We start from the raw sequence: 256,173 nt of genomic DNA on the forward strand, positions 1-256,173 counted from the left end.
TACATCCAGTAGCTAACAGTTGCAAGGATAGGCTAGCTTGAACTATCAGGAGCACATTCAGTTTAAGCAGCAAAGCACTCCAGTACCATTTTGCAGCCTCTGCAGAGTCATTTCAGCTCAGCAAGACATGCAGTAGGAGGTTGCTGGACCCCCAGACAGGCTTCATACCCCCACGGCACTGGGACACCACAGTGTTGGTGACAGAACAACTATGCTCCAGTAGCCATTACTGAGAAGCCACCATCAAACTCCAGGCTGTAATGTGGCTGCTTTAGACCTTGGGCCTTAATAGCTCCTTGACTCAAAAGAGGCCAGGTTGCAAAGATACATTTGCAAAATGATGTTAACCAGCAGATTTGGTGTGCATGTGAAAGATCAGTTCAGCCTACACCAGGTTTGCTACCATGTCCCTAAGGATGCTTTTATCTTGGTGTAGCTGATGTTATCCAGTATGAAGTCACTTTGAAAGAAATTCAAGAGCTGCTACATGAGTAGACTGAACCAAACTTTGAGCTGGAAAAGTAATCCAAGCACAGAAACACTGAAATCTGTCCCTTGCTTCAAGGAACACACCACATGCTTTTTGGAAGCTGCTTTTCCAACCACTGGCATTAACTGTTTGTTAGTGTCCTCTCTATCCAGCACAGAGCCCTCTCCAGGGAGGGGAATAAGGGTTCTTGAAAAACAAATAAACAAACAAACAAAAAAATCCTGTAGGAAAACAGCTCTGCTATGGTTGTGCCTCAATTGTCAAGTGGAGCAAACCCGAGAAGGCAAACCTGTTCTTTTCCTCACGCATAGTTTGAAAAGTAGAAAGCTGGAATCAGAAGTAATCTTCCTAAAACCTCTGCTATTTTTGTGAGCATTTGAAAAAACTGATTGCATTTGTAAACTGGAAAGGCATCACAGCCTGCGTGCCAGGGTAAGGACCACCCAGAGGCACGAGGCCCCCAGGGTCTCTGCCTTTGGTACTGAAGTTGGTGCCAGGCACTTCCACCACGAATCACAAAATACCAGGGAAGGAACTATAAAAGGATAGAAAAGGGAGATGCTAGAACCCAAATATCCTAACTGCAGGTATCTCTAAAGGGTATTCTGAAAGCAGGGGTTGGAGTATGGCAAAAGTCAGTATATCTAAAAAGGACAGGGAACTTAAGCACCAACAAAGTGTTTGGTAAATGAACATCAAATTTGCAAAGTTTTGCAAGAAAACCCCTAAAGGGAGGTAGAGAAAGCAGTGGGCTACAGAGAGCAGGAATCACTCTGTCTGCTTCACCCTGAGGACTTTAGATCCCCCAAAGTTAACAGCTCTTCACAGCGCCAGGTATCTCTTTCTTTTTCTCTTCCCATTACATTGTTAGGACTTGAAAAATATGTCTCCAAAAGTCTTGAATTTAGTTAGCCCTCACTTTACTGCAATAAAACGTTCAACACATCTCACCAGAAGAGGGAGATTGGATGGGGAATCTTGCCTCTCCCTCTCACAATGCTCCCAACCATCCAAGCCCCATGGCCTCCTGCCCTCAGATGGAAGCTGCTCGGGGCAGAACCCAGCAGTGGAGGACGCTGGTTGCAGATGGCTACAGGAGGAGGCAACACAATGGAAAGAAAGAGGAGCCAGCAGCTTCTCCTTGGGAGATTCTCTCCATAGGAAAAGGGGGTTCTCACCATGAGAAGAAAAGGAGAGGAGTTGAAAACTTCACTACTACTTCAGATTAAAATTTTCAAACTGGTGTTTGTAAAGCCTTGAGAACACACTTGAAAAGCCCCATAATGGCAGAAAATGTGGTTTTATAAGGGCAAGTTTTGTTCAAACAACAAACTGTTTACTTTTGAATATTGAAAAAAAATCCACTTTGTTGTATTAATGGAATTATATTTAAAAAAACCAAACAACCCAAACTTGAAAAATGACTAACCTTTGTATTGTTACTGCCTGCCAGATATTTTAACTGTATCACTCTTTTCCTTTAGCCTTGTGCAAAACCTGTTAACTTGCAAGTGTTGCTGCCAAGAGCTGGGTTGGATTTCCATGAGTCATTATGAACTGTGCCACTGAGCTGTAGTTTTAGGAAACAACACTGTGCACACAGCTTAATCCAGAGACAAGGATCTATACTTGCATTGGGATTTAGGACACGTTTAGGATGGGGAGAAATAACTAGAGGGTGGCAAGCATCCAGCGTGACCATCAGACTGGCTGCACTGGTGCAACCAGAGCCTGTCCCGCCCCAAGAGCGCCAGAAGAGCCACCAGTAAGATGATGCTGCAAAGCAGCAGCCTCAAGCCATCCGTTCTTCGCAGACACCTCGAACTTAACTGATTGATTGAAAGACTCAAGTCTAAGTCAAATGAATCCATTTTAAGGCTCAAAGTTTTCAAGTTCAAGATAGAGATGCTAAGAATTAAAGAGGAAAAATAAAATCTATTCATTTTTCTCAGAAATAAGCACCATGTCTTACCTTGGGAATTACAGAAAGGCTAAATAAAAGGAAAGCATACTAGTGTGTCACTGACCCCCCTGGGAATACACTGAAGACCATGCTGATGAAAAACATGCATGAGAAAATCTGATATCCATATCCATCCCTCTGAAACTGGCGTATGTGACAGGCATCATTCTTGCCCAGCTTCTGAGTTGCTTTACAAAGTCACAGTTGCTCCTGAAATCCTTTGCTGTGGCTGACCTCATTCCTGGCGTGGTTTAGGTTCGCTGTCAGCAGTAAAACCATATCCAAGAATTGTGCTTTTTTATTGTCTCACTGCTTGAGGAACACAAGGGAGCGCAGTGCAGACCAGCTCCTCTGTGCAGCAACCACCCATATGAAACAGCGGGGAGATTTAGCCACAGCTGGGTGCCAGTCACCCACCCAGCCCCTCCCTCGCTCGCCCTCCTCAGCAGGATGGGGGAGGAAATAAAATGGAAAAGCTCACAGGTCAGGATAAAGACAAGGGCGTCACTCACCAACTACTGGCACGGTCAAAACAGACTTCACTTGGGGAAGATATTTTTAACTAGCAATGAATTAAATTAAAGAGGAGAGTGAGAAACAAAGACCAAACTGAAAAGATCTTCCCCCGCACCCCTCCTTCTTCCCAGTCTCCTCCCTACCAAGCAGCGCAGAGGGACGTGGAGCTCAGGGTTTCAGTCAATCCCTAACACTTTTTCTGTGCCGCCCCTTCCTCACGCTTCCCCCTGACCCAGCGTGGGGTCCCTCCCATGGGGTACAGTCCCTCAGGAACTGTGGGTCCCCCACAGGTCCCTGCCAGTGAACCTGCTCCTGCACAGGCTCCTCCCTCAGTGCTGGGTCTGTTTTGGGGGCCCAAAGGCCACTCCTGGAGCCACCCCTCCCCACCACCACACAAACCCAGTGCACACAGTTAACTCCACCTGAGTCAGTCTCCCCCAGTCTCCCTACCCTGTGTGCATTAGAAAAATTCATCTCTCAAACAGTCTTAAATTATTGCCTGCTAATTCCCTGTGAGATTCAGCCATATATAAAGTGTACATTCCCACTCCAATGTACAGCAGCAAACAGCCGTGGTCACGGGCAGATGACGACCTACTCTTGACACAGACAAGAGTCTGTCCCTCCTTACAAAAGGGGACAGAGCCCAGCTTTGAAAGCCCCCGCTCTAGAAAAATACACAGCTGTAACAAGGGTCTGCTGCTTTTTGGAAGGCTGTACACAACTAGTTAGTGTGAAGAGCATCAATACAGCTAAATGCCTGTTAGGAACATTTTGAACAACGCAATGCAGTAGCCTATCAGCTCACTGGAATGAGCAGCATTTGCATCACACAGAATACATACAATATTTTATTTATCAGAGATGTACAAGTATTCAAAAGTAACAAAAAATTCAGGATAGTCTAATTACATGTAGTAACAGTTGGTGACATCCAGCAGGCTGGTGTGACAGCCACAGCACAACCGGCATCAGTTCAAGAGAACATAAACTGTTTATTGCCCCACTGGTTAGTTGTGGAAACCCACCCTGGGGGGCAGTTCCAGGGAACCACCCAGAGCCCAGATCTGCAGGCAGGCACCTTCCCCCACTCCCAGGGCCATCGCTGCCGGAGAGGCACGTTCATGGGCAGGGGACCACTCTATTTCCACTCATGGCAACCGGAATCAGGAGCTTCCTGTACTCCAGAGGCAGGTAACGCTCTATCAGCACATGCAGCGGCATCTTGTCTGTCACCAGCCCTTGCCTTTGTTTAAAAAGAAGAGAGCAGAGAAGAAACAGAGGAGTTAGTGAAAAGTGTTTCCACTCAGTATCAGAGCAGTTTTCTTGCGGTGACATTTTTGCATTTAACAGCGGCTTGTGACAGAAGAGCTCCAGACTCCTACTTGCGGTGCCCCAGGTCCCGCGGCCGGCGCGGACGCCAGCCTTGCCCACATGTGGAAGCAGACTGAGAGGGTCACTGCAGAGCAGCTTCCCACCCAGCTATGTGTTTATCACAGCGATATTGATTTTTACCAAAGCATAACTATGCTCATTACTTTTTAAATTCACGATCCACCTGCCATGGGATTAATTTTACCATTTAAAGACACACACAGAATGATGGAACAGAAGCAAATGGCTCATTACCCAGCAGATTTTTTATGTTCCCAATTAGAGGTGGTTGGCAGTTTGAAACTGTATAAAGCCATGGAGTTTTCTGGTACACCATTTAGCTGATTGGCCTGAAAAATCAGGATCTCCCAGTCTTGTAGAAAGGGAAAAAAAAAGCACAGCATTTCTTCATGCTTTCCTTGTGGAAGGAACAGAAATACTGTTCTTATTCATGAACTAGCAACAGCTCCTGATCTCTTTATGAAGCAGTGGAAAGGCATAAAGACATCTAGAAAAAGGTAAAATAACAAGAAGACAGAATCCTCAGACCTGGCCAGCTGAACAACCACACCTCTCAGCCTGTCCATACTAACTTCAGCACACACCTGTCAGGTGGAAAAATTAAGATCTCTGGACCAGGATGGCAACAGATTATTCTTTAGCAACACCAGCTCCACCTGACAGAGGTGCCTTCAATCAGATGTGCCCCATAAAATCCCCCAGATGACCTTACAGCGCATCTGAAAACTCTTCCAGTTGGAGACAAATGAGTAACAACCTGCAGTAATGAACTTAAATGAGCAGAGATTAATTTCTTTTGGGCCCCACAGAGTTTTATGGAGGGCTCCCAAGCCAAGAACAAACCCCTTGAGTTTTGGTCACAGGACAAAAATAAATTCAAGCCTGAGATGGGGTAGCTGAGGGAGCCCAGAGGGAAGAGCAGAGTGGAGAGGCTCTGAGAACAGCTCAGCCAGGCTGTTGGCCAGCCTGCTCCTCTCCAGGCTCGCCGAGTGGCAGCACAGAGCAGAACACAGTCGTTAGGAGCAGCCAGCCCTGGCCTGCCAGGCTGGAGGCTCGTTCTTCTGCTCTGGAGAAGAACTGTTACCTTGAACCCTAAGTATTAGCTTTTGCAGAAGCAGGAACTACCTGAAAGGAGGTTGTAGTGAGATGGGTGTTGGACTCTTCTCCCAAGTGACAGGATGAGAGGAAATGGCCTCAAATTGTGCCAGGGGAGATTTAGATTGGATATTAGGATAAAATCCTTTACCGAAAGTGTTGTCAAGCACGGGAACAGGCTGCCCAGGGAAGTAGTGGAGTTACCAGCCCAGGAGGTATTTAAGAGTTGTGTAGATGTGATGCTTAGGGAGATGGCTTAGCAGCGGACTTAGTGCTGGGTTAAGGGTTGGACTCAATGATCTTAAAGGTCTTTTCCTATGTAAATGGTTCTATGATTTTGTCTGGAAGGATAAGTCCTCAAAACAGCCAGCAGGGCAGGTGAAAGTGCTCACGCTATTCCAGTCACAAGCACTGAGCAAAGAGATTGCTCAGCGGTGCGAATGGTGCAGCCCAGCCTCACACTTACTGTTCCTCTGCCTCTTCTACCGACACTGTTCACTTCTCAGCCCTAACTGCTTTGCCCTTGCACACATGCCCCTCCTCTTGCTACACGTTCCTCAGATGGCTCCTGCACTCCCGGCCACTCACTCCTTCCTCTTGCCTCTTCACCACCACCACCGTGGAGTATAAAACCCCAAATCCACAAATTCCCTCTTGGGACAGAGGGCCGAAGGGCATCACATAGAGTCAATCAGAAGATACCACACAGACTCTGCAAATACTGCTAGTGCACACCCTGGCAATAACAGTCTTACTGGACTACCAAAGCACCACCAAACACTACTGCAGGTTAGTAACAACCCTCCCTTTACCTTCTCATAAGGACTTCCAGGTCAGCCTTCTCCACCGTCTTCCTCCTGGCATGGTTGGTGTAAGCTTCCAGATCGTTGCACACCTGCTTGAAGTATCTCTCACAGCTGAAGGAGGATTGAGGAGGGAAAAAAAATTGGGCTGTGGAGTGTGTGAACACCAACTACTCACCCACTTCCGTAGGGCAAGCTGCACTAGTGCTGCTCGCCTGCCAGGGAAAACTGCAGGAGGAGAAGCACTGCAGATCCACCCCACTCCCTAACAGCGCGTGCTAATGGTATTCGTGTGCTCTTAGCTAGAGAATAGTGGGAATGGTGAAATTTGTACTGGTTGGGACAAAACCCAGAAGCTTCTGCATGGCAGCATTGGTCACAGATACCCCCACAGCAGCCAAAAGCACCCAGCACTCTTCTGTCCTCATTCTAACCAGCCCTCCCGTGACTCTCCCCAGCTGAACAGGGAGGGCTGTCAGCTTGCCATCAGCACTCCTGACAGGTTTGTTATTTCGGGGGAGAAAAGAAAGAAAGAAAAAAAAAAAAAAAGACTAAGAAGAGTGGGAGGAGGAGCAGTTTGCTGTTTCTTACCATTTTTCAACAATTTTGAACGCATCTCTGGTCACCGGCATTTTCGCATAATGGCTAAATATCTTCTTTATCAAACTACTTGCTATTTCAGGCTCTCTTGTTTTCCTCTGTGGCACTCCCGACCTCTTTGGAACTGGCTTAGCCCCCAGCGGCTGGAGGGGAGACCTTTGGGGGAAACTGAAAATTCACACATCAAATGAACAAACACAGGGGAGAGGCAGAGAACACCAGGCTGAGTTTGAGCAAACATTATGCTGAATTTAGAGGGATAAGAACTACATCCAGCTCTTAATTCTTTCCCCCTCCCAATTCTACAAAACCCTCATGTCTACGAAGTACAGTTTGGAAACAGTTCATGTGGCATTATGATCTTGAGAGAAGGAATCCAGGCTCGCATTTCCTCAGATAAGCATGTTAACACAATAAACAGGCAGCAAGCCGTAGTTCCTTCCAACACAGAAATGCAGTTTTCACTGCATCCCTGAGTTTTAACTGTCCAGGAGTGCACAATGTTTGATGAATCCACAGTCCACCTCTGCACCTGCAGACAGGAGAGTCTGCTCTCCAGTGTACACCTTTAGACCATGACAAACATTCTCTTTAGTGGGATTTGTGGACTTTGGGGTTGGTTGGGTTTTCTTCTTAAAAGACTAAGTACCAAAGGAAATTACAGCTGGTTTCCATTCTAAAAAAGGAAAAATTGTAACATGAAAAAGAGAAGTGAAATCCCCGGATTCACTCAGTAGACAAGTGGAAAACAACAGAAAAGCCCTGGAATCTCAGACTAACACACACAAAACCCACAGAGGTGGCATGTGTATCACTGATTCTCTCTCCAGCCGACCTGCATGTTCTTCTCTCAGAGAACTTCAGGGGCAGGTGGAAGAGATCAGCCCCAGAGATAACATATGTGTAGTCATGAGAAAAAAACCCAGTCATGATTTAAGCCATCTTGTTTACTGCTTCTGTGCCTCATTTTATCCATTTACAAATGATCATACATGAATATTCGGTTCACAGGATCAGGGAAAAATTGAAGTTTAGTGATTGTATGACAATTTGGTGTTTCTAAATGAAACATTCTGTGGCCCTAATCTAATATAGTTGATCACAGCAGAATTGTACCAGTATAAAGAGATTATTTTACAGCAAAATGTCTTTAAGCATGGCTGTCACATGGTTACTGCTCCACTACATAACCTAGAGTATTCCTCAGGCTTTCAGTGTGAGCACTGCTCTCAGGAAGTGAGCAGGTAAACTCTGGGTCAGACTGATTACATAAAGTGCAAACAAACTGTGTGTTACAGCTTCCTGTAATGGAGGCTCTGAACCTGTCATTATGATCATCTTGCCTCAGCACAGCCTGAAAATCTGTCAGTCTATTAACACCCAGAAATACCTATAAAGAATGTGCATCTAAATACATCGACATCTCTTGCCAGTGAGGACTAGCACTATCTACAGAAGAATTAGTATTCAGACATGCCCTATATATATAAAAAGAGCATGTCCCAGTGCAAAATGCCAAAGCAAATCTGCATTCATTCAGTTCCACTTCAGTAGAGTATCAAATACTTTTTTTCTATTTTATAAATGTATTTCACTATTCATGACTAGAGCAATCATCCTGCACCATCTGTAGGCATCATTCACCTCTCTTCACAGCAGTAAAGGGCACAAGAATTTGGTTTTATTGTTTATTGCTTCAATTAACTAAAATTTAGAGTCACAGGCCAGAAAATTCCTCCTGTTCCTTAGGACCCACAGTTAGTGGGTCTGATGAAGCATATGGCTTCACCAAATTTCTAGTTAAGAGAGTGATAAATGTTAATTAATTTGGAGTAATGCAGAGGACAGGTTCACTTTCTGCCTCTAGGCAAGCTTCATTTTATACTCAATACGTGGCAATGCATACAGCTTCAGGCTTCTAAAGTCAATACAAATATGTCACTTCATGTGATCAGTAAGGTAATCTGCAATTCCCCCTCTTCTGCAAGGGTCTCTGCATCCCATACTGGAGTCTATGGCTCCAGGGTAGCTTAACAGTTGAAAAAACTCCTAAAAAAAGTTTAGGTCTTCAGCACAAGAAAAAATTACAAGAACGTTCATTGGAAAGACTTGAGACATCAAATCTGCTTGGGGAGAGTACAGGCATTCACTTGATAGACCTCTTTATTTAACTGCTACAGCAGTGAATGAACTAAAGGCTTGAGGACTGCTTGCTGTCTGCTGCAGCTGTTACCAGCTGCTTGTGCTTTATAGCACACAACTGACAAAGCTGGACTCAGCACTCTCTCCTCCTGATGCTTACACCCCCCAGACACAATTCTACCAGGACACTGCTGACGGTGACTTAGACTTACTTGGGAACAGCAGGTTTTGCAGGGCGTGGAGTTGACAGCAGTGGCTTGCAGGCTGCAGCACGGACAAACGTGGGTGTCTTCATGGAAACCTCTAAGGGAAAAATAGTACTTGAGGAACTGAACTCTATTTTTGGAGCCTCTGCAGCAAGCAGTGCCACTTTCCACACGTCTGGTCCACAGCCATACTGCCTGCGCTCTGGCCGTGGCTCCAGCGCACCTGGAACCAGCATGACTGGTGGCTGCTGCAATTCCTGCTGTGCAGGCTGGGGGCTGCCCCTCAGCCCCGAGCAGGAACACCACTCAGGGACAGGCTGCAGGGGTGGATGCCTGGGTCAACTTAAGCTGCTAAGAAGCTGCAGCCTCTTTTCCCAGAGAGAACTTCAAAGTCTGCAAGCTATGTCACTGCCGTCCTGCTAAACCAACAGTAAATTCTCCTGAACACAGGACAAGCAGAGCAACAAAATCACATTACAAGGGTCAGTCTATGAGCATCTCCCACCTTCACAGCTTTTCATAAAGTCCCTCCAGCTACAGCTCGGGTTATAGTCAATACCTCACCTCCTCTGCTGTGAACTACCCCTATCAGTTTCCTGCAAGCCTAAAGGGCATCCTCTAACTTCAAGAGTGAAGTTCTTCACTTCTTAGCAAGCAAGAGCAGGAAAGAAAACAACTTTAACAGAAGAAGAGGAGTGGTCATGGAGGGCTTCTTGCTTGCCAGTTTCCCTTGCAGGCTGAGTGCAGCTCAAGAATCCAGCATTTCTGGTAATGGTACCAACTCTGCAACCCTCCCTAAGAACTACGACGCCTGCCCTGTTATAGAAGACAAGCCCAACTACTAGAGGCCTCAGATACTACTGAGAGTTAAACTCCACAACTCAAAAGGTCAGGAGTCTCTCGGAGAAAGCAGGACTGTAGCTTCTTCTGAAGTCTGTGTGCTGGAAGGACAGGGAGCAGGACGCAAGGGGAGAGACTGAGGTTTCTGAGGTAAATTTTATTACAAGAGTGCATAATTTTTCCACTTTTCTTCCTCTCCTAGTTCAATGAGACTTCTAAGATGCTACTCTTACCATTCCACCCTATCAGCAGAGACCTCTTCATCAAGATCTTTCCATCTCTTCACACAGCTGTGTTAAAGATAAGCACATTGACATACGGTTGTAGATGCCCTAAGAACACCTACAGCTTATGACAAAAGGGTACCAGTTGAACTGCTGCCTTCGTGCCTTCCACAATGCACAAACACATACAGGCATTCAGGCATTCATATTCTCATTACAGCTGTACTTCCCACAGTGCCTCAAATCCTGGCACAATGGGATTCTTTTAGGATGTCCTTAGCTCAGTTTTTTATTTCAGGGTGTACTGTACTTCAGAAGACTTTAAGACCAGTCCCATAAAGTCACCACTAAAACACACTCTGGGCATTTTCAAACGTAGCCTTGATCAGAAAACTCAGTCTGATGTGTATGTTCTCCTAAAAGGCATTAAGCACTCTTGGGACAACAGAGCAGACTGATGCAGTGTCCAAAGAACTGTTTAGAAACAGACACTTCCTCTCAGCTTTCTGGAAAGCCAGCCTACTCTTTTGGTTAACCAGAAAGGAAATCTGTAACTACATGTATAAAATATGGGGTTCTAAATTAGGTTTCAAGTCTGGGGTCAGATAAGTGGTTGTGGAAACAGCAATTCAATGCTAAGACATTAAGAAGTCAGCATGAAACTAGGAGTCAGGAAGGAAGGAAGAATAAGATGGAAGAAAACTGTATGTCACTGTATAAAGCCACTCTGCACTCAGTTTTGTCTGTCTGTGCACTTCATTACCTTCACCTCAAAAAGTACAAGATGATTTAGGTCCCTGAGGCACCTGATGAGCCAGTAACAATCTGACCCTAGGAATAGCAGCCAACAGCTTCCCTGGACTATCCAATGGACTAAACAGTTAATCATGTTATTAACCTATGCTGTTCCTCAATCTATTGAGAGGTAATGGAAAAATTCTCCAACTGCCTTCGTTACTACTGCAATAGTTTTCTTACCTTCATTCCCAGAGTCCTCAGCTTCATCCTCAGTAGGCTCTTCTTCCAGACCATCCAATTCTATCATGATAGGCTCATCTTCTAGTTCATCTGCTTGTTCAGCAGCTTGCTTTAATGGCTTCATCCCAGATTTTTCAGAGAAGGAAGCAGCATGAGAATGCTTGCCCAGACTTCTAGCTCCAACACCTCTGGCAGCCTCAAGTTCTAGATTTCCAAAGCAGGAAAAATACTTCACTGAAACCAGTATCACAGTCAAAATTTCAAGTTTCATTCTCATGAGTGCTCTAACTCTCCATTCCTGATAATGTTGCCATCTATTATATTCCTATCTTCAAGGATTAAGGTGTCAATACACTAAGCTAGATAAGCTAAAGCGCTGATGAATCCTCAACTTTTGCCTCTGCTACATCTAGGTGTGCTGATGTCACACCAAAAAAAAATAGCACTTGGTAAAGTCCATGAGATTTGAGTGAATCTTTTATCTGAGCTCTTTTTAAATGAACTTCCTTTAATAGGAACTCTTATCTCAAAAGAATTCTTATCAAAGCCTTAGTGCAGCATGTTGAACACAGTCCCCAGCAATTCAGGAGAAGTAACTTGGGAGATTCTGATTTTCCAACACACTCAGAAGGTCTCCCAAGTTTTCTCAATCTTTGCCTGATTCTAGTACTTCCACTAGTAAATCTGAATTAAGCTTTCCACAATTATATATTTCTAAGCAGTATTACCGATATGAGTTTTGGGTTTTGTTTGAGCAGAATGCAGTCTTTTCAGCATAAAATGCCACAACTAGTTTGGAATTTTCCCAGCCCAAATTCCAGAATGCAAAAAGAGTTAACAAGTCTCTCTCCCAGCCAATAATGCAGCTTGAGAGGTCTCTGGCATTAGAGATAGTCTTCAGTATTAGAGGTTGTCCTTACCACCTCTGGGAGAGACTTGGTGTTCAATGCTGCCTTCTGCTATTCCCTTGTCTTCTGAATGGGTCACTTCTGTTTTGACTCTGGCACGCCGTGCTGTAGTTACCTGCAATTCTGCATTTTTGGTCAGTTTCTTTTCCAAACGTTTAGAATATTCAGAATTTGCATGATGATCTGCAGTTAAAACAGGAAATTCTTTCATCAGTCTTACCTGCAAAAAACCCCCAATCAATCACCAGCATACAGTTTAACAACCGATAAAATTTACTCATGATAAGTAAACTCAGCAGTAGCCATAAGTTATAAAAATGAGGGAAGCAGATGCAGTTCCTTTCCAAAAGTTTACAGCTGAAAAATACATTTCCTATGTTTGCTCTACAGCCACCTAATTAGGATGCATGTCAAATTCCAGTGAAGGAATTTTACTTAAGAATAAACAGAGCTCCTCCAGATCTGTCGTCTCTACATCTATTCTCACTTTTGGTGGTTGTGTCGACCAATTTCTTTTAAGTCTAACAATACATGAAGTTTGTGCTCAGATTCTCCTGCCCATTTCCTCAGTTTTTCTGACTAAACAATTGTGCAAGAGATATACAGCATTACAAAGAGAGGAGCACCTAGTAGTGGTTCTAACCAACCAGAAAAGTTTCTAGTAAGCAGCGTGAGGACTAATAAATGGACACATGATTTGCATGTCTTTAAAAATTTCAGCTACTGAAGTAGCTGCCGAAATACCAAAGAGTACGTAAGCACTCTTTTTCCCTACCTACCAAACCTATAGTCCACAATTCTGTTACCATGTAGCTCAATTCCAGCAGAAATCAACACAGGTAATTACTTGGAGAAATCTTACTGGGAACTCTGCTGAAGGGTTTGGAAATCTTGGCCAAGCTCCAAACCAGAACCTGTAAAAGTGGATTTTTACCATCTTCTCCAACGACTGGGATTTTTCACACTTGGGAGCCCCAAGCCTCAGTGAAGGGGACAAGGAAATCTGGCCAAAGGTGATGCAAAAATTAGTAATACAAATCTCACTAACCAGAATATCGGGTATTTAACCAGCTTTGTGGGGAGAGGACAAAACTCAACTTTACATTAAGACTGCCTAAGGCAGACAGGCACCAGTGAATCTCTGCTGGGACACAGTACTTTAACAGTGGAATACCAGATGCTATTGACACAATCAAGTCAGATTTTACTGATTTCTTCACCTGTTTCTAGCAGCAATACCTCCTGTAGTTCGGTATAACCTGCCAGCTGTCAGTGCCAGTTGCTCCTCTTTAGTTTCTGCACTGACAGATCAGGGAGCTGTTTGTCTCAATTTGTCTGCTGAATCATCTCCTCCATGCTGCTCAACGCTTTTGTTTTTAAACTTCTTATATTTCACTTCACTGTCTTTTTTCCAGGCTGAGCAGTCCTTATCTTTAGTCATTTAATGTACAGAAACTGCTTTATATAGTTGATTATCATTAATGGTAAAACTTTTTCTCTGCACCTTCTCTAGTTCTGTTAAAGCTATTTAGAGATGGAGAGGTTAGAACTGCGCACAGTACTCAAAAGGTGAGCACAACAATAATTTTTGAAGTGGCAATTTTGTCATCTCTTCCTTTCATAGTAATTTTTACATGTTATTTGATTTTCTGACCATCCCCCAAGCTCTGAGCTGGTGTTCACATAACTGTAGCAATTCTGAAGTGACTTTCATCAATCTCGAGAGTCACATCCCGTTTAGACTTCACATTCCACAGGCACACCCAAGTAAAAATATAACAGGACAGAAGAGTCAAGAAAGGTTACAGGATGCTATCTTTACACAACTGTAAATTCAGAAGCACAAAATATCTGCTACCTTAATGAACTATTCCAAAAGAACTGTTTAAAACAAAAGGCCGTATTATCATGATTAAAAGGCAACATAAATAATTTTGCCGATACACCTGGTATGTGCAAGCAATTACTTATGGGCACCGCAAGTATTCAGTTTAAAATTCTAATAACAAAACTGTTGATGCTATAGACTGCTCAGTGTCCATACTGCCACAAGGTAATTCATACGAAACTTCAGACAGAATTAAGCCTGCATGGCAATGGTCTTCTCTCATTTCCAGACACTGTAGAGGGAAAATGGGAAAGACGCAACAAGGATCCTAAACTGGAATCTAGAAAATGAAATTTTGACAAAACATGGAAATTTGTATCCAGACATACCCAAAGCTTTACGGAATGACTGCATAACACCTGCCATCCTCAGCATCTGTGCAGAGGTTTTATCATCTTATTTTAAGGCAAAAGGATTTCAGAGAAAACTAAGAATGTACTTGTGAAAGCAGGCAACTTGCATGGCTTGCTCTCTTCCAGGAACAAGAAGGTATTAAAGCCCAACCTACTAGTGGCAGCCTTTATTACTTATGGGAGGGCAACCTTCAAGCCCTTGTCTTAAAAGATGCTCATTAGTACTGGAGAAAGATAATGGCCAACACAGCTTAAATAAATCTAGTAAATCATTGAAATGTATACAAATAAACAGAGTGATTAGCCAGACGTATTCCTTGCCAAGAGGGAGCTATTCATCTTTCCTATGGGAAGATGAGCAGTACTATGGACCTACCAAAAAGTATGAACCTTTGTTCTATTTGCAGTCACTGTGAACAAAGCAAATACTGACAAGAAAGCACATGAGCAAGTCACAGCCTACTTTCAGAAAGCTTGTCTAGAAGTGTTTGTAGTGTCTCTGATATGACTTAAATTATCTCCAGCATCTACTGCACAATAAAGTCTTACAAGACACCCAAAAAACTTGGTTTTAATCAGATTAAAGTACTCCATTCCCTTGCAACACTGAAAGCATTTCTTACCCTCTCTGAAATTCTCTTCCTGTTCCACTCTGTTCACTGTATTAGCCATCTCTTCTGTATCGTTTTCATCTAGGTCTTTAATTATACGGGATGCAACTTCTCTCACAAACATCCTGAAAGATCTCTCAGGCTTTAGAGTGACTGGGGAGCTGAAACCTTTCCTTTGGCTTAGGGATGACAAGAAGGAGCTCCATCTATTAATAACTAGAAATTGAGAGCATTAATGTGTCCCCAGTATCTTTTAAAACTTTCTTTTAGCTTTTCTAGTAAGGAAAAACCGAACCAAGCAGAGAGAGGAATACACACAAGAAAATGCTTTCTTTACTTGAAACAGTTTAGGGACATCACAGTGTATTCTAGGAGCCGGTTGGAAAAGTCCTTGTACCTATTTTTCAGTTCACACTGAGGAACAACATTGACACCAGCTACCTTTGGTAAAACAGCAGAACTATTAACCTTTGATGTTAACACCTTACAAATTCCATCATCTTTAGATATGCTCTCACGCCCCTTGGGGGCCTGGGCTATGAAGTACAAGGAAAACATGCTCCCACTTACACAGCCAGGACAAGGTATTTACAGGGAAATGAATGTAGAAGAGATATACCCGGCACCAGGAAAAAACTGGTAGTGACAGGCCTTGGAAAGCATTGGTACAGTGACCAGGGAGGTGACTACCTCTGTCCAAGGGATTTTTAAGGCCCTGGAGACAGTGAAGCAGGTAACTGTGACACACAAATGACCTTACCAGGACAAAGGTCCAGACTGGTAACCTCCTGAGACTCCTTCTAACTCTGTCTACAACTCTACATGTTATCTCCTTATCTCACCATATTTGTGACCAATTTACAGCATCTACTTCTGGGCTCCCCGGTACAGGAGAGAGATGTACAGGAGAGAGATGGACATACTGGAGTCCAACAAAGGGTTACCAGGACAATTACGAGGCTGGAGCATCTCTTCTGGGAGGAAAGGCTGGGAGAGCTGGGACTGTTCAGCCTGAGGAGAGGGGGGGAAATCTCTTCAATATATGCAAGTATCTGAAGGGAAGATGTGAAGCAGACGGAGCCAGACTCTTTTTAGTGGTGCCCAGTGCCAGGAGAACAGGCAACAGGCAGAGACTGGAACACAGGAGGCTCCACCTGAACATAAAGAAACACTTTTTCACTGTGAGGGTGACTGAACACTGGAACAGGTTGCCCAGAGCTTCCAGTCTCCATCCCTGGAGACATGTAAAAGCTGCCTGGACACAGTCCTGGGCAACCTGCTCTGGGTTGGAGAAGATGACCTCCAGAGGTGCCTCTGACCTCAACCATTCTGTGATTTCAGAGAATACCCGCTAAGCCCCAAGTCCTAACCCATAGTACTCACTGCCAGCCACCACTTCTTCCGCAAGCTGTTCCATTGGGTTACTCTGCTGGGAATGAACCTGCGTATCCTCTTGCTGGTTTGCAGGTGGTTTTGGAGATACACGAGTCATTCTGCCAACATGCTCATGATCAAGGATTAAGTTCTCAGAACGTCTTCGGGTCCTTCCCTCATTTGTGCCCACTCTGGATACCAGGCCCACCAGCCTTGCTTCCTCTTGAGCTCCATCAGAAATCTTGCTTCTCTGTGGTGAAGTTTTTGAATCTGATAGCTGTGGTTCAAGAGCAGAAAGCTTATTTTGGCTCCGTTCACCAAACTGAGGCTGAACAAAGAGTTCCGTGTTATTCAGCATTTCTGCATCACTTGTCTTCATGGTTGCTTGGATCCCAGAGGTTGTTTGCGAGTCCACAAGATAGTTCTGTACTGTTTAGAAAGTTTTAAAACACATTTTATGTTAAAAACTGTTCAAGATCATAGACACACACATTTATTACCAGGACTTGCATTAAGTCAAATTTTAAGTCATTCAACCAAATTCTATTCATCCTCCACAGATCAAACACTGGCACTGTATCACTAAACTTCAGTGCCCCTAACTCTCCCTACCAAACCTTCTCCCCCCACAGTTAGGAACGTGATCCCAAACAATTCCTGTGGTATCAATCACCAAACTGGGTAGAGCACATATTTAAGTGCATAGAATCAAAGCTACTACAGATGGAAAGCCTCACTCTAATCTTGCTCCTCAAATTACAGTGGATTCTGCAAATGTCATAGTAGCCTTTAAATCATAAAACACAGACCACACTTCATTAATTGCTTCTAAAAGCCACCTTATATAAGGCTGGCCCTCCCGAAACAGAAATAACACCAGAAAAGAAACCTTTACTCTTCAGCAGGTTCTTTTTCACTTTGCCTTCAAAAGCTTCCATGTCAATAGCTTTGCGATTTTTTGGCCTCCGGAGTAAGCCTCTCTTTTCAACAGTGTCTGGTGGAATCAAGGAACCAAGAGACATGCGAAGAGATCTGTAAAAAGAGGAGGGAAGAAATAATTTTCAAAATTTACACACTCCCCTTTTACCCTCAGATTACAGACATGGTGCCACTAACAGCAAGACATTTCACAAATCCTTTTACTAGGAGGAAATTCCAAAAAAACCCCTCGAAGATTACATGCCAATCTACTTTAAACAAACATTTTAATTTTGATCATGAAATCACCTAACATCATGTATCACAGAGATCAGGAAACAGTTTTACAGTTTCCTACCTCCAGAGGGCTACAACAACATACTGCCAAAGGTTCAGGGAGTTTAAAAGTTTTAAATATCAAAAAAAAAAAAAAAAAAGAGAAAGAAAAAAAAATGTTTGAAGTAAAGATGTCCTCTAGATGGCAGCGGGGTGGTAGGAGGACTTCAGAACAAGTCTAAGACGATGCTCAGTATCAGTATTCACAGCAAAGTACAGCTACCTGTAACTTTTTTGAGATGGGCACTAAGATAGCAACATGCAAAGCACAGGAAGAGATGTACACTGTACATATTTTAAAATATGTACATCTCACTGTACATATTTTGCACCCTAAAGAGACTGGCCATGCTCAGCTACTTCCTATCCCTCTCTCCAGGAAGTCCAATCAAAAAGTGAGTTCAGAGGATTCAAAGATAGGAAGTACAGAATCACCCTGCAAGGGATCACAGGCAAGGGCTGCAGCAAGAAAGGTGAAATAAATTGCTAACCATGGCTAGGATCATTAGGAAAGCACACAGGCAACACAGGAAAATAAGTTCTTTGACTCGCTAAAAAGCTTTTAAAGTCCACGAAAGTTGGACAGATGCAACTTCATGTGATGAGTCAATTAATAGAGAGATATAATACTCTAAGGTATACTGCATACTGATTTATTATTGGAAACATGAGAATGAAGGGAAGAAAGAAATGATCCTAATAAGTAAAAAGAGGAGCAATCACAGCAATACAATCTAGACCAACATGGGCATACAGTGCAGAACCACAGTTTCTGAAAATCACAAAGTATGTAGTGTAACACCTGCAAATTCCATCACCAGGGAGGGAGGTGACTGTTACTACTAACATAGGTCTTTATCAGGAACCCAGGTATCTATACTGCTCTTCACAACTACAGAGGTGATAAATCAAGGCAGCTACACTTAGGACTGCCAGAAGCTAAGACATTTTAAACTCACCGAGCCAAAGCAGTACTGTCCAACGTTGACTGAGCTAGAAAAAGTTGGTGACACATTAGCTGAGAAATTACACACTACACAACAGGCTACAGGAACACCCCAATGGATCTTATTAGAACACGTTCAGACCAGGCATCAGGCTAAAGACAAGTGGATTTTTTGACCACAGGTGAGAAGGTAGGATCCAGCTCCAGAATAAAATATCCAAACACAGGTGTCTATGTTCCCATTATGGTCAAGCACAACGTGTCTACTTCAGGATAAGCTGAATCAGCTTCTATACTCCACTGACTAGACCTCCCCTAAACTTTAGGACTTCAAGTTACCTAGTGTACACACAGGCACAGACCATCTATAATCCAGAGCTGAGGTACCAGTGTCTGTAGTTTGGAGCTGAATCCCACCCTTGAATTCCACTCTAGTTGCTACTGCCAGTAGAGTATGTAAACCAAGGTGTTTTATCTGCTTCTCAAACTGCAACTAAAATTAAAGTTATATTTACTACATTTGCAAATTTATGTTTACAGGGAAGACTTATTCCAATATAAAACATTATTTCTTGTACAAAATTACAAGACCCTTTTTTCTCAAACAAGAACTTTATAACTAACTTGATGTAATTGCAACAAGTATGCAGCTTGTTTTTTCAAGTTTCTGGAATTGGAGACACTTCAAAACTCAAAGAGCACCAAGTTGGAAAAATCGTTAAGGAGGTATATATAGTCAGGGCAGAGCCTGTAACTTGGCCCAAAAAGGTTTATTTTAAATTTGATAGGAGGGGGCTTTTATTGTCTCCACTATCCCCTTTGCACAAGATGCTGCAATCTTGCTTCCAAACATACAACTGCCCAGCTCAGAAGTTACAAAGAACTAAACTGCAGCAGGTGAAAGTCAGTTGACAGCAAATGCAGTGCTCAACAAGGTAATTTTTGACTGCAGCCTTACCTTGGTTCTGGGGAAGTCGTTTGTTTGCTGCTCTCTCAAATTCTGAAACACTGAGTTTCTTTCTCTTTTTAGTCACATGGAATGTGGTGATAGATGTGTCCTCAGGAACGAAGTCTGGCAGTTGCATTTCCACCCTACCAATACAAACCAAGCCTTTAACAAAGGACAAACTTCATCACTTAGCTACCCTAGAAAGCTCCCTGTAACGATGCTGAGAAGCAAACTAAAATTATTTGTCCTTGCTGCAGCAGAAGGAACTAATTGGTGATTAGCTCAGCAAATGCAGGAAATGTGTCATTCCCTCCTACTAAATCAAAGTAAATTTCACAAAGAGAATCAAATCTCAAGTGTATATTCAAAACAATAGGGCTGAAAAAGGTCAGACAAGTAAAAGCTTGGACTTCCAACAAGCTGCATAGCTCTCTTCTCCTAACAGCACACAGGAGCAACTAGGTTTGTCAGTTGTGACAGCGTAAATAAAAAAGCCATCATCATGAAACAACATTAGGTATCACAATGCACACTGGTACACAGAGTAGACAAATAATATCCCAGTCGAGCACTGGATCAGGATCAGAAAGTAAGTTTATGAGTTGTTTTCCCCCTTTACCAAGCAGTTTCAAGAACCCCCTCTCATGAAGGTCACGTTAAGGCAGTGCTTTCTGCAGAACTCGAGCAAAGCATCCCTCCCGCAGCCAAGGGCCCACATTCAGCACATGGGGCGCTCTGTATCCTTTGCTGCCACAAACGTGGCTTCAGTACAGCAAAAATGGTAAGGTGATCATGTTTACGGGTCTTTTCCCCTTACAGAAAACATTCTCGATCATTCAGAAATGTAGATAAGTTTCATTTCTTGTTATGAGCATAACGTAAGCCTAAGCATTAGAATTAACTGGCTTGTAATGGGGAACAAATGTAAAGCAGTGGGGAAAAAAAGATTCCTCATTTTTTTGCATCTGTCCTGGAATATTCTATTACAACTAGGGAAAGCAGTGTCTTCCCAAATTCAAGAAAGTTCACGTCAACTAAAAGAAGGCTGTGAAGGAATTTAAAAATAAAAGACAAATTAAAAAATCTATACCTGTTTAACTTCAACAACTAGCTAACATGGAATACAAAGCCCTGCAAAGATCCAACCATCTTATCTTTTCGTTTAAGACAGGCTGATGAGAAGCACATTGAGATGTTAAAGAACTACAACAAGAAAAATCAAGGAGAAATTAAAATAATACTCCTCATCTTTTGTAATCTAAAAAAAAACCCCACAACAAAAGAAACCAAGCTTACAACCACTTACAGAAAACTTGGATTTTTCTTCCTCTATTAACAAAAAAAAGAAAAAGGAAGACAGAAGTTTAACCTAATACTTTAGATAACCTGTTTAAGGTTACTTACAGTCAATGCAAAAAGTTTAGCTATAGAGACAAAAGAAATCACATTATTTAGAACAGCCTATTCTACAGTAAGCAAAACAGCACACAAGTGTTGTGACAAAACTGACTAAAGCAATAAAGACCTACCACCACTACTGGCTTTCTTCTATTTTGTAACAAAGTGGAAGTAAATGAACCACACTTCAGCCTCTCAAATTCACTCAGGCCTATTAACTTAAAATATTAATGGAATGAATGAATAAAAGCAGCTGAGCCTCAGGCAAAACTCACATCCAAACCACCCTACAGAAATTTACCCCTAACTGCCCTAAACAAGGACAACCAAGAAGCAAGAACACTGTAAAAAGCTATAGCAGCCTGTGTTCTGAATACAAGACACAGCAGTCCCTCCTTACACCCCAGCATTGTCAGCAGAACACCTGCAGCCTTGGGAAGATCCAAGAACAGCTATTTTAGTATGTCACAGAAAACTAAGAAAAGCAGGCTTCCATCAGGAGACTTATTGTATCCACTTTCACTACAAAGATATTAAGTCTGCATTTAGAAAGGGGACAAAGCACACACCTGCAGTATTTACTATCCAGTCCCTTAGTCCCAGTGATTCCTACACAAGTTTTAAAGCTGGAGAGGTATTTCTGAAAATCCCATCTGAGCAATTCTGATCACTGAAACAGAAGCAGAGACGTACTGCTCCCCAATCCCAACACAGGAACTGCAGCTATACCTGGTAGTGTAAAAAATAAAAGTAAAAATTTAAAAATTACTTACATGCCAGATATCCTCTTAGATGGGAGTTCTGATCGAGCTTCTTTTTTTTCTTCATGTTTAGGTACTTGAGGTGTTAGAGGTGAAACTTGTGGTTCTGCAAACAAACCAAAACATTTCCTTCCCACAATTCAATCCAGCAAGAACGCTAAAACGCAGCATGTGTCAAATCTACACTACATTCTGTAAATTACATTTATTAACAGGTTAAAATAAAGATCTGGGGAAAATTAATTGGGTTCTACTCCTAGGAAGGCTGGCACATACAATGGACAAATGGCAGCATGGGGGTTCCATGTACTGCAGCGGAGCTGAGCTTAAGTTCACAATAGCTCACACATCTAGAATTTACACAGCTAAAGGCAGCACAAAGATTACATGCTTGTTCACCAGGACAAAAAGACTGAGCAAATAGGATTTTCAAGAATATGCCTTCATCAGCACAAGATCTGGTCTTTGAGACAGAGCTGAACCGCATAACCTCATTCAGCTGCCACTGCAGCGATTCCTCTTCCACATAAATCAGTCATACAACAGTCTGGATTTCCATTTCGCATGACACGGTAAGAGTAATAGGCTACAAAATAATACCTCCTGTCCTTAACTCTACCAAAACATTGCCCTTCTGACCTCTGCTTTCCTGAAAAAAGATACTTACGGGTCCTGATGATTCTCTTGAGCATAACCCGTGGCGTGTCATTGTCAAGATCAGGGAACACTGTTGGTTTCTGTTTCACCGTGCTGCGTCTGCCAGAATTAGTCTTCTTTCCTGAATCAGATACAGTCTAAAGAGAAAAATCACAGACATGCAATTCAAAAATCCCAATTTCATTGTTAAAGATGAATCTTAGCATCAAAAACATTAATCACCCACCTTCTAATAGAAATCTAAGCTAGCTAACATATTTTCCCAATTCTCAAAAAGAAATTGTGCACGTTTGCTTTTTACCAATGTTGGTGCTTCATTTTTTGGGCAGAAGATATTTCACAACACTGCAGCACTGAGGTGGGTTTCAATGCACAACTCCCATCATGGACAACAGCCTGAGGGACTCGAAAGCACAGCCCACAGCCCCTCGTCCCTCACAGCCCCGACCTAAACCCACCCAAAGCGAGGAAACAAAAACCATAACCCAGGTGGAAAGCTGTCACGGCCGTGGCTACTCGGTGAGCACAAAATTCCGGGGGTTCAGCCTATTTTTCACCTCTAAAGGGGAAGAGAGCAAACGAGCTTCCTTTAAGGCCCGGGCCCTGCTCCAAGAGCTTCGCTTCTCCCTCACAGCGAGCGGGAACGGGCGGGCAGCGCCGGGACACACCACCGGACCGCACCGCACCGCGGGACGGTCGGTCCCGCTGGCGGCTCGGCTCTCCCCTCCCGCACACCCCGCGGCGAGACCACCGGACCTCATCCACCACCTCCGCCGCGACCCGCGGTGCGTAGCGGCCGCTGCGCCTGGCCCCACGGCGGGCCCGGGGGCGGCTGTCGGCCATGGCGGGGTAACGGCCGCGCCTCCCGCCACGCCGCGGCTCGCGAGATCGCCGCGCGGCGCCCCACGGGAGGGGGCGGGGCCTCCCGTTGCGCCCCGGGGCGTCAGTCGGGGCGGGGCCTCTAGGGGGCGTGGCCTTCCGCTGCACTCCCCCGCGGGCGGGAGATGGGGCGTTGCCTCTGGGGGCGTGGCATCTGGGGGCGTGTCCTCTGGGGGCGTGTCCTGCCGCTGCGCCCCCTGGGGGCGGTAGGCGGCGGGGGCGGGGGCGCAGCGCAGTGTGGGGCGGGTAGTTCCGGCGCGGCGCCGCCGCCGCGGTGCATCGTGGTCCGCGTAGTTCCGGTGCGGCCGCGACGGGCGGCGTTGGCGGGCGGCGAGAGGCCGCGGTTGGCCTTGTGGGATCTGTAGTTCAGCGGGGGTCCCCCGCGCCCGCTCTCCCCACCGCCGGGGCCGCCCAGGGGTCCGTTCCCCCGCCCGGGAGGCCGCCCCGCCATGCCGGGCTTCACCTGCTGCGTGCCGGGCTGCTACAACAACTCGCACCGCGACAAGGCGCTGCACTTCTACACCTTCCCCAAGGACGAGGAGCTGCGGCGCCTCTGGCTGAAGAACGTCTCCCGGGCGGGCGTCAGCGGCTGCTTCAGCACCTTCCAGCCCACCACGGGCCACCGCGTCTGCAGCGAGCACTTCCAGGGCGGCCGCAAGTCCTACCTGGTGCGGGTCCCCACCATCTTCCCGCTGCGCGGCGTCAACGAGCGCAAGGCGCAGCGGGCCGCCCGCCGCCCCCGCCCCGCCGCCGCCGCCGCTGCCGCCGCCTCCGCCGCTGCTGCTGCCGCCGCCGCGCAGGGCCCCGGTGCCGCTACCGAGGCCCCGGCAGGGGGCGCGGCCGAGGACGTGAAGCCCATCGACCTGACGGTGCAGGTGGAGCTCGGGCCCGGGGCGGCCGCTGGGCCCGGCCCCGGGAGGCTACCGCCGGCGGCGGGGGAGGAGGGCCCGGTGGAGGGCGGCCCCCCGGACCACTCGTACTCGCTGTCGTCGGGCACCACGTCGGAGGAGCTGCTGAGGAAGCTGAACGAGCAACGCGACATCATCGCGCTGCTGGAGGTAAAGATGAAGGAGATGAAGGGCAGCATCCGCCGCCTGCGCCTGGCCGAGGCCCAGCTCCGTGAGGAGATCCGCGAGAAGGACCGGCTGCTCCACGCCGCCAGCGCCGGGACCCGCAAGCGCCACGGCCTCTGAGGGCTGCCGGGGCCCGGCCCAGGGGGATGCCGGGCACGGCAACGGGGCTCCCCATCCCGGAGCCTTTGCCGGCCTCGGCGAGGTGTCCGGACTGAGCAGAGACGGGATGGGCTCGGTCCCACAGCCCCCCCCAGCTCTCGCTGCCCTGTCCCTCCTGCCCTCGCCGAAGCAGCCCCAAGCCGGGCAAACCCGCGCCACAGGATTCCCCCGCCTCGATGGGGCGGCCGCTGTCAACTCAATGCCGAGCCCCGTTACCGATCCAACGTCACCCCTTGAGCTAGCACTGCAGGCGTCTGCACCCGTGTCCCGGTCACGCCAGGCCCATCAGCACCCTCTGCTCTGGCAGCGGCAAAAAGAGCTTCTTCTAGTCTAGATGGGACCCGTGTCACCACGAAGTGGACGTAGGGTGCCAGTTTTCAGCAAATAAACTCGCTCTGTGTTAAGTGAGGTAGCAGGAACACTACCCCCTGGAGAAGACGTGTCTGAAAGCATGGTTGGCACCATTACCCTTCACAGGAACGAACAACGATGTCGTGTTTGGCCTTGCTTAGCAGAGGCACGAGGAAAGCTTTAGAAACCCTCTCAGGGTGATGTGTTTCTTCAGTAAATTACTGATGCCATAAAAGACTGCTGTTTCTAGTGTGAAAGAATCCCCAGATTAAAGAGTGCTCTTGTACTACATAGTTTCTGCTTTCTCTGCAGTACATACGTATTTGTTACAGATGTCTCGATGCTCTCAACACTAGTAAGGATTACGATCTGGTACAAAGAACCCGCTGGCATTTGATGGCTGCAGTTTATCTCATTGGCTTAAGAACTCCCTCTAATGAAACGGAGGCTTTGTAACACATCGGAATTTAAATCCTTGGCTTTCGTTCAGAGAACCGGGATGAAACAGAAATGAAGCGAGTTTATCTGCAGTGGTTGCAAACCCTTGCTGTCTAATCCTAAACTAGTTGGCATGACTAATAATCTGTACATTAGGCAAGACCTTACTGAAACGTGCTTGCGTGTTCTAAACTGAGATTTAAGAGTATTGTAACAAATCTATGTGGAATGATTGTGTAGTTTCTGTTTCTAGCCAGCATTAGTCCCCTCGCTTTTGACAACAGGAAACCAAATCAACGTTGGCTAGAAAGAGGGTTGAGTAAGGGTAGCAATGCTACTAGTCTGGCCTGAAAATGTACTTCCAGGTTAGGCGGTGGAACAGATGCCTCAGCGCTGAGGAGGAGGTATCTGGTGCACTTGCATAGCTCTACGGAGATGTGTACTTGGGGGATATGGCTTCAATAGTGATGGATGTTGAAAACAAAAGGCAGTTCACCACAGTGTGCCCATAATTACATTCGAGAGAGGAATGCCCAGGTGTCTTCTGGGTCAGCAAGATCTTTCTCCTGTAATCAAGAGTGCGTTACGCTCGGTAGATCGGGATGTCAGTTTTACTAAATTTTATAGGAGTATTTTCTAAATGTACAAAGTATCTTTAGTTTGAAACTCTTGTAATCTTTGTAACATTGGCTAATGTAGCTTTACAACTGTTGGTTTCGATACTCTGTATTACTGAACAAAAGGGCACAGCGGGATTTGGTAGAGGGAGGTTTATCTATTGATTGTGTAGCCCATTCAGCTAAAGGCATTGGTAGCTACAGCCTGCTATGTGATGCATGGGTCATTTTTCTATTAACATGTGTACTGAGTTGGATGGTCGACTATAAGGATACTACAGGTCTATTCATGTACTAAGTATTGCCCTGATTTCATTTTAATTTATTTTCTCCAACCTGGTATGTAGCTCTTGACTTCAGCTCTGTGGTATACTGATTTTCCTGCAAGCCAAGTAAGCAGCAATTTTTTTGTTTGGTTGGTTTGGTTTGGGTTTTTTTTGGTAGGGAAAGCAGATACCTGCTACACCATCTGATTTAACGTATTAATTGGTCCAGCAGATCTATATGCTCCCATCAAGACAATAGGCAGCACAAACAAATGAGACCGGTTGTGTGTCCTAGCTTCTTAACAACGTGTGTGTCGTAACAGTCGTGGTACTTTTTCTACCATTGGAAAGCACTTCAGGACGTTCAGCCATTCGGCCTGCTGGACTGGTTAACTGCTGGACTCTTCGACTTCTCCAGGTTACACTGAGGTGCTAACATGCTTAATTTTAATAAAGTATATTTTGTTTTGTTATGTTTGCTGTCTCTGTGCTCTATATGTATTTCTGAAAGGTTGGTGCCTTGAGCTTGTCTTCTCTTTTGCAAACATATTTTATTCCTCACGAACTCCTCAGCTGCAACAGCCCAAATATCTTTACATTCATGTAGAGTGTGGGAGAGGGGCTCAAGGTCTGTTGAGTGTGTTACCCGCCTGCCTACACAGAGGTTAGAACTGCTCTGAAGGGCAAATGCCTGTTAGGACAGGAGTGCTCTCTAAACATCCCAGAGTGACTTGAGCAGCAAGGGACAGGCTTCCTGCTGGGGGGATGGCGTGAGCGTCCCACCTTAGGCATGGTGGAGGAAGGAGAAAGCATGGCTTCCTGTGAACCAGCCTACCACAGGGAAGAGCTAGCCTTGGTATCTTTGAATCTGTAATTCCACTTCCCAAAGTTCCTAATTTCAGATTGGTTTAGAGCTATTGGTCTCAAACAATTGTAAGTGGAGAAAAAAATTTCAGCTGTGCCTCAAACATCACATTTTTGGGTTGAACTGGGAATGTTCACAAAAGCGAACACCTTTCCTCATGAACGCTTTCCCCCATTTGCTGCTAAATTAAGGTAAGTGAACAACAGTACTGGCAGTGAATTAAGAGGCTAATTCTGTAGGGAGATACCTTAATATGATAACAAATAAATTGTATTATTGCTCAATCCAAATGCTTTTTCTTCCATTACAACTCCTCACCTTTCTGCACCCTCTATTCCAATCTAGCCTGCACCCCCGTGGTATTTTTCTTCTACAGCACTGACTGGTTTTGGTTCCTACTTTCCCATGTGTGTATATGTTCAAACATTAGCCCTAGGAAAAAAATTGAGGAATGTGTATTTTAAATGGCTTTTATGGTTCTAAGGGAAAACCTTAATTTCATCTTCATAACAATCACCCCTAGCCATTAAGAGTAACTCCCTTTCTGGGTTTTGAAAATATTTTTAAGTTTTTCTGTAGTAATAAGATAGCACTTAACCCAGTGGGTGAATAATTTTATTTTGTTTAAAATGATGTATTCTTGCTCAGCACCCTCAAGCTCTAGAGCTCAAGCACTAAACAAGTGGTGTGTGTGTTCCCTAAGTGGCCTATATCCAGTGCTGTGGTACAACTTCCCCTCCCAGTTCAGCTTTCCAGTCACACAAGAAATCTAGAAATGTAACTCCATCTATGGCATTTATTTAGCTATGTAATCCTAAAATCCTGGCAATGTGGATGAGGATAACACAGCCTGCCTATAACGGGGAGAGCTGCTAGTCAGGCTATCAGCTGGCTGATGGGGTTTTTCATACCTTTAGAGTTTCTGATTGTTCCTTCCCCAGTTTCCCAGACCAGCTGACAAAATCATATCATGACTCATTGAAGCTCAGGCTAGACTGAGTGAAAATAGCATTCTAATGTACATAGTCTTTACCTAATGGCTCTGTGCACCCATACAAGCCATGGGATTTCATCCACACCTCTGGATTAAATTAAAGAGATGTTCTTCTGAAGGTGGCACGCCTGCTAGCTCAGCTCTACCCAAAGTGTTTGCATTTCCAAGGACTAAGGTTTTTGAACTCTAATAAGGTAAAATCAGCCTTTGTGAGAAGGGAGTATAAAAAAGAGCTTCAGCCACAGAGCCCCCCTGAGAGCAAGGTGGTGACCTGTAGCCTGAGCTCTATGTTAAGTTATTCATGATCAGACATGGATGGGAAGGGACAGAGGGGCTCTTATGTGACAAGAAAAATTAACAAGCAGAACCAACCAGGAGGAGGACAGAGACTCCAGTGCAAAGCCCTCTTTCCTGTAGATGAAACCCTAACCAATTTCTCTGCACATGCACAAGGCTTGCTCAGTTCACCTTTATTTCAGAGATCTGTATCACTCCCACTAAATTATTGGGCAAATGACTGTTTTCATGACCTCTAACACAGCATCTTTCGCAAGGTGGGTTCCTGCACAAGGAATATTCTCCAGCGTTCTGACCAAACTCTTTATCTGCAGTTATCTTCCACTGTTGGAAGCCATCAAGTTGGAAGTCAGTGTGTTCCCATGCCGACTCCACCTCTGTTTCCCTCTCCCTTCGGAAACTGCCTCCTCTTACAGTCCTTCCCACTGCTCCTACCTCTGCCCCGTGCCCAGGACCTTGATGGGACAGGGCAGAAGTTACTGTGCCAGTGAACGTCAAGCCAGAGACCCCTCTGGGAACTGGTGGGCTAGAAAGCACAGACCAGTAGGCTGGATGGTGGATATCTCTCCCATACAGCCTCAGACTTCCCTGCTCTCTATACAGACAGCAGAAATGCTGATATTCTGGGCTAGATCAGGGGTAAATTGAGAGACAGTGCCAACAACCCCAACCTTCTGCTCCTTGCCCTTTTCCTTCTCTGCATCTCACCACATGCTTTCTTTTTACTCTCATGACGAGGGGTGTTGAGGCCCATTCTTGGGGCTTGCTCCCCTTGATCAGGACCCAGGTAGTCTGACCATTCCTTGTATCATTCCCAGGTCCAGAAAGCAGGAGCAGCCTCCCAGGACCAATGGTAAGCATCCAAAGCTTTCACCTTCCTCCTGAGCAGAACCCAGGAGCACTCCCAGAGTCCCAGCATCATAAACTCATCACCTAAGGGCTGGGTGAGAAGCAGCCAAGGAAAATTTGCTCACCTCTGGTCAGGATGCGTGCTACCAAGCCAAGTGTGCACTTTTGTCATGTACTTCATAGCGCAGTTCTGTCTTCATCACCTTGATTATTCTTTGGGTTTTAGATTGCACATTTTCTAAGGTAAAAATTGTCTCTCTTGTCCCCGTAGCACCCAGAAAAGCAGGGCTTCAGTGCTGCCTAGGCTCCTAGGTGATACCCTTTTTAACCTCTGCTAAAAAATAAAGAATCAGCATCATTCAGCTGCTGCCCGGTCAGTTCTCACTTCAAAGGGCTGATTGTTTACCTGCAGAAATATTACAGCTCAGATAGACATGCTGGGACAGCCCAGAGACCAGACGGGCAACTGCAAGCCACACCTGTGCTGGTCCCACAACTCATCTGGGAATCACTTACGCAGGCAAAGAACAAAAAAGATGGGCTCTTGTGGGTGGTGATGTTATCGACTGCTGATGGACCTTCACTGCTTCCATTTTCTCTAGGTATGTACTTTCTGATGGAATATGATTTAGGAACGGCTCTCACAGAAGCAGAGCATCCCCAAAATCCAGTTACCTCCCTCTAAGAATGCTCCTCACCATCTCATTTCTACTTTTTCCCCCAAATCACATAGCAATTCCCCCTCACAAAAATTAAAAACTACAATGCACAGAGCAGAAAGGGGCTACTATAGCTGGGCAGTTACATCCTAAAAGATACTTATCCTGCTATAATGGCTACTACAGGAATAGCAGAAGGAAAATCAACAGCGTTTTATCCTAAAGTCTGCAAGTGCCAGGCTTGAGTCCTATGTCTGGAACTGACTCCACAACAAATCAGCTAGAACAAGGGAAGCCAGGTGGTCCATATCACACAAATACTTCTTTTATGTCTTTCCATTTGAAGAACAAATGAGTAGTTCTTTCTGTATATTCAGAGCTTTGCATTGGTGTATAATCAACCCAGTTCTTAGATATTCCTACATAAATCTGATGTGTCAGATGCGCTGCACACAAGCTATTTATGTGTGTAAGAGTGTCACAGGCTTCACGATTTAAAAATTAGGTTTTGTTCATGACACAAATACTTAAGCTGAGTCCACAAAGAACTGTGATCAGGATGGTGCCAGTCTTTCCACTGACATCTTTCTTCCTGGGGGAAGAGACATCAGTAGTGACCCCAATGTGCAAAGCACATGAACAGGCTGGCAGCTGAAGATCTGGGAACACTGTGATAAAGGGAATGAAAAAGCTCATAATTTTCTCCTAGGCAAGAACCAGCATCTCAGTCAGAAAACAAGGAGGAGGGAGTTGGGGGGAAAAATTAGCTAGTTTATTGTTCAGCTACTCTTCACCTGGGCTCAGTGGAGCGTCAGCTGCCTGCAGTCTCCATTTCCAGGCCACGTAGCGTAAGAAGCCACGAGAATGTGATTGACACAGTGTTGGCACTCAGGTTTGCCTTTTTCAAATAGGAGAAACCTGTTGGAAGATGTTCATGCAACATAAGAGTCTAGGAAAGAGGCTCAGTGTCAGCCACCTTTATCCCCTTCCCTAGTACTGCCTTCAGCAGCAAGCCCAGACAAACGCTTGGTGGGCCCATCTCTGTTCAGGGTTGTGCAATGCCGACTCTCTCTAAGAAGCAGATGGGTAATGCTCAGGTTTGCTGGCAGAGACCTGGAACCTTCAGAGCTGGGCCAAAATGCAACACTTGGTACAGGACAATTGCTGAGCTGTCTTTCAGACTCAGCCCTATTCTCTAAACTACCTGGTAACAAAGACTTCTTGCATTTCTAGAAGCACTCTCTGCTGCTGCCTGAGTGAACGTGGTGTGGGTCTCCAGGGAGACTGACTCAATTTTTTTAGAACTTATCTGTTTGCATTTACCTGAAGACATTTTTCCACCACTCCACACCTTGAGTACTAACTTCTTCCACTGCAAGCAAGCTGAGCAAGTCCTTTATTTTTTTTAAAAAAGATTTTTCATTGTATAGTTCTTGTTAGGGGAGTTAGAAATTAATTTCAGGATCTGCAGTTCTGGCTGCGGCCCATTACCTACTTCCTCGCTCAGGGCCGAAAGCGCTCCGAGGGTGGAAAACTTCTCACCTCCCTCTTTGGGATGAAATCCTGTCACCGTTACAACCCAGAGACAGCTGCAGCGAGGGCCCAGGGCGGGCTGAAGGTCCCCACAGCCACCAGAGCCATTTCACAGGGCCGCGACCTCCTTCCCGCCGCCGGCTCGCGGGGATCACACGGCCCGGCAGAACGTCCCCATGAGACGCGGCTCCCCACCCGGGGACGGCTTAGGGGGCCCAGGGCCAGGCCTCGCACTGGCGGGAACGCTGGGTTTGTCAGGGAGGGGCCACGGGGCCCCGACGGGGAGCCGCGGGCCCGGGGCGGGAAAGCCCCACTGAGGCGGGGCAGGGCGCTCGCCTTCCCCTCCCCCGCCCCTCCACTATCCCACAGTGCTCCGGGGCACCGTCCGCGGGGCCAGCAATGCACGGTCCCCTTCCCTTCATTCAAATGAGCCACGGCGGGCGTCGGCGCGGGGCACGCCGGGAGTTGTAGTCCTCCACGCCCCTCCCGGTGCGCGCTCCGGCCGCCAGGCGGACTCGCTGTCCCGGCGTGCCGCGGGGCAGCGCCGCCGGGGCGGGGCGAGGCGGGGCGGGGCGGGGAGCGCGGGCGAGAGAGGCTGAGGGGGTTCGCGCCGCGCACGGTGCCGCTGCCGCCATAGTGGGAGCCGCGGGGTGAGTGCGGGGGGGGCGGGGCGGCGGCGGGTCCCCCGCGGGGCGGCAGGAGCGGGCTCGGGCCTGGCCGCCGGCGGGCCGGCATATGGAGCCGCCCCACGGAGCCGCCCCACCCCGCGCTCGCCGGCCGCGGCCCCGTGCTCCGGCCCCGCCGCGGGCCGGGCTGGGCTGGGCGGGAGCCGGGTGGCGGGAGCCGCCCTGACCTTCCCCGTCTTTGAGGCGCCGGCAGCGCGGTCCCTGAGGGGCGGCGGCTGGGGCCCGGTGCCCGCGCTTACAGGCTGAGGGAGCCGAACCGCCACCGCCGGCTTTGCCCGGGGCTGTGGGGGGGATCCGGGCGCGGCTCGGCTCGGCGCGGCCCCGCGGGTGGGGGGTGGTGTGTTGGGGCGGTGCGAAGGCCTCCGGCCCAGCTCCTCCGGGCGGCTGAGGAAAGCGAGGGGCCTCCGGTGGGTGTCCGACCGGTAAACGGGAGGGGAAGGTTGCTCCTCAACCTCGCGGGAGCACCGGCGTCCCCAGGCGGCTCTCGCAGGAGCGCTGTGCTGTCCCTGCCGACTGCTCCGACCTGCCCGAGGCTTTGCCGCCGCGACGCTTTGAGGCACCGGAACTTCCCCGAAGCACCTAGCCTGGTGCCGGTCGGTGCTGTGGCCTTGCTTTACGATGGCTTGGCGTGGCAGGGAGGAGAGGTGGAGAGCCTGAGCCCTCAGAGCTGCTAAGTATGCCTTCTGCTTCGAGGGTTTGGGATGGTCTTATTGTATGACTGCCTTGCCAGAAGGTTGTGCGAGCACTGAAGTTAATCTGACGTGGTTGAATCACTTTGTCATGTAGAAAACGAAAGGTTCTTGCATCCTTGGAAGAAAACTAGCAAAAGTGCATGTACTCAGTGAGCTGCTGTAGCCTTTTTTCCTTTGAGTTGACAGTTTCCGGTGTGATTCTACAAGAGATGATTATTTTTTTCTTCCACTCCTATAGCTGTTGGGACTTTTTAGATTTAAAACTAATCAAAACCTGCAAAAATTTACAGTACCGAAGAGTGTATGTTGTATTTTGTCAATATGAGAAAGCTTTCTGAAGACATTAAGCCCCCAAGATGCTGTTCTTGCAATTCACACTTCACTTCTTTTCAAAGTCAGGTTGTAATAATACTTCAACTGTTCATTGGCATTTGAAATCCATCACTTCTACTGTAAATGTCTTTTAGAGTTGGGTTTGTAGCATACAAATTGTATTGCAGTCGGACTGGAACAAAGCCCAGGGAAATGCTTGAATAGGAGTCAGTTGCAGAACTGTTGCTTGAAAGTTAAATCTGATGCTTTAATCAGCCACCTTCTCCAGTTGATACTCTTGATTTCTCTTTTTTCTGGAAAGAGTTGTGTTCAGGCAGTGCTTTCTGTGTTTGCGTGTGGTGACTTTTGAGTTTTCTTTTAGCAGCAGTTAACAAAAAGGGGTTTAACAGATATCTGCATAGAAGTAGAGAAATTACTGTATGTGGTGGTGTTATCAGTGAAACACATCATCTAATTTAAAGTGCAATGATGCTATGGCTTGCTTTTGGACTGTTTAACTATTTTCCTGCAACTCTTGTGTTTGTTCAGTTCTTTAGAAAAATGCCAATGGTAACAACTTTCTGTGGTTCTCTGCTGGGATTTCTTTTGTCTCTGTTGTTAGCAATAGGGTTGTCTAGTTCATGATGGTGTAGATTATGTTTTGTGTAGGATTGCAACATATACTAATAGCTGGTAACATTGTAAGCATGATTTCTTTCAGGTGTTTTAAAAATCCTAGGTATTGTGGCTTCACAGACAGTTGATACTCATATTTGTATATGACCAGTTGGTGTGCTTACATACTGTGTTTCTGGAAGCAGGACTATTGTGTGTTGCAGGGAGGAAAAGGAAGCAGAGCAGGAGGGAAAATGTGTGGTTTTGAAGTGTAAGATAGATGCTGTAGGAAAAGTTTTGGTGTTTTGTTTTTTTTTTTCTTCCAGGTGTATCTTGGAAATTTGGAGCTCAACCAAAGACCTGATACCAATCAAATCAGGGTGTGGTATAACATGCCTTGCTTACCCCAATGAAAAAGCTTGTGGATCATAAAGCATGTTGGAGAAAAATTTCCATATTTTTGAATGCTGCCAATCAATAATAGAGGAATGCTGTGGCTAAACCTAAAATTGTGGGGTAATATAATGCAAAATAGCAATGCTATTTTGGTCCTCTTGCATTTAGCACTGCACCAAAGCAGCTCGAGTTATGTTTTTAGGGGTGACTGCCTTTGTGCTATCTAGTTCAGGGCTGTTATTTACACAACTGGCTACTTTGACAAACATACAACAGTGATTGTTTTCAAATGTGCCAAAATTAAGTTGTGAACCACAAGAAAACTTCCAAGTTCTTTCAAAAGAAAATTGCAGTTGTTGGTAGAAGTTCTATTCAGGATAAAAATGGGTACTGAATATTGCCACTGAGTTAATGAATGAAACTGGTTAAGTTTTAAGGAATGATTTGATGAACAGTTTATAACTAAAAATAGTTATTAAAATAGTCTTTCTTCTGTAACATAAAAATCAGCTCATAATTTTCTCTTAACCTGAAACGGTTGTCATGATAGTCAAGAGGCAGATAGAAATATCTTCTGCTGTTTCTTGGAGGTTAAATGTTATGTTACTGTGCCTATAAGGTAAAGAAAAATGTGCTGCAGCTGTTGTCCCCTCCAGTTCCCCAGTGCTGCCTCTGTTGCTTTAAAACTGATCAGTCTTGGGTTCATCCTGGGGAAGAGAAATGTGACTTCAGCCTTGTAAACTTTGTGTTTGTGTTGCATAAAGAATACTGTGGGGAAAAAATGGCAGATATATAGCATTGTGGCTATTGCTTAACAACAAAACATGTCTTCCTCTCCAATTATATGTAATATATGTCTGTGTATTTGAAAATCATCTCGACTGACTCTGTCACTGTTGGGTTGTCAGTTTGCAGACAAGATGAGCATCAAGCTGTAGCACAGTGAAAGCTTTTCCAGTCTTCCCCATGTGTTTTGTTTACTAGTGACCTTTTACTTGCTGACATCTGTAACCAAAAAAAAATATACTTCAGGTTGGCATAATTCCTACATTAATTTGTTTTAATGAAGTTGGAGTAGAGGAATAAAAAAACGGGAAAGGGAAAATCAATTTATTTTCCTTATTTTTTAGAAGGAAACAATCTGCACCTTGTCGCTCTTCCCCTTTCTCCCTATCCATCTTTCAACTGTTCACATATCTAGACTTAATTATTTTTAGATCTGAAAGTGTATTTTTAATAATGTAATTTCTTGCACAGTGCAGCCCATAGCAATTACTAGGTGAAGGTTTCTGTTGAAATCAATAATTTCTGACTGGCCTGGAGCAGTAATTTTCAGATTGTTACCCTCCATGGATCAGTCAGCTACTGTGAAGATACCCAAGAGAAGCACTTCTTTCTTTCAGCCTCTGAATGCCTGAATTTGCTCCTCAACTGGAAATTTCACAGGTTTTCAAACAGAGAAAGATTTGACTGTTAATTGGAATTTATCAGGAAGAGGTACAGCATGTTTAAGGAAATGGCTGATGATGTGTGATGTCCCCAAGTAAGTTCTAGTGTTTCATCATTTCTTGTGTTAACGTGCATTCTGCCTGGCCTTGTTTAGCATAGAGAAGAGAAAGCTTGAGCAGGGCTTAATCGTAGCTTCCAATACCTATCAAGCCATTATCAGGAAAATGGAGCCAGGCTTTTCACAGGGGTGCTTAGTGGGAGGATGGGAGACAAGGGGCATAAATTGGAACAGAAGGGATTGTGGTTGAACGTGGGAGAGTTGCCCTCTGCATGAGAATGGTCAAGCCTTGCCTACAGAGGTTACATAGTCTCCATCATCAGAGTTTTTGGGGATCAAAGTGGGTAAAGGTATGGGCAACCTGATCTCTTAACTGACCCTCCTTTGAGCTGGAGGGAGGTCCCTTACAACCCGAATTATTCGGTGATTCTATGATAATTTGCTTAGTTTCCTTTGAAAGTGTGTGCCTTTGCTAAAGGAGGATGACCTGTTATCAAGTGATTGTTGGTATAGCTGAATAGGTGATCTGTTTGAGAGGAGATTAACTGGTCCTGTGATGTTGGTTCCATTGTGTTGCTAGAATGTGTGCACAGGAGATGCTCCTATCTTTGTATGTTTTTTAGTGGCAGTAGAAGAGATTGAAGGAAAAATAGTCTAAAAACTGTTTGATGCTTTACTTTTTTACTGCAGTCTAAGGACTGCTCGCTTTTTTGTGTGAGTGATCAAAAATACATGCATGAAAGAAATTTTATGAATAACAGGAACTGAAACAACGGAGAGCTCATTCGTTGTCCTTATTTACTCTTGTTAATCAGTAGTGAAGGGTGCAGCAACTGATGGTGTAAATCATGTTTGCCTTGGATTCACCTGTACCCCTGGACCAACAGCACCAGTTTAAAGGGAGCATTGGTGTTCTTTTGCTACAATAATTTTTGAAATCTTCCAGAAAACAAGTTCGAATTCAGTCTTAAGAGAGTTTAACTTTGGTGCAGTGGTGTGTAGGGCCAGCTTTAATATCCCGAGAGTGTGTTTTGTTCATGCTCTGATTACTTGTGGAGTAAGTGTAGTTGTAACTGGATAATAGATGGCATTTTTTTTCTCCACTAGGGTGTTAGAATGTATTAGTTTGTGGCTTTTCCTCTTTAAATTAAATGTTTTCTTTCTTAGTGTTCTGTGCATCAGAAAGTCTTTACTGAGCTTATTTGCCTGTGATGGTGGTTCTTTGATTCTTTGAATACAGCTTGCTGTTCAGATGTGGCAATCCCTGAAGACCACCTTTGTTTTCTTTAGCAATTTATTTTATAATTTACTATTGCTCATACTAGTTTTTGTTGCCTTTTTCAGAAAATGCAGGATTCTTTTAGAAGTACAGGTCTGCCATGCTTGAATTCAAAAATAATTTTTTTATTTTGATATCAGTAAACTTGCATATGTCCAGGTCTGATAATGCAGTAAACAGCTGGTTGAAACAATTACTTGGTCTGTCTCCATACTGCAGAGATGTGACAATAGCCCACCTGCTTCAAGTGGCACTGGTGCTTACATGTTTCAGGGAAAGTGATCTCTTTATTTGTCTGTTGGCAGGTGACTCTTTCTACTTTTGCCAGGTAAAAAGTTGGTGTTTTCTTGAATTGCACCTCCAAGTTGCTCTAGTGATGGCACCTGAGCAGAAGGATGGACTTTGGGCTGCAGCATGCTGACAGAGAATCATCTCCAGCTGTTTTGTGGCTTCTTGTTTGTTGAAGGAAGCAGTGGGGAAAGGTTTCATACAGACCTTTTGCAGAAATGGGTCTTTTAAGGACTATGTTCCCTTTAGGAGTTACAGGCAGTCTTGGTGTGTTCATGCTGATCTCTCATGCCCAGAGTTAGGGTAAAAGGAAGAGGGAAGAGTGTAGCTAGGAACAGCTAAGCTGTGATAGGCAATGGGACATATTCTGTGTTGCTGGATTTTGTGGACAGAAAACCTATATACTCTAGTATAACTAGAGTGTAACTCTAGTCTGATTCAAGATCGCTCATGGCCCATGTGAAGGCTCCATTCTTATCTGGTCATCCTGTGTCTCATACCATGATGTGTCTTCATCCTTGGTGCTACTGCTTACACACAGCTTCACATGATATTGGTGCTTTCTGCTATGTGCCAAAGCAGGTGATGGGAGAGTTTAATTTAGGCAGTTGTCTCCCTCCTGGACCAGCATGGCAGGTGGCACAGGATGCAACAAGCTGGAGGAACTTACGAGAAAGTGGGGAGAGAGGCTTTGGGGTGTAGTGTAGCCTTTGATGATTTGGCAAGGTCAAGGAGCAATGGAAGCACTGGGCAGTATAGGCTGTGCAAGCTGGGCTGCTGGGATTGTGGGGCCCTGTGGAAGTCTGCTGATGTTGGGGGTCTGTGACTGCATGTCAGAAAACCTGGTGTTCTGGGGAACTGCGAAGTTCTGCATGGTTTAGGGTATGAATTCCCTCTCTTGTGCTGTGGGATGCTGAACACAGGAGCTATGCTGTGTAGTCAGGGATGCCATGTACCCCACGGTGTCGTGCAGCGGTGCCAGACCAAGGGATGAATGTAGGATGAAGATACTAGGGATACCATGGTACCTTGTAGGGTGAGATTTGTACGAAGTGTGAGAGAAGATGTGTAGAGGGCTGGAGTTTACACTTGAGGATGTGTCAGTGTGTGGCTTGGCAAAAGTACTGGAAAATTTGGTTTAGACGTCACTGAGGAAAAGTCCCCTGTGGAGCAGCGATCTCAGTTCTGCAGTGTCAGCATGTACCTGTTGAAGAGAGAGCTGCTGGCAGCTGCAGCTTTTGTGCACTTTGTATTGGGTTTCAGCTTGAGCACTGACTGCTGGGTGGTATTTGAGGTGGGGATAAACTCTCTAATATAAGCACATTCCAGGAAATTGAGTGAGAACTGTGAGTTAAAGTATTACACTCCGTGTTGTTAAGTCAGCTTTGCTGCTGTGCTTCTGCAAAGAAGCTGTTAATCAAATGGGCTGTGATGTTCTTAAATGGATATGATGAGGTAGGCTTGGTTTGAAGTGACAAAGGAAAGAAAATTAATTAGTTTAATTCCCCATGGAAAAGGGGACTGTTTTCTTAAGGTGGAATATCTGATTATCCACTTACACAGTGGTAACTTTCAGCAGGTACCTTTAAAAGGACACGTGTGCCACATCTTATGTGCTTTCTAGATTATTGAAACTTCTTTTATCTGTCTTAATATTAACTGAATATTCTTGCCTCTATAACCGAACTTTGAGTGAACCATGGATAGATTTGGCTGGATGGCTCTGAGGCACATCTGTGTCAGGAGTGTTTGACAACATCAGAACATGTGCATTCTTTCTTCCTAGCTTTGGAATGGACCTTAAAAGACTTCTATATTACATTTATCTCTTTAAAACAGCCTGATAAATGTATCAATACAATCTTATAGAGATTGTATCTCATTGAAAGGGGCTGGGCTCAATGATACAGAAAATCATTCCTATCTTGCTCTTTAGATACGTCTCTAAGCTTTTTACATCTGTGATGACAGGCAGAAAACATAAGACAGCATGGAGGAAAAGGTGACAAATCAGAAACTGAACGTAAAAAACCTTTCCAAGGAGTGAATGTTCAGCAAAACCATATATGGATGGCACAGGAAAAAGAGCAAGGCTGTAACAAAAAAATATAATTAAGTCAAGGATCATTAATTTCAGCAGCAGGGATTTTTTGTTAGTTTGGTTCTCAACTCTGGCAAAATCAACATTATAACTTGTCAAGTTAATATTGGTATTTTAAAAATTTATTTAATGGTATTTTACTGGCAAAAATACAAATGCATTTTTTAGAAGGAGATAGCAAGCTAGCCTACTTAATTCTAGTTTTAGAAACCATACTACCACTTTCTGTATTTAAAATACAAATTCCTTAATTTCTTGCAGTCTGAAAGGCTTTCTCACAGTTTCAGGGTTGAACAGAAGGCACCCGGTACTTGAGTGAGGCTGTTGTGCTCCGAGGGGTTGAAAGCCTCAGGGTGTAAATGAGGTGCAGTGCTGGCATACAGCATGATCTTAGATTTGTATGATGGTACAGTGAGCTGTTAAGGATGAATACACATCGTTTATGGGGGGGGGGGGAAATTTAGCAGGAGGTAACTAGCTTCAGGAGAATGAGCTGGTGTGGTTTTGCTGTTTGCTACTTCATCTCTTTGTTGGATGTGTGTCTGTTTATTATTGATACTGTCAACGAAGTTTGCACTTGGATATTTAGGAAGGATATCTAATAGTGATGTAAGTTCATAAGTTGAAGATGAAGCTATGACGATCCATAAAAAGTGAATAGAACTGATTTTCACTTGGACTGATTGTTGGCTCCACCACAGCCATCCCAGACTACATACCTCTAGGTACCTGCAGGTCTGGAATGGAAACAGCGAACTTCAGAAATAAATACTAGTACTTCTGTTTTTCCAGACAAGACATGAGAGTCTTCCTTAACAGCAGGGTGGGCATCCCTCAGTGAAGTTTTCCAGGAGTTGGTGTGATGGTTTTCAGGGTGGTTTTCTTTCACCATAAAATCCTTTAATACAGGCTGAAGTTGTTTCATTTCTACATCTGCTCCAGGCTAGGCTGTTATGTGGCAATTGTGGATGTGCAATCAGTATAACTATTTCTCTTGTGGAGAATTAGGTTTAAGTTATTTGGGGTGTGTGTGTGTTTTGTTTTTTAAACCTGTTGTACTTGCATGGATTTTTAATTTGTGATGTGTTTTCCCAGAGGAGTGACCACACTGGGTAAAACTTTTTCAGACTGAGTCATGTATTACAAGTGTTAGTGGAGCACATGTGATGGTGACTGATGCCAAATTGTAGATCTTTTGGAGCAGTTCAAATACTATGGTGGCAACAATTCTTTGAATTTTTAGTCTATGTTAGTGTGTAGGGTTACTGGGTTTGATGTTGACAGTATTGCCTAGGTGGTTGATATTGAAATAAAGATGCTTAAAAATTGCATAGGTATGTTTCTATCTTCAGTTCATTTTTGACCTCATCCTTGAATAAAATAAATTTCTGAGATGTACTTGAGAAGTAGCATGTAGCCAGTGTCAGTTGGATGTCAAAAACCATGGAGTCTGTGGCATGCTCCTGTGGTGCATTGTCACAATGAAAGCTGCTTCTGCTGAACCTCCTCTTTTCACAGGCTACAAAACACCCCTCTCAGCAGAGAGAACTACCTTGCCAGCTGTCACAGTTTTGGCTCCAAAGATGCCAAACATTTTGTCCCTCAAGTATCTGAGTGTCTAAGCTCTAACAGTTGTTCTTGGTTTGTATTTTACTTGAGTAGTTGAATTTACCACCCTGAAAACTTGTGTGCTACCTCCTGTTAAGCCATTGTTCTAATAAAAGATACTTGCTCTTCTGTAAGTCTGGCTAAATTTATGTAACCTTAAAACTTATGGCCTAGGGTTTGAAGCCATTTCAGTTCCCATTTGTATGAGTAAAGTCCAAGCAGCCAAAGGCCTAAAATATGAAAAGAGCTTTCTTTTTCTTGTCTGACTGCACAGAAAGCTAGGCCTGGTAATGCTCACTGTGGAGATCTTAGGAACAAGTTTTTTTGTTCTCTCAGGAATTTGTCAAATCTTAAACAGGTGTGTGAGTAATTGACATCTAAAGAAAGCCTGTCATGGCCTGTGTCCTAAAACAGAATTTCATGCCTTTCCAGACTCTCAGTGCAATAGATCTATAGCTCAAGGGTTCTTGGTCAGGGGTTGCAAAGAGGGACTAGAGGCTGATAGATCTTGATGTTTAGCAAGTATAATTTAGTTCGCTTGAAGGAAACTCAGGTCTTAAAATGGGATGGTAGTGGGTTTTGAGCACAATGTTGTTGTATTTTGAATTTTAGTACAATTCTTCAGTCTTTCAGAGAGGTACCAGGGTTAAAAAAAATGAATTTTCTCTTGAAAAATTTAATGGTATGGTAAAGTGATCATCTGTACTGACTGTGCGTGATAGTTTCTAGACTGGGTCTGTCTGAACTGCTGCACATGCTGTATGTGTAATCCCTCTAAAATAGAGGGACTTGCTTTCAGAAGTGTGGGTTGCCTCTGAGCTTCCAGTACCTTCACTGGGAACTGCAGATTCTCACTACTGTGAAAACTCGTGGTTTGTGTCTTGAAATTACTACAGATTCAAAGATAAATGTTGAGTTTACTTTAGCCTCAGTGACAGGATAGAAGAGGAAAGTAAGGTTGTGTTTAGCAAAGAGCTAAGTTCTGTTGTGTACCACTGAAAGGATGCTCTTCCTTAGAATGGCCTTCTAAGGATGTGGATGTGCAAATATCTGTGGATGGCAAAATACCTGAGGAGCTGAGTAGATAAATCAGTTGGTGTAAGCCACTTGCAGACAATCCATATTAATGCATCAACTGTTTTACAGTAAATGAGATCAAGTTGTAATAGCAAGTGCTTGCCAACTTTTTCAGATGGTGTGATTTTTGAAATATGTGAATACAAGGTGGTAAGATTCATTTTTGTTCTTGTTCTCTACTTTTGTATGTAAGTTAAGACCTTGCACTGAAATAACTCAAGAAATCACCAAATGCTTTAATAAGAAATCAAACCATTATTTGCAAAAAAGTCTAGGATACAGAGGTGAGATTTGTCCTACTTCCAAAGAAAAATTCTTGCCAGCTGAGAGAATCCGTGTTTACTGATGATTGATACTCAAGCCAAGTGTTACACTTCTTTGTGTGATCTTTCTGATGATTATTTGTTTGTTTGTTTTACAGTCACTGGCTTTAGGTGAGGATTCAGAATGGGAGACAAACCTATCTGGGAGCAGATTGGGTCCAGCTTCGTACAACATTACTACCAGCTTTTTGATGCAGACAGGACTCAGTTAGGAGCAATATATGTAAGTATCTACAAAAAGGGGGCTGGGGCTTTGTCCCATTATCTGTCTAGGTTTCCGTATTTTGATGTGTGGGAATACGCAGGGTGGGATAGTGGGTTTTATCCTGACTGCAGAATGTCAGTGCAATCACACTTACTCAACTCTTATTTATTGCATTTCTTTTACAATTCACATCTGTTTTGAGCTTTGTATGCCTTATTTATAGACAGACTCATAAAACCCCCAGTTGACTGTAGACAGTGGCTTGTGGAGGGGACTGATCATGATCCTTGTGATTGTCTGTAGAAGCAAATATGCTAGCCTTAGTTTGCTATTCATTTACAGGCATGGATTTATTTGGATCCCTCTTGCAGGGGGATGTGATTTAAGTCCTACTCTGTGTTTAGCAGTTCTTCCAGGTGTTTCTTGGATCTTATGATGTATTAATTTTCAGAACATTAAAATAGGTTTAAAGTTTTGAATCCAGTTTAAATACTTAGAATTTGTTAAATCTAAATTCAGTTTAAATTTCTTCAAAAATAAGGGTTTTGCTCCTTATTTGGGGCGAAGTAGATTTGGTTTCTAAAATTAAAGACTAACAAACCCAGGAAACATCAGCTTTTAGTTTTGGGGGAAGAGTCCCTCAGAACACACAAAGTGCTCTGCGTGTGGAATTGATTACTGGCAGTGAGGAATGCTGCTGGGTGGCCGAGGCGTTTGTTTCAGCAAGACACTCGAGTCTTACATATGCTTCTAGCAGCATATCCTGTTTTTCTGACCTGTTTTTCATCTGCTGGATGAGTTGTATGAAGTTTCATGAAGCTCCCAAGGATTGTAACTGTTGCACAAGGACCATCTGACACTCCTTATGCCTCAGCAGCTTCCACCAGCATTTGCTCTTTGGATTGTTGTGAATTTGCTGTCTGGTAGATTGTTGCCTTATTATGGCTAAGAAAATGTGTACAGAGAGCCTATAATGCAAGAAAAACAAGGAGCCTGTGTTCAGTCCACAGCTCTAAATATGAAGGCACTTAGCATATTCTGTCACATTATAACCAAAACACATTAAATCCTCAGAAGACTGGCAATAAGTACAGGATAATTTAAATTCCTGGAAATGTGGCCTTCCACATAATGAACTCCTGGGATTTTTCTACCCTTAGGGTCTTTCTGCCTTTTATCATGCAATGGAGATACCTATGCAAATGTAGTTGGGAGAGCTGTTACGCAGGTCACCAGGAGTACAGGTCACTGATGTGTATCTGTTTTGTGGAGTTCCTGAACTGTGGAGGATGGGACCCTCTTTTGTGTGGCTAAAATGCACCAAGGTTAAAACTTGTCTAACTTGAAGGAGGTTTCTGCAGAAATGCGCTTTTACTGATGAGCTTTTTGCCTTCAGAGGGGCTGTGGGAGCAAATAAAATCTATAGCATGGGGGAATGCAGCAGGGAGCTCTTGGATTTGTTTTGCATTCCTGTATTGCTACTTCTACTGCAAGGTTCAGTTTTCTCCTTTAGTGGTGTGATCCAAGTCTGTTGAGCTTTTGTCACCTATTCCAGGCAGGGGTCTGGGCCAGTCACTGTGAATTACTTGATTTAAGTGAGTGAATTTGCTGTGAATTACTTGATTTAAGTGAGTTAGAATACTAATTCAAAGACTTCTTTTACAGTTAACCCCCTGCAGTTGTTTTGCAGGAAGATGCTGTAGCTGCTGCTTTTCTCTGCTTTGGGTGTGTGGCTACTTATAATTAAACATTTTCTTTATGCTGTTTTCTCATCTGTAGGGCTTTTGAGATAGAGGAGGGGTTGCTTTTCATTCTTGAAGCAGTTGCTCCCAGATTGCTGATACAGCAAGTGGTTATGGAGGTAACCTATAGCAGAGTCAGGTGGACACTAATCGTGTACAATGTGAAGTTGTAGTGTTTCAGGAAGAGCATATTTCCTTACCAACTTAATTTGTACTTTGCTGCTCTTTAAGACATCAGGAAGATCCTGCACCACTGTGCTCACCTGCTGATTGCTGAAGTGGATTCAGTAAGGCAGGTTCTGTGTCCCCCCTGCTGTTGTGACTTTCCATATTTGAAGGCTGTAATTGGAATGCTTGAGACGATAGTCTCATTCCCTGTACCATCACCTGGCTTCTCAAGTTGTCAATGTCATGGGTTGGTGTCATGTAAGATGCGAGTGATGTCAGCCAGAGAACTTGCTGTGTGACTTTAGATTACACAATCTAAGTCTATTTCCTCCTAAGAGGTACATGTCTGAACTCAAGACTGTATTCAGGGGCTCTTCATACTGCTTTTGGTTGAATCTGCAACCCTTAAATGCTTCGTGCTGTTGCCCCTGGTCCCTGTCTTTGTTCTTTTGGCTCTTGCTGCACTGTATAGTTAGTTCTGATGATACCTGGAGGACCAGAAGCTTTTTTAAAGTGGTTGTGGCAGTTCTGCAGGTTCAACACAGCATGCGTGGCTGAAAGAAGTGGCTTTTTGATGTGGTGTGGGTCAAAAACAGGGCCTGGAAAATCCACCAAAGAGAGTGCAAATAGAGTTTGGAATCTGCCATTTTCTGCTGAGACATTCAGAGCTTCAGTGAGAGTTGAAGAGTAGATGGGAAAGAGCTGGGAATCGTGTGCCTGGAGGTATTTAAACTCAAAAAGGTGGAAGTGAATAGCCATCTGTGATAAGATGTACAAGAAGAGCTATTGTGTATTAGGGTGATGGTGCTGAAGATGGAAGCAGGCAGACTTTGAGCTCAGTGGAAACCAATTTAAATGGTCTGTTTGCCAAGGCTTAAAACTGGATTTGGGAAGGCAGAGCTATGTCAACAGTAGGATATTGTGACTGATTTAAACAGAGTATCCTAAGCTGAATAGAAAGCTTTTTGCCTGTTGCTGTTGCACATGACACAACATGCTCAGAATGCCCTCCCTCAGGTACTGGAAGTGTTTGTAGGCTGAAGCACCTTGATCACTTCATGCCACACAGGGCAGTCTGTTAGAAAACCTTCAGAGGCACATTCTACTTTTCTGGGTGTAAGATCTGTAAATCAGTACCTGAGAGTTAAAAAGCCCCTGGTGATGCAACTCATTTTGTCATATTTCTTCATAGTTTTTGCCTCTCTACAGTCTTGACTTTGTGTCTGTAGGATTATTTTTTTGGTATCCTTTATTTTCTTCTGAAAGCTAACTTTGATCCAAAGGCAGAAATTTTCTTTTGCTGGTAGAATCATGATAAAGAAATTTAGTCTGCTTAATTTCTCACTGATTATTCCAAACTATTTCAGTTGCTCTTTGTGGTTTCTTTGCATCTCCCTTTGAGGCAGTTTCCAAAGAGCTGGATTCTAAGGATACATGCCAAGTAAACGAAGTGCCTTTCCAGGATTGCTTACAGGTTACCTAAGCAGGTTGGTGATTTTTTTTTTTTCTTTTGCCCTCAGATTGATGCGTCATGCCTTACGTGGGAAGGACAGCAGTTCCAGGGCAAAGCAGCTATTGTTGAAAAACTCTCTGTAAGTCTGTAATCCTTACTGGATGCTTTGGGAAACAGTTCTGAAGACTATAGATTAATAAAATTCTGATTTAAGTTAGACATCAGCAGTTTAAAACTCTTGAATATGGGATTTGTGCTTTTAACTTTTCGTCTTCAAAAAATGTTACTTGTGATTTAATTCTATGTAGTGGGGTGTTCCATCGGTGCCTCTCATGGTGGCATGTTAATTGACTCCCATTAGTTTGCAAAGTTATTTTGTGACTACAATTGCATTTGACATTATTGATTATATTTTTTAAAGTATAGTTCAGAAGCTGACCGTGTGATCTAGAGGAATGAAAGGTGGTTATTGTTCTTTTAAAGCATGCCAAGGAAGTAGCAATAACAAACCTATTATTTGGATCTGCTTGTGATAGAGGCTAAAGATGTGATTGCAAGAAACAATTTGTCTGATACATAAATTGCAAATAAGTTATGTAGTGGGGAACCTGACTTTGAACAGCTGACTTATGCAGCAGATATGAGCAGTTAGAAACCAGAGTTTCCTTGTCAGCAAGTGAGAGGAAGGCATTTCTTACTGTATAGAGACTGAATCACCATGTTCATTTAGTTAAACTTGGAGTTTTATCTTTTTGAGTAAATCCATGATTCTGTTATAAAACTGAGTGTGTTTATAACCTGTCATGAGACTAAAAAGTTTGTTTCTCTTGCAAGACACACGGAGGGCATGCTTTAGGTCCTCGATATTCTGCTCAGAGCAGATACACCATTTTTATTACCCATTGAGATCTTTAACTTGGATGCTTGTCTTGTTGCACAGCTACTGCTCTTGTGTTTTGGAATCACTGCTTTCACCCAGGACATCTTTAACGGTGAAGGCTGAGGTTTGCCCTTGGATCTGTGTTTTAGGTGTCTGCATTGTCTTTGAGAAGGCCACAGACCTCAGAAATAGCACAGCCTGCAACAGCTTGCTTCTAGACAAGGAGATACTCAAGCTACAGAGTTGCCTGTTTGTGTACTTGGTGTTCTTTAGACTTCTGGGCTAGCAGCCATTTAGATACCCAACCAGCTAAGCATTTGCTTGGCCACAGTGTCTCACATTGCCTTGGATTTGGCCCAGTGCAGATCGGCCCTGTTCCCACCCATCTTTACCTTGCCTGTCTGTGGTACTAGTTGGACTTTCTGGATTCATGTGCCTGCTGCAGAGTCTTGTTTGGTGAGTGAAGGCATGTTACTTTGCCTCAGGGAAACTTTTCTGACTTGTACCCATCTGCTTAAAGTAAGGAACAAAGGCAGTGAAATTACTCCATGCCCTTCCACGGCCATGGCTCGTTATGGGGCTGTATCAGCTTACTGTGACCCTAATATCTTTTAGCATACCTGTCAGCACAGAGCTACTGGGGCTCCGTTTGCTGTTTCTACTTTATGTGCTCACCTACTCTGCTTCTGGTGCTTCTGGAGCTTCTTAGTCAGCTGAGCAGATCATGAAAGTTTGACACAGAGATTCTTTTGCATTTCTGCAGTCTTGTGTTCTTCAGTGCCTGGCTGATTAATCAATGCAAACACCATGAGCAGGATTTTCTTTTACAGCAAATTCTCTGCTGTGTAACAAGGCTATGGCACCTTTTCAGTGTCCTCTGTCAGACCAGGCTAACACAGTAGGGCAGGGTTGTGAAGACGTTGCTTTGTCAGCACTTGTGCACCTGCATGTTGTTACAGAATGGGAGTTGACACTTGTTCGTTCTGCCTTAACTGGTGCTGGACTTAAGAGTTGTTTCAAATAGTGCCTGCCCTAATCAGGGGGCAACTGATTTACATGAGCATCTGAGATAATCCTGTTATTCTGCAAACTTCCTGGACCAAGGAGAAAGCTGGGACAGGTAGCTTTGTGCTGCCAGGAGTGAGTTTAAGCTACTTTACTTTATTCTTGCAGAATTTCTCTTACTTGACTTAAAGGAGGTTTCCATGGTTTAGGTAGTGAAAGCCCAGATGAGTTTTAGCATCAGAGTACACTAAAAGCCTTGGTGGTTGTGTGGCTTCTCACTTGTTAGTCACCTTTACTATACTCTTCATATCAAGAAATGGTTCTCTCAAGTACAGATGGATGACTACAAGCAACCATCCTTTTGAGGTGGCTTCTGTCTGTCCTTAAAAATCAATGATCTTTCCTATCAACTGATCCTTCTCTTTCCAGTGGGATTTCCCTCACTGCATCCCATGAGTAGCTCACTCAGCTGGCCAACCTTTGGGGCCTTTTTCTCTGAAGGTGACAGTTAGGTACTTGAAACAGGCACTGTCTTTTCCAGCTGTGTCTTTGTTTCCTTGTCACCATTTTGCAGAGCTCTTGACTCTGAAGCCTTTCCTTCCTGCCTGTTTTCTCTCCTCAGTCTCACCTCTCATGGGCATCTTGTCACACTGAAGGCTGGGTTCTGGATACAACCACACTCATTCCCCTTCATCCCTCTGCCTTTTCAAGAGACTCTTCTTGTAGGACTTGTTCAACAAGAAGCTGTTGTGCTGAGGTGAGACCAGACTTCATAGTATTCTTTTGTGCAATGTCCCAGCCTATGTTTGTGCAGGCACACTGCATGTTCAAGTTTGGGGTGGTGACCCTGGAAAACACTCTGCTGGTAGTTCAGGAAAGACTGCTCTGGATTATTGTTTTTGTTACTAAGTGTCTATTCCATATCACAAACCAGTTGGTGCACTTTGCACTTTATAGCAGATTGGGATTGTTCTCCCCGTCAAGAGGAAGCGCTGCAGGCTTTATTAGAGAGTGTTCTTGAATAGTGTCCCTCTGACTTGAGGGCTGCTCTGTATGCTTTCTTTGCTGCCCCAGGTTTCTGTGTTCTCTGTCATCTAAGGATTCCTGGTATTCTTTCTAGAGCTTTATGATTGTAGAGCCAAGACTGTACTTCCCATCCTTGACAGTAGGACTCATGTGTACTGCTCTTGTACCTAGGCCTTCTAGGAAGTCTTTCAGGCTCCTTCCACTAGAGTGAAATGCAGAACTTGTTAAAGTACCTGCCTGGGTCTGCCTCAACCTGTTAACAAATCAGGGAAATGAAGCAAAGTCATCAAAGTACAACCTGAGGTTTAAAAGACCACATGCTGCTGTCCTGTTGTTTTGCCAATTATCAGGCCTAGCATAAAGGACACAGCCAGCATAAAGATGAACCAATAACCAAATTGTATTTGATACAAAAGGGTCAGTACATGGGTGAGCGTTGTGGGTACAAACAAGTCAGATTATACATAATCGACATCAATCCCATGGACCCCAACAACAACACCGCACAACCAACAATGGGTGGAATAAATGGTGAAATGCAGTCTCTCAGAAGGGATGGGAGACAACAGAGTCAACAAGCCAAACACGTAAGACCAAGGAAGCCACATGAATCTCTACACAGCCCACGTTTACAAAAGCCAGACCTGACTGGAGCCCTGTCCCAGGGAGGCAGGAGGTCCTTCCCCAACAGGGAACTCTGCACAGGGCATCCCCCTCACAGACAGACACTGCCCCTCCTGCAAGGGGTCCCAGCTTTTATCCCTCAGTGGGACACCTGACCCTTGCTTACTTAATGCAGGACACCCGGGGCTCCTTTACCCAATGGCTCTCCCTGCCAGGCTGGCACCACCCTGGAGGGAAGCCTAAAGGGAAACTCACCCCCCCTTTGTGAAGGGCTGTGGGAATCACCCATATGTCAACCTTAATTGGGGGCTTGGGGTTGAAACCCCAGCATTTCACCTGTGCAGTGCATGGGCTCTGGGTATCAGCCATGTGGTCACTCAGAGCTCCATCTGTGCTGAGCTGCCACTTGTGAAGCATCTGGTATTAATACAGCTTTTGATAGGACAGTGCCAAAATTGTATTTGTGTGGCCAGACTCTGAGATCGCCTCTGATTCAAGGGTGATATTTGATGTTCACCACTCAGAGTTGTCCATGATTGCAATGTGAATGTGGTCAAAGTTGAAAGAGGGGAATTACTCCCCCATGTTTTCTGTTTCTCCAGGTGTGTTCCCCACACACTTAACTCGTACTCACATCTGCTACATGAGCGTGGAAAGCTTTTTCTTTTCAATATGTCTGCTTCTGATCTCCTCCTCCTTTTCCCCATCTCTGGCCTGGTACATGGCAAAGATGGTGTCTGTTGCTGTGTTTGTTCCCTTCAGGTGCTGTTATCAAGGAAAGAAAAAAGGGGAAAGGTGGATATGTGGATTTCAAGACCTAAACACTAGTTCTTGGTCAGCCATCATTCCTTTGTATTCATAGACGTTTAAAGAAACAAAACTGAAGTTGTCTGGTGAACAATCTTTTGACACTGTTCAGAGAAGAGAAGCTTTGTGCCTTCATCACAGGAACTTTCAGCTTGTAGATGAACTGAAGCGTAATTAGACTAGGAAGAGGTACTGCTCAATGTATACAGTGATGTTATTACAAATCTCTGTGTTTGAAAAACACAACTGTTATGCTCAACCTAGCCTGAGTTGCAACAACTCTCCATGCAGTATTACCAAAATAATCTTAACACTTCATAATGTTAGATTTGCTCAATCTTTTTTTTGTAATTTAATAATGCAATGACTGTACACTGCCTTATTTTACTTTCTTTTTGTTGTAGAGCCTCCCTTTCCAAAAAATACAACACAGCATCACAGCACAAGACCACCAGCCTACACCTGACAGCTGTATACTCAGTATGGTAGTGGGACAGCTTAAGGTAAACTCTTTCTATTACAGGTTAACAAAAGCTTAGGTCTTAGATTTTACAGGATTCTAAATCATCTGATATCAGACAATATTAAAATGCTCTCTTGGGTGCGGAAGGAGCACTGGTAAGCTTGCACTGGGATGTCATCCTTCTGCTGTTCAAGACTGTCAAGAAACTGCCCATCCCTTCAGATAATTTGTACTAGGTAAAATACCTGTAATTTGATAGTCATATGTTCCTGCCAAGCAGAGTACTATGGTTTTTACTATGCATAAAAATATCATAGGGGCTTCAGAAGCACTGATACTTCTCTTCCTCAGTTGCACTCGTAAGCAACATTACAGTGTTCTTGAGCAACGTAAGTGCATCTTAGCTGCTCTTTGATGTAACATAAGCATCGAGCTGTGATTTAGCAGGCTTTTTTTGTTAGCTGACAACCCTTCAGTAAGACCATGTTTTTTCTTTGCTGTCACAGGACACAAGAACACAGTCCTGGTGTTAATGTAGTCCAGTACCTCTGTAGTCAAAACTGTTTCAGCAATGGGCATATTGCCTCTGAACTCAAAAACTGTTGAAACAGCTCCTTCTTATGAAGAAATCAGATTATTTTTTAGGCTGTAGTATGATTACATTGCTGTTTAAGTTAGACTAGTGAACTGTGTAAACTTAGTCAGTCTCTTGTTCTTTTGAGGAAATGTTGCATCTCAATATGCCAGGGCCAGAGACTTGTAAATTAATGAGACTACTATTTAATGAAAGAAGTTGTCCTGGAATCTGCAAAAAATATCCTATATGTAAAGTCAGCTGGAGGCACAGCTTGCTCACAGTGGGCAGTCTTCATTTAACTGTGAAAGTAACAGAGCAATAGTTATAATTAGAGTTAGTTTCGTCAAGGTTTGGTCCAGCCAGGTCAAGTCATGACTCTAAAGCCATCCAGCCTTTAGAGTTACTTGAACCCAGTTTCTTTTAAAATAGCTGTTTAGGTTTCCTTTTTCTATTAACTCTGAATGTGGCACCACTGGTATCAAAACATTCAAACTTCCACTGACTGTCTTGTTAACTAAGCAAACATAGGATTGCAAATTTGAATCTGCTTGCTTAGCTATTCCCCTTAATTGTTCTGGGCTGGCCAGTTGAGAAAAGCAGTTCCCAGTATTTTGCATCCACTTCTAAGCCTAACATGGATAGCTCTGGCTCTCATTAAAGTTGCTCCTGCTTCCTAGCTGCAAGTTGGATTCCAGCTTTCTTGTTGCTCAGTCCCACCTGCACACACTGAGGAAAGGTAGCTGCATGTGGCCGTGGAAAGCACTGAATTGCAGGACAGCTATGAAGTCAGACATGCTGCTCTCATCTGTCTTACTCTTGGGTGTGCTCAAAACTCAGTGATGTGACCAAGACTTTTTGACTCAGTGTCTTGGGCCAGTCACATCTTCACCTGGTTTTGCACAGTTTTTGAGGTTACTGCATAATCATCAAACAGATCACAGCTTGCAACAGTGGTTGTGTTGAATCCTGTGGCAAGATACCAAATTCTTAAAGATTCTGTAAAGCTTTTGGGTTTTTTCATCCTTTAGTATGGTCATTAGGGTTGTAGATGCAGGCCAGGAGCTTCTTATGAATAGCATGGTGTCCTGGTTCAGCTAGGATAGGGTTAGGTTTCCCCAGCAGGGAGGGGGAAGGGATCGCCAGCTGGGTTATTCATACCATGCTGACGTTGGGTCCTGTGGCAGCGCAGGAAGCTTTCCTGTGTGGCTTGGGTCATGGGGAGCACGTGGAATGGGCTGTCTGTATCCATTGCGGTATTTCTTTGTATATCTTTTGTCTTGTTCACTGTTATTACTGTTTATCGTTGTTATCATTGCTACTGTTGTTGTTCAGATTGTTTATTACACTGTTGTATTAAATTTCTTCTTATTTTAACCCGGGGTTTGTGCCCTACTTGTGTCCAAGGGTGGGGGAGGGACAACAGCAATGTGGTCTCCAGTCCCGGCAGGGCTTAAAACCATCACACGTGGCTAGAAGTAGTATATTTTACGGTGCCATTTTTATCCTCTGAATAATTTCAGTGTGCTGAAATCCCTGGATAATTCAGGGATCATGTGATAGTGCGTCTACGTACTTGGAAAGAACATACTGGAGTAAAGTATGCCTGTATTAATGATCAAATCCAACTTGTTTGTGAACTTTTAGTAAGAGATGCAATGTTTTTTCATGCTACAGGTGTATATGTCTCCAACCTTAGCTTAAAAAAAAATATATATCCCATTTTAATGCCTGGGAATGCTGTTCCTCACTGAAGAAGTGTCTTCAAAGTCAAAGTCAGCTTAGAATTTGACTTCTTGCTTCTGCCTTGTGTGATACTTATACAGGTAGGCAGATGTTACAGTCTGTAGTGTGACACATACAGTAACCATTTTGGCCAGTACATGAACCTGGTTCACATATGTAGAAAATACTTTTTCTCATGTTAATACATATGTGTTGACAGCCATTTTAATGTGGTTCAGTGCTGTTCTCGGTACAATACAGTGAGAAAAACTGGGTTCAGTTAGTGCATTTTAACAAGTGGCTCATCTAGAGCTCTAGTTGAATGGGGTACACGTTAACACACAAATATGGAGTGGCATACTTCATTTTATATAAAGGTTACCACCTTCATGGTATGGCTGTTCTGCGTAGCTCACATCTGTTGGTCTTGAGGGAAACTGTAGAGAAATTTGTACAAGGAAGGGCACCTTCAAGGCCATCAGTAGCAGGGTTTGAAGGGAAAAGCCATGCTTCGTGCTTACTATTCAGTTATCCTTTTCATGCGTCTGTGAGCCAAATTCTTCAAAGCCCAGTACAATTAATGCATATGCTTTTGAGTCCTCTGTGGTTTTTCAAAACTTGTGTTGTTTTATGTAATGAAGGAGCATGAATAATGCTTTCAATAGAGTAATTCAACAAAATAATGCTAAAATACCTGTAACATGCCCTTTCTAACTCATTCTTGGCATTATAATTAAATAGATTTTCTGAGGCCTTAGTTGCTTGAATTGCTACTCCCAAAAGTTAGGTGGAAACTAACTAACTTAAGTGAGCTGGGCACATTTTGTGTTTCTTCCTTAAACCATTATATTTTGATCTTTTTTTATTTTAGGGAAAAAAAACAAAGCAGAAAAATCTTCTGTTCTCCCTGTGTATGCTATGGGGTGAGCTGTTACCAAATTGTCTCAAAGCTTCAGCTCTCAACTGTACAAGAATAGTTCTGAAGAAATAATGGGGCCAAGGACTATTACTGTCAAACTCTATTTCCTTTACCAGAGTATTATGCCTTAAGTAAACCCCCAGGTTTGGGTTGTTTTAAGCCTTTGGCCTCCCCTGCTGGAGGCGGATTTACCTGGGATCAGTAGAAATCATTACTGCCCTACAACAAGGGCAGGACCTGTCTGCCTCTGTGTTGTTCTAGTCTACAGCCCAGCATGCAAACACCAATATGAACTGTAAATAAAAGCAATAACATCGTTTGCAGTAGAATAATCACAACAGCTTCTTGGAGAAGATGTTGGAGAATAATAGAGTATATAGGTAGGGTGAACATCACTAGAGAGGCTCTAACTCACTGGCAGAAAGTAATTGCTTTCACTGAAAAGCATATTTACAAGTAAACATATGAAAGATACTCTTTAATGGATGCTGGGATAGGTAGTAATGTGTTTTGTTATCATTTGTGGAGGTATAATAAATAGACCTCCCCTTATTCTATTGCCATTTTTTTATTGCTATTTGTTGTCTGGGTGCATGCTTCCTTCCTTCAATTAGAAAGAATAAGGATCAGTTTAAGCCTTTAGGAGTGAGTTTCATTTGGTGTGATGCTACTTTGCCAATGTTCATCCAAAATGTCACCCAGTATTTTCAGTGTGCTTCACCTAGTAACGTATTTCTCCTGTCATGCTCAGGCAGATGATGACCAGATTCTAGGCTTCCACCAAACCTTTTTGTTGAAAAGTTTTCAAGGTGCCTGGGTGTGCACAAATGAAGTCTTCAGGCTAGCCCTCCACAACGTTTAACCCTCTGCCTTACCTCTCTTCCATGCAGTCTTCGCTGTCCTGGTTGAGTAAGGAGTGCTCTTTTCTCCCTCTTCTGGCGCTTGAGCTCTGCTGAGAAGCATGGCTGTGGCGTGTGCAGTTCTTGGAGCTATGTGGCAGATCTGTGGCTCTCCCTGAGACAGTGTGAATTTTGAAGTGATTGTTGTAGAATTGATTGCGAATAACTAATTGTTATGTGGTGCTTCATAGTCTTAAAAGGGAAAGGAAATTTGCAATTGAAATCGCTGGATATCTTTGTAATGCATGCTGAACACTGAAAGCATTGCTTAAAGCCTGTTAAATGAGGCTCGGCATCTGAAAGAACTTGTTACCTTAAGTAATTAGCTTTTCCTTTGAGATGAGGATAGCTGCGAGCCTGCAGTTCAGTCAACAGTTGCTGTGGGGTGCTGCTGGTGAAAGAGTAAAACTGTCTCTGACCAGACAAGAGGAGAAAAGTTGTGGTTTTCTACTAAGTTTTGCATCTAAACTTGTGTTGTATCTAATATTCTGACATGACCCATGGTTCTGTGAGCTGAGGTGTTTTTACAGTTTTGAGCCTCCAGGTCAGAAGGGAGGTAGAAAAACTGGGAGAGCTCAAAAACCTGCCAAGTTTGCCAGTGTTCAAGAGCTTGAGATGTAAGAGGAAGTGGATGAAGACAATCTGCCTGAAGTGTGGGTGGAAAATCATTGAGTACTTCAACAACCTGAAAGTAAACTCTTCTTGATGGTGCTAGACAGCGTGACAAGGGACAGTGGTTGTAAACCATAACTTGAGATGGTCAGATTGGACACAAGGTTGTGTTTTGGGGTTGTTTTGGTTTTCCTCCATTCTCCTGCCAGAAGGTTGAAACCTTGGGAAATGTTGCTCGGACACATTGTAAAACCTTCCTTCTTGGAGGCTTGGAAGACCACAAAACTGTGGCTAATGCAGTGCTGCCGGTAGTCCTGCTGTGATCGTGAGGCTGGACTGGAAACCAGAGGATCCTTCCAATCTGATTCTGTGACTTCTAAAAAAAAAAAAAATTAACTCAAGGATGTCATGAAACAATTTGAACTGCATAAAGGAAAGCTTTGTACGGAAAACAAAGGCCCTGTGTTTAAAGCCTGGGCTCACATCTGGAATGCAAATTTCGAGTTGGACATAGCTGAATTTGGAGTGGAAAGTAAAGAGTTTCAGTGATGTCATCTGGGCTGTGACGAAGATCCAAAATAAAATGGGATAGGATTAGTCTGTGCCTTAGAGCTTCCCAAGTCACTCAATTGTGGGTCTTTGCTGTGTGTTAATAGGACATACTCAGAATTTTGGGAATGGACTATAAATTACTTTGTCTTAAATATAGTCTAGGACTTGTTTTTAAAGTGTACCGCTCCTCTACCATGTGAAGACATAACATGAAAGGAATAAAAGCAAGCCATAATGTGTGGCTTCATTGTAGGAATTTGCCATCTGTACAACTGCAAGTGCTTGGGGAAGACTTAATTTTCTTTTAATCTTTTTTTCATGTGTCCATCCCAAATTGTGTAAGAAAGAAGGCTGCTGCAGTGCAGCTAGGCTTATCAGAAATAGAGGAAACCTACACTAAAACTAGGCTGGTGGTGATATCTCTTTTTTCCAGAAGCATATTTTTAAAGTGTACTCATGTCAGTAATGACATGCTCAAATTTGGCGTGAAAACTACTTACGCAACTTGTAATAGATGCCTCAGTGAGGAGACCATAGGGCAACTGAGAGTATACTAAATGCTTATTAATAGTTGTGATTAGAAGTGGATTCGAACTGAAATGATTCTGCCTGGCTGGTTTAATCATTAGAAAGGAACTGACACAAATACAAATTCATTCCAACTTAGTCAAAAGGGACAGCATCATAAGATGCTTTACAAAGTCATATGTCAAACTTTAATGTGCAGTGCTCTGATGCTACTCAGTTTTCTTTAGGATTCCTTCATGTCTGGGAACCTGCCAGCTACCAACCCATACTAGGATGTAAGTGTTGTGTTTGATACCTAGGGAGAGCTAGAAAAGGCATAAATCCCTGAGTTTTGGTGCACAGGCCACCACATCAGCATGGATATGCAAGCATCTTTTCTGGGCAGATGTAATAATGATAATACTTCCCTTGAAATAACTGGCAGGACTGCTGTCGTATGTGCTAATGAACTAGATGGATGGCTTGTCTAATCCAGCATAATTACTGGGTAGTTCACACAATACTGATTATTATGGTGCCTCTGCCTAATGCCAAAGAAGGTGTATACTGATGTTACAAAAAGCTGCCCAGTTTGTCAGCCTGTTGGACAGTGACTTTATTGGCACTTGCCTTGCTTGAAAATTTTTCTTTCATTCGTCTACTGAACACTTGGAATTGTTCATACTTCTGGCTTTACTTGTTGCCACCTTAATTTCTGGCTGTAGTAAGTTTCCTCATTCACTTTGTCCTTTATTGTTTTACAGTAATTTGATATCTTGTCCATTCTCCCCACCCTGATCACATGTTTTTTTGCAAGCTAGAGAGTCATACTCAATTTACTTTTTTCAGTAGGAAGCTGTCTTGTAGCTGGCTCCTTTTTCTTGCCCTTCTCTGTCCTTTCCCTATTCTGCGATTTAAATTTTTGATTAAAAAAAATAAGTGCATGCAGGGTTTAATATGAGTGTTCTCTGTGCATTTAATGCAGTTGCTTACTTGTGGGTTTTGGTTCTCTGTTCCTTTCCTAATAACTGCTAACACTGTGCTTGCCTTGAGCTCTGAGCTGGCTTAAAAAACAAAAAAGAATTGCCCATCATGATTTTGGTATTACTTTCCTGAGAGGCCATAGCTAACCTAGGGCCCTTTTGGGGTTTTTTCTTCTGTGAATTAGCATACACTTTCTGAAACTACACTTGATCTACACCATTTTATTTCCTAGGCAGTTGTCACTGTGAAATCCTTGTGGTGGTTTTGGAGTTGAATACTGCTTTACATGCATTTGATCCTACCAGTGCTCTGGCAGACTTGCTGTTTTGTGATATAACTCACATCCTTAGCAAGTTGCTCCTCAGTTTCACAGTCAATTTATCACTTACACGAATATTACTTTAAAGATTTTTTTGTTGTTGTTTATTTTGTAATCTGCTTTGCTCTTCAACCTTTTAATTTGCTCTTCTTGGTGGACAGCAGCAGAGCGTTGCAAATAAACATTCAGCACTTCAACAGCCTTTTTCATGTGCTACTCTGGCTGCTGCTTTTTAATGGTTTTTTTTAATGCATTTTCCCCCTTTTCTGAAGTTGAATTGTCATGTGCTGAAAGAATAGAGCCTAAAATCATCCAAAAATGCTGAATTAAATACACTGTGATCAGTATCAGAAGATTGGTTTGTAGCTTGGTCCTGTGTGCTGTTCAGATTAAATCCTGTTGTGTGATTTCCAGCTGACTTGGGAATCATTTATCTTATTTTGAGTCTTTAATTCCTGCATGATGCCTCTGAGGAGACTGGTAAATGTTAGGTGGGAGAACTAGTTTCCCTCGAATACTGTTTTCTACTTTTGTAGTAATGTAGTAACTATAATGCAGGCACTGTAGTAGTGCACCTAGATGAATTGTCGGAGACAGGAGTTGAGGCACTGCTGCAAAGAACATCTTGTCACAGCTACAACAAATACTTTGCTCCCTTTGAGTACATTGCTGGGCAGCTGGGAAGACACTTAAAAGTCCATATCACTATTCAAAAGTCCAGATCATTCAGGCAATATTGTTGATACTAACTTCTACAGAAACTCCCTTCTGTCATCAATCCAAAGTACAGCAGCTAAAAACTAATTTTGAAACATGTTGTTTTATGCTTGGTTCCTGGGCAAGGCCCAGAGAAAATTTGTTATTAAACACTGAGGTGGGCATGCTCTTGCTAGTGTTGTAAAGCCTCTGGAATGAGATGTCTGCAAGTCTTCCAGAAAACCCCAACTTTGGATGCCACTGCAGGATTTCTGTGTTATTGGGCCCTAGGTGTTTGTCTGCAAAGCACCTTGGAACAGAACCTCTGGGTGTATTAGTGTCTCTTGAGGTACTATGCATTTTACAGCATGTGATATCACTGTTACAATAAGACAACTTAAAAGCTAATGTTGAGTTTTGGAATACATTTCTCAAAAATTGCTTTTTGAACTTTTTTTTCATCTCTTTCTACAGGCTGATGAAGATCCTATCATGGGATTCCACCAGATATTTCTATTAAAGAACATCAATGATGCCTGGGTTTGCACCAATGACATGTTCAGGCTAGCATTGCACAACTTTGGCTGAGCTGGCAACCCCGAGGCACCCATGCTTTTTTTTTTTTCTTCTCTCCTCTTACTGGTATTATTCACACTCACGGAACATTCCAAATATCATACACAAACCTGCAGCACTGCAGAGTGTGAGCGAGCAAGACCTGTGACCTGCCCTTCTGCTGAGTTTACATTGTCACTAGATGAGTTTCTTGTGCATGATGTTTGGAAGTTAGACTTAGCTGCATTTGACAAGAGAAATTTGTGTTGTACCAGCATGCCTCGGAAAGAATTTATAATGCAAAAGGTTGTTGTTTATGTACTGACAAGATGCTCTATAACCCAAAGAAATGAAAGAACAGCAGCCTGTACAGCCCAGATAATGATTTGTTCAGATGTTTCAATGCTATGTTACACAATAAACCCATGAGATTTTCTTAACAGTTTAAATTGTTTTCATGAGTTGGATATGGAGTATATGATATCGCTTGCTTTGCATATCCTTGGTCTGCCTGGTGGGGAAACTTAAAAACCTAAAACTCAACCTGAACAACACTTGTGATAGTATTACCAATTAAGGCAGTTCAGGTCTGCCCTTGGCCATACAACTTTTTTCCCTCCCTCAAGCAGCTTTTATAACAGAGACTTCTAGTTCAGTTTTTAACATTGACAGGTTAGTTCTCAGATGTTGTATTTTACCAAGGCAAATGCATCAAATAATACACAAGGATAACAGTCATGGTAGCATGTAGTTAAGCTTAATAACATCTATTATGTTCACCCTCAAAGCTAAAAAGGACAGCTGTATTTTCTTCATAGGCAGACACACAGGTTGTCAGTCCAGTGCTGCCCTCCTGGAGCTCGCAAGTCCTGGCCAAACTCACGCTCTGTGCTATCTTTCTAGTATCCCTTCATTATAATTTGCGAGTATTGCGTTTGCTGTGCAGGTTTTTACAACATGGTTGGCTGTCATGTATCTTCCACCCTGGAGGTGGCGGTATTCCACATGCCAAGGGATTTATTAAATTGCTCTTTCCAGCATACGAGGGATTTATTAAATTGCTCTTTCCAGCATACGAGCAGGGTTGCTTTACCTTCAGACCTCACTAAGCTGTTAGGCCCTGGTTTTGAGGGGCTTAGCCCGCCTCCCTGAGCTTGGGCTTTCCAAGTACAGAGCACTTGGTATTTCCCTTTCTGAGACTTGTGAAGAAAGCCTGGATGGGGTGTGCTCAAGCTGGTTGTTTCTCAGATCTGGTTGCTTTGGCATTTGAATTGGAACGGAGTTTTCTTAGAAGCTGATGTCAGGGCCCTCCTGTTCCATGTTGCAGCGTTCTCATATATTCCCCATTTCAAACACAGGACTATTCTCTTGTCACTGCTTCTATGCTATGAAAGTCGCACTCAAAATTAATCACTTGGAGAGATTAGCTATTTCAGTAAAAGGAGGCATTTTGTATAGTCATTGCTAAGCAAGGATCCTTATGTTGTGTAGCTCCAGATCTAAATGAAGCCTGGCAGAGGAGGGAGGATCTAAGAATAGGTCTGGCTTATGAACTAACCCTGCAGAAGGATCTAGTCCGCCAAGTCTGGGTAGTTCTTTGAATAATGAGCTCAATAAGCCAAGAGCTTGCTTAAAACTCAGGCTCAAGGAACAATACTTGTGGCCAATGTTAGTTTAAAAACTATATAAAATGAGATTCTTTTAGGCCACTCGGAGTTCAGAGCAGTTGCCCTCTGTCAGTTGGTCATGCAGATCTTTCAGGGGCTCTCTTTCCTGCCTGACTCTGTACAGCTGTTCACTCCAAGGTTTCTAAATCAGTATTGTTTAACATTTTTGACACCTGCAGGTCACTTTTGAGGCCGGGTATGTGCAAACAGATTTGCTGTCTCTTGTTTTATGTCTCTATTTCACTGCAAGTGTTAAGACTGAGCCCCAGCAGTTACCTCCCGACTCAGGAGGCCTGTGTGGAGGGATGGGGAAAGTTGCCTGCAGGCAGAGGGCGAGCACTTGTGTGGGATTATTTACACACACACACCCACCCCCTCCCAAAAAAACCCAAAACAAAACAATCAAACACCTGTCTTAACCCTTTATGAGTGAGACTTTAGGTATCGCCTCACGGTACCGGCCTGTGGCTGTAACACCAGGGCCGGCGGCACGATGCCCCGAGGGGGCTGGGGCCGGTGTAGGCCCCCGAGGCCCGCCGCTGCGGGCTCCCCCTCAGCGCCCGGGCTGGCGGCAGCGGGCGGCCCGGCCACGCGGGGAGGGGAAGGGAGAAGGGGGGGGGCGGCGGCGGAGCTCCCGGGCGGCGGCGGAGCTCCCGGGCGGCGACCCCTCCGGCGGCCCCGGCGGAGCTCCCGCCGAGGCGGGGAGCCGTTCGCGCAGGCCCTGGCCCGGCCGCCCACCCCGCCCGGAGCCGAGCTGGCTCCGCCCCCGCCGTGCCCGGAACCCTCCGTCCCGGCGGCGGTTTCCGGGCGGCGCACCAGGGCCCGGACCGGAGGCGGAAGCGTGGGCGGCGGGCCGGGCCGGGGCCGCGCGGTGGCGGTTGTGCGGGCGGCGGCGGGAAGCGGGCTGGGCCCCATGGCCTCCTCCTCCAGCATCGACATCGAGGACGCGACCCAGCACCTGCGGGACATCCTCAAGCTGGACCGGCCGGGAGGTGAGGGGCCGGGACCCGCGGGGGGGCGCGGGAGGCCGCCGCCGGCGGGCCTGGCCGGGGCGGGGCTGGACAGGCGGCTGCGCTGCCCTGTCTCGGGCCGGGGCTCCCCCCTCTGCCAGGCGCGGCCAGGCTCGGCCCGTCTGCCCTCGGGGCACCGGTGCCATCGCTCTCCGCCGGCTCCGGCTCGCCCAGGGCGAGGGTCGTCCTGCTCGGCCCTGCCTGTCTCCCCGGGAGCCCGCGGGGAGGTGTGTACCGGCCCGCAGCCCGAGGAGCCGCCCGCCCGGCCCGAGGCCCTCGCTGCGGGGAGCGCGTTCTTGGTGCTGAGGGGGGCGGGAGCAGCTGGGACCCGGAGCTCGGGGCTCCGCTCCTCTGAGCGGTGTTGCCGCTGAGGGCTGAGCAGCACCGACCTCCTCGACCTAAGTCTTCCTCCTCTGTTAAAAATACTTCGAGATTTTCCCAGGTGTCGCGCTGGGCTCAGTGGAGAGGGCTCTCAAGCCTCTCAGAGATCAATGTCTTCTTCACCCTTTCCACAAAATTTTCACTCTCCTTCTTATTTGAATGTGAAACAGGATCACAAATATCTCTCCTAAAGTCATTGGGAGTCTTCTCCTTTTGCTTTGAGCCGTTATACTTCTCAGTTCAGAGTTTAGTGGGCTCCCTTCTGCATGCAAAAATATCAGTGATGATCAGCAGTAGGTGTAGGAGCCAGCTGTATAAAACGAGTGCCCACCCCCGGGTAGCCTAGCGTCTTTCCCAACCCCCTTCGTAGCTTTTTGAACCTACCATGGTGTTACAGCCAAACCTGGTGAAGTCATCATCTGAAGGAGGCTGAGACTGTGAATGTTTTGATAAAAACCCCACTTAGTTTCTGAGTAGAAGACAGCATTTATGCCCATGTTGTGCTCCTCTTGAGGAAAAGTCAGGAATAATGTAGCTTTTAAGTGTCCTGAGAGTCATGTACGAATGTGCTATCTCCAGAGCAACTGCCACCTGTGCTGCCTTTTGCTGGGCCAAAAGGATGAGAAGTTGGCTGCAGGATTGTTGTGAGAGGGGTGCTGGAGCAAACCTACAGGAACCCAGCTTCATTAGTTTTACTACCCATAAAGAAACTTCTCATTACTTTGAAGTAGTTTCTCATGTTTCTGGAGCATTTGGGTGCTCCCAGATTACAATTCTTGTAAGAAAATACGTTTTTCCTTCACAGTGGGGCGCTCTGTACTTGAAAGACTGAAAGGAGAACTCAGTGCAGGGGTGGGGAACACTTGTTTCCCAAGCAATTTCTGAACTGAAAGGATGTGTCATTGTTGGGAAATGGTTGGAGTTGTTTCTGTTCTCTCAAGGTCACTTGACTTTCCCCTGAAGCAGCTTCTCTTGCTAATTGAAGCAAAGGAGTTATTTACTGACTATGGCTTATTTCTTTTAATTTTCCTTCTTTCCTGTTCATTCTCTTCATACCTTCTCTGTCAGCTCTAGTGCACAAGAAGCCAGTTGAGAGGAAAAGGACAAAAGGCAAAAGGACAGTAATTCAAGAACTAAGGAATCTGTGGTGATTCTCCGTAGAAATCACTGCCTGGGTAATAGAAAATAGACTTGAAAGAACTGGACGCAATAAGGTGAAGGGCAAAGAGTACATGTTTAACTGAAAGCCTCTGAAAATCCTGTTAGGATGTCAGAGGAGAGAGAAACTGGGGAATCCTTCAAGGCTTTTCAAAGAGAATAGAAGCAGCCTCATGAATTGCAAGTGTAGGGCTCATCCTGTGTGGTGCAAGGTTGCTGTTGTCAAGGTCCTATGTAGTTCTAGTTTCTGTTATACCCTGGATTTCACTTACAGATTTTAATACCCAGCAGAGACTAGTGTGGCTGCTTTCCAACGTTGTTGCCTTGAAGAAAGTTTTGCAGGAGTAGGTGTACATAGTTATGAGCAGCATTATATTATTCTAGATACTGTCCAGGCAGGTAACAAGAGAAACACTTCCTGCTCTAAAGAGATTACAATTGTCACAACGCTTTTTGGGTTCTGCTGGGTTTGGTGGTTGTGAAAATGCGATCTACCACTGACGTCTCTCTTGACACAGCTTTGGCAAACATCATCCATCACTTCAGTAGCCCTCACACTTTTTTGATGCTGTGCCCTCAGCAAGGGATTGCTACCTGATCCAACCGTGGACCTCCCAGCTGGGACACGTAGACGGTTTGTCAGAGTCCCTGATAGGGCTGTGGGCAGGACTCTTCAATCCTCTGCTGATAATCAGGTGTTAGAGGGGCTCACCCTGCTCGTGTGGCGTTTTTCAGGGAAGTTGCCATTTAGTACAAAGTAGCATCCCTGATGCGGGGGAGTGAGAGGAGAAAGAGTGCAGTATCTCAGCTCAGATTGTTTCTGCTTTCCTGCTCTTGGAAAGGTTATGAATATGACCACAATTCTTTCCCTTTGAAGGTCTAGATCTACCAGTCTGGGTTAAAGTTTTGGTTTTGTTTGTGCACCTGAGCTTCTTCTCTTCAGGATTGTGTGCAGACAGCACCTGGGCTTGTCTGGCTCCCACTAAGATAGAGTGATGGGCTAAGCCAGTTCCTGAACTTCGGTGTACTGTTGTTGTGCCCATCAGCCTCTGGGGAGTGTTTCCTCCTTCCCTTTCCTGTGGAGCGAATGTCACTGTCCTGCTGTCCGTAAAAGAGCAGAGATACTTACGTGAGCCATTCCTGTTTCTGCAAATAGAGCAAAGAAAGTATCCTATTTCTCAGGCAGCCTGGATGCTTTTTCTGTAGTGAACGTTTCCCTGCTTTGGGTCGCAAAGGATAAATTGCAGTTGAAGAAAGTTGCTCCAACTGGACAAGCACCCACTGTATGCTATAGGAGGAAGAGGTGCATCTTATTCTTGAGACAGCAAGGACAGCACAAATGTGTTAGGTGGTTAGAGGATCGCGTTCCCTGGCCTGAAGTTTCCTTGTGCTGTTTGGGTGCCGCTGCTCTTTTCTTCATGCAGTGCAGGTACACTGAGGTGAGCACCCAAATGGTCTCTGCAGCAGGATACCCTCTCACTGCACAGGCTTTCTGTGGCATAGTTGTTGATTTAATGACTCTGTTCATAAACAGGCAAGTTTTAAATATTATTCTGGCAAAGGAATAATAGATGCAGTTATTTCTATAGGCAGCAGCACTCATCCTGATATGTTAAAGGCTGTTTGGTAACTGAAAGCTTGCCTTGCTTTCAAAGGATGTGCCCCTTGCCTGTGGTTATGTTTAGGTTTGTTATATTTGCCAGTAAGAGTGGTCCTGGGAGCAGCCATTTTGCAAAAGCTCAGCAGCACTTGTTACCTGGCAACAGTATACGAAATTTCAGTTTTCAAAACCAGTGAAAATTTCAAGCAAGGGTTTTGCTGAGACAGGAGGCTTTGACTTCAGTGTGCTGATGTGTAAGTGCAGTGGGAATGGGCCTGCTCTCCAGTGGGGATCGTCAACTATTTAACTTGATAGTGAAATAGGAGAGACTCCTTTACTCCCTGTTAACATTTGTCCCCTTCTAAAAGCCTTCAGGAGGCATGGAGGTCACCAGGTAACTTGTGCTATGCCACATACATGAAGTCAGGGCACATGCACTCTTCAAAGCAGTACTGACACTCTGAACAAACAGTTTGCTTTACGCAACACTTGAGTATTATAAGCTTCTGTATGACTAGTTGACCAAAGGAAAAATAGGGGAATCCTGTGGGTGCAGCTGCACAGTTTAATAGCTCAGTTACTCAAACACCTGGACTTTGAGGGCAGATCTTGCATTCAGAAGCCAGTTTTGGAAAGAAACAAATGTATTATTTCCAGCCAGCTCCAAATGTTGCGGCTAACTGCTGTATTGCTGGACTTCACAGATCTTTCTGCAGGCATGAGGGTTAAAAATCACTTTTCCAGAACCCTTTGGTCTGGCACTTGATTCAGTAAATCTGAATTACCAGCTTAGTCTTTCTGATCCAAGACTATTTGCTCCTTAAACTTGCTAAGTTCCTTGTACTTGTTCTTTGGTGTTATTCTGGTCTTCTGGGAATGCTTGTGTAAGAAAAGAGCTCTGACTTCACTGGTTTGTGTGGAATTAAGTTTCTTACATGGGAGGTCTCTTAACACATCCTTTTTGGAGAATACTTTCCCTGACCAATTCGGTGTATTCTACTGGATAGACCAGTAGAACCTGACAAAAACCATCTGCAGGTAGTGTATTTCATGCAGTGCTATTTCTTTTAAATGGATATTGTGCCCAGCTGGTCATGCTTTTCCCTAGGTTCAGTGAATGAGAACCAGAGGCCGTCAAATTCATATAACGGAGACCTGAATGGACTGCTGGTGCCTGATCCCATCGTGGCTGGGGATGGACCTTCTCTGGCTAAGCCTGTACATCGCAGCATTTCTTTGGGAGCTCTGCAGGAGAAGCAAGTCATGTAAGTTTTGTAGAAAAAATACTGGGAGTGAGTAGAGAACGATTAAAAATTGGTTCTAGTGAGCCTGTACAGGCATGCTGGGAATCTGAGGATGAGTTTTACGTTGAGTTCAGGTGACAGCTGTGAGTCTATGCTCTTGGTCAGAGCTGTTGTAGCTTTTGTGAGGCCGGTGCATGGAGTCTGCCATCCTTGCTGTTTAGGAACTGAAAAATATCAGCAGAGGTGTTTAGAGAGAAGGGGAACAGGACTGGTCTCATAGTGGACATTGTAAGTCCAGGATGGAGGTAAATTAGTAGGGCTCTGGGTGAAACTTAGCAATGCAGACCTCCAGCTGGGCTCCTTCAGGGACCCAGGTTACCTGAGGAGTAACTTATACCAGTTCACAGTACGTCAGACCTTGCACTTGTCGAAGTACTTCTTGCCACATAACTTAAAACAGGACAGATGGTCCCGAGCTAGATTTCTGCCTAACTCTTTGCTGAGTTGTGCATATGCTTTGGTGTGTTTTGGACAGTACATGTGCTTTTACTGCTTATATGCAAGAGGACATATGCATATAGAATACTTTGGATTTGTCATAGGAGTAGTAGTACAAATCCACATCAGTCTAATTAGTTTAATGCTTGGCTCTGTGTGCTGACTATTAACTTTAGAGCTTGTATAAATAGCTGTGGGTTCTGTGGTGGTGGTTTTGAGAGATGATGCCATGAGAACCATGAGCCGTGTGCATTGTTGTTGATGAAGTTCAACTGGTTGGCTTTGTCTCTTTGCACCTTTCAGTGTTCGGTGGTAGTCAAGGCTACTTGAGCCAAGTGTAGGTCTGTGTGCTCAAGTCAAATAGACTGGAGGTTTTTAAGCTCAACAGACACAGGTGTTTGGCGCTCTCAAACCTGTGACACATGGGGAAGGGAGACTCTTAACTGAAGGTGGTTTCTGTTTTCAGTTGTTCAGCTCAAACCCCCTAGATGCACAGATACTCCTGCTGCATTGCTGTTAAAATTATGAATAGCGAATATCTAACCTCTGTTCTCTTCCTGTGAGTCCTGTCTGATTTTGTTTCCCTTTGTTTTTCTTAAAAGCTGCCTTTCTGGTGATGACAGCTCCACTTGTGTAGTGATATCGGCAAAAGATGTGGAGATAGTGGCCAGCAGTGATTCCAGCATCACCAGTAAGGCCAGAGGAAGTAACAAGGTAAGGAGCAGGAGAAAGCACGGTTCTGTCTCATTTTGTCACATCAGCTCATGCTTGAATATTTTAAACAGAAATGACTATCTTCTTTCCTGAGCTACAGGAGCTTGTAATTAGGTAGAAGTTTGTCGAAGAACTTAACAAGGGGGAAAAAATTGGAGTGGCATCTCATAGCTGATTGTTACTTTTTTTCCAAAGTCTGGCTAAGGTATCCTCTAATTTTCAGGAATAAGTCCATGATCTAAGCTGTAGGTTTCTGGGAAAGTGCCCTTCCTTCACAAACAAGCTTTTTCCTACTGACTGTTTCTTCACTGCAAGGTCTTCACTATGGAGGGAGGATTGCTCTTGATAGTTTGCTAGCCTCAGTCCTGCTGAGGTCTCTACCCGACAGATTAGAGCTGCAGAAGAACAAATATGTTGAGATTAGAACTGGTGCTGTAGCAGACTACGAAGACATGCTCAGAACAAATGCTAGTAATTAGGAGAGAACACTCTGGTCTTGATCTTCTTGGCCCTTTTGCGTATCGTTTTGTTCTTTGATTAAGAGACCACAGCAATGGTAAATGAGTACTGTACTGTTATAATTGGTTTTCATAGATAATACTGAAGATAAAAATGAAAGAGGGGATCACTGCTGTAATTTCCAGAGTATTTCTTGATTCTTTGCTCACAGAGACAATGCTTATCAAGTAAGACCAGGACACTCAGTTTCTTGGAAATCAGTATTGAAACTAAAAGGCAAGTGCCCATGCAGCAAATGTTTCTATATTGCAAAAAAGTTTGAGAGCTGGGAATCCAGACACAGTGCTAATAAAGAGGTAAAGGCTACTCTGCTGTAGCTGCAGGGTAGAGTGTTGTTTTGTAGCATGACAAATTCAGTGAGTTGCATTCCTTCTTGCGATGGAAGGAAACATTCATCAGCCTCCAGAACTCTGAATGTTCAGGGCTCTGCATTCAATGTGCAATTCTTCTTACCAACTGCTGTTTCTAACCATTTCCTATAAAGCATTACAGATCTTCCCGACAGGAAATGGTATATTTGGCAGGTTTGTTCCAGGCAAAACTTAATTCCAGACATTTCTCATGTTTTGTTTTCTTTCTCCTGAGCAGGTGAAAATACAGCCTGTTGCTAGATATGACTGGGAGCAGAAATACTACTATGGCAATCTGATAGCTGTTTCAAACTCTTACCTGGCTTATGCCATTAGAGGTGAGATGCCTTCTTGTTTTGGATGTGATTTGTATTCTTTTCCCTGTGTATCTCTAAAAGAGTCAAAGTTTGCATTGGAAGGAGGTAACTGGCAATAATTGAAACACATCTTGCAATACCCAGATCAGGGTGCTGTTGCAGTGGGAATATAAGTGAAGCTGGAGCTACAGGGGAGAGAAGAGTTGGTCATGTGGGAGAGTTTCTGCTGAGAAAGAAGGCTTTTCTGAAGTTAAAAATAAAGACTCAGTGGTGATGGAGAGTTGAAGGTCTACATTGGTTTCACTGGGCAGTAAGCTGATGTTCGGATTACTCCTCTAATTAAATATTTCTGCAGCAAACAAGCTTCTCTGTAGCTAAGCACAGAAACAGCCCTGTGGTAATTTGAGCAGATAAATGTTTGTGATGGATTTGCTTGCATAAATTTGGAGTTGAGTTTAAGGCTAAATTTAGAGGAGCCAAAGAGCAATGCAGATGCAGTGTATTTTGCAGTAGGAAGGGAGAGAAAAGCAGAACAATGCAGGGATAGATTGTTTCACAACATATATGCAACAAAAACCACTTAGTCATCTGCAGTGTCTCTTCCTGCTCTCATATAAGCACACAGTGTTTGGGGCTCCATCACTGCTCTTCCCTTCTTAGTTCTAGCACCTATCAGTTTAGCCTTTTATGAAATCTACTGCTCTGCTTCTGTGTTCTTTCCTAGCTGAGGTTATTTTAGAGCAGCTTTAGGGTGTCTTGTCCTTTTTTTAAAGTATTAAAGCTGAGTACAGTAACGCTAGGGAAAGATGAGTTGTCTGCTGGGGCTGGCTTGGGCATCAAGAAGTGGAAACAATATGGTCTCCGTAAGACTGCCTGCATTACAGTGATTTTTGTCTGAAATGGGGAAGCTGAAAACTTTGTTTGGTATGCGTATGCTCTAAAGCATGTTTTTTTTCAGTCAGGCAAGCCAAAAAACAGTGCTTTTTGCCAGGTGAATGTTTATGGTCTTTACATTCCCCTTACAGAACACTTGAGCTACCTGCCTCTCGGTGACTCCTTTTTCTCCGGTTACGGAGAAAACGAAGCTGCAATTAAAATTAACTCACTGTCACTGGAGGTCAGTCTTGGAGGTTCAGTAGCTTTATCATGATCTCAGGATAAAGATTTAGGCCTTACATTTAATGAAGGCATCTTTCATGAGAATGGTCCTGGTATTTACAAGAAGTCAACTTCTGTTGCCTTTAAGTAGAACAACAGAATTTTTGGTGCTCAAGAAACAGAAGATATGGGGAATTAAGACTGCCTCAGGCAAAGTCCTTCCTGATGCTGCTGTTCCAGTCTTCTGCACCAACACTGAAAAGTGCAGTGAATATTTATGCATTTACCCTGCGCCTTGAAAGGGCTTGTTAACATGGTACCTATTGATAAGGGTTTTCAGTGTGCTGCTGGTGACAGCTGGTGGCAGGATGGGTGCTGGAAATGACAAGCTGATGGCTGGAAACAAAGGCAGTCCTGTGGGAAACTGCAGAGATAAATGGTGACTTCTCCCTCTTTTCTGCAGCTGCCAGCAATGGCTCTGCTATGGTGCGGGTGTTGAGCGTCAGCACTGCTGAGCGGACCTTGCTGAAAGGATTCACTGGCGGCGTGGCAGACCTGGCTTTTGCTCATCTCAACTCCAACCAGCTGGCGTGCCTGGATGAAGCTGGCAACCTTTTTGTCTGGCGCCTGGCCATGGATAAAGAAAAAATCCAGTATCTTGTCAAAATGCGCCTCATATCAGTCTTTGTGTAATGGTAGATGTGAATGCAACCTCAAAATTGCAACTTATTTTACAGTCTTTCCAGAGTAGCAACTTGCAGGGGGAAGGTCGGTAGTTCTGCCCCTTCCAGAGTATCGGATCAGTCAACTTGCACCTGTATTCAGCACAGTCATTACTTGAAATCACACGTAACTTGAAATTCTAGGAGTGACACTTCAGTGCTCCTTCTGCTCCGGGCAGAAGTAGTAAGTGAGAAGTGTCAGTCTGTACTAGCTGGCCTTACACATGGACAGTGTTACCTCAACCATGTGACAAAGCTTTTTACTCACGTTTGTCTTATTCTAGCTCTTCTCAGTTACTTCTCAAGGGAATAGGATGTAATATTTCCTTCCCACTCACTGTCTTCCTTCCAAACCTGTCATCCCTCTTCTTTTGGTGGTCCTGAAATTTATTTTCAGTGTTTGATTCATTGCCCTTGATCTTTTCCTTTTTATTGTCCTAAATATTTTCATTGCTAGGAGTGACTTTTAGGAAGCACCTCCATCTGTGGGATATGTTGTCTTGGATTGTGGCTTCTTAATTTTAATAGTATACCATTTTTTCTAAAGCAACTGGAACAAAAGTGGTTATAGTTGTTTAAGTTTTTATTTGTAGAGGCGGACCAGAGCACTCAGCCTGGGGCAATGTGGTGACTTTTCTGTGGTAGTGTTGCCATGCTAGCTGAAATCATTTAATCTGTCCCTCAGCAGTTGTGTGAATTGCACATTCAGACATGGCTGTGTGCTCCTGTTGTGCTTGTCCTGTCCCTGTCTGCAGGCTGCAAGAGAAAATTATGAGACTCTATTAACTTTTGTAAGCTTAACCTCTTCTGACAGTGAAGAAATGCTAGCTTGTCTGCTTTCTTAGCAGAATCCTTTTACCTGATTTCTTTTTGAATCTCAGTGATCCAAAAAAGCTTGAGGTTTTATGGTATTTACTGGAGGACCAAGCCTGAATGGGTTATTGCTGAGTGTCCATAGCACAGCCGGAATGTTAGGTTCCTTAACCGTGGTGATCAGAGAGGAGATCTTGGTTAACATCAAGCGGCCTGACAATACCCCATTGAACACCTCTCGAAGAATCATCTGGTGCCCTTTCATCCCAGATGATAATGAGGAGAGTGGTGAAGAGGGAAGTCAGACACTGGCATTATTGCATGAGGACAGGGTAAGGAAACCCTAATTTTGAAACATCCTTATTACCATTAGAGGGAAAGAATCTAGTGAAGGAAAGAGCTGATATGGTTAGAGTGGTAAAGGATCCTGTCTGGTCCATGTAAGGGATCCTCCTGTAACATGAGATGTGGGATTCCTCTCTTCCAAGGAGAGGTCATTCTGATATTTTTCTGGGCCTCAGGAGGGTGGAAAGTGATAACTTTACTCGCCATCAAATAGTCAAATCAGGTAGATATGGGAAGGTTTATGTCAGTTGCCATCGGTCTGGTATATCAGGATATAAGATAAGGACATAAGAAATTCTCCACTGGATCAGACCAGTAGTTGTAGAAATAAACCTGTGTGCCTGCGTGTTTGTTTTCCAGGCAGAGGTGTGGGATTTGGACATTATCCGAACAAACAACAGCTCCTGGCCAGTGGAAGTGCATAACATCAAAGAAGGCTTCATTGTAGTGAAAGGCCACAGCACGGTATAAATCTGTTTTGTTTTCTTTACTGCCATTGCCTAGGTGACTGCTACAGATCACTTAGGGGGTTTTGGGGTTATAGTGTCTCAGGAGCTGCAGTTCTTAGGACAGTTGGCTGTAAAAAACACAGTTTTTTACCCATCACACTCATCCACACACCCTATCGGTAAGTAGCCTTTGTTTAAAGAGCCAAGGTGAATGTGTAGTTTTTCACTTTGAAAATGGCTCTTGAAAAAACTCATCTGTATGTCAAACAGGCCACTGGAAAATCTGAGCTGTCAATATTTCAACTATTTTCTTGTATCTCCTGGTAAATGGAACACTTAACACTGCTGTGGGTTACTGCTGGATGAGAAGGGGAAAATTAAACCAAATGTCATCTTTATTCATAAGAATAGTTTTATCTGTGAATACAGTGGATCAGGACTGCAGCTGAGTATCCAATAGGTGATATTTTGAATATAAAAGAAACAATTGGAAAGAGTTCAATTTCACTGCTTGAACAGGGTAATGACAAAGTAATTTTATCATTTAGGAGAAACAATAATCATTGTGAAAACGCGAAAGATCAAAGAACAAAATTAGTTCTGTTCATAACAGGAGGAACAGTAGCAGCACAGTCCATTGTACTTAAATTTGGTGTCTGGAATAGGTGATTGTTAATTATTACTACAAAAAAAAGTTCTGTCAATTCTTCTGTGAAGAGTTAAGCTGCCTGGTGACAAATCTGACAGAAATCACTCTGACCTGTACTATCACGCAGTTACTCTCTCCAAACAGGAATTTGATTACTTTTTCTTCCTGTGAAATAAAAAAACTATAAAATTACTTTTCTGTGTCTCTTTCCCCCTCTGTAGTGCCTGAGTGAGGGAGCACTTTCTCCAGATGGAACTGTGTTGGCCACAGCAAGCCATGATGGTTTTGTTAAATTCTGGCAGATCTATATTGAGGGGCAAGACGAGCCAAGGTAACTGAAGAATGAAAATGAAGAGTGTTGGAACAGAGCATGACAATTTCTCTGTGAGAATTACCTTGTTGCAGAATCACCTGCGATGGTCATTCTCAGGACATTATAAAGATACAGGGTGAATGTTTGTGATTTGTTGCTGAAGAGTTGTATCACTGAATATCACACATGCTCAAGATTTGGTGAACTTAGGGAGGAAAAAAGCAGAGAGCTGTGTCTGGAAACAGGAGTTCTGTGCTTTGCCCAACCTGTAGTCAAACTCTTCTGCGCTGTCCCTGTAAATACAGAAAGTTTCTCTGAGCTGTTCCTCTCAGTATTGACTTCTTTTATGTATTAGGCCCTTGTTAAGACACCAAACCAAGTATCAACACGTGATTCTTTTTTTGGCCACAGTCTATGGCAGTATGGGCTGTTATCTCTCTATATAAGCCTGTAAACAGCTACAAACTAATAACACTTGGTGGCTGCTGACTTAATGCTGTTTTTGGACAAGGAGTAATGTATTCAGCACCCATCTTACATATTCCTTATTACTACTACACCCTGCACACTCTTTTCTTTCCTAGGTGTCTTCATGAGTGGAAACCTCATGATGGTAGGCCTCTTTCCTGCCTGCTCTTCTGTGACAACCATAAAAAACAAGACCCAGAGTAAGTCCTCAACACTGTACTTGGAATATGAAAGTTTAGTAGTGTCTTCTAACTCTACCTTTGGAGGTTCCTTGTAACTGCACTGTACTTGTAAAAACTTAGCTTTGTGGCAGAAGCAAGTCCTGTCCCCTTTGTAGTCGATTTTCTAGTGATGAAGAAATAAATAAGGCTCTGGAGCACAGCCTAAAGTAACCTTAATCCTAGTGTCAATTACATGAAAGCAGTGAAAATTCTGAGTCCTTTCAGGTTTGTGGTATGGTCAATTTTAACTGGCCTGTTATCTTCCAAACTTCTATTGCAGTTGATTAAAAAATAGCTTTTAAAAAAAAAAATTATTCTTGAGATAGTTGTGGCTGTATGGTTCCTGAGAGCTGTAGCAGTTTGCAGTCTGCCTCAAAAACACATTTTCTGGGAACTTTAAGACATGGTTGGGCAAAATCAGCTATGGGCAGCTTGTGAGAAACTTCTGTGAAATGTTCTTATGGGAAGGACCAGATCTTCTTTAAGAGAACTTAATTCTGCTGTGGCTGCAGGGTTCCCTTCTGGAGATTTCTCATCACAGGAGCAGATCAGAATAGAGAACTGAAGATGTGGTGCACTGTGTCTTGGACCTGTCTGCAGACTGTCCGGTAGGTGTTGGTTTGCTGACCCCTGAAGGGTTGGATTTACCTCAAACAGAGGATCATAACAAAATGCTCAATTTCCAGGTATATATACTTTGCAGAGGTGATCCTTGATTTCCAAAGGAGTCTACTCTAGGCCTAGTTGAGTCTCCTCCTTTGTCAATCTCTTGAACATTGTTAGGGCTGTGGCAGACTGCTTTGGCCATGGCAGTTAAGCTTTGGCCAGGCCAGGAAGGCTCATCCTCTTATACAGTCTCCTTGGTGTTACCAAGACCTGTTGCATTCGCTTCGTTCTGTAGAGCACAGACATACCTGTAGCATGAGCAGAGGCATTCTAAAATTGCGTGCCTTGAGTGCTTGCTTCTCTAAAAATATTAGATATTCGATAACCAATCTAGGGTCTTTCCTATTATTGCTTTTTCTGATTTAAATAATGATACGCTGCTATGTTGACAGAACTTAAGCAATTATACAAGGCTTATTTGCTGAGTTGTATAGGTACAAAAGTTCAAATTCTGCTTTAGTCTGTCCCTTCACTCAGCTTATGTTCCCTAATTTTTCTGATGGTGGATCATGTCCTTTCTGATCACATGCACACTTAAGGCCACTTCTGAATTGTCCTCTTAAAGTGAGAAGAATATGGTGTTCAGCTGAGTGCTGCTTTTTCCACCTCATACTACAGAAAGTCCCAAACCTGTAGATGGGTTATTTTGGTTTGGTGAATTTTTCGTTTTAAATCTGTAGCATTGGCTCTTGTTCTACGAATGTGGAACATGTTAAGTAATGACAAACTGTCATCTTTCATTTAAATGTTCAGAATCCATAACTAGATCCTATTGTGTGATCTCCCTGCTGGTCTCTTAGCTGAAGTTAGCACTGATTCCTGCAATGATTTTTTGTTCTAGTGGGTGGTTGCACTGTAATATAGCTGTAAACTCCTTAAGATGTTGTTTTTGTGTTTTAGCTAATGCAGTTTCATAGCAGTCATTCTGGTTGTGCTAATCTACCTTGCTTTCTGCACACCTCCCCACCCCCTGCCCCCCTCTTATTTGTGGATCTAGCTTTTCTCCTGACATCTTCAGCTCCATGAGTATTCTTCCCAGCCTGAAAGTCTGCCTGGACCTCTCCGCTGAGTATCTGATACTGAGTGATGTGCAGAGAAAAGTAGGTGGTTCATTTTATTGCTGGCTATGTGGGTAAGGGTGACAGAAGGAGAAATGGCCATTTGTGTGACTGATTCTGCTGCCTGGGTTTAGGATTTGTACATTAATAGCTAGAAAAACAGAGGCTGGCCTCAGCTATTTCACCATAAGATGACAAATGATAACAATTTAGCTGATTAGTCTTGAGGAGCCTTAAAGATTACTTTTCACCATAAAGTGAAGCTCTCACCCTGTGTCTGGCACAGTAGGATTGAGTTCCTGATCAGCATTGACTCAGATAGGAGTGTGCTGCTTGTGGTTCTTATGGGTGTTCTGTTTCAAATTTAAATAGCCCAGGCTTTATTCCAAGTCTTGTTCAGGTGCTAGGCTTTGTAGTCCACACACACCTATGCGTGGCCAGCAGCGAAACACCACCCAGCTGCTCACTCACCCTCCCCACCCCTGGGGATGGGGGAGGGAGTTGGAGGGCTAAAGGTGAGGAGACTTGTAGGTTGAGATAAAAACAATTTAATAATTGATATAAAGTAATTATGATTAGGATAATAATAATATAAAGTGCAAACGAGTAAGACACAATGTGATTGCTCACCATCCGCTGACCGATGCCCAGCCCGTTCCCAGCTAGTAATCCCAGAGAAGGAAGAATCCCTAAACTGCAATCCCAGAAGCAAGAGCAGGCTTCTTGGTCAACCTTTTCTATATACTGAGCATGATATTGTATGATACGGAATATTTCATTTCCCATTTTGGGTCTGTTGCTCTGGCTGTGCTCCCTCTCAGCTTCTTGTGTACCTGCACACTAGCAGGACATGGAATGTAGAAAAGTCCTTGATTTCTTAGCAACAACTGAAAACATCAGTGCATTATCAACATTATTCTCATATCAAATCCCATACGGAATCCAAAACATAGCCCTATTCTAGCTGCTAAGAAGAAAAAAAATGTTAGCTCTCTCCCAACCAAAACCAGGACAGTGTTGTCTGCTCTGAAAGCCCAGGGACTTACTGTTTCTGATTCTTCCAGGTCTTATATGTGATGGAGCTGATGCAGAACCAAGAGGAAGGTAAAGCTTACTTCAGCTCCATCTCAGAGTTCCTCCTTACCCACCCAGTCCTAAGCTTTGGCATCCAGGCGGTGAGCCGCTGTCGGTTAAGGCACACCGAAGTGCTCCCAGCAGAAGAAGAAAATGACAACTTAAGTGTAGGTAGGTGATGAAAACAATTTGCCCGCTGTGAGATCAGGATGTTTTTCTTGCCTGGTTTTCTCATGAAAGGCTGGCTCTCTTCTCTTAATCTGTACAAAATACATCCTGTGCACTAGAGCACTTCCAAGCAGCACAGTTGAGTTGGATACAAGGGACCACTGGAAGTCTCTGGTCCAACCTGCTGCTTGAAGCAGGACTATTGCTGGTGGTAGATTGGGTCACCTATGGCTTCATCTACATGCTTGTTGAAGCCCCCCAAACATGACATTTCTGGCTCTGCTCTGGTGCCCTGTCCCATGGCTGCACCCTTTCCTAAAGAAAATGTGTTCCTAATATCCAGCCTGGACCTCCCAACCCAGATTGTGGCCACTGTTCCTTACCATGCAAACCCTGCAGAGATGTTTCTGTTATTAAAAAAGCATTCCAGGGCTGTGTGGGCTGAAGTGAGTGCAAGTGACACTTTGGTTAAGGTACAAGATTAGCTGCTCTGCATCAGTTGTGATGCTTTTGCAATTGCATAATGTCATTGCCCCCAGCAAAACACGGGGGACAACTTCCTCTGGCAGCACAGGGCTGAGTCCCTCTCCAGCACAGTTTGATGCAGGCTCACGGGAGCACAAGAGTTCCTGGAAGAACTGGCAGAATGTATTTCTGTCACGGCTTGTCTGAGTAAACTCTGTAGTTAACCATCAGAGGTGTGAGCATGTGGTCTGAGAAATCAATTGTTTGCTTCTGAATCATTCCGCCTGAGCTGTGACCGGTGTGAAGACAGCATGCAGTCTGAGTTGAAGGAAAAGGTGGGGTTCTCCATCGTGTCCAGAAGGCATATTGCCAAGCCACAAAGCTTCTTTTAACAGAAATGAATAAGTAACTCTCTTTTAGAGGAGAGGCACATGAAACATTTTCTCTGGCTGTTACTACGATGAATGTAATAGTGAGTCCTGTGGAGAACTGTCCCATCCAAGTGTGCATTCATTGCTGTCTCTCTTCAACTGTTGGCTTGCTCCTGATCCCCTACTTTTATATTAGTAAAATTTGGAAAGATGCTTTGAATAACATGGACATGTTTGCAGTTAGAAAGATTCCCGGGCTATTGGTAAAGCAGTGTCATGTGCTTCCATAGGCCTAATATTCGTTGATTCCTGTTGTTGTCAGTATTTGTGGTGTATTGCTCTGAAATGCAGAAACACAAATGATAGATACATGTTGCAAGTCAGCAGCAGGCTGGGGCTGAAACTTCAGGTCCCTGATTGGTGCTCAGATAATTGGGACAATTTGCATAGGAATGCCTAATACATTTCTTTAATAGAGAGTGTTAGGTTTATCTTTCCTACTTAGCCTCCTTAGCTTTCTTAGCAGTGAGACTGATACATGTGTTGGGTGAATGTTGTCAGCACTGCCTGAGGGGAAGTTATTGCAAAGCTTTTCATAACTATAGCTATTTACAGTCGGGAAGGATGGTTGAGCCCTAGTCTGAATGTCTGTACAATATAAGCTAGCATGTGTCTTTTAAAATATACCCAACCAGTCGCTGCAACAGCCAGAACAGATCTCTGGCAGTTCCAGACCTCAGCTTTCTCCTCTTTTTTTTTTTTTTTTTTAATTGTTTTTTTCCCCCTCTTCTTTGAGGCTTGTTTGGCTGGCTTAGAGCAAATTTGATTGTTCTCACGCTGAAAAGTAAAGGGAAAGTAAGATATACTTTCCCTTAACAGGGCAAAGCCACCTCTGAAGCAGAGAGTTGATGAAGCTGTATTGTGCTGGTTCTCTGCTGCTGGTTCATTTACTATGATGTTTTCCTAGTACTTTGTTTGTAGTTTCCATCCAACTTCATGTTTTACTTTTGTCTTCCAGAAGGCGCTCAGGGAGCTGGGGCTGTTGAATCAGCAGCAGGCGTGCTGATAAAACTCTTCTGTGTGCACACCAAGTGAGTATGTGTAGCAGCTACCATGGGCAGGTGTCTGTGGTTACCCTAATCCTGCACTGACTTGTAGAAAGTTAATTTACCAATCCCTTTTGCCATAACAAAAACTACTGGGAGCTATAGAAACTTAGCTGTGGTGTGTTCACTGTGGCCTTACCAGGAAGCAGCACTTCATGGTGTGGTGGCAAGCTAGTATTTTTGTCACCATGAGTATGTTGTGACTTAAGAGTTGTGCTCATGTATAAAGTGCTGGGAAGCATGTCCCAAATGCCCTGGGCACCAGAACTGAGTGGCACAGCTGAATGAGGATCAGCTGCTGCTGCTTCTCTCACAGGCGGGAAACACTGAAGTGTATTCCAAGGGAATCAGTTCTGTGAAGAGAAATCTTCTAAGTGTTAGACTTCTCTTGGTGATTCATAAAATAATCAGAGATGCCTGGTGTTTCTTTCAGGGCCCTACAGGATGTGCAGATTAGATTCCAGCCTCTTCATAGTCCAGACACAAGTTCATCCATGCCTTCCCATGGCTCTCACGAAGAATTTGGTGAGCATTTGTATTCAGTTGATCTTCAATGTTGCTGAGCTTTTAAAGGTGGTTGGGGGGCCCGGGGGGACAGCAGGAGGGCAGCTTTGGGTGTGTCTTTGTAATAGAGTGGTGTCATTGTATAAAGGACCCTGAATACGGACTAGCTGTGAAGCAGGCCTCTTGGTTAGACCCTGGTGTGAGTATGGAGCGTGGGGACATGTTAGGATAGGAGTGCTGATGCTTTGTGCATGCTTGAGTTCACCTTGCTAGGTGATTTAGCACTTCTGCTAGAAACTAGACTTTTGTCTCTTGTCAGGCAGAAGAGATTACAGTGACACCAGAGCTTTGGGGGTAGAGGGGACTGGGCTGTGTGTAGTGTGCCCTTTCAGTTCATTCACCATTCTGGGATGTGGCTGTTAAAACTGGCCTTGCATGTGGGGAAGAAAGGAAGCTTGGATCCCTTATTATCAAAGCCACGACATCCACTGTTTAGCATACAAAGAGTAAGCCTAACACAGGATTTGCCTTGCCCTAAGGTTTGATTAGGGTGTTGCAGGGTTTTTGCTCATTCTTTTTGGAAACCAGTATGGCTGGCCTAACTCCATACTTTGTGGAATTAAAGGTTTAGCTTTTGGGGGTAGTTCCTGTAGACTGATTTGTATTTCTCCCTTGAAAGCCTTTCCAGACCACATGGCTGATCTAAGCACGGAAGGGCTGGGATCTGAAAAAGGATCAGTGCATGGCTCTCAACCAGACCTGCGGCGTATTGCTGATCTGCCTGTGCCAGCAGACTTCCTTTCCCTCTCAAATGATGCCAAACCTAAGCTGATGACTCCAGATGCATTCATGACACCAAGTACATCTCTTCAACAGGTAACCAGAGAGCAGCACTGTTATTGTCAGTACAAGGGATGTGTTTGGATTTTGATACTTTTGGGAACTTTTTCTAGGCAGTACTAACTGATAGGGTATGCTAACTGAATGCAAAGCACACAGGAAACGGTGCATGTAACCAAACTGAGTAAAGACATGTTGGCACATCTAAAATGCTAAGCTGGCCTAAGCTTGTGTTGCGAGTGCTGTGTTTAGCTGCAAAACTGCTGATGTAGCTGTGTTATGTAGAAATACGGGTTTGCTAAATAGCTGTATCTAAGCTGGGAGACTGCTCTTTCTGATTTATACATGTTGTTTGGGGTTGGGATATAACTATAATGGAAAAAAATATGCCATCTCTACACATTCTGTCTTACGGGATCCTGTGGGAAGGCATGTCTGAAATTATCAGGTGTGTAGATGGGCCTGTAACGTCTTCTGCATAAGATCTGCAAATAGATGATCCAGTGGGTTTTTTTGACTGTAACATACAGGCCTTATCTTGTACAGGAGACAAGACTTCTGTGTGTGTTCTAAGGTTTTCGGTATCAGGAAGTATGTGAAGCATTCCGTGGGATTTGGTGATATCTGCAATAAGCATGCATTTACTCCTCAGTGCGGCTCTGATGGAGCAGTCAGAAAACATAGAATTCATTCTCTTAGTGCTCTGTCACATGTCTGTGGCCAGCAGTGCTGTATCACATACCCCTGGGTCCTGCTGGGCATTTCTAGAGGCTGCCTGGCACTGACAGTGTGCATCTGTCTAACACAGCGCAGGTTTCTGCTGCCCCTTCTTGGTTATGCCAACAAGTAGAAATGCAGGAGCTCGCTGTTTTTTGGCTGCTCTGCCTGCGAGTGTCATATGTTAGTTTGTCTTAAACCCACTCAGATGTTCTTGCTTTATAGCCTGCTTTTGTGCCTCTACTGAATTTGTACTGAATCTCTGTACTGAATTTTTGGCTGTGTAGTTTTCTCCATGTGCTTTTAGAATGGGAGTAGACCCAAATTAAAAAGTATTTTTACAAGTGCATCCTGTAAGAAAAGTGATTTGCAACCTAATTACAAGGTGTGGATTTCACTGGTGAGAAGCTGTGCTGTTTGTTTTCTTTGCCTTTCTGTGAGAAATAGACTGTCAGCAGTTCTTTGCCGTGCTGATACAGTTCTTGTAGGCAAGGAGGAGAGTGCTTGTGAGTAGGGCTCCACATACAAATCCTGAGGCAGGGCTTCCCCCTCCAAGGGAGGAACATGTGGTTGTCACCACAGCTTGGACGTGTAACTGGAGGAGCCCAGATGAAGATTTCTGCACACAGAGATGTGCAGAAATTGAGTTTGTGCTGAGTTGACTAATGAGAGAGCACCACCCCAGCAACAACTTGAGAAGCAAAGAATAATTTAAACTCCTCCTAAAGGTTTTGATGTCGCTGGTGAAGTTGCTGAGTGCAGGAGTTAATTTTGTGTCTGCGGGTGGGTAGCCTCCCAATGCAAAGATGTCCCAGGGGAGCAGGGAGAAGTTGTTGATGAGGTGATGGTTCTACATACTGTTTGCTGTAAAGAGCAGCTCACTCTTCATTGTCCTGTTTGGTTTAAACTTGGCTTTTCACTGCAGCCTGTTTCATGACAGGCTTCTTCTTGCTGGCACCAGCACCCAGGGGCATTGTAGGGTGGAAAGTCTTGAGTTTGGCTAAATCTCTGCTCTCTGCCATAAGTACTGCCAAGTGTAAGCTTGGCCACACCAGCTTTCCCAGCTGAATACTTGTGTGCTTATGTTGGTGTTCTCTGTAGGTGTTTCTTGGTAGCCAGAAGCAGCAGTGGGGGCCAGCACTGTGTTCTCCACTGCTAGCCAGCTAGTTAGATGAGCAATACCTCTTCCCGTGCATCAGAGCGTTCTATTTCTATATGTCAGCATTGAAGGACCCTAAACCCTGTGCAGACTCCAGCCTCACTAGTGGCAACAGACCTTGACAAGAGCAGTTTAGCTCAAAGCACAGAATGGTGATCTGGTGCAGAACCCTGCAGAATGCCACTTTGTTTTGGGAGAGTAATTGCTCAATAAAACCAGTCATGGCTCGTGTGATGAGGATGTATTGGGGTTTACCTTCAACCAGCACCTGAGCACTCTAGCAGTACAACTCAACCTTTTTTTTTTTTAATTTTATTTCCTCTTCACCAAAGATTCTTTAGGAATTCTTCTGGAGCCAGCATTCTCAGGTTAAGCTCTGCTGTTGGCCTCTTCTGTCACATCCTGACCACTGTGTATTTTCTTATAGATTGCTGTATCTCCAGGCAGCAGTGTCAGTTCCCTGACTGCAGTCACAGCCATGAGTAGCACTTCTGTCACAGATGCCTCTATGCCCAGGTAAATAGCGCATGTATTAAATAATACGTCCGCAGCTGAACTGATATGGCCCTTCAGGGTGGTGCAGAGCTGGAGTTTATCTTGTAGGAGAGGAGATTGTAACTAGAGTTAGAAACTGGCCTGTGGCCCAATGTCCCTGTATGGGTAACTGCATCTCTAATGCAGTTTGGAGCATGCTTGTTGTCATCCGAGGGGCCAACAGTAGTGTTTCCTTTGTGCCTCCTAGGGATTCTCTTATTGCATCTCAGTTTTGTTGCTTTACATGCTTCTCCCAAAGGGCTGTCGTTGTTTACAGGTAAGAGAACGCTGCAGCCACCAAGGACAGGGAGATAATTGGGACTGATAGGAAAATCTTACTAGTGTTGTGGTGGGTTGGGCTGCATAAGAGGCGAAAACTTAATTTCTTTGGGCTGGAAAAAGGACAAAGACCTATCCCACAGTGTCCTGTTTTTCCTTAAACTCTACAGTGTACACTGAAGATATAACTGGTCCCTTTTCTCATTGACCCCTTGAATTCTAAGAGATTGTGATGTCCATCTGTTGTGTTGGGGTTTTTTGTTTGTTTCCACTTGGGCTGTATGGGGACTAGGAGATGTGCAGCTGCCTGTTGACAGGGAGTGGCTGACCATGGTGGAAAGAGTAAGGGCTTGGAGAACATGAGTGAAATTTGGATTGGTGACCTGTGGATTCTGTCTCCTCAGGTGTTTCATGCAGATCTGTATTATTAGGTTGGCCTGCTTGATTTGGTTGTGTGTCTGTTTTCCGCAGGCCATCAGAAGACTTGACTGTGAGCCCCAAGATGCAGCTGGACACCAGCCTCACGCTGAGTAGCAGTAGCAGCAGTCTCCAGACTAGTCCTAGGAGCCATTCCGTTCTTATCCCAGGCCTCCCTGACAAGCTAACACCAAAGGCACCTGTTCCGGTAAGACTCCAAATGCTGCTCCCTTTCTTCTTGTGGGCCAGGGGACCTCTTCCGATGGATCTATACGAGCTGAAATTAGACTTATTTGGATATTAACAGGGCCAGTGTCTCCCCTTGGGAAGGCACAGCTCTTGGCACAGATCTGCAGCTGGGTTTACCCATGTTAATGGACCTTGACCTTGTGTAAAACAGCATGTCTCTGAAAACTAGAGAAAGCTCTAGCTTGTGCTGTCACTATCACAGTGGTTGGAAATGGTCAGCCTTTGTGTTAGGAGACAGTGCTACCTGGAAAGGTTTCTTCCTCCTTGCTGGTGTTAAAGGTTTGAAACAATAATTTTCTATTCCTAAATTTTTCTTTCCAGGTGTGATGTAAAACAGATTATTAACAAAGCTTAAATTGAAATAAGCTTTCAGTCCAAGAGATAATCAATGTTAAAACTAATTTTTTCCTTCAAAGAGAAGGGATCCTGGAGCAGAGAGGTATAAGTGGTGTGACATTTTCTTTTAAAAGTGTGTTCAAACTAGTGCTGTCTGAAGTGTGTTATTAGCCCAGCTGAGAGCCCATTACGAGTCTTGGGGCCCTTCTCTGTCTGCTGAACAGAGTGGGAGCACAGGGGTCACATGAGGGAAAGATACAGCTGGCTGTTTCCAGAGGTGGTTGGTACCAGCTGATTCTTGGGTGTCTCCACATTACCCTGAAGGGTCTTATTTGATTTTTTTTTTTTTTTTTTTTTATTTTGAATTAAGGTCACGCCAGGAAACCCCTCTCTAGCATTGGAACTACAGGAGGTGGAGCCCTTGGTGGTGCCCCAGGCTTCTCCCACCCGTGAGCGTTCGCCAGACGTCATTTCCTCTGCTTCCACAGCCATGTCCCAAGATATCCCAGAGATTGCTTCCGAGACCTTGCAACGTAGCTTTGCAGCAGCTCCGTCTGGGCTCCCTACGGAGGTGCTGGAGCCCAGTCATCACGCAGACAGTATGGCATCTGCTGCCTCAGCCTTGCATTTGCTGTCTCCAAGGAACCGGCACAATTCAGAGCACAGCCACCACTCTTTGGACATGCCTCCAGTGGAGGTGGACAGACTGAATGCTCCATCATTACTAGAGACTGCTTTAACTCAGGAAAATGCATCTTCTGACAGTGTTGTGAGTCAGCCTTGGCCAGCAGCTCCTGACATAACCAGAGAAACCAGGAACAGCATGGCAGACAGGTAATCACTTGGAAAGAAATTGCTTAGGACAATTTCTTTGCACTTGCCAAATTGCTGGCTTAGTCAAAAGCTCTTATGCTGTGATTAAACCAGACCAGTTATCCATCCCTCTTTTCTTTAAAGGAGCTGATGATTCAGCCTTCTTGTGTGCTTGGTCTGTGTGTACTGTGTCCTGAACTTCCTAGGCCGGCTCTAAAAATTTGTGCTTTCTAATACCCCTTGCAGCATAAAGGATCTGTTAAGAAGGTGAAAAGTGTACTTTGTTGGCCTTCACATTCACCTGGGAATGGAGACTGAGATGGGATATTTTTAAAATTTTTTTTTATTGTGGAAATAAAATCAGTAGAAGCTAAATTCTGCCCTGGGTGATGCATTCATGCATGCTTTTATTGAAAGGAATCAATTAGCACATAATTTACACAGGTTTGGTTATAAGTTAATGGTGTACCTCTTTTCTAGGATAGACTCTGTGCAGCTAGCATTATAAATAAAGTGCTTCAAAAGTCAGGAAGTGAATGACAGTGTCTCTGTGGAGCAGGTTTGCAGAATGGGGCAGCATCATATATACCTGCTTACTAGGAGCAAAACGTTATGCTCTGAGCAGTGCTAGGATTCATCACAGAATTAGTGTCCCTGTCTTCTAGTGAGATGGAAAGAGCAAGGTACATCTGACATCTCCAGAGTCTATCTAGGCTGGGGCTGCATGCAGCATCAGAGTCTGCAGACACCTTCCTTTTCAACAGGAGTAACATGCTGAGAGTGTCAGTGTTGTCCCTCAAAACTATCCAGGGCTGTTCCCTTCCATCAGAACTGCAAGTGAAAGGCCTCACCTTGTGCCTCCACACCTGAGGATACTGCTTCAGGAAATGGTCTCAGCTCTGATGGCTTTGGGGAGGTCACTCTGGCTGTGTCTCTATGCAGTGTTTTTGGTTTTGCTCATAATTAGAAGTTGAGAAAATACTTTTATAGTATATCACTCTGCATTGAATTCTTCAGGACTTCTGGTATCAGATCAGATATCTCTGCTTCTGAGATACTTCACTTGTGCATCAATACAATTTTTTTTGACATTCCAGCTCAATCAAGGCATCAGCCTACATGAAATTAACAAGTGCTCATTTCTGTTCCAAGTTTTTCCTGTGGACTGTATTCAGAGAGACCTAGTTTATGGCTTAGGAGCACGTGTAACTTCCAATTTCCTTTCAGAACCTTTATGAAACTCAGACTGGATTTGCTCTTGCAATTCTGTTCTGTCTCGTAGAGCTAACCCATCAGATTGGCACACTTCCCTCTGTGTGCTCCTCAGACACTTGAAAGAACTGAGAAGCACTGACTTTTGCCCTGGTCATCAGTATTACTTCAGGAAAAACAAATCCAAGGTGGTGCTGTTCACTGAAGTACACAGTACTGCCCATTTTGAGTAGTGGCTTACCTGTCTTGCATGAGCGTGTTGGGAGATTGTTCTTGGTTAGTGCCTGAAGCATAGATGAGCTGCTTCTCCCTTTTTAAGGCTTCCAGAAAAATGCTTGGAGAAGTTTTGAGTGTTTAGTGCCTCTAAACAACACTTGCTGCTCTCTGGATCTGTGCAGATAGATGTGGGGTTTTGCTTGTTTTAGACTTTCTGTCAGGATCTCAGGAGAAGTAGAGTGAGCAAATATCCAAGCTGGAAGAGACTTTCACGATGCTATTTTCTTCCTTTTTTTCTTTTTCTTCCCTCCTCTAGCCCAAGGGATGAGGTTGAAGAAAAGCACAAGAGCTCTTCCTATCATCATCGACACAGCTACCACCTGCTGCAGCATGACAGCCAGGATGCCAGTGCAGAACAAAGGTACCTGAGTGCTCAGCCCCCTCTCTCGCCCTGCATGGACTCAGTTCAGTCTAAATTCACGCTTCTGTCCCCAGCAAGCCTTCACGTGTGGGGTGAATGTCTTTGCTTTGTCTCCTGACTTAATGTGTGTATGCAGTCCAGCTTCTCTAATGTTCTGATTACTTCAGCTGATGATGAGGTTGGCCTCTGGGTATTGTCCACTTTACTCTCTGTAGGGAAAAGTTTGACTTGCAGCTCCTAAGGGCATGGACCAAGCTTGGTTTAATTATCAGTGAAAACCTATTAAGGGATCAGTTTCCAAACAGAGTGCCTTAGATAAGGTAGCAAGGATATCTCAGGAGTTAGGGTTTTGCTTTTGACCCCTTTGCTCCCTCATGAGCCACCCTAAAGCTCTGTGGGCACGTTTTGTGTGCCTGGCAAGCTCAGCCTGGTTTGACAGCTGAGGGTTCATTCATAATCCAGATTCAGACTGAAACGTGGAGCCTATATTGGATGGCTGGTCAGCAGGTGAAAGACTGCAAGATCCTGAGGATCACATACTTCCTAGGCTCAACCTGACTCTCCTCTGTTCCCACAGTACTTGCTGTAATGTGCTTTCTGTCTGCAAAGCTGCACGGATGTGCTGTGCTTGGGTTTCCCTGCTAGGTCAGCATCACATCCTGGGGGTTACGTGCTTGTGTGTGTGCAGCAAGAACAGGCGTCATTCCACCACACTGCCTGAACCACAGTCATCCCCTAAGAGACCCTTCAGGGCTTGCTGTGCAGCACTTGAGCTCAGCCTGAGGCAGACCTGGATCAAAACAGAACAGCACACTCTGAGCTCTGTAGAAGCCTCTGTGTTAAAGCTCAAGGTGGCAGGCATCCTTAGCTGTGTGACTCTGGCCATGTGTGGAGGAAGAGCAGAGTGTGAATCCCTTCCCCTTGGTAAAGGCTAACACTCTCCAGTATTGCAAGTGATGTCCTCTCCCCTGCTGTTCCCTCACAGTGACCATGATGATGAAGTTGCAAGCTTGGCTTCTACGTCAGGTGGATTTGGTGCCAAAACGTCTACGCAGAGGCTGCCTGTGAAGGACTGGAAAGCCAAGGCATCCCCTCGGGCTTCCCCAAAGCTGAAGCGGAAGGGCAAGAAAGATGATGGGTATGCTGGGCTTGCCAGAATGCAGGTGGCTGTGGGGCAGCTGTTCAGGACCACAACCTGATGTGCTGTTAGCAGTAAGACTAGGGTCTGAGGCAGGGCAGCAGCCACGTGCTCCCAACCCTCACCCTGTTTTGTATTGGCAGTAACCCCACAGAAAGTGTTGCTGGTTACTCAGACACTGACTGCCACACAGGGGTGTGGGAATAGGTTCTGCGCTACCTTTCCAGCCGAGACTCAAAATCCAAAATACAGCTTGAGTTTCAGAAGAATGGGTGGGAGGTAAATTGCATGTTGTGGGGGCACACTGGATCTATTTGCTGGTTTCAGTAAAGGCTTCATTGGAACTGAGACACTGTGAGTGTAGCTTAACGTGGCCTCCATTTCTGGTTGGCTTCTGAATGCTGGCACAGTGCCCTTGTTCAACAGTATCTATCATTTGTTACCTGCTTGATGCTTTTGTGTGTTTCTGAACGTGCCCATATGAATGTCTTGTGAGTGGAAGTTGCTGGCTATAATGATCTGCCCACGGGAAATTAGACCAACCTGTCTGCATTAATTTGAGGAGAGCATCACAGCTTCTGCACAGGGCGCTCTTCTCTTCTTGTGTTCCCATAGCTCTGTGGGTTGGATCTCTGGCTGTGCAGATTACAACAAAGATGGGCTATGGCATTAAGCTTCTGGCTGTCATCCTGTACTATAACACTGAAGCCCTTAGCCTCAGAAATGCCTTTCATTTTTCCTGCCTCTGTCCTTCTAAAGTTGCTGAATGGATGCTGTTTGGGAACAACAAATGTTTACTTTCCTTCTGGTAGGGTTTGAATATTCATAGATTTGTGACTTGGAGGGAGTCATGCAATATTAGTGGCTCAGTTCAGTGTTTTTCTTTATTCTGCTATATATGCTGTAGGTCATTGCTAGTTTCTTCACCTTGAGAGCTGGAAACATTCCAGATGATTTGAAGCTCATTAATTTTATATTTAAAAAATCGGGTTTTCTTTGTAAAATATCAGGAGACCTTCAAAATCTGTTTGGCAAAGCCTTCCTTGGCTTTGAATTTGGACAAAACTGAAAAATGAGTGTGCATTGTTCTTTATAACAGTCCTTGTTAAGACTTGGTTCAAATCTCCTCCCTGTGAAGGGACCAGTCTGTAAGGAACTTCAGGGCCTGTGGATAGTGCAAACAGTGGAGTCACAGTGCTGGAAGGACTGCGATTTCATTGCCTTCCTGTCACTCTTCGTGTTCCACTAGGCAAAACGGAAGTATGAGCTGGAGTGTAAAATCTAAAGCAACTGTGAAATGTGTGATCTGTTTTGGCAGAAGACTTGGATAGTAAGAGTAGTTAATTGACATAATTGGATTACTACGTTTTTATTTCCAGGGATGTGAACCAGTCGCCAAGATCATCTAACAACCAGGTGAGTCAGAGCTGCTCTGCAGTCCATCCTGAGGGCATGATGCTTCAGCTCTATTTATTTACTCACTAAAGACCTGAGAGAAAGTTCATCCCAGTGCCTTGAAGTGCAGTGGGCCACTCTGTACCTGAGCAGGCTGCGATGGGGCTGTGCTTGAGCTTGGCATTGCTCTCTTCTCTGACTGTGCAGCAGAGAGGGAGCTGCTCAGTGCTATCCAGACTGATGATTTCCTTCCCACCTTTGCATATTGATGTCCGTATCATGTCCGTATCACAAGTCCTGTATCATCCAAGACACTACCACTCATTTCCTCTTCCCCGCTGAGATGACTCACATGTGTTGGCAGCAGGATAAGCTGTTCCCAGCAGAGTCACAGTTGGACTGGCCTATTATAATTTCCTATCCCTGTTGATAGTGCCTTCATATCTAGCAGAAAGTGCCCTCAGCTGAGTTGTGTACGCTTCTTAAACTGCCCTTGATGTGTGTGCCACCTCTAGATATTTTGAGCAGGTGAAGAGACAATAGATGTATACTTCTCCAGTTGTTTGGTTATTCATAAATAAGTGCTGAAAAAGTGCTCTAGGAAACCTCCTTCTTCCTCTACTGATCATATGTCTCTTTTCATGTTTGAGGTCATTATTTACATTTAGAGGCCTAAACACTCTGTCAGTACCTGGCCAAAAGTGTTTTCTTCTGTTGTTTTAGATTTGAAGAGAGTCTTGAATGTAAGCAGTTGAGGTATTCTAAGCAACCATTTATGAATTCCATATAGGAACTTTATGTACCTTTATCAGTTTATTTCTTGGGACTAAAGTCTTAAACTGGCCCTGTTTTTCTGTGTTGTGTGTTACACTTCAGTTGACTTAGTCAAGCTTTCTGATAGGCGCTGACCTCCAGTCCTGCTGAAAATGACTGCTTGTGCTCTCCACGCATAGGTAACACCGGAGTTCCAGGATGAGCTGATGTGCATGTTGAGGAGCCAACAGCGGGAGCTCTCGGAGCTGCGTCAGAACCAGATGGAGCTGCTGCAGAGACTCACGGATCACCTTGATGCCGTTCAGAGCTCCCTTATGGGCCATATGGAGAGGGTGATGGACTCCCAGCAGGAGCAGGAGCGTATCTTTTGCAAGTGTGGCATGGCACTTAAGGAGTGGAAGGATGCAAAGCAGACTAAAGACATGAGGAAGGCTAAGAAAGTTCAAGGATCCTGGTAGCTTGGGCCATAGGTGCAGTAAAGTTGCTGGCTGCAATATAACTATTTCAGTTCTTCTCATTCCCTGTCTAAGGACAAGCCACTCAAAAGTAGAGTGGAAGAAAACTCATACTTTCTCCATGCCACTAAATCTTCTAGTTACCTGTTAAGACAAGTAAGTGCTGCAACACTGCAGCAGTCTAGAGGTACACCTAATACATCATCCTACATCAGGCAGTGGCCAACTGCACAGAAGTTATTATGGGTTGCTCCATTCCTTCCTTTCCTCCTTAAGGTGTCAGTACTTGCACCAGAAATAGTATCTGACTGCCATACTGCATAGCTGAATATAGAACTATCTTGTCTATACCCATATATACTTCTGGTGGTGCACAGGTCCCTTACGTGTTTTCTGAAAAGTACTTTCTTTTGGTGTTTTCAAACCTGGTATCCAATTATTTTTATTGTATTGTCAGTAGTCAGTTCCTGTACATCTTTTGCTGCACTGAATTTGGTCATGTTCCCTAAACTGAGCAGCTCTAGCCTGTTACATGTTTGAAACCACTCTTAACTTCTACGACATGACAGTGATTTCTGTTTAATAATTACCCTTGGATTTTTCCTTTTTGATCATCAGGCTGATGTTTTCATAGATAATTCAGATAGCTTTCTACTGAAGTTTGAGTCTAGAGCTATATTGTTGTATTAGAGTAATTTTTCCCTATCTGCACTGAATTTTGTCAGTAACTGAATTGTCTTTTCACTTTTTGTGGGGTTAGCTGGGTTTTTGTTTTGTTTTTTTTAAGATACATATGCATCTCAGAGTTTGTGTGTTGGCTCCTTCAGAGAGCTTGGTTGCTTCATGAGGTATGACTAGTTTTACTTAAGCCTGAGGTTGCTTTTGTACACTGTATTGCTTATGTCCACCAATTCCATCCTGTGGAAACTATTTACCAATTTGCTTTTTACGGATATTGGGCTACTTTGTTTCTGTAGTGGTCTTGGCTGAGATGGAGTTAATTTTTTTCATGGCAGCTGGTGTGGTGGTTTTGGATTTGTGACCAAAACAAGTTGATAATGCACTAATGTTTTTGCTATTGCTAAACCTTGTCAAGGCCTTGTCTGTTTCTCACACTACTCCACCAGTGAGCAGCCTAGGGGTGGGCAAGCAGTAGGGAGGGGACACAGCTGGGCCAGGTGACCCCAACTGACCAAAGGGATGTCCTGTACTGTATGACATGCTCAGCAGTAAAAGCTGGGAGAAAGGAGGAGGAAGAGGGGACATTCAGAGCGAAGGCGTTTGCCTTCCCAAGTCACTGTTACCTGTGATGGAACCTGGCTGTCCTGGGGATGGTTGAACACCTGCCCGCCGATGGGAAGTAGTAAATGAATTCCTTATTTTGTTTGGCTTGCATGTGCAGCTTTTGCTTTACATATTAAACTGTCTTTATCTCAACTTGCGAACTTTCTCACTTTTGCCCTCCCTGTTCTCTCCCTCATCCTGCTGCAGAGGACTGAGTAAGCAGCTGTGTGGTGCTGAGCTGCCTATGGGAACAGCTAAGTTAACCCACAGTACACAGGGAACAGCTCACTTGAGCTGCTTCTAGCTCTTTGGCTTTTCCACTACACCTTCCAGAGCTCTTCTCTCACCCTGATCATTTGTTTACGAGCACCCTGTTGTTACAGGAACACATCAGCAGTGTTATTAAATCCCTCTTTCACCAGAGCCGTAAATTCGCTCTCACTGAGCTTCTGGAGGTGAGGCTAGTGTCCATCTTTGTGAACCAGAGTGTTGAGGGTGGAGAGGAAATCTGTTGTTTGTGTTCCTTAACATGGATTCTCATTAGAGAGAAGGCTAGACCGAGCCCTGACGGAAGGACAGCAGCGCAATGGGCAGCTCCAGGAGCATTTGTCTCAGCAGCTCTCTCAGACCCTGTCCACTGCTGTGTGTAACCGTCTGGAGAGGACCATTCGGGAGGAGATGAAGAAGACTGTACCCCAGTGTGAGTGCTGAGCCTGGGTTTGGAAGGTGGATCCCTATAGCTCCGGCGGGACTGAAAACATGCTGTGTAAAAGTGTTGGCACTGCGTGAAGTAGGAGTTAGGTTACGTGAAGACTATAGTCATTGCACTTTAAACTGTTGCAGGCCCCAGTGTAATCTGAGAAGAGGAGTTGTGGTTTGGAAGGAGTGTGAGGCTCCCAGAGGGAATGCCTTTCCAGAGAATGTGGTCTGACCTTCCGTTATAATCCGTAAAGCTTCTGGAGTCCGTTTGGTGGAGGAAGGCAAAAGAGGCTAATGAGTATGGAAATGTTGAGACTTGACAGGAGCGAACTTAAACTTGTCTTTGTCTTTCCTTGATGCTCTGGCACCATCCATGTAAGGAAATGTTCAAAGAAATGCTTGTGGGAAAGCTGTCTGCAGCCATTAGTGTCCACCATCCTGCTTGAAGCAGGGCTGCCCACTATTCTGCATAAGATCAACTGTGACTTTGTCAGGGCAAGTCTTGAAAACCTTCAAGGTTGGAGATTCAACAGCCTCTCTGGTGACTTCCAGAGCTGTACCACCTTCCTAGCAAAAAGTTTCTCCTAATGTCCAACCTTAGTTTCCCAAGGTAAAACTTGTCCCATTGCCCCTTGCTGTGTCATATCCAGGAAGAGTTTGACTACTCTCTTTTTCATGTGACTCAAGCTTAAACCTGCAACTGTGACATGTTTGTGTTGTGCCTAGGCATTTCCAAGAGCATGGACCCTATCACTGGCCAGCTAAGTAACACTATTGCTGCCAAGCTCACTGCTGTTGAGGGGACGCTGAAAGAGAGTATCACCAAGCTAGTGAAATCAAAGGTAAGAACCACCAGACTGTAGCTTTTCCTGAGGATACTGAGTTGTCACCTGCCTGGGTAGTGACTCCTCATACCTCTTCCCCTCACCTGTATCTCCAGGTAAGGTCAGTTTAGCTGCCAGTGGTCAAAGCTCTTTCATGGTCTTACCAGGAGAGCGAGTTCATTGTATACTCCCCTGCCTGCCTTGCCTCATTTTTGCTTTTCTTTCGTTTACCAAGTTCTTAATTTTCTACTAGAGATTCTCACTACAGCAGTGGTTTTTAGGGCCAACTCAATCAGCCAAGTGGTGAAGGTTTGACTGGTTCTTCTGCTTTCCACTCTGCTCTTCATTTGTACATCCTTAGGGAGCAGAAGCTTGTTACTTACCTTGGCAAGGAGTGGTGGATTGTGGGAGGGAAGCAATGGAAGGGGAAAGGAGCCATGTCTGACTGTGCCACCTTCCCTTGCTCTACAGCTCAGCTACAGGGAAATCGTGATGTTCTTGGCCAGCCCCTCAGCGAGCAGATGCTCTGCCTGCTGTAGTCACGGTGCAGCCTGGTCAGTGGAAGAAGCTGAGGGAGTACATGCTTCTGACACTGGGTTGTCCTTTCCTGGTGTGGGTGTGTTGCAGGGACCTACACTGTTTGTTCACATCTTTAGTCTGCAGCAGACTTGTTAATTTTCTGGAATCTCTTCTGTGTGTTTTTGTAAGAATCTTACAGATAGTATTGTGAGGGCAACGGCTGATACCCTGCAGGGGCCGATCCAGTCAGCTTACAGGGAAGCATTTCAGAGCATCGTGTTGCCAGCCTTTGAGAAGAGCTGCCAGTCCATGTTCCAGCAAATCAATGATACCTTCAAGCAGGGCACACAGGAATGTGAGTAGGTTTTCTTCTCGGAGTTTTCTCTGCACAGCGTATTTGCGTTAGTGGCTGACAACAGGTTGGCCTTGTGTCTTTGCCTTTCAGAGTTTCACTGGTAACTGTTTAACCTCTTAGCCCATCTGTGTGCTCCATTTCACACTTGGGAAACAGAAGCATTAGTGAGAAGATTTCTGTGGGTGGTGCTATAAGAACAGAGATTCACCTCTGGTCTTTGTAGCCCATGCAGCAAAACATTTGGCCTCATTCTGTGAATCTGTCTTCATTTATTGAGTAGTAAAGCCCAGCTGTATGATTACCCCATCCTGACATCAGGAAGGTGACGGATGGAGAGGGTAACAGTCCTGCAGCTAGGCCCTCATCTCAGAGGGGTAATGGACTGGGGAAGGTTTAGAGAAGGGTATGGGGATGATCAGAGGTTAAATAGTGGCTGAACAATGTGGGCATGGTCAGGCTGAAAAAAAAAAAAGTATACCCTTAGTAAGGAAAATTGTACACTGATGCACTGGAGGAAGTCTTTACTGTTCTTGGCCTTGGGATCCAGTTTCCTGGCCACCTGGGAAGCCAGGTAGGTTTTACTCCACAGAACTGGCTTCTGAGGGGCCCTGAAGTTGGCTGCTGCTAGCACAGCGACTTGTGTTGTCCATAGATCTGCTGTTTGTTTTGCACCCTTTCTCTTCATCACAAGTCTCCCGCAAGTAGATAGAGCTTATACTCTTTCCCTTTTGGTACATTCTTCTTTCTCCCTTTTGATCAGACCAGTCCATAAAATATTTTAAAATACAGCTTTTTGATTTCTGCAGACATGATTTTCTTTTTTTTTTTGGTCAAAAACGTTCCTCCTCTTTCTTCACTGGCATCAAACTCCATCACTAATGCAGATCACAGCTCATGCTGTGTATGAAATAAAATACCCTTACTCCCACCTTTAGCTTGCCCTGAACAAACAGTGCCTGTAAAGGTCTGTCACAAGATAACTCACAGCTTTGTTGCTTTATCATGTAATCCTGCATGATGGGAAGGCTGGAAGCAGGGTTTCTAGGTTAGTGTAATGCAGCCCAGAACAAGGCTTGTGCATTCTCCCCCCTCTCCCACGATTGTACACTGGCTCAGTAATTGTTTCTGCTGGAGAACATGTAGAACCTGGCAGCTGGATTTCTGCCCTGACCATCTCCTCATGTACTGATGGCACAAACATCTTCCTCTCTGGTTGTTGCAGATATCCAACAGCTTGAGACTCACTTGAAAAACAAGAAAGTACGAGAACAGGAGGCCAGGGACCCGCTGCTGAATCAGCTTCGACAGCTCATCAGCACCTTCCAGAGCACCACCGAGCAGCTGGCGTCCACTGTCACAGCCAGTGTCCATGCTGAGGTCCAGCATCAGCTGCACATTATCGTGGGCAAGTAAGTTGGCAGCTGGAGAAGAGGTGTCAGCGAGAGGTATACATGTGTGTAACAAAAGCCTCTCCCTGCTAGGTGTGGAACAAGCTGTTTGCCACTGCAGGGCTGCTTGTTGACTCTGTGCACAGTGTGACAAAGCATGTGGGCTGGTGTAACTGCTGCCCTGTAGGACACAAAACAAAGACCACAGAAGGTTTCTAACAGTGAACTGTATCGTTGGTGCATCTGGGAGCTCAGGGCCTGCTTTTCACAGGGCATGTTGGAGGACAGAAGGACCTAAGGCAGCTCAAAAATACACTCAATTCTGACAAATGTTCCCATCCTGAAATGTTCTTGTGGTCTCTTGAAGGCTTTTCTTCCTAGCTCTGTGTCCTCAGGCATATCAACAGTTTCTGCAGGCTGGTCTGTCCTCCCAGCTGCTCTGCAGCAATTTGTTCTTGGCCACCCTGGTTTCAAGAGGTGATCCCAGCAGTGCCTTCAGCATGTTCATGCCTAAAGCTGGCGGTGGGTTGCTAGGTGTTACAACCGGTGGTCACCTGTGAGGCAGAACACCCCTGTCTTTTTTTTTTTTTTTTTTAAGCCACTAGAACATATGTCAGAGCACATTGGGGTCTTTGATGCAGACCAGACTTCCCAGGAAGGCTGCCAGACTAGATTCTGGTCTTGTTACATGGGCTGTGCTTGCTCCCAGAGCAATCCTGCTGTTGTGTCTGTGGTAGAGCAGGTTTGATGCCTTTGCACTCTTGGTATGAGGGGGGAGGATCGATCCCCTGGGGGGGAAGAGTGTAACACACAGCTGTGGAGCCTGCACTGTGAACTGGTCTGCTCTGGAGAAGTCAAGAGGCTCAGTGAAAGGGTGTTCTCATTCTAAAGGTGTCCTTGGCACCTGGGAAACTGCATCGGATGGATCTGATGCGGAAAGCTGCGCCCGTTTGGTGATGAGCTTAGAGCAGAGCTCGGTAGCCTTGCTTGTAAGCCAGAGACATTAAAGATTTAAAACACTGTATGATGAGAGACTTAGTTCCCCGAAACACCACTTTCCTGCACAGAATCTCAGCATCTTCTACACATGCCCTGGGACTTTGTGGTGTTGGCCACAGAGCTGCCTTGCTCAGTGAGTTCCCAGTGCCTCAGAGCCATTTGTGTTAACCCTTTGGGAGCCACACGACAATAAGCAAGCAAGCCTGTGCTTTCTTGCTGGTACAGGCTTTGTGCAATGTTGTCCCCATTTTCAGAGATGCCTTTGGGTTTTGTTTTGTAGCATGCAGGAGTCTATTTTGGCCCAGGTGCAGAGAGTCATTAAAGGTGAAGTGAGCCTGGCTATGAAGGAGCAGCAAGCAGCTGTCACCTCAAGCATCGTCCAGGCAATGCGCTCGGCGGCCGGGACTCCAATCCCCTCTGCTCACTTGGATTTCCAGTCTCAGCAAACTCACATCCTTCAGCTGCTGCAGCAGGGACACCTCAACCAAGCTTTCCAGCAGGTACCTGGGTTTCCTGGCAGTGGGCATGGCTGCTTGTTGGGGGATGGAGTGGGACGAAAGGGCTTCTTGAGGTGGGGACATAATCCCACAACAAGTTCTACAGGAGTTGACTGAAAAGACCTGAGGTAGCAAACTGCTTGAGGGCTGCAGTGACACTCTCATGCAGGTCAAGCCAGAGCTGTGCAAGTTCCATGATATGATGGTAGTTAAGTTCCTTCTTCCCTGTCCATGCCCTGCCAGGACAGCGTCAGCGCTCCCATAAACCAGAGTGTTTTGCCCTCGGTGGTGGCACATGGTGTACCCCCAAAGAGCAACAGCTTCATAAGCCTTTCCAGACAGATCTACCAGCTGGGGCCTGACCTTGCCTTTTGCCTTTGGATATGTAGGCAGATCTGTTTGAGCCACTGTAGACAAACTCCTCTGAGAAAAATAGCAATGCCGTGCCAGTGGGTTAGCAGGGGATGCAATTATGGCCCTGCTCCATGCTGCTGGCTCTAACCTGGTCCCCTCTGTCTGGTTGTGATCTGTTCTGCTTTGAACACAGAGGTGTCATCTGAGCATATAGACTGAGAGCCTAAACATGGCCCTGTTTGTGTGTACAGCAGGGTCTGCAGAGAATTCTCTTCCCAGAGGAGGCTGGCGAGCCATTGAGCTGCCCCAAGGAAGAGGGCTGTTGCCACTCTGTCCTGTCCCCCTCACCTGCCTGTCGTTTCCTCTGCATTTCTAGCTCTATCTTTCTTGCAGGCTCTGACAGCAGCTGATCTCAACCTGGTTCTGTATGTCTGTGAGACTGTGGATACTCAGCAAGTATTTGGGCAGCATCCATGCCCGCTGTCCCAGCCCGTGCTGCTCTCTCTCATTCAGCAGCTCTCCTCAGATTTGGGTACTCGTACAGAACTGAAGTTGAAGTAAGTATGATCGGAACACCGAGTCTGAACCTATGCAGGCCTGTTCCTGGCTCTGACTTTTAAATTCACTGCCTGGAAGTGGAAGGTGGTGCTTCAAGCAAGGTCGGAGCTTGTGTAGCCTGTTACTGGCATGTGAACAACCAGTAATGACTTGGAAAGAGCTGTAGGCATTGCTGTGGAAAGCTTTGCTGTCCAGAGGTAGTAGGAGAAGGGGCATCCAGCTGTAGGTGCTGTTACCTCTTGGATTGTAGTCTGTAAATATTACACATGGTCTGTACAGCCATCTTCTAGCCAAGGAAAAACTCCTCTGTGGAGGTAAAAGGAGGGATAGTGCCATATTTCCTAAAGAGCTTAATATCCAGAGCAACTTTGCTCTGTCCTCAGTTCTTAACCCATCGCTGGACTTTGTGTTGGCAGTTTCTTGTCGTGACTGCCAGACAGGTTCAGTGGGAGGTAGCAGCAGGAGCTACTGGAATTAATGTCTGTTAGATGTTCTAAGCAAAGCTCGTGTGACAAGATAGTGACTGTGCTGATACTTGCCATGAACATTTTTAGTGAGTGAGTCAAAACCCTTGTTATCTGCTCTAAAAAACTAACTTGTTAAGGTACCTGCAGGTTTTAACTGTGTCTTGAATGGAAAATGACTTAAATCAAGTTTTTAACTCAACAATAGAGGTAAAGCAAGCTAGAAAAACTGAAGATCTCGAAGTTACAGGCGAGCTGATAAAGTTAAAGTTGCTGCTAAAGTTAAGTTCAGGCTGGTCTGCTAGTGAAAACCGTTTTCAGGGACCACGTTGCCTTACTCTGAGGCTGCGGATTGAACCTTTATGGTTTGTCTGAACTTCAAAAGGCTTGTTGATAGAACTCTTGCTCTTCCCCGTTTCCTGGATGGACATATTGGAAGACCTTAAATCTATCCCTCCACGAAATAAGCCTCACTGATGAGGATTTTTACTGTCCAAGTGACTAATTCTGCTTATGCTAAAAAGGCACAAAAGAAAATATCTACAGAGCTGTGACCAGGCATGGCCTGTGGCCAAGTGCCACCTCCAGCTCTAGGGAGTTCTGGCTTGCTCTTGTGCCTGCTTGGTTCAGGCAGCCAGATTGTGTTGCACGAACTGCAGGCTGGAGGCTATAGGCTGCCCTTACATGTCGAAGAAGGGATAGGTGGCCTCTGCTGTGAGTCAGACATTTCTTTTTCTGATAGTTGAACATCCTGCACTGGGTTTGGGTGGGTGGGTGAGCAGAATTGTGCATCTCTTCAGTGCTAAAATGAACTGATTCGAACTGGGATCACACGTTGGGTTTGGTTCTAACCCTGGTGTCTCTCCTTCAGTTACCTGGAGGAAGCAGTGATGCACCTGGACCACAGTGACCCCATCACCCGCGACCACATGGGGTCAGTCATGAACCAGGTGCGGCAGAAGCTCTTCCAGTTCCTCCAGGTGGAACCCCACAACACGCTGAGCAAGCCTGCCCGTCGCCTGATGATCATGCTCCAGGGCCTGGTCACCCCTGGCATGACCTAGGAGGACCTGGCTACCTTGTGGGCTGCTCTGTGGAAGCCCACCCAGCAGATCCAGTAGTAGGCTTGTGTTAAGAGCTCTTGCCAGGAAATCTATCGACATGTGTGTCTTGTCTCTAAGGCAAATGCCATCTGTGTATAGTTCCAAATAGTCACTGAACGCTCACTTGGCTTATTTTTCCTAAATAGCCTCTTTCTGAGAGAGTTAAGTCTCTTTTTCACCTGCCCATCCGTCCCTGAGGCCTGGCTGGCAGTCCAAGTCACATTCACCAGAAGCCGGTGGATTTCCTACCCCTTTAGTTTAGAGGCTGCTGCCGTGAGCAGAGAAGGGAGGCGCACGCTGAGCCCCGAACAAGGGGGCTGCCGGGGCCACGTGCTCCTCCTTGACCAGAAACTAGTACTCGTGTCTTAGTCGAGGACTCAAACTCCTCCTCCCTGGTGGGGTGTAGCTGGGAGGATGTCAGCCAAGCGGCAAGGGGGGTTCATTTATCTCCAGCTCTGCACTGCCCCCACCGTGGGGTGCCCAGCCCCTCCCGGGCCGTGCTGGCAGGTTTGGGCGGGGGGCTGTGCCTGCAGGCAGCTGGGGGACCCCAGGAGGAGCTCTGGGTCAGATGCTCAGGCAGCAGCGAGCTGCGCCAGCCCCTGGGGCCATCAGTTCTGTTGTGTGTTGGAGCATGTCCATGGTTCAGATGTTAGTTTCGATTTTACACCAGGTTTTTTCTTTTTATCTAAATTTTAAAGGGTTGGTTTTTTTTTTTTTTTTTTGGAAATAACATTAAGAACAATTCAATAAACAACTTTTTGAGAAAAACAAGTGGCGTTCTGTGCCTGTGGTGCTGTGGGTGGAAGGTTGTGTGGCCTTTACGCTCGTGGGGAATGTCTTGGAGCGGCAAGCTCCAGGCTGGAGCGCGGGAGCTTGGGACCGCTGCAGCGCGGAGACACTAATTCCCCTTTTCACAGCAAAACCGCCTCCTCCTTCTCTTCATCCTCCTCCTCCTCCTCCTCCCCCCTGGGCCTTGCGTGCTCGGGGGTCCAGCCCCGGGGGGCTCCCCCGCGCGGGGCGGGGCCGGGGCGGGGCGGCGGGGCCGGGGCTGCCGGCGGCGGAGCGCGGAGCACACGGCGGCGGCGGCGGCGGCGGGGCCGCACCATGGGCTGTGGCTGCTGGCGGCTGCTGGGCGTCGTGTGCCCGCTGCTCCTGCACCTCGGTGAGTGCTCCCGGGGCTGGGGGGAGGGAGCGGAACCCCCGGCCGCCGCCGGTACCCTCTGTCGCTGCGGGGAGCGGGGTGCCCGGTTGCCCCGGGGCTCAGCGCTCCACCGTCGCCGCCCTCTCCTGCCCTGGGACGGTCCCCAAGCTCCGGCTACCCCAGCCCGGGGCACCGGCCCCCCGCTCCCGGGGGCTCTCCCTGCCCGTCCTCCTTCACCCGGGGCCCCGAGGATGTCCTGGCCCCGGGCACCCATCGCCCGGCAGCTCCCGCACCTCGCTGGCACCTTCTCCGCTCTCCCGCTCCTCCCAGCGCCGCGGAGAGGTCCGGCGGTCCCCCCGCCCCCGAGGGGGCTGCCGGGATGGGGGGGGTTCAGGATCAGAGGCTGGATGTTTCGGGCTCTTCCCCAGAAGCAGGATCGGCGTTAGGTCGGGAGCCAGCGGTGCTCTGCAACACTCCGAGAAACTCCCTCCGTGCGTTTCCCTTCGGGCTCGATCCCCGCCGGAGCCGGGGGCAGGTTTTTCCCGCGCGGTTTTGCGATGGGGGAGCAGAGGTTGTGCCCTCCTGGTTTATCTTTCCTTGCCGAGGGAGCTGGGTGAACGAGAGGGCTTGTGCCTGGCATTAGAGGAGCCCAGGAGGCAAAAGCCCAGCCCGCGGCAGGGACCAGCCACCCGAGGGAAGGCACCTGCTGAGCCCAGCCAGCGTGTCCCTGGGACGGTGGGGACAGGCTTTTTGCCAGGCTGGGTCAAAAGAGGAACAACAGATCCCGCTTTCTTTGTTCTACCTGTGACATTGGTGATATCTCAATCCGAGACTTTTCTTGGTGATGTGCTTGGGGGTTTCTCATCGTGAACACCCGCTGTGCTCTGTGACAGGCTGAGGTTTCAGGCTCGTCCCGGTGTTAGTCTCGGGCACAGCCGCTTTGCTCAGGGCCTTGTTCCAGGGGCACAGGCATCGGATGCCAGCAGCAGGGTACACGGTTCCCTGGAGACGTCCTGGCTGCCTCAGCAGCCAACGAGCAACTTTCAGCTGCTTCTGGAGTCACCTTCCCACAGAGGGCACCTCCGGGACTGTCCTCACACCTTTTTAGCATCCTTAGCTTAGAGACCCCCTGGGCACCCACCCACGGCACTTCCAAAATTCCCTGTGCCTCCCGTGACGTGACCCAGGGAACCCACCTCCGTCTGACCCCACTGGACCCCCAGGGCAGAGCCAAAGACCGTGCAGTTTCCCTGTGACCCAGCCACACACCAGCTCCTTTGGGGCTTCCCCTGTCACACCCTGGCACCCATCATCCTGTGGCCGGCACCGGGGTTCGGCTGGTTCCGTGGGTCATCCCTTGATGAGGGATGCAGAGCAGGGAATTGGGGCTTCCCAGGGTGAAGTAACCAGAGTTGCACTTGTACCTCTTCCTTTTGTGCTTTTCCTTCCCCTTTGCCCTTTTGCTTTTTCCCTTTCCCCTTTTTCCCTTTCCCATTCCCTTTCCCCTTTCCCTTTTCCCTTTCCCCTTCTTTCCCGCTGCAGTAGGAGCAGGGGCTCCTCCAGCTTGCCATTTGTTTGCTTTTGGTTTTTTCCGTTGTAGTCACAAATTAATCTTTGCTGTTAGGGGATAAATGCAGAGACAGATGGCTCCAGGGACAGACTGGGAGGCCCAAGGCAAAGCGGCCAGCACCCTGCTTTCCCTGCCGCTAATGATCTACCCGAAGGGGCCAGCACCCAGCTTTCCCTGTGGCGAATGGGCTAATGATTTACCCAAAGGACTGGCATGCCACTCTTCCCCGCGGCTAATGGCAGCATCACTTGTGGGGTCATCACATCGTGCCACGTCAGGCTCCTGGGCTGGGGGCGAAGGTTGTCTCTGAGCGCCTGGGGAGAGGATGCTGTGGGGTCCAGCAGGATGTGGGAGGGGGTGCCAGCCCCTCGCCACGTTTTGGAGCCCGGTGCCACCCACACCCAGTGTCACCCAAACCTGCTGTGCCCCCGAGCTGGGTGGGCAGTGGCTGTTGGGGAGGTCTGCAGGGGGTCAGCTCTGTCTCTCCCCTGCAGCCGCGAGCCAGGAGCCTGTCAGCATGGCGGGGAAGTGTGACACCATCTACAAGGGCTTCGCCGGCTGCCTGCTCAGCCTGGGGGACAGCATGGCCCAGAGCGTCCGGCAGCAGCAGGAGGAGGGCAGCAAGGAGGCGCAGGAGCTGGACACCATTTGCAAGTGAGTGTCCCCATCCCTGTGGGAGCTGCCGGGTGACCTGCCACCAGTGAGTCCCCCCCTGCTCCTGCCCCTCTCCCCAGGTCTTGGGATGACTTCCACGCCTGTGCCAGCGAGGTGCTGTCAAGCTGCCCCGAGGAAGCAGCTGCCATCTGGGAGTCGCTGCGCCAGGAGTCCCGCAAGATCCAGTTCCAGGGGAACCTGCAGGAGCTGTGCAGTGCCCGGGGACGCCTGGCCAGTGCCCACGGCTCACCAGCTGCCGAGACCAACCAGGCCACACTGCGGGGCTCAGCCACCCGCCTGCGCCCTGGCCTCCTGGCCCTGCTGGCCCTGCTGCTGCTGGTGCCCCGGCTCTAGCCCTGCCCTCCCGCGGGGTGCCCAGCTGATGCCCCTGGTCAGTCCCTTGGTGCTGGCTGGGCACAGGCACCCACGGTCCCTGCGGAGCTCACCACCCCCCAGGGCGTTCCTGCGGGGCACAGGCCTCTCCTGCAGCCCTTCAGATGGATTTATATTTATATTAAAAGACGCTTTTACATTTCTTCTGTCTCTCTGCCATGGGATGGCCCTCGCGCCCTTTCCCAGCTCCGGGTTTGCTCTGGGGATTGGAGTGAAGATGCTCTATGGACCAGCCCTGGGGAGGGTCACTGGGGGGCTCTGTCCTCCCCAGCACATTGCCCTTGGCCACACCACACAACCCACAGGACCATGATGGCCCCAGGGAGGGCTGCATTGGGGATTCCCACCACCCTGCAAATTCCCTGACAGCTGTTTTTCAGGGCTAGGCATAAAGGATATTCCCTTTAGAGAGGGGTCAAATGATTTCTTTATTTTAAAGGACATTTTAGGAAAACACAGTGTGTGTATTTCTCTTTTTTTCTTTTCAGCAGCCAATAGCTTGTCCTCTGATGGGCAATTCCAGCAGCATCAGATAATTTTCTGAAAGAAAGCCTATTTTCCATCCCTTTTATTTTGGTTCTGCTCTATTCAGTCCTATTAATGGTCATGAAGGAAACCGGGATTTGCAGGGAAGAGAGGCTTTTTTTTTCAATCAGGATGGTATAGGTGAAAAAAACAGGGAATTGAAGCTCTCATCTGGGTCCAAGTGGAATTTGTTGCAGTTAAACCAAGATGATGTGCTGGAGTTTAACTTGGTTAAACTTGTGTCTATCAGTGGAAGATGCTGTTGTTCCAACCCCTGTTGCTGTTAGGCTGCAAACTCCAGGTATTTTTTCTTCCCTAACATGCTAAAACCCATCGTGGCAAACCAGCTTCCCTAGCCATGGGTTGGCAAGGCGACCTCCCCCCTTCCCCAGCCACCTAAAGGGACATTAGAATTGCAAATGGGTCACCCCATCTATTGCACAGATCAGTGCTCCTCCTCGCTGGCATGGTGGGTAGATCTGGCTGGTGCGTGGGAAACCATCCCTCTCGGTAAAGGCAACAGCACCCTGACACCAAAATCCTCCAGCCGGCATGAGTGCCACCATGCCACGGACTGCACGAGGCTCAGCTGCAAGCAGGAGCGATGAGAAAAGCAGCTACGTGCCGTGAGTAGCGAGTTGCTGCAGTTTCTTTGATTCCCAGAGAGACTTCAAAGTTGTCCCGAAAACATTCCCGTGGCCGGTCACAGGGCACAGTTGTGGTTTTGGTCCAGGGGAGCCTTTGCACACTGGCCCCTGTCTGAAAGCCTTCGGTGTGTAACCAAGAAGCTCAGTTATTGCTGTCCTCATCGAGCCAGGGAAAATTATTTCTTGTTTCATTGCAAAACTTCTTCCTGTGAGGTCCCACCACTTAAACGTGTGATCCCCGACCTCGGGGGTGTCACTGCAGCTGCCATGGTCCCCTGCCAGCATCCAGGGCTGGGAAATGCTGCCTTGATTGTCCTGCTGTGGTGCATCCTGGGGGGCTGAACGGTCCCTGCCGATCCCTCAGCTTCACGGGGGGACCCTGTATTTGTTTCGTGTTATTTATTTCATTAACCAGCCTGGAGCTGGCTTGGGCAGGGGACACAAAACATCATGTGGGGAGGAGTGGGGACAGGCTGCCAGCAGCCTTCCCAGGGGATGGCACCCAGCCTGGGGCCAGGTGACCTGTGGGACGTGGGGCAAAACACCGTCCTGGCTCTCCTCAGCTGGCAGCTGCTGCTCCCCGTGTTTAATGCTGGTGCCGGGAGGGATAATCCACCAATTCTTTCCTTTCCAGTATCGGACAATCCTGTGTTTAAGGGTGAATTAGTGCTGGATCCCCGCAGGATGGCTAAGAGGATAAACACCGGGCAGGCGCTGGCCGTGCAGTGCCAGTCACCCCGCCAGCACCTCTGCAGGGCCGGCAGTGCTGTCCTTGCCACCGCGGGCTGCTCCCCACCGTCCTGCCCCGGGGAAGGGGGAGGTGTCCAGGGGAGCCGGTGGGATGTCACTGCCATGGTGACACCAGCATGCACCAAATTGCACCACTTCACAGAATCCCAGAATCACCTCAGTTGGAAAAGCCCTTGAAGCTCCTCCAGTCCAACCATGAACCTCACCCTGACCGTTCCCAACCCCACCAGATCCCTCAGCGCTGGGTCAGCCCGACTCTTCAACCCTCCCAGGGATGGGGACTCCCCCCTGCCCTGGGCAGCCCATCCCAACGCCCAACAGCCCCTTCTGCACAGAAATCCTTCCTCAGAGCCAGCCTGACCCTGCCCTGGGCAGCTTGAGGCCATTGCCCCTTGTCCTGTCGCTGGTTACTTGGTTCAAGAGACTTTGACCCAGCCAGGACCTTGTACCAAACACTCAGGGTCTTTGATCCTGCAGAAAGATGCACTGCACCTGTCCCATGCCCTAGGAGATGCCACCACGTGTCCCCCACCCTTGGCTATGTCACCACATGTCCTGCACACCAGTGCATGTCACCATACATGGTCTCTACCCTTGGCTACCCTTCCAGGCGTGTCCTGTAGCTGGAAGGTGTCCCCATATGTGACCCCAGAGTATGTCACCACACAACCTGCAGGCACTGATGGCTCTGGGGATGCTTGGGCTGGGATTTGGGGATTCCAGGATAGGACAGGCCTGTGGGTCACCATTGCTGGGTGACACCCCATGGTGCAAGGGCCCACAGCAGAGCACTGCCCTAAACCCACTGTCACCGTGTCACCTCAAATCTTCCTTCCAGGAGGTGCCCTCAAGGCTGGGAGTGGCATTGTGACAGCAAGGGCAGGCACACCAACCCCTGGAAGATCTCTCCAGCTGCTCAAAAACTGGGACAAGCAGCCAGTGTCCATCCTCTCATTGTGTTCAAGGGCTTGGGACAGTCCCGTGGCTGTGTCCTGCCATGGGAAGGGACAGCGTCCTCGTTTCTGCCTCCAGAACTGAACAGCTGATTCCCCGCACACTGGCCAGGATCTTAAAGCAACTGCCCAGGCTGAGACCCGTGGTCGCTAGACTGGGGGGACAGGGACTGGTGGCCCCCAGCACTGGGCACCTCTGAGCCCCGGCACGCTGTGAAAACCCATCGCTCCGGTTATGAAACTCCGGTGACCTACTTTACACTCCCTGCTTTTGTTCTTAATTCCCAGATATGGCCGCTCTCCAGATTTTGCCCATCAAGGCAAATTAATTGGAGTAGATCCTAATTTGCTCTCTGCTATTCTTTGGGCAGAAGATTAAATGCTCTGCAGACATTATCTCCCACTCTCTTTTCTAAGAGACAAACCTGAATTATTAAAAAAAAATAAAAGGGATAAAGGAAGGCCGAGTTAGGCTGAGTTGATGTTTGAATTCACTTTTTGTAATCGCAGAAGGGGCTGGGGAGGCCCCCGTGTCCCCAGACAGCTGGAACCAGATGGTGACACTATTCTGGGAAACTGTGTGAGTGGGATGGCACACGTGGCACAGCAACACGAGGGCCAACCTCCCGGCCATGCTGCCCACCGCCTCCACCACACGATGGTTGAGTCCTCTGTTCCTTTGCCCAAGGAAATTCCTCCTGGAGAAGGTGCTGGCTGGGGAACTCATTTCTGTCTGCGGGAACACACTTGGGTTTCTCCAACAGGATGGGCTGAAGCTGTGCCAGGGCCACCAACAGAGGTTGGATGGCTCCTTGCCCTCCCACAGTCTCCAGTGGCACCGTCCCAGTCTGGTGTCCCCATGGAGGAGCACACACAGGCACCGGCACTGCCGGGCAGAGCTGCCCCCAGCATCGCCGGCACCCAGCATGCCTGAGGGAGTGGGACCGTCGGGAGCCCTGCGTAGCCTGGAGGACACTGTGTCTCAGGGCTGGCCGCTGGCCGAGCTTGCACAGGGATTTCTGCTGAGCCAAATCTCCAACTTTCCATAAGGAAATGCCAAAAGGCATCCTTAATTCCCATGGATCAGACACAGTGGGGATGGCTGAGCCGGAGTCACCTCTGCCGCTGGGGCTGTGCTCGGCCTCCAACCTGGCACCCCATCTGTGCTCAGCTTCGGGGCTTTTTTTTTCTCCAGAGTGGCATATGGAAAGTTGGATTTCTTTTTTAAGCAGCTTTAATTGAACATCCTCCCCCTTCGACCTCTACGCAGCCTTGCTGGGACAACCTTGAGCTCTGGCCCAGCATGGCCGCTGACACTCAGGCTCACCACTGCATGGGGCTGGGATGTGCCTTGGAGGAAATACAGATTCCCACTGCACCATGTTTCCATTTGATGGCAGATGAGGGACCTGGTTCCCTTTGGATGCAAAGGGATCTCTGGAGGTCTTACTGTCCAGGCTCCTGTTCCAAGCAGGGTTTACCCTGGCGCTGGAGCAGGCTGCTCCAGGCTGTCTCCAGGGGAGCTGTGCATCTCCAAGGAGGGAGGATTCTCCACCTTTCTGGGTATCCAGCATCATCACAGGATCACAGAATCATCTTGGTTGGAAAAGCCCTTGAAGCTCCTCCAGCCCAACCATGAACCTCACCCTGACCATTCCCAACTCCCCCAGATCCCTCAGCGCTGGCTCAGCCCGACTCTTCAACCCCCCCAGGGATGGGGACTCCCCCCCCTGCCCTGGGCAGCCCATTCCAACGCCCAACAGCCCCTTCTGCACAGAAATCCTTCCTCAGAGCCAGCCTGACCCTGCCCTGGTGCAGCTTGAGGCCATTCCCTCCTGTCCATCATGCTGGTGGTCCCGGCCTGCCTTTATCAACTTCCACAGAGAAGCTGAGAGGAAGCCACGGACAGGAGATGCAAAACCCTAAGAAGAACCCATCCTTGCAGAGGGATAGTGGGTCCCAGGAGGGATCCCCTCTGCTGCTGCTTCTTGGCAGAGAGCCCTGCCTCGGTGGGCTGCACCCTTCCCAGGGTGCTAGAGGCAGGCTGCAGGTCTTGGGGGGTAAGTTGGCAGGGGATTTCTGAGGAGGCAAGCAAGGAGGAGCAGGGTGAGGCTCTTCTCTCGGGGGAGCAACACCTTGAAAGGGAGGAGGCAGAACCAGGCGAAAATCAATCAAGAAACAAAGAGATGACAGCCTGTTTGGCAGCAAAATGAGCTGTTAGGCCATGCCCAAACACATCGTCGCTCTATGAGCATGCCAAAACCCTGGTATCAGTCCCCTCTTGTAAGAGAGAAGCAAAACCAGCAGGGCTTGGCCAGAGCAGTGGTGGTGGGAGCCCAGGCATCCAGAGCCTGGCAGGGCAAGAGGCTGCAGAGCCTCCCTGGCACTCGGGGCTTCACAGCCGGTGCCCTCAGCAGCAAGATGCTAACCCTGCTCATAAAACTCCTTGCAGTAGCTGGAGAAATAACTCTAGATTGAGTAGCAGGTTGCAAGGTTTAACTGACGCTGACTCCAAACCCAAAAGAGGTGCCCAAAACTGCAGGCAGTGCATCATGCAGATGAGAAGACAGAGCCCCAGGATCCCTGCCCGCTCTCAAGCTCCAGCACAGGTTTTACGCTTCCCCCAGACCTTCTGCAGTGAGCTACGGGCCCTTCCCAGCCTTGTCCCTGGCTAGGCTGCAGGGCGGGTGTGTTGGTTTCACACAGATGTCTGGTGTGATGTTCTCTTGGCTCCAGTGGGTCTCAGAGCACTACCACAGCATAAATAATACAAGAAAGAGCTGCTCTGATTGAAGTTCTCAGAAGTCCATGGTTCTGGCCCAAGAGTTCGGTACCTGTTGGCTCTTTGACAGTTTTGTCCTGACAATTAGCAGTGGTGATGGACCTGTAACTGCCTCGTTTGATGTTGTCATGAGCTGGCCAGGAAACAAAGCTGTGAGGAAGCGACTAATGGAAGATGCAAAATCCTGAGGGAAACCCATCCTTGAAGTCATCCCTGTCTGAGCAGCTGTGGCCAGGGTGAGACAGCCCAGTGCTATAGGCTCATCCATGGCAGCTGAGCTGATGAGAGGTGCATGCTTTTTAATTTGCTGGTGGCACCAAGCTGGGATGATCTTGGGAAACAGCCTAAAATAACGGGATCTTCTTTAACAGGGACACATGCAAGGTTTTACATGTCAGGCACAGGCTAAGCCACCTCCCAGGGACGGCGTGGGGGACATGTGGCTGTGGAAACATCTTCAGAAAGAAAATGGGGGGGGGTTATAGGGCTGAAAATGTACCAGCAGCAACATTACTGTGTGGGAAAACAAGAACAGGCTAATTTCCCTTGAAGGAAACTATACAACTCACCGAATTTGCAGAGTACAGCTCAAGCAACCCCTTCTCAGACCTGTCTCTCATTACGTTTCCGTACTTTATCTGGAATTACATGGAAAAGATGATGACAATAGCATGCATCAGCATGAATAACTTCTATTACGGTATGACTTACTAAGCATTTTAAACAGCTGAAGAGCCCTGGAGTGTTAAAATATAACAGGCTATTTTTAAAAGCAGGGTAGGAGTGTGAAAATAGCCCCTCTCCACCTGAACCACATCGGGAATGACGCAACAGCTGGGCTGGAAAACAAGCCCGACAGTGTCACATTTGTCTCTTCCCCGGAGAAAGAAGTGCCATCAGCATCTCTGCAAGAAGGTATCATCCCTTGTCCCACTGCTTTCAGGTTATCTAGGGCTGAAACGTGGAGTGTTTGGTTTAAGGATAGGGAAAGGGTATGAGGTAAAAAGTCCACCAGCAGTTACCAAGGAAGCTTTGCGGGTTTTGTGGTACTTTGTAGCTGGGGAAAAGAAAGGAGAAAGGCATGTGCCTCGTTATTCTGCTGTGCACAAGAGCTCGCCCACAGGGACCGGGTTTTCCCTGCCAAGGAAACGGGCCGATGCTTCCGGGCGATTTTCTTGCAAAGGGGATGTTTTTCCAGAGCCCCGCAGCCCAGCGGGGAGCCCTCGGCTGCTTGGTGAAAGCAGTTCTCCCAGGCGCTGATGGGGATCCGTTTGGGCTGGGTTTGGCTCTAATAAGGAGGCGAGGAGTCGTCCCTCCTCGGGCAGCGGGTCACCATGACCGCCCCCTGAGGCAGCGCTGGGGGCGGCAGGAACACTGTGCGGGTCGGGGGCCACCTGCTCAGCCCTGCGGGGCTGGGGGGGTCCTGGGGCGCTGCTGCGGGGTCCCAGGCCCTGTGGGGCCGAGGGGGGACCGCGGGGCCTGTGGGTGTTCCTGGGCCCGTAATGCCGGCGGGGGCCGGGGCCCGCGGGGCCGAGGCGGGGCCGGAGGCAGGGCGGGCCCCGGGGCGGGTGTTCCCGGGGGGGGGCCGGCAGGGGGCGCTAGAGCGCGGGACGGCGGCACAGCGCCCCTGCCCACCCCGACGCGGCCCCGCCCACCGCCGCCACCGCCGCCAATCGCCGCGCGCGGTGTCCCCGCCCCTCGGGCAGCCCCGCGGCGCTCGGAGATGACGTCAGGAGGCGGCGCCGCGCCGCGGGCCGGAGGGGGCCGAGGTGAGTGCGGGATCGGCCGCCGCCCGGGGCCGCCCGCTCCGCCTGGCCTGGCCTGGCCGGGCAGCCCTGGCTCTGGCCACCCCTCCCTTCTCCTCCCTCCTCCTCCCTCCCGGGGCGTCGGCGGCTCGGCCCCGCGGCGCGGCAGCGGTGCGGCCCGGGAGGCGCGGGTACGGCGGGCTCCGGCGCCTCAGCTTTGCCACTGCCCGGCGCGCTGGGCCGCGGGAACGGGCGGGCCGCGGAGGGAACCCTGACCCAGAGCGTCCCCTCACCGGGACGGGCGCGGTGCTTCCCAGGCCTGGAGCCGAGCCTGCCGCGGGACGCCTGCCGGCACCGGCCCTGGGTCCCCTCCCTGGAAAGGGTGGGGGAAGAGCTGTCTAGTTCGGGCTGAGTTATGGAAAACGATCGGAGTTTTGAAAATCCCGGTCGGTTCGACCAATTCTGGTCTGCCACCGGCTCCAGCACACTGCCTGCAGTGCTGCAGGAGCCCCAGCCCCGGGTTTCCCCTCAGAAACCCACCAAAAGCTTCCACTGCCAGCCAGGTGACTGGTAATACCAGATTTATGTCAGGCAGTAAGAGGCACATTTGAGATCTATTAGTAAAACTAAAGGTAAGGTGCTTTCAGCTCTGCTCTCTGGCATAGGTGTGATTTTAAGGTTGTTGTGTGTGAGTACTTCAGAGCTGGTATCTTCAAATTTCCTTACTGGTATCTCAGAAAAGCAAAATTAAATAGCTTCCGGTTCAGAGAGATTTACTTGGTGGTGGAAGGCCTGCTAGGCCTTGGGTGGGTTAGTCAGGTAGCTGACACTCCTTGTCCAGAGGGATACCCTCAGGTATTAAACTGTTAAGACCCTGATATGTACTGTGAGGTGGAGGATGCCCTGCTGAGCCACAGGATGCAAGGTGCTGGTTGTCCAAGGAGGGAAGTGGATAGACATAACACAAACCCCATGTTCCCTCTCACCGCTCACACCTGCAGCTCAGGTGTGCTGTCCTCTCAAATAGTTTGGCATCTGCCGAGTATGTGATTTCCTGCTCGGAGGGGACTTGTAATGCCCCATTTCTCTAATACCTTAGTTCCTGGTCCCAAACCATTGGTGGTTATTACAAAGGAGTATTTCTACCTGCACTGACATGGGGTTAAGCATTTTGTTGCTGGCTGTGGCATGCAGCTCGGGTTCTGTAGGCTTCACCAAGACCTTACACATATGAGGAGGAGTCACTGACATACTGGTAGTTGATGCCTGATCTCGGTTAATGTTATTAGTGGATTTATATACGACATTTTCAAGCTCAGCGTTTGGCCCTCATTAGTTTTGTATACAGGTGGGATATTTTACACAGCTGCTTCTCTATATGTGGAATTACGCTGTTTGTGGATGCTCTCATTCCATTTCTCTGTTAACTTAATATGTTTTAAGGTACAATAATGCTGGGAAAAACTCTCAGAGGCATTACTCAAGACTAGCTGTAGTATTTTATTTAATTTTTTGTCATGGTACTTTAATCTGAAAGAACACGCAGTTATGAGATAGCACTTGGTGAAAGTCAGTTAAGCTTTCTATGAAGTTGCTTTTTACTTCTACTGCTTGCACCTTACTATAGGCATGTTTGTGCGTGGTTGGTGTGCTTGACTTTGCACTACTGCCAGGAGGTTTTCCATGAGAAGTTACTCTGATGATGTCTGATTTTGAAATTGAATCTTAACTAAAGCCTTGTTTTCTTTCCAGATTGGATGTGGTATAAACTTCTTCTGGATGTCCCTCTAAAACGTTTATATCTCCACGTAATTCTCCTGATGGAAGACCAGCCGGGGTTCCCGTTCTGCTCTTTGTGCTGAATATTTGCTTGGAGAGGTGGTGAATGAGTGAAGACAGGCTTGGTGATGGTAATGCGTGCGATTACATTTCAAGGCTAACAGCTTTCCTTTAGCCTTCTGTGAAGGCTCAGGCACCATATTGATGGGCTCTGAGCCAAAGAGTAGAAATTAAAACTGCTTGGCTAACTGCCAGAGCACATACAGGCAGTTTCTCCATCTCCTAGCCAGTCATACTGTTTTAATCAGCACCTAAAGACTTGTTGAAGTGCAGCTGATTTGGTTCTGTTGGAATACAGTGTGATGAGCAAGACCTCCCTTTGCTCTAGGCTGGAACAGCTGGTAGAAATTCCCCTTCCTACGTGCAGCTCCATATGGAAAACCAGAAGTGCCATTTGGTACCTGAAGATGCAGAAAAAAGCAAAGCTGAGTCAGGATGTTAAAATATGTCAAAGCCCACCTTGATTTCTTAGGGTTTGTAGGGTGATGGAATTGTTAGCTAAAAGCTGTTCTGGTTCAATAAGGGCTGCCTTTTTGCACAGGATGCAGTGAGTTAATCAGTAAAATGCATCTTAAAAAAGAGTATGCCTCTATCTCCGTATTCCCTGCCTCCTGTGCAGTTTCCTTGATCCCCAGGAGCACAGTAGGGAGAGGTTTAAGACATTGGTACAGCTTCAAAATAAAGAAAATCTTAGGAAGATTTGTTAAATGAACAAGTTGCTGAGATACTTTATGGAGTTTCTAGTGAAAAATTTCAAAGCTATAAGATTCGGAGTGGCTGCTGTCTTAGGAAGTTGAGCAGATTAAACAAAATCAAAGAAAATGCCTGACTCTCTCCTTAATTGGATTTTTATTAAGCAGTTGGTCGGTGTGAGATGACCTCCAGAGGTTTCTTCCAGCCTCAGCCACTCTGTGACACTGATTCAGTGCTCCACTGGAAGTGTAAAACAAACTGTGCTTAATAAAAAGAGATACTGTTTGATTTTCAGATATCTGTTCTGTCTGTGAGTGTGTTTGTGTAGGCACTGTTCACTAGCGTGTGATGAAAGCAGCAAAACACTGCACATGCTCTGTAGTGCAGTACAGTGAAAATCCCAAACTCTTAGTTTGTGGTAGCAGGGCTCCATTGAGATGTGAACCACTTGCATTTCTTTCCTGTTTGAAACTTTACTGCCTTGATTTCTGTTTATCTGTTTCTTCTTATTCTTTTCCTAAGGTTCAAATCTGGGAATTGCCCTGGATGTTGTTGCTGCTGATGCTGCCCTGGGAAAATGCCTTGATAGGGAATTAACATCATTCAGTGATGGGCTGTGGGACAAGCAAAGTGCTTCCCGAGCCCCCTAAAGATGTGCAGCTAGACCTGGTTAAAAAAGTCGAACCTTACACAGGCCATAATGACATATACAAGCATTTCATCAAAGATGACTGTGGGACTGTCATCAAAACTGGCTCTCCCTCGCCTCCCCGTCACGCTAACCCCTATCCCGGGAACCACCTGCCTGCCCACGTGGACCAGCCTGAGCCTCGCAAGAACAAAGTGGCTAAATACCGTGCCAAATTTGACCCCAGAGTGACAGCCAAGTATGACATTAAAGCCCTGATTGGGAGAGGGAGCTTTAGCCGTGTTGTACGGGTGGAACACAAGGCTACCAAGCAGCCCTACGCGATCAAGATGATAGAGACCAAATACCGGGAGGGGAGGGAGGTGTGTGAGTCAGAGCTCAGTGTGCTACGGCGGGTTCGGCACACCAATATCATCCAGCTTATTGAGGTGTTTGAGACCCAGGACCGTGTGTACATGGTGATGGAACTGGCAACTGGAGGAGAACTGTTTGATCGAATCATTGCTAAAGGTTCCTTTACCGAGAGGGATGCTACACGGGTGCTGCAGATGGTGTTAGATGGTGTGAAGTACTTGCATACGCTGGGGATCACGCACCGGGACTTAAAACCAGAGAATCTGCTGTACTACCATCCAGGAACAGATTCCAAAATCATGATTACGGACTTTGGACTGGCAAGCGCTCGGAAGAAGGGGGACGACTGCCTGATGAAAACCACGTGCGGGACCCCAGAGTACATTGCTCCTGAGATCCTGGTCAGGAAGCCCTATACAAACTCCGTGGACATGTGGGCGCTGGGTGTGATCTCGTACATTCTCCTGAGTGGCACTATGCCCTTTGAAGATGACAACCGTACCCGCTTGTATCGGCAGATCCTGAAAGGGAAATACAGTTACTCAGGCGAGGTGAGTGTGCTGAGCCTTGTGACAAGGCAGAGTCAAGCAAGAAGCTCCCCATAGGTGGATCTTTGTGATGACCAGAAGCTGGCTGTTGTGTGCAGCGTGGTAACATTACCAGGGTTAAAAAAAAAATAATCTGTGATTCTGGCTTTAAAACCCTTTCCTGTTTTCTCTCTGCTTTCCAAAACTGCCTCCAGTGCAGCATAGTGAGGTCCTTTAAAAAACTGTGTATCTGAAGAAGGGATCTCTTCCTGTAGAACAAGAAGGGAGGGATTGACAAAACTGGGATGCTTGTGGGTTTCTAGCTGGGAAGACCTCTGCCGTGGTAAGCTGCTGTTTAATGCTTCAGCGCTGAAACTTGTGCTAGGGTGAGTATTTGAAATGTAGTGTGTACATACCTAGTTTGCTTTTTCATACAAATCCAAATGTAGTCTGAAAAATATCTTTGCTGAAAGGGTATGGCAGACAAAGGGGCACTTGCGTCTTAAATCTGGAGACATAAGCATTTCTGAAATTGGTCTGTATTGTCTCCTGAGCTTAGTGTGTGACAAAATTGAGGATTGAAGGGTAGTTTTCTTAGATAACTATGGAAAGAGGAACCTTTGGGAATAGATTTTAAGCAGAAGATGGGTACCCCTACCCTCCTGGTCCCATCACTCCGCAGAATGCCAGGTGCCAGGCTGACACAGCTCCTGCTAAATTGCTTCTGGTCATGGTGAGAGATCTTGGTTACCAGCCAGCTCCTTTACCAGCACAATTGCCAAGTGTAGGCATAAGCTCACTAAGAATCACACGTAATAGGAAGTGGGGGTATCTAAATTTTCCAGTCATGCTTCTGCCTGTATCCCTCACTGGAAATAGTTAAAAAATGAAGCTTTTGTAACTTCTCCTCTCTTAATAAGAGAGGAAAGTGTTTAGATTCCTCAACACCATGACTTTGTGAGGTGAAGCCCACTGAGAAAGCGTTAATGAGTGGTTAAGTTTATGATTCTGAAAAGACAGTAAAATAGCTGTCAAAAACCTCAGACTAAATCAATGATTGTTCTCATCTTTTTAGGTGTGACAGGTATGTTGGCATTTTAATGATGGATGAAACAGTCTAACATGTTAAGTTTTAAAACATATTAAGCTGCTTTATAATTCTGTTAAAAATAAATCACACTGCAGGATTTTCAGAGGTGTCAATAAGTCTTTTATACTTTAAAGCCATCAGGCCAGCTTGTGTTACTAGTTGGAATATCCAAGTTAAATGAAGCTAAGGAATATTGGTGTTTGCACAGGAGGTCACCGAGGAGAGCCCAGATTTGATATCTTTGTGAATCTTGTTAATTCTTCCCCTGAGTGCTCCTCAGAATGTCCCTGGTGTGAAGAGACACAAAAGTCATAAACCCCCAAATCTGGCACTTTTTTAACCAAGTGTGTTATTTCCTTCAGAAACTGAAGCGTTTTATCAGCTGCTTCTTTGAACTCCCAGCTTCAGATGACTTTGGCAGCCTTTGCTTCTTTTGTTAACTCGCTGTGTTAATATGATTTGTTAAGCAGTTGCAGAGTTTTAAGAATGCAGTTGGGTTTTCCTAATGCAGAAATAGATTAATTACCAGCAGCATGTAACGTCTGCAGGGTCACACTGAAGGCCAAAGTCCTAGTTACCTAGTTTACCTTATAACAGTGGTAGCAGCTATGTTAACTGATTTTTCTTGTGTGAAAAGGCCAGTTCACTCTGATGCTTGTTGTGTAGTGGAAGTCATTTCAAGTGCATGCACCTCCTCGTAGTTTGTCAGTCAGGCTGAGGTAGGCCCTGCCTTGGCTCAGCCTGAATGTTGGCCTCTAGATAGCAGAGTTCAGAGCTTTCTAGATTCCTTGTCCAAACTCGGTTTGATCCTTTTTAGCTCACCCCATTGTGTTTGTCTTGGCCGTTCCTTTTTCTCCTCTCCTTACAGTTGTTTATTTTGAAAAAGCAGTGTGGTGGTTTGGGGTTTTTTTGGTGAAAGTTCTCCCTTTTATTTTGCTTCTCTAGTTCTGTGTCGGCATTGTGCCTCTTGGTGCCAGAAGGTCAGTGAGGCTGTTGACTTTTTTTTTTGCTTTTTCCCTTTGGGACCTGCTTTTATTCTTAACCTTTCTAACATTCTGTGATAATGAGTTCCATTGTTTATTTACAAAACACATGGAAAAGGCCTTCCCTTCTCTTAGCTTTTATTTGCCTCTGCTCATTTAACTGGTATATTTCTATGTACATCTCCTTAATCCCCAATTACTTGAGAAACTAGCGAATAACTTTTCCATGTCCACCTGTCAGTTAGCTTTATACTGCTTTAGATTCCTTCTTTTTTTGAGGCTGAAGATCCATCTGTGCTTAGTGTCTCTTATGGAATATATTCCATAAATCTGATTTTTGCTGTTACCCTTCTCTAGGCTACTTGCAATCTTTAGGATGGGGTGATACATGAGCACCGTGGCTTTGTGTCATGGCATGAAAAGGCCTCTCTGGATGTTCACTACTTCATCCTGTGGATTTCTGATACTGTGAGGTTTCCTGAGTGGTAATAGATGATTTAGGGATGTCACGGTGCCTACATAATTTGGTGGATTCCTCTCAGCTTGTGTTTAGTAACATTGACTTTTGTGACTCATTCAACTTTGTCATGTGCTATTTTTACCTTTTTGCAGATTTTTAAAATTAAGTTTAGCATGCTATCCAGGACAGGTTCTGCCTGTTATTGTGAAATGTGGTAATTCTGGAGTTTTAGGAGCAAGTGGTGGGATACAAGTCTGACAGCTGATAAATGATGCTGATGATACTGAGCTGTAAAAACAAAGCTGAGGAAGTAGTGAGAGACCTCATGATAAATTGGCTGATGTCTGGTGTGGACAAACTTGATCTGGTCCCATGGGAAGATTTTCTGTAAATGATGGTGGGCTCTGAAGGTGCTTCTTGCTCTTCAGAGGAAACGATTTGAGGTTAAACACTTCTAAACATCATCTTGATACTTGTGATCAAAAGCCAACTGATATTAAGAATTAGTGTTGCTATTGCAGATGTCCTTGCTGTCCCATGCCAATCATCCACCTGTGTTTGAATGTTGAGTGCAGTCCTGTTTCTTCCTGAAAAAAAACCCAGAATTAAAAAGCATATGAAGAAGGGCAGTGTAAATAGTCAAAGGTATGGGCTGGCTTCCATTTGAAGATGGAGTGATCAGAGCAGGGCCCTTCCTCCAAAAAAATAAATATTTGAGTGGGGCCTCTGACCAAACTCAATACAGCCATAGGCAGAATAGGGAGAGTGAATAGAGAGCAACTGTTTCAGCATTCCCTGGGGTAATTTAATCTGATGTTGTCTGGTCCTTGTGCCAGAACTGAATTATTTTGAGAAATTTTGTGACTTCATTGCAACTGGGGCCACTAGAAGCTTGTAGGTTGTATACACAAAAGCAGCACGTGTCACAGAGAAAGGATTAGACTATGTATTTTGAAAGTGCCTGTGCACAATCCTGAAGCATTTTACTTGTTATCCCACCACAAATTAGATACTTAAGGAGGCTATTATGGATACTATGTGTTACATGAGTGGTTGTTTTGGAAAGCTGTAGATGTTTTACTGCTTGGAAAGCAAATATGTGTCAGCCTGTATTTTTTGCCCAGATGCTTTCTATTCTTCTAGAGTGAGGGAAAATGGATGCTTTAATTTACTGGTATAATTAAGTCTATGCCCCTAAATTGCAGGCGTGTTTGACTGTAGCCAGGTATTGGCAGGAGATGCAGTAACAGGCTGCCCACTTTGTGAATAAATTCTAGGTGAAAGTAAAGTGAGCCAGAGATTTACAGATGTCTGGCATGTTTTCCACAACCTTGCCAGCTTTCTTAAAGCCCTCTTCTGGACTTTTAAATGCTTCCAAATTTCAGATGTTCACAGAAAATTGCTACTCTTTTTGTGTTATGCTGGAAGAAGTGGGAAGATGTCAGAAATGAGGCTGTTGATAAATTTGTCAGACTAATGGAAATGGCAGGAGCTGTAAATTCTGGATTATTTGGAACAAGAATGGGCAGAATACTTGACTGTGTTGCAGAGGGTGTCTGTCTCTGACAGATGCAGAAGCAGAGATTTCATGGGAATGACTGCTTTTCTTCTCTGTAATGTGAACTTTGAAGATGTGAAATGGAAAAGAAAATGTTAAAAGAAGTCCGTGAAGCAAAGCGCGCAGAGCTGACAGCTTGAGCTGTGTGGCTCAGACAAGTTTCCGTGGGGAAGGAGGGAGCTGTCCTCCGAGCTACGTTGCCACACCATGTCATGCGGTGGCAGTGCTGTGAATTTGCTGCGAATCGGTGCCGAGTCCCACTTTTTGAAAGGTCTGTCCTCAAAACCTGGTCAGAGAGGACAAAGCTGTATTGTGAGATGAATAAAAGCCAAGGTGCACGCCGACCTGAGAAGCAGCTCTATCTTCTTGAAAAACAAGTGAGCTCATGTCCAGCTAATGTAATTGCTTTCTGACTGGGACCCTCTTTCCACCACTCTCCTGTTCCTGGAGTGTGAGGTCTGTTTGAAGAGGCTATTAGCAGATCAATAGGAGAGGTCTCCCATAATAGGTTATTCAGGTACTGCTGACATCACTGCTCTGATTATCTCTTGTATCTCCTTCTGTACTTTCTGAACTGCTTGGAGTAATGGATAGGGTGAGGAATGAAATAAAGCTGTCTTTGTAACTTTGCATTCTAAGCATCTCTGAGTAAGGGTTACGTGGACTATTGAGACTGCATTTGATGTAGCCTGCTACAAAGTCATTCTTTTTCACTTGTTTTGTTAGAACTCACTAGAAAGAAGATTTGACAATATTTTAATTGAAATCTTGGGGATAAAACTGATTTTTGGGGATCTCTTTGTACCTTAAAAAGTTGTCTGAATAAAGCTGGAATTCCATTCACAGTTTCCTTTGTATTTGAAAGTGCAGAAATTAACATTGGACCATTGCTATCCTGCCAGAACAGGCTTGCTCTGGTTCTATTTCAAAGCTTGTCCTGTTGAATGATGATACTTTCATGTTGCTTTACACACCTGCAAAACTTGCTGGAAGAAGTGGGAGATAATACATGTTATGGTTAAATTGAGAAACTGAGCTAGGGTGTATGGATTGTTCTGGTTTTGATTACTGATCTGGGCCTTGTGGTGTGTATTCTTATTCATAAAACAGAATCAGCTTTTTGTGGTATGCTCACTGTGGGTGAGGTTAGTGTGTGCTCGTGTGGGAACATCTCTTAATCAGTTTAAAACCAAAAAACTTGTTCTAAATAATGGTGCTGGTGGATAAATTGATAAATGTGATGTAAGGAGAGACATGTTTGATGGCTGAAGGAAGCTGGGCATTGCTAGTCTGTAGGAGCTCTGCAAGGGACTTAGCAGCCATGCGGAGAGATGATCTGGTTTTGTGTGGCTTGCTTAAATTTTCCAGTGTGTTTAAGGAAGTTCCTCACCAAAGGCTGTTGAAGGAACTTTGCAGCTGTTAATGCAATAGTGGCCTTTGTATGGATCAGCAGTTTGCTGAAGATAAGCATGACGTTGAAATATGTGGTCAGTTCCACTGGGAAGGAAAAAACAGTGATGTTTGAAGGATCTGTTCCCTTCTGCCCAAAAGCCATCGGGACAGAGTTTGCTAATGAAGCTGCATAGTTGCTGATGATAGTTCTTCAGATGGTGAAAATGAGGGCTGTGGACCTTAGAAGTTTGCCTGAGTTCAAATAGTGACTGGACGAATTAATGGAAGACAGATCAATGAAGAGAATGAAACTAAAAAGCCCCAAGTATGGATAAAGACGTCCCCAAGCCACACATTTTTGAGGCTTGAGACTATAGGGGGGTGGTGTTAATCGCAACATAGGGACTGTTCTCTTGGGCTCTCCCTCTGTATCTGATGTTGGAGATGCCATACTGGACTGGCTAGACCTTTGATCCAGTAACCTCCAGTCCTGTTAGAGGTGCTTAGGCTTGCCTTCTCTCATTTCATCCCTTAACCGGGGGATTCATCCACTTCCAAGAGTTACTGAGCTGGGTAACAGGCAGCCTGCAGAGCAGGTAGTGCTCTGAGGTTGTGTGTCCCGCATTTGGTACACCTGTCTGTGTCCAAAATTTTCAACGCTCCCATCGGACGTGGATGGAGCAGGTACCACATGTCTTGTGCAATTCTGACTTGTGGTTTGGAGGCAGCATTGTTTCAAATGAGTTCGAGAATCAGAAATCAATCCTAAGGCTTATCAACTCCCATGGGCTAATTTTACTTGCTGCATAATACTCCTTTGGAAGAGCTAGACATGTAAAAAGTGAGGAGGGTAAGCATTTCCAATTAAATGGAAATGTTCTTGAACTCTTTAATTATGACCTGATGCTGGAGTTCCCCTGTAGGTAGGTGAAAAAGCAGGCAATGTATACAGACTGAATGGTAATAAAAAGTACATTTTGCAGATGATAAAATTAGTTTAACTTCCCCTTCAGAAATGCTTTTTTTTTTTCTTCCTTGGAAGAAATGAGTCTATCTTGACATTATACATCTATGAAGGAAAACGTGGTGTGAATTGCGTTCTGCTTCTGACTCTGCCCTTCTCTGCTCAGTGACTCATTCAGATTTGAAACATGAACGCAGAATCTCTCTAGCTGTCCTGCCTGGCTGGCTTGCTCCCTGGTGATATGATGGCTTCATTCTCTGACAGCTCCCCTTGCTAGTTAGTGTTGCTGTTCAGAGTTCTGCTTACTTAATCTTTGCACCCCCAGCAACATCCCAAGATGCTGTCTTCCCTGTTGCTTCTACTGTCAGAGGTGCAGGGTTGACAGCAATTTTGGTGATGGCTGCTAAAACCCCCTGTCTAAGCATTTAAGGGGTTCTTTCTGATCCCATGAGCATGCAGTGCCTTTCCCCACTGGCTTCACATGGAATATAAACCCTTCTGTAGTTTCAGAAACTAGTGTCTTTCACATGAAGGCATGTTTAAAAACATGTCTCCTTCAAACCGAGGGATCTTTTGACTCTTCACTAAAGTCTTAATTTTCAAGGCTTGATCATTCTTTATTTAAAAACTGGCATTTTCTCTTTAAACAGCAAACCCTTCAGTCAGACTCTCATTTTAAGTCTTTGCAGCATCCCTTTTTCCTGACAAGTACGTTCATGCTCTGTTCTGACATATGCGGGTCTCTGCTCTGCGTTTTTTCCTATAGCTCGTTTCCTTGCCACTTCCTCCCAGATCTCTTCTTCTCCATGTCTTTATTTGGGTAACTTACACTTTCTACCTAGGCTCCTTTGCAACCTAGGTTCACCCTGTGTCTGCTTGTTAGCAAAGATTGTAATGCTGAAAGGGAGTGCTGTGGTCTATTAGACTGTCCCTGACATGCACGGCAGCTCCCTAGGATAACCAACAAGACTGGAGACTTGCTCATAAACATGGGTTTTAAGTGGTTGCAATACTGAAGAATGAGTAAGGTGCACATTAAAATAATGTAACAACTTTATACTATTTTTTGTAGTGAAGGCACCTTTTGAAGTTACATCAAGTCAGATAAAGAGCACCTATTTCTAAATCTATATGCCGTTATCTGTGATAACTTTATGAAGAAATGGATGGCATTCATGAATTGGTTCAGCTCTTTATTTTACAACAGACTGAAAAACTGTAGTCCATACAGTATCAACAAACAGTTGGTCTGGCTTGCTGCAGTACAGTGTTGCAATGCCTACCACTGAACTTAAAATTGTAGGAAGATTTAGACACAGTGACCTCAGCAAGTCTCTGATCCAAACGCCTGTTCAGAGCAGGGCTAAATTTAAAGCTAGATGAGGTTGCTTAACACCTTGTTCACTCAAGCCTTGAAAGCTTACAAGGGTGGAGATGTCACCACCTCTCTGAGGCCTGTCCCGGGGCTGCCCCAACCTCATGGGAAATGTACTTTTCATTACATCCAGTCAGAATTTATCTGGCTGCAGCTTGACAGTCACTAATTGCTTTTCCACGAAGCGTCTCTGAGACATTTGGTGTGGTGTCAGCCTCTGAGTGCCCTGGCAGTACTGGCAGATGCAGTTAAATCCCAGCTAGTTGAGGTTCTTCTGGATGATGGGCCTCCTCTCCCGTATATCAACAATTCCTCCAAATCTTGGTCAAAAGTAACCAAGAAACAAGTACTAAAAATTTTAATGCAAAAGAGAAATTTGCAGCACAAAGAACCTCAGAGCAAACCAAAGGAGAGACTTCATGTGCAGAATTTGTATGTGCATAGCATTTCCTATTTCTCGAACATTCAGCATCTTAGCAATCATCTGTCCTGGCTTGGAGTTGGAACTAAATGCAGGTATTGAGTTAACTCTGCAGATACCACTATAGATAGATTCAGGCTGGTAGAATGCACTTAATTACTTAAAAACCAAGTTACTCTACTAGATGAATGGAGTAGTGTGAATAGTGTTCCCATAATAACTAGCTCGGTCCATGTAAGTAAAGGAATGAAACAGAAAAAAGAAATAAAGAATTCTCTCCCTGGAGAGAATGGGGTAGAACTTAAGTCCAGGCTTCTTCTGACTCAATTGGGACCTGAATACTGAATTGCCTATTCTTCTCCGAAGGGACCTATCAGTGATTGTATTATGAGGACTATGGTTGGGTTCTCTATCAAATGACAAACCTGTTCTAAAAAAGGCACAAGCAATAAAAAGAAACAGCAGTTATTCTTGGTAACCTCCTTTGCCTAAAAGTTACAGAAGAAAATGTGTAGTGGCAGAGATCCACTGGAAAAAACAAGCAGCCCAACTTTTTTTTGCCTACCTGTGTTTTAGTGTAGAAACTAATTTCCTGTAGGAGAGGAAAAATATTATACTTGCATATCAAAGAAAACATCTCCATAATCCCTATTGCTTTGCAGGAGTGTTCAGTCAGTATAGGACAAACATTCTCAAAATTTTAATGTGGCTTTTTAAAGAACAGTAATTTTTGCATTGAAGCAGGTGTGATCCTCAGTTGTCTGGTTGCCAGTCCTGGAACAGCTCCTGCATGTTTGCACTTCTGGTCACTTAGAATTAATTACATATGCCTGTGTAATTTAAAAACAGATAATAAATCAGTCTTTTGTTGTTTTCATGACAAAAAGTATAATCACTTTAGGGAAAAAAAAACAATTTAGAAAAATTAAAGTGTGTCGTAATGTATCAGCTTTATAAAAAATATATAAACCAGAAATTTTATGCTTTTTTTGCCCTAGAAATTTGTCCAGGTTTTTTCCTGCAGTTCATAACTGTAGATTAATATATCATAATGCTTTGTGTAATATGTTATGTGCTAGTTAAATTGGTTATAGGGTAGCAACTGCCCTGAAAGGGGGAAAGCTCTTGCTCTGGTGATTTCCTCCTAGTACATCTCCTGTTTTAAGATGGGCAGTAAGGCAGCCTGGCTTCCCCGAGTTTGGACTGTCCTCTGACAAATATTCAAAGCAGATTTAAAAACTGCCCTGAGCAGAGAAACACCACTGCCCTCTAATGTTCCCATTGGTCCTATATTTTTTTTGAAAACAGGAGATAGACATGTATCTACAAGAGGCTGGGAAAGCTAGGATATGTCTCCCATTTATTGACGATTTCCCTTTGCATGGTGTCCTGTGCTGCCCTTTGCTCTAAGAGGAGCTCCTTGCAAAGCCACCTGATACTTCTGGAAGTTCTCCATTGGCTCAGTGCCCGGGAGAGTCTGGATGCAGCAGGACCTCTTGCTCTTGGGGACCCCGGTCCCTCACACTGACCAATGGTGTTGCCCTCCCTGGCTCTGCCAGTTGGTCTTTAGACCCATTAGAGGCTTTTGCAAGGCACAGTCATCACCTTGGCCTCAGATCTTCATGTCAAAAGAGGAGAGATTTCAAACCAGCAGGGTGGGCAGTTTTTGAGTCTTCTCCTTGGAGTTTGAGTGTCCCAAACTGTTGAAATACAGCATAACAAAGAAAACAGGGACAGGGCAGCTGAAGGCAGTGTTTTAAACCACGTTTACGTAATCGAACAAGTCTCCGGGACCATGTTTTAGCCTTTCTGGGGGAAGAGGTTTTTACTTACAGCAGGTCCTTTGTTATTTTCCTGTAAGCCACATTAGATGGTAGAAGTATTTTACAATAGTCCTATTGTTAGAGAAACGCATGCATTTTTTTCTAAAATTAAAAGATTTTTTTTTTCCATGTAAGGAAGAATTGTTTTTTATATAAATTGCTGAGTCCTTTGCCTGGAAAAAGAAAAAAAAATATCAATTTACAGAGGAATGTGCTTTTGCATTTGATGCGGCGGTGAGAACACGGTGATTTTTAAGTAGAGCAACAAGAGTGTTGGCGAGATGCAGTCAGATGGCTCCCTGTTGAAAAGGGCGCTATGCTCTGCTTTGAAGAGCTGAAACACTTGAACGGGGGGATGAAAGTGTGCCTCTCTTGGCCTCAGTGTTTTGTGCCAGGCTAGCTGTAGAAATGCACTGCTCTTAGCTTCTGCTCTTTCTTTTCTGTTAATGCACCAGCTTAGTGGGTGTGAGTATAGGTGGATTTGTGTTGCTCCATACGTATCTGAGAGCTGAAGTGTTTGTCCAGATCTTTCCTGCTGCAGGAGCAGACATCTTAGACTCTCTGAAACACGTTAAGCTCAATTAAAACCTGGAAAATCCTCTAACCTCCTGCATCTACCAGTGACCTTGCTCCTGCAAAACTTTAGCGTGCTGTGTTAGAAAACACTTATTTACAGGTAAAGAAACACCTGTTCCAGAAAAAGGGCTTTGAAACCAAAGTATACATTTAAAAAAATCAATTCCTCTTTGCTTTGGCTGTTTCTCGAGGTTTTTTTGAAGATTGTTTCCTCTGATGGAATTGGTGTGTCTCAAGGACCTTTCTCAAAATCATTCCTTTTGCCTTTTTACTATGTACTTCATCTTATGTTACATTCGAACTGTGAAGATAACTCCAAAACCGGGGGTAGGGTGAGCAAGAAGAGGGGTGACTTTTCTCAACATATAGCTTTAACTTCCATACAGCTACAGTCTGCAACACCCCATTAAGAGTTTCTATTTCACAGAATTGTGCATGTAATCAGGTCAGTGAATTTTCTGAGCCAGTGGGTTGTGGCAGGTGAGTTGGCTGGGTTTTCCCTTAGCTTGGGTTTGCAGCTTCTGTGACTGGAAACATCTTTTGAAACAATGAGGTAGAGACACTGCATGCTTCACTGTAGTGGCTTGTTTGCACTCTAATGCTCCAGTTTATTTTGGTGTGTTGAGCAGAGGAGACCAGGGAGGAAACTCTAATACTCAAAGCCCTGGGAAACAACTAAAGGAGTGAGTGTATCTCCGTGGAGAAGAGGAATGTGTTTTTTCCCAGTAATTTCATTCATAGCCCTTTGTCTCTGGGGCTGCACTCCATACCAGTAGCACTTGTGGGTTCAAGGCAGGACAGCAAGGATGAAGGGCAGCAGCTGAGCATTTTAGTTAAGATTTTTGGGTGAATGACTGAGTTTGGGTAAGTGGCACACAGCATATGGCACATGATTACTGTAAGGATGGAGGAAGACTGGAGCCACATCTGAGGGAAAAGGACTTGCTGTAATGCTGTGATGTGACGTATTGTATTTTCATTCCTGCATCTCTGGGCCCTATAAAATCCTGTTAATGGCAGAATAGTATTTCTGCAGAATTAGGGATGTAAGGATAAAGGGACATTGGTAGGGTAGAAAAAGCACATTAAGCTGCTTCTGTGCAGAATATACATAATTAACAGAAAGGATTCGAACTGTCAACTACCATTGGTGTCTTTAACTCCTTTACAATTCCGTAAAAATAGACTAGGCAGTTTCCTCTTTTACCTTTGGCTGATTTAATGCTTTGCTTTATACCTGTGTTTCAGACGTGTTGTTTTTCCAATACCTTAGAGGAGGTGTCTTTTGAATGGCAAGACATGCTGCTACATGGTCATTTGCTTAGGACCAAGGTTCAGCAAGTGAGAATATATGTTAATTTTGCAGTGGAAAGAGCTATGATCTGCAAGAAACCACTCTTAGCTGCTGGGAGGATTGTTTATGCTTGACCATGCTAGCTCATCTGCATACAGTGTTTCACTTTGGGCTACATTGTGGGCTATGTAGATGGGCTACACTGCATTGAGGATGACAACAAGTCGTGGGGTGAGTGGATGGGGGTATCATCTTAAACTGCTTCAGCTGGATTTGCTAGACCTGGTCTGCTGAAGATCTGAGGGTGATGTGGCTCCAGGCCATCATATGGAAATAGAAAACTAGAACAGCACTGCACCTCTAGAGACACAGGGAGCCCTGAGTGGCACCTGTAAAACATTCTAAAAGTGAGGTTTGAGGTGGGTGCTATGAATGTGTTACACTCTGGAGAAAATGACACCATCTTCCTAAGGAAGGAGTTAACCAGCATATGTGGCATAGGTAGGAAGTCAAGATTTTGATTTTCAGATAGTAAAAATCTCTTTTCAGCTGCAAAAAGCTTCTGTTGGTACTGAGTTGGATGGTTAAAAAGGTGCTTCCTAAGCCCGAAGTTTTTCTTGGTGGTCTCTTTACCTAATCCCTGAAATCCCTAAGTCTGACAAGATTGCAATTGAAGCTTTCAGGCTGGTAGACACAAGGGAACTGGGTGAGTTGTTTCGAGCTGGAAGGAGTGGCTCAAACCAGCAGCGCTGCACCTGAGTTCCCAGTTTCAGAGCATGAGCTTAAGGGCTGGCTCTTCTGATCTTGTCATTCTCACCACCCTGATGCTTTGCCCTCCTGCTGCCCTGACTGAGTGCTAAGACAGAAATCTCAGGCATGTTTTCCAATACATTTGTTGTTTTAAGTGGATGGTTTTATGGATTTTCCTGAAAACTGAGCTTTTACTAATATGCCAGATTAGTGTTGATTGGTGAAATGGGAGCCATGTGGAGAAGTCGAGGAGAGGCAGAACATTCTGGTAGTGGCTATTAAGAGATACCTGCTGTTAATGCAGTGTGCACCTAACTGCTGGTGTGGTTGTATGCCTGGCTGTGTGTCTATAGCTCTGAACTTCCATCAGCAGGATACACCCTACTCATCAAATGCACCCAGCATTTCAGGTGCTTGGAGTGATTAATTGAAGAGTTTGATTTTGTACCTAACGAGGCAGAATTGAGTTGTCTGAGAAGGAAAGCATTTGCATGTTTCCTACCTTTGTCCATGTCTGAAGAATAATTTTTAAGGGATTCTTTCACAGTCTGATTATTTTGAGAATAGTTGCGTAGCTCAGACATAAGAAAGGTTTCTCATTATAGCTGGGATGACTCGAAAGACTTTATATACTATTATATCAGATCCTGAAAGGAATACATGAGTTACTGTTTCTTATCTCTTTCCACCCATTCCTCTTTTTTTTTTTTTTTTTTCATTTGCTTTTAGCTTTACAAGCTTCAGAAATTCTTGGTGGCATTCTTAAGCTACTGTTTTGCTCAAGAGGCTGATGCTGCAAAATTAAGGAAAACTGGCTTGGCTCTTGGATGAGGATGTAAAATAATTTCACAGCATACTCGTCTTCCAAAATTTGTAGGAGTTCCTGTACCTCCAGTGTTTGGCGCAGAGGCTTGGCAAGGATTGATATTGGAGGTATCTTTATGTCTTTCATGAAAGTGTTCTATGGTCTCTGAAAAATCCCTGTTTGGAAATGTGTTGTAGCACTTGATAGCCTTGCTTTGGAAACCTTCCCTGTGCACTGAATGTGTGCCAGGCATGTGGGGCTCCTGAATTGTCAATATGGATAAATGCAATGAGTAAGTGCAATAACCATTCTTAACAGAAATGGTGAATTACCCACGTCTGCAGGCAAAGGAGAGGCATGATTTGAAGGATTCCTTGACTTCTGGAAGCAGGGAGCCTTCTCCTTGCTTTGGGCAAGGAGCGTTGCCTCACATGTCCTCTGTGTCAGCTGGTATCTTCCATGTCAATGGGTGAGAAGTGCTGTGGGAGAGAGGGTTTGGCACTAGGAAAAACTGTGCTTCTTCACTTACTGCTACAAATCGTTTTGTCCTCGTCTGCCCTTCATGCTGAGCAAAACTCTTTTGCCTAGAAGCTAGGAAAATAATGTTCTTCAGTCTTTCTGGGGACAGAAGCCAGCAGGCAGATTCTGCTGTATGGTGCTTTCAAAATCTGCCACAGGTGATGCAGGGAGAGTGTGGGGACCAAATCTTGTATTTCCCCAAACCTATTGTGCTAAAATTAGCATTTACTTACCGGTGGCTCATCAACAAAGTAGAATATGTAGTGACTACAGTTCTGTAGAAATTGCTGAAGGTCCAGGGGTATTTGTGGCTTTACTGACTAACCCAGCTGAGGGAAGGGAGAGAGTATGTTCATTATATTTGCAGATAACATTGAATTGGAAGGGCTGCTAAGTGCATTGAATTCCAGATGGCCCTAAAAAATTTGAGCAATTCAATGGCAGGTGCAAATTTTTTTAAAAATAAGACTAAGTGCACAAGTATATGTGAAGAACGAAAGATTTGGAGGTGTTGGCTTCTCAGAAAAGGATCTGTCTGTGAATCACAAACTATTATGCGAGACAGCAGTATAACACTTGTGGAAAAAGACGAAGGTACTGGGGTGTATGAAAAGAAAGACAGGCTGTGTGTGGTGTAATCCTGCTGCATTTAGTGGCTGATGCAGCATGCCAAGCTGAAGCTCTGACACTTCCGGGCAGCGGACTTCAAAAGCACCGCGGGCCAAGCAGAGAGACTTGACAGAAGATCAACAAAAACAATTGTGAGTCAAAAAACCACAGTCTCCGGAAGATGGAAACATTTTTGGCTGTTTGGCCTAAAGAAGGTGTTGTCATAGCAGTTTGCAAATATGCAAAAGGCTGCTTCAAAGAGAAAAAGGAATAATCTCTTTTCCAGATTATGTCAAAGCCTTAAATTGCTCTGAAAGATTCATATTAGACCTTTTACAACACTAGTGTTTCCTGCTCCTAAAAAAACTTTACCCAGAGGATTGCTGAAGCTGTCTTGAAGAACAAGTCTGTCAGGAATGATGCATCTGCGGTGGATCCTTTGGGGACTGTGGGAGGGATTGGATGATCCCTGGATGTCCATTGCAGCCCTGTTTGTACCCTGATTTTCCAAGGAAGCAAAGTCTATGGAACTGTGCTGTGTCTTTCAATCTCTCACAATTAACTATTTAACTTCTAAGGTCAGTTTCTACCCAATTTGAGCAATGCGGACAATTAAAAGGCCTGAAGTTTCTATGAATTTTATGAAAGTCAGTGGCTCAGTAGGAGAGAGAACTAAATTCACATCCTTGCTTCAGGAAAGGTAATTAAATACCAGTCCAAATTTATCCAGAGAGCTGATCAGCACGTTTATTTCTGAACCATTTGTGTCACACTTGACTCCATTAAGCTTGTGGGAGGGAGTCTGGGCACTGGTGCATGTAGGGAGGAGGGATGTGCTGCTTCCATGGAGGGGAGATGACAGTACTGGCCAGGGACAGGGAAGATAAGCAACTAGGATCATAGAAACCTTGGTTACAAGAGACTTTTGGAGGTCTCTAATCCCATTCAGTTTGAGATGGGACTGCTGCCAGTGCTAGATTGTATCTTCCCGAGTCTTGGAGGGCTTCAGGGATGGAGATCCCCCACCTCCCAGGTGATCTTTTCCAGGGCTGCACCGCCTTTCCCCTGGTATTTCCTGGTACAAACCTTCCAAAGTGCAACTTCTCCCTGTTGTCCCTTGTATCGTTTGGACCTGCTGTGTGACTCTGTAATCCTTATAATTACTTTCAAATAAATGTAATCTGTTATTAGATTGCCTTTAGGCTTCTCTTTGCCAGACTCAACAAGCCCAGCTCCTTCCATCCTTTCTTGAAGGCCACGTATCACAGACCCCTGACCATCTTGGCAGATCTCACCTGGATCTTCTCCACATCCTTCTTAAACTGGGGGATGGCCAGGCTCAGTTGGTATGATTCCACGTAGCAAACTGAAAACTTCTGATCTTCTTTTTGGAAAAAAACCAACAATGTAGGAAAGAACAGGGTACAGTATAGCAGGGGAAAAAAATCACATCGGTATAAGATTATAGCTGCAGAATTCGCAGTGTGTAAGGTAGGGGTGTTTGAGTTGTCCTTGCTACTTTAATTTTTTCTTCTTGTGTATATGCAGTCTGCTGCAGTTTCAATGACATTGTTGTCCAGTATAATCTCTGAATAGTTTGGATGCTGAAAGAGTCTGAGAAGGTAATAAGGAGAAATGCAGCTCAGTGGGATCCAGAACAGTCTTCCTGCTCTGGATTCTGTAACAAAAACATCCTCAATAGTGCCAGGAAAAAATGACTGTAATCCAGTCACCCAGGACTGAACTGTGACAAACCCAGCAAACCTACTTTTAGTGTCTCCTGATGTTTTGTCCACTTTAAAAGTGGCTGTAGTTTATATCCGTGTTGCCTACCCAAAACAGGGCTTTCTGTGAGAGAAACAGGAATATCGTTAGATTGGGCTATACTAGCCTAACTTGGGAAGCAGTTAGATACCTAAACCTGGGCTTTCAGGAAATGCTTGGATGGAAGAAGGGGCATTTCAGCTCCTCTGACCCATGCCTGGGTTGGATTCTGATTAAAATTGGAAGAGTGACTATAAGGAAGAAAGAAAAGTTAAGCCAGGCAGCAGGGCAGGTGCTGCTCTTCTGCTGGAGCCTGAGCACTGCTGATGTTTGCAGCACAGCTCCTCATCTGCATGCTGCTTGTGGTGCTTGGTCTTGAGGAGGTTAAAGGAGCCTCCATGCTATCCCGAGCAGCAGAGGAGAGCTGGTGCCAGCTGGGGAGCAGGGCGAAGTTGGACTAGCAGCTAAGATTGTCTTAGGATTTACTCCCCCTTGTTTATTCTCTTGTAATCACTCAGGGCTTGTGCATCAACAGCTTGAAGCCTGCAGGAGGGTATGTGTGTGTATATGGAAGGTTATAAGCTTATCTGTTCATCCCCACCACTGCACTAATCGGTGTGATAAAAGATATTCTCCCTACCGGGGACTGCTGTTTCTTTGTTAAACTGTTACTCTGAATTTGTATGTAAAAACACCAATTGGCATCAGTTCCATTCTTGGCCAGTCCATCTCTTAAGATGATAATTCAGAATGAGAGAACATAATTCAGATCAAATACCTTTGAGTTTTCCTTTGAAGATAAAAGCACTGAAGATGTCAGATGCCCAGAAGTTATGAACAGATTGGAAAAGGTATTTCCTAGTTTAGTTACTGCAATACTGTTGTGAACTGATGCTATAGCAATACCTTTGGAAATTTCCGACTCTCCTCTGCTTGCCTTTTTGATGGCAGTCTGTAGCAGTCTGTGCTTGGTGATCTAGTCTTTTCACCTGTATTCTTCCAAGTCCAGGTCTTTTGACTGTGAACTTTCTTAACATACAATTTCTCAGTCAAGGTAGTGGTTAAAGTCCCCTACATCTAACCATAAGTTGCTGACATGTTTTTGAGAGATGGATGTGAAGTGATCCAAGCTAAAATATGGTATTACCCCATCTTAACATGCCAGTCATTTCCCTAGGCATTACAGTTAGAAGAACTGTCCCTGGCTATAGAGAAAAGCTTTGTGTTTATTGTTTTTGTAGCTGCAGTAATTTTACTGCATGATTCTAACTGAATACTCAGTGCTTGTACAGGGAAAATCAGCTGGCTATTTCCATTCGAAAAGCTGGGTTATAGAAGTTCACAGCACCAGATGGCTGTGCATACTTATAATGCTGTGGATTATTAAAGGGCTGTTGTATTTTCCTCTTTCATCCTTTATTCTTCCTCCCCACATCAACAAATTAATGCCGAATGCTTGGGAATCTGTCCTGTGCAGACTTTAGCACGTTACATCTTTTCATTGGAAACTCTTTGTTCCAGCCCTTTTGAGCTGGTTGGTTTTGATCACCTCCTTGCAACTGTTTGTGGGCTGAACGATGCCCTGGACTGTGTGAGCCTCCTTACTGGAGCCTCAGCGCAGTCCTAGGCTGGTTCAGCGTGTTACATCTCATAGTTGCTCTCTCCAACCTGCTCCTTCAGAGCTGATGTTCTGTTTTCTAAAGTCGAGGGAGAACCTCCTAAATTAGGCAAAACAGCTGTGTTGATGTGAAGACTCCAAAAACTATCTGCCTCTGGCCAGCAGCCTGTGGTGCCATCCGAATCACGTCCTTGCCCAATACCACATTAATGCTTGTTTTGCCAAGACTTCTACAGCGATGCAGATTTTACTGTTCAGGTGCCCCACAAAATGCACACTGCTCCTGTATGAAAGATGTAGTGCCAAAGAGGACCTTTGATTCATTTATTTTTAATAGCTAACAGCATGTCATCTGTCTACCACAACAGAGATCTGGATTTTAAAATGCCGTTACTCCAAAAAACGACAAGATGGAGAGATGTGCCCTGCCTCCAGCACCATACATACGTGTAAGATTGTGTCGTTTTTGTGGGGGTAAAAAGAAAAGCCTTTGCTCTTCATGTTTGTGATACCTGGGTGCCATTTGTGTCCAGACTGACTTTCTTGTTAATGGTTTTTAATGGTCCAGATGTCTTCAGTGAGACTGCAAACAGCAGCAGTCGGTGAACATAGAGTGGAGATGTATATAGGGACACATACATAGTTCCGAAGAGTGGAATGGCCAGGTGTGTCTGTAGGATAGAAAACAGCTCTTGCAAGCCTTGCATCCCACATAGGTTCTGCAGAGCAGGAAAGGCTTGTCCCGATGCATGTAATTAACATCCAGAACAAACTGCTTTATATTAAAAGTTCTGCCTGCCCAGGTCAGGGGTGATCTTTGCAGCTTCTTGAAGGATGGTATCTGTATGGCCTGCCCTCATAGGGGTATGAGTGTGTATGTGGCAAAAGATGCACTGCTGAAATCTAGAGACTTCTGAAATCTCATTTAAAAAAATATTTAGGGGAAAAAGAAACCCTTAGAAACATGAATATAGTGGAAATATTTTAAAGAACTAGTGTCCAACAGGAAAATGGATTGGAAACCTCTGCTAAATTAAAACCAAGTAAAAAGCCAACATAAAACAGTTGTCTTGTTAGCTTGTTTGCAGAGCAGGTTTCAGTGACTGCTTGACAGCAATGTGCACTCCTATTCAAGGCAGAGTAAAATTCAAGGATATCTGAAATCAGCCCTGAAAGCTGCTCTGCCTACGGAGTGCTGGCTCCCACCCCCACCTAGCTTTAGTTAGACGAGAAGGCTCGTGTTGGTAACGCAGGTCAGCGTTTTATTTCAGACATGCACGTTGGGAGCTCTCTGTGGTGTACGCCAGGTTCATGCTTGCTTCAGCTGTAAGTGAAAGAGGTGGGTTGGTTGTTCAAGCTGGAGAATAGCGTGTTGTTTGTTCCCCGCATGCCGGCGTGGACGGCGCCTCAATAGCTTTTATGCTGATGTGAATAACAAGCAGGGGTGGTGATGGGATTTAATCACAGAAGGCCTAGCGCTGCATGCAACCACCTAGCCTAAGTGACACTCAGAGGAGGATTTCTTGCTTTTCTCCTCCTCCAGACTCAGAGCCTGAGTCTGAATAAAACATAGCACACTTGAGAGCTCTTTAAGGCATTGTAAACAATGCTTTCCCCCGAATTTTTTGTCTAGCGGGGCTGAGGATGCAGTTCGGTGATGCGCCCCATGTTTTATGCAGCTTAGAAGTTGAGGAGATGCTTTTGTAGGAAATGCTGGCACACCTCAGAAGCAGCAGCTATCATTCCTGAGGGCCAGAGCTACAAGTCTCCATCGCAGGAGTTTCTCCCATTGTCATTAAGGCTGTAAGACAGACTGTGGTGGTGATTTCATACTTGGTAGAAATGCTGCTAATTCTGGACTCTGTGCCAGTTGCTCACTTGGGCTGATGTAGCTGCTTCTGCAGCCATCTGGTGAATCATGCCAAGGAATGGTGGCTGAAAACCCCAACAGAAAAACTAACAGAAACTCCCTGATTTGGCTCGTATTGATTGCACAGACCAAACCGTTTGCACTGGCACAATAGAGGGTGCAGCATCAAAATGGGAATGAACAACAGAAACGGGTGCTTGTCTTCTGTGGCATGGGGCCTTGCTGTTAACAGTGGTAAAGGCATGATATGAAGGCAGTCCTGCTGATCAGGTGGATGTGTTCAACCCAGCCTATCTCTTGGGGCAGGCTTATTCCCAGTAAAACTTTTTTGTCTTGTAAAACTTTAAAAGTAGCTGTCTGATGGTTTTCTGTAGGTGACCCTGGCAGACACCTCTCCCCCTCCCTGGCGCTTTGAGGCTTCTCTAGTGCTTGATCAGACTCATCCTAGAAATCAGTGGAAGTGGGATACAGTATTTTTGACCTAAGAGTGATCTTTTGCAGCTGTGATAACATGCTTTGTGCTTCAGCTTCATGTTTTTATAAAGGCTGACTGGCAAGGGAGATTCAGGCCTTTGCAGTTCTGGGTGTCCCCCACCTTCCCCATAACATTGTCTTTAGAGCTCACGTCAGTTCTCCTGAAAACAACATGTAACTTGGGTAGGAATCAGGAAATCAAAATGTGTTTTTCCTTCAGTGGGTACTGTCAAGACTAAAAGCAAAGTTTGGAAGTCAGATGACTGGTGGTTCTTTTATTTGCACAGGGCTAACCAGAAGATTCCTCTGTGGCTTTGACTTTCTAGGGAAAACATCAGGTAGCTTCAGTGTGTGTGTGTAGGCTTGTGCACTGAGTGCTGCACCCGTGGGGTCAAGAAGACCTCTTGGATGGTCAGGGAGGAGTTAGCTTGGAAATTGCTGTAGTCAGGCTCAAGCAAGTCACCTGTCAGAAAAGGGGTCTGTCTGAAGGTTGCCTGGTTGCCATCTCAGACTTCATTCACAGTTTCACCAGCAATGACAGCATGATGAGACTTTGGAGTTTGAGCATTGAACAGTGACCCTGTGCCACCTGAGTGACCCTGTGGTCCTCCTCTAGGTTACTGATGAAGGTGCAGGTGCTGAAAAGTGTCACCTGGGCCAGGAGGGATGTAAGGGGACAGGCACTCTGACGAGGAGGGAATTTTGCCAATATCTGCAGTTCTTAGATACCCATATACATCTTTACAGCCCATCTTTTGTCTCTTTCCAAGAGGCCTCTTAATCTTTTGAATTCAGTTGTTGAATAGGGTAACTGCACAAGAGATAGAAATAAGGAATGGATGACTGCACAGCTCATCTCAAAGATCATGTGTTACTAATGACTGGTTTTCTGTTTCAAATATCCTCACAGTCACTAGAGAAACTTCAGCAGTCTTTCCTGCCTCCTAGGGATCTCTGCATGCCTGTAGGTTTGTGCTAGTAGGTAGGATGTGGGTTTGGTGGGAGTAATTTTGTTTTCTTTTAATTTAAGGTCCTTCACAGTTTACAGTAGTACTAGGCTTTACTGCATTTTATCTCTTCTGATCTCAGAAGCCTGGCAGTCCTCCTCCTGCTTGGTGAACAGAGGGGGAGTGCCTTAGAGCTGTTGTCCTGTAAGCATGAGCTGGTGAGTCTTTGACAGACATTACTTTCCAGAGGATGTTCAGTCCTCCAACCTGAGGGCAAATAGTCTCCAGTGTTAAACTATTATGTATCCAGTGTTTGTCTCATGAGAAATGAGGGTTGTGAAATGGATGCTGCACCAGCTGTCCCAGAGGACTTGGTTGTAGTTGTTTGATGAGCGGGTCAGGTGTAGGAGGTCTCTGCTGGTGTTCAGCAAGTACTGCTGAGGTTCTGCTCAGAATATGGCTATTCTACCTTTTTTTAAGATATGTAGGAAGACACCAGAACTACTGTAGTACCTTTCCCTTCTGGAGGAATGCAGTCTAACAGAGGGAATGACACGGAAGTTGTACTCACACTGCACTGCTTTTGAAATCAGTTCATAGAGGAACAGGGCTGCAAGGTGAACAAGCATTGGTGACTTCATTTCTGTGGTGGTTTTGTGCAACAAAGGAGAGGAATTTGTCACTGCAGCAGTGAGATTAAAGGCAAGGCTATCTGATGGGGTTTAGCTGATGCAGTGTTTCATGGCCACTGGATGGGCACATTTTCCTTCAAAGCCATTCTCTGTTTCTCCTCAGAGAAGCTATCTCCTCAGAGAAGCAGAGGGGTAGAATCTCCTCTAGATAGCATCAGTCCTGTGTGTGAATGCACCTAGTGTCCTGCACACACACCCTTCTCGGTGTTCCCCAAACACACCAGTGTTGACCTTCCTCAGCTGTTACACAAGCTCCTGCTGCTGCCTTGCAATATTAATCAGGAGGGTTCCTGGGGTTTTACTAAGTTAAAACTGCTGTTTTGCCAACTGATGCAAGGTTTCCAGAGACTGGATATGTTTCTCCAGGGACTAGGGTTGAAAATTGCTAAATTCATTCCACTCAGTGCTTCGGTAGAATGTAGCCTTACCTATTTTTAAAGAAAAGACTTCAGTGATATAAAACCGAAGATGTGTATGGTGCAGCAAATGAAACCTCTGTCTGCATAAACAGATCAATAAACTGATTTGTGTTTGCTGACCAGAAGAAAAATCTAATTGCAGGTACTCCATATTCAGCGTTTGTGGTGAAACTAGAGTAATTGGAATAATGAGAAATCCAGTTGGCTTTTGTTTGGAATTCATTCTTCTTTAGGTTTCATTAAACTGGACTAGTGCAGTGCACAGGCCTCACAAGGCTTAGGCTGATGACATACTCACAATTTCTAGGTCTTCAGACTGATATGTTCTTCATATTCTAAATTACCACATTTGCCATCTTTTAATATGACTTGAAATGACCGAAGTAATATTGTTCCTGGGGTTTAGAGGTTCATTTCACCTGTCGGATTCTCTCCTGCTTTGTGTCGGGCAGGCATCAGTGGACTGAAGTTTGAATGCATCTGAATGGCAAAATAGCTCTCAGGTTGCCTCAAGTTCCAGATCTGTGCAGTTACTAAAATTTGCAAGAGGAAATAATGCTCTCCTGCATGTCTTAAAGATGTATTTCCAAGAAAATATTGTTGTGTCAGTCCTCAGGTATTTTTTATTTGAGTGTATCTCTTGCATCTTTTTGGATTTAGTTTAAAAAGAGAGGACGGATATCCTGGTGAGAGAAATATTCAGAAAGGTAAAAGATTTTAGAGGGATGGAAAGAAATCTCCCAGGAAAACCCCTGAGGTTAGAGTTGTGTGTATGTGTTTTCTCTCCATGAGTGGGACAAAAGCTGTTTCAAGGTATCTCAGTCTTCTCAATGGCTGGTAACAGTGATGAAATGGTGGTAAAGAGTTCTTAAAAAGTTATCATTGCAAAGAGAGTAGAACTGTCACCGGTATTTAATATCACTTTGAGTTAAGTCAGTAAATTGGATAGGCATACTGTTAGCTTAGACGTCTCATTAACATTATTTGGAGAGTGGAAAATGAGTCCTCTATGAATGAAACAGCAGGGTGAACTTTCTTTCTGCTAGGAGGAGGACACAGAAGGAACTGATTGGAAGTTATTGGGGTGTAGATAGGTAATGATGAATTTATGATTTTAACTGTATGAAGAGCTGATAAATGAGTCTAAAAAAAAAAAGCTACAGAAAATAGATTTTTTTTTTTTTTTTTTTTTTTTAAGTTTCTGAAGGCATGCCTGGTAAAACTGGAGGTAAATCCTCTTGGTGCTGGGTTTCATTTGGGTCTGTCCATCTGTGGAAGAGAGAACCCAAAGGTCATCTGTAACTGGAGATCTGGAGTTTTAAAGGAAGGTGATGTGCTGACCTGCCAGCTGACATATGGTACAACCCTGGTATTATCTGAGATTATGCCAATAAAGACTAAACCCTGCAAGTTGATTCCCTTCACTGTTATTTAACCAAGGAAGCACCTTATCCAGAAGTCTGGTAGGAAATCTATAGGCTTGAAATGCAATTTATATCTCCCTGCGGCAGAGACAGATTTGGCTTTTTGGTTTTATTGTTATAAATAGCTTAAAGGCTGAGTATTTCGAAGGGTCCATAGTTCTGCAAAACAGACCAGTGTGTTCAATTGCAATTGTAGCCTTTATTGTGATTTTTGCTACTTGAAAAGGTTTTTTTTATTTATTCTCTTTATAAACAAACACTTTAATGAGTCTCTGATCAAAGATTGTCCCTGTTCTATTCTAACAAGCACCTGTTTTTTTCTTACCATTCATTGCCAAGACACGTTTCATCAGCTAAGTAAAAGTGATTTAAGGCAGGTCATGACAAACTAATTATATTTGAAAGCAGTAGACAGGGCAGCTTGAATTTTAAGAATTTTTTTTAACTGGTTTTGTTCTTGAAACATTGAGGGAAGTAGATTTTGGATGTGGTTTCAAAGCACAGAGGTGGTGTCTGATCCACAGAAGAAGACTGTGCTTCCTTTTGAGCACTCTGGCTCTTAAGTATTTCCATTTCTATCGTGAATATGTTCAGGAACATTTATAGTTTTTTATTCATGTACCACTATTTTCTTTATATCAAGTAGTTCATACCATTTTCACTCCCCTTTCTTGCACAGTTATTGGCAGTGATCATATATCCCACTTTAGCTAAGCTGAGTAAGCCAAACTGTTTTAGTCATTGCTTGTAAAATAAAACTTTCTGTACCCTGATCATTCTAGTAGCCAGTTTTTTAGCTAGAGCTTGAGTTCATCTTTCCTGGCCACGCCACTGTCTGTCCAGGGCCGGGAGCAGTGCTGTAGCGCTCTCATGCCTTTCATTATAAAATCCTCCTGTGGATTAGTTCTCTTGCCAGTGCCTTTGAGTCTTTTGACAGAGAAAATTGCTTTTGGTAGCAATAAATTGCAGACCTCAAAAAAATCAGGACATACCTTTTTTAGACCATTTGGACAAGAAAAGGTCATTATATCTGATTGTACAGTTGGTGGACCCCAGATTTTAAAATAGCTGAATTCTTTTCTTTCTCACCAAACAAAGCAAGGAATGAGACACAGAATAGCAGTCTTTTTTCTTTTTTAACCACACATGCTGTTTCCACTCAGTTACACATGTGTGTTTGTACATCACCTTAATTGTTGTATTGAAATCTTCACTTCATTGCATTGATCTGCTCAGGCTTTTTTTAATGCTGCTTGGGATATTGTCTCCATGTACTTGAAAAATTCAGTATTGGTGGTTTCAGGAGGGGTGAGACCCACACAACACCCAGTGACTGCAGAAACCTGCTCTTGCTCAGAGCCATTCAACACTTGGTTTTTTATGCAAGCCATACTGCCTCCTTCACTTTTACAGTGAATTTTGCCATGGTTTTCTTCCTAGCTTTGTCCACAGCCCAACCTTCACCTCATGCTAAATGAAGTGTTCTCACGTTAGTGCAAATATGGTATTTTGTCAGAAATGAAACAATTCCAGCATGCTTGTCTTGTAGGTGTTTGCCTCATAAGTTGTTATGGCTATATTTTGGTGTACTGGGGGGGATATAGGTGGAATTTATTATAGGAGTAATTAATTATTTTGGGCTTGTCTCTTTAAAACTAGTATTTTTTTAAAAAATTCCTTCCTCTTTCCTTGGTAAGCATTCTTGAAAATTCCTTATATCTAGTATTCGATTATACTTAGAACATTTTGCGGGGTTGTTTCCAGCTGGTTTGAGTTGGCTGTTCCAGGGTTGACCAGTAGCAACATCTGGATCTCACTCAGAGTGAGACTGAGTACCACAGCAGAAAAATGTCTCTAGTGTTGGTTTCAGGATTGATGCAGAGGTCAGTGCTTGCTCACTAGATGCGTGCCTTAAGATGAAGGGTCAGAAGAGACCCGGGGGTCTGGTGTCAGGATCTGTCCTCTGTGAGCAATACGACCTGCTTCCAAGCACTAATGGCTTCATCGGATACAGAGCACTTGGGTTGAGGATGGTCTTCGGTGGGATACCGTTACTGTTCTTCCTGTAATAGCTCTATGGTTTTGGAAGATGTGAGAAGATGAGGGAGGAGGCCTCAAGGCTAGCACCAGGATGTAGGTCTGGGAGCCTGTGTGTGTCCGTTTGGTGCAGGAACTGGAGCAAGGTTGGGTGTGTGAACGGGTGTGTCTGAGGGTGTGACTGCTGGTGAAGGTCGAGCCAGATGAAGGGATGAAGGGACCTGGGAGCTGGGGGTGTCCGCATGTGTGTGTGTCTCTAACCATAGGAGGATCTGGCAACGAGAGACACGGGGAAGTCCCAGCCAGCTGCTGGGGGGACAGCTGAGTCTGGGGGTTGACAGGCCACTTCTGGGTGTGCACACGTGTGTAGGTGTCTGTGGGGAGGAGCGAAGATCCAGGATCAGCTGCCGGACAGCGTGAGTGTGCAAGGGGTCTGTAGGGTATGAGCGAGGGGGTCTGTGCCACAACTAGAGTGGGGTCTGCAGCCCCAAGGGCTTGCTGTGCCCGGGTGCCAGCAGCTGGGAAGACTGGGATCCAGGGTCAGCTACTGGGCAGGCTGATTGCCAGAGCCCAGCTGCTGGTGGGATCCACTCTGCACCTCTGTATATGTAGACGTTTCCCACTAATTTGGCCTCTCCCCCTAAGAGTCTCTTGAAGTAATTGTGTCTCATACTCCTTGGGCAGATACTGTTGGTTACAACATGGAAGATTTGAGGATGAAAGAGAGAAGCAGCAGAATGCCCCGAAGCACCTTTTGGGCATAGGAGGAGTTAATGAAACAGCAAAGCTGTGGCAGGATGTTTAATTCTAATCATCTCTCTTGTGTTTCAGCCCTGGCCCAGTGTGTCGAACCTGGCCAAGGATTTCATTGACCGTCTGCTGACAGTGGACCCCAGTGACAGGATGACAGCCCTTCAGGCCTTGAAGCACCCGTGGGTGGTCAGCATGGCAGCCTCTTCCTCCATGAAGAACCTACACCGTTCCATCTCCCAAAACCTTCTCAAGAGGGCTTCTTCCCGCTGTCAGAGCACCAAGTCCGCGCAGTCCACCCGCTCCAGTCGCTCCACCAAATCCAACAAGTCGCGGCGGGTTCGGGAGCGGGAGCTGCGCGAGCTCAACCTGCGCTACCAGCAGCAGTACACTGGCTGAGCAGGGCTGGGACTTGCCAGGCGTCTTTCCAGATGTCTGCTCTGTCTCGTAGGTGTGCAGCGCCCTTTGCCACACGCTCGCTCAGTGAGGAACATCCAGGTTCCTCCCTCCCTCCCTCCAGGTGTGTCCCCCCCCCAGCCCCGTGCAGAGCAGAGGTGATCTCATGGTGGCCATCACACCCTGCCAGCTGTGCCATGGGGTCTCACGCAGGAAACGGGGGAGCCCTTGTGGGCTCAGAGCACAGCTCAGAGCCTCAAGTAATACACAAATTAAGGAGCCACATGCGGAGAAGAGCTCTCTCTGTAGCCTGGGAGCTTGGTTGGTCATAGTTATTTATTAATTCCAGAGCGTTAAGTTTCTCTCGCTTATATATGAAAAAAAAAAAAATCACTTTATGTGTATGTACGAGCACGTATGTGTGCACATACACGTGTGAGTGTGTATATGTCTTTAAAAATTATATATTCACAAACTTTGAACTGGCTTAGTCAGACTCTGTGGTGCCTTTGCAGTGAAGCTGGTGAGTCACATGCAGTTAGGAGTAGGATAGCTCTGACTCACCGGTGTGCTGCCCACCAGCTCCTTGTCCCAGTACAGTGCCGAGGAGATGCCAGACAGCAGTTTTCCGTGATGACTGGGAAGCTGCGAGGTTTCCCCCAAGGGCTGCCATCCACCTGATGACGTCAAGGCTTTGCTCAAGCTGTGTGAGAGCTGCCGTGCAAATTGGCAATGGGGCTGAAGTGCTGCGAGCTTGGAGCTGTAGTCCGGTTCCTTTGATCTGGACTGGGTGGGTGCTCCTGGTGGAGGGGTGGGAAGAGGATCATTGTGCTGCAGGAACTTCATAGTACACAGAGAGATGTCTTTGGCAAGGCAGGGTTTTGGGGGGTTCCTTGCTGTCCCCCTTGAATTATTCTTCTCCTATTTATGGCAAGACCAGTGCCTACCATGCAGGATTCATTCTTGCTGTGACATGGCCCTGTCATGTCTGTGACCTGTTACACATCTTGTGCCCTTCAGACTACTGTTACCAACCATGTCACTTCATCAAAACTTCGGTGGTTCCAGGTATTGCTCCCTGTCTGCAAATTTTATGGGACTCCCTTGCTTTGCATGCCTGTTCTGCCTCAGTCTTGCTGTCCCTGCTCTGGGACAGTGGGGTGGTGCTGGGAGCTGTTGGGATGGCACAGATGGCTTCATAGCATCAGGGTAGGGGCTTGAGTAGTGGAGATCTAATCCTGGAGCATCAGCAGAGATAATACCCTGGAGACACTGCAGGAAAACCTTGGAGCTGTTAGGTGTGATTTAAATCCAACAGGAAGGAGCTGCCTTTCAGGTTTCCTTGTGGTGATGCAGGGGTGTCTTGTGAAGGACCTCTCAGGGAAGGTGGGTGCTGTTGAGCTGAGCTTTTTGCAAGCCTGCTGAGATATCTTCCCAACTACTCAGAGCAGCAGAGTGGGGCTGTTGGCACAGTCTCGGGGTGGATTTGCCTTCTTGTAATAGAGACAACATCTGCAGTGAAGGGGAATGCTGGTTTTCGAAGCTTTTCATACAAAGCCATACAGTTTGCTTCATGCTGTGTACTTGAAGTGCTTGCTTGGTTCTGGACTGGAGATGCAGGCTATGCAAGCTCAAGGGGCTTGTGAGCATGTCCCTTCCACCCAGGACTGATGTCTGCGACACTGTGTTTTAGTGTCAGCAAGGTTTTAAGTGGTCAGTCACATCCCCAGGGAGCTCTAACTGTACTGGCCTCAGCGCTTCTTTGTCAGCAAACAAAGCTGCTCAGCTTCAGTGGGTGAAGACTAAGTTTTCTGTTCTAAGGAAAAAAAAAGGGCATTTTTAGGGATACGCTTCCCACTCCAAAGCTGGGTTAGGTCATAACCACTGTGAGCACAGCCTTGTGCGTCCAAGCATGCAATGGGGAATACAGCAGAGGAAACCTGAAGACAGCCAGTATGTGTAGCAGGGGTGAATTCTAAATCCTTTGCATTGTTTTGCGTATTATTTTGAAAACTCTGCATCCTTGCGGGCTGCCCTTTCTCCGAGTGGCCATCCTACCATATCACATGCAGTCTTTCTTCCATCAGCATTAATGGAAAAAATGGAAAACACACAATTACCAAAAATTTTTTTTCAACTCTGTAGACTGCAAAAACAAAAGTTTCTTCAGCTTCTTTTACCTTCTTATGTAGTTTTCCTGGTTCGTTACTGTGAACTATAAACTAGACGTGATTTCTGACAAAACAGGTAGCTTGCCACATTTCGCTTCATAAACAATTCAGTGCCTGTCATATTACTGCCAACAGCTCTCCAAAAGCAGCAACCACTCTAAGACAAGTATCAACTGGAAAATTGTTCTTGCCCTGTATGTTAAGAGATGGCTGGATGCTCTCTCAGAGGGCTTCTGTTTTTTTAACTGTTACTGGTTAGTCTTCTACGTGTTTGGAGCATCATACCCAGCCACTGTGATCTCTTTTCCTTCCTGGGTGCTTTCATGGCCCTCCCCAGATTATCTTGTATGTTTATCCTTAAAATAGGTATTTGGCCTATGCAAGGAGGTCAAACTGATGAACTGAGCCAAGACCTCTAGAGCTTGAGAGCCTTTCCTTTAACCACTAGACCATCAAAATGCACAGGCGTTGTGCAGGTGCCTACCTGTGCTGTTCCTTCATGCCTTCTCTTGTGGGGTGGGGCATAGACGAAGGTGGAGAGGAGGTCAGGATGTTTAGCTCTGGTCTGACCAGGCGTGTTTCTCCACCTTCACAAAGCAGAACAAAAGTCTTCTCATCTGTGACAATTTTTGCTTCATATTTTCAGCAATTGGCTTTTCACCAGGGAAAGTTCAGAGCAATGTCATTTGTGGTGAGTTTGGGCTGGAATATGTTCTGGGAAGCGAGATGTTGCTATATAGATTCCTGACAGCGTCAATTTTCTGTGATGATACTCTGACTGGGAGGTGAATTGGCAGGAAGGATAGCTGCAGCCTGCCTCTTTGGGCTATGGAGATGTTTGTGGTCCTCAGGCATCCTGCTCCTAGGGAATTGCATCAAAGAGGACCTTTGGCTTTTCTGGAAAAATAACTCTTAATTCTCCTTACAAATGCAATGTTTTCTTGTTTGCATGAAAAGTCAATGTAAACATGGGGAAAATCTTTATAGGCTTTCCTTTCATCATTTGATTATAACACTCTTGGCTCAATCCCTCTTCTTTTTATAAATTCAGCATTTGCAGGAACCCTTATACCCAGACAATAACATGTGTGGGCAGAGGGAAGACTAGCAGAGCTCTGTCCAAGTGTCCCTTGGAATCCTCTGTGATCTTTCTGTTTTCACTCTGTCTGGAAAACTGTGATAGTCCAAACGCTATGTTGCAAGGTCCAGCTTAAGAGCAATTCCTTGGGTGCTTTTATCCTTATGATTGTGGCACACTTTCAGCTGGGTCTGGTGGGGAGGACAGGCAAAGTGCTGTAATTTTGAGCCATAGTTCAGGTGCCTTCAATCTGTCCTCTAAGAAATTCTTCACTGTGAATTATCTCAATCATCTGTCTTCATATATATTCTATAGGAGCACCTCAGTGCTCAGTTTATCTTAAGTCTCAGGAGTTTAAACTTTTCAGGAGTGCCTTGTTTGGGGATTTTAGAAGCTGAAATCTCTGAAATGTTTTTCTGCCCTTTATTTTTTTTATATCTCCTTCTTTGGCTCTTAATGATGGTTCTTTATTTGGCTCGCAGGGTTTTTTGAAAGATTTCCTCTGGTACTGAACTAGCCAGGAGAACACAGATAACAAATGCATGTTCCAGACCATTGCTGAGTTGCAGTCTTTATATTAGCTGGAGTGCAAATCTCAGCGTGCTTTTGTCTTCTGTGCCTTTGTTCGTGCAATGAAAATGAAGTTGGAATGACACCTAGTGGCAAGCCGTAATGTGTCCTTGTCCAAGTACAGAGCTCTTCTAGTTATGTTCCCAGTGCTTCTAGGTGAGATGCTCTTACAAAGAGGAATCTGGGTTTAGTGTGCTGAGTCTTGAACCACACCTGCAGTCCTGGAGGTTCAGCCTTCTCGGCGTGGCACCATTTTCTCCTGTGCTGATCCCGAAGAACAGCATTTTAGTCCATACAGGATTGAACATGAGTCTGCGTGCACTCGCTGGAAGGGATGCTGAATGCTGGGGAAAAGATGTGCAGTCAACCCCCAGTGTCTCTAGGAGAGCACCCTGCCTTGGGGAGACATCTTAGGGGACACTAGGAGAAAGTGAAGCCTAAAGTTGCTGAGGTGAGAGTCAGCAGGTTTTGGACTTTCTCCCATCACGGTGGAGCAGCTCAGGGTGTTGCTTTGCAGTGTTTCAGAGAAATGCAGTTTGAAGGAGTAAAGGGAATTATGGTTGATTGTCTTGTGGAACTTAGCAGTACTGTGTAAAACAATCCCATTGTTTTGTCCTGGGAGTTTGGCTGCTCTCTTGGGGGAAAGAATTATGCCTACAAAGAACATGGCCTGTTGATTCCTTGATTATTATTTTTTTGAGGGTTATTGGAAATGAATGTGAAAAGGTCTTCCAGAAATAACATTAGGTGGTCTACAGACTTGCATCCAGATTTTTGAGTACATAATGTATTTTTCTATGCATTTTGCTAAAACAGCAATTACTTGTCCATGTTTGATCTTCTTTTAACCCTTCTCGAGCTTCCTAAAAACTACCATGTCAACCCAGTGGCGGTAGAAATCCCCCTTCCTTCAATCCAGAAGTCTGTGCTGTTGAACACTGAGATTGTGATAGCATCCAGATGCTCCTGCCAGTTCCTGGGCTGTGTTGTTCTTGGAAACACACAACCGTGCGTGAGGGACAGCTTTGTAGCCTCCTGAGGAGTGTAAGCCCAGACAAAAAGGCTCTGACCTGCTGGTTTCAGTAGTGTGGAAGCCAGCTGCAGTGCAAGGCCTGCATTGCATATTTGTTTTGGAAATGATAAACCCTCAAACTCTTAACTCCTTTGGGATTTGGATATTTTCTTTTTATAGGTCAGATCTTTTCTGCTCTGGTAAGGTACATTCTTTCTTATACCCTGCTCCATTTCTCAATCCCGTTTTCTACCCAGGTGTTTGGTGAAGTACTAATATAATCAACTTTTATATAATGCACAAACTGGAATAGGAATTGTGATTAATTCAGCTACTGGGCAGCAACTCTGGATTTGGCTCTGAGGAGCTGTAGTGAGTCTTGGAGCAAAGCAAAAGCATCTGTACAGTGCCTGGCTTGTGGAAGAAGGCTCCCTTTGAGGACCCTGCAGTGCAGGCTCAGCTCAAGGTGATCTGGTGCAACATAGGACAACTACTGTGTGGCTGTTACAGGCCTCTTATTAGACTGCATGGGGCCATATTCCTATTTTAAGTGATGATACTAAAGATCTGGAAGGTTTGAGGTGGGGTAGATTAAAATCTCAATTGTCTGATTTAATTAGGTTTTTTAAATGATGCAGAGCAACACAGAGATTAGCCGGGGGGGGGGAGGGATATCACACCCTCTGGAGGAGTTGCAAACTGTTCCCTAACAGCACTGTATTCCAGATGAGCCCTTGGATTTGCAGGGGCGGGGTGGTTGTGTCCCAGCCTCTCACCACCTCAGCTTTGTCCCGGAAGATACCACAAAGTGCCTGTACCGCTCGGTGCGGGGTACCCAGCCCCAAGTTGCCTACACCACTCTTGGGAAGGTTTCGGTGCTTTTTTTGACCACTCAGGCTCCTCTTTCTACCTGGATTAAGAACGCAGCCCTTGGGTGCTTGAGAGGCAGGTGCCTGCACATCAGCTGTGCCTTATTGTTCAGTAAATTTGCCAAAAAAAATGTGAAGCAGTGGGGATTGTGCGGTGGCAACAGCATCATGGAGTTTGGTACCTTCCACCCTCAGTGTCCCTGCAGTGGAGGATCATGAGAGGCTGCTGCCTGCCCGATGACAGTTTTTTCCTTCTGCTGTGCCCCCCCCCCCCCCCCCCATCCCTGCACCATAATACTGTAGATCCCTCGTGTGAGATGGGCAAGCTACTCACTGCTGTTGCAAATCACGATGCACTCTGTGTGTGTGCCGAGCGTGGAGGAGATGTACAGCCCCAACGAGGTGCGTTAAAAATGAGCAGTTCCTGCGAGGGCACCCAGATGCTGTGAGTTTTCCTGTTGCCTGTCACTACGGAAAGACACCTCCCAGGAAGCTCTCAGGACCGAAGGTCTTCCGGCACTTGCTGTTATTTTTGGACGCCAAATTTCCGGTGCTGGGTTGGAACAGTTTGAAAGTAACTCCAGTTGCATCCCATTAGTCTCCTAACAGGGCTGTTTTGAGAAGCATCCAGTTCTGTGACTCACCTTTGGAGTCCTGTCTTTACACTAAGGACTGTCTTGAAGGATGAAGTCTGAACCATTGTAATTAGTCTGTAACGTTACGGTTAGAGTGTACAGAATTATTTATTTTGTGTACTCGGTCTGCTAAACATGTAAATGTATTCTGTGTACACATCGCTCTGCTGTCTTTACTTCTGGCTCCTGGATCTGCACATGGGCTGACTGCTGAAGGGCTCTGCTTTCTGGCCTGTGAGCAATTGTCAGTGAATGCATTGATAGCCAGGAGCTGCTCACCCCTCTAATGTGCTCTTGGAGCACAGCAAGAAGGTACCAAAGTGCCTGTAAGAGTTTGCTGGTTTCTTGGACGCAGCTGCCAGGCCAGGAGCTGCCTGAGGGAGACCTTGTGCAGGGCTGGGGTGTCCACAGGGATGCTCTGGGTGAGCCAGGCCCTCAGCCTCTTGCTGGAAGGCAGGGTTTAGAGGCTGAACAGGCACTTTGGGACATTTTATTCACTTTTTTTTGGCTGCAAAGTGGCAGACAGGGCCAGAGAAATACCCTCGTTTGCCCACAGCAACTCATTACCTCTTTGGATTCACTCTGAGAAGCTTTTATGGGTGAATGGGAGAACCTCTCATAGCAAATGAAAAATGCACACCCCTTGTGAACCACATCCTCCTGGAAGGGAGGTGATTTTTCAGGGGCAAGAAACTGCATCCCAGCAGTGATGGGGATCAGTGACCTCAACACAGAGCAAGTGACCCATAGTCACAGTGGCACATAGTGCTGTAGTTGATCAGTTTGAAGCTCTGTGTGGCCACCAGTTCCTTCCACCCACCTGGCCCACCCCATATCTCCCATGTTCAACTCTCTTTAAGGTCATTTAGGAGCTAACTAAAGCCAAAACTGGGAGTCTGCTGTTTTCATGTGACGGGTCTTATTTCGGGTCCACACTCTAAATGTCATGGCAGACCGGTGTGTTACTGAGCACAGCTGCTGCTGTCGGCCTTGGGGGAGATTTGCAAGGAGCCCGGCCCCCGTGCCCTTCTTCCCTGTGTCCCAGGCGAGGCTTTCCAAGGCAGAGTCTGAGCCAGCAGCTTCACAGCTTCCAGTTCCCTACTGGAAGTTGCTCTAGTTGCCTTTGCTGTCTGCAGAGCAGACCACTGAAACCAAATTTTATTCAACCAATAACACTTATCAGCCCTGGGCTGTATTTGAGCAGCTTTTCTATTTTTTAAACTCAAGCTTATGGGTCTGACTCTTTGTCTTTACCCTCCATTCATGATCTGTAACCCTCCCCAGGGGTATGTCTCTGTGTAGGGTCATGTTTTCTCTGCAACTGCTTGCTAGAGAGCGATTACAACTTTTTGGGGGGCTGTGGTTCACACAGCAAAGGTTTTCTACCACATTCATGTTACTGGTAAAGAAAAAAAAACCCCCATGCCTCAGTTGGGACAGTCAGATCCTGCTCCTCTTCCACACTGTCCTTGTGACCAGCTTTATTTGGAGCTGCCAGAAACCAGGTTTTAATTCACTGAGCATGTGTGAACACAAGACATGTTTTTTGCACCTGCCACTGTCTCAGGAACCTGTTTGAGTGAAAACACCGCTTTCTTCTGAAAACCTGTCACCTGGCCTTGAATTTTGTTTTCAGCTTCAGATGTTCCTTTGGGTTGGCCCTGAGTTACCCGCTCTGTTACCTGGCAGATCTGCACATGTGAAGCAGCATGCTGTTCTCCAGCTGCCCCTTTCCACCCTCACAAACTGCTGGAGCTGCCGTTGGCATTTCTCCCTTTTAGCTCTGTGTTCCTAGGCTGTTACACAAGTTACAGTTGTACGCAGGGATCTTTTCAGATCCCATGCAGCCATCAGCACCCACCCTCCATCTCAAGCCAAGAAGCACTTGCCTGTGCTGAGCCCAGGGAGCTCCACAGTGCCTTTCCTGGAGGAGCTGATGCTGGTGGGACCAGCTGGTGCTGGAGACCTTCACATCTGGGTTGGTGACGAGGCCATTCCAGGTAACATCACAGAATCATCTCGGTTGGAAAAGCCCTCGAAGCTCCTCCAGCCCAACCATGAACCTCACCCTGACCCTTCCCAACTCCCCCAGATCCCTCAGCGCTGGCTCAGCCCGACTCTTCAACCCCTCTAGGGATGGGGACTCCCCCCTGCCCTGGGCAGCCCATTCCAACGTCCAACAGCCCCTTCTGCACAGAAATCCTTCCTCAGAGCCAGCCTGACCCTGCCCTGGTGCAGCTTGAGGCCATTCCCTCCTGTCCTGTCGCTGGGTCCTTGGCTCAAGAGACTCATCCCCCCTCTCTGCACCCTCCTGTCAGGGAGCTGTAGAGGGCCAGGAGGTCTCCCCTCAGCCTCCTCTTCTCCAGACTAAACATCACCCACCCTCAAGGCTATGGTGGTCTCTGGGTTGGTGCCAGGCTGTAATCCGTGTGCTTGATCCCCCAAGCAGCCCTTGAGTCGCAACCAGCCCTGCTCCCCCGCTGCCTGTGCATCGTGTCCTGCCCAGCACCTTCCCAGCTGGGCACCGAGCTCCGGCTCTGGGAAGTGCTGGGGCTCAGGAGAGGAGCACCCAATCACGGGCTTGGGCCCCACACACCTTCCACCCCGGCCTGCAGCACGAGAGGAGGGGAGCCAGAGGCAGTGCTTGGCATGAACAAACGTTGATGCTTTATTAGGAGGTGAGGTGCCTTGCTTCCAGCTCGGCCCCTTGCCTGCTCTGCCGAGCTCCCCATGCCAGGAGCAATGCCCAGCAAAGGGATCCCTCTGTCACTGGCTCTAACCCTGAGCAACAATGTAGTCGATCCAGTTTCTGAACAGGCTGACACGGGTGTAGATGGCCGGCGTGCGGACGTTACAGTTGCTGTTTCCGAAGGAGACAATCCCGATCAAGGTCCAGACGTTCCCGTTCTGGTACACCAGAGGGCCACCAGAGTCACCCTGGGGAGAAGACAACCTCCTGCTTCATGATTCTGACACATGCTCCAGAGTGGTCCCTGCCACCTGGTCCCCTGCTCACACCCGGGTGCTGCTATAGGTTAAATTTTTGGCTCCACAGAGGCAAGACCCTGTGTCCTCCTCCTCCTCCCTCCCCGCGGTGCAGTGGGAGCTCAGCTCCTTACCTGGCAGGAGGAGGCGCCGACCCCGCCGGCGCAGAGCATGGAGTTGGTGATGCGGTTGCCCCAGTACTGCATGCACTGGCTCGAGGAGATCAAGGGCAGCGTTACCTGCTGCAGGCGCGTTGCCAAGGCTTGAGCTAGGGGAAAGAAGCACCATTAAATCACCCTGGTGCTGGCGGGTCTCCTGGGGCCTTCGGGAGCACACAGGCACCCTGGGCAAGCTCCCAAACACACGGGTGCTGCCCTGCAAAGCACCTGGCCCCTCCATGCCAGTGTGCCCCGTCTTCCCATGTGGGATCATCTCGTCCAAGCTTGTGCCTGCGCACGCTCGTCCCTGGGGCTGCATGCATCCACCTCCTGAGCGCACACCCATGCCTGTGCTTGCACCAGCACACACCTGTGCACACTTGTACGTGCCCAGACAGGGCTACTCAACCACCTGACTCCCCCCTGCCCTGTCCCATGCACCCAAGGTGTCACCCCCAGGGGCACGCCCAGCCCCTGTGGAGCCCCCAGGAGGGATGGCAGCCTCAAGCAGCCCTGCATGAGGCTGCGGCGTACGTACAGTTGGGGTTGGTGCGTCCCCAGCCTGTGGTGACACACTGGAGGTTGTTGGGCAGCAAAAGGTTGGCGGGGGGCAGGCAGACGGGGGACACGCGGGGGCCCAGCTGCGCGGGTGAGGAGAGCCTCAGCAGGGTGATGTCACTGTTGAAGGTGTTGGGGTTCCAGTTGGGGTTCGTGATGGCCTGCCGAGAGACACCATAGCGCTTCATTGCTGCCCTGAGGGAGCAGCCGCAGTGCAGAGCTGCAGCTCCGTCCCCGGACTGCAGCCGCGTCAGCCCAGCTCACCCTGGACACGGTCTTCACTTGAGTGGTCTCTGAGTTGGAGTTGAGGTAATATTCCCCGAGGACGACGACGTGGGAGTATGGGCTGCGAGAGGGAAAGGGAGTCAGGGGGATGCATGGCAACCAGCACCCGGGGCTGGGAGCAGCACCAGGGGCTGCCTGGGCACGATGGGCTCTGTGCCCAAGGGAAGCCACCGTGGGGATAGCCGGGCAGGGAGCCCCGGGCTGCCCGCTTCCTCAGGTGCTGTTTTTTGGGGCTGTCTCAAATGCTGCTCGGTGGTGCCCAGCGTGCCCTGAGCGCCTGCCCTGGCTGGGTGGCACTGGCGTGGGCTGGCCAGGCATCACTCCTCACTTGAAATTGCAGTGGGCAGCCGTGACGACCCAGTTCTCATTGATCAAGGAGCCACCGCAGAAGTGGGATCCTGAGCGGGTCTGGGGAGGAAAAAGGGAGGAAGAGCTGGGGCTGGGCAGGCTGAGACCACCCCCCCAAAGGACAGGCAGAGGGTGTTGTGGCTCCCCTTAGTGCCTGCCCACCTCCCAGCCACAGCACCCTCTTGCCGTGCCGTGCCGCTGCGGTGCTGAGGGCACCGGTGCTGCCGGGAAGCGGGACGGTGCCGGGGAGCAGGATGGTGCTGGGGAGCGGGACAGTGCCGGGGAGCGGGACGGTGCCGTACCTGCAGGGACACCTGCCAGGGCCATGAGCCGGGCACTGCGTTCTGCCCGTTGACGATCCTCTCGCTGTAGTACACCGAGGGGCTGATGGCGGGCACCCCGCAGCCTGCGGGAGAGGCAAAGGGGCACAAGGGTGACCCCAAAAGCTCCAGGCTCACACTAGGGGGCGGCCTGAGCCAGTGCAGGTGGCTCAGTGTCATCCCCAGGGTGCCTCCGTCCTGCTGCACCCCGAGGACGTCCCCGTGCCTGCGGGCAGCGCTTACCTGAGACAGCGGTGGCAAGGGCCAGACAGGCAACTGCCCACAGAAACGCCATCCTGGCAGGACAGGACCATGTCCCCAGGGCCACGAGCTTTATAGCAGCTGGGAGCCATGTGGCTGGTAGCCAGGCAGGGCAAGGTCCCCCTGCTGCTTTCTGCCAGCTGCAGGCAGCAGCGCCAGGCCAAACCTGGCACCTACCTAGTCCCACACAAGTGGGGTCGTGGTAACATGCTGCCGAAAGGCACCCTGGGGTGCCTGGGCTATCGCTGTAATGAGTTGTGTCAGTTCTTACTACAGCCTGTGGATCTGGAGAGGGGAGCACTGCAGGGATGTGATGGTGGGCTGCTTGTGGGCACACAGCTGGGGTAGCAGTGGGGCTGGATGTGCTGGGACGGGTGCCAGTGCCTGGGGTGTGGGCAGTCACCCTGTACCCAGGCCTGTTTCAGATCTGTTGGCACCAGAGCTGTTTTCCCATGTGGCCGTGACGCCCCAGCCTGGGACAGCACAGGGCCCAGCTGGCCATTCCCAGGGCCCAGGGCCACCCCTTGAACCCCAGCCCTGGCACAGGTGAGCCTGTCCCAGAGCAGCAAGGCAGGTGGGGAGGGCAGACGCCTTCCCAGGCAGGCCGAGAGCTGTGGCCAGCATGGCAAGCTGGGCAAGCACAGTGTGAGCCCCAGGCAGGACAGTGGGCACCTCCCTGAGCTGAGGTTGAGTCCCACACTGCTGCAGCTGCAGGAATAGTACAGTCGTCTCCATCCTGGGGTGTACGTAGTGTCTCCATCATCCCCCATGTCCCCAGGTGATGATCATGGCATGGCAGTGCATGTAGGGAGCCATCCCTGGGGTGATGCTGTGCATGAGGATCAATCCCCCCCTCTCTGTGTCACCCACGTGCCCCAATCCCTTCCCTGAGCCACTGGGGAGCAGAGCCTGGACTCTGGTGAGTGATGGCAGAGCCTTTATTTCTGGCAGTGGGCAGGGACAGCAGGATCTAGCCCGCCACGAGGCAGGAAGCATGGCAGAGCGTGGAGCGTGGCAGGGGCTGGCCGTAAGGATGCAGGCAGAAACAGACTTTGCTCCTGGTCTTCACGTGGCACCTGGGGAGGAGATGACCAAGGGCTGGACAGCAGCAAAGGAGGAGGAAGAGCCTCCAGAGCAGTGCTGACCGTCATGGAGGAACCTTGGGACAGGAGGATGTCACACATCAGACACAACCATGTGCTCTGAGAGGTTTGGCCTCCAGTCCTGTCTTGGATGCTGACAAAAGAGTTTGGCCAGGAGTTGAGCAGGTCAGCAGGAACTTGGAGCTGCCCCTTCCCCCCAGCCAGGACAGGGCTGACGAGGCCCCCTGGTGCCATTCTCCCCTGCAGCTGTGAGACACAGTGAGCTGCCTGAGCCGCTCTCCGTGCTCTGTGCAGGGCTGCGGCTGGTGGAGAAGCAGTATCAGACCTCTGGGCTGAGCCAAAACAGAGGAAGACTTCCCACAGCTAAAATCCTCCTGCAAGCTTGGTTCTAGCAAGGCTCCGATCTGCCTTGGAGCTGGAGTGGTAACAGACTCCATGGCTGGGACATGCTGGCTCAGCGGGCTGTCTGGAGACTCGGGGAAACCCAAATATCTCTGCAGCCCCACGGAGACATGGGACTCACCCCAGCTGCAGACTCCTGTCCTCTGACCTGCAGCTCCTCTTTCTTCTCCAGGCTATTAATAGGCCAGAGGGGAGTAGCCCTCAATTACTGCCTCAGCAGGGCAGCTAAATAGCTACGGGTTGATTTTCTCCTGACCTGGGTCTCCCGGGACTGATGCTCGCAAGGGACAGTTGGCTCAGTGAGGCAAGCCCAGAGGAGGATGGCACGTATCCAGAGTGTCCCCAACACAGGGCAAGGTGCTGCGTGCAGGGGATGCCACATGCCATCTCCATTCTCCCCACGCACAGCCTCGGAGATGTCCCACGTGGTCTGTACACCCGTGGGGCGCTGCGTCAGGCACACTTGCCCTTGCGAAGGCAGAGGGGCAGCTCTGACGGGGGGACCAAGATGGTGCTGAAGATGGGCCGGTAGCTCTCGGGCAGGACCTGGGGGTGCTGTGTCATCATGTCCAGCACCATGTGCCGCACCTCCTTGGAGACGTCGCCCCGGAGATCCAACAGGGTGGAGATGTGCTCATCACTGGGCAGAGAGCGAGAGGTGAGTCTGGGCACTGCTGGCCCACGGCACTGTCCACAGTGCTCATGTCCTGCCTGCAAACCCCCCGTGATATGGAGAAGCTGAGCTCAGGCCAGGGGAGAGCTACTACTTTGCCTCAAACAAATCTTAAAATTTGTTTGAAAAAAATCCTGACAGACTTTGTGAATTTGGTTTTGATATTTCACGGGTTTCAGCTGATTCTGACATTTCCTATTTGGTGGTTTGTGATTTCTCACACTTTGTTTGGTCACCAAACACAGATGGGTGAATGCCACAGCAGAACTGCTTTCTCCTTTACATCTTTGCCCTTGGGACTTCGTGAGAACCCCTCGAATCTGGAGCAGGGGAAAGGAAACCTCAGGGAGGAGGGGGAAAAAGCCCAGGTTTCTGCCTGCTCTGCAGCATGACCTTACGGGGTCCAGCTCCAGCCTGGCTCCCCTGGGCAGACTCACACCTACATCATGTCATGGGAGAGCCAAGCTGGGCTTCTTACCTAACATCAGGGTACTTGGTGACGAAGCCCAGCACCTCCAGGCTGAGTAGTGTCGGGTCTTTGAGGCAGATCAGCTCCCGCAGGGCAAAAACGGCCTCCAGGCTCTGCTGGCTCTGGTCCAGGCCCTGGGAAGGAGAGTGGCCAAGTTTGAGACCGGGAGGAGGCCACCACGGTGGCTGGTGAGCTGCAGCCCAGTCCTCAGTGCCCACGTGGAGACCTTGTGGTGGTGTCTCCCCACTCTCGGTGTCCCCGAGGCTGTGCAGCGTTGCTGACCTGCACTGCGCAGGGTGAGCGGTCCCACGAGTCCCTAATCCAGCCAGTTCCTGCTGTCTTGGCCTCACAACTGCCCAAGTGTAACAGCCCTGTCTTGTTTGTGGGCTGATAAACCCACCACGTCTGCTGTGGGCCAGAGGGGAGCGGGAGGGTGACGGAGGTGAGCGATGAGCTCCTCGAACCCTCCTCGCTGTGTGATACTCCCCTCCCGTGGCCCAGCCCTGGCTCCCCACTGCACCTGGGCACCTCTCACCAGGCCACAGAAGAGCTCCCGGAGCTGCGTGGCGTCCTGCAGCAGGCGGTCGCAGAGCTGGCCCCGCTCCTCCTTGCTCTTGCACACCATCTTCTTCTGCATGAGTGCCCGCAGATACTGGCTCGCCACCAGGAACTCGCTCTCCGTCAGCAGGAGCTGAGCAGGGGAGAGCTGTTAGCACTGGGCATTGCCTGGGTGTTGGATCCCATTGCCCAGGGAAAAGCAGAAGGGAAAGGGGCTGGATACAACACCAAGCTGTGGGGACAACCTGCTGGGAAGCCCCCTGGTCAGAGAGACAGAGAAAATAGCTGAATTTGAGGGAAACCCTGCGTAATGGCTTCCTCTGGAGGATACAGGCTCTCCAGCAAACCCAGCAGCAACTGCACCCTGCACCCCAGTACAGCACCCAGCTGCCCAACCTCCCTGCCCTGCAGACAAAGCAGACATTTGAAGGACACCCCACAGCAACTGTACCGTGAAGACAGGTTTCCTGACGCGGGAGAAGTCCTTTGCATACTTGTCAATCACTTCACACATGCTGCTGACAAGCTGGGACCCCGAGAGCCACTTGCGGGAAGGCAGCTGCAGGCAGAGGGGCTGAAAGGAGCAGAGGAGCAGTGTAGGGTGCCCAGCCCAGCTGCAGGGTGGCACAACATCCCGCAGCCCCTGCCTGCCAGCACAGCCACTCTGCCTTGCAACACCCCCAAGCACCCGCTGCCAGCCAAAAGTCAACATAAATATAGAAGAGTGGTCTAAATTAGGAACTTATGGAAATACACTGGGGTTGCCCCTCCCTGACACCCAGAGAGCCACGTTTCAGGACTTTATCTGGGTTGCAATGCCCCGTTGTGGGCAGCACCTGAGGTCTGGACAGCAAGCTGCTCCTTGCACACTCGCTTTTGGCCTGTCCTGCTGTGATTTTATTTTTAATTTTCACTCCACTTCCCTTGCGTAGACATAACATGGTTTTGGCCGAGGGCTTTGGCCTCCTCCTCCTCCGCTGTCCTTGCCTGTCTTCCTGCCTGCAGGCACACATTCCTTCTGTGTCTCTGCTGGGGCCATGGCAGTCTCCAAGCTGCCTGTGAGCATTTCACCCTTTCGCTGCTTCTTTGTTTTTATGGCATTCAAGCCCTAAATAGCAATGCTGTTAATTATTCCAGAATTTTGGACCAGACTCCAGGAAAGCTAAATTTGACTACACTGGCAGGAAATGACTCGGGCAGTCACACATGGGCTTGCATCCTCCACACAGACATTGACTCTCTCCTGTTGGTTTTCTGCCATGAAACAGCCATAAAAAGGAGCGTGAGGCAGCTGGGGCGAGGGGGGGATGTGGCTCCCGGGCTTAGTTGGTAAATGGTTTGGGGCCACAAGCCATCTGCCCCAGCAATACAGGGCGGTGCTGGCTGGCGACAGACATCGAGTGAGCCACAGACGGTTTATCAAGGTCTGGGAGCCAGGCTGGCAGAGGTGGCTGCAGGATGATAGCAGGCCATGGGGTGCATGGCACGGGTCCTGGGCGGGACTAAACCAGTGCCTGGGGGTGTAGCAGTAGGGCTGTTCTTGCCGGGGCTGGGTTTGTTGCAGCTCTGCCAGTCTCAGGGTCTGTGGACAAATGTACCTGCAGGTCCAGGAGCAGCTCCTCCAGCAGCAGCTGGCAGGCTTTCTTCTGCGTCCTGTCTAGAGCAGTCTGGAGGGACGCGGGGACTTCTCTGTGGGCCATGTTGGGGTGCAGGGAGGAGATGGAGGAGCTAGGAGAGACAGAAGAAGGGAGGGGACAGGTAGCCTAGGAATCATGGTGGAGACACCGGTCCTGCAGGGGCATCGAGAGGACATGGCTTCCTTGTGGGTGGTGGGGTTGCTACAAGAGCTACAAGGTGCTGGTACACATTACCTGAGAGCCAGGTTGTTGTTGAGCATGGCCAGCAGGTAAGAGATATAGTACTTGGGTATGGTACGGTCCTTCTGGTGCTCCTTCCCGCACCGCATGAGGGCTTCCCGCAGACTGCAACACAGTGAGTCAGTCACCATGGGTGAGCAGAGCTCCAGACACCTCACCACAAGGACTTGGAGCTGCTCCAGGGGACACATGGACCTCCTGCAACTCTCCCAGCTCACAGAATCACAGAATCATCTCGGTTGGAAAAGCCCTTGAAGTTCCTCCAGTCCAACCATGACCCTCACCCTGACAGTTCCCAACTCCACCAGATCCCTCAGCGCTGGGTCAGCCCGACTCTTCAACCCCTCCAGGGATGGGGACTCCCCCCCTGCCCTGGGCAGCCCATTCCAACGCCCAACAGCCCCTTCTGCACAGAAATCCTTCCTCAGAGCCAGCCTGACCCTGCCCTGGCGCAGCTTGAGGCCATTCCCTCTGGGCACTCCCCATCAGACCTGTGCTCCAGACCCTGCACCAGATCCGTTGCCCTTCTCTGGACACGCTTGAGTAATTCTGTGAGCTCACTTGGCCCTTTCCAGGTCCTGCCATTGGGTTGGAGAGTGACAGGTTGTTGGGCAGGGTGGGACAGTGGGACCCACTGTGGACCCCTCGGGAAAGCAGGGCTCAGTGCTATGGGAGAGGCACCTAGGGCAATAAGCCCTGGGAGCTGGTGGCCCCAAGGCTGAAACAGTAGCCCTATGGGTGGACAGGCTGCTGAGCCTTCCGGGAGGTGGGTGAGTGCAGGATTTGCCACAGCAGGTCTCCACCATCAGCCTGTGGTGGTTGGCCATGGGACCCGGGGTCTGTGAGGATGGGCAGGGGTGTGAGGGGCTCCACTGACCGGCCCAGAAATGCCTCGAGCTCTTCCAAGGCCATGTTGTAGATTTTCTGCTGCAGAGAGTCTGTGATCAAGGAGGCTACCTGGATATTCTCATTCAGCATCTGCAGAGGGAGAGAGGAGTGGAGGTGAGTCAGTGAGAGGCTGCAGGCCACAGCCCCGTTTCTGGGGGCTCTCAGCATGGCCGTGCCCCAGCTACCACCCACCTGCATGACAATGACGGGCAGGGCTGACTGGAAGAAGCCCTGATGGTCCGTTTCAGGTTCCTCTTCCCTGAACCACTCCTTGAACTCCACCTCCAAGGTCCTCTGCATCCACTCGAGTACACTAGCCTGTGGGATGGACACCCACCACGGTCGGCCCAAGAAGTCGGATACCAACTCCCTTGAGACCCAGCACATGGCACAGCAGTGAGTCCTGGGCCTCGTCCCACAGGCTCATGGTCTCCTCTTGCTGTCAGAGCAGATGCTGGCTCAGTGGTGGTCACTGGGTCCCTGTATCCCTTTGACTGTCCTGCTCGCTCACCTTGACTTTCACCACGTATTTCCTCTCTGTCTGATCCACGAGCTCAGGGGACATCAAGGGACCCAGAGCAGAAACATCCACTTCTGGGTGAAGGTCAGGGTGACCCATCATCTCTGAGCTGGAGGGCAGAGGTGGGACAGGGCTGGGAAGATCTGTGTTTTCCAGCAGTTCCTACCTCTCCCTCTGCCCTCCCTGTGGTCATCCCCAGACAGCTGGAGCTGCTCTCCCAACCCACCCGTATGCTAGTGGACAATCCTGTTCTCCACAACCTCCCCTGCCTGGTTGGTGGTAGGTGGGTGCTGACCTGTGGTACACACGAAGCGTCCACTCGAGGAGGAGGAAAAGTGCCTGTTTGTCCAGATCCTCTCGGAGGATGTCCTGGAGGTGGCTGGTGAGGGCCTGGTGGTAGGTGGCAGTGCAGATGCTGAGGATGTTGTAGTGAGCTGGGACACACTGGACCATCAGGTCCTTCACCACACGCAGCTCAGACACGATGTCCTTCTGCAGTGCTGCCAGGTGCCTGGCCAACCCTGGCCCCTCAGCGTCCATGCAGGCAGCATGAAAGTGGGCTCCTGTGATGGTGTCCTGGAGAACGTGGTAAAACTTCTGCCTCCAGCCCTTTGGGCGGCCAGGGGGCAGGAAGGTGGCCTCCAGGAGCAGTGTATTGTCTATTTTCTCCTCCCGCTCAATGATCCTTACAGCGGTGACGAAGAGAACTGGGTCCTCACGCACCAGCCGCAGGCTGCTGCCCACGATGTCCCACAGCTGCTTGGCCAGGCTCTCATTGAGCTCCTGCAGGCCACCGAAGTAGGACAGCACAGTTGCTTGGGCACTGGAGAGCCCGCGGAGGTGCAGCTGGGAGAGGATGTCGTCGCGGAGGTGCTCCATCATCATGAGCTCTGCGTGGGCCTCCAGGAGGTGCTGCTCACGGAGCAGCTGCAGGGTATGGGAAAAAACCTCGTGGACTGTGGGAGAGGGAGGAGAGATGCCGGGATTGAGTGTTGGGGGGGCGGAGGGGCTTGGCAGCAGGAGCACGGGTGCAGGTTAGCAGGGAGATGGTGCGGGGAAGGGTCTGAGATGTGGGGCTCTGGGTCAGGCACTGGGGAGGCAGTGGCACCTCCATCCACAGAGACTTTCCAAACCCAACCAGAGCAACCTGCTCTAGCTTTGCTGCCAGTCCTGTGCAGAGCCTGGGGTTGGAGTGATGTTCTCCCCAGTGCCCTCCAGCCCAAATCCATGAGGACCGGGACAGTGCCTTACCTGAGAAGAGCTGGGGCAGCACCTGGACCACGGAGGCCAGCTGCACATGCTCCGCCATCAGCGCCCGCATCTGCTGGAGGCCCTGGAAGCGGTCTGCACTGTCGAGCAGGGCCCACCGCGCAGCCCCCAGGTCCTGGCACACACTCTGCACCTCCTGGGCCGCCAACCGCAGCTGCTCCAGCCCTGCATTTACCCCCTCCAGGTAGGACTGGACAGTTGACTGGGGAGCAGAAGACGATAGAGGGGCAGTGGAGCAGCTCCCAAAGGCTGGAGGCCTCGCAGGCTGTTTGCCCCAGCCCAGCAAGGTCTCTCTTGCATGCACTCTCCCAGCCCCACAAGGTCACACCTGCCTCTGCCATCACAGCATCCCACAATTACATCTCCCAGATCTTTTGTGATGACCCCATCCCATCAGCCCCAAGCAGCTTCAAGAAACCCACTCCAGCAGCAGGAATAGCTCATATGGGGTTGGGGGAGATGGAGGGGAGGGCAGTGGCTGCTGTGCTTGAGGTGGGAGAAGGGCATCACTTTGGGGTGGCTAATGCAGCAGGGTGAGCAGTAACCAGACTTCTCCTTTCATTTTTAAAAGATTACTTTGCTTTTGCAAAAGATTAGCAGGGCACAGGGCCCCCGTGTACCCCCCCAAGTCATATTAATGGCATGAAGCGCCTCAGTGGCCATATGAACCTTCCTCCCAAATGGATTTCCATCTTTTCCAGCCCTGCAGTGGCACTGGCACATCTCCATGCCCTGTACGCCCATTTAACTCCCAGCTCCTGGTGCCAAGAAGCTCTTTTACCCAGTGTCACCAGAAGCAAGTTCTTTTCTCTGAGGCCACATCACTTGAAACAAATTGCCTCCTGGACAATTCACCCGCATTCAGGTAGGAGAAACCACCTCCAAAATAATCAGAAGGTTGGGGTGCTCAGATTGATCATGTCCCGAGGTTAATCGTTCCTCAGGTTATGCAAAAATGGTTGCCCTGATCAGGGAGGTGTGCATGGGGACAGGGGACAGCCCTTCCTAATGTGTGTAGAGATGGAATTTCTCCTGCAGGGAACTGCGGGCAGGGGCAGGTTGGAGCTCCCAGCCATGAGGCAGGGGAACTTTCAGTGCTGGGGTGGGATGGTGCTGGGGAACGCTGACTCCTACTCTTGGGGTTTTGTTTTGAAGGATGGTCACAGGAGACTCATTTTAACACTTCAGACACTGCCCAGGGGTAGGGCAGGGAGTGGTGGTTGCATTTGCCAGATCTTTTCCCCCAAATAATTGCATTTCTCCCACCAAGTGCCAACCAAAGGACAAGATTTTGCCAGAAGCGGACACAAAGATGATCCAACGCAGAAGAGGGGACCCTGGCTGGGATCCCTGCTTGGCGAGGCAGTGAAGCTGTGGGTATCCATGGGGTAGGCTGCGGCAAACACCCACCTTCAGCCGGGACTGGATGGAGCGGTTCCTCTGCGTCTCTCGGTTCCGGTACTGCCCGAGCCCCTCCAGTTTCTCGGGGCGGTAAAACACCCCTGAAGCCCATTTCAGAGCAGCTCCTCTGGCCAACTTCTCAGCCTTCTCTGCTTCCGGCCACTCCTCGCCTGGGGATGAAGCCAGGCGTTAATGAGCACAGCGAAGCCTCTCCCGGTGGGGCAGGAAGGGCCCCTGAGGCCAGAGGCAGGAAGCTGGCTGCCAGCACACTTCCAAGCACACCCAGATGTGGGAAACCAGACAGCGTGGCAGCAAGCATGTCTTTCCGTGAGGGCCCCCCCTGAGGTACCACCGCCGTGGACCAGGGTTGTCACAGTGGCTGCGGCAGCGAGAAGGCTGCCCCGAGGAGCTGCCACCCAGCCTGCCAGCTTGGGCTGTCCCCCAGGCTGAGCGCACATCTCCATCACTCCCCCCAAACACAAGGCTGCGTTGTCTGAGGGGGGGTCTGATGGCACCTGGGGAGCCCTCAGCAGGGCTGAGGCTTCGGCAGTGAGTCAGCAGGAGGGAAGGAGAGATGGCAGCTCTCACATGAAGGAGAGGCAGGCTGAGGTAAGGACGGGAGGCTCAGTCTCCTGAACGCCCCCATGCAGCTGCGGGGGTACCATAGCATCCCCCTTGGCACAGGGTCCGAGGCCATGCCAAAGGCTGCCTGGCCAGAGTGGAGAGCTGAGAACCAGCACAGTTATCACATGCCAGCCCCCATCCCCATCGCCTGGTTTCATCATTTCCCCCTACCCCATCCCCAGCAATTCTCTGCAGCCCTGTGAGGACGTCACCCAGAGCCAAGCCAGGCTCCCACTCTGCTGGGAAGCCTGCCTGCACAGGCACCCTTAGGGACTGAGGGGCTTCGGAGGAGGTCAGCAGCTTTGAGGACAAGTTGTGCAGTGAGCAGCACTGCCCCCGGCGCCGTTATCACCGTCAGGAAGCAGAGCCGGGCTCCCACCCCCCAAGAGCACAAGGCACTAACCCCGGCACAGGGAAAAGGTCTATGGGATGGTGAGGCAGAGGAGCCCCCAAAATGTGTTGCAAGCAGTAGCATCCCTCCCCTGCCCGGTGCAGCCAGCTCCCCGGGGAGTGACCACAGCGTCCCCGTTACCTCTGGGGCTCGCGGCGTGCTTGTCCTCCGCAGACATGCCCATGGTCTCCAGGCTGTGAGCTGCGGGGGCCAGGGCAGGGCTGCGCGGAGGAAGCCGGCAGCCGTTTCCTCAGCCAAGAGCAGCCGCGCTCCTCAGGGCCTCATTGTGTTCCCGCAGCCGCGCTCAGGACGTCAGGAACGGGGGGCGGAGGGGAGGAGGGGGGGGGCACACAGGGGAAGGCGTCGCGGCTGCCGCAGGCCTCGGGAGCAGACATCACACCCTCCGTGCCCTTGCCAGCACCCCCCCGGTTCCCGCCGGGCACGCAGCATCACACCCTCTGTGCCCCCCACCCGCCGCCAGCCTGGCTCGGGGAGGACAGACAGGTGCCCGGGGTGCCCCTGACGGACACCGGCCCAGCGCTTTCGCTGCGCTGTCCACACCCATAGCGGGACAGAGCAGCCGGGAGCGGGTCCGCGGCAGCCCAACCCGAAGGCGAGCGTGGGGATGCGGGGACGGCCCCTTCCCGGCTGGGGACGGCCCTGGAGGCATCTCCCCGCCACAAACCGCCTGCCCCGGGCGCAGGTCGGAAGGATTCGCCCTCACGCTGGATGTTTTAGAGCGCACCAGGGCGGCGGGGAAACCGCTCGTTTCACTCGGGCGGGGGCTCAGGGGTGGGGGGCACGGCCCGGGGGATGAGCCCGGCTTTGGTACCACAGGACGGCGAGGGCGTGGGTGGGTGGACGCACACCCCGGTTTCACCCTGGGGAGCCCCCCGGGCCCTGCCCGAGGCAGACGGGGCCTGAGGGGCGGGGGGGGGCGGTGTCCCGCCGGGAGGCGGCCGGGCCCCGCTACCGGGCGGCGCCGGGTGCCCTCAGGGAGCCGCTGACGGGCGCCGCCGCTCCGCGCCCGCCCCGGAAGCTCCCGTCGTGCCCCGCGGCCCGGAAGCGGAAGCGCGGCGGGGCCGGAGCCGGCGGCGGGCAGATGGCGGAGTGCGGGCCGCAGCCCCCCGGGGGTGGGAGCGGGGCTGCGGGGGCGCCGAGCCGGCACGAGAAGAGCCTGGGGCTGCTGACCACTAAGTTCGTGTCGCTGCTGCAGGAGGCCAAGGACGGCGTGCTCGACCTCAAGCTGGTGCGGAGGCTGCCGGCGGGGCGGGGGGGGAGAGGGCCCCGCCGCCCCGGGGCTGGGCTCTGCCGGAGCGCCCGCCGCGGCCCGGGCTCCTCCCGCTGGGGAGCGGAGCTCCGGCGAGCCCGGTCCGCCGGGGGTTGGAGCAGGTTTTGAGGAGGGAAGTCGGGGCACGGCAGAGCCCGGTGCAAGCGGGTGCGGGGAAAGCGGGATCCGCGGGGTGCGGCGGGCGGAGGGGACTCTGCACCTGCCGCCCGAATGTTCTCTCTCGCTGCTTCCTTCCGAGCAGTCGTCCCCAGCCCCTCGGCCTGTCCCGGCCGCTCTGCTTTCACCAGGACGGAGGAAGCGTTTGTGTGCTTCACTCGGAGCCCCCTTTGGCTGTCCTGTTCCCTTCTGCGTTCATGCCCCACACCAAGGTGCTCCTTCATCACCGGCACTGTAATGATCCAGCCCTGCAAAGCCTCTGAGACCAGTAGAAACAGACAACCTATAGAAACTGTTCTCCCTACTGCGCTTTTCCCCCCGGCATACAGGAAAGGGAGTGTGGTCAGATTCACCTCTGCCAGAGGTTGTCCCTGATTCCTTTAGGCTCTGGAGAAGCACCCTGTGAGCGTGTCTTGCTTCTGCATTTTAAAGATCTTCACCTAGAGTAAATAACTCTGGCCTTGTGGCATGTACAGTGTTTAAACCTTTTCTCTAGGTGAAGTTCCTTCGATGTGGTTTATACAAATACCTCTTAGGTGGGTATGTGTGGTGCTCTGACCCTCCACAGGCAGCAGGCAAATGCCAGAAAGCCCTGAAGGTGCAAGGGCTGTGGGCTTCTGTCCTCTGCTGTGCCAAATTGTTGTCTCTTTGGATTTGGACAACATTTTCCTGCTTAAAATGTCCATTAAGTGCATACGTATTTGTTAGAGTGATTTGATCAGTTGTGCAGTGTCAGGTCTCCAAAGTCCTAGTCTGTTACTGGTCGGTGAGGGGGAACTGATGCTGTTGGTCCTAGCTATGCCAGCGTGCCAGTGCAGCACACGGTAACTCTTGCTGGTGCTAGGCTGCCATGCTGCCATGTGGCAGTGGAGACAAGCATCTGGTGTGTCCCGAAACCCGAGGGGAGAGGAGTCATGTGAGCAAGGCATGTAAGTCCCAGCACTGCTCAGGAGCCCCTCCCTTACAGCCATGCTTGCTCTTCTGCCATCATGTCTTTCAAGCAGAGGAATCTGCCTCTTGAAGAGGTGTTGATTCTCTATTAGGCGGCATCAGATCAGATTTAGAAAAGACCTTTTGAATGTCAGCTCCACTAAACTGTTGTCAGTCATGAAGGGAGTTCTCTGCATTCCTCTTCCCGTCCCCACCTCTTTTACCCTGAAGGAGCACTAGACTGCGAGACTAGTGTCTTCCAGCACTGCTTTGCTGCTGAGGAATGGTGATTTTGGGGCCCACTGTGAGTGAGATGGCTGGAATTTAGTTTGTGCTTAGTGGGGAGGTGGTTGGGTAAGAAAAGGAATGAAGGGTCAGTGGCTTCTTCTCATGGTTGTAATGACGCTGAGAACACGGCTTTGTAATTTGAGGCTCTGGGACATGAGAGGTATGAGATGGTGAGCAGGGTGCTTGACCAGGAATTAATCTGACAGGCAGGAAGGAGCAAAACATGACTGAGAGTTTGGAGTTAAGTGTCTGACCTTTTTGCAGGCTGCAGATACCTTGGCTGTGAGACAGAAGCGACGGATCTATGATATCACGAATGTCCTGGAAGGCATTGGGTTGATTGAGAAGAAATCCAAGAACAGTATCCAGTGGAAGTGAGTGACAAAGAAGGTCTAAATCACTCACAGATCCCTTCTAGTCCAGGTCTAAGCGACACACTGGGGTTGTAATGCCCTACTCAGAGCACAGTTCCTCAGTGGTTCGTGTGTGCTTGTAGTTCCCCCAGTTGAGGGGGAGTGGTAAGGAGGAAAGCTGAAGTATATGTGACATGTCTGTTCTACAGTGGAGCTGTTATTTTGGTACAAATGAAGTATTTGCAGCACCTTGGGCTAGAAAAGATGCCTGTCGTGGCACGGGAGATGGGGGAGAGCCCTGCCAGTCTGTGGGATGTAGGAAGATGTACCCAGCGTTGCTGTGCTGGAAGGTGGGGATCTAGATAAGGCTTTCTGGGTGATCTGGCCTTGATGTATGACAGGGGTGGCACTAAGGGAGGTGGCAGCCTCTCCGAGAGGTTGGGACTGGTCTGGGTGCCTCCAGAAGCTGATGCATGTCACTCTTTTTTACTTTGCCCAGAGGGGTGGGTCCTGGCTGCAACACACGTGAAATAGCACACAAACTTATTGAGCTGAAGGCAGACATAGAGGACCTGGAGCAGCGGGAACAGGAGCTGGAGCAGCAGAAGATGTGGGTTCAGCAGAGCATCAAAAACGTTACAGAAGATGTGCAGAACAGTCGATATCCTTTGTGTGAATCCGTTACTCTGTCTCTGTGTTCGCTTGCTGGGTTGGATAGCAGAGACCTGAGGGCTGAGTTGGTGCTGCCCTGCTCAGGGCAGAGGGGTGGTGGTGACCTGTTGCTGCTGGAGAATCTGCACTGAAAGGGTCAGGAGGCAGTGTCTGACTTTGAAATTAGGTAACTGTCTGGCATGGGAACCAGCTTTCTCTGTGGTGCACAGCTTCTTGTCTGTCTTTTTGAAGTAAAAAACACTGTAGTGTTTACCATGATGAGAAAAGGGCTTCTTTCTGAGTCACAGGTGCCACTTGCTTGAGTACAGGGCTGCTCTTGTGGCTTGCCTATCTTAGGATGTCAGCTCTGACTACTAATGTAGTTTGCAGACCACTTCAGAGTGTGGTACAGAGAGCCTTCTGGGAATGGCATTTCTTGTGCTCAGGAAGGAAACACCAGGTGCCCTTTGAGTTCTCTGTCTGCATGGGAAACTGCAGCCTTTCTCCTTAACCTTGGAAACATTAGCGTATGTGACACATGAAGATATCTGCAAGTGCTTCACAGGTGAGGAAAGTGTGCTTCATCAGAAAGATGTAACGCTGCAGTCCTGTCAGGCTGTCCCAGCTGCTCTCCTTCAGGAGAGAGAAGGCAGCGGACAGAATCACAGAAACAACTAGGTTGGAAAGGACCTTGAAGATCATCTAGTCCAACCGTTAAACCACGATCAGGACCACGGGCTGCCCAACAGCATCAAGTTAAATGTAGTGCAAGCTCTGATGCCATCCTGGGTTTGTGTACCACTGAGTCAGAGCCTTCTTGTCACCGTCAGAGGAGGCAGGCAGTTTCTTGTACTTGTGCTTAAAGGAACATAGCTGCTATTGCTAAGGAAGTCTTTTTGCTGAGTGTCCCTGTGTGGGTATGTGTGTGTTATGTTAGAAGCCCTTGATTTTAAGGGTTTGGGTGGGCAATATTATAACAATCGGAAGCAAATTTTATTTATAGGAAAATAGTATAAAAAGTGGTCCCTCAGCTGTGTCATGCCCTCTGCCAGCAAAAGTGTGAGAGGGAGGTAGTGAACAGCAGGACAGAAGGGAATACACCGCTTGCTGTGACCTTGCTCCCTTGTGTTCTACCTTCCTAAAGCTGTGAGGTAAAAAAGTTGTAGTGGAGCAGAAGTGAAGAAAAGCCACAGGAGTCTCTGGTCCTTCTCTGTTGTCAATTTTAATGATAGCTGTAGGACCAAAAAAATTAAAAAATCCCCAGTGGCCAGCGTGCAGTACAGCAGCCCGCAGTCCCTAAACTGTTCTCAGCTGTGGCAGTGTGGAGTCGCAGCTCCTTTCCGCCTCGGTGGGCACCTGACCCCTCCCGACCCTGTGCAACCTGCATCTGCTTGCTTGCAGCAGAGATGGAAGCTACTTACGCTGACCTCCCCCAGCCACACATAATCTCACCCTTGTCTGACTTTCTTCTCATCTCTTCCAAGCACTCTTCTCACTGTACACTTCATCAGTTCTATTTTTCATCTTTACCTTTGTGTGCTTTCCTTGTTCACCAGACACTGCTCAGGTTCCTGCTGGTAACTTCTGCATCGCTGCTCCCTTTTGCTTTACTGTTTCTTCTGATTTAAGCTAGTGCTTTTTGGGGGGCAGGGATTGTTTTCAGTTTGACAGTGCTTGGGGCCAGATAACTCATAACAGTCTGGAAGAGTTTACTGGAGACCAGCAGACAGCATATTGCTTGGTTGATTGAGTGTTTTGCATTTTATTGCACCTGTTTTTTGTAAACTGGTTTGCATCTGAAGTCAGACCTCACCAAAATGCAGAGATTAGATCTTACCGAGGAGGGCAGATCTGAATTCCTTCTAGAACAGAGGCTTGATCCATGTTTTTCCATTGTCTGTTCACTTTTCCTGTATGAATATGCCTTATGTGACTTTTCCTCTCCTGACCATCTGGGCCTTGCGGAGATTCTTTGTTGAATCTCTTGTGTTCTTGAGCTATGGTGCAGGCTGAATTCAGCTCCTGTTTCTTCTGACTGACTGCTATTGAGTTTGCTTTCTCAAAGTGAGTTAGGGCTTGAAGATTTCCATGCTTGGAATCTTGTCAAATATGGATTTGTTATTTGTATTAATGAAAAAAAAAAAAAAGGGGGAGGGGGTAAGAATATGTTAGTTTTGAGTGACTGGGCGACATAATTTTCCCATCTGTTGCTGTGATGCATTTTTCACTTGCAGAATCAAAAAGAAGTGGAAACACACTGTACCCTGTTTTGTAAAAGTATTTGGGACTTAGCTATCAAGGGCCCACTCTTCAAGGGAGCTAGAAACAGAGCACCTATATTTGAAACTAACAGGACTTACGGCTTGAGCTTGTGTCTCTGAGCTTTATTATGCATTTTAGTGTCTCTTAACGATATTTGTCCTAAGTGCAGATTTGTTAAAAGAATCCCATTTTATTGACAAATGCTCTGGTATTTTTAATCCCTATACCTTTTGCTGATCTGATCTTTGATTGCCTACCTGAAATTAAAGGATGCGCTCTTCTGCTGTCCACTCTCTCTCATCGCTCTGGGGATCTTCTGTGGTAATTATCAAGTAAAGCTTAGTGCAGAATACTGGAGAAGTGTGAATACTAACCACACTAAAGCTTAAACATTCAAAGTGAAAGCTGCTAACTGCTTGTTCTGAATATGTCTAATGTTCACAGCTCTGGTATTTCTGTGTTCACGTTTCTCTGAACCCAGATATGGACTGGAAGCTGCTCGCCCATGACTGTTGTGTTCTTAGGGGTGCAGGTCTTAAGGAGCTGCAGAGCTTGAAAAGGAAAGATGCCACCAGCCTGGCTCTCGGCCCTGCACTTGCTGGGCTCTCTGCAGGGTCCAATACAACTAACACCAGGCAGCTCTTGCTGGTAGAGGCTGGGGAATGTCGGTTTCAGGTATTGGTACTTCAACATGAGGTTGCCATGCTGTTGGCAGCCTGGCTCTTCAGCCTAGTTTGACACCATCTCTGCTGGCCGTGCAGCTCTTTGTGTGCTCTTTTGTTTATAATTCACATCTAAAAGCTTGTGACAACATGATGGATCCTTCCTTTAGGAATCAGATGTTTTTAAGAGTGAATTTAAGCCAGCCCTTCTGAGGGAAAGAAAGCTTAGTCCTGTTAAGGATGCTGCTAAAAACTTTAGGGTTGCTTTGGGAGCAACTTCGCAGGTTCTTTGTGCCCTGGGCATTTGGCATGTTGGCAGCTGTATGATAAACTCAGATGGGTGTAAATGGCAGTCCTCCAGGGAAGGGAGAACGGGGGTGGGGGGGGGGTGGGGTGTTTGAGGAGGGTCTCTTTCTCAGTGTGTAATTATCATTATTGTCAGAACAGTTTGGCCCACTGAGTGCTGACCAGTCTGTTTTCACAGGAGACACCCTCCTTGCAATCCGAGCCCCATCAGGCACACGTTTGGAGGTTCCCATCCCTGAGGTGGGTGGTAAATGTGTGAGTAGAGTGCAGGAGTGTGTGTGTGTGTGTGTGTTGGGGTGGGGGTTGTTCCTGGATTGACTTGTCTGGGAGTTGGCAGTCAGGGGGTTGATGGAGTCAGAGGAACTGGCAACCCAAGATATTACATAATTGCTAGGAAACTGTTTGGAAGTACATCAGTAATTGCTGGAGCACCAGGGGAGAGGATAGTCCTGGGAGTCAGTGGAATTGCATGTGGAACCATGCTGAACTGTCTGGACAGCATGTCTTGCCTCCAGGAAATTCCTGTTCTGTTTGAAAAGCACATTTAATGTATGGTTGTGTTTTGCTTTTGACTTTTCTCAGGGCCTAAATGGGCAGAAGAAATACCAGATCCATCTGAAGAGCACAAGTGGTCCTATTGATGTTCTCTTAGTAAACAAAGATGCTTGGAGCTCTCCTCCTGTCGTACTACCTGTCCCTCCCCCTGAAGACCTTATTCAGTGCCAGGCAGTTGCACCCTCAAAACCTCAGATACCACCGCTCACCCACTTCCAGGAGGCATCTGTTCCCAGCAGCACCCAGCCCTCTACACCGACACCCACCAGCACTCAGGACCACAGCCCTCCCGCACAGAAAGCTGCAGGCACGGGTGAGAGGGAGGCAGAAACGGGATGGTGGCTGACAAAGGAGGGTACATTCCTCGGCCTGGCTGGGGCTGGGCACTGCTGGTCGTGCAGCATTGTCAGCTCCTGGCAAAGGGGACACCTCTGCCTTTGCTGCTGCGAGCCTTTTCTTTTTGTCGTGGTTAGTGGGACTGGCTCCGTTAACAAAAATAAGACACTTGGCCTGAGGGTGTAGTGCCAGCCTCTAGAAGCAGTGGTGGGGGAAAGACTGATCATGCAGATTCATTGATTAGCAGAAGTTTGTAAAAGGGTCTTTTTGAGCCTTAAGTTCAACTTTCCGTTTGAAAAAAACCTGTCAAAAATACTAGATTAGGTTGGTTTTGGCTTTGTTCAGCTAAAGCATGAGAGCCTCCGTCAGTGGAGATGCCCAGATTCCTTGGTGAGCTCTTCCAAGGCTGCAGCACCTTCTCAGTGAATTCTTTTTCCTGGTGCCTGGATCCTTTGAGCTGCATCTCATGCCTGTTGTGCATGTTACATTGTTTGGCACCACTGACAATTCTTAATTTTTATAACCGCCTTTTGGGTAGCTGCAAGCTGCTGTTAGATTGCTTTAGACTTCTCTTTGCCTGACTGAACAAGCCCAGCTCCTTGTAGGCCATGTGCCCTAGACCCCTGGTCAACCTGGTAGCCCTCAGCTGGATCTTCTCCACATCTTTGTAGAACTGGCAGATGGCCAGAGCTGGACGCAGTCTTCCAAGTGCAGCCTCATCCCCAAGCAGGCAAATAGTAACTTCCCTCAGTGTGCTGGCCACGCTTCTCCTGCTGTAGCTTACTACCTGGCTTGTGTTAATTGCCATGAGAGCATGTTCTTGGCTTATGTGCAGCCTGGCACCACTAAGGCTGCTCTCCAACAGGACCTGGGAGTTTTTGCTATGTGAAAGCAAGAAGTCGCCTTCCTGTGCGGCTGTCTTGTGTTTGGCCAGCATTGCCAGTGAGGCTTGAGCCCGTGCTGTGGCTGCTTGCTTTGGGGCTGGTGGGAGATGACATTCCTTGTGTGTGTCTGTGGCTCTTTCCAGAATGCGGTGTCTCGGCGGCAGAATCCAAGAGCAGCGGCGCCTTCGAGCCCCTGGGCAGCGCCGGGTTGGATACGCAGCCGCTGCAGTCCTCTGCCTCGCTGGACAGCGGCTCCGTCCTACCCAGCCCCTCTACCTCCTTTGAGCCCATCAAACCTGACCCCACAGGAAGTGAGTATGCACCCTCCTTGCATGTGTCACTCCAAAAGCCTGCTGCTTGGAGCGAGGGAAAGGCTGCTGGGCCTGGAGGAGGGACCTCAACTCCGTTCTGCCTTTGCTGTCAGCCAGACTCTGCAAGGGATGAGTAGGCATTTCCCTGTGAAGGCGCTGGGGGACCTGGTGAGAAGGTGTCTGTGTTGTGGCTAGTGTCCTGCCATTTTCTGGGACATCAGTACTAGAAAATCTGCAAGGGACACTCGCATGACACATGTTATGTGAGTTACTGCTGTTCCATGTAGGATTATTCCATTTTAGTCCGTTTTTGAGACCACATGAAGCCATAGAATTTCCAGCTGTCACTGAGAGCACCTTTGTAACTCATGGGTAGTTTTCCTTTACTAGGAGAGTTCTTGTTTCTGTTTTCCTCCTCTGCTCAGGAACATTTCATCTATCTTTAGTGATCTTCTGGTCTTAATGATCTCACAGTGTATATTTGGGGAGCTCCTTGCTGTGCTTGTTGAGGTGAAATGGGCTTTAAAAAGGGAATTGTGAATGAAAGTGGTGTTCTGCAAACAAAGTGGTGTTGAGATTTATGCCAGGAAATGGCAGGCTGGGCTAAGGAGGGAAAAGTTTTCTCTAGGTAAGACACACTACAGAAACATTCTAGGTTAGAGGGTTATGGTTAGAAGAGGAAATTTTACTCAAATGTAGCTCATGCAATGCTTTTTTCACAGTTCTGCTGCTAGCATGTCTGAGAGAAGCACGAACTGTCTGTCTTCATCTGGGAGTAGTCTTGATTGTGGAGTTAGGCCTTTGCTGTGTGCCTGGCTTTCCATGTCCCAGTGGGCCTGTGCTGACTTGAGGCATGCCCTCACCCAGCACAAGATGAATCGAGGAAGCTGACACCGTGTGTGGCTTACATACAGGCAGTTACTTGAGAGCTGCTGACTGTGATAACTCCTAGGGCTCCTACAGATTTATTTTAAAGCAGTCAAGCTAAAGTATTTTATTGGTTATTCCTTCGGGAGCAATATGTGACATGGGGTGTGGGAGCAGAATTTTGTGTTGTATGGATGATTTGGGTGTGTAAGGAGTGCAGTAGGACAGTCAGTGATTATGCTGTAAAGCATTTCAGACTTCATGTAACATTGCAAACCATTTGGTTTGTTGTATTTGCAGTACTGGAACTTCCCAAAGAGCTGTCAGAGATGTTTGATCCAACGAGAGGTATGTTCACTCCCTGATCATGGCTTTGTTCTGTGCCCATTTCCATGCAGAAGTGGGACAGTTTGGTTTATTACTCTCTTCTGGATTGTTTTGGGGTTGTGGTTTTGTAAGGTGCTTGTGGTCGTTGGTGGCTGCTGGCTCTCTACTTGTAGTTAGGCAGTCTTAAAATTACTGGTTTCAGTATGTATTTTTCTGTCTTCATGTTGCCAGCAACCTCTGTTAGAGTTTGCCCTACAGTGTGCAGACGAGAGCTTTCCTGTCGCCGTGTCAATGCTAATCTGTGCTCTGGCTTTCCATGCTCCTTCTCCAACTTGACTGCACTATGTAAAAGAAAAATCCCTGTTAGTCTTGATTCAGCTGTAGCCTGCCTGAGGCTAATCAAAGCGAATAATCTAAGGAAATAGTCTCTCTTTGAAATGTCCCTCAGTGGTTTTGGTGGTGCTGGTAATTCTGGAGCAGCAGAGGAGAGGATGCTGTTACTTGCGTTAGGGGTTCTGCCTTTGCCCAAGGAATGTCGGTGTGTGGCTGCCTAACAATGGGACAGGCTAAGGGCAGAAGACGTGAAGAAGTCACGGTCTAATGTGAGCCTAAACTGGGAAATGTTTTATTTGCACGTATATTCTCCTTCAGTGCTGGCAAAATACTTTCTAGCCCCGCAGCTAGGCAGAGCCCAGTACACAGAAGCGCTTTTGCGGTGGTGATAGGATATGTACAACAACAGTCCCTAGTCCTGTGCTCGAGCAGGTGCCTTGTGAAATCGCTGCCTTAGTGTAAGAACCCCACAGTCCCAAATGCATGTGCGTGAGCCCCCAGTCTGCGTGCTGGGAGCCCAGGGCTCCGCAGTCAGCCTGGAGAACACTCCTTGCTCAGCACCCGCTGCTCTAGGTAGTGGGTGAGGTCTTGGTAATGACTGAGTATATCTGCAGCGTAAATTTGATTTCACAGTGTGAGACAAACTGCTGCAAGGCCGCAGCCTGTGTAGAAGATCTAGCTTAACCCAAACTAACTGTATTATGTGACTTTGTGGACACTATTAAAAAGGAGATGTTTGCTGCCTACGGTAACATACATTGTTTTATCTTGCGCTTTTAGAGGATGAAGGTAGAGATCCAGGAGTGAAGGACAACATGACGTGGCCAAGTCAGATTTTAACTGTGAGCCACTATTGAATTGTGAATGAAAGTGGTGTTCTGCAAAACAGAGTCAACAGCTACTGAGGCAAAGCTCAGAAAAGCTCAGGACTGTAAAAAAAGCAACACAGCAGAGCTCAGAAATGGGCCTTACAACATTCTCTATGCAGCCTCTTTCATCCCCGTGTGATCCCAGTAATGTTGCCCTGGCACTGGCAGCTGCTTTAAGGCCATGTAGTTTAAGCTGCAAGAGCCTGGATTTCTTCCTTGGTGTTTTGTTTGGGAATCATGTTCTCTGTGTGGTTTTCTCTTTTAGATGGGTGCTTAATAACTGCTTGTTTTAAACTCAATTTCAACATACACATATACACACTCTGCAGTATTACCAGCCCTAATCTAAGAGTGCAAGTTCTGCATTTAATTGCTATTTATTGAAACTGGTGTTAGTTCTGTCTAGTCACTCGGTGTTAAAATTCATCTCATGGCACTGAATTAAACAGGTAGGTTCCTGTCCTCCAGGAAATAGCCTGCTGCAGATAAGTGTCTTGAAAATGGGCTCATCTGAGTTTCTTTCACGAAAACTTACTTCAAGTGGAGGTAGGGTCTCATCAACCGGTTAGACTGAGTTAGGTATTCACTATATTAACTTGGTAAAGTGAGAGAGGTATTCAGAAAACTGTTTTCAAATGCTTAGTTTCTTAAATAAAAGGGCTTGACTTGCACATACTTTGTCTGGCTGCTTGTCTGTCTACCTTTCAAGTGCCTCGTGAACCTGCTAGCCAAGAGGAACAACCCTGGAGGAAGAGGGTTTTCAGAGATTTTTCAGAGATAATTTTTCTACAGTTTTGTGCAGGCAGTAGAGGGGAGAGCAGAGTTACTGGCCCATTAAGGAAGGATATGCAGAGCTCAGATGTTCATTCTGTTTGGCAGTGGACAGCTGGTCAATCTGCCAGGGCTTGTGGCTGTATTAGCCACAGCAGAGCTGTGGGACAAGGGGAGCAAATCAGGGGGACAAAGGACAAATCTGGAGGAAACTGAAGACTTGTTAGTTCTACTGGTTCTGGAACAGCTCATTTGTTTTTTAATTTTTTCCCCACTCTTAGCAAAGTTGGTGGGTATTTGAGGGCTCTGAATATGTCAGGCTTTACCAGCTGAATTTCAGGTGCATGTTCAAGAGTTTCCCTTGGAGGAGTTTGGAGCACCAGCTAGTGTGGCAGTGCAGGGCTAAGGCACAGCCTGTCACAGGAAGGAGACTGGTGTGTGGTTGAGCTAAAGAAAACAGAACCTCCTGCATAATTTTTGGATGTGGCTTGAACTGTCTGACACAGATAGCCCTTTGCCCATGGCAAGAGGCCCAGGCCTCCTTCCACCACTGCCTGCTGCACATGCCAGAGAAGGGACAACAGGGGTGAGGAGCACCCCGGGAAGGGTGGGGAACTACGCAGGAACAGAGCAGGAAAGCAGAGTGCATTGCTAAACCATGCTTGTCTCTTCCCCAGAATGTATGAACTCTGAGCTGCTGGAAGAGCTGATGTCATCTGAAGGTGAGTCTTTGAGTCTCCCAGTCATGGTGTGGCCTTCCCAGGGGAGAAAGACCATGCTGTGTGACTTTACTGAGCTGACAGCCTTGTGACTGCAGACTCGCCCTCATCTTTCCTGGGCTCTGGACACAGAGTGTGTTCTCACTGTCCTGCCAGTCCCTGAGAGAGGTGTGAGAACCAGAAGAGCCTGTGTCTTCCATATCGCAAGGCTGATTTGAAGCAACCTCAGAGACTCTGAGGTGGCCTCCTCCTGGCTCTGCAGCTCAGCGCCCGTTGGCAGCTCTTGGCTCGGTGTGGAAATGCTGAATTCTGTAACCAACAGTGGGCTTCTCTTTCCCCAGTGTTTGCTCCCTTGCTCCGCCTCTCCCCTCCACCTGGAGATCATGACTACATCTACAACCTGGATGAGAGTGAAGGCGTCTGTGACCTCTTTGACGTGCCTGTCCTCAACCTCTGACTTCTCAGCGCGGCTGTGAGCCTCGCAAACACAGACAGTTTTGTAACTCTTTGCAAAGTGTCTATTTTTGGATTCCTTTTGTGCGAGAGCTCGATGAGTGAGCGATTCAGAGATGCCCTCATATGGACTCAGAACCAAGAGATGTGGACTTGCAGGCTGGGAGCCTCCCCGCAGCTTCTTCCTCTTCCTCTGTTGCACGTGCAAGGTGCGTGTGCAGCTCACACCACCGCATCTCTCTCACCACTAGATCCTGGGCCTCACTTCAAAGGGTCTGTGTTTTGAGTGTTCCCAGTGCACCCTTAGAGTTTGCCCATGTGCCTCTCCGAGCTTCCTCAAATCTGCATGCCTTGGTTTTTCCTGCACTCCCAGAGGCACTTTGCACCTCCTAGGTACCAGCTGCTACAAGGAGCCCTGATATCGTGGTCAGTTCACAAGCCCGGAGGTAGTTAGTTAGATTTCTCAATGTGAGCAGTTCAGACTGGGGTGGTTTTATTTCTGAATGACAACGAGGAAAAAAAAAATGGCACCAAAGTGTCCATTTCTTCCAGTGACTTCAGACCAAGCTAGTATGTTTTACAAGAAAAAGCACTTTTTTTAGCCAGCTGTGCCTCCTAGTGGGACTCAGGAGTTCCTAGTAGGACCCAGGGGCTGAGCCTTTCTCTGCTCGTGCAGCAGCAGGAGCGCTGGTTCTGCGTTTGCTAGCCTGCTGATGCATGAGCCCAGGGGCTCAGCTCCCTGTACTTGCAGCTGGGCTGTTTCTACAGGGCTAAAGAAGAGGTGCCAGTATGGCTTTTTAATTTTTATTTGTTTTTGCCTGAGTGAAGAGATGTTCAAAAGGATAAGACTGCTCCAGCTGGTGCCTGTAAGGTACTCCAGGCGCATCAGAGCCTGCTCATGTTTGCAAGTAGCTGTCTTCTCCAATCATTGCACTTGAGCCTTCAGCTGTCTAAAAGGCGACCAAGCAGTAACAATTCAGTAGTGCTTTGCTGTGATAAGTTACATAGGTGTTGTCAAAATAGTGCTTCCCCCCTGCCCTTCCCCTTTTTCTCTCAGCATCTGCTCAGGATCAGGCTTTCTGTATATTTGAATTTGCTCCCCTAGTGTCCATACCTACACTCCCTGATCCTGTGGCAGGTCGCCACTTAGCGTGATGCTTTCTCTGCATCATTTTTCCGCAAGATTTTCTCCATACCTTCTTCCACTGTAATGGAAGGTCTGCTGTTGGGTTATGATGATCAGGTGGTACCAGTCTTGGACACTGTGCAGTTTAGTTGGAGTAAAACACCCTGATGGATTTGTGTTGTATTTTACAAGCCCCAACTTTGGGTTTTGGTCAGATGGTGTATTTTGAGCGTCCTCAGTTTTGCACATCTTCCTGCTGACGCGGTGGTAGCAGCTGTCTTGCCTCTCCTGCTCAGCAAACTGCTGAGGAGAGGGCCAGGCCAGGAGCGTGGCTGGCCATTGCAGAGAGGTAGCTCACAGCCATCCACATAACCAGCTGATGTTTAAGTTCTCTGCTTAGCTGCTCATCACCTGTGAACCACACAACCAGCTGGAGCACCAGGAATAAGGGATGTAAAGTCTTCAATTCTTCGAGCCCACAGAGGGGAGAAGAGTATATGCCTGGGACTTGTGTCCCCAAGGTGGCTCCTCAGGCCATCCTGTTCTGCGTGGGCCTCCCCCAGAAGAGCTGTCCCTCTCTGCAGCCCCCAAGAACTGGCGTCCTCTGGGAAAAGCCTGAAGAATTCGGGAGGAACAACGGGACGCTCTCTAGTTTGGCAGCAGGCAGACAGCCGTGGCCTGGGACCCCGCCGGGGGGTGGACCTCCAGCCCGCATGCAGCCAGACCCCAAACCTTCCCCCCTTCGCATGGAAGCTGAAATCCCTGGGCCCCGCACGTGTGTTAGCTAGGCTCTGTGGCTTTGGTGTAGTTTGAGCTCTCCGTGTACTGCCTGGCCCTTGCCCTCCGACGTGTTCATGTTCGCCACCAGTTAGACGACCTTGGGAAAAGGAATAATTTACAGTTGCAAATGAACTTTTGATTCATATATAAAGATTATTTTTATACTTTTTTGCAAGAAAAGAAAATTGCCTGTAATATTTGTACAGTGTTCTCTGACGTGAATAAACAAAAAACTTTGTCCAGAGTTTCCCACTTCGCCTTGGCCTGCGCCTGCCCTTGGCCGAGCCCCCTCAGGGGAGGGGGTGCCCCCGAAAAGCAGGGCGCCGGCCGGGCCCTTTCCCGGCGGGAGGCCCCGGAGGTGGGTCCCTCCGAACCCGCGTCAGCTCAGGTGAGGGGGCCGGGCCTGCTCGGGGCTGGGTCCGGCACCGCCATCGAGACCGGTGGCGGCGGGGCCTCAGGGCCGGCAGCGGGGGCCCCTCCGGGAGGCGGCGGCGGCGGCGGCGACCCGGAACTGCGGCGCGGCGGGGCGGGGAGCCGCGCCGAGGGGTGACGGGGCGGCCGCGGGAGCCATGCCGCCGCCCAAGGACGTGGTGAAGATCGCCATCCAGATGGTGGGAGCCATCCCGCAGCTCATCGACCTCCAGCAGGTACCGCCCGGGCCCCCCCGGGCCCCCCCGCCCCGCACTCCTGACCCGCAGCTCATGGCCGACCTCTCTCTTGCAGACCAAGCCCCTCGCCTCGGTGCTCAAGGACGTCTGCGATGCGTGAGTACCGGCACCCGCGGCTCCCCTCTTCCGCACAGGAAAGGCCAAAACTTCCCGCCGGGTTGTGACAGCCGCAGCTGGGCTGCTGCTGGCCCTGTGGCGACCGGCAGTAGCCACACGGTGCTGTGACCAGCCACCCGTCCCCACAGGTGGAGCCTGCCCAACGCCGAGCACTACGCCCTGCAGTACGTGGATGGACGGCAGACCTACATCACCGAGTCGGTGAGACACCCCCTGGGCTCTCCCCGGCCCCACCCGTGTGGCGCTCACCGGCTCACCGCTTCCTTTCTCCTTACAGAATCGCGGGGAGATTAAGAACGGGAGCATCTTACGGCTGACCACCTCCCCGGTACATCCCTCTGTCCCTCCGTCTCCTTCTCTGCCGCGTGCTCTGGTGGGATGTTGCCCTGCAGTGGGGCAGTGCGGTGCTCCAAGCCCTCTGCCGCCGCCTCGCTTGGTGACTTCTGGCTCATGATGGCTCCTCTCGGTGCCTCAGACCCAGCAGAAGTAACACAGGGAGGAGACCTGTCTCAAGCTTCATTCTCCCTCGACAGAGCTTGGGGGAGTTTGAAGAGAAACTGAATCATCTTGAGATGCTTTGGACGTGTGGGCCAACTCATCAACCAGCTTGACCTCCTTCCTCACCTCTTCCTGGTCTCTGCTCTGGTGGCTCTGTCTTGGTCCAGCTCCTCCCTGGGGCCGCTCTAGCCCGAGCCTCCTTCCAAAACTTGTGCTTAAGCTCTTCCAACCTTCTCCAAGCTTGTCCCTGTCTTTCGATGAGCCCCTTTGGCTTGATTCTTTCCTTCCTGGTAGGACCAAGAAGCAGAGCGATTGTACAGCGGGATCCAGAGCAACAACTTGGATGTGAAGACTGACTCCATGAAGAAGCTAGCAAACCTCTCCCAAGATGTTACCTTTGCTCAGGAGTTCATCAACAGGAATGGCTTGAAACAAATCTTCTATATTGTGGAAGAAGGGAACGAGTGAGTACCAGGAGGGGACTTTCCTTGCAGTTCTTGATGTTTCTTCTCCCTTGCTAATGCTGCGTGAGCTCTAAGGTGGGCGTTGGAGTCGACTCTCTTCGTGGTCCTGCCTTGTTGATCCCTGTGTGTGCAGGGCAGTGCTGGCAGCAGGGCGCTTGGCTCTGCAGGCTCCTTACCTCCAGGTACATGTGTCCCTGCATGCTGGCAGCCCGGGGAAGGTGCCCGTGGGTCTGTGGTCCTGACTCCTCATGAATGTGCCCAGACTTGAACCTCCTGGATCACCTGCAGTCTCATGGGTTTTGCTACCAGAAAACCCCCTGTGATGATCCCAGCCTCCACTGCTGCTCATTTTGCCACCCTGAATAGCCCCTCTGCCCCGAGGGTTTAGCTGTGAGAGATTTACAGGCAGCTCGAGAAAACCCTGGTTGCCAGATACTAGTGCTTACTTGACCCTTCCAGGATGTGATGGCACATCTCCTTGAGCTCCTTACCCCACAGAGGGTGTGGAGCCTAACACCAGGCAGCACAGTGTGTGTTTCTTGGAAGCAGGGGGAGGGATCTGGGATGGCTTGTCTTTCTCAAGGCCTTGACTGCAGTGATCTTTGTACCGTGGTAACGCAGCTTTCCAGAAACTGGAACTTCCCCTGCCTTGACTTCCTTGGATGACTAAGCGAGAGTCTGATTTCTTAGCAGTCTTTTTCCTTTCTTCTCCTGTTCGCTGCTATCTGCTTCTCGAACTGTTTCTAACGTACCCACCAACATGCAGCTGTGCTCCCCTCTTATTGTGGTGACTCATGGTGGGGTATCTGGAGCCATCCTCACTGTGTTTGCTTGTCTGTCCCTCCAGTACAGGGGAGATGCTTGCTCACACTCTGAAGGCCTTCATGGAGCTGATGGAGCATGATTTTGTTTCCTGGGAGACTCTTAGTGCAGCCTTCATCAAGAAGGTAAGCGCCTTCTGCAGGCTCCACAGCCTGTACCCTTGGGATGCCTTGTTGGCCTTGTCACCAAGGCTCAGCCTGCCACTGACAGGTGGTTTTGTGTCTCGTAGATAGTGAGTTACGTCAATATGAACACGGTGGATGCGTCTGTCCAGCAGCTCTCCTTGTCCATCTTGGAGAACATGGTTCCTACCAGTCGCCTGCTCTTTGAACTAGTTAAAAAAGAAGTGACACTGGATCGTCTTCTCACCCACCTGCAGGTGTAAGTGGAGAGGCCAGAGCACTGTTTGCCCCATCCCAAAGCCGGTGGGGATGAGACAGTGGAGGAGATTTCTCTGGGTCTTGATGATTATCCCTGGCACAGTGTTGTATTGTCTCTTCCTAAACAACTTGTGAGTGGGCAATGTGTCCTGTCCCGCTGCTGGGGGAGGGATGGACCGTTCTGAAAACCATCCTGTTTCCAGGTCAGATTCCTTCATGGCCTCATTCATGGCCTGCTTTGCTCAGATATCCTGGTTCTTTAGCCAGCTGACATTTTTTCTGGCACTGGATCTTCCTTCCCTTTCCCCAGTGTATTTAGGAGCAGTAGTAGGTTCCCTGTAACTTGGGAGGGGTGGTGCTATACTGAACAAACAAAGTTTGTTATATCCGTCAGCTAAGGCGAGTTCTCTGTTCCCTCATCTGCATCTCTTCAGTTTGAAGGTTTTTCTTTCTAGAAAATAGAGAGGCTCGTGGCCAGGGCTCCTGCCAGAGGGGAGTCTTCTGCTCACCTTGGGTTTTCATGCCGCTCCAAAATGCTGCACCCATGGGTGTATGCAGAGCAGTATTTGACCCATCCATGGGTGCTCTGCAGTCACAGCTCCCTGTGAGGAGACCACCTCACTCCTAGCCATGCTGTCAGCAGCTGCTTACTCATGGCTCTGGCCTCTGTGGGTCCCCAGCTCTGGGCAGTGGGGTCCAGCAGTGAAGTGGGGAGAGGACTCTGCCTTGGGGAGGGCAAGACTACCCTCAGAGCTGGTGACTCTCCCCATCCTCCTCATCCTCCTCCTGCAGGACAAATGCCCAACTGCAGCTGAAGGCCATGGCCCTGCTGATTGCCCTGCTGCTGGCTGCGACCGACGCTGAGCGGCGGGTAAGGGGCTGCTCTCTGCCCGTGGGCAGGAGGCAGGGCCAGGTGATGGCAGGGCAGTGGGCACTGCACATCCAGGCACCACTGTGCCCCTGTCCTGGGGGTGCTCTGCTGAGAGGCTTCAGGTGACTCAAACCCCTTGGAGTAATTTGGCGGGGATGCAAGATCTCAAATGACAGAAGTATCATGGCTGGTGGTGCCAGAGTGACCGTGATGGCCCAGATCCAGTGCCTGGCACATCTGAGCCATCACAGCTGGGCCCTGCTGTGAGGTGGAGTCTTGGGCAGCTGGGTCCTCCGCTGTAGTGTTTGTGTTCTCTGGGATGGTGGGGCTGAGAGGTGCCCGGAGAGGTTTCAATTCAGTGTCCTCTCTCTGCCTCTTCTCCTTGACTGACACAGCCTGTCCTGGCAGCCTGGTGGGGCAGGGTCTGTTTGGGCCAACCTGGGGTGGGCTAGGGCAGTGGAAGCTGGGGGCAGATCTCCTGCTCACTGGTGTCACTCCTGAGACTGTTGGATCCTTTCTGTTCCCACCCTGCCTGTGGCACCACACCAAGCTTAGTGGGGATGTGAGGGCTGCAAAGGGAACACGGGTTTTTTTGGGAGAGAGTGGTGTGTGGAGCTGGAGAATGTCTCATAGCCTCTTCCCTTCCTAGGACATGATGGACTACCTGAGGGAGAAGAACATCAGGCAGTTTATCCACAAGGTGAGGATCTGGGGTTGTGCTTCATCTTCTGCCCTTTCCTCCCCAGCCCCTGTCCCCTCAGCCCCGGCTTTTGGTGGCTGTGCCTGGCTGGGTTGCTTGCGTGCCCCACACCCCTTCCTCGATGCCTCCTGTGGGTGCTGCCACCCACATGCCCAGGGTTGCACCTTTGGCTGCCCTGTGGTTCAGCACGCCCAGCTTTTGCTCAACCCTGACGGGAGCTGCCCACTTCCTAACACCCCGTTGAGCAACAGGACCTGCTGGGCTTTGGCTGTTGGGCCCTGGGCTTGGAGGAACTGGGAGCAGCAGCCGGGGGGAACCTTCTCACACGTGGTCTCCTGCAGAACATCATCCATAGCTCGGAGCCGCTGGGGGACGAGATGGCCCATTACCTGTATGTGCTGCAGTCTGTCAGCCTCAACCTGTGCGAGCGCCGCATGAGGACCTCCATGGATCCCTATTCACAGGTCTACGAGCAGTCTGGCCTGGGCTCTTCCACTGGTGGAAGTAGAGGCGGGTGAAAGTTCACTTTTGGCTGAACCCAGCACATTTGATTTAATTGCTGGTTTGTCCTGGGAGAACCTGCTTGCATGGCACTGACCAGCACCCCCTCCTCTCCGCTCTCCCTCCAGGAGCAGCGGGAGCTCCTCCAGTCACTGCGTCAAACAGCCTTTGAGTCAGAGAGTGAGGCACCCGCCAGCAACTTCAGCACCGAGCGCCGGCGGTCCTTGTGCGCCAAGGAGTTCCGCAAGCTGGGCTTCATGGTGCGTCCCCCACTGGCCCCTCCCCAGCCTCACACTGGCTCTGCCACACGGCCTCGGCAGCACCTGCCGATGGCCCCCCTGAGCCTGGTGTCCCTGTTGATGCCACTGTGCAGTGCCTCCCTTCTGCTCCCTTGGTGCTCCTGAGTGCTGCGGAGCTGCTGCGACTCGAAAGGCAAAACCCCATGACTGCATCTCTGCTGCTCGGAGAATAAAGCAGCAGTTGCTAAATTGCATCTTTTTGTGTCCTCCTAGAACAACAGTAACCCAGCGGAGGACCTCCGCCGTGCCCCGCCAGGACTCCTTGCCCTCGACAACATGGTGTATTTCTCCAGGCACACCCCCAACGCCTACAGCAGGGTGCGTGCTCTCTCCTGGAGATCAACCTGGTGGAGAGGTGCTGGTGGATCTCCACCTTCCCCTTTCCCCTTCTTTTTTCCCTTTCCCCTTCTTTTTCCCCTTTCCCCTTCTTTTTCCCCTTTCCCCTTCTTTTTCCCCTTTCCCCTTCTTTTTCCCCTTTCCCCTTCTTTTTCCCCTTTCCCCTTCTTTTTCCCCTTTCCCCTTCTTTTTCCCCTTTCCCCTTCTTTTTCCCCTTTCCCCTTCTTTTTCCCCTTTCCCCTTCTTTTTCCCCTTTCCCCTTCTTTTTCCCCTTTCCCCTTTGTTACCTGTCCTTGGCCAAACCCAGGCAGGGATGTCCCTGTTGGGCAGGTGTCCTACTGTTGCCCTGTTTCAGATGAAGCCAAGTCCTCCTTGTGGGTAGGAGCAGCTGTTTGAGGGCTGGTGGCACTGAAGAGTCCCCATAATTTTTAGTGTTCTACCCACAGCTGGGTTTCCAGGCCTTGTTCATGTCTGAGCAGACCAGGGCAATTTGGGCAAAACCAGCAGAGCATGAGCCACATTTCAGCCTGCTGTGTCTGTGATCATCTCCTGCACTGTGGCGGGGAAAGGAGGGGACTGGGGCTGGACTTTGGGGAGAGAACTACTTGTTAGAGGTGGCTTCACCTGGGGGGACAGTTCAACCAGGAGTTTCAGGAGGAGCATGGGATGCCTGAGCCCCACCACTGGGGCAGCCTCCCGAGTCCATGGCCAACGTAACATGAAGCAATGGCCCTCTCCTCCAGTTTGTCCTCGAGAACAGCAGCCGGGAAGACAAACACGAATGCCCCTTCGCTCGAAGCAGCATCCAGCTCACCCTGATCCTCTGTGAGATCCTGCACGTTGGAGAGCCGTGTATGTGTGTGCCCCAGCTTGCCCACCTCCCTGCCCTGCTGCCGGCCAGCTGGCAGGAGCAGGACAAGCTGCCAGGGCAGGGCACTGTGCGTCTGGTGTGGCCGACAGCAGGGGAAGGGGAAGGAGGGCTGGGAAATGTCCTGGTTCTCCTGGGCACTGAAATCCCCTGGAAAAACTGGGGAGTCTGGCATCATCTGTCCTTTTCACCACAGGCTCGGAGACGGCTCAGGCCTTTTACCCTATGTTCTTCGGGCAGGACCATTTCTTTGAAGAGCTCTTCTGCATCTGCATCCAGCTGGTGAACAAGACCTGGAAGGAGATGCGTGCTACCCAGGAGGACTTTGACAAGGTGCGGGGGGATGCTGAGCTGTGGGCTGTGCATAAATTCAGGGGCTTTGGGGAGCGTTACCAGACTGAGGGTGGTGTGCTGGGCCCCTGCAGGTGCTGCAGGTGGTGCGGGAGCAGATCACCAGGACCCTGTCCCTCAAACCCACCTCCCTGGAGCTATTCAAGACCAGAGTGAACGCGCTGAACTACAGCGAGATCCTGAAGCTGCGGCAGACGGAGCGGCTGCACCAGGAGGAGACACTGGCTGTGCCTGTGCTGTGAGTGGGCTGCGGGCAGGGAGCCGGAGCTGCGGTGGGGGACTGGGCTGTGGGGGAGACGCCGTGGGGTGGGGGAGGTCAGCGAGCGCCCGTTGAAGTGACTGTGCTCTTCTGCTGGCTTCTGTCCCAGGGAGTTGCGTGAGAGGCTGAAGCCGGAGCTCCTGGAGCTGATCCGGCAGCAGCGCCTGCTGCACCTCTGCAAGGGCACCCTCTTCCGCAAGATCAGCAGCCGCCGCAGGCAGGGTGAGTGCCAGCCCTCTGCTCCTGCGGGTCCCGGGAGGGGGGTAAAGGCTTGTCCCCACCTCCCCTGACACTGGGAAAGTCACAATTAATCTGTAGGGAGTAGCATGTCTGGCTCCCTGGACCGACAGCGTGGGCTCACCCATGGGGTGGGATGTGCTGATGAGGGGGCAGCTCTATCCACGCGAGGATGGGGGGGACCTCAGCAGCAGGGGGCTGAGCATTTCCGAACGGCCCTTCTGCTGCAGACAAGCTCTGGTACTGTCGCCTGTCACCCAACCACAAAGTGCTGCACTATGGGGACGTGGAGGAGGGGGTGCACTCTCCCCCCATCGAGAGCCTGCCAGAGAAAAGTAGGTGATGGAGAGAAAGAGGGGGTGAGAAGGAGGGAGGGGAGCCCTCTGCCCACCCCAGCTCTGACCTGCTGGGCGTGCCTTAAGGTGGGAGTTGCCCCTCTGCCTGGCTGCCTGGCCCAGTGGCCACTGGTACCATGGGTTTGGGAGCTGTGGGAGTTCAGGCCGGGGCAGGCTGGCTCTCCAAAGGATGCTGCAGAGTGGCGTGAGCCCCCCCACCCTGAGTTGCGGGTAGCTGTGAGCCCCCACACTTGGGCTCTGCTGGGCTCTGCACACCTGAGACCTTGGGGAGAGGAGAGGAGAGTGGGTGCTTACAGCTCCTTCGCTTGCCCCAGTTCCTGTGGTGGACATGAAGATGCTGCTCATGGGGAAGGAGTGTCCACACATGAAGGAGAAGAGCTCTGGGAAGCAGAACAAGGTCAGCACCTCCCACCCTGCCTTGTGCAGGGGGCCCAGCACCCTCCCCTTTCCAGCTGCTGATGATTTTTTGTGGTGGGTGGATGGTGCCAGGTTGGGTGGTTTCACAGACGGTGGCAGGTTTTTCATGTGGTTTGAGACTGGAGACCTCTTGGGTCTTCTGGGGCACAGAGGAGGCAGCTGGGAGGCAGCTCCTGCTCTGAACCCCACCGGGGCTGGAGAGAATCCAGCTGAGAAGCTGGCTACCCCCTGTGCTGAACCCGCAGGATGTCCTGGAGCTGGCCTTCTCCATTGTGTATGACGTGGAGGAATACTGCCTCAACTTCATTGCTCCCACTCGGTACGAGGTGAGGTCCAAGGGCCCCCTGGGGAGGCACGCTGTGGCCAGACATCCTTGCCAGGGGATAGCAGGTGGGGAGGGGTGTGTGTGGCCCCCAGCCCACCCTCCCGGGATTCCCTGGGGTGGGACCCACGGACAAGGAAGAGGTGGGCTCTCCAGCTGCCCAGGGCTGGTGCCAGAGATGCCCGTGCTCTGCTTCCCTAGTTCTGCCTCTGGACGGATGGACTGAACGTGCTCCTGGGCAAGGAGATGATGAGCGAGCGAACGCAGACAGACCTTGATGTCCTGCTGTCCATGGAGCTCAAGCTGCGGCTCCTGGACCTGGAGAACATCAGCATCCCTGACACCCCTCCTCCCGTCCCAAAGCCCCCCAGCAACTTAAACTTCTGCTATGACTTCAGCCACACAGAGCAGTGAGCTCTTCCCTGTGCCCCATTGCCCTTTCTATGCCCCCCAAAATCAACCCCCGGCTCTGTCCTCCCATCTCCTGCCCAAAGGGGCGAGCTCAGGTGCTGGCTGGGGGCTGGGGTGTGTGCTGCCTGCACCTTGCCCATCCCAGGGCAAACCTCCCACCCTTCCTGCCTGTGTCCTGCCCTCCTGTGAGAGCACAGGGCTGAGCTACTGAGCCTCAGGCTCCTGTTCGAGGGGGGATGACCCAGCTGCTTTGCTCCCCTGCCACTGGCAGGTGAGACAAAATACTTTCCAGACAGCCAAGCCCCTCTGTGGTGGCACTGATCCCTCCACAGTCAGGCTTTGGGCACAGAGGGCAACCATGTGGGCAGGAATAAAGGTAAAGGCAGCCCTGGGGCAGCTGGAGTGGGGGCAGTGCTACAACGGTACGAATCTGCACAGCCTGGCTCTTCTTGTCAGTGTAGGGGATCCTTTCTGACCAAGAAGGGGGTTAGAAAAGGATAAAACCCTTTCTGCTCAGTTTGGTGAGCAGATAGCATCTCCAGAGTATGGTGTGCCTACCCAGCCAGGCCTGTGCTGCACTGAAACGTTTTTCTATGCTCCCACTCCTGAAAGGGAGGTGTTTAGGGTACAAGCCCCTTCTCCCAGTGCCATTCCAGCTGGGTGGGGGCTTGCTGCTGCTGTGCCTGGTGTGAGGAGGAGACCCTGGTCCGCCGTTGCTGCCCAGCGCTGCAGCACTCACGCCAATCCTGGTGCCTTCCCCCGCCCCAGGCGGGTACTTGCACACTTCAGCCATGCTGCTGCACTACTGCACCACGACAAGCTACCTCCTTCCTGGCCCCTACGGCTCCCACCCTGGCACCCTGCACCTTCTCGTGCCTACAGCTTCTCCCAGGGGTGTTGCGGTAACAACTGAAGCCGCAGGTCGCTGGGGCTCCGACCGTGCCTCTGCCTCCTGTCTGTTGGGACAATAAACACTTGTGGAAAACTCGGGGCTGTGTCCTTTCCAAAGGTTTGGGGAAGGGGTCAGGCTGACTGCGGGGCAAAAAGGGACCAAAGCAGGCAAGACTGGGACTGTGCTGCAGCACTGGAGGAGCATGAAGAAGCTTGGAGGGTGGCTGGCAGGAAGGTTTTGTTACTCTGAGCAGGCATGGAGTCATGTCACATCTGAGGATGGTGGCCTGGGGCTACAGCCAAGGCTGTTTCCAGCCCAGGAAGGTTTAGGAGCACTACAGGTGCTCTCGGTAGCAAGTTGGACAGGTTCAGCTCCTGCAGGTGGGCCAGTGCTTCTTGGGCTTGGAAAGCAGCAGGTCAGCCCTAAAAAAGTCTGTTATAAGGAAAGGCACGGCTGCCAAAGGTGGTCTGTGGGGCTGCTGCCCTGCAGGGCTGGGCTCTGCCGCTCCAGCTGCACACGCTGAACCCCTCCCCGCAGCCAGTGGAGGTAACTGAGGGAGGCGAGGGCAACGCGGATCACAGGGCTTCAGGTCAGGCTCTCGCGGGCTGGAGTGCGCTCGGACACCTTCTCCTGAGAGCCAAGGGAAGGCACCAGGCACGAGCGGCCGTACGGGACGGGCTGAGGCGGGAAGGGCCGGCGCCGGCACCCCGAGCCGCACAGTGGGGCCAGGGGAAAGGCCTCAGGGGACTGGGACCCGCACAGACTCCCGGGGACGGCTTGCGGGCGCTCCAGCGGACCCCGGGGCCTGGGCAGGAGGCGCCCGGGGCAGGACCGCGGGAAGGCCGCGGCTCAGGGCCGGCTCGCCCGCCCCGGGCCCGCCTCTCCGGGCCCGCCCCTTCCGGGATCACTTCCGGTGGGGACCGGAAGTGGAGTGCGGAGCCGGCGCGGCCATGGCGGTGAGTGGCGGGGCGGGGCGGGGCCGGGGGTGCGGGGGCCCGGGGCCGGCCGAGCTACTGACCGGCTCTCTTGGCTCCGCAGCCCAAGGGGAAGGCGGGCACCAAGGGGAAGAAGCAGATCTTCGAGGAGAACCGGGAGACGCTGCGCTTCTACCTCCGCATCATCCTGGGGGCCTCCGTGAGTGCGGGCGGGGAGGGCCCCGGTGGGGCGCGGGGCAGGGCCGGGCCGTGCCGGGCAGACAAGCCGTGCCGTGCTCTCTCCGCAGGCCATCTACGCCGTGGTGAACCTGGTGATCTTCTACCCCGCTGCCTCCGCCTGGACGTGGGTGAGCGCCCGGCCCGCTGCCAGCAGGGCACCGTCTCCTGCCCCGGCCAGGGGCGCCTGGGCCTGTCCGGGCGGAAAGTCGAGTCCTTCCCCGGTTACTGTGACAGTGCAAGGCTGGCAGGCCCCTGCCGCTCTGCCCCGGGGGTCGTGGCTTTTGCCCCTGACAGCTCTTTCCTTGTTGCAGCTAGCGTTTGTCTTCAGCTCAGTGGTCTATGGCACCAGCTACCGGTCCATGAACTCCATGGCAAAGCCGTCTTTCACAGACGATGGCAGCCTTGCTGACGGGGGAATTGACCTGAATATGGAGCAGGGGATGGCAGAGTGAGTGTCCACACCTGCACGAGTCCAGGTGAGCAGGACCTGCTGCCTGAGCGTGCACGCAGAGCTAGGAGAACCCTTGAAGAAGGCGACCAGGCCTCCGCTCCCACCTCAGCTTGGCCAGTGGTGCAGGCATCAGGGGAGCTGGAAGCCTGTAGCCATTTTTTCTGAGAATGTACCTAAACTGTCCTTGTTATCTGAGTCCTTGGCCTGGCGTGCACTACTCAGCCTGGAACGGTCGCTGTCCTTAGGGCTGAGGTGCACAAGATCCCAGATGGTTCAGCTGGAGCAGCTTACAGCTCTTTCAGTGAAGAAACAGCATTGATACTGTGCACGCTTATACAACACTCAGAGATATGTGTTTTCTTTTTAAACCAGAGCTGCACATAGTGCTTGACAGAGCAGAAGGGCACACACTGCCAGTTACCCTGTCCCAGCTGCAAGCTGGTTGTGTCTTGAACTGTTCTACACACTGAAAAACCTGTCTTAACCAGCTCCTCTCACCTCCATAGCTTGTTCTGCCTCCTGTGCTTGTGCATTCCTCGTGTCTGTCCGCAGACAGCACCAAGTGTTGGTCTGTCCAGTGTTCTTGGTGATGCTGTAACTTTTCCTCAGTCAAGGAACACACAACACTAATTCCTGCAAAGCGCTGATATGTAAAATATGGAGATGACAATACTGAAGCAGCAGAAATACCTTCTAGATGTGTTTTCTAACAGCGAGCCTCAAACTAGTTACAGAAGACGTCTGGGCAGTTGTTGACATGTTGGGCTTTGCTCTCTGTCCTCCTTACCCTCAGCCTCCATCTGCCGGTCCAGCTTTTGCTGGGGCTCTTGAGTATGTGCTCAGTGAGGTACGTGGGTACTTGGCCCCTTCCCCCTGCTGCCCTTGGCCAACAGTTTAATCTTTCACTGGCCACCAGGCTTTTAAAACACAGCAGGGTCTTGTTTCTGGCAGAGCCCTCTGCATCATGTTAGCTGTTCATGTGCTAGAAGGGCTGTGTATTGATTTATATGTTTTTATTCTTCTTAAGTTTTATTTCTGCAGCCAGCAGGTGCTGGGGGATGTTACCAGCAGGCAGACGAACTTGTATGGCACAGAACGCACAGGATGAGCTCTCATCTTGTGTGTTTGTTAGTGGAGTAGTAAATTTTCTACCTGTAGCCAGAGCGAGTCAGGTGTGTGGTGCAAAAGACTCAGCTGAGGGGCGAGGTGTCTGGGAAGAGAGAAAATTATTTCTAGCATGATTTGGGAGCCTGGTGCTTTACACCTTGTTCATCCTGTAGTGACTTCTCTTTCCTGCTGGTCAGCTGAGTTTTTTTCTCTTGTTTTACACTGCTTTGGGTCTCCTGGATAGAAGTGTAGAGTATTTTGAATACCTTTTTTGTGAAACACAACATGGGGCAGTTGAGTAAGGAAAATACAGAAGTTTGATGTTGTCTGGGGTATCCTCCTGGTTGTGAGAGATGCTCCTGGGAGATGTGTGAGGCACTGAAGCAGCGTGAGTGCCCCAATAACTGCCCTGTGCATGCGTGTGATGGCACAGTCAGGGGAAATGACTGACAGGTGTTAGCTCGGGGATCCTGTTACCTGCTGTGGAAAGGTGTCAGGCACAGTTGTAGCACTGCTGCAGTCCTAGTTGCAGACATCTTTCCCTTGGTACCAGGGCTCTCAGGCTTTTCTGCCTGAGCAGCATCCTGTTGGGGTGAGTTTTATGACACAATTAAATTAATTGATGCTTGTCTGAAGTACCAGCTGTGCAAAACACGGAGGAGGCAGAGCTTTAAAAACAAAACCTGCACAGCTGAAGTTCCCATCCTTACTTTGTACGTTTATACCTGAGGCTGTGCAGAGCCCTCAGCCATGAGAGTGAAAGTCTCATTAGTTTAACCCCGGTGGTATGTGGAGATGAAGTGTTAACGAACACTGGGTGCTCCTCCCTCTGACTGTGTCTGTTTGTCAAGTGATGTGCTCTAAATTACCCCTCCGGGGATCGGGGCTCATTTACTTTCAGAATGCAGGGGATATTTTCCTGCCTCTTGGCTAAGCGTCCTGCAGTTGATTAATCCGTTTGCTCTTTTGGAGCCGCTTCTGGAACTGTGGATTTGCCAGCGTTGCCCTCGTGCTGTCTGTAAAACTGAAAGAGATGCTGTGTGTTGCTTTGGGATTGAGGAAGGCTGATGATCCTGCTGGTCTCTAGGAGAGCTGGGTTCGGTGGGAGCTCCGCCGTGTCCCCTCTGTGGCTGCTGGTGATGCACAAGATTTCTGAACCTCAGTGTCTTGTCACAGAGCTGGTGGTGGTGGATTCTGTAGTGTCTTGTGCTGAAGATGGTCTCCCAGCCTACACCAGTTGTTTCTGGTTGCTTTGCTTTGCACTGTGCTGCCCAGAATGAGAAGAGCTATTTCTTGACCTTTGCCTTTGTTTTCTTGACTCCATTTCTGTATGTGATTCGAGTAGTTTTCACTCCAGCAGATGATGAATTCATGGAGTGAAGGAGTTGGCTTTTTTTCTAACCCATCATGGCACTCCCTGTGGCTTGTGTTGAAAAACCAATACCTGTTTACCTCTCCTGGGTGGGTGGTGGCTGAGGCTGTGGGCTGCTTGTTCCCCTCCACAGCTGCTCTCAGCTCTGCCTCGGGCTGGAGCAGAAGACCCTGGAGGCAGATAAGCAGGAGGGGAGGGGAGGGGAAGCCATCTGCTGCTGTAGCTCAGCTTGTGGGCTTGTCCTTGGGGCACCCCAGCCCTTTGGTGACCCTGAGTGTGTCTGTTAGCCTGTGAAATGGCACAAGGGAGATTTCCTTTAGCACAGCCAGCCGTGAGCAGCTACTTTATGCCATGATATGTGTCAAATCCAGTGGGTGCTGGCTGCTGTTGTAGGCTGCAGGGGTGGTGGTTTTGCTGCTGATTTCCACCCCCTCTGCATTCCTCAGCTTTCTCAATGTCCCTTTTCAGAGGGAGCCTAGCTCTAACTCATCAGACTTTTGTTTACTGCTCTGATTCTTCTAGATGACAGTGTGTGGCCAAGCATAGCTGCAGGGACAGTCCTTCCGTTGGGGCAGGCAGGGTCGCTCCCCAGAGGTGGTACAGATGGCCTGTGATGGCAGAGGAGCTGGTGTGTTTGGCTGGGGCTGGAATGGAAGGTTAATGTTTTGCTTTTCTTCCCTCAGGCACCTCAAGGATGTGATCCTGCTGACAGCTATAGTCCAAGTGCTGAGCTGCTTCTCGCTCTACGTCTGGTACTTCTGGCTCTTGGTACGTAACTTCTGTCTTCTTGTTGCTCTGCGTTGTCTCCAGGGCCAAGGACGTTATTTATCTATTTCATTTCATGGTGTCCTGTTTCAGGCCAAAGCTATTTGCTGATAAATTTTTTAATCTCCCTGTCAAAACTTGTTAAAAATGAGGCTGTACAAGGGAAAGAAGTTCTGAACCCTGAGTCAACCATGCAAAAACTAGGCTGGCCTTGGCCTTTCTCTCTGGTCCTGTGAAAGGGCAACAAGAAGCATGAGGCAGATCAAAGCCATCTTTGTGCATAGAGGCTTTCTGTGACCGTGACAGCCTGTGCTGCTGCTTGTTTGGTTTTCTCAGTCATTCTCCAGCACAGACTGAGGCTGGGCACTTCTGGACACTGTGCCCCTTGGTAGATGAAATGCTGTAGGCTTTGATTTCCCCTGAACACATCAGACTCTTTCTACTCCCAAAACATTTGTCATGTGCCTCCAGCTAAGACTTCTTCTGCAGAAGGACAAAAAATCTCCAGTTAGTTAAAAAAAAATCCCACAGTTGCTTTGAGTATATCCCAAAAAGGTATATAAGGCAATCTTGGGAGCATAGAAAGTCATCTCATGTCAGTCCTTGCTCACATGTTCTAGCTGGCCTGGCAGAGGGAAGTCTAGACTCTGACTATTCCCTGGAGACCATCTGGATCACTTTTTTTTTTTTTAAACCAAAGAAATACGGGTGTGTTTTTTGAAGGAGGGAGAGGCAGAATGTCTGGGCAGTTGGATATTTCTGGCTAATTCGGAACCGATGCTGAGATTTCCATATATGAAGCATAAGTGCTGCATACGTATGCAAATTCCTCAACCATATGAAATCAGGCCATTTATTTTGGACGCCCGCCACTGCCTTTGATTTCCGTGCATCCTGTGATGCCCCTGACCCAGCCTGTAGAGATATTGCAGCTCCTTTGACTTCCACAGTAGGACCAGCCCTGCCTGGAGCTGACCCCTGAGTGCTGGAGTTGTGTTTTGCAGGCTCCGGGGCGTGCTCTCTACCTCCTCTGGGTGAACATCCTGGGGCCCTGGTTTACAGCTGACTCTTCACCTGCTGGTCAGGAACCAAATGAGAAGAAGCAACGCCGACAAGAACGCCGCCAGATGAAGCGCTTCTAGCCCTGGCTGGGGAGATAGATGAATGCTGTCTCTCATCTCCATGCTGTTATTTCATCAGGGAAGCAATCAAAACCATCGCAGTAGCTATGTTACCCTCTCATTGCTGCCATTCTGCTAGAAAGGCTGCAAGAGACTTCCCTTGGCTGGCTCTTAGTGCCAGTCGAGGCCTTGCTCCTTGGGATGACAAGGAGGGGATGATGCTGGGACGTGTGTAAATACCTTTTTAAAGCAGGGGCTGTATCGCATTTTAGGTCGGGGACTGCAATGTTGGAGGAAACAGTACATTAAAGAGCAGAGTCGAATTCACTGTGTTGGCAGTGTGTTCATACAGGGGTGTTTGTAGAGGGGTGCTCTTAAAAACACCCAGAGGAAAACAAAAATCCTCCCAAGACAAGTGGTCTCATCCTTTTCCAAGCTGTGCTGCCCTGCCTGCTGCAGCTGCCCTGTGAGAGCGGGAGCGTGGGCAGCTGGGGGTGAACTGGGCTTGGGGCCAAGCTCAGAGCTTTTGGGATTGAGCCTGGGCTCTCTGGAGCAAGTAATTGGCCTGTGCTACCTTTGGGGGAGCTCAGTGGCGTGAAAGGCAACAAGCAGCTAAAACCAAATCTGTGGGGTTTTTTTGTTTGTTTAAAAAAAAAAAAAAAAAGGCTCTCCCAGGGGTGGCACAGCTGGAATGCTACAACTGCTGCAGAGACCATGTGTTAGAGACCAGGAACAGCCCAGAGCAGCTTCTGCTTTTGCCTACTTTGATTTATTAACGTTGGCCCTGCCCAGTGTGTTGTTTTACACTCCAGCAGCCCCTGACGCACCAGCTCGGAGCTTTGCCTGTGCAAGCGAGATGCAGGGTCAGCGTTCGTAGGGGTGCCAGCCTGGCTTTTGCTGCTATCCACAACCTTTTGCCCACATGTGGTTTCCATTACATCATTTTTATTACACGCTTTTTCCTTACATCAAGCCCGATCCCCACCTCAAATCCTCCTGTGCCTCAGAGCCAGGCAGAGTGGCTGTAGTTGGGGTGCAGAGCAACAGGTAATTGCAGGCAAATATCTACCAGAGGGGGGAGAGCAGAGATTGGTATTTGGTCCTTCCTGCTGCTGGTGGGGGGCATGAGGGAAGGAGGTGGGAGCAGGAAATGCATGCACAGGGCGACTGGTGGGTATAAGCCAGCCCTTACTCCCTGCCAGGGCTGCCAGGCACAGCCCAGAGCCCCCAGCCCTGTCTGCAGGCCCTGAGTAGGTGCCCCTGCTCTGCCGGGAGCACCCCCTGGTAACCCCAAGGGCATCCCCCCCCCCTCCTTGCAACTACCCCAGCACAGCCTCCTGCACCTCTGGGGGACCAGCACATCTCCCCAGCTCTGCCCTCGCTGCCTCTGAACCCTCTTCTCCAGCTCCCCAAAGCCACGCGGAGCCGCGCAGCCATCCCCAGAATGCACAGGGGACGGTGTGGGGGGGCAAACACATCAACACTAACCACACCAGCCCTCTGGGCCGCGCTACCCTACACAGCAGTACATGCACAGTGGCCACCCGGGCATGGGGGGAGGCCCAGGCTCTGCCCCCTCCTCCAGGCTCCAGCCTCAATAAATACCCAATAAATGGCACCAGTTACACCCTTGGGACGCTGGGTTGGGGGTGGAGGTGGATGCCCCTCAGTCAGGCAGCAGCTGCTCCAGCTCCTCCTCGTTCAGGCCATTGGTGGTGACGATGTGGTCCAGCTGCTTCATGTATCGCTCCAGGTCCTGCATGAAATGGGGGATTCGGGCCTTCTCCAGGACCCCAAATTTCTTCAGGCGATTCACGTCTTCATAGGAGACCTGATGGGAAGCAGGGAGACGGGGTCAGCCCCCTCCCCCCATCCCAAACCATGGCAGAGGGTGTCTGCACCCCTGCAGCACACCTTGGTCCCCTCTCCACTGCCCAAACACTCCTCCTGCCTGTGGGGAGGCACCAGCAGAGCTGCCTGGGGGTGATTTTGGTCATTTTTTTTTGCCACTGCAGGAGCACTGTGGCCAAAGCAGAGGGCCAGCAGCATGGCCAGCAGCCCAGGGTTAAGCCTCTCTGCAAAGGTCTCCTATGGAGGAGCAAGGATTCTCCCGTCCTCCCCAGCACGGCCTCTCCTTGCCCCACCGAGACCCGTAAGTGCAGGGAAATGCCAAGAGCTGCTGGGCTGCCACAACAGGCATTGGAATGGGCTGCCCAGGGCAGGGGGGGAGTCCCCATCCCTGGAGGGGTTGAAGAGTCGGGCTGACCCAGCGCTGAGGGATCTGGTGGGGTTGGGAACGGTCAGGGTGACGTTCATGGTTGGACTGGAGGAGCTTCAAGGGCTTTTCCAACCGAGACAATTCTGTGATTCTGTGACCAGGGGAGCTTTTGGAGGGGATGAGGCTCAGGGATCAGCCACCCCCCACACCCAGCCATTACCTTTCCAAGCGCAGCCAGCAGTGGGAAGTCGATGGTCTGCCGATGGCGCAGGATGCGGAGAATCCCATCCAGGTACACCTGGTCCTTACTGAAACACCCTGGAAGAGCAGGAGAGGCTGGTGAGCGGGAGCCTGGCTCCCCACTACCCTCCACTCACCCAAATGTCTGCCAACTGCGATAACCAGAGCGATGGTGCTGGACTGGGGTGACACAAGCATGCCAGGGCTCAGGCGCTGCTGGAGCCACAGCCAGGAGCACTGGGCCCAAAAGAAAGAGCGACCCGAGTGCTGGGGAGCAGTGCTGGGAACAGCAGCTGGCAGCCGGGTGCAGCAAGAGTCCCAGGCACAGGGGTGACAAACATCTCACCAGGATTCTTTTACCCTTCTTCCCAGTGAATTTTTTTTTTAATGGTAAACCACTGCAAGAATCTAAAGACATCCCCAGAAATGCTCGGTTTTTTCCCTCTCCTTTGGCTGCTGCCAATGTGCGAGTCATTCCCATTGGACTGCAATCATGTTATGGAGCTCCTGGCGAGGTGCCCAACCATCCCCACCTGACCTGGAGCAGCCCAAGCGCTGATGTGCCAGGACTGCGTGTAAAAAAAAAAACACCCAAAAACCAACCAACCACCAAAAAACCCCACAAAACATAAACCCATAGGAGAGTGATGCCAGGCATGGGGAGGGATGCAGTGTGGCACAGAGCCACCATCTCAAAGGCTGCCACGGCCACAGGGCCAGTAGCGCTCAATCCACCCAGCAGCAAAACACATCTGCCTACCTCTGTGTTTGTTTTTAAAAAAGAATAAAATCCTTTCCAAAACCCCAAGGCTTTTCGGTACCTGGCTGCGAGGTGTCGGTCTGGCCCCGCTTGGCCCGCACGCAGTATTCCCACCGGACGCCGGCGTCCTGGACGTACTGCTCCAGGTCCTGGAAGAGGGCGGAGAAGGAGAGGCGGCTGGCTCGCTCGATGGTGTAGTAGAGCAGGGCTGCCCGCCACAGGAAGGGCTGCTTGCGGAAGAGGACGCTGTGCAGGCTGGCCAAGCCTTCCTCCGTGGGGTTGGCGGGCTTCAGGCTGTACTGCTTGCGGCCCTCGGAGCTGTGCCAGGGCTGGCGGGTGTTGTTCACCCCCCGGATGTAGTGGGTGCCTGGAGAGGGGGGATGGGAGCGAACATCATCGGCCACAGCCTCCAAAAAGCTCAACCCCTGGCCCCCCCCAGGTCGCTGGGGTTGGGGCTGAGACCCAGCACCCACGGGTGCCAACTCCAGTCTTGGCTGGAGATGCTGCTGTGGGACATCTGCTTGCTCTGGTGCCCAGGGCAAGGGGCAGACATGTTACTGATTTGTTATTGAGTTGATGATTTTTGGAGATTTTGATAAGGAATGATTACGACTAATCAATTAAATGGAATCTCACAAAAATATTGATTTATGTTGTGTTTAAAGTAACCACACAACCAGTTACTCTGCTAGACAAGGTACCATTGTTACACTGTTTAGTAAGGATGAGTTATAGGCCTGGAGACCAGGTATTTTAAAAGTTGTATTGTGAAAGGGCCTTGAAACGTGTTAAAATTGCAATGTGAGCCAAAGTCCTTGAGTCAAGGGCATTGGAGGGTCTTGCTTTTAGGTCACTAGTCCATGGTGGTTGCAAAAGCAGCCCTCGACTCATTTCAGGGCTCAAGCGCGCGTGACCAGGAAGAGGCGGGAATATGAAAAGGAGTTACAGGTATTAGCATGTTTATGTATGAGAATTTGATTAATTTGTATGACTGTGTCCAATATAATCAGTCTGTTACACCAGTCAGGTGTGCACTGCTGGTGAGACGACTCCCCTGTGCCCCTGGCCGTTAATAAAGGAGTGTCTGTTATCTACATCCCGTTGGTGTCGGTAAGTTCTTTTATCGTGTTTTGGGTGGGTGCCCAACACCCCCTGCCCCACATGCGGAGAGGGCCTCAGCCCCTCCTGAGACCCGCCCAGGGGCACCCTCCCAGGATGCCTCCATCAGGACCTGCTGAGTATCCCCTGGCCCAGTGGTCCCCACAGCTCCCAGGCCGTTACCCCAGTGACAGCCCACAGCACTCCCCCACCTCTGTCCGTCACCCACAGTCCCCCTGCACTGACCTATCTCGTGGCGCAGCATCCCCTCCAGCCAGTGCTGCCGGGCTCCGGCCAGGTTGATGGCCAGCGTCGGCCGGCTGTCCTCCACCATCATCACCGCCTGGGACAGCAGGTCGTCGGTGAGCTGCACCACCACCTGCAGAGGAAGAAGGAGGCAGCTGCCATCAGCACTGCTGCGGGAGGAGATGCTCAGAGGGCTCTTGGCTCTAAGCAGAGGCTGAGATGGTGCCAGAGGGCCACAAAAAGCCACCGACACCACGAGCGGCAGAGTCCAGCCCTTCTGCATCACCAGCTTGTGCTGCAGCTCCCCAAAGAAACCACAGACAGCAGGAGCAGGCAGAGAGGGTGCTGCCAGCACTGACGGGGTGCCAAGGGGAAAGAGATGATCCCACTGGGGGATAAAATAACTCCTTTAATGTCTTTACAGCCAGTAAAACCTGAGTGGGCACATCCTGGGCAGCCTCCTCCAGCATCTCTCTGGCTCCAGCACTGCCCCCCCCCGCTACCCCCAGCTCATTCCCATGGGCTCCCCACAATTTTATGGCCACACACGATGGGCATCCTCCAGAGACCTGTCTGGTCCCACGCTCCTGCATCCCCACTAGCAATGGGATGGCGCAGTAAATTTGGTCACCAAAACAACCCTGCTCTGAACAACCACACTCTATGACTCCCCAGTAAACATCCCACGAGGGAATCAAGGCTCTGGCTCCATTTTCATGGACACTCCTGCGGATTCTCCCTTTCAAGGCTCAAAGACACGAGCAGTGAGGATGGATCCATGCCAGCCCATCCTTGCAGAAGGAACTGCACATGCCAGCCCACAGTTCACAGCAGGGACAGGCAAAGCATGCACAGGACTAGTGAATACCTTTAAAAAACTCAGCTATTTTGGGAAATCTGGCTATTGCAAGCACTAGTGCCAAGACAGCTGCTCTACATTAACATGAGTTAACGTGCCATCCAAGCATCATTTTCTGACCATCCAGTCCTGCAGCAACTTGAAGCCGCAGCATCACCAGAGGAGAGAGCCCCAGGAATTCTTGCATCTGAGTTTCAGCCGTGGCAAAGCTCAGGACCTTCAGGCATGTACCAATTTAATCTCAAAATCATTCTGCCACATCCATACTAACTCTAAAAAAAAAAAATCTATTATTTCATAGCTGACACTTTTCAGGATGAAAATGTGCACACATGTTACTACACGACAACTCTCTTATTTTAAAAAAAGGAGAGGAGTCTGAATGGGTTTGCTTTAACTCAGATTTATTATTGTGCAAAGTTATTCATGAAAGCCAGAAGTGCAACGTAACAGAGCAGCCTACCAGTGGACAAACAGACAGCATAAAATACTTACGGTGCAATTGCTTACCTGGATTAAAATATACCAGTCTGTGCATCCTTGAGCCTTATTTCTGCTCCAGAAAGCAAGTCAAAATAAGTAAGGGTTGCAGTTTCGCTGCCCTCTCCCACGTCCAGCCACAAAACCTTTATCAGCTGGGACAAACTGAGGCAGGGAACTGATCCGGACTAAAATTGGTTTTATGCTCTAGGTTTGTTTCCAGGAAGATCATCATCCTCGGCCACATGAGCTCCCACAGGGAGCTCTTGGCAGGGAGAAGATTTTTGACAGCAGCACCAGCTTCTGCCAACAGCCCTGACCGGAGTGACTACAGGCAGGGAAGGTTACAGCTTCACCACAAGCAGGAATAAGGAGGCATGAATGAGCCACATTTTGGTATGATTTTAAGCAGTTCCCATCTCTTAGGTCAGCTCTGTGTGATGGGAATAGAGCCTGGACATCCAACATAGCAATCCCAAATGCAACTAGCAGAGGCTGCAATCCTGGGATGCGGGAGGGGAAGAGGAGAGCCAGGGGACAGAGTTTAAACCAAAAGAAAGATGTGGAATACATTTCATAGTTGCAGCACTTTTCCTGCTCCCTCGGAGATGCTGCAGCACAGAACTGGTGCCCTGGAACCTGTGACAGTCCCTGGTCCCCCAGTCTTTGCTGCCCAACCTGCAGCTCTTGCAGGGAGAGCTGGAGATGATGCAGTGTGCCAGCCAGAGCTCAAACACCAGGATACAGGATGCCTGGCTGCCTGGGAGTGGTCCACAAGGCCAGGTCCACAACTTGCTGTCTTGTCATGCTTCACTGCCCCTATACAGGGAAAAAAAATAAACCCCAAGGAGGTTGGAATTTAAGATACTAGATGCAGAAAAACTAAGCTCTTCCCTAGGATATATGCTCATTTTTACACCTGCTTTCCCCCAACCTATTAAAAATAAATACCACCCCCCCAGAGCTCCTCCTCTCTGCTTTTTTCCATTTTCCAGTTGCTCATTATTGGCCACATTTTGCTGGATTCCTCCAGGCACCATCCCCTGGCGACAGGGATTCAGCAGCTCCAGGTGCCCAGTACCAGCAGGACCTGCTGTGGTGGGGTCAGCCCCGCTGGTGGGTTTTGGGAGGCTGGTGTTCACTTGGCAGCCCCCCAACAGTTCAAGTTTCCCTCATGCAATTTCAAAAGCCAGAAAACAACACTCAGAGCACCCACGCAAGTGAAATATTGCATAAACCCAGGAGTTAAAATATACTGAGTGTTACAAGGATAAATGCTCCACACAATTCATCTCTGCTCTTCTGGTGACCTCCAGCTCTCCCTTCCCATCTGCACTGGCACCTTAATTCCCACTTCTTTTATTATAACCCTAATATCTGTCCATCACTTGTCCATGGCTTTTACCTCTGCTGTACTGGGAATGCCATGTTCTTGCATCCTACACTGCATCTTCCCTGTGTTACCCAGGCCAGCACCCAAGCACCCTGCCAGGACTGTGCTTGTCTAAAGTAGAGATACTCCCCTCATTAATAAGTATTAAGCAACATTTGCAACAGAGTTCTCTGGCTTTAAAAGAGCTGATTTTTATATTATTGGGGGGGGGGGTGGGGGACACGACACGGGGGGAGACGGGACATGACTACTTTATGCTGTCAACGGTCACCAGGATGGGCATTCCTATCCTGTGATGGCACAGGGTTCCAGTGCTAAAGCCACAGCATCAATGATCTGCTCACACAACGTCAGCACCAGATGAGCCTAGCTGAATTCTGCAAAGGCAAGTGCTGTCCCTCAACCTTCATATTGTGCCTGAACAGGAGGTAGGCTGAATAGTCCAAAATCAATTTTCTTCCTTTTTCTTTCACTATCTGATATCACCATGCACAAAGTGAGCCAAAAGAAACACAGCAAACGGCTGGAAATAAGAGGCATCCATGGATGCTGAGGATGCGATGCTCAGTACTGAAACCAGGTTTTGCATGAGCCCTTTTTAGGCAAGGCAGCAAGAGCTGAGATGAAGACTGAAGCATTTCCTGGGATATTGCATCTGGAGAAAGAGCCAACAGCACAGAATTCAGCTTGCAACAAGCTGCGACACTGCCGGAGGCTGAGCACAGAGGGAAGGGTGTAGCTGAAGCAACTGGTCTGTGTTTTCAGGAATCAAGGAAAACTCCACACAAAAACATTGAAAGCTTTTAGAGGAAGAATTGAAGTCAGAGGAAGAATTGCTGATTTTCTTTTTCCTCTCTAATGGTGAGGAAAAGGTAAAGGCAACACAGAAACAGCAACACACAACTCAATTATATGGAATGCAAACTATCTTTCCCTGTACAAGAGCTCAGTAGCATCAAGCAAAGTGATTAGGAAGCAGATTCAGGATGAGGAAGAATCAACAAACAGTGCAACCCACTGCATGAGGTTTGCGACAGTTCATGATCAAATAAGCAAATTAATGGCAGGGATTTTGCAGGCAGAAACATCCCCTGACTCAGGAAGACACAGGGCTGCCGTGGCCCGGAAAGAAATTCCCTATCCCTGTTCTAAGGATCCTGGGACAGAGCTGGGCAAGGGAATGAGGGATGGAAAGGGACTGATCCAGGCATTGGGAAACAGGATTAGACACTGCTTGGAGAGGCTGAGAGCTCCTGCAGCCACAGGTACAGCCACAGGTTGCAGTCCCCCCAGGAGAGCCAAAGATATGGATGCACCCAGGGGCCACCATGGTGAGAAGATGATGGGCACAACCCCATGATGTCATTCTTCAGATGTCACTCTGATGACTTCTTAGAGGAATTGGCCTGGGTTATTTGATTTTTTTTCCCCCCTTATTTGATAATGTGGTGATATAGTGTTGTTTTGTCATATTAAACAGAGGTGCCAAGAAGGGCCTTGTGCCAAGCCAGCCATCTGGGAGTGATGGGAAGGGACCTGCAGCATCACCAGAGACTGCAGCATCACACACTCCCGCTAAGCTGCCCGCAGCCCTTCTCCAGCTGCAGCAGCCCATCCACCTGCTGAGCAGCACCACTTGCCTTATTTTGGGACTCTCCAGCTTTGCAGATGCTGTTACAACAGGGGCTGCGACCTCAGCCCGTCTTATTCCTGGAGCAACGCCAGCTCTCCAGGTCTGTGACCTCTCTTGTTCCGAGCAGGATCCCCAGCGCATCCTTGTGGTCTGTGAAGCTTCTGCTCAGCTTTTGTGGATGTAATGGAGAAAGCTCGACCCCAGGAACCAAGGGAAAGCTGCTGATGGCCCCCATGGCACCAGGGCATGGGCTCCTGCCTCTCCCCAGCATCCCAGCACTGCTCAGGACCTCACGTGCCAAGAAAGCACCAGCACTAAGCAGCTCAGAGGTGGAGGGGCATGACTGGTGGGATCCCAGGAGATGCTAGCTAGTGCTATTTAGGCTAACAGCATTTCACAACCCCAGGGGATGCAGCACTTACCAACGGGGCCGGGCGTTTCTCTGCTGCAAGCTGGGAGCTCACCGAAATCCATGTGGAGACATCCGAGCTCCAGCAGTGTCACCTCGGCCCTGAGCCAGAAGAAAAGCAGAATTGCTTCAAGATCTGCAGCTCAGACGCCAACAAAGAAGCTTTTGAAGACAGAAAGTTAATTATAGTGCAAATACTTACCCACAAGCACGCTGCCTGCGGTGCCGGAAAGAGGGATCCTGCCTTCGCTGATCGGCGCCGGGGACAAAGGGCAGCTTTCTGCAGCCACTGCCACCAGCCTGGCCAGACTGTGCCAGGACTGCCTGCAGGCAGTGCAGGCAGCTGACACATCAGCTGGTTGGTCTCTGGGCTAATGCAACCCCCTGCAGTAGAGTCTTTTGGTTTTGTTTTGGGTTTTGTTGTTGTTTTTTTTTTGAAGAAGAAAGCCATCACAATTAGTACGTATCACAGAAGCAAATGGCGTGGCAGCACAGACGGGGCACAGCAGGTGGAAGTCAGGAATTACAGAATGACAGAGGGAGAGACACGTCTGAAACAGCCGGGTTCCCCAACAGGGTGTTAAGTTACCAGCGACACAGAAGTTTCAGCCAAGTTTTTGCCCTGTACAGGGAGCAAGCTCTGCCAGCATCACTGTATCGAGAGCAGATGTAACCCTTCCCTCCTCCCTGCCCCAGAGAAATTCAGCAAAATTGTAATGGGTGGGAATTAACAAACTAATGCTTTAATGGTTTTAAAAGCATTTATCAACAGTTTTGGATAAAAGGGCCGCATATCTCGCACGCCGATGTGCAAACATAATTACTGAACCCTGTGTTCCCTTGAGCAAAGGGAAAATTACACAGGGCTGGAAGGAAGCCAGTTGTACACCAATATGTAAGAAAAAAGATGGCTTTCTGCCCAGCCAGAGCTCGTTTCAGGCTAGATTAATGGAGAAGAGCAAAATAGCTGAATTCAATCAGTTAATAAAAATCAAGAGATAGACCACAACTAGCAAGCCATAAGCATAGGTCTGTAAGTAAGACTGGCCAGCTGCTAGCCTGGGTATTGGGCATGGTTCTGGGTACTAAAAGGCAGCTGAACAGCAATAAAAGAAGAGATTTGCAGAGACCTTTTCCATCCCAAGAAAAGGCTTAGGAGGACCAAGGTGCCAAATCCACACTCCAGGGACACATCCAGGAGGGATCAGGGCAAACCAAGGGGACCGGAGGAGGAACATCCCCTGGCCAGGTGACACCACAGGGAACTGCTCAGTCCTGCTTTTGCAGGCAGGAAATGTGCTGGATACCACCGAGCAAGTTGATGCTTCACGGAAATGCTCGTGAATAACCCTGTTTGGAGACAGAGATCAAAAATTAGAGCTAGGAGAGACAGTCTGGCCAAGAGGCAGCTGTGAGGAAGCCCCTCACACCAGCCAGCACTGCATGGCCTTCTGCCCTGCAGCCAACAAAGGCAGTCCTTTGAGCCAAAAAAAATTAAGCCAGACCCAGAAATCCTTCTCAGCGCTTGAACCCAGGATGGTGGAAGTGTTTTGCCCACACCTTGCTGGCAGAAGAGGAAAGAAAGCCCCTTAACCGAAGCTGCAGGGCATCCTACACTGGATGCTGCTGGGGGCACAGACAAACCAGATTAAGAGATGATGAACTTGCCCCTGCCTCCATCCTGCATGGCTACTGTTCAGTCTTAACCACATATTTCCAAGCCTTAAAACCTGAGCTTGTGGTTTCAAAGCGCTGTAACCTGGCACATCCCACAGGACAGCAGGAAATCTCTCCTCCCAGTTTTGCTTTTGGACATGTGAACGAAGGCAGCTGTCAGAGATGTCTGCCATACCACTGCTAACAGCAAGGGATGACTTCCCAACGGTAATTGATGCCTCATGCATGCAGCAAAAGGCACAGCCACGCAGAAATGCAGCAGCTCCTCTCTCTCTCAAGCATAAAAGGGAAAGAAAAGATCATGAAAACTGGTGGGGAACCAGCACCCACATCCTAACGCTGGGTACAGCGAACACAGCCAAGCTAGAGATGAAAGGATCCCACAGATCAGAGTAGAAAAGTTTCTTCTTTGTACCCAAAACACTCCTTAATCTGAGTCTTTTTTATCAGAAAATACATATTTTGCAGCTATATCACTTCTAACAAGTGATAATGCAGGGACACAGATTACCTCTCCCAGGCAGCCTTCCTTCTGCATGTACTTTCGGATCACGGACCAGATCTGGCACTTGCTCAGCAGCCTCCCACCCGTGGCAACTTCGAAGCTCTCGTAGGTCCCGTACTTCTCCAGGACGGCACGAATGATCCTGATCGCCTGTCGCACACAGAAATGAAATATCAGGGCAAACACCCTCCCCACTTATAAACACATCTTAAAATCTCACATGCAGTAAAATCCAGCAGAGATAATCCTTGATAAATGCCTATAAAGCGAGACATGGTTTTGCAATACCTAAAAAAATGAGGAGACTGAGCCAGCTGGAGGTGGTCACCAAGACAGATGGACACATAATACAATCAGCATGACCCACAGTATATTCTTTCTGCTTTTTATCACCCTTGCAAGCATCTGTTGTGGGAACTGGGCAAAGCAGAAGTGAAACAGCATCATCACCGCATGCTGCCTCTGGAATTTAAAGCTGTGATTATTTTAATCTTTTCTGCTTTCGGTTCTCCTTTCAAACTCTAGTGCTTGCACAGAGAGGTCTAGCTTATCATCTTGCTTCTTTACTCTGAGAGTTTCTTACTGCAGTGCTGGATTGCCAGCCTGGCTGTAAGGCTGGGCATCTCCCTTTGCAGCAACGCCACTTCCTCTTCAGCCAGGGCCTCAGCACAACCAGCCTGCTGCACACCAACAGCCTGCTAATAAAAGCAGCACGTGCTATTTTATTAGCATTAACATTTATGGAGCATCTATAAAATACGAGCAATTATTAGCACATTTCCTTCCCCAAAAGTGAGTTTTCACTGTAGACATTTTCAAGCAATGACTTTCTCCAGCCTATTAATATATATTCTAAAGCAGATGACGATGACTTTGAACCAGTTCTGGAGTTTTTCCAGCAGTTTTATTGCGTCTGTAAACCTGGCTGAGCTGCTGCCGAGCTTCCCAGCCCAGGACCAAGTACTACTGCTCCTGAAGGGTGAGTGTTTCACCTCCTCCTGCTGAGCAAACCCCCTTTGCTCCTGTCCAGGCTCCGGGCAGCAGCTGGAGCCCTGCGGAGGAGGCCCCATCCCCTCCCTCAGCCTAAGGCCACCCAGGAGCAGGAGATGGGTGCTCACGACCAGTACCAGTGCTCAAACCACCCGACACCCCACAGAGGGGCTGGTGGTCTGTGTCTGGTAAGCACGCTCCCTTACCCCAGCAGAAGGTCCCGATTTTTCCATCCCCAAAGTTTTCTCTGTACAGCTGTTTTTTATTCTTGAGTCACTCATTGTCTCTTTCCAGGAGAAGCTGTGCAGGGTTTTTTGTGTTGTTGAGTTTTGGGTTTGGGGTTTTTTTGGGGGTGGGTGTGTGTTGTTTGCTGAAGGATCAGGATTGTTTTTGCAGTGCCGCAAGATACCTCCTGCTGACAGCAGCAGCAGAAGGACCATTTCTTTCTACCACCTCTGCTCAGCCACTTGCTTTCTGCTCCCAGGGGACCTAAAGCACCCAGCCGAGAGAAACCCAGCACAGCTGGTGCCCAGGAGTAAGACAACCAACAGGCACAACTCCCTGCTGACCTCCAGCACATGTCCCTGCCAGAAAAATTCCTAAAATACCAAGTTTAGTGTTCTGAGAGGCTGTTGAACATCCCCAGGCAGCCTGAAATCATGCACCCACCACATGCAGTGGGATAACAAATCCTCCAGCCCCAGCTCCATGCTGGTGCTGCTCACACTCCCATGACAAACGAGGGATGTAATCTCCAGAGTGATGAGCCTCCACGGGGCTAGAAGAAGCCTTCCGGTTTATTTAAATTTTCTATTAAAAAAATAAAATAAACCCATCCAGCATGTGCAGAGCAGCTGGTGGAGCAGCAAGCTGGGAGCAGGGAGTTGGTGTTGGTTTGTTTACTCTTGTCCAAGGATGCTGGCTTAGCAAAATGTCTTGTTTATTTAACTTCATGATAAATGCAAATTTTTAAAATAAAATCAGTTTATAACTAATAGTTAGCTGGTAATGAAAAAGGTCTCCCAAAATGAAAGAGACTGGAAGGAGGTTCCTGCAGGGTATGAGCAAAGGAACAGTGACACAAATACCATCTGATCACACCATCACCAGAAAACTTGGAGAAACATTGGTAGAAATGTTCAACACTTAGTATCTCTTGCAAAGGGTTTTAAGATTCAGGATGAGACCATTCACGCTGGTTATGAACACTTAATTTCATTCATTCAAAGTAATGCACAGGGCAAAATAATCTCCATTACTAATCTTTTACTGCATTGTAAGTCAACTGTACCAAAAGAGAAAACAAGGGGGGAAATTGCTCCGAGCGGCTCCTTTTACTGCATTACTCAGAGAATAGAATGCACTTAAATGCAGGAAGAAAACACCGAAAAGCCAGTGAGGTCTTTTCAGAAGTCAGACAGCATCCCCTACAACAGTATGGCTGGCACCATTTATCGGGGGCAGAGGTAGGGCAGGCACTGGAAATGACTAACTGCTTAAGAAGCTGTTTACAGAACGAGCCTGGATCATCTGGATAATAATTCAGGCAGAGATCTAGGAAGCAATACAAGAATAAGAAAACATTCAAAAAACAATAGATGACTTGGTGACTAAGTTGTTATTTGAAACACCAGCCAACTAGGAGGTGTAAAGAGACACCTCTGGCACACAACCCTGAATTCGGGGTAAGAGGGGTTTTATCTGCTCACTCGCATGAGGCAGAAAGGAGGATCTAGCCAAGGCTCGGCTGCCCAGTCTGAGGAACAAACTGATTCTGGGGCACGGCCGGGCTGCTGGCTCCAAGCACAGAGCAAAGGGACGGAGCATCTCTGTCCCTCCCTCGCTCTGCCTGCATCCAGGAAAGGCTCATTTGCAGGCAGAGCATCAGGAAAGCACACTTCTGCCTGTTTCCTCCTGTGAAATGACCGGGTGCTGTCTGCTCACTGCCATCCACACACGTTATTAACCTGTGGCAGAGCGCAAGCCGGGAATATTTCAGTAGCGTACGAGCAATGGAAGCTGTTAAGGCAAACGATACCGACTGCCGTAAGCGGAGTCTACACCAACTATTGCTATTACTAACCACGTTTGCTGATGTCTTAAGGATGCTGCCACGCAAGATGGCCTTCCAGAAAACAAGCCAGACTTAACCCACCAAAGTTCTCCAGGCTAAGGACCGCTTCCCACGCGGTGCCCCACACAGCTCCCTGTGTGATATTTCTACAGCAACAAGTGTAAGAAAACAACCAAAACCAGCAAGCTGTCCCTGATGGAGCATCAGCTCCTGGCCACCAAGGTGCATCCATAAGCAACAGCCAGTTTGATGCTGGCAGCATCACCCAGCACAACTATGACCATCACCCACACCAGCCGTGGCCTGTACGATTCCTGCTGGTGGGTGGGTGAGTAAAGAAGAGTTTAAGGAATAACAGGGCGAGCGTGCTTGAGGGCAGGCTACAAAAGACAGTGAGCAGAGCAAGATGGGGCGGCAGGAGGCGGGGAGGAAGGCAGGCCACGAGGGTCTGTGCGACCACGGACCAGACCCGGGGTGGTCCGACCATGGAGAGGTCCCGCCACGACGCATCCCGCTGACACCAAGCAGGTGACGCTGCCCTACGCGAGGACACCCACACCTTCACACCCGCCCGGGAGGGGCGGGAGGAAGCGGGAGCCGGCGATCCGGCATCCCCCGGTTCCTCCTCCGCCTCCACCCCCCAGGCCGAGCATCCCGCCCCGGGTAGCAGCTCAGCAGGCAGCAGTACCGGCAGGGCAACGGAGGCACCGGGGGCTCCGGCAGCTGCCCGCAGCGATGCTCGCCCCGCCAGGCGGGAGGACGCACCCAGGCGCGGGCAGCGCGTGACCCGCCGGCCCCGCCTCACCTGAGCGACGAAGCGATCGGAGGCGGCTCCGTACTTATCCAGCACGGCGGCGGGCACCGGCTCGGCGTACTCGAACTGCGGGTCGTAGGCGAAGCTGGCGCGGAAGAACCGCTCCCGTTCCGCCTCCACGTTGCGGGGCCGCAGCGCCACGAGCAGGCAGGGGCTCCGCCGCCCGCCGCCCTCCTCCCCCCCCCGCCCCCGGGCGATGTGGGGCAGGGAGGCGGCAGCGCGCATCCCCCCGCGCCCCCCCGCGCTTTCGCCCCGCCGCATCCCGGCGCCGGTTTCCGACAGACGCCGGGTTCCCCGCGGGCAGCGGGGCGCGGGTGACGGTGCCGGCGGCGGCGGGAGCGGGGGGGACGACGGGCAGGAGCAGAGCGGCGGGTCATGGCGGTGGGGCAGGCGCGGGGCGGCGCCGGCTCCCAGCCCCGCGGCCGCCGCCGCCCCCGGGTCCAGCACCATGGCCTCCAGCGCGGCGGCGGCGGCACGTGGGCTGCGCCGGGCCGGCCCCGCGCCGCCGCCCCGAGCACGCGCCGCGCCCCGCCAATCGGCGCCGCGCCCGGCGCGCCTCAGCCAATGGGAGAGGAGCGCGTTCGGGAAAGGCCCGCCTTTCCCCGCCGCGCTGCGCCCCGGCCCCGCCCGGCCCGAGCGGAGCCGGTCCGGAGCGCGGAGGGGGCGGGGGGGAGCCGTGGGGAGCCGTGGGGAGCCGTGGGGAGCCGGGCAGCGCAGCGCCGGAGCACTGCGTTCCGTAACGGGGAGCTCGGGGGGGCGCCGTCGCGTCGCCAGTCCCGGTTGCATCGCCAGCCCCGGCTGCACCGCAGCCCCGCTTGCATCGCCAACCTCAGTGGCATTGCCATCCCCAGCAGCATCACCGGTCCTGGTTATACCGCCCGTCCCTGTCACTTCGCCATCCCAGTTGCTTTACCAACCCCATTTGCATCACCAGCCTCGGCCGCATCGCCAGTCCCAGCTGCGCTGCTGCCCTGGTTGCATCACCAGCCCCAGCTGCATCACCCCCCGCAGCGATGTCACTAGCCCTGGTCGTGCCGGCAGTCCCAGTTGCACTGCCAAGCCCGTTGCGCTGCCATCCCAGTTGCTTTGCCAGCCCTGACTGCATCACCAACCCTGGTTGTGTCGCCAGCCCAAGTCACACTGTCAACCTGGTTGTGTCGCCAAGCCCAACACCCCTGTGACCCCGATTGGTTGCCAGCCGTGGTTGTGTTGCCAAGCCCACTCGCATCGCCAGCCCCAGTTGCATCACCAACCCCAGTCGCGTTGGCCAGCATGTGGCTTTTCCCAAAGCCCTGGCACCTGGGGTGCTGCCGGGCAGTGAGTGCCTTCATTTTTGGTTACAACTGGTTTCACTAACCCACCGTGCAAGGACAAGGCAGGCTCAGCGCTCAGAAGCAAAGTGTGTTTATTATTTTGTAAATCTGCTGATTTTGAGTCGGTCTTGCCCGAGGAGCCTAGCTTGCTGCCTGCACGCTGGCAGCTGGCAGAAGTGCCCTTGTAAGCCGTATCTACCATGCCACCCCTGTGACCGCCCCAGTAAGTCAGAGCCTGCGCTCGTTCCGTGAGTTGCTCTGTCTCAAGTGAGCAGAGGCTACAGCACCGTGGGCTCCATAGCCTCTAAAGTGCCTAAACGTGGCTTGCTAGCGACGAGGGCTTGTGCGTATGCTGTAATTCACAAGTGTGATGTTAATGAGCTAGCAGCGCAGTTAATTACCCACCCGCTAGTGGGAAGTTACAAGCCTCTGAAGTATAATTAATCGCTGTTCCCGAAAGAAAAAACAGTCAGTGTGGAAGTGGGTGCCAGCCCATCCACCTGAGCTGTTCATCTTGCTCTTTTTCCTTCCAAAGTCAGCTCCGAGTCCTTTGCTCCCCTGCATGGCAGCTTCTGGTGGCTACCAACATGGAGGGAAGCTGGCCCTCATTCCTTTCAGTTCTTTTTGGGCTCCTTAAGGAACTTCCACCCAGGTAGGATCTTCCCCACCTTCCCTGCCCCTGGGCTGGATCTCACCTGCCCCAGCTCCCCCTGCTCCTGTGGGCTCCCCAGCAGGATTTCGTTGATGGAACTAAGCGTCAGGTTGCTGAAGACCATGTTAAGGTGGTCAACGCCTCGCAGCTCCTGGACATGCACCTTCTGCTTTTGCTGGTCGCGCCATCGCTTGCACAACTCCAAACTGCGTGTGTTGACAGTGTCATCCCCATCGCCATAAATCATGTCCACAGGGTCCTCATAAGGGAAACGCTCATCATATATATAAGTCTCCACGGTGGGGTAGCCTGTGCCATAGAGGCAATATGTGTCCACCCCAGGAGGGGGTAAGTCCTTCAGCAAGTCCTTCATGTCCTCCCACATGTACCAGCCATCCTCCAAGTTGACGTCAGTGAAGAAGCGTTGGTAGTCCCGGTAGGTGTAATTGTAGGAGGGCGTGGAGATGAAAACATGGTTCTCGGGCCAGGCCAGGCTCGTTGGGAACATCCAGGGACTGGTAGTGGTCATGCGCTGCTCTTCACGCAGCTTGATGTTGGACATGAGTGGGATGCCCTGATTGTCACCTGCAGGACACACAGGGGCTCATCACAACCAGCACCCTCACAAACGGTGCCCCTTGGGCAGTTGTGCTGGGACCAGCCCATCCAGCAGAGACTCACAGCTGTCTCCTTGCTGGGGTATGGTTCCATCTCAGATCTTGCCCTGCCTACCCCTGCCCTGCCCACAATGGTACGTCCTCTCCTCACCCCTCTGGCTGCAGACATCCAGAGCAACCTTCCAAACGCTTCTCTGGCATCACATCTCTAGCTGCTAGGAGGGGCTGAGCGTAGACAAATCTGGATGTGTGCTCACCCTGACCAACCCAGCCCTGGACTTTCCCTGCAACCCTGGCACTTCCACACCCACCTGCAGGGACAGGAGTGGGCTGAGCCCGACGAAGGTGCTGATAGCAGGTGGCTAACCTGCATGTCTCCTGCAAGCCTTGGCATTTTTAGTGTGCAGTGATTGCAGATTACCTTAAAAATGCCTTTGGCCCTTGTGGCAACAGAGAAAAATATGAGGAGGTGACTTAAGGGTGATGCAAGGGGCCAGATGCTAAAATCATCAAGCACATGATTTTTAATTCTATGCATTTTTGGAGGGTCAGCTTGTGACTCGTAGAAATTCTGGGCTGTCAGCATTAGGCAAGTAATTGTGGCTTTCTGGGCTGCAAAGAGACTAAAGAGGAACTGGGAGAAGGGAGATTAAAGCCTGAAGACAGCAAAGCTTATGGGGGATGGGCTTTGAGACTGGGGAGATCCAAGCAAGTGGAGCACGAGAGTGTGAGTGTCCCTTGGGTGGCCTCTGGCCTCTGCTGCAGAAGAGCTGTATGGTTTGCAGCAAAGGTCCAGCAACCTCCCTGTCCTGCATGGAGGGAGAGGTGCAGATGTCTGGGGAGGTGGTGACAAGGGGTTGAGCATGGCCCGGAGTGCTGCTCTGGCTGCGAGATTTTTGGGTGGGTGTTTCAGCTTTCCAGGAACCCCGCTAGCTCAGGAGGTGGCCCTGCCCATGGTGCAGGCTGTGCAGAGGCAAGAGCTGGTGCGGCGGGAGGGGGACGGCCAGGCTGCAGGTGAACCCTTCTGACAGCAGTTTTCCGTACACACAAACCCACCAGTCCTGATCATGGAAACTCAAGCAAGCTCCAGAGCATGCCCTGGGCCAACTCTCCTGCTGCCAGAGCTGTGGCAGGACTCTCCATGGTGCTTTTCAGCACTGCAGGATGCAGCGACATCAGCACCAGAGCACGAGTGCTGCCTCCACAGACCACTCGGCCATCTGTCCCCCACCTCCTTCACCACTGTGCCCTTTCCCTGCCCTCCTCCACTCTTCTATTTTTGCAGGAGGGAAAGAAAGTAAAGAGGTGGCTGCACGCAAGGAGTCACCCACCGGACGCCAGGACACGCAGAGGCTTGACAGCCCCTCCCCAGGGGGCACCCAGGGAGATGAAGCCCCCAATGTACTGATCTTTCCAGGCTTGCGTCTGCTGTAGGAGGAAGTAGAGGATGTTCAGGTTGCCCATGCTGTGTGCGATGAGGAAGACGCGCCGCTGGTACTCATCGTGCATCTCCTCGATCAGTGCCTTCAGGTTCTGGAAGTATTCAGGCTGCTCCTCTGTGGACAAGAGGGGCATCAGCTCTTGGCCACCTCACTCATGGTCACAGGGCTCCAGGGCTGACCCTAGGAGCCCCAGCCAGAGAGAGGTGTGGGTGCAGAGGCCACCAGTGCCACTGTTCATTCACACAAGAGCACTGTGAGTGGCTGGGCACCCACTACCGTGGGCAGCCACCCCTGTGCAGGGGTCCTTCCACACCAGCTGGCTCACCCAGCCCATGAAAACCATCCTGCTTCCCTCCCTGCACGGGTGGCCTGGCCACAAACCCCAGACTTACGGGGCCCGACCCTCCAGTCGTAGGGGGCTGCCCGAACCGTCTGGTCCCTCACGTAGCCATTGTTCACCAGGTTCTGCACCAGGGTGTGCAGGTAACCTATGGGCAGAGAAAACAGGTGGGAATTAGGTCTTCAGTCTTCTCCTGCCAACCTTTTTCCAGGCTGAAAAGCCGTGTGGTGACTCCAGCCAGAGGCAGTGGCTCCATGTGTCCCATGTGCACTGGGGTCAAGGATGGGGTGGTCCCTGATGGTACTCGAAGGGCATGTGTCTCCGAGGCCAGTGTCTCTCACTCCCAGGTGACCTGGGCTCTCTGTGGAACTGGTCCACACTGGAGACACAGGGACACCTCTCCACTTGCAGGGAGCACACGGGATTCCCGAACACCCCGCGCCTCTCCTCCTCTCACCTGCCAGCTTGCTCTGATCCAGGTATTCCACAGAATAGGTCTTGCCGAAGCCAGGCACACGGATGTGCACCCCCGGGGCATTGGACATTTTCCGAGAAGTCCGGTTGTACACCACCCTGTGGGGCAAGGACAGAAAGTAGCAGAAGAACCATGTCCCTGTGGGGGATGTGGGGCTGGGATGGAGATCACTGAGTGGCAGCTTGGACCTGTGTGGCTGTTTCCCAGTCCTGTGTGGATAGGGAGGTGGACTGGAGCAAAGCCAGCATCTATGCCAATCTCCCCCCATCTTGGGGCAGGAGGCTCTGATGGAGCGGGCTGCAGCAGCCCCCTCACCCGCAACCCTCCAGCGGGTGCAGAGGATGATCTGGCTGGACATGAGCACGTGGCAGGGACATGGGAAAGGGACGGGCGCTTGGAGCCAGCCAGCTGTGCTCTCAAACAGTCCCGTGGTGCTCCCATGGTTTTCCATGTGTGCTAGGTCATGGCTGGAGGGGGGAGGAGAGAGGAGGGAGATCCCTGGTAGGTCATTTCCCCGGGGAGCTCCCGGGGTGGAGGTGAGCGGTACCTGGTGTTATCGATCCAGCAGTCAACTCCCACTGGCAGGAAGGTGTTGAGGTTGAGCCAGATGGTGAAATAGTCCTCTGTTTTGCGGTAGCACATCCAGTTCACCACATCTGGCTTGTCTAGCTTTGCTTCCAGCTGGTTCCCCAGACACCCAGGCACTGGAGGCATCGCAGAGAGGGAGAGCAGAGCCAGCTACAGACCCCATCCCCCTGGCCCACTGCTTGTCCCAGCCCCCCAGGCAGGGCTCCCCTGGGGCTGCCTGGCTGGGGACACCTGGGGACCTGCTGGAGCAGCATCCCTGGAGAACAGCCTGCTCTGTGCAGGAGCAAGGGTGCTCAGAGCCAAGATGCAGAGTGAGCATGGAAGTGGTACAAAACCCACGTCGTTAGGGACCCCCCAACCTGCCTTTCCCACGGGATGACCCCCAGAGCTGCCACCCTTGGCCCAAACCAACAAAAATGCACCAGCATGAAGCATCCTGGATTATTCCCCCCTTCCTGGCTGAGTTTCCATCTTCCTCTGCTCGCTACAGCCTGGGGGAAGGAGTCAGTGCTGCTCGGGGCTGCCCTGCCCTACTGCACACCCAGCACCTTGTTCTGGGTTGTGGGACAGCTCGGGGAGGCATAGAGTCCCCAGGGAGGTGAAAGTCATCCTGGTGCTGGCTCCTGAGGCCCATGAACTGTTTTCCTGAACTTTAAACCCTCTGCACAGGCTGAACAAGGTCTCTGAAATGGCTCAGTGCCGAGCGGAACTGTACCCTGTGGGAATTCAGTGCAAACAGTGCGTACCGTAAACATAGCATGGTTTTAAACAAGTTCACAGTCTGACACGTGTGACCTGGGCTCCCTTGATGGAGGGTTACTATCACTGGGGAATTTGGTTTGCCTCTGGGAGCTTCAGTGTGGTTCCTGGCAGGGATGGGACACCCCTCCTGGTGCCACATCGCTATAGGTGCCTGTGCTGGGGGCAGACACCATGGAGAGTGTTCCCAGCCGGTGTGCAGGAGCCAAGATCCGGCTCCTGGTGCCAGCGTTGACCCCGAGGGTAAAGACAAGACGTGAAAGGACTGCAGGGGACAGTGGCTGCGAGCCTGGTGAGATGGGAGCTCTGGGTGACAAACCCCATGGCCCCAGCGGGTCTAAGGACAGGCCCAAGACACACAATTGGGAATGGTGTGGGCTTTCAGTGCCACTGCAGGCACTGTCTGCTATGTGCCTCGCTACAGCCCATGTAAGGCTCTTTCCCCAAGGACACCATGAGCTGCTCCGTGGTCTAAAGTCCCTGTAGATGCCTGCCCTGTGTTGCTCTGGGACCCAGACCCTGGCTCTGCTGTGGCTATGGGACCACACAAACATGGCAGGGTGGGAGACACACTGCCTGGCGCAGGGGCTGAAGGATGCAGGCTGGGAGCATCTTTGATCTGAAAACAATGTTCCCCATTTCCCCTGGTCCCCACCAGCCTCAGGTGTCCCTGCACCCCAGGGCCTGTGGGTGCAGGTGTTTTGGGGAACTGCAGTGCTGTTCCTGTCATGGAGTGCGAGGGCATCCTGGCCTGGAGATGCTCTGCCCCCATCCCACCCACCATGGCCCTGGTGCCTGCAGCATGGCAGGGGCATGGCCAAGGGGTGCGGGGACATGGCTGCAGACTCTGAAAGCCTTGTCCCATGCGAGAGGGGAAGGAGAAGTAGCAGTTGCCTCCCTCAACTTGCTTCACAGCTCCCTCACCTCTGTGGCATCTCCCCAAGGATACAGGGAAGGTCTAATCCTGCCTTCAAGACACCTGGTTGGGGATCAGGCATAGGAGAGCCCAGGCAGCGAGTGGGCAGGGACGACCTTCCTGGCCAGCAGGAAAAGAGGGACCACAAGTTGCTTTGATGACTCCTGAGGGTGCACAGCCAGCACCCCCACCCCCGGTGTGCAGCCCTGAGCTCTGCCTCCCCTTCCAGAGGACATTAGGTAATTATTAAGGAAGATCCTGTGGGGGCAGAGGGGTTATCGGCGGTCCCAAGGGCACTGGGGGTTTCTAGGACACCCAGCCTAGGGGGATGGGCTATACGTGGATGCCGAGCAGCACATGGGACAGCCGGACCCGGCTGGGCATGGGACAGGGGCTGAGGCTGGTACCAGGGGCATGGGGAGATGCTCCAGCCATCACAGATCATCCTGAGAAGAGGCACCCGGTGATGGCCACCTGGGTCTCCTGGCCATTGGCATGGCCAAGCAGGACCAGCCCCAGGGCACTGGGGCTTCAGATACTGGCCCCTGCTCTCTGATGGCTCTTGGAAGGGAGTTTGCGGGGTCAGCCCTTGGTCTTGCAGCAGGAATGTTCTGCTTTTTCTCTTCTCTTTTTGAAGGGGAAATTCGGCTTACTTCAAGAAAAAGGAAAAAAAACCCCAATTCTGCTTAGCGGAGGTTTCACAGCAAAATCTGAGACTGAGTCCCCAGTGATTGCAGAGGGGCAAAGGAAGGCAGAAATGTTCAGAATGGAGGTGGTGGCTGCTCCCACCTCCACCTCCCCGAGGTGATGCCTCAACCTCTCCTTTCACCTCCCTGAGCACCTCTGCCAAAGGCTCGCTCTCCTCCACACCATCCCCCAGGCAGGGGGGATGTTGGGTGAGACTCGAGATGGATGCCCTTCTGCAGCAGCAGAGGATGACTTAACCATTGCCAGGAAGTGGCAGAAGACATGGGATGGGGTGGGTTTTGTGGGATTGTGGTGGTGGATGCTGGCCCGCCACACTGACGGCAGCAGCCGTGGGAAGCAGCAGGCGAGTGTGTGCTGCAGCCCCATGCCTCTGCCAGCAGAGCCCCTTCAGAACCAAGCAAGCCCTAAAACACCCTCTGGGCCAGCCCGGAGGAATGAGAGCCCCATGTGCTTTCTGGGGTGCCCAGCCTGTCCCCCCAGCTCCAGACAGCTGCAGCTGGGCATGGCCAGCCCTGCATCCCCAGCCCAGCGGATGGGAGGGGACCTGGGAGCTGTGTGTCACCCCCCTTGGTGGCTCCAGCTCCAGACTGCAAAGGGCCATTGCAGCCAAGATCCACCGAGCTGCTGGCAGCATGGCACTCCAACCTCACTGCTGGCTCTGGGGGTGCTGCACAGCACCTGGGGTGCCCACCCGTACCCCGCATGGTGCCCACGCTGGTGTGACCTTACCGAGTACCACAGGCGGCGTGCTGTTGGTTGGGGGAGCTTCTGGGGTGGTGGTGGGTGGAAAGAGGACGTTGAAGAGCCAGAACTGGGACGTGGGCTGCAGGAGCAGCGACAGCGTCAGCAACGCAACCCCGGCGCGGCTGGTCCCCATGGCAAGCTCGGCCGGGATCCTCCGGGCGTCTCCAAGCAAAACAGCCTTTTATATTTTTTACGCAGGTCCAGCCAAGAGGCACCCGGGCTGCAGGGGAGGGGAGAGCTGCAAGGGGCTGGCCATGATGGGGAGGAGGGACGGGGAGGGCCGAAGGACTGGCCTTGTGGACATGCCATGCCCTGCCAAGGCAGTCCAGTGGTGCCCAGGGGCGCTTTGTGCCTCGAGAGCCCTGCTCAGGGCTGCCAGCAGAGTGGGCATATAAATTTAGCAGCTTCCCTGCGCCTTGGCATCCCTCCACTGTGCGCTGGGTTGTGGCTGCCATGCACTTCCCCCTGCACAATGCTCCTGGAGTAACCTCACGGGGCTGCCCAGGGCTGCCTGCTCCTTGCCTGCTCCCTGCCCGGGATAATGCAGCACCTCTCTGCTCCTCCTGCCCTTGGCAAGTGGGGCTGGCACTGCTGATGTGGCCAGGCAGAGCCTAAACCTCTGGGACCCCTCGTGCCACAGAGCAGCAGCATGTCCCCGGTGCCACCCACTGTCCCTGCCCTGTGCCCCCATGCCCAGGCTGCCCCGGGACCCTGCTGCAGGCTCCAGATCCCCATGAGTGCCCCCCTGGTACCAGCCCCAGCTCGGGGGGGGAGCCCCTGCCTGCACCACTGGGGACCCTCTGGGACTGGGAGGCACCCAGGGAAGGCAGGGTGACCCAGGCTGGCAGCGCCTGGAGGGGCATGAGATGGAGGGGGGTAGAGTGCAGAGGGGTGAAGAAGAGGTGAACCATGATAGTAGAGCAGAACCCAACTGCTCGTGGGCTTGCTCTGGCCTCCCCAGTGTGCTCCAGCCTTCCCAGTTTGCGCCGGCGGGGCAATGGGCAGGTGCACAGCAGTGCTGAGCAGAGGGATGCCGTGGGGGTTGTTCAGGCTCACCTGGAGCTTGGCCTTTTGATCTTCTGGGTGCAAATCATTCCCACCCAGCATCTTCTCTGGAGTGAGCTCTGGGGCAGAAAGCTGCTCCCTCCCACCTCCTCTTGCGCTGTGGGGAAGGGAGAAAGGCACACAGCCTTTCCAGGGAGGCTTTGCTACCAGCTTGGCCAGGACAGGAATAAAGAGCTCCAGCAGAGTGGGTTGGCTTCAGAAAAGCCGAACTCTCCTACTGAGGGGAAGATGTCTTCTTCCTCCCAGGAAAGGGCGAGTGGACTGGCGGGTGGGTTGGGCGGACAGTGTGGCTTCCCCACGGACCAGAGGGGCCCCTTCCCGCAGAACCGGGCGGAAGGGCAGGAGAAAATGCGGGTGGCCTTTAGGAGCCCGCCCGGGCCCGTGGCCCCCCCGAGGCGCCTTCGCAACCCGCCGCCCTCCCGCCCCCGGCCCGGCCTTCCCGAGCCCCGGCTGCCGCCGCCGGCAGAAGCGTCGCCGTGACTCGCGGCCGAGCCGAGGCGGCCGCGGCCGCAGCGCAGAGCTCCGGCCGCTCCCGGTCACGGCCGCCGGGCGGGGACCCCGCGCCCCGAGTCCGGCCGCAGCCCCGCGGCACCGGCACTTTCCCGGGCCGCGTCCCGGCGCCGGGCTCCGCGCCCCGGGGGGAGGGGGCCGGCCCGGGCCGTGCCCAGGAGCGGCGGAGCGGGCTGCGGAGCGGGCGCCGGGCCCCGCGACGGCGAGTTCAGAGCCCCCGCTGCCGGGGGGTCGTTTTCGAGGCGGCCCTCGGCGGGCTGCGCCGCCGCTTCGCCGCTCCGGGTTTTGGCGGTGCCGGGAGGATAAACCCGCCGGCTGGGCCTCCCCTTCCCCGAGCGACCCTTCCCGGCCCGGGGCAGAGGTCCCGGCCCTGGGTCCCCTCCTGGGGGCCGCCCTCCGCCGCCGTGTCCTGGCGGGGGCGGCGGGGAGTCCCCTCCTGTCCCTGCGGTGACGGAGCGCAGTGGGGTCCCCGTGCCTGTGCGGGCACCCCGACCCCGCGGGCGGGCCTGGATAGCTCAGCTGGGAGAGCATCAGACTTTTAATCTGAGGGTCCAGGGTTCAAGCCCCTGTTCAGGCGAAGGCTTTATTCTTTAGGAGCCCAGGGGCAGGATTGGCACCTTCTCCTGCCGAGACAAGTCCCTCCTGTGACAGCTGAGAGGGGGACAAACAAAGCAGGGGACTGCACCTCTCCTGTTCCTTTCCTCACGGGAAGGTGTTCAGGTGCCTCAACTGACCATCTTCAAGTAGCTTCCTTAAAGGTTGGGTTCATGCTGGCAACTGCTTTTTCTGCATGATGACCTTCATGAAGATGATGAAGGGACAGGAGCATTCTCTCCCAGGAAAGCCAGGCCTTTCTCAAAGGTGCCCAGTTCCAGGACCAGGGGCAATGGGCACAAACTGGAGCATAAGGAGATGCTTTTTCACTATGAGGGTGACAATGCACAGGTTTCTCAGGGAGGCCATGGAGTCTCTATCCTTAGACGTATTCAGAAGCTCTCTGGGCATGATGCTGGGCAAGCAGCCCTGCGAAGCCCTGCTGGAGCAGCGGATGACCTCCAGAGGTGCCCTCAACATCAACCATCCCGTGATTCTGTTGCCTGTCACCCAAACCCACACCAACCAAAGCAGAGTCCTGCCTTGCTTTGAGGGAAGATGGTTCATGTGAAAGCAGAAGCTGCAGCAACCCAATGGGGCCACCACACTGCTTCAGCCAAGCCCTGAATTGCACTGTGCGCATGTACATACACTTCAGGTTATTCTGCAAAAATAGAAACTACTCCAACAGAAAGTCGAGTAATTCTGGATGAAAAATATCCCCTTTTGGATTCTGTCTTTTTTCAACCTGAACATACATCAGTTATTCAAGCACAGTACATTATTCTTCAGATAAGCTTAATGGCCTTATACCCCAAAATGATTTTTGGCAGGGAGGGAGGGGAAAGCAGGATGGAGAAATTATGTATTTCCTTGTGTTTCTGCCTCTCAGCTGTGTAAAAGTGGGACAGGTACTGCTGCTGCTGCAGGACAACTTCTCTAGATGTTTGCCTTCTCTTCCTCTGTATTATCTTTAGAAGGGAAAATGCTTTTTCAGCTTTCTCTGAGTAAAGAAATGTGCGTTTTCACTAAAAGTGTAAGTGAAGATTGGATGAGTGTGAAGTTGTGCAAGTAGTGCCCTATAAACTGCAAATCCTAAAGGTAAATGCATAATGATTTTTTGTTTTTCCTCACTGTTTCTTGCTGTGGATAAGGTATGAAAGAAAAATAACATTTTGTACAACAAAAAAGCCTCCCTCTCCCCTTCCCAAGCACAAGCCCTGCAGACATCTGAGCCAACCTGCCCAAGTACTGGCAGCCCTCTGCTACCTCCAGTTACTCCCAGTGATGAATAAATCGAGACCTGATGCTTGGGTAGTGTCTTCTTCACCAGCTGAGCCCCGAGTGCGACTCGTGCGATACCTTATGCAGCTTGTAATTTCTTTTTTGAAAGCTGCTGTCCAGAGTGAGTTCTGCACAGCTGTCAGGAGAGGGCACCAAGACCAAGCAAACAGGATGTCTCCGTCGTCTGAAGGCTCCTGAAGAGGGAAGGAAACAGCTTTAAAAGGTTCCTCAAGCTGCAGCACCTCCTGGCGCACCCCAGAGATCTCCACCTGCCTCCTGGTTCCCGTGAGACCTCTGGTTCCCAGAACCGCAGCGTGTCAGGGTCATCCCTCAGCTCCGGATGGGTTTTTGTCTCTGCTGTGGAAACACCCCTGGAGGTTCTGCAGCCAAAATCCTGTTCCCAGGAGCTGGGAGTGCTGGCAGCGGGGCTTTCATCAGGTTGGTCTTCCTTTGGTGGTTGCTGTGGCAGATCGTTCCTACCCTGGAGGCCAGGAGGGGGGAGCTGAGCCCTGGAGCTGCTGCCGCCTCCCACCTCCTCTCACTGCAGGGCAGCCACAGCGTCTCTGGTCCTCTTTTTGCAAAACTGAAAGGAAGGGTGAGGGAAAGGTGGAAACAGGGTGATTTCCTCTAATTCTCAAGCTTTGCCTGGAAAATGCTTGGGCTGGGGTGTTTTCCCAGAAGGGTCACTGAGGCCCCACTGGGGAGCCCCTGCATAGTGACTATAGGTTGGGAAATCATTGCAGGACTGAGCCCAGTCACTCTTAGGAGCAGACAGTACAGCAGAGCTTGTGACTCCTTCCTCGGGCATGGCACCTCTGCAAACCAACCTCCTTGCAGATGCCTTCCTGCATCTGCAACCTGGCCTCTTCATCCAGTTGGCAAAAGTGTTGCTGTGACTCGGATTCGAACCGAGGTTGCTGCGGCCACAACGCAGAGTACTGACCACTATACGATCACAGCAGATGTCCTGCCACACGCTGGGACCACGGGGAGGAGAGCGCCTGCACCGTCCCCTTCCATGCACGTGGCACTCAGCGTGGCCCAGCAAAAAAAACCCCCACTACTTTATTAAGGTGTCTACAAATGGACTTGGATGCTGCTGCTTGGAGCCTCAGCAATCTGGAATGGGGTCCTAAATCATGAAAAACACTGACAGCGCTAGGATGGCACTTGGGGACTGAGGTGGCTGCAAAAGGACCGTCAAGGGGCTATCATGCCATGGTGGCATGATGCAGTGAAGGCATCATGCTATAATACAGCAAGTTTAGTGTTATAATAGATTCGTCTAAGTTATACAAGTGTGCATAATTCAGTAACTATAGCATCGTAAGTGCCTGATACAACAAGTTTGTGGCAATTCAGCTTAAAATACAACAGAAGGCATGAGGAACTGAGTGATGCTGTGGGAAGGCCCTGGGCAGGGAGGTCCAGGTAACCTGGGATGTCCCCAGGGCCCCTCAATCCAACATCCAACATCCCCAGCCCTGCCACCTCCCTGTCTGGCCATGGTCCCTGCAGAGAAATCCTTCCCTGACTCAGGCACAGGAAAGCCCAGGGCAGGCAGTGTGGTTAGGCTGAGCCTCTTGATTGGGCTCAGCCTTGCAGGGCTCCTCAATCTGGGGTCTCTGTCCTTCAAGCTTGAGTGTCCAGAGCTTGTGCTGACACTGGAGTCTGCCTTTCAGCCCCTGCTTTTCACCCAAAGCCACCACTCCAACTGCTTCTGTGATGCTTAATCCTCCTCCATCCCATTTTTGCCCTCTGGTAGCTCAGTTGATGGAGTGAGTTGGTCAGTGCTTTCCTCCTCTAGGCTTTTAAATCCTGCCTGGTTTGGAGAGGAAACTTCACTTTCTGTCATTTTAACCTCTTTTTGTCTGGGTCTGTGCCACAGAGACACGAGCAGGTGGCACAAGATGGCCTGGGGTTGAAATTGGCCAAGAGAGATGGATCCAATGCATTTGATCCCCTCTTCCTTCACTCCCCATCAGGGCTTTCTCCTCCCTTGGGCACGCCAAAGGGCCTCACCCTGGTGAGGATGAGGAGGGCCAGGAGTTTGCTCTCTCAGAGCCATCCTGCCTCCACCTTTCTCTCCCCTGCTGGTGTTCGCAGGCTTCTGAAACACCCCAGGCACCCAAACAGGAACATCAAAATGTGCCCTGCATTGGGACCACCCTGTGTACATCCCACTCTGCTGAGGTGGAGGACATGGTTGAGGGTCCTGTGGTCTTCATCCATATATTAAAAAACAACCTTTGTGTTCATTATTGATGAAAGAGTCCTCTCTACGTTCCCCCTAATTTTATGCCTTTGAAAGGGTGCTTTGGTGACTCTGGAGTTGCTTTTCCTGTTTCTGGCCCCAGCACATGTTGGGCTCAGTGCTGGTGAAGAGGAAAGGACTCAAAGAGGGCGAGAGCTCCCTGCTCCATGTCCCTGGCAGCCTGCTGTTCCTGGGTACCATCCCACCACCTTCCTCCTCCCCATCCCTCCATGCACCACAGCATATGCAGTGGGTGAGACCTTGTGCCCCCAAGCCCTGCATGAACCCATCAGGTCCCTCAGCCCACTCCATAAGCCCCGTGCTGAGCCCTCCCATTCCTGGGAGGGCTCAGGACCATGTTTACAGACTTCTCCATCATATTCACATGTCCTCTGTTCTGCCAGAAGATACCTTTCCCTTTGGAACATGGAGAGTCATCTGCTGTCCAATGCCATGGTGTTAAGGAGAAACAGCTTGGCTTTATTGCACAAGGACAAGGGTGCAGAAAGGATACAAGCTGGATATTAGGGGATCTGATTCCTCTGGCATTTCCATACTTTCTATGACAGGACACAGGACCTTGTGTCTGAGGCAATGACAAGATCCCATGTGCAGGCAGTCAGCCCGGGGATGGGTTGGGAAATGGATGAGACTTTGGACCAAACAGGCATTGATCCACAGGGCAAGGCATCTCGGTATCTAGTTAGAAAACACCAGAGGAATCCTTGTGGTATTGGCCACCCACAACTTTCTGGTCCCACCTAGAAATCCTACTGAAGTGCCCAGCAGCTGGCCCTTGGATGCCAACCTCCCACAAAGGGTGCCAGTAAGAGACCCCCTTCCTGTGAGTGGTCCTGGTTGTGGAGGGCAGGGAACGGGGAGATACCATCCATAGCTGGAGAGATTCACCAGAATAGCTGATTCTCTTCGTAATTCCTCTGCTGATTCAACTCTACTCCTGCTCCACTCTTCCCGATGCATGTGGTAAGTCTCCAAGAGTTGCAGGGTGTAGCTCGCTATCACAGAAAGCTGGCTGCACCAGCAAGGGAAAAGTCTCCCTCACCTTCTGGCTGAGACCCTCCTGCCTTCCCCCTGCCTTCAATTTGGAGGCGGCTTGGGGCTGCCTGGCATCAGGGCCTAAGCCAGGTCATGGGAGAGTGGAGGATGCCATACCCAGTCCCAGAGCTCAGAGTTAGAGTCCTTCATGCCTCAGACAGCTGCTACTCCTCAAGTTTCCTGGGCTGAGGCTGATGGACATGTTCACTCTGGATAGCCCCTGTGGATTCACCAGCTTCCTCTTCACCTTGGCTCTGTGCAGGAAGGGAGCAGTCCTCTCCTCTTTCCCAACTGGTGGCAGCTGTGAGCATGACCAAACCTCTGTCAATGTTTCATGAGACCACCTAGCCTGCATTGAATGATTTTCAGGAGGCTTCTTGCCTCCCTCAGGTGCTCCAAACATTCAGCATTGGAAATGCCGGTCACTACAGGGTCTGCGCAGCCCTCCAGCATGGTCTGCTCCACACTCAGGAACCCCTATGAGATGAACTGCCCTGGGCAGGGGCCTGCAGCTGTAGCAGAGGAACTAGGAGAATCACCCACAGCCCTGCAGGTTGGGGAGGATATCAGTTCCCCACTGGTCCCACGCTCTCCTGCTGACATCACTCACAATGAGGTAAATGGGGATTTGTCAGAGCAGGAACCGTGAGGTGAAATCCTCCAGCAGGGTAGAGCACATCACTGAACCAGGAAGATGGCTTTGTTGGAGGAGTTGGAGGCTCTGAGGGCACCAAGGGCCCTCGATGACGCTGTCCAGCATCCTCTGGGACCTCCACACCCCATTTCAGCCCCTGCCAGAGCTGATCCAGACCCTGACCTGCAGACTGGTTTCCTGGTTCTAAAAATGAGAAGTGCGGTTTGAGGTCTGACACTGAGAATTTGCTTGTGCTTGCCATCCTTTTCTGCCACCAAAAATCTCTCCTGAATCCTTGGCAGAAAGCTGAAAATAGCCAAGAGGCTGAGCTGATATGAGTATGGGATGAGGCTTGTTCTCCACCTTGTGCTCACGAGTAGCTCAGTGCCTGAAATGCTGGGGTTTCAACCCCAAGCCCCCAATTAAGGTTGACATATGGGTGATTCCCACAGCCCTTCACAAAGGGGGGGTGAGTTTCCCTTTAGGCTTCCCTCCAGGGTGGTGCCGGCCTGGCAGGGAGAGCCATTGGGTAAAGGAGCCCCGGGTGTCCTGCATTAAGTAAGCAAGGGTCAGGTGTCCCACTGAGGGATAAAAGCTGGGACCCCTTGCAGGAGGGGCAGTGTCTGTCTGTGAGGGGGATGCCCTGTGCAGAGTTCCCTGTTGGGGAAGGACCTCCTGCCTCCCTGGGACTGGGCTCCAGTCAGGTCTGGCTTTTGTAAACGTGGGCTGTGTAGAGATTCATGTGGCTTCCTTGGTCTTACGTGTTTGGCTTGTTGACTCTGTTGTCTCTCATCCCCTCTACAAAAGACTATTTCACTGCTTATTCCACCCATTGTTGGTTGTGCGGTGTTGTTGTTGGGGTCCATGGGATTGATGTTGATTATGTATAATCTGACTTGTTTGTACCCCCAGTGCTCACCCATGTACTGACCTTTTTGTATCAAATAAAATTTGGTTATTGGTTCATCTTTATGCTGGCTGTGTCCTTTATGCTAGGCCTGATAATTAGCAAAACAGTGCCAGCCTCTGCAGCAGGCAGCAGTTCTGCTAGAGAATTAGGTATATTTGGCTACTTGGTTTTGTGTCAACAGTGAGGGACAAAAAAATTGAGTTGTAGCACTCACATGAGCTGTAACACCCACAAATGGTCCCTGTCTTGAGGGAACAAAGGAAACAACAGTGTCTTTTGCAATAACCAAAGCCTGGAGGAAGCATCACCCTCTTTCCTGTGAACTTCACTGTGGTGGCCACACACTAAAGGCTGTTTTGGGGGAAGTGCAGGAGAAGGAGGAAGTGTCTGAGGGAGAAAAACAATGCTGGCAACTAGGTCTCTCACTCTTTCTGTGCCAGAAAAAAACCCCGTGGCTACCAGATTTGGAGTTAAATAAGCATCTTCAAGTTGACTGAAACTAAGGTAGAAAACACTAAACACAAACACACCCCTGTCTTGCTGGGGGAGGATATTCTGAAATTATTTTTTCCTTGAAAAGCAGCATCATTTAGGCTGAGTTAAGAGAAGGTTCGTAGACATCAAAAAGGAAGGAGAAAAAGTTCCTCAGTTCCTGGAGTAACTCTTCACACAAACATCAGTCACTGTGACAAATCCGAACATTCATCGGGGAGAATACTAACACTGCATACAAAGGGAACAACTCATTCAAGCAATCCAAGAGCATGGGGTCACCCTCATCCATTTCTCCATGAAGCTCACCTGCCAGGTGACCTTTTTCCTTTGCCTTTCCACCCCTTTCTTTGGGCCAGAGAGTGTGGACAGAGACTGAGACCACCTTTCTTGAGAAAGGAGGCGTTCAGTAGGAGGGCTCTCTGGGGCTGTACAAGTGCAATACTCTTCAGAAAGCATCTTTGGGGCTACTGAAGAAGAATGTCAGGCAAATCAGCTCCTGCATCTGATAAAACAATCCAATTCCCTTGATACCATCATCTCAAAGAGGTCTCACTTTCTAGGAGGTCTTTGGCACAGCTCAGTAGCCTTTTAAAAGTCATCTCCAGGCTATTTCCCCCCCACATTCAAGTGCACAGGATCTATGGGAGAGTTAGATTGCTCTACCCTTGGCAAATCAAGGCAGAGCCTCCTAAAATGAAGGAGCAGCTTGCAATATATACCAGGTACAGAGCCCTGGGGGAAAGTGTGTTACCATGAGTTCTGCTTCCATGGGTGACTTGAGCTTTGTTGTGTACAGTGAGGCACAAGAGATGCAGCCTTCCCTTCCAGGGTACCATGCTGTCCTTGTCTTCAACCACGTACTGCTGAGGACTAAAGGAACACCTACACACAACACCTGCCTGCCCCCCCAACTCTCACAAGTCAGATGCAGTCATGGAGAGACTTGAGAAGGTCTCTCAAGGCTGATGCTTTCCCCAGCAGAATAAGAAACATCCTTGAGAGCTCTGATAGGAAACCAACTGGCACAGTCAAGACCTCCATAGATCAGAAACACATGAGAGGTCCTGTCAGTCTGCTCCAGGGCTTCCCAATCCTAATTCTGTTTACTCTCTCACTGAAGACCATCTCTCATCTCCTCTTCCTGTTCATGGACATGAAGAACAGACTGCTCTCTATGCAACTGGCCAAGGTTGGTTTGAATTCTAACCCTGCCTTGCAGCTCACTTGCAGACCCTCTCAAACTCATGTCAGGGCGTCTGTAATGCATAACCACCGTTCCCATGGCCATTAAGGACAATACTGAGCAGCCCCAGGCTCGGGTCAGAGCTCTGAGTAACTCCACTCAAGCACAGGAGGGGAAATCACTCCTCCTGTCCCCCAGAGACTTGGGAAGCAGGCATTTAGGGACACTTGGGGCCCTCAAGTCTCACCAAAGTCACAGCTATGTCACAAACGTAGGACTTGTATGAATCTGGTACCTACTCAGGGACACTTTTCCTGTATAATTCTTGTGCATGAAATTCTGGGGTCTTTCCGTTTTGAAATTTCACCCAGAAGAAGTGAATCAGGGAAAACTTTATGGAAAATGTTGCCTCAGTTCCTCAACCAATGAGGAGCCAACATACTGTGGCAACATGAAGATGCCACCAGGACCCATGTGAAAATCAGGACTTTCTCTGTCTGATACCACTAGATGTCTTCTCCCTGGGGTCTGAAACAGAGAGATGTGAGAGCTGGGAAGTGGGCAGCAAGGCAGGGGTGTAGGAAGGTCCTCAGGAAGAGGACCCAGGAGTCCTGGTTGCCAAACCGATCCCTGAGCCAGGAATGGATGATCAGACAGGGCTCTTGCTGCACCCATCAGCTCTTTTGAGTCCTCCTGCAAAAGCCCCAGTGTTTCCACAGCTACTTTCATAGCTAATCTTGTCTACAACATTCAGAAAATAACTTCTGTGAGCCTCACCACCAGAGGTGAGATTCCTGAGCATTGGAAACACATTTGGCCATAGATTTTCCATCTTTGTCCCCTCCCCTCCCTGTGTTTACTCCTGTAGTAGGAGAGTAAGAAGGAAAAGTCTTCTCCATGATCTCCACCTCCTTCTTTGATTTCACCAAAGGCCCTCCAGCTCCATCCTGACATGGAATGTGACCCCAGATCTGTCACCGAGGGGCTACAAGACCTCCCTGACCCCTCCTTAACCCCCTCAAATGCTGCCAAGTTTTGCCCTACGAGAGTGAGACGAGGTGTGGTGGGTGTTGTGGAGTGTTATCCCCACCTCACTGTCCATTCCTCAAGGGAAATGGGGGGGCATTGAGAGCCCTGTGGGGGGATCCCCAGTCAGGGGCTCCCCCTGTGCACTCCAGATGCACTGGTCAGCTCATTGGTCCCAAATGGAGAGGCTGTGCCAGCCTTGCTGGTGTGGGGTCTATGCACACAGAGGTGTTCCAGTTCCTGGGATATGGACAAGGCTGATGAGATGGATGCAGCTTCTTCAGTCCTGGGATACTGCAGGGGCTCAGTGACCCCTTTATGGGGTTTCCCTTTATGTGAGAGAGCAGCAGGAGTGCGTGGAGCTCTATGGGAGCTTATGGGTGAGGATTAAGGGGAAGACTGGGATGGGTGCCACTGTAATGGGTGTCTGCTGTAGGCTGCCTGATCAGGAGGAACAAGTGCATGGGGCCTTCTACAGACAGCCAGAAGTACCCTCATGTTTGCAGGTCCTGGTCTTCATGGGGTATTTTAACCACCCTGATATCTGCTGGAGGAACAATGCGGCAGGGCAAAAGCAACCCAGGAGGTTCCCAAAGGGCACTGATGATAAATTCCTGGCATACTTGATAGAAGAGCCAAAGAGGAGCAGCCCTCTGTTGGCCTTGTACTCACGAAGAAAGAAGGGTTCACTGGGAGGGGTGACTGATGCAGCAGAAGGTTGTGGTGCCATTCAGAGGGAGAGCTGTGGGATGAGCCCCTCTGTGCTCAGGGAAAAAGCCCTACCGGGATGATGACCAGGCCCCCAGACAGAGGAGATCAGACATTCTTCGTTCAAGTATATTGAGAAATAACTCTGAGAAGTTGTCTCAAAGACTAGTGAATACTCTCACAATAATAGTTAAAAGGAGTTCAAGAGGAAGGCTCAAACAGTGCTACTTATTGTTTACAGACACAAATTTATTAAGACACAGGCACAATTTGGTGCATCAGAAAAGGGACCTGCTGACATCTTACCAGGGCACAACTTTCCCCTTCCAGTCCAAGAAGGTCCCAGTCTCCTTCTCAGAGAGGGAGGAGAGCACCTTCAGCATCCCTCCCACGCTCTCCTCCACTGTCACAGGGGGCTGCTTGGCAGAAGAAGAAACACAGACATGAGACAAAGGCCTGGATAAGGTTTGCCCTGGAGCAGGTCCTTGCTCAAGGCTTGAGGTCTCTGGAGTGAGTGAGAAGAGGCCAGCACAGGGCAAGAAGAGTTCCCCATTTCTCATCTCCTTCCTTCATATGCCTCCAGGTCAGAGTATCTGCCAAAGAGCTCCCCCAGAGCTCAGTACATCTGGGACTGTTCAATCAAAGCAAGCTCTGCATTCCAAAATAAAAAGGTTCTTCCAGACCTTGGCCCAAGGCTCTCCTACCTTTTGTGATCCTGCACCCCCCATGTCGGTTTGCACCCAGCCAGGGTGAAGAGCAACGCAGAGGACGCCGTGCTGCCGGTAGCCCAGGGACTGGCACTTGGTCAGCATGTTCAGAGCAGCCTGTGAGGAGACAGGGCAGGGACGGCGGTGGGAGGGGAAGGGTGCCTGCAAGGGGACACGTGCAGACCCCATGGATGGGGCAGGGCAGGGCAGGTGGTGGCAGCTCCCGGGGGCACTGTCCTCGTGTGAATGCCCAGCCCAGCCGAGGGCCTGTCCCAGCACCTCCCTCTGAGGCACAACTCAGGCATGGGAATGTGCCTTGAGAGGGACCCAGTGACTGACAGGAGCTCAGTCACAGTGCAGAGAGGTGAAGGGGCTGAGGGGAGGTTGGAAGTCATGGAGATCATTTGCAGAGGAATGTGTCTGTGCTCACACCCACTGCAGTGTGGCAATACCTTACTGCAGCGGTACGAGACAGCTTGTCCATAATTCCATAAATAAGGATCCTCAATGGAGCCCCCAGAGCTGGACATGTTGATGATGGCTGCCTTGCTGCAGCTCAGCGCAGAGCTGGGGGTCCCCTGAGCAGCCTTCTTCAGCAAGGGCAGGAACGCCTGCGGGGAGAAGAGAGGACATAGGGCCGTGCACAGAGATGGCACGCGGGAGAGGACCAGCTCTTCCAGCAGGCAACATTGGCATCAGCACTGAACCATCCTCCCTCCCCTTCCCCAACACCCAGCCCACCAGGCTCCAGCTCCTGAGCTCCAGCCCATGCCTGCACAACCTCGTTGACGGAGGGTCCATCGGCACAGGAGAGGAGCCAGGACCCTCTCCCAGTGACTGGTTGTGTCCCCTGGGACAGCCCAGCTCAGGGAGGCAGGGCCACGGGAAGGGATGTTCCCTGGAGCTGCACTGCAGCGCTGGGGGCGAGGGTCTCACCTGGCCCAGCAGCAGGGGCCCAACCGTGTTGGTGGTGTAAACCTGCGTCATGTCCTCCAGTGTCTCGTTATCAAGTGATTTCAGCTTTGCAATCCCAGCGTTGTTGATGAGGAGGGTCAGTCCTGAGCCCCCCAGGTGCTCCCCAACTCTGGCTGCAGCTGCCTTGATGCTGGTGGTATCCGTGACTTCTGCAGAGCCAACACAGGGCAGGTCAGTGTTCCCACAGTATCTTGGGGGTCCCCTTTTCTGCCCATACATGTGCCCTCATGGCTCGGGGCGGGCAGGAGGGATGGCAGTGCCTGGTGTCACCATGGCTCCATCCACCTTGGCACTTGCCAGAGGAACCGGGGCGAGGGACCCCCACCTCGGGGCACCTACCGAGTGGGATGATGACCAGGTTGGGGTGCTTGGAGGCCAAATTCTGTAACTCCTGCAAGAGAGGGGACCAGGTGGGCATGGCGAGGCAGGAGGGGCTGCACAGAAGCTCAGCCTTTCCCAGGTAAAGCCCGTGTTGCTCCGGCTCCGTCCCTGCACCGCCTCACACCCAGCACCCTGCTCCGGCTGCCCTGCTCCCATGGGATGGGGCTCTGTGCCTCCCGCACGCACCATGTGCCACTGTCCCCTCCGCACATCCCACACATGGCTGGTCCCGCAGCCGTCCCAGCCCGGCTGCCCTGTGCCACGGGTGCCCGGCTGCAGCTCGAGCCCTTTGCAAACCCCCGCCTGGCTCCAACTTCTGCCCTGGCACCGAGCGCTCCGGTCCCCCAGCAGCACCCACTGCGTCCCAGCCCAGCCTCACCTGCGCTCGCTGTCCCTTGGGGTCCCGACAAGCCGCAAAGACCCACTTGGGTGGATTTGTCATCCCCAGGAAATGCTGGACAAGCCCCAGGCCGATTCCCCGGTTGGCCCCAGTCACCAGAACGGAGTGGATGCGAAGCTCTCCCATGTTGCTTCTCCTCTCTCTGCTCCAGTTGGCACTGCTCGCTCAGCTCCCTAATGCTTCCTCATAGCGTGTTCCACGGCCACCCCACCCACTCAGAGCTTGCACAAATACCTGGTTCCAGGTACACCTTCTCCCGCTCTTTGACCTCTACGACATAGATCCTGGCTGTCAACCAACTCTCCTTATGAAAGGGCAAAAATCACTTGGCTTTTTCAGGCAAACTGAGCTGACCTTAGGAAACCTGGCCCCATAATCAGGGAGCTACTGGCCAGTCTGGCCAGGAGAGGCTGTTGTGGGTGAGGAGGTAGGGAGGGGCATGTGAGATTGATGTGGGATGCTCCACAGCTTGGGTGGGCTTTACAGCTTCACAAGATGGGCTTTCCACATCATACCCACATAACACTGGACACAGGCTGATCTCATTCCTCTTCCCTGGCTCCCCTGAGCCAGGTCATGCCTCAGATGTCCATGATGAGACATTCTCTGCCTTGCTCTTGCCTCTCCCAAGCCAATGCCCATTCACTGACTGTCCCATGAAGGACCTGTGGAGTTAAACAAATCCACTGTGTTGTACTGGTGGAAGGATGTGGACCTTCATGACCTGCCCATCACCACGCTGCTGGTCATGCACTCCATCCCCTGGGGTTCTGCCTCCCTATGCACTAAGCTCAGCAACTGCCCCACCACTTCTGACGTGCTGAGGCTATCGCTGATGTCAGGATCCACTTTCTGCCTTCCCACTTTGCAAACTAACTCATGTTATTGTGCCTCACATTTGTGGCTTTTCTCACGCTTGTTTGGGGAAGGATAAAAGTTTAGGGTTTAATGCAAAAGCTCGAGTGAGCCTCAGGTGTGTCTGAAGGCTGTGTAGTCTCATCTGAGGGGCCGAGGCCTGAACTCCTCATCAGCACAACAAGTGTCAATCCATGTGGCACGCTGCCACCTGTGAATTCAGTACATGCAGTGTCACCTCAGCTGGGTGGCCTCTCGCTCTCTCGAACAAGACAGACTGATGGGAACAAGGCCACGACGGCGGGTCTCCTCTGCACACCCAGAGGGATCGGGAGGCAGCCCAGCCCCAGCATGTCCCAGGCTTCGCTGGCTGTACCGGCTCACTCCTTCCCTGGCGCAGGGAAAGGCTGGAGCCTGGCCCCTCCGTGGGGCGTCCTCCCCATCCCCTGTCCTTCTGCTGGGGGGGCCTGTCCAGCCGTTCATCCACGGTCTGTGACAGAGGCCTCCAGGGCCCCTCAAGCTCGGGGCTTGTCACGTATTGACAAAGCCCGGGTGTCTTTGTGCCAGGAGTTTCTGCCGCTGCTGGAGAAGGCAGCGAAGGGCGCGGGGCAGGAGGGGCTGAGCTGCAGCAGGGCCGCGGTCATCAACGTCTCCACCAAACTGGGCTCCATCGGGCTGTGCCTCGGCGTGCTGGAGGCCCCCATGTACCCGTACCGTGCCAGCAAGGTGAGGTGCCAGGGAGGTCCTGGGATGCTCTGCTGTGCGCCGTGCCCGTGGAGGGGAGCCCATGGGGCACCCCCTGCTCCCGGGCACCCACCCCCTGCCTGGCTCTCCCAAACCTAAGCACAGACACGGAGACAGCAGCACCCAGGACTGAGCCTTTCAGGTGGGCTGTGCCAATGCTTTAGCCCAGGGCAAAGCCCCATTGCCCACCTCCACAGCCATTTTCTGGCTGGGAGATGTCCCCCCTCCTGCCCACCCGTGCCCCGAGTCGTGCTGGCATGGCGGTGCCTCTTCCAGGCCGCCCAGAACATGGTGACGAGGTGCATGGCTGCAGAGCTCCAAGACAAGGGGATCTTGTGCACGGCCATCCATCCTGGCTGGGTGAAGACAGACATGGGGACGCAGAAGGTACTGGGCTGTGCAGGGGAGGGTCGGCAGGACCCCTGCTGTACCCCCAGCTCTCAGGGAGGGCAGGGGCGCTTGGGGCGGGGGATGCTGTATGATGCTGTGGGCTGCCAGGACCATCTGCTGGGGTGGAGCAGGCAGGGAGCAGGCAGCAAGCTGCCAAGGGTGGGGATCGCCAGCCCTGTCCCCCCACCCAGCACAGAGAGCAGGAGGCTGGCAGTAAGGAAGAAATACCCGCAGGAGCACCACGGCTGCTGCTCCCCAGGCTGTGCAGCCTCTGCTCTGCCCAAGCCCGGCAGCTTTCCGTGCGGGTCGCAGCCCGCGGCAGTGATGCTGCGCCTTCTCCTTCTCTGCAGGCGCCGCTGACAGTGGAGCGCAGCGTGCGGGGCATCCTGGCTGTGCTGGCCAGCCTCTCGCAGGACACCTCCGGAGCCTTCCTTGACTGGGAAGGGAACAGCCTGCCCTGGTGACGGGCAGACGGACGGCGCCTCTTCCCCTGCCGCAGTCTCCCGCTCGTCGGCTCGGCCCTCTGCGTGGTCACCCTGCTCGCCCCCAGCCCGCCCCGGGCTGCCAGGGAGAGAGGAAGGCCACGGGAAGCAGCTTCTGCCCCCTTCCCCACCCCACGCACGGCCCTGCAGCCCCCCTGTACCCCCGCTCTGTAAACACCGGGAGCTGATGCCTCTCTGCTCCGTCTCCACACTCCCAGCCTCAAACCTCCCGGCGCAGCCCGGCGCACGCTCCCGGTGCCCTGTGTCCGTCTGTCCTGCCTGCGACCAGACATCCCCCAACTGAGGGCAGAGGGCAGCTGGTCCCTGCGACTCCCAGCCCCTCGGGCACCCCAGGCTGAGCACAAGCTTGGCAGGGGGCTTTCAGAAGATCTCTCTGGTGCCGGGAGAGGGGCTCTGCCCCGGCACATCTCCAGAGGGCGGTCACGGTGCCACAGCACCCGAAGGCTGTCACTCGTGGGGACCCCAGCGACAGCCATGGGTTGGGTGGGTGGCTGCGGGCTCTGCCGCAGCCCGGGATGGGGTGTGGGGACGCCGGGAAGGGGTCACCCCCGCAAGCTGGCCGTGCGCAGCAGAGCCGGTGGCTCTCGGGCAGGGGTTTATTGAGAACGTGGGGCAGGTGGGAGCAGCGGCACAGGACCCGCTGCCAGGAGGCCGGGTCGGCGTCTCACCAGGGCACGACCTTCCCTTCCCAGTCCAGGAAGGTGCCAGTGTCCTTCTCAGAGAGGGAGGAGAGCACCTTCAGCATCCCTCCCACGCTGGCGTCCACCGTCACGGGGGGCTGCGGGCAGAGGGGGAGAGGCAGCTTGAACCCAAGGTCTGGCTAAGGGCTGCCCTGGAGCAGGCAGGACCAGGGGAAGGAGCTGCTCGAGGGCAAGGGGAAAGCCGCCAGCCCCGGGCAGAGGGGCCGAGCAGGGAGCCGAGGGGACGGGGGCACCAGGCACCCAGGGCCAGGGCAGGGGGAGCTGCCCAGGCAGGGATGGGGCAGGCAGGGAGGTCGTGGTCAGGGCTGAGGGCAGCAGCTCCCTCCCATGGAAGATCAGCACAGGGGCTCTGAGGGACCCACCATGATGAAACTCCTACCGTGTGTCCGGCGGAGGCTCCCATGTCGGTTTGCACCCAGCCAGTGTGGAGAGCAACGCAGAGGACGCCGTGCTGCCGGTAGCCCAGGGACTGGCACTTGGTCAGCATGTTCAGAGCAGCCTGTGAGGAGACAGGGCAGGGACGGCGGTGGGAGGGGAAGGGTGCCTGCAAGGGGACACGTGCAGACCCCACTGTGGATGAGGCAGGAACATGTGCCATGGAGAGACTCAGTGACTGATGGGACCTCAGGCACAGTGCAGAGAGGTGCAGGAACTGAGGGAGAAGATATTGGAGGCTTGGACAGTTGTTTGCTGAGAAAAGAATTTTGGACCCATATTCAGCACAGCACATACCTTGCTGCAGCGGTATGAGACAACATGTATCTGGTCCCATAAATAGACTTCCTCCATGGAGCCCCCAGAGCTGGAGATGTTGATGATGGCTGCCTTGCTGCAGCTCAGTGCTGAGCCCGGGCTCCCCTGAGCAGCTTTCTTCAGCAAGGGCAGGAATGCCTGTGAGGAGAGGGAGAGGAGAGGACAGGAAATCGGGCCGTGCACAGAGATGGCACAGGGGAGAGGACCAACTCCTTTCCAGCAGGCAACGTTGGCATCAGCACTGAACCATCCTCCCTCCTCTTCCCAAACACCAGCCCACCAGGCTCCAGCTCCTGAGCTCAGCCTGAAGCTCCATCAGCTCTCACTGCCTGAGAGCTCGTTATGCACCAGAGGGGAGCCAGGACCCCATCACACCAGCCCTTCGTGCCTCCCTGGAACAGCCGAGCTCAGGTGAGGGTCTCACCTGGCCCAGCAGCAGGGGCCCAACCGTGTTGGTGGTGTAAACCTGCGTCATGTCCTCCATTGTCTCGTTATCAAGTGAGTTTGGCTTTATAATTGCAGCGTTGTTGATGAGGAGGGTCAGTCCTGAGCCCCCCAGGTGCTCCCCAACTCTGGCTGCAGCTGCCTTGATGCTGGTGGTATCCGTGACTTCTGCAGAGCCAACACAGGGCAGGTCAGTGTTCCCACAGTATCTTGGGGGTCCCCTTTTCTGCCCATACATGTGCCCTCATGGCTCGAGGTGGGCAGGAGGGATGGCAGTGCCTGGTGTCACCATGGCTCCATCCACCTTGGCACTTGCCAGAGGAACCGGGGCGAGGGACCCCCACCTCGGGGCACCTACCGAGCGGGATGATGACCAGGTTGGGGTGCTTGGAGGCCAAATTCTGTAACTCCTGCAAGAGAGGGGACCAGGTGGGCATGGCGAGGCAGGAGGGGCTGCACAGAAGCTCAGCCTTTCCCAGGTAAAGCCCGTGTTGCTCCGGCTCCGTCCCTGCACCGCCTCACACCCAGCACCCTGCTCCGGCTGCCCTGCTCCCATGGGATGCCTCCCAACAAACACACCATGCCCGCTGCTTCATGCCCCAGCCTGCTGGCGCAGACACAAGCCCTTTGCCTCAAGCCCTTGAGGAGATGGCAAGCAGCAAGTTTCCGCTTTTGGCCCCGAGGAGCCCTGTCCCCTCCGCACATCCCACACATGGCTGGTCCCGCAGCCGTCCCAGCCCGGCTGCCCTGTGCCGCGGGTGCCCGGCTGCAGCTCGAGCCCTTTGCAAACCCCCGCCTGGCTCCAACTTCTGCCCTGGCACCGAGCGCTCCGGTCCCCCAGCAGCACCCACTGCGTCCCAGCCCAGCCTCACCTGCGCTCGCTGTCCCTTGGGGTCCCGACAAGCCGCAAAGACCCACTTGGGTGGATTTGTCATCCCCAGGAAATGCCGGACAAGCCCCAGGCCGATTCCCCGGTTGGCCCCAGTCACCAGAACGGAGTGGATGCGAAGCTCTCCCATGTTGCTTCTCCTCTCTCTGCTCCAGTTGGCACTGCTCGCTCAGCTCCCTAATGCTTCCTCATAGCGTGTTCCACAGCCATCCCTCCTACTCAGGTCTTGCATAAATACTTGACTCCAGGTACAATCTCTGTAACACTTTAACCTCTAGGACATAGATCCTGGCTGGCAGCCAACCCTCCTTACTAAAAGGCAAAAATCACTTGGCTTTTTCAGGCAAACTGAGCTGACCTTAGGAAACCTGGCCCCATAATCAGGGAGCTACTGGCCAGTCTGGCCAGGAGAGGCTGTTGTGGGTGAGGATGGAGGGAGCAGCATGTGGGAGGGATATGGGATGTCCCACAGCTTGGGTGGGCTTTACAGGCTTTCCACATCACACAAGGCATGCCTCAGATATCCATGAATGGACATTCTCTGCCTTGCTCTTGCCTTTTCCAGGCCAATGCCCATTCACTGATTGTCCCATGAAAGACCCATGGAGTGGGGCAAGTCCAGCATGGTGTACTGGCTGAACGATGTGGACCTGCATGGCCTGCACATCACCATGGTCTTCGTCACGAGCTCCATCCCTTGGGTTCACTCCTAAATTGAGTGGTCCCTCTGCCCAGGGTCACAGAGGTCTCAGGTGCCTGGGACATTCTCCTGCAAAGAGAAATGCCATGGTCAGATCCCAGAGGCATGGGCCACTGACAGTTCTGTGCTACCACCAGTGAAGCCCAGCTCTGCCCAGTACCTCAAGTGAGGCATTACAGATTTGCAGGGCTGGGACTGGTGTGCTTGAACATCATGTGTTCCTCATCCACTGCAAGTGAAGACATATCCCCAGAAACCTCTCGACAACCCCTTGCTTTCAAGCACTGTGTCCCAGAGCTGCTGCACAGGCTGCTGGGCAGCAATGACACTGCTGTGTCACCTTCTGCCCCAGGATGTCTTGGCAGTAGCATTAACCAGAGCCTCTTGCTCCCAGCTGCAGGGCCCATTGAGCCTTCATGACCCAGCAGCTGCTGCTTTCCTCCGCCCCACTCCTTTCTGTATTCTGGGGCTCTGCTGGTGGATACCATGAGGCAGTCATGTCCTCACCACAGACCTGGCAAAATCCTGCCCAGGGCACCATCTCCAATCCCAGTCAGGGGGCACACAGCTTGGGACTGTGGCAAGGATGCCTGTTTGATGGCTCAGCTCTGCCATCCTCTCATTCCTACACTTGCTTCTGACTTGGTTCTGCTCTGAGACTACAGCTCATACTGCTGCTGCACCCACCTTTCCCCCAAACAAAACTACTTTAAAGTACAGATATGCCAAGGTTTGGTCCCGGGGAGCCCTCTGCACCTCAGGCCAGTTGCGTGGTCACCACAGTGCCACCAAAACAGGCAGTCCTGCCCTGCCTCACTCACCTCCTCACATCGTATTTGGGCAGCTGACTCGAGGGCCGATCATGGACCTGACCATGCTCTGGCTGCCTCTAGATGCAATGGAGGGGAGGATGCTGCCACCAGCCCCTCCCAAAGAAGAGATGAACCCTATTATGGTGACAGCATCCACTGTGCCTCTTCTGTGTCTGGCATTGCATGGTCCAGCTGCATGAGGGATGGAGCCTTCCCTCCCACCCTGCCTTCCCCAGGCTGTCCCCCAGGCTGCAGCTCACAGAACCATCTCAATTGGAACAGACCTTGAAGCTCCTCCAGTCCAACCATGAATCTCACCCTGACCATTCCCAACTCTACCACAGCCCGACTCTTCAACCCCTCCAGGGATGGGGACTCCCCCCCTGCCCTGGGCAGCCCATTCCAATGCCCAACAACCCCTTCTGCACAGAAATTCTTCCTCAGAGCCAGCCTGACCCTGCCCTGGCGCAGCTTGTGGCCATTCCCTCTTGTCCTGGCGCTGGCTCCTTGGCTCAAGAGACTCATCCCCCCTCTCTGCACCCTCCTGTCAGGGAGCTGTAGAGGGTCATGAAGTCTCCCCTCAGCCTCCTCTTCTCCAGACTAAACCCCCCCAGTTCCCTCAGCCACTCCCCGTACGACCTGTGCTCCAGACCCTGCCCCAGCTCCGTTGCCCTTCTCTGGACTCGAGTCATTCAGTGGCCTTTTTGTAGTGAGGGGCCCAAAACTGAACACAGTCATCGAGGTGCAGCCTCACCAGTGTGGAGGGCAGGGGTAAGATCCCTCCCCTGTCCCTGCTGGCCACGCTATTGCTGATACAAGCCAGGATGCCATTGGCCTTCTTGGCTCGGGCAGTCGCAGCACACATCAATCCAGCACAGAGGGACTGGTGAGTGGTGTTCATCAAATCACCACAGAGCACATCTAAATCTGGATGTCAGGCCTTTGTGGAATATTCTCATCGACAGCAATCAGTTCTTTCCCAGATATGTTAAAAACTAATTGAATGAAGCGTATTCCTTTTCCAAAAGGCAGATTTACCAAATAGGAGTGTTCTAAGAACACTTTTTACAAGGAGAGACATGCCACAAATCACAGGTGAAAACTTCTCTGATTTGTTTTTGCTAGACTCCTAACACAGAAATTTGCAGTTTCTGCTGTGGTGGTGTTGAAATATCATCACCATGTACTTGTTTGAGAGAGAAATTAATTTTGCACAACACCTCACAGCATCTCAGCGTAAGATACTAAATCCCTTTGATATTCCTGCTCTGCCAGACGGATCTGGCACCCACGTCTCTCTCCATCTCTAAGGAGTTTTGTAATTCCCCCTGTACCCCAGGACATGCAGGTTGGCAACAGCCTCAGCTGCTGTAGAAAGCTTTGTCAGCAGCTGTTCATTTGCTTTCCCATCCTGAGAGTAAAATTTACCTTTTTTTTTTTCTTAGTGTAAATCCTGAGATAAAGCCTGAGTGACAGAAATGCACACAAACACATGGTGCTTTCTGGCATGGCAAATGAAAAAAAATCTTTGTGTGCAGGTGATAGCCACTGTTTCCCCTTCTGGTTCCTGTGGAAAATGTTCCCTGCTAATGTATTTGTTTAGTTCCTCTGCTGTTATTCATAAGACTTTGCATACAGGTACAATATCAGCATGTTGAGCACTCACACATTCCAGTTATTTGGACAACCTCATGGCAACCAAGACTGTGGTTTTACCCTTCTCTCTTCTACTGCCTGTAGCTTTTCTTCCATGGCAATGTCCCTTTCGGTGGTTCCGCAGTACTTTTTGCACCAGCATCCCATGAAGTGCTCTTGTTTTGATGGCCACCTAGTGCTGTACTGTTCAGCTTCTAGGTGAAATATTCCTCCGTGGGAACACAGCAGCAGCAATTGGCTCTGTCCCTCCTGGGCATCTGCAGTTGTACTTGGGAGTTGATCTTCCCTCTTCCTCCTTCCTCAGTCCCGTCAAGTCTCAGCCTCTCCTGAAGCTCTGCCCATTTCATTTTTTTCCATCTTCTTTCCTAAGGCCAATCAGACCTCCTTCTGCTTTTCTGGTCCTCCACATAGGGTTGAGAGACTCATTTTGCCTTGTGAGTTCCTAACACTGATCAACAGTGCAAAGCTCTGGGTCTCCCAGCTGTCTCAGACTGACCTCTCACTCAAAATTCTCCCTACCTCAGCACATGTCCCAAATTGCAGGACTGGCTTTCAGGCTCTGACAGATCATTTCAACCGCCTTTTCTATATTTTTACTTTTTATTGACCACAGACCACAACTATACTTGCTGATACATGCTATTTGCATGAGAGCTCTGCTCCTCCAAACAGACTTCCATGGTAGGTGAAGGATGAGGCCATCACTCACAGTCTGTTGGAAACCTCCACAGTGCCTCAGAACCAAACAGCATCAGAAACAAAAAATTAACCTTTTAAAACTCCTATTTTTGAAGTGCCACCCCATTTTTATAGCCTTCGACTGGTTGGGATTTGTAACTTTATAATGTTGACTTTGCTCTGGGGCCCCATGCTGCGTTGTGGATCATTAAAGTTTAAAGTTGATCATTAGAGTTTAAACAAGCACTGCTTCTCCAGGAGTCAGAGTCCAACCTGGCACGAAGAGGCGGAGGAGGAAGCAACCAGCCTTGACTGACTCACAACTCAGCCTCTTCACAAGCACTGCTGCTGTCCCTAAGCCTCTGGAAGGGACCTCAGACCAGCTCCTAACAAAAGAGGTTCAGATGGTTCTTTCTCTCTGAAATGTTCCTGAATGGTCTAAACCTTAAGCTGAGCATTAAGGTCCTTCTGTACACTTCTCTCCCATAACCTCTCAGACATCCGTGTGTGGATGCTTTCCGTCTCACCACACTAGGAAGACTCAGAGCCAGTTTTCCAAGACGCAGCCACACATCCTCCACTGTCAGCTGCTGAAAGCTCAGGTGTGCTCCCACTCACCCAGATGTTTGCACAAAGGGCAAGCATGGTGCTGCTTACAGAAGTATTGAGAAATATGCTTTTGTTTGTTAACAAGAGGAGTGGGTGTGTGGCACAATTATCTTTAGTACATTTAATCCACTGTATAAGTAAGATTAAATTCAATACTATTTATCAAGTCCGTTTGCTCCATTATGTATTCAGGGCTGATTTGGGCCATGTTATCACTTGCTGAAGAATCACTAGATAGTGATGAGTGAACTGTTAATCAGGCAGTGGGGTGAGACCTACCCAGCCCTGTAACTGTTTGAGGCTGGGCAGGTCACGTTCACCCTCCGTGACTAATTTTCTTTTTGGCTGAAGACTAGTGACACCCCATTGTGAAGGGATCCTGCAGGAACTGAGGGTGAGAGACTGAGCTTAAATGTAGTTCCCAAGCAAAGTGAAGAGGTCCCAAGTAAGGCTTCTCAGGGTCCTTTTTCATAGCTTTGCTATTTTCCCAGCAGACTGATCCAGGTTACACCTGCATTACATCAGAGCTGGCCTTGAGCCCTGAAACCCAAATGGCTGGCAATCAGGGAAAGCAGATGCAAAGCACTCAGGACCCTGGCACAGCAAATGGTGTCTTAACATGAGAAGAAACCAAGGCTGAGGCAGGTTTCCAAGCAGCCTCTGCCCAGGGCAGAGGACAGCTACAGGAAGTGCTGGGTTTCTTAAGATCCAGATGAATCTGTGGGGAACCATATCCCACTTGTGGCTACCTCAGGCAGGGAATAAAAGCATTTTTCCTCTTCCAAGCTTATGGTGGGTTATCTGGCCCAGACTCCAGAGAATCTCACCAAATCCCCTGAGCCTGTGGTTTCCTCTAAGCAAAGCATTTCTGAAGACCTCAAACCAGCTCATCTGAAATAGCAGGCTCAGAGGCTTAGATGGAAGCTGGGCTGGATGATCAGTGTTGGCAGGAGTTGAACACAATTGCCAAGAGAGTCACAAAGTGCAGAAAACAACATGACTCCCTGCATCCATGCACCAGAGCCAGGGACAAGTCAGTAGAGCAGGATGGGGGGACTCTACTTGTGGGAGAAAGCACAGAGGACCCAGTTTTCCTTCAGTGCTGCTGGACTTGGGCAGGGTGGAGTGGCACAGCCACCTCATCCCCGTCACTGCTGAGCTGGTGGTGGAGGCCTGCTCAAGCCCCACTGCACTGCTGATCAGGCAGTAGGAGGAGAGGGGGAGGACAATGAATCAAGCCTTTTGTTTCCCCTTCCAACCCAACAGCTTAAAAAATGTTGACTAATGTACTTATCGTAGTCCAAGTACAGAGAGAGCACAACCGATTTGTACTGTGTTTCAGAACCTGTGAGCTTGATTCAGTTGCCCAAAGACAGACACTGTCTCAATGACCATGAAATTCTTGTAAGGTACTGGACTGTACTGGCCCTGTTTTAGGACTGTCAGGAAAGGTACACAGAGAAGGCATGGAGACAGAGGCTTCACTGCAAAGCCTCTGCCTATTAGCATCTAACGCTAAGAGATGTGCAACAAGCTCCAGCTAGGTCACTGCTCACTGCTTTCGCAGGAATTGACTTCTCATTGCAGGGAAAGAGAAACAAAAGCAAAGCTGGTTTGAGTGCTGTCGACTCTGCAGAGGCCACACAGCCACTTTCCCTGTGGGAGTCCCCCCACGCAGCCTGAGAAGTCTCCTGTACACAACTGCCATCAGGCCTAACGTCCAGAGATGAGTGGTATTGAGGATAACGGAGAGCCCACTGCAACTGCAGAGCCTTAAATCTCTGCAGAGACCTCAGCAAAGGGGATTTTTTTCCAAGTAAATCTTTCCCAGAGGAGGATTTAAAATGCTCAGACTCTCCACACAACCTCACTTAGTCCACAGTGTTTGGACCCGGTGTCAGCTAGGGGCCTCAAATTGGGTTCAGAAGCATTTTTCTGGGGATATTCCTCTCAGGAGAGCAGCCAAAATATCCCAGCTACCTGGGTGCAGCAGTGCTGGCAGCACTGACAGTTGACTACAGGGACAGAGCTGCATTGTCAGGCCCAGGGGGACAACACAGATCCCCACTGGCCTCTTTTCTACCACCCTTTGGGGACAGTTGGCTGGGTCATCCTTCCTGCTTCAGCACAATGCCCTGAAGAAGGACCCCAGAACCACCAAGAAGGACAAATTTGCTAACAGGGATGCCTGAGAAGGGACTCTTATACGTGACATGGAGACATGCCCCATCTCAGAAACACTAAGCACAGGCGAAATGACCAGTTTGCGAGTGGCTTGGCTTGACATCCATGTGTTGGAGTGAGAGGAAGAGGCAGGGCTAAAAAGAGCACTTTATCACCTGATGGGTGGCAAGGGTGCTGGAAGAAAACCCCCAACAGGTTCTTTCCAGCCCCTCTTCTTTGTTAAAGCCAAAATATATGTGACCTTCCTCCTAAACCTGTGTTACCTACAAGTCCCCAGCAGCTGCTCCGTGATGAGACCCCAACCTCTCAACTGGAGAGGTTCAACCCTAAGAAGCACAACAATATAAGGCACAGGAAAAATTCTTAAGCCTGCAGTGAGACTTGCTCCTCCATAGGGAACATCTCGACTTCCCGTCCTGTTTCTGAGAGATGCAGCAGGACAGGACATTAGCTGTAAGGGTCAGCAGACCACACCAGGGGCTGCTGCATGGAGAAAGCTCTCACAGAGGGCAGTGGGGCCTCTGTGGAGAGAGCAAAGCTGTGTCCACAGGACCCCAGTGCCCACCAAGCTTAGGAAGCAACGGAGGGCAGCGTGGCAGCAAACAGGCAGAACACGATTGTATTTATACAACTCAAGTGCTCCAAAATTCAATAATGTCAGAATGAGGCTTCACTAGGCAGCAGGAAGTTACCAAGACCTGTTGTAGAGAAACAAAAACACTTGTGTAACTTTTGGGGGTTTTTTTACATTTGTCTTTATTACCTTTTGGAAGCCTCATTTAACTAACAAGGTTTTCAAAAACTTGATAATCCCCTATTCAGTGCATGGGGAACTGAAGCATAAAAGTGGGTCAAGCAGTGTCCATATTGGGAAGTATCCAATTACAGATGCCTAGAGCTTGTCTTTTTTCACAGTTTGCATTTATATTCAGAACAGGTTCCTACTGACTTCAGCCAAGGCTGCACATTAACTGTTTCTGCACAGCAGACCACAGGAAATTCCCATTTCCAAGGCTCTTTGAAGCAAGCATCTAGGAAGAGTTAGTTAATGTGATTTGCCTGAAGCGTGCAAGATCTGTGTGGAATAGGCAGCCAAACCCCCATTCCTCGGTGTGGTTCACCGTGACTGTTTGTACCTTTCCATCCTCATTTGCTACACATCTGCAAATCTTTGCAACAGATGGAGCAGCACTTCTGGTGACAAGTCACCCAACTGATGGCCTGAGAACAGAACGAGGCAGGAAGAGAACGGGACCTTTAATTGAAATATATGCTATAAGGAGGGTTTCTGCTTTTTAGTGTTGATTAGTATAATCAAAGATTTATTCCTAGTAAATTCCAATTTCTGTATTATCGATGTTCAAAATGAAATGGTTTGCAAAGTATTTCTATATCCCAAGGCAAACTGGGGAGCAGAGGCTCAGCCATGTAGTTGAACTGCAGTGGAGCAGGATAAAGTTAGTACATCACCTGTACTTCAGGTATAAAGTTACTACATCACCTGATGCTATCATCAGATCGACATCATTATTTATTCTCTGATTTATTTATTGGTATCGATGTTTTGTCTAGTGTTTGTCAAACAAGGATGAAAATAAGCAACAGAAAGAACAATGCTTATATAAATCGGAGTTGCTCAGTCACTACTGAGCTCCTGGTTGTGTGCTCACCATAATGAGATTTTAATGTTGTTTGTGCATCTGGTTTCCCATATAACAGCTGCAAGTAAAACATCAACACCCACCTCCAGGTGGGCAGCAGTGCTGGTACCTGCAGGTCCCCTCCAGACACAGTCCTCCAGCTGACACTGATGGTCTCTTTTCTGTTTTCCTTTTCCCCTCATGCCCTATTTTCCCATCCTGAGATGCCACCAAACCTTTTTCTTGCTTTACTTCTTTCCACGCCTTTGGTCCAGCTGTTGAACCAGGTACCTGACACCCATAAAAAAAACCCAAGAAAAATTCTCCCAAACACCTGCATCCCCACACTGCAGCCTACTTACCCAGTTTCTAGCATCTGACCGTCATGGATTTGGTATCTCCCTGATAGATTGGATCAGTGCTGGGATTTTGGGGGTCTCCCCCAAGTCTAGGGGAAAAATCACATTGCTGTGCCAAAGGTGCTGAGGAGCCCACCCTAGAAATGCCATAAGCCCTCTCCCCTGCATCCCAGCCTCGGGAAAAGATGGGGGTCCCCTCTAGCACCACCCCCCCACCCCCCCAGCATCACCCCGGAGCCGTCCCCTCTCCCTGCGGGGATGCCGGGGCAGGCGGGGGTGGGGATGGCTTTTGGTGTGTTTGTGCTGAGTATGAGATGGGAAGGAAAAAATACACCCAGTGCCCCGCGGTGGCTGGAGCAACCCCCCCCGGGCAGCCCGGGCCCGGGGAGGCGGCGCCGGTGCGATCCCGCCCCGCTGGGCCCGGGCGGGCGGCGATGGCGGCGGGGCGGGCGCGGACCGTGGTGCTGACCGGCTCCAACCGCGGCATCGGCCTGGAGCTGGTGAAGCAGCTGCTGGGGGCTCCGCGACCGCCCGCCTGGATCTTCGCGACATGTCGAGACCCCGAGGGGCCGCGGGCCCAGGTCAGTGCGGGGCGGGGGTGTCAGCAGCACCCTTGGGTGCCGGTAGACGGAATTAGTTACGTGCTCGGTCAGCTTCGCCGACGGGAAAAAAGCGTCGCGGTCGCAGGGGATCTGGCGGTTGGGAAAGCCCTCCGGAGGTCCGCTGTGCTTCGGGCGAAGAATTAAGCCGTGCCACCCTTAAAACCGCGCTGCTGGGCTGTTTGAGGTGGCGTTGGCCGCGTCCCAGCTGGCCCTGCCAAGGCCAAACCTTCACCCATGTGCCGCGGGCACGGCGTGCGGAGCTGGGCCTGAGCGGGGCCGGGCGCCGTGCTTGTGGCTGGCGGAGCTGGTGTGAAAAAAATTGTTCCCAGACAGAGTGGTCAGAGAGTGGAATAGGCTGCCCAGGGAGGGGGGTAGTCCCCATCCCTGGGTGTGTTTAAGGGTCGTTTGGGTGAGCTGTGGGGGATGTGGGGTAGGGGAGAACTTTGTAGAGTCGGGCTGAGGGTTGGACTCGATGATCCCGAGGGGCTTTTCCAACCTGAATGATTCTGGGATTCCATGATTCCATGAATCGCAGTGATGCTGCTCTAGCCAGCGCTGTGATGTGTTACCAGTCCCTGCAAAATCTGGGGGTTCGTTATCTGGAGCTGTGGGATCCTCCTTCCCCTGCTTTCCACTTTGCTAAAATGGAGAGACTCACATGTGTTGCTTCAGCAGCAAATCACAGGAGCAAAGCATCACTGTACATTCAGCTTTCCTGAGGTCCAGCTTTGGTTTTCCTCTGCTTACTGTGACCCCCTGAGATACTAGCCCGGAGACGTTTGCTCTCTGACAGACCCTGGCTCCAGCTGCATCTTCTCGCAGCTTGTCTGTGTGCAGGGATCAGGCCTCAGGAAATCCTTGAGAGGCTCTTTGTGTGCTCACTACCAGCGTTATCCTGGCTCAGGAGTAATCACAGTGCAGTGAGAATCCACCCTGCCACCACCCCAGGGGTGCTCAGCTCCTGCTGCTGCTAGTGCCTGAGATGGCTGAGTCAGAGCTAGCTCAGGGCTCTTATTTTCACCCTGTTCTTCTCCCCACAACTTGCTGGGTTTGGGCAGTGATGAGATTGCTGGACCGGAGCCAGTCTCCCCCCAGGATGGTCCATGAGCATCTCCCTCAACTGTGGGATGCTTCTCTAAGCCTTGTCCAGCTGTGGTAGGATGAGAGCAGCATCTTCAGGGTGTTGCTGCTGAAGTCCATGACCACAGGAGACTGAGGGCAGAGTGACCCTCTGTTGGGCTGGTGCCTCCTCAGGAGCCACGTTGCTTCTCCTGCCACTTTGTGCCTGGATCTCATGGGCTGGGTGAGGCTGGACTCACGCTGGGATGATGTGAGTCTGTTGAGGCCAGCAGCTGGGCAAAACAGAGGAGGAGAAACGTCTGTTGGTCATTGCAAACCATTTAAGTGGATTTTTCCATAATTTCCTGTGCCCAGGGGGAATGTGGGAACTTGCGACCTGTTGGGGAAGCCCAGAGATAACTGGACTGCAGCCAGTGCCAGCAGATCTCTGCTCCATGCTGGTAGGACAGGTCCCTTCACAATAAGCCACCAATTTGCATTTCCCCCGTAGCATTCTCTGTAGGCTTGTTTGTAAGAGGTTTTTACTTCTAAAAACAATCATTTGGGTACATTGAGTGTGGCGTTTTGGTTTCTGTTACCTGAAACCTGCTATAGTTGAAGAAGGCTCAGAGCAAAGAGCTGCTAGAACTGTGAAGTTGAAAGTTGCCTTTCTGGACAGGGCTTCTGAATCCTCTGCGTTTGGTGAAAATAATCCATAAATATGTGCAAAGGTGTTAATTTCAATTGAGTGGGTGAGATGTAGTGTTCAGAGCAGAGTGGATCCTGGAACTGAGCTATTTGGATCCAGATGTGTCTTCCCCAAACCTCAAGTCTGATGTTGGCACTCACAGCCATTCCTCCTCCATCCGGCTTCCAGCAGCCTCTGGGAGATACTTCTGGGTGTAGCCCTGGCCAGTTGGCATCATTCCCCAGGTGAGGTGGTCCTTAATAGTTTGCTCCCATCCTTTGCTGTGGCTCTGGCTGGGCTGTGCATGTGGCTAGGCTGAGCACATCTCCCTTTGGGAGAGTGGCTTTAATATCTTGCAGCTGTGGCTGTGTTGTGCTTTGAGCACATGCACGTTGCTTTGTGGAGACTAGAAGAAGCCCGAGGCACCAGGCAGATCCCCAGACCAGCCATTCACAAGCACTGAGTAACATCTGGAAGATGTTTTCCTCAGGGTGGACTGTTGCTAGTGCCCCAGGATGATGCTTGGCATCACCTCTGCCTCGTGCTGATTGTTTCCATGTCTCTCTTTGTAGGAGCTGAGGGATCTGGCATCCAAACACCCAAACCTGGTTCTTGTGAAGCTGGGTAAGTGTGCTCTGCCTCTGAGCTGGTAAACTTGTGGCTTCCAGCCACACTTGCCCAGTTCTCCTTCCCTCCCTCCCTGCCTTCAGGCTCTCCATGGGGATACAGCTCTTCAGAGCTGCTTCAAGTCCTGCTGGCAAAAGCCCAGCTTCTTCAGACCTGTCTCAGCCCCAGTACCCCATTCCCCCAAGCCTCCTTGCCCAGTGGCTACAGGACCAGGAGGTCCTTGAGACCTGTCCTGGGTGGCCTCCAACTCCCCAGACAAGTAGCCGTGTCCTTGCTCTGCCACGCAGCCGAGCTGCCTTGATCCCAAGTCCCAGGCGAGACCAGGAGGGCTCCGGGAGGGCAGCTCCTGTGGGAATGCTGTGCAGTTGGCCCAGAGCCTGGGAAAGAGCTGTAGCACCTTGCAGAGCCATCCTGCAGCAGGTCCCAGCACAGCCCCCGTGGGGACCGTCCCCCCACCCTGAGGCTTCCCTGGGTTCTCCCCAGCTTGCTCAGGCCTGGACTTTGTCCACTGACAGGAGGCTGTGGCTGCTGTCAGCACCACAGCGCTTTGCCACCACGGGGCTGTCCCCAGAGTGGCTTTGCCCGGTGGGTTACCCCAGGGCAGGGTCCTTCAGCTGCTGGTAGTGGGGCACCCTGTGCGTGGCAGAGGAGGCAGGTTTGGCATGAGCTGGGGCTTGTGGGTGCTGGGGTGCTCTGAGCTGGTTGCACAGCACCACCTGGTGCCCACAGAGGGAAGCCCACACAGGTCGGGAGGCAGAGCTGTTCCTCAGCATCTTAAACCCCCATCCTCCCCCTGCCCTCCGGGAGCTCTCAAACCCTGTTCTCTTCCACTGCAGATGTTGCAAATCCCTCCGCTATTACTGACGCGGCAAAGATCGTGGAGGGGAAGCTCAACGGCATGGGCTTGAACCTGCTAATAAACAACGCTGGCATCTACACCCCAGCAGCGTCGTTGGAGACAGTGGATGCTGAAGAGATGATAAGGACGTACAAGACAAATGCGGTGGGGCCGATGCTGATGGCCCAGGTATGGATGAAGCTCTGGGGATGGAGCCCACCAAGGAGGGGGAATTTGGCCCAGCCTGAGGGTATCCCAGGATCTCCGTGGTCACGTTGGAGATCTCAGAGGGCTTTGCCAAGTTTCCTGGGGCTGTGACAGAGACTGAGCAGTGCTAGGGCTGCACCCCCAGCTCAGGCCCTCTGTAGCTCCCCTGCATTGTGCTGGGCTAACTGGGAGCAAGCAGGGTCACTGCAGCAAAACACCCAGGCTCTCTTGGCTTCCAGATGTTCTTCCTCATCTCCCTGCTGTAGGCAGGCTGGGTTGTAGTTGCCATAAGTAGGCCTGGCTCAAGGCACAGGCGTCCCACAAGGTCGCTTGTCTCCAGGCATTCCTGCCCCTGTTGAAGAAGGCTGCCCGGGAGAGCACAGAAAAGGGACTGAGTTGCAGCAAGGCAGCCATCATCAACATCTCCACCATCATGGGGTCCATCGAGAAAACTTCTGAGTCCTTCTACAAGCCTGTCATCTCCTACCGCTGCAGCAAGGTATGGAGACTGGGGATGTGCTTATGCTTGTGAGCTTCCTGGGAGTCAGAGCTGCTCCTTGCCAGGCCTGATCTCAGGGAAGCACCTGAGATTGCGAGAGGGAGGGACTGATCCATGCTGATCACTGCCCAGCTCCCTGGGCACCTCCGTGCTCACATAGGGCAGACACACACCATCTCTTGAAGACCTGGCATTGCTTTTTCTCCCTTGCCATAACGCAGTGATGGGAGGGGTGCCTAGTGCGTGGAGCTTTCCACTGCCCATGGCTGATGCTTCCTTCCTCCCCCAGGCTGCTCTCAACATGCTCACCAAGTGCCAGGCTCTGACCTACGGGGAAGCCGGGATCCTCTGTGTGGCACTTCACCCCGGCTGGGTGAAAACCGACATGGGCAGCCAGGAGGTAGGTTCCAGATGAGTGAGTCAAGGTCGGGACCCACGAGCCTGTGATGGGAGGTGGCTTGGGTGGCTGGGGTGGCTCTCAGGAGGAGGGTTCCATGCAAGAATGAGTTACTTCTCAAGCTGCAAGTTGCCCGTGTTTGTGGTGGGCTGCTGCAGAACATCTGGGTGCTGCCTGAGAAATAGCATCAGCACATATCCAGGGTGAGCAGGAGGTCTGTTTGTGGCGGGGAAGGGCTTTGGGCAGCCTGGAGATGTGCAGAGAGCATGAATCTGCCAGAGCAGAGAGAAGACCAGAACCATCCCACCCTGTACCCCCTTCCTCAGAGAGCTGCAGGCCCAGGAGGTCTCCCCTCACCCTGCAGGATCTGTTTTGGAGTGGGGCTAGTCCCTGCAACTCCCTGGAGTTTTGGGAAGGCTGCACATAGCATTCTGCTTGCAGCAGGGATCTTTTCCATGTCCTATTGTTCTGAGCCTGGAGCTGGCTTCCCAGCTCAAGTCACCTCCATTTAAGCTATCAGTGAGCACACAGATACCCAACCATCCTCCAGCATAACAAACCCATTCCACCTCTTGTGGCTTTCTACTCATTCTGGGTGGAAGAAGCCTTGCTGCCAGCATGCATGAGCTGAGTGGGTGCTGGTGGATGGCCAGGAATGATGGTGAGGTCTCGGTCCTGCTCCTCACTTGTGCCTGTTGCAGGCTGACCTGACGGTGGACACAAGTGTGCGGGGTCTGCTCTCTGTACTGCCGATCCTCTCCGAGAAACACAGTGGGACTTTGCTCAACTGGGAAGGTAAAGCTATTCCTTGGTGACCACTCTCTGTTCCTGCGAGGGACCCCGCAGTGCCAAGGGACTCTGCAGGTGCCCTGGAGCACCGGGATGCTCAGCCCTCTGTGTTCTGCAAGGGACCTACTTGGGACTCCACTGGTTGTGCAGGGCAGGCTGTGATACCTGCCTTCATGTTGCTAAGAAATAAAGTCAATTAGTACCTGTGCCTTCGGCCAGCTGCAATGCCCTTGCTGAGACTGTCTCTGCCCTGGCCTGGAGCCGGCCCCTGCAAAACATAACCTAGCATTATAGCAGTCTGCCTGCCTTCCCCTCAGCTGCCCTGAGACAGAGGGAGCTCCCAGGGACACGTAACCAGCCCAAAGCCCTGCTCTCCTCCCTGGCCCCTGAATGTGTCCAGGTCTGCCTGGTCTCTGGCAAGCTTCCACCCAAAGCACAGTGTCTTTGCTACAGATTTCTTGGGGGGACTTTGTGCTGGACATGGTGTCTTTGGGAGCAGCCTTGGGGCTGGAATGGGAGGACCAAGCACCGCAGTCCAATTCTTCAATCCCAGGCAGCCAGCTCTTCCTCTAGTACAGTCCCAAGTGGGCATGGTACCCCTGGGCAGGGGAAATCTGGTCCCGTGGGGGAGTACAGCATGGGAATGGCACCTCTGTTGGATGAAGAAGTTGAAAACCTTAATAAGATGGGCCAGGCAGCCTTGGACTTCATGAATTTGCCCAGGAGGTGGTAACACCCCCAAAAAAAGGGAATTCGGTGTGGTGCTGGGTTTTCTCAGGAGGGTTCTGTCCCTTCTGGAAAGAACTTCTCTTTGGGGAGCATGGGGAAAAGGAGCTGGGGTCCTGCAAAACTAAGCCTAGTCTCAGGTGGGCAGAACAGCCTGGCTTGCAGGAGAGGCAAACCCACTGCTCCTTCCCTCAGAGACCACTGCCTCCTCTTTCTCTTCGGGATGCTCAGCTGAAGCACTGCTGTCCCTTTGGGTCTGGCCTTTTCTGGGGTTGTACTTCTCCGGGGGCTTGCCCAGCAGCACCAGCTTTGCTGGGAATCTTGAAGCCATGCGCCGCTCTGCACAGCAGCCCTCCCATTTCCCAACCAGGAACACAAATGCTGCAGTCCCCCCTCCTCAGGCAGTCAGAGCATTGGGGCAGACTCCTGGGCTGGAGCCACATCTCTGCCCCACTGAGACAATCTGTGCCCCAACAAGCCCTGGTACCTGCAGCCCAGTGAGTCACAGGCACCAGTGAGTTTTTCTTCCTCACTGGCTCCCGTTCCTCCCAAGCCAGTGGCATTTTGGTAGCCGAGACTTTAGAGAGGCTGGGAAAGGGGACAGCAGGGAGCGTCTGCAACCTGGGTGCCAGCCTGGGCCTGGGGACAGGGTGCCTGTGGCTGGAGGTAGCAATGCTGTCAGAGGTTGTGAGCTTGGGCCCCTGGCTCCTTGTACCACTTTCTTGGGGGTGCCAAGCAGCCCAGGTGCCCAGCCAACGATAGGAGGAGAAGCAAGATGCCCCTGTGAAGTTCAGGGATGCTCAGAGCACCCCCGAATGGAGAGGGGGTCCCTTATGCTGCAGGCACTTTCCATAATGGATGGGCAAGCCCTTTCTGGAGCAATTGCAGGGTCTGGGATGCCTGGGTCCAGCATGGGTCCCACAGCTCTCCTGGAGTTGGTTCTCTGCTGCCCCATCCCTGGAATGGGGCTAACGCCAACCACCACCTGGCTGTGCAAAAGGGAGCCAAGCCCCTGGTTGTTTGAACCTCACTGTCTTCCCCATGCCCAGGCCAACATGGACTTTTACAAGCCCGGGCTGTGCTTTCGCAGGCCCTCGGCAGACTGCACTGCCAGCGTGACTGCGGGGAGCCATACCCACAGGAGACACCCAGTGCTGTTTGGGTGCTCCCTGTCAGGGAGATGCTGCCTCAGCTTTCCTCTCCTGCGCTCATCATCTTCCCAAACAAACCAAGCCTGCTGGGGATGGGGAACAATGCTGCTGCCCCAGCTGAGGGCTGCTTCATCCTCAGGGAAGCTCTGAACCATCTGGGCTCTTCCCAGCCACCTGATTTCCCATGCAAATGCTCATTTGTCTTTGCTCTTTTCCTTCCCAGCTCGTATCTGTGGCCAGAGGAGTCAGTGCCCACCCGGGCACCTCCTCTGGCATTTGTCAGCACTGTGATGGTGGCAGGAGGAGAGAAATCCCTTGTGATGAATGGCTGAAGGACAGGAGCATGGGTGAAGGGCCTGATCCTGCAGCTGTATAGCTGTGCTCAGCCCAGCGCTGGCTCAGAGTCATGGCCAAGCCTCCACCGAGCGCCCTTCCTGACCCTTGGCAGAGGTTCTCCTGCCCCAGTTGCTCCACACAAGCCAGCTGGAGCCTGGCCAGTCACCATGGGCTGGCTCCATGCCCATCTCTCTCCTTGTTTCTCCCTTCTACCCCATGCCACGTGCTGGATCCTGAGAGGTGGGCAATGCCAGGGATCCCACCACTGCTTGCAGGCAGCTTATGATCTTTGCCAACCACACCAGATGGATGCAGCTGCTCCCCTGGGAACATGGGGAGAAATGGGACTGCTAAAAGCTGGGACAAGTTCCATCAGCGTGGCTGATGATCTGCAGTGCTGGTGACACAGGATGGTTGACCACTTGCTGTGGCAGGAGGATTTTGGCTGAGCTTGGGAGGCTGGTAAATCTGTGAGCATCTCTGTCCAGCCCCCCACTGCCATAGTTTAACCCCAGCCAGCAACTAAGCCCCACACAGCCGCTTGCTCACTCCCCTGAGGTGGAGTGGAGGAGACAATTGGAAGGGTACAAGTGAGGAAACTTTTGAGTTGGGATAAAGACAGTTTAATAGTTAAAAGCTGCTCACAACAAGCAAAACAAACCAAGGAATTCATTCATTCATCACTTCCCATGGGCAGGCAGGTGCTCAGCCATCTCCAGGACAGCCGAGCTCCATCACGCATAACGGTGACTTGGGAGGGCAAACACCAACACTCTGAACGTCCCCCCATTCCCTCTTCTTCCCCTGACTATATGCTGAGCATGACACCACATGGTGTGGGATATCCCTGGGGTCAGTCAGGGTCAGCTGTCCCAGCAGTGTCCCCTCCCAGCTCCTTGTGCTCCCCCAGCCTGCTCGCTGCTGGGGTGGGGTGAGAGGAAGAAAAGGCCTTAACTCTGTGTGCGCTCTGCTTAGCAGTAATGAAAACATGCCTGTGTTATCAACACTGTTTTCACCACAAAATCCAAAACATACTCCCATATTAGCTACTATGAAGAAAATATCTATCCTAGTCCAAACCAGCACACCTTGGAACTGGGACATCACAGAGTGGGCAGGTCACCCAGGACTGTGTACCAGAGGTGGTGGGAGGAGTAATGAGAAGCTCTGCTGTTGAAGTCCATCCTGGCATTACTAGAAGCCCAGCTGATGGAGCTGAGAACAAACCTCAAGCGGCTGCTGGATGTTGAAACACCATGAGGATCAGCCTGTAGGAAGCGCGGTGCAGTGGTTTTTCCTTTGGGTGCTGGGACAGCAGGCTAATTGCTGTGCAGAACCAAGTGGCAGCCGGCCCATTTTTCAAGCCAACAGGAGACTGGGGCAGGACGACCCAGCTTGGACCTCTGCAACTGGGAATCACCCTTGGTGAGTGCTTTGCCATCACAGGTGAGGCCATCCTGGGGACCATCACCCTCCAAGACAAGGCTCATCCCAGAGGGCAAATGCTGCCAGGGATGGTGACGGCCATGGTAACTTGGAGGCCAGGGATATCTGAGCACATTAAGGTGCTCCAGGACATGTGTTCCTCAAGAAGCCTCAGTGAGGGGCCAGATGGGCAGGTCTCCCTGCTCAGATGCTGGCCAAGTAGCGTCGGTTTTTCCTTTGCATAAGTTCCGGGTGTTTGTGCTTATGCAGCTGATTATCTCCCCTTCCTCTCCTGCCTGATGTTTCCTGCCTTGTTCACTCCCTTTTGCTGGCTTTGCCCTTTGTGTCAGGCTTATCTCCTGGTTCTGGGCAGCATCAGACCTCAGCGTGCCCCCTGCCCACTGTGATGGCAACATGCAGCCCTGAGCATGGGGCTGCAGCACAGTGCCCCAGGAGACAAAGTGCCAGACCTGCCTGGCCAACTAGCAGGTCATTGGGACCGTGGGCAAGCTGGGACAGAGCAAGGATGATTTAGGATCCATCTCCTTCTAGCAGCTGATCCATCTCTATTCTGAAGCTGTGGGACGGGGGCCAACTGGACCAGCACATTGCCACAGGGGGCTACTGGGTCCAGCAGTAGGGAAATCTGGACAACTCCCTGGGGACCCTTCATGCAGGGGCTGCGCAAGGGCATGGAAACATGTCTGGGGACTTCCAGGGACTATGGGTGGGGAGGTTGTCACCCAGAGCAGGTCAAACTGCCTCCACCAGCTCCTGTGGAGCGATAGTAGCATCTGGGGGCAAACATCTCTGCTCTGGGGAGCCCAACAGATCTCCAGGCTCCAGGGATGGAATACAGTGGTGGGAAAGGCCCATATTTTCTAGGCTCTTCCACCAGCTGCCTTCTTTCAGACCAATAGCCACTGGCAAAGACTGTTGCAGCAGGAGCTGGGTCAGGACAGAAGCAGGGAGGACTTGGGGAGCCCTGGCAGGACTTGCCAGGATCAGGGCAAGACCTGTTTCGACAGGCAACCTCCTGTGCCCAAGTGGGGCAAACAGCAGCAGGCAGAGTCCCCATGAAACGCAAAGCCCACTCCAGGAGGAGAGGGTCAAAAGAGGAGGCTGGGAGCGGAAAAGGGCTGCTCCTGTGACACAGATGCAGCTACGGAGGTGGAGCAGCAGGCAGGAGGCAGGTCACAAACAGCCAGCGCACGAGGAAGTGCTGGGACACCAGCCGGGGTGGCCGGGGCAGCTGGCCACGGCAGCTCCAGGTGCAG

At 49.7% G+C, this 256,173-nt stretch overlaps 17 protein-coding genes and 2 non-coding genes across 38 annotated transcripts; 11 read left to right on the forward strand and 8 right to left on the reverse strand.

Moving 5' to 3' along the window:
* Nucleotides 1-3,802: 3,802 nt before the first annotated feature.
* Nucleotides 3,803-23,807, reverse strand: CENPT (centromere protein T). Of its 6 annotated transcripts, none has more exons than XM_074913145.1 (14): nt 23,694-23,807; nt 22,362-22,488; nt 21,707-21,800; nt 19,545-19,678; nt 18,600-18,633; nt 17,276-17,418; nt 16,396-16,815; nt 15,025-15,228; nt 12,173-12,343; nt 11,253-11,456; nt 9,217-9,307; nt 6,854-7,030; nt 6,272-6,376; nt 3,803-4,215 (listed from the first exon to the last, which is right to left on the reverse strand). In XM_074913145.1, exons 2-14 carry the CDS (start codon nt 22,384-22,386, stop codon nt 4,092-4,094), a joined length of 1,926 nt encoding a protein of 641 aa, XP_074769246.1. In that variant the 5' UTR covers nt 22,387-22,488; nt 23,694-23,807; the 3' UTR covers nt 3,803-4,091. The 6 variants fall into 6 exon arrangements, with proteins under 6 accessions (XP_074769246.1, XP_074769244.1, XP_074769249.1 ...); XM_074913143.1 differs by lacking the exon at nt 23,694-23,807 and adding an exon at nt 23,108-23,232 and having other exon boundaries at nt 17,282-17,418; XM_074913148.1 differs by lacking the exons at nt 15,025-15,228; nt 23,694-23,807 and adding exons at nt 13,424-13,445; nt 23,108-23,232 and having other exon boundaries at nt 6,854-7,018; nt 16,409-16,815.
* THAP11 (THAP domain containing 11) lies at nt 23,480-26,607 on the forward strand. The gene has a single exon (XM_074913149.1). The coding sequence runs from the start codon at nt 23,680-23,682 to the stop codon at nt 24,421-24,423; it is 744 nt and encodes a 247-aa protein (XP_074769250.1). The 5' UTR covers nt 23,480-23,679; the 3' UTR covers nt 24,424-26,607.
* A 5,285-nt stretch (nt 26,608-31,892) lies between these two features.
* NUTF2 (nuclear transport factor 2) lies at nt 31,893-59,373 on the forward strand. Of its 2 annotated transcripts, none has more exons than XM_074913177.1 (5): nt 31,893-31,981; nt 42,314-42,438; nt 45,851-45,922; nt 50,530-50,628; nt 58,850-59,373. In XM_074913177.1, the coding sequence occupies exons 2-5, from the start codon at nt 42,340-42,342 to the stop codon at nt 58,961-58,963; spliced, it is 384 nt and encodes a 127-aa protein (XP_074769278.1). In that variant the 5' UTR covers nt 31,893-31,981; nt 42,314-42,339; the 3' UTR covers nt 58,964-59,373. The 2 variants fall into 2 exon arrangements, with proteins under 2 accessions (XP_074769278.1, XP_074769279.1); XM_074913178.1 differs by lacking the exon at nt 31,893-31,981 and adding an exon at nt 32,357-32,691.
* A 2,073-nt stretch (nt 59,374-61,446) lies between these two features.
* On the forward strand, nt 61,447-99,790 carry EDC4 (enhancer of mRNA decapping 4). 2 transcript variants are annotated; one of them, XM_074913339.1, is made up of 30 exons: nt 61,447-61,589; nt 65,855-66,011; nt 67,091-67,202; nt 68,310-68,409; nt 69,950-70,139; nt 71,206-71,353; nt 71,727-71,831; nt 72,686-72,795; nt 73,362-73,445; nt 73,979-74,074; nt 75,130-75,232; nt 76,255-76,435; nt 78,287-78,359; nt 78,808-78,899; nt 79,558-79,754; nt 82,022-82,110; nt 82,388-82,405; nt 82,879-83,032; nt 83,780-84,243; nt 85,967-86,071; nt 87,057-87,209; nt 88,589-88,625; nt 89,558-89,738; nt 91,662-91,817; nt 92,543-92,658; nt 93,349-93,514; nt 94,737-94,923; nt 96,182-96,401; nt 97,146-97,309; nt 98,646-99,790. In XM_074913339.1, exons 1-30 carry the CDS (start codon nt 61,511-61,513, stop codon nt 98,836-98,838), a joined length of 4,230 nt encoding a protein of 1,409 aa, XP_074769440.1. In that variant the 5' UTR covers nt 61,447-61,510; the 3' UTR covers nt 98,839-99,790. The 2 variants fall into 2 exon arrangements, with proteins under 2 accessions (XP_074769440.1, XP_074769441.1); XM_074913340.1 differs by lacking the exon at nt 82,388-82,405 and having other exon boundaries at nt 98,646-99,789.
* A 130-nt stretch (nt 99,791-99,920) lies between these two features.
* On the forward strand, nt 99,921-102,793 carry NRN1L (neuritin 1 like). The gene is made up of 3 exons (XM_074913250.1): nt 99,921-100,039; nt 102,083-102,242; nt 102,323-102,793. The coding sequence occupies exons 1-3, from the start codon at nt 99,982-99,984 to the stop codon at nt 102,594-102,596; spliced, it is 492 nt and encodes a 163-aa protein (XP_074769351.1). The 5' UTR covers nt 99,921-99,981; the 3' UTR covers nt 102,597-102,793.
* A 7,242-nt stretch (nt 102,794-110,035) lies between these two features.
* On the forward strand, nt 110,036-147,599 carry PSKH1 (protein serine kinase H1). Of its 3 annotated transcripts, none has more exons than XM_074913083.1 (4): nt 110,036-110,061; nt 111,790-111,947; nt 113,092-114,123; nt 140,795-147,599. In XM_074913083.1, the coding sequence occupies exons 3-4, from the start codon at nt 113,179-113,181 to the stop codon at nt 141,110-141,112; spliced, it is 1,263 nt and encodes a 420-aa protein (XP_074769184.1). In that variant the 5' UTR covers nt 110,036-110,061; nt 111,790-111,947; nt 113,092-113,178; the 3' UTR covers nt 141,113-147,599. The 3 variants fall into 3 exon arrangements, with proteins under 3 accessions (XP_074769184.1, XP_074769183.1, XP_074769182.1); XM_074913082.1 differs by lacking the exon at nt 110,036-110,061 and adding an exon at nt 110,081-110,228; XM_074913081.1 differs by lacking the exon at nt 110,036-110,061 and adding an exon at nt 110,528-110,669.
* Nucleotides 147,600-150,213: 2,614 nt separating this feature from the next.
* CTRL (chymotrypsin like) lies at nt 150,214-152,477 on the reverse strand. 2 transcript variants are annotated; one of them, XM_074913345.1, is made up of 7 exons: nt 152,342-152,477; nt 152,081-152,184; nt 151,759-151,838; nt 151,410-151,491; nt 151,126-151,306; nt 150,564-150,697; nt 150,214-150,381 (listed from the first exon to the last, which is right to left on the reverse strand). In XM_074913345.1, exons 1-7 carry the CDS (start codon nt 152,391-152,393, stop codon nt 150,220-150,222), a joined length of 795 nt encoding a protein of 264 aa, XP_074769446.1. In that variant the 5' UTR covers nt 152,394-152,477; the 3' UTR covers nt 150,214-150,219. The 2 variants fall into 2 exon arrangements, with proteins under 2 accessions (XP_074769446.1, XP_074769445.1); XM_074913344.1 differs by having other exon boundaries at nt 152,081-152,442.
* Nucleotides 152,478-153,322: 845 nt separating this feature from the next.
* EXOC3L1 (exocyst complex component 3 like 1) lies at nt 153,323-163,142 on the reverse strand. 2 transcript variants are annotated; one of them, XM_074913209.1, is made up of 13 exons: nt 162,676-163,142; nt 161,529-161,689; nt 160,101-160,320; nt 159,145-159,805; nt 158,841-158,958; nt 158,522-158,647; nt 158,319-158,419; nt 157,436-157,546; nt 157,163-157,292; nt 156,016-156,138; nt 155,542-155,697; nt 155,016-155,140; nt 153,323-154,504 (listed from the first exon to the last, which is right to left on the reverse strand). In XM_074913209.1, exons 1-13 carry the CDS (start codon nt 162,716-162,718, stop codon nt 154,318-154,320), a joined length of 2,262 nt encoding a protein of 753 aa, XP_074769310.1. In that variant the 5' UTR covers nt 162,719-163,142; the 3' UTR covers nt 153,323-154,317. The 2 variants fall into 2 exon arrangements, with proteins under 2 accessions (XP_074769310.1, XP_074769311.1); XM_074913210.1 differs by having other exon boundaries at nt 154,365-154,857.
* Nucleotides 163,143-163,604: 462 nt separating this feature from the next.
* Nucleotides 163,605-178,006, forward strand: E2F4 (E2F transcription factor 4). 3 transcript variants are annotated; one of them, XR_012634244.1, is made up of 10 exons: nt 163,605-163,783; nt 165,464-165,573; nt 166,052-166,213; nt 166,725-166,768; nt 169,612-169,673; nt 170,016-170,301; nt 171,352-171,519; nt 172,687-172,734; nt 173,827-175,408; nt 175,747-175,835. XR_012634244.1 is itself a non-coding variant. In XM_074913749.1 (10 exons), exons 1-10 carry the CDS (start codon nt 163,637-163,639, stop codon nt 175,860-175,862), a joined length of 1,188 nt encoding a protein of 395 aa, XP_074769850.1. In that variant the 5' UTR covers nt 163,605-163,636; the 3' UTR covers nt 175,863-178,006. The 3 variants fall into 3 exon arrangements, 2 of the variants coding, with proteins under 2 accessions (XP_074769850.1, XP_074769851.1); XM_074913749.1 differs by having other exon boundaries at nt 175,364-175,408; nt 175,747-178,006; XM_074913750.1 differs by lacking the exon at nt 172,687-172,734 and having other exon boundaries at nt 175,364-175,408; nt 175,747-178,006.
* A 106-nt stretch (nt 178,007-178,112) lies between these two features.
* ELMO3 (engulfment and cell motility 3) lies at nt 178,113-187,601 on the forward strand. Of its 6 annotated transcripts, XM_074913744.1 has the most exons (21): nt 178,114-178,411; nt 178,488-178,528; nt 178,678-178,750; nt 178,827-178,877; nt 179,342-179,511; nt 180,359-180,458; nt 180,563-180,714; nt 181,506-181,584; nt 182,234-182,284; nt 182,626-182,675; nt 182,749-182,794; nt 182,914-183,045; nt 183,298-183,402; nt 184,164-184,272; nt 184,485-184,621; nt 184,714-184,877; nt 185,008-185,120; nt 185,366-185,470; nt 185,806-185,888; nt 186,154-186,234; nt 186,432-187,601. In XM_074913744.1, the coding sequence occupies exons 1-21, from the start codon at nt 178,334-178,336 to the stop codon at nt 186,642-186,644; spliced, it is 2,133 nt and encodes a 710-aa protein (XP_074769845.1). In that variant the 5' UTR covers nt 178,114-178,333; the 3' UTR covers nt 186,645-187,601. The 6 variants fall into 6 exon arrangements, with proteins under 6 accessions (XP_074769847.1, XP_074769845.1, XP_074769846.1 ...); XM_074913746.1 differs by lacking the exon at nt 182,749-182,794 and having other exon boundaries at nt 178,113-178,411; nt 182,626-182,748; nt 186,154-186,227; nt 186,432-186,596; XM_074913743.1 differs by lacking the exon at nt 182,749-182,794 and having other exon boundaries at nt 178,174-178,411; nt 182,626-182,748.
* Nucleotides 187,602-188,457: 856 nt separating this feature from the next.
* TMEM208 (transmembrane protein 208) lies at nt 188,458-193,910 on the forward strand. 2 transcript variants are annotated; one of them, XM_074913153.1, is made up of 6 exons: nt 188,458-188,489; nt 188,572-188,667; nt 188,756-188,815; nt 188,999-189,135; nt 192,301-192,385; nt 193,387-193,909. In XM_074913153.1, exons 1-6 carry the CDS (start codon nt 188,484-188,486, stop codon nt 193,522-193,524), a joined length of 522 nt encoding a protein of 173 aa, XP_074769254.1. In that variant the 5' UTR covers nt 188,458-188,483; the 3' UTR covers nt 193,525-193,909. The 2 variants fall into 2 exon arrangements, with proteins under 2 accessions (XP_074769254.1, XP_074769255.1); XM_074913154.1 differs by lacking the exon at nt 188,756-188,815 and having other exon boundaries at nt 193,387-193,910.
* Nucleotides 193,911-194,212: 302 nt separating this feature from the next.
* On the reverse strand, nt 194,213-209,359 carry MATCAP1 (microtubule associated tyrosine carboxypeptidase 1). Its single transcript, XM_074913230.1, has 6 exons — nt 208,891-209,359; nt 205,028-205,171; nt 198,066-198,198; nt 196,783-197,088; nt 195,942-196,039; nt 194,213-195,334 (listed from the first exon to the last, which is right to left on the reverse strand). Exons 1-6 carry the CDS (start codon nt 209,347-209,349, stop codon nt 195,170-195,172), a joined length of 1,305 nt encoding a protein of 434 aa, XP_074769331.1. The 5' UTR covers nt 209,350-209,359; the 3' UTR covers nt 194,213-195,169.
* A 943-nt stretch (nt 209,360-210,302) lies between these two features.
* Nucleotides 210,303-217,659, reverse strand: LCAT (lecithin-cholesterol acyltransferase). Its single transcript, XM_074913228.1, has 6 exons — nt 217,439-217,659; nt 214,286-214,442; nt 213,721-213,836; nt 213,316-213,411; nt 212,813-213,037; nt 210,303-211,449 (listed from the first exon to the last, which is right to left on the reverse strand). The coding sequence occupies exons 1-6, from the start codon at nt 217,584-217,586 to the stop codon at nt 210,827-210,829; spliced, it is 1,365 nt and encodes a 454-aa protein (XP_074769329.1). The 5' UTR covers nt 217,587-217,659; the 3' UTR covers nt 210,303-210,826.
* Nucleotides 217,660-219,532: 1,873 nt separating this feature from the next.
* TRNAK-UUU (transfer RNA lysine (anticodon UUU)) lies at nt 219,533-219,605 on the forward strand. Its single transcript has one exon. It is a non-coding gene; the product is annotated as a tRNA-Lys (tRNA).
* A 2,189-nt stretch (nt 219,606-221,794) lies between these two features.
* Nucleotides 221,795-221,866, reverse strand: TRNAH-GUG (transfer RNA histidin (anticodon GUG)). The gene has a single exon. It is a non-coding gene; the product is annotated as a tRNA-His (tRNA).
* Nucleotides 221,867-229,474: 7,608 nt separating this feature from the next.
* Nucleotides 229,475-231,761, reverse strand: LOC141963741 (C-signal-like). The gene is made up of 6 exons (XM_074913349.1): nt 231,615-231,761; nt 231,194-231,245; nt 230,816-231,003; nt 230,332-230,490; nt 229,877-229,996; nt 229,475-229,588 (listed from the first exon to the last, which is right to left on the reverse strand). The coding sequence occupies exons 1-6, from the start codon at nt 231,759-231,761 to the stop codon at nt 229,475-229,477; spliced, it is 780 nt and encodes a 259-aa protein (XP_074769450.1).
* A 1,080-nt stretch (nt 231,762-232,841) lies between these two features.
* Nucleotides 232,842-234,088, forward strand: LOC141963921 (uncharacterized). Its single transcript, XM_074913655.1, has 3 exons — nt 232,842-233,232; nt 233,482-233,837; nt 233,975-234,088. The coding sequence occupies exons 1-3, from the start codon at nt 232,842-232,844 to the stop codon at nt 234,086-234,088; spliced, it is 861 nt and encodes a 286-aa protein (XP_074769756.1).
* A 703-nt stretch (nt 234,089-234,791) lies between these two features.
* Nucleotides 234,792-237,044, reverse strand: LOC141963746 (C-signal-like). Its single transcript, XM_074913356.1, has 6 exons — nt 236,898-237,044; nt 236,384-236,435; nt 236,006-236,193; nt 235,561-235,719; nt 235,208-235,327; nt 234,792-234,905 (listed from the first exon to the last, which is right to left on the reverse strand). The coding sequence occupies exons 1-6, from the start codon at nt 237,042-237,044 to the stop codon at nt 234,792-234,794; spliced, it is 780 nt and encodes a 259-aa protein (XP_074769457.1).
* An 8,923-nt stretch (nt 237,045-245,967) lies between these two features.
* Nucleotides 245,968-251,465, forward strand: LOC141963668 (C-signal-like). The gene is made up of 6 exons (XM_074913224.1): nt 245,968-246,133; nt 248,474-248,525; nt 249,365-249,555; nt 249,914-250,072; nt 250,362-250,472; nt 251,171-251,465. Exons 1-6 carry the CDS (start codon nt 245,987-245,989, stop codon nt 251,282-251,284), a joined length of 774 nt encoding a protein of 257 aa, XP_074769325.1. The 5' UTR covers nt 245,968-245,986; the 3' UTR covers nt 251,285-251,465.
* The last annotated feature ends 4,708 nt before the right edge of the window (nt 251,466-256,173 follow it).

Source organism: Athene noctua, chromosome 9, assembly GCF_965140245.1.
Source record: "Athene noctua chromosome 9, bAthNoc1.hap1.1, whole genome shotgun sequence".
NCBI classification, from domain to species: Eukaryota; Metazoa; Chordata; class Aves; order Strigiformes; family Strigidae; genus Athene; species Athene noctua.

Coding starts and splice junctions, on each gene's coding strand:
- LOC141963921 (XM_074913655.1), top strand. CDS start 232,842: ATGTCCCAGGCTTCGCTGGCTGTACCGGCTCACTCCTTCCCTGGCGCA. Junction 233,233..233,481: donor CAAGGTGAGGTGCCAGGGAG/GTCCTGGGATGC, acceptor CCGTGCCCCGAG/TCGTGCTGGCATGGCGGTGC. Junction 233,838..233,974: donor CAGAGAGCAGGAGGCTGGCA/GTAAGGAAGAAA, acceptor CCTTCTCTGCAG/GCGCCGCTGACAGTGGAGCG.
- LOC141963668 (XM_074913224.1), top strand. CDS start 245,987: ATGGCGGCGGGGCGGGCGCGGACCGTGGTGCTGACCGGCTCCAACCGC. Junction 246,134..248,473: donor CCGAGGGGCCGCGGGCCCAG/GTCAGTGCGGGG, acceptor CTCTCTTTGTAG/GAGCTGAGGGATCTGGCATC. Junction 249,556..249,913: donor GGCCGATGCTGATGGCCCAG/GTATGGATGAAG, acceptor GCTTGTCTCCAG/GCATTCCTGCCCCTGTTGAA.
- LOC141963741 (XM_074913349.1), bottom strand. CDS start 231,761: ATGGGAGAGCTTCGCATCCACTCCGTTCTGGTGACTGGGGCCAACCGG. Junction 231,004..231,193: donor CCTGGTCATCATCCCACTCG/GTAGGTGCCCCG, acceptor TTGGCTCTGCAG/AAGTCACGGATACCACCAGC. Junction 229,997..230,331: donor TCTCGTACCGCTGCAGTAAG/GTATTGCCACAC, acceptor GTCTCCTCACAG/GCTGCTCTGAACATGCTGAC.
- EXOC3L1 (XM_074913209.1), bottom strand. CDS start 162,718: ATGGGCATGTCTGCGGAGGACAAGCACGCCGCGAGCCCCAGAG. Junction 158,420..158,521: donor TGCCCGTCATTGTCATGCAG/GTGGGTGGTAGC, acceptor CTCCCTCTGCAG/ATGCTGAATGAGAATATCCA. Junction 156,139..157,162: donor AGCTGCTCCTGGACCTGCAG/GTACATTTGTCC, acceptor TGCTCCTTTCAG/CCCCTCTGCCTGCAGCTGCC.
- CTRL (XM_074913344.1), bottom strand. CDS start 152,278: ATGACACTGAGCCACCTGCACTGGCTCAGGCCGCCCCCTAGTGTGAGC. Junction 151,492..151,758: donor GCTGCCCACTGCAATTTCAA/GTGAGGAGTGAT, acceptor TCCCTCTCGCAG/CCCATACTCCCACGTCGTCG. Junction 150,382..150,563: donor TCGGCGCCTCCTCCTGCCAG/GTAAGGAGCTGA, acceptor TCTTCTCCCCAG/GGTGACTCTGGTGGCCCTCT.
- CENPT (XM_074913142.1), bottom strand. CDS start 23,194: ATGGCCGACAGCCGCCCCCGGGCCCGCCGTGGGGCCAGGCGCAGCGGC. Junction 15,229..16,395: donor GGAAGAAGTGGTGGCTGGCA/GTGAGTACTATG, acceptor CTCAATTTCTAG/TTATTAATAGATGGAGCTCC. Junction 11,457..12,172: donor CCAAGTCTCTCCCAGAGGTG/GTAAGGACAACC, acceptor TTGGAAATCTAG/AACTTGAGGCTGCCAGAGGT.
- THAP11 (XM_074913149.1), top strand. CDS start 23,680: ATGCCGGGCTTCACCTGCTGCGTGCCGGGCTGCTACAACAACTCGCAC.
- MATCAP1 (XM_074913230.1), bottom strand. CDS start 209,349: ATGGTGCTGGACCCGGGGGCGGCGGCGGCCGCGGGGCTGGGAGCCGGC. Junction 197,089..198,065: donor GATGCTGCGCCACGAGATAG/GTCAGTGCAGGG, acceptor CCCCCTCTCCAG/GCACCCACTACATCCGGGGG. Junction 195,335..195,941: donor TGCTGGCTGCGCTTGGAAAG/GTAATGGCTGGG, acceptor GCTTCCCATCAG/GTCTCCTATGAAGACGTGAA.
- PSKH1 (XM_074913083.1), top strand. CDS start 113,179: ATGGGCTGTGGGACAAGCAAAGTGCTTCCCGAGCCCCCTAAAGATGTG. Junction 114,124..140,794: donor AATACAGTTACTCAGGCGAG/GTGAGTGTGCTG, acceptor CTTGTGTTTCAG/CCCTGGCCCAGTGTGTCGAA.
- E2F4 (XM_074913749.1), top strand. CDS start 163,637: ATGGCGGAGTGCGGGCCGCAGCCCCCCGGGGGTGGGAGCGGGGCTGCG. Junction 166,214..166,724: donor GAAGATGTGCAGAACAGTCG/ATATCCTTTGTG, acceptor AACCTTGGAAAC/ATTAGCGTATGTGACACATG. Junction 169,674..170,015: donor TGGAGGTTCCCATCCCTGAG/GTGGGTGGTAAA, acceptor GACTTTTCTCAG/GGCCTAAATGGGCAGAAGAA.
- ELMO3 (XM_074913743.1), top strand. CDS start 178,334: ATGCCGCCGCCCAAGGACGTGGTGAAGATCGCCATCCAGATGGTGGGA. Junction 178,878..179,341: donor TACGGCTGACCACCTCCCCG/GTACATCCCTCT, acceptor CCTTCCTGGTAG/GACCAAGAAGCAGAGCGATT. Junction 185,471..185,805: donor CGAGAGCCTGCCAGAGAAAA/GTAGGTGATGGA, acceptor CGCTTGCCCCAG/TTCCTGTGGTGGACATGAAG.
- LCAT (XM_074913228.1), bottom strand. CDS start 217,586: ATGGGGACCAGCCGCGCCGGGGTTGCGTTGCTGACGCTGTCGCTGCTC. Junction 213,038..213,315: donor CGACTGGAGGGTCGGGCCCC/GTAAGTCTGGGG, acceptor TCTTGTCCACAG/AGGAGCAGCCTGAATACTTC. Junction 211,450..212,812: donor TCTGCGTGTCCTGGCGTCCG/GTGGGTGACTCC, acceptor TGTGTCCTGCAG/GTGACAATCAGGGCATCCCA.
- EDC4 (XM_074913339.1), top strand. CDS start 61,511: ATGGCCTCCTCCTCCAGCATCGACATCGAGGACGCGACCCAGCACCTG. Junction 67,203..68,309: donor AGGCCAGAGGAAGTAACAAG/GTAAGGAGCAGG, acceptor TCTCCTGAGCAG/GTGAAAATACAGCCTGTTGC. Junction 94,924..96,181: donor CTGCACATTATCGTGGGCAA/GTAAGTTGGCAG, acceptor TTTGTTTTGTAG/CATGCAGGAGTCTATTTTGG.
- LOC141963746 (XM_074913356.1), bottom strand. CDS start 237,044: ATGGGAGAGCTTCGCATCCACTCCGTTCTGGTGACTGGGGCCAACCGG. Junction 236,194..236,383: donor CCTGGTCATCATCCCGCTCG/GTAGGTGCCCCG, acceptor TTGGCTCTGCAG/AAGTCACGGATACCACCAGC. Junction 235,720..236,005: donor GGCCCCTGCTGCTGGGCCAG/GTGAGACCCTCA, acceptor CTCTCCTCACAG/GCATTCCTGCCCTTGCTGAA.
- NRN1L (XM_074913250.1), top strand. CDS start 99,982: ATGGGCTGTGGCTGCTGGCGGCTGCTGGGCGTCGTGTGCCCGCTGCTC. Junction 100,040..102,082: donor CCCGCTGCTCCTGCACCTCG/GTGAGTGCTCCC, acceptor TCTCCCCTGCAG/CCGCGAGCCAGGAGCCTGTC. Junction 102,243..102,322: donor GAGCTGGACACCATTTGCAA/GTGAGTGTCCCC, acceptor CCCTCTCCCCAG/GTCTTGGGATGACTTCCACG.
- TMEM208 (XM_074913153.1), top strand. Junction 188,668..188,755: donor GCATCATCCTGGGGGCCTCC/GTGAGTGCGGGC, acceptor CTCTCTCCGCAG/GCCATCTACGCCGTGGTGAA. Junction 189,136..192,300: donor ATGGAGCAGGGGATGGCAGA/GTGAGTGTCCAC, acceptor TTCTTCCCTCAG/GCACCTCAAGGATGTGATCC.
- NUTF2 (XM_074913177.1), top strand. CDS start 42,340: ATGGGAGACAAACCTATCTGGGAGCAGATTGGGTCCAGCTTCGTACAA. Junction 42,439..45,850: donor CTCAGTTAGGAGCAATATAT/GTAAGTATCTAC, acceptor TTTTGCCCTCAG/ATTGATGCGTCATGCCTTAC. Junction 45,923..50,529: donor CTATTGTTGAAAAACTCTCT/GTAAGTCTGTAA, acceptor TTTTTGTTGTAG/AGCCTCCCTTTCCAAAAAAT.